This window comes from Heliconius melpomene, chromosome 16 (genome assembly GCF_056956725.1).
Source record: "Heliconius melpomene rosina isolate 202511_hmr_F chromosome 16, ASM5695672v1, whole genome shotgun sequence".
In the NCBI taxonomy this organism is placed as follows: Eukaryota; Metazoa; Arthropoda; class Insecta; order Lepidoptera; family Nymphalidae; genus Heliconius; species Heliconius melpomene.
The window spans coordinates 9,014,347-9,275,308 of record NC_140404.1 but is presented as its reverse complement, the minus strand read 5'-3'; the positions used below and the strand labels follow the sequence as shown (position 1 = coordinate 9,275,308).

Sequence of the window (260,962 nt, the reverse complement as noted above, 5' to 3'; positions counted from 1 at the left end):
AAACACCCTACACGTATATAGATTTTATATCGAAAATACAAACTCATATTCGCATTAACCATTTTATCTTGACCTCTCTATGACCGACGTTACTTTTTTTAAGAGGTCTTCGTTAATAGCTACCATTAATCTCGGACACAGGGAAAATGGACCCAAGGCTGTGCTGGAAATTTAACCCAATTATGTCGAGATTAATATCACAACAAGACCTCGTTCGGAGTTAACTTGGTCTACTTTGTGCTACAAGACGTTAATTATTATTGACTGATGCGTCGATAGATAAATAAGAATACCATAGACTATATATATATTTCTAATAAGTTTCTATTAAAAAAGGAAATGTTATTGCTAAATACTAGAAGAAAAATCTGTTGATTTAATTTCGTACACTCTCTGTTTTTTTTACATGTATCCCTCATAGCCCACGAGAGATAAGCAGATAAGCAGAGAGCCTAGTGTTAAGACTTTTCACTCCCCACTTCACTTTTAGCTGAATTCTGGAGGAATTGCGTGTTTAGTGGTGGAACTCAACGCCTTGCTTTGCATCGACACCAGAGCCAAGAAATGAAATTATTAAATATTTTATTTCCACGAGTGGGAACCGAACCACGACTGGCCTGGCCTGTGTTATTTAAATTAATCCTTTTAATAAAACGCTAAATTAAAAATGACGAGAGTGCGGTAAAAATAATCCATAGTATTACGAACAAATGACCCTTTCCTCAGTTACCTTTGAAGGACTGCTTTATATAAAAAAAAATCTTTTGACCAGAGTTTTTTCAATATATTTGTTGTCCGTTATGAAATGGCCAGACGCTATGGTGAGCTCGTGACAGCACCGATGTTTTATCATGAAAGTGGCTTTTGGGTTTTTGTTTGTATGCGATGCTATTTTTGAACAATTTCTGTTTCAATATGTTCTATAGGCTTTGAAGTATAGAATTATACTTAAATTAAAATTAAATCAGCTTCACGGCAAGTAGGCAGCTGGAAACTAGTGTTAAGACACTCCATTTCTCACTTTTCGCCAAATTTTTCGAGGCATTACGTATTGAATGGCGGAATTCAACGCCGGGCTTTTTAGTTGGTTCCAGAGCGAAGAAATAAAAATTATAATAAATAATAATTCTTTCGAGTGGGGATCGAACTCACAACCGTCACATTACAGTCGCACCCTTGTGCCCCTAAGTTCTCATAAATATGACTACCCCCTAAATTAAGTTAATGTAAAGAAATTAATTAATACTCAATAGAATTATTCACAGTATAATTTTTATAAGACATAAATTAAGTAAATCATATAACATAAACGCATAAACCATTCCACACATAATGAATGAATGTTGAACACAGTGATGAATTTATAAGAATAAAAGCAGAGACGTCCGTCGCTTGGCGCGTCATATCGGCGCCAATTTGTCCTTAGAAGTTTTCCATTTCTATCAAATGTTCATATGTGTTGAATGTATTTTTATACATTCAAGACATACGAATTAATAAATATCTGCACGCTGTATATATATAGGAATATATAGTAGGGTGAGACTAATGTCAAGACATTCTGTACGCCTTTCTGCTCCAATTTGAGACATTACGCTTTGATTGGTAGAATCACCTCAAACTTGCAGTTTACTAGAATTTTTGATTATTAAAAATTTTATTATTTCAAAATCCGATTTCAAATTCCAATTTACGACGTTATTTTGGGATTTGGGTTGAAATTCTTTTGAAGTAATTTAATATTTTTAATATGTTTTAGTTGGTGGTGTACTTTTATAAATTTCAAATGATAAAATAAAGATTAAATTGTTTATAGGTGTCCTCTAATTGTCTTACCTCAATCACCTCTATTATTAAAGTGTATTCATTTTCAATAGAAAATATTCCTTTTAAATCATTTATTATTATAATAATAGACATATTTTTTATTTACCTTAAATAATTATTGAATAAAGCCTAGTTCGAAGCGTTGCGATAGAATGGACATCAAAGCTTGGCACGGCTGGCTGCGTCGCGCCGCTCGACCCCAAACAATAAATTCCTCCTACACCTGTCGATCATTGTTTGTAAGACTCGTTAATAATGCGAATATATTTTAGAAAAATAAATATTATCATAAAATTACTTTATAATTCTTTTCTTTTTTTTATTTCTTTTCTTTTTATTATTATTGTTGTTATATAAACGTAGTCTAATATAACATACTACATCTATTAATACATATGTTTTCGTAAAAACCAGTTTACCTTGTCCAGTGTAAAAGGTTTCACCAGGAAACGAGCAAACCTGTCAATTCCACGTGTATATTACATTTATAAAATTCCTTTGGCCGAGTTTCTTGATTTCACCTTTTTCTTTTTATAGAATATACTAGCGGACGCGCGCAGCTTCGCTTGCTTATTTAAGGGTGAATTCTAATAAACTACGAAACACATGTTCAATTAAATATTTTTAAGAGTCTAAATTTCAAATTTTATAATAATCGGTGGCGTTTTAAAGATTCTTGCATACAAACTTTCAACCCCTTATTTGCACCCTTAAGGGAAGAATTCTAGAAAACCATGAAACATTCAATTAAATACTTTTAAGAGTCTAAATTTAAAATTTTATAAAAATTGGTGCCGATTTAAAAAAAAATGTATACAAACTTTCAACCCCTTATTTGCACCCTTAGGGGGAGAATTCTAGAAAACGCTGAAATACGTGTTCAATTAAATACTTTTAAGAGTCTGAATTTCAAATTTTATAAAAATCGGTACCGATTTAATTTTTTTTCCATACAAACTTTCAACCCCTATTTCACCCCTTTAGGGTTAAAATTTTTCAAAATCCCTTCTTAGTGGATGTCCAGATTACGAAAGTAAACATCTGTCCAAATTTTACGTTTCTACCATCAGCAGTTACAGCTGTGCGCGCGTCTTACCTCAGTCAGTGAGGACAAGTCCTTTTATATATATAGACTAGCGGAGGCGCGCAGCTTCGCTTGCGTATTTAGGGATGAATTCTAATAATCCATGAAACATGTGTTCCACGAAATATTTTTAGGAGTCTAAATTTCAATTTCTTTAAAAATCGGCGGCGATTTAAGAATTTTTCCATACAAACTTTCAACCCCTTATTCAGGGGGAGAATTCTAGAAAACGATGAAACACGTGTTCAATTAAATACTTTTAAAAATCTAAATTTAAAATTTTATAAAAATCGGTGCCGATTTAAATTTTTTTCCATACAAACTTTGAACCCCTATTTTACCCCTTTAGGGTTAAAATTTTTCAAAATCCCTTCTTAGTGGATGTCCAGATTACGAGAGTAAACATCTATCCAAATTTCACGTTTCTACGCACAGCGGTTACGGCTGTGCGCACGTCTTACCTCAGTCAGTGAGGACAAGTCCTTTTATATATATACACTAGTGGACCCGAACGCGGCTACGCCCGCTTGAACTATACGAATATTTATCAAATATATTTATGAAATTACTTTCAGTTTTCAATAGAGAGATGCGGTAAGCAAGCTCATTTTGGGTGACGTTTTCTAACAACAAACTTCGCAAATCGTTGCTTAGCAACGGTCACTTAGCGACGGTTGTTATTAACATGGCGGAATAAATTGTATGTCAAAGTAATAAGTATTTTAATATATTGGTATATATCGAAAATATTACAAATATGAGAAAAAAAATGTATCCTATGTTCATCCCGAGACACTCAAGTATCTCTATATGAGTATTTTATCACAATTAAATTAGCGGTTTGGCCCTGATTGCGTAAAAGACAGACAGACAGACAGACAGAGTTACTTTCGAATTTATAATATAGGTATATTTCATATCAGAAAAGGAAAGATTACTACTTTCTTCATTTTTTATATAACATCTACGAAGCGTGTTTTGATGAATACAAATGGGTAAGTATTTGATTACAGTAAAGTCTTCGTATATTTTTACTGTTAGGTATTTTATTGAATAACAATATAATTTTGTTATATTAGTGAAGCTAAGAGCTTTTTCTAGACGAACTGAGAAAGAAATGAGATTTATTGTATTTAGTCTTGCTATTATTGTTTGGTCTAACATTGTTATATGCTGAGCTTCTAACTTTAAATATATACCTTAGATCAATCCATATTTTTCGTTATAGTATCATTAATATTATACTAGTTCCAGGAAAATTAATAATATAGCATTTATATAGGTAACCCCCATAATTTGTTGCTACCTACCGTCTATCTACCCCGTCTAGTCGACTACTGAGAAATCGTTTTCTAAAATGGAATCACCACAAATTGATTTTGACATCAAACACGTCTCTCAGTGTTAATTATTTCAACAGCTATTCAAAGTATCTTTGTTGATTTTGATTGTAGTGGATAATTTGAATTTAAGCATTAATTACTTACCTTTGTAACGTGTTCAAATATTTGTACGTACATATGTATACCTTGCTGTTTCTAAGATAAACAGAGCAATATGTAACTACTAGCGGACGCACGCAGCTTCGCTTGCGTATTTAGGGGTGAATTCTAATAAACCACGAAACATGTGTTCAATTAATGTATTTTTAAGAGTCTAAAAGAGTCGGTTGGGATTTAAAGATTTTTCCATACAAACTTTCAACCCCTTATTTGCACCCTTAGGGGGTGAATTCTAGAAAACCATGAAACACATTTTCAATTAAATATTTTTATGAGTCTAACTTTCAAATTTTATAATAATCGCTGGCGTTTTAAAGATGTTTCCATATAAACTTTCAACCCCTTATATGCACCCTTAGAGGAGGAGTTCTAGAAAACGATGAAACACGTATTCAATTAAATACGTTTAAGAGTCTGAATTTCAATTTTTATAAAAATCGGTGCCGATTTAAATTTTTTTCCATACAAACTTTCAACCCCTATTTCTCCCCTTTACGGTTAAAATTTTTCAAAATCCCTTCTTAGTGGATGTCCAGATAACGAAAGTAAACATCTATCCAAATTTCACGTTTCTAACATTAACGGTTAGGGCTGTGCGTGCGTCTTACCTCAGTCAGTGAGGACAAGTCCTTTTATATATATAGATAATACTAAACTTAGATGCAATATTGAATTCTAACTATGGTATAAACAATATGAGTATTGTATAAATAGTATTCCTCTATTGTCATAAGGATTAGCACTTTTTTGTTTTATTCCCGTGATATAAAAATGGGGAATATTATATAGCGCTTTTATATTTTTTTATTATTTTAGCCTAGATTTAGTTAGATGTAAATATTAATTTATGTCTTAAATAATTATTTATTAATTGATCTACATAAAATTTTAGTTTTACTAAAAAAAGATTCACTACAGAAATTGGTAAAGTAATTGAATGTTCTTGAAATATGTTATACTAAATACAAAGTTAGGTGCTCGTCAGAGTGCTTCAAATAATTGAATTATGGACAACAAGCGACAAGGGTCCCCAAAGTTATCAATCCCTTGTACTGTATCTGAAAGGGGAAAACGCTACCAGAAATTTTCAGTTAAATTCATAGCAACTTTTTTCCTGTCCAAATAATATTTTTTTCTTCCTTTTGAAATTTATTACACTTTGAAAATAGTCAATTTATAGTTATTACAATATTTTTCATATTTTTTATATATTATATCACATACAGAGGAGAAAAACATTGTCGCTTCGTTCATTGTTTTTATAAAAAAGAAATGATAATTATTTAATATTCCTTAATTTTAAACATAAATTTACGAAACTCAAATAAGATTAGATCCTAAGATTACACCAATTATCCACTAACAATAAAAACGGCGTCAAGGTGGCACCATGGTGGTGTTTATGGTTATTACAGATATTTCAATTATATGAGACTAGCAGACTTGGGCGGCTCACTCGCTTGAACTATACAAATATTTATTAAATATATCTATGAAACTATTTTTACTTTTGGGGTTGAATTCTAATGAAATATATGTATAGGTACTTACTTAGGTTAACTTGAGAACAGATACTTGAAATCTAAGCCAATAATTTTAAGTAAATTTATCGCCATAATTTTCCCAAGTGGGTAACCATCTACCCAAAACTATAGATAGCGTTTGCAATAACAATCTATTCCACGATAACCCACACAGCCATTTTTTTATAATCTCAGCTTTCGTACCTTATTTACTGAATTTATCTATTTTAAAACAATTTACTAAGTCAGGGGTTCCCAACCTGTGCGCCGCGGCGCCCTAGTGCGCCATAGAAAGTAAAAAGGGGCGCCGTGAGTTGGTTCCTAAATCTAAAACCGGAAATCTCAAAATCTCTTGAGAAACTGTGCGGAGACCACCAAGCTCAACCGTCACATTGAATTGACTAAGAACTGTCGTATTTTATTATTCTTGTCTTAATTGTTATTTTCTCATTTAAATAAATAAAACTCAATTTCATATTACTATTTCTTTCGACTGTTTTTTTCTAATAGCGAACTAGCTTGGGTAGGGCGCCGTCAAAAAATACCAAACTTGTAACTGCGCCGCGAGCTGAAAAAGGTTGGGAACCCCTGTACTAAGTGCTTGAAAACCGCCACCGCTATAAGATACGGTCAAACGTTCCATTCACTTGCGTAAATGATAATGAAGCAATTGAAATGCAAGTGGAAGAGACTTGAAATGTATATATGATTGGGATTTGTGCTCCATAGTGTTGCTTGATGGCAACCTCTAAATACTCCTTTAGCAGGCATCCATCCATTTATCATATAAGATTAAATAGTAAAAGCTGGTTAAAGCTTTAAAATTTGAAAAAAACTTAATTTCTTGTGTTATTACTATGGTTATCAATTAATCTATTTTTTTTTTAGTCCCGTATATATAGCTGGGTAGACTTAGATCCTAGTGTTACGACACTACTCTCTTCACTTACTGCCCAATTTTCGAGACATTACATGTTGAGTGAGGAATCTCAAAGTCTCGTTTTATCATTTTAATATAATATAAAAGAGGAACTGAAAATATTAAATAACTAATTCCCTGTAGTGGAAATCGAATCTACAACCGTCACGTCTCGTCACCTTCCTCCAGTGTCTTTGATACTGTGTTTTCGAAAGTCAACCGGGGTCTGCCCCTTCCTCTCTTACCACTCACTTTTCTATACTTATAATAAATCTGTAGAAAAGTCGTTTCTGTACATTGAAAATATTTTAAAAAAATTAGCCAAGGTGTTAAAGGATAACTAACAAAATCCATTTCCAGCATTTTTGGAATTTTTGTCTGTTTGTCTGTTTGTCTGTTTATGTGAACACGTATCACGTAAAAATTACACAACAAATTTAAGCAACTTTTATACATAAAAATTATAAGTAACTCAGAGAAGGTTTTAGTTTTTATTTCATTGTAATCGCTTCACTCTAAAGATATAAGTATTTAAGTTTTTAAGAAGAATTTGAGATAGTAGAAATAGACACATGTAACGCGTAAACCTAACTGTTGAATTAAGCATTAATTTCGTCAGGAGGACTTTTAAACATTCTAATACTTTAGTACAACATAAATCCTCGGGCGAAGCCGCGGGCAGGCCGCTTGTCCATCATAAATCTTTTTTGCCATTCTTTCATCACTCATTCGTTCGACGTGCTCAAACCAGCTGAGCACGTTCTTCTTCATTCTCACCGTGACATCCTCGCTAGTACCTGCCATTCTATGTAACTCTTCATTTGCGGAATTCGATCAGCTAAGCTGACTCCGCATATCCTGTTTTCCTCACCTTCAATAGTATTTGTATATCATAATATATACATACTTTGGAATAATTCAACATTTCAATAACTTCAAACAAGACGATACCAGACGAATAAATTACAGGCATTTGCAAATCGATTTGATAATACAATAATTGCAAATTCATTCTAATGGAATCGAGCAGCTGCACTTACTGAAACAAAGAGATACGACGAGGTCGGTGACAATGAATACATTATTATATGAAAGAAAATATTTAGATTTAAAAATCTTTGTGTTTAAATTTTACTCTTTTATATTTTTCTTCTTTATGTATATTTTAGTTTAAATTGCCTGCGTGTTTACATTTTAAAATAAAAATTGATTTTAATGTTATTTGTAGAAATATGCATTGCACTGTAGCTTCGGTCCGTTATGTAGCAAGATAGGCAGAGGTAGCCTAATGTTAAGTCACTCCGTTCTCTACTTCCAGAGCAAAGAAATTAAAATCAGTTATCTCGAGTGGAAATCGAACCCACAACCGTCGCGTTTACAATCCCGCTTATGCTTCTGCGCCACGACTGGCCTATATTTTTTTTCTTATAATATTATTTATTTATATGCCAGTTAATAAATAATAAATAAAATACACAGTATTTTTAAGATACCAACCGTAAATTGATTGGATTGACGGTAATACAATTTTAAAGTATACGAGTACCCACCTACTCAATTGACGTCATTCAAACAACTCTAGTAGGTAGGAGAAGAAGCGATTTAACTTTTTATATATTACAAGTTATAAACTTGTCTACTTATATCATTTTTCAAAGACAAAACAGAGGAAATTTACTATAATATAAGTATAACATTTTCGAGGAACAAAAGGCTTTTGTGAACAACGAGAGAGCGTTATCTAATAGTGAAGCCGCTAAGACCTAATGGTTGGTCCTCCCAATCTTACTCTAGAGACTTCCGATATAGATGCTGAATATATTGGACGTTTTGCTAAATCATTTTGAGTAAGGTTTTTAGGGTACGTTAAGTTTATAATATTTAAATCCATAACACAAATTATAAATTCTTATGAATTTAAGTACTAGCTACTAATATTAAATAAATTGTAGCTCTCAAGAACACAACAGTTCTAAAGCATGTACTTATATACTCAATCATTTTGAACTCAATGAACAAATTCTATATTAAAAAAATTACATTGAAATTACATTTTTTATCATTTATACGAGCGTATATACGAGTATACACATACTACACATGTGCTGTTTTAAATATAAAAATATTATACAAAACTTTAAATAAAAATACAATTAAAAAACAAATTTATATTTTACATACAATATAAATTATTCCTCTGACATAATAGCATACAGTTCCAGAACATATCGACAATCAAAATAAATGTTCCCTACTAACACTCGTAACACTTGCAAAACTTTGATATATCGAGACATCATTATACTGACCCCCGTGGAGTGAACGTGAACCCCCAAATCATTATTTTACTCAATGAAAATAGCCTAGAAATATGATCAAACAGAATATATAGAGAAAGTTTTGTTGTATTGTTATAAGTTTATTAAAATACTAGCGGCCCGCCCGCGGCTACGCTCGCTTGGACTTCTTGATTATTCATGGATACCGCGTGGAGATACTCCTAGCGTATGTTATTTTAAATTATTAGGTCACAATAATAACCTCATTTCATTCAAGACTGCCCACGCAGAACAACTATTCCTAAGCCATTATTTTCATATGTCTTAAGGTTTAGCTGGGCTGGCGTATATTATATATGCTATTTTTACACGTAATATATTTATATTTTCTTTATTTTCAAACATGTATTTTTTCTCAGAAAGCAATGATAGTTTAGTTTAGTTTAACGTTTTACTCAATTCTCTTAGATTGTGCCCGCGATTGTTTGAAGGCCTTAAATTTAAAGTTATTTTTTTATAAAGACTTCCATACTATTTGATATATTTAAAAGGTTTTCTTCTAGAAACGTCCCTTATAATCCACTTAGTAGGAATAATATAAGCAGGAAGGTAGCGGTTATTGCTCTGACATTAACTAATTGCTTCCTGTGCTACCACCTCACATATTAGGAAAACATACCTATAGCATGTATAATGTTATAATAATATATAAATAATGTATGGCCCGTGGAGCTAATGGTTAATGAGTCTGACATTCTAAGCTGAAGGTTATACAGAAAGTAAAGTTGATGTTAGTAGAATTTGTATTGTTTTGATGTGCGATTTGCTGGGTGCCTTAAGCCTACGCCACTTAACAAGGTCTACCCCTTAGCAAGCATAGCTTTAATTTTAGAGCTCTATAGATTTTCATGTTAAAGTTCTGTAGATTTTTGTTAACCACAATCGTATATATAACAAAAAAATAATTACATTTCAATATTTTGAGGGGTCTCCTTTAAAGTGGCCGATTTTCATTTCCGACAATTTTAATGGGGACCGGCGAGAGGTTCTCTCTGCTTACCCTACTGTGTCCAGGATCCAGCGTAAAGCTGATTAAATTTAATTTAAATTTTAAATATATTTTTAATTTTTAATATGAGTTAATATTATAAGAATCTGTTTTTTGTGCGGTGCGATGCGTAGGTATATTAGTAGCTACTTGGTATATAATACAAATATTTTAATAAATAATAATTAAACAATAAAGCTGATTGAAATTTCTGTGCAACAAAATAATAGACTTTTATTATACTCTCGTATACCAGATTGCCTCTGTGAATGTGACTGTGAAAAATTCTGCAATTTAAACCTGAAAGGTACCCGTAACGAATGGCGACTTGTAACGATCCTACCATAGTGAACACTTTTCCTGTTTTATATGTTTACAATATATAACTGATAATGGATTCAAATATCTAAACATGTATAAATATGTAGAGCCTAAAGGAGTTGAAAACTTTAAAGTAAAAAGACTAGTCAAGTGCGATGTCGATTCATCCACCAAGGGTTCCGTACTTATTACATTATTTATTTAATTTTCTGCGATATCTTGTTTTCCCTAACATCTTGCCAATTCCATAGTTCTATGTCAACGGGAAGTATCGTATAAATCTTGATTACGCAGCGAATTTCAATCAACCAGCAATCGGGAAAAACTAGAAGTTTATTTTTTGCCCCAAGGGACTGTAGGCCAGAATATTTGATATATTTTTTTGATATTCCAAGCAACCCTAAGGAAAATGAACTTAATCGTTTTTTTTAAAAAAAAAAACAGTAATTTTCATTTAGTAATCAAATTACCTTTATAAAATTAAATCTAACTTTAAAGAAGCATAAAGCCTTCTGAAAATTAGAAGTAGCGTAATATATTCAAAGCTCGTTGGCGAAAATTTTCCTCCTGATCGATACTTGTGTAAACTTTCTTAAAACGAAATGAACCTATGAATATTTACAAGGTGGGGGTGTCGGAACTCTCTTATACAAGTAGCTTTATTTAAACATGTAAGGTTCGTGAACGTGGACGATGAAAATAAGTGCTGAAATGTTTCTATCTGTAAATATAATTAGTGTTTGATAATGCATACGATAAGTATACAGTATTATTATAAAGGGTAAGGGTTTTTTTCAATTGCATGCTAGATCCCACATATAGTACCCCACTATAATAGGCAAATATAAAGGCAAATAAATATAAAAGCAAATAGGCAGAGGGAACTTAGTGTTAAATCTCTCCGTCCCACACAGGATAATTCTATTTATTGATTAGAATTTGTTTACTCATTGCAATGTAGCCCATAATACTTTCAAGAGATTGATAAATAAGAGAGAAATAATCGCAGTTGTACTATATGCACAGTTATTGACATGTGAAATAAAATCTACGTTTTAATTATGTACTTATTACAATGTAGATGTCATTTAGTCGTTTCGTGGCCCATTTAATGACGCAATATGACTTTAGGATGTATCGTATGGTCCTATGGTAGTCATTAATTAACCATAATGACCCAAAAGGCATGTGGGTCCCAAAGTCCCCGATCCATGGAAGCTGGGTTGGGACCCAAACAGTCTTAGACTGGGACGTCCAATATAATATAAATTATAATATAAATAATAATATTAACTATTTCGAAAATAGCTCTATTTAAATAGAATTATTTAGCATCTAATTCTAAACACCTAAATTGTATACTTATAAATAGGTATTCACAATTTTCTTCAACGGTTTTATCTATAATATAAATAACCATAAAATGTAATTGATTCTAATATAATCACCAAAATTAATATAAATATTAAGTCCCAGGGCTATATTACCTTTTATTTAAATATCTGTTCTTATTACCTCCCCTTATTCGTGTGTGTTCATGCGGCTCATAAGTAACATACGAGCAACAACAAAAGGCTTAGCGCAACGACCCAGCACCTAAGCTGATGAAGTAGAACCCGTTTATACAATGACAAAAAGCCTTATATGATATTTTTTTTAGTGGTTATATTATAAATTACATGGGTAAATATTTTTATAAAATAATGTAGAATAAATAAAACGACTGACATTTTTATTTGAAGCTGTACTATTTTTTTTTATTTTCATTTATAATTCAACAATTGCTGAATTTTTTAAAATATTAAGAATTCAAATTCTTATCCTGTTATATATTTTTTCTTTTAATTTTATATGATCAGTTCTCCAGGGATTATAGTTGAATTTGTAAGAAAAAAATATGTCATCAATAGCAGTATATCTGGATATCTGGACAGTACAAAACAAAAATAAAATCTTATATTCATTTTCTCGAGTGGGAAAAGAACTCACAACCTGTCTTGTCTATAGTCACAGTTTGTGCTCTTGCTCCACGATTTTCCTATACATATTTTAAGCTATTTTAAAAATATAATATTAATTTAATAAACGGCCTTCATTTTCGTAAAGTTTTAACTAGATCTACGGGTCATTACATTTTGCAGCCTCAAAGGAAATTTGAACAAAGTTTACACGGTTTGTCCATGTACTAAAGTATAATTAACGTTAGGCTCGAAGGGTTACTAAATTTAAAGAGTTATTTTTTTTTAAAATTACATTGAATTTATAAAAATTGTCTTATTTATAAATGAAATATTTATATTTTCATTTCTTAGTTCTGGTGTCGAGGCAAAAGCGCGGCGTTGAGTTCCGAAACTAAAAAGCAATGCCTCCAGAATTCGGTGGAAAGTGGGGAACAGAGTGTTTTAACACTGACACTGTGCCTACCCTTATGTGTGGGCTATACAGCGTGAAGATGATTTTTTTTTATTTTTTTTCTCATTGATTATTTTCAGTACAACAATGGTTGATGATTAAATTGGACTATATATGTATTTAAATACCGCATCTTGGAAGTTATGTTAATTATCTACATATCGAGATACATACACTTGAGAATGCAATATGTGTCTAATTATATACACTGAGGTATTTGATTTCGACGCCCTATAAGCTCAAACAGAGTTGCATTTGACATACTCTATTTCATTCCATCCATCCATCCATCCATCCATCAGCCTTATAAAGTCCACTGCTGGACATAGGCCTCCGCCAATGCTCACCACTAGTCCTGCCACTGGTCCTGCCTATTTCATTACAACCTATAAATAAAGCTTTTATTTATTCTTTTCACAGAATTCATAAAAATCCACATCAAAATACGAAACCAAAAATTCTTACATATTATGAGGAAATAGAAAATGAAATATTTTCATTAAAGTACTAAATAAATATTTTATCGGACGGTCAACAAGGGGTCCAAATAACTTCAGAACTAAAGGTATATTTGAACTGTCCACGAAATATGTTGATGTAGGCCGCGGGGAACCAATTGTGTGGACCTGGCTTTATGTACACTCCCCTAATAACGTTTCGAGATCACAGGCGCCAAATATTTTTTAGTGAGTAATGGGCTTTGGAGATAGAAAACAATATGTTTTTATCTTAACAAATAGGTATATTATGAAATATACATATTAATATAATAGCAATCTTAAATATTTTTAATAATAAGCATTTTGGACTTCGTAGCACTCGTTTTATAACGTGAAATTATAGTCTTCGGCCATTTCACCAAAACAAGAAGTTTTGAAATTGCAATATTATATTCCTTTTATTCTTTATGCAACTCTTACATTTTTTACTATTTTACAGTCAACCATAAATCTCCGGCATTGTTTATCAAAATAGCTGGTTTAATTTTAAAGCTCAAATTAATTTCAAACAAAGAAACCCCATTGTTTATCCTTCAGGAATATACAAACTTCGACAGTTTTGGGTGATCCTCGAAAAGATTAATTTCTATTGTATTTATCATAATCTATTTCGTAAAACCTTTTCTATTGAATATTTTACCGTCAACCTATCCTGCTAAAAGCGAGATAGATTGACTGTAGAACAGATAAATTGAAAAAAATATATTAAAAACGAAATCCCTTTAGAAACGTAAATAATAACGTCACGTAATATACGAAATTAAGGATAGACAAAAGAAATATAAAACAAAGTAAACACAATTGTTTTCACAAACACACTCGTTTAACAATGTAATATTTTTTTTATTTCTATTGTCCATTACACATGAGCTTACAGAGATATATAACAGTTTAATATTGTTTTATATTATAAAAGCATTCGAATCCATGCGTGGCATAGGCGCACAAGTTCATAAGTGAATGTAAGCGGAAATGGTTATGGGTTCGATCCTCACTCGAGGGAATAAAATATTTAGTTTATACTTTAATTTCTTCGCTCTGGTGTGAAGGCAATGCGTGGCGTTGAGTTCTGCCACTTAACATGCAATGCTTCCAGAATATAATGGAAAGTGGAGAATGGAGTGCCGTAGCACTAAGTCCCCTCTGCCTACTGCTGTGTACGGGATATAGTGTAAAGCCGATTTAATTTGAAATTTATATCATGAAAACATCACGCAGGGCGTACACGTGGATGTTTGCTCGTCTTATATAAACGGCCTGTTTGGATTCACGCCATACAAAAGCTTGTCACGTAATCGCATTACATTATACACTTTCAGTTTATGTTTGTAAGGCTAATGTGGATGAATCACGATAGCACAGTTTTATTCATTATTTTTCAGCTTTATGTCGTATTCCACATGTAGTAGGGTAGACAGAAAGAGCCTGGTGTTATGACACTCCGTTCCCCATTTTCACCAAATTCTGGAAGCAAACACAATTGTTTGAGTAGATGAATTAACGTCGCTGTTTGCCTGAAAATATGAAATATTTAATTTTTTCTACTAGAAATCGAACCTACCATCGAACCTACATCGAATATAGTGTAATTGCGCCACGATTGGCCTCATATATTCATTATGTACATGAAAGTTGGCATTGTCTGTTTGTATTAATGAAATTTAAATGAGAATAAAATATTTAATTGAGTATACAAGGGTCATTAAAACTGATTAAAAATCTATTTCTAGAGTAATATATTCTTAGCTTTTACAGCTTTAATAAATTTCTCTGTTCCACTATATCACCTTTACATGTTTATTAACAAGCAACAATAGTACTTCTAGAACCGTCTCGCTAAATATATTTCGCAAGTTCCACTCAAGTCTGAGGTATTTTCTTTGCGACCTAGTAGTAGAGGCTTGGGCTTGACATTCATTAAACCAATTTGAGGGTTTTGTACTAAATTAAAGAGTTTTTTTCTTCAAATTTAAAGTTGCAAATATTTCTCTTATTATATTAGAGCCGACGCTTTAATTTTTTTTTGTTTACTTTATAATTATTTTATATTTAGTTAACATCTTCATCTCTATGATTGACTAACTAAAAATTATATATGGCCTAACAATAAAAACTAAGATAAGATAAGATAATTAAATAGGGTTGGTAAAATTATTTTTATACAAAACACCTATGTTAATTGAAATATAAACACTTAAACACATTTATCATTTTATTTCAATTTTGAAAGCTTTTTTTTTCACAAAAACAGGTTCTTTCATACGATAAAAACTTTAATATAATGCATATAGTGCCACAAAGGAAATTGTCAGACCCATTCTAATAGATACACATACATATGCTACATATTTTTTTATGACTCGAAAACTAATTAAATGCAAATGGAACAGGCTATTTCCGAGAGGGAAATTATTGGTCTCACAATGTTAAGGGAAACTGACAACGAAAAAACTGCCTTCAATTCAGGTAAAGCTTTTATATTTTTCAATCTTATACTGATATGACGAAACTGAAAAAATCTATAAAAGTTTTTCCTCCTATATAATCTTTTGGCTTAGATATATTTAATGTCTAGACATACTGTCTTTACATAAATAACTATAACTATAAAGTTAGTTATTTATGATAATATATAGATGTGTTCTCCATTCATCCAAGTCCAATTTTAAGTTCCAAAACATAAAATTCTCTCTTCTCTTTCTAAGTATATTCTATTCTGTAGTAAACATAAATTTGAATCACACTTTACAGTAAGCCTATATATCAGAATAATATAATTTATGCACATTTTTTTAGCACGCTGTATCTCGCAAATAAAATCAGGGCAGGCAGAGGGAACCTCCGAATTCTAGACGCATTGCGCATTGCCTGATGAAACTTAACGCCGACACCAGAGCGAAGAAAATGGAAATATTGAATTTTCTTGAGTGGAAATCGAACCCATAACTTTCACTTTCACACACACTACAATCTCTAATATAAATGCTCATACACTTAAAGCTGTACATTTATCTATATGTATAAAATAAGCAATGCTCGATTCTTTTAACATAAAAAGAAACTGACACGTGACAATGTCAACCTTACATATTCGGAGAATATTTCCTTCCAACAATTTACATACTCTATCATCTATCTAAGTTATTTCTTTCAGCTCAACTGAGGGTAAGCTGTCGATCAATATCGATTGAATGACTGACTGACGCTGCCCGTATTTCGTAAGGACAGTTTCCGGTTGTGTTTTATCATTGATTGAATCTTTTGCCCTTTTGGCGTCATCTTTGCGCAGTTGGGACGTGTTTGGAGATGGTTGTGAGTTTTGATCCCTTCTTTAAATATGATTTATGCTTAAAGTTTAATTGTTCTTCTTTATTTCTTTTGCTCAGCAGATGTTGCAAGAGATGCCCCAAATATTAAAAACTTTCAAATACCTATTGTAGAATATTTAAAAAGTATTTTTTTATGAAAACGGAAAAATGTTGTTAACCAAAATAGGAAAAACTATAAAAATTAACAAAATATCCACAGCAGTTGTAAAAAATCAAAAAATCTTTTTTGTCTCAATAATTATATTTGATGTTATTGTAAAATATTAGAAATCAGTAAATTATGTAGGTCAACTGTCATATTTTCCTGCTACTATTACTTTACTTTTAACTTCTCTGGATTTAAATCTCTGTAAGTAACAAAATGAAAATATATTAAACAGAGAAAATATTTTATTCTTTTATGACCACGTGTAAAGTTTTTACATCATTCACGTCACCTTTAGTAATTCCAATAATATTCGATATTATAAAGTTAAAATTATCCGAGGGTACTTTAAAAGTTCAGAAATAAATTTTAGGTAAAATTTATTTCTAGATACTATCTCTAAGTAATATTTATGTAATAAAATCCATTATACCTATTATAATTAACTATATATAGTTCACAGTATAGTTGCGTCAATATTCATCATTTTGTCGATATAAGCTACGTGATCCGTCGTATATGAGAAACACGCAAAAGAGGATTAATATTCGATCGACATGTGCAATTAACTCACCATACGTAGTAGCGGGTAATAGAGCAAGGGTTATGTAACATAACTTACATAAATACATATCCAATATGTAGGCAGATACTAATATGGAATATAATTCATTCCCTCCATTGGGAATAGAACCCACAACCACCACGTTTACACACAAGCAGTGCCACTGTACTACGACGGCCTTAAAAATAAAGCTTATAAATATATTTTTAGTATATTTAGATTTTTCATCATCTTAAAGGTATGAAATGGAAAAAGGTAGTAAGAAAACAGCTCTACTAAACATATTATAACGTTTATTGAAAATAATAAACATCCGTCGCCCATTGATACAATCGAAAATACTTTTTTACTCAAATATCCTAGTTCACTCCTTACTGAGTCCGTACATTTGCTCCGCACAATATAATCAAAAGCGTGTAATTCTAAATGACGTACAGATTTACTGTATTATTAATTTAAATATATATATATTATAAAACAAATAAAAGGATTTTAAAATCTGGACGTACCATTATACAATATATTCGCAACATTTTGCTTTTCAATAATAATTTACAATAAAAATTAAATAATAATAATAATTTTAAAGTAAAATTCACCGATTCCAAAGAAAATAAACGTATTTATAATGGCTTATGTTAAATCATATTTTAGTTTTACAAAATATGTTTGTAAAAGCTTCTCTATCTTCTAGCGTCTAGTAAAATATTATGCAATAAAATTTAATTCTTTATTTACACTCCTATCTAAGTTAAATTATGTTAATATTTGAATTTGGTCTCAAAATTAAGATCATCGTAGGCTATAATCGTATAATTGACATATAACCTATGTACATATTAATTACACTTTTTTAAATATTTTAATTAAATTACTATACTACCAAAAAAAAATAGAAAATAAGAAATATTTTTTCTTTTTTTAAAATTCTTAATGCGGAATAGATACACAGAACACTTCATAGATATTAAAAACACTAAACTACCAATTTATTGGCACTTTTAACCATTTTATTTACTATTCTATATACAAGCAATGTTAAAAAATATAATTAATAAAATATAACGATTTTAATGAATAATGTAATTGAATCTGAAATTTATCAGAACATTTAACATTAATATCACGTTTGGGCATTTACATATTAGTTATATTATTATAAATTATTTACAAATAAGTTACTTAAATACTACATATCTAATGAGAAATGTCTATGGCAAATAAAATAATTGAAACGTTATCGGTTTCGAACGATCGATCGATCCCCACTCGAGGGAACGAATTATTATTTCTTAATATTTTCATTTCTTCGTTTTGACACCAATGCAAAAAGAACACGCAATGCCTCGAAAAATTTGGTGGAAAGTGGAGAACGGAGTGTCGTTACACTATGCTCTCTCTGCCTGTCTTGCTGTGTGTGATACAGTGGGAAGCTAATTTATTAGATTTTTACCTTTTATACCAATTATATGAAAACCGACGTTAAATTTATTAAAGCATATGATAAAAAAAATACATTAGGCATATAATATTATGATTATAAACTATTTTATACTTAAGCTTCAGATAGGACAGTGATTTTATGTTATAAGGCACCGCCTTGCCGTACTTCTAGATTTCAGTTACTTAAGAAATCAAACGTTAAAGCTTGTAAAAAAAACATTGAAAATATAAATAGTTTGAATAAAGTAACTAAATTATTTATATTAATAATTACAATAAAAAAAAGGGAAAGAAGTGGAAAATTCATACTAAAAAATAAACATTCAATTGATATCGATGACATACATTTATATAAACAAGAAATAAAATTTTACATTAGGATTAAAATATATAAGTAAGAAATAAAATTTTACATTAAGATTAAAAATATATAAGCACACTTTTAAGGATTTTAATTACACAGTTAGTTATATTTCAGTCACAAACTATATTCAATTCCATTCGGCTTTGAAATCAGTTATTAAGTCAACAATTACAATTCGCAAACACTGTTAATCGTTTATTAGAGCTCGAACTATTAATATTGCAAAGTCAAAGTAATAAACATTGTACAAAATTCTTTATTATATACACGTATAATATTATTTATACATATTATTAATAACTGGGCAAGCTTAAAGCGTATAACAACTCTGAAGCGTATAAATTGTCTATTAAACCTATCTCACTTCATATATCTTTTAACAAGGTCCTTTATATGGAGTATATCTATATTAACATTTTATTGCACCATAAAAAATCCATAAATTCACTAATGTAGCATCGTTATAGGGGTGTTTCATCCCCAGATTCTGTATAGGGTAATCTTACAGTTTTAGTACCCGCTAGAACACCAACACCTTCCAAACATGACCTTCTATTTGACAAAACATCTTTCAAAAATGCTCTTCTTGGTCCTGCTAAGTCGGTGCCTGTAATTGATCTCGTTAATTTTTTTAGCGCTGGTAACCTTAATGCTTCTTCATATGTAGGCGGTTCATCAGTTGGCGTAGTAAGAGCTCGGCCACCAAATGGATCTCTTGAGCATGTGGGTGATAGTTCTCTTGAAAAGTATAATGTGTTTTCACGATTTCTTCTAATTTGTGATTCAGGTATAGGCTCATAATTAACACTATTACTAGTTAAATCTTCTAAAATTTGCCGAGCACTTCTAGCATTAGTTAATACACCAGCCCATGATCGTCTATTTTGTAGTTTGGCATCATTTAATCGTGCACTGGCTGCTATATTGTAACTTGAATGTGTCTCCGCAATTGTGACTCGTGGTCTTCTCGTCGGTTCATCAAATGATGCTGCTTTAACCGCAGACCGATTTGGCCTTTCTGTTTCAACATCAACTAAAACTGCATTAGAAGTGTTTTCTCCCGGGTCTTCTCTAAGAGCTGCGTCAATGCGCATAGCTTCCGAATATGAGGGTACTATTGCACAATTTCCTCGTATTGCTGCAAATAATTCTAAGCTATCCACTGTAGAAGCATGAGACAGTGGTAGAGTTCGAGGAGGTCTAGCTGCTGCACAAAGTACGGCACTTTGTTCATCAGCTAACGCCCATGCATAATTAGTAGCAGGAACTGGCGGTAAAGTATCTGATAAGTGCGTATCTAAGTCTAATTGTCTACTAGGATCTAATTCATAATTTGTACCGAATATTTTTGTTATCTGAAAAAGAGAATAATTAATAAGTTTCATATAAAGCATATATTATATAGATTATTATTCTATTAATGTATCTTACCGTATAATGAACATATGCTGTATTACATTCTATAATTATTCTAAGAGGCCAAGAGAGAAGAAAGCAGGACAATGCCCAAAAAAGAATTTGAGAAGAATACCAAGGGCAGCGATCTACGTCCCTAGAATAAAAATTACATTAGAATAGAAATTATTACATTCTTGATATTTAAGCATATATTTAGTTAATGGTTGTTACCTATAGGCTACCATGTATTCCTTAAACGAAGTAACCCCAATGAGATCTAATCCTTCACGCATTTCCATAAAATCATCAAATCTCTCGTGTTCTGCAAAAAATCTTGATCTTTGATCTTCAAATTCTAAAACAATAAATTAATTTAAAATACATTTCGTAGAGGCAGTGTCTTCAATATTTTACAACTTTTTTAGAAAGTTCTTAATCATTTAACTAATTTGAGAATTTTACGGATTGAAAATTTGAACAAAGCACTCTTTAAATTGAAAGCTTCAACAGAAAAGTTTACAGGAAGTTTTATTTACAATTTAAGTCCGCTTAGAGAAAAGTTTCTCAAAATAAAGTGCTGGTTAAATTTTAGAAGCGTTAGCCTTTGTAACATCTGTTCACGATGTTTTGGGGTTTCATTGAATCAACTTTAAACATTTTAAAGTGTTCTGAGGTCTCGAATAACAATTAAAAGCTGGGATATTTGAGAATCTTAATTAGAAGACAATACAGCAACAAAAGCATTTATATTTATACGTTTAACCATAAACTATATAAGATAATGAATTAATTTCAGCATATTTAAGAAAATGTGGTAAAAAATACTAAACGAATTTGTCCAAAGTAAAAATTAGAATAAAACACATAAACACTCTAAACGTGATTATATATGATATTTTAATCTATATATATAAAATCGAAAGGTCACTCACTCATCACGAAATCTCAGAAACTACATGTGCTAGGAATCTCAAATTTTGCATAGGAGTTACTTATAGGACGTAGGTGCTCGCTAAGACGGGAATTTGCAATATTCGATTTCTAAGGGTTGATTTTGGGGTCGAAAGTTTGTATGAAACTTCGTTACTACAAATGCTAGGAGTCTCAAATTTTGCATAGACGTCACTAGGACGTAGTCATGGAGACAGAAATTAATAATAACATAGTTCACGCGGGTGTAACCGCAAGCGGGCCGCTAGTTTTCTATATTTGTATGAAGTTCTAATATTTACCACTCGCCGCTTCAATATTGGCAAATGCAAAGCCTTTGCTGAAACGGACTTTTGTGATCGGAGTTTTGGAATCTAGGACGAGATTCCTGGACGCGTCTCTTTGCCCGCAACAGGCGTGTGCAAACGACGTACTGGCACTGTGCGTGTTGACTCGTTCATAATAAACCTGCAGATTTACAATTTGATACAATTACATTACATTACATTGATACAATTTACATTTATATTTTACTAATGAAACAGTGACTGTTCTTCAGTAAATAAGAATCTGTATCCCACACACAGCAGGGTAGACTGAGGGAACCTAGTGTTAGGACACTCCGTTCCCCACTTTCTGCTGATTTCTAGAGACATTGTGTGTTGAGTGGCAGAACTCAATCCCTAATTTAATGTAAGTCCAGCTTTACTAACATATGTCTTGGTCTCTTTTCTTTTATTTCCTCTTATCTCATAAGTATATAATGTGAAATATATAATATGAACGTACACATACATAATAATAGAAGATATATCTTTTGATATTACTAGGTATTTTAAAATATGTCATATATCAGAAAATAAAAAAAATGTTTAAAAACTCATTTTTCCATTGAAAACTATACCTGTGTAGTAGTATAGGAGTCGCCGTTGCGATATCGCGTGACTTGCCGCTTCCGACGCACGTAGTGGTAGCAAATGGCCTTCCACCTGGCAAAAAACTTTCCCATTATATTTTCCTGAACTAGTGTATGCTAGGTCTATATTTAAAATAAGTAATACTTCTTCTATATGAACGCTAAAATTTATTTTTATTTTGCTTAATTATAGTGTTTTAGTGTCGAAAGTAGATTAGGTATTCCTTTTTTTTTGTAAGTGTTAAATCACGTCTTTTCATTTTTTTATTAATCTAATAACATTTTCGCTGATTGGTTTAAAATGATTGACTATTTTGGCTCAGCAACCATTAAGTTGAATAATTTCATGATATGGACCATAAAATATGTGAATAAATGTCTAATAATCTTAATCTCCTCTAAGTACTTATATGGAATAAATTCATCCTTCTATATATCACAAAATTTCACAATATTTCAACGTATGAAGCGAAAAATATTTGCTCTAAAAAATGAGAAATTTTGGCGTGCAAACTGGACGGCGCATCATCAGTTTTATGCCCTATTTTCCCTTTTACGTGACATTTTGGTGGCCATCCTATTTTTTTAAATAAGCTACGATAGGCTAAATAGCTTCCACTGTTATTTCAAACATAAAAATTCAACATGTACAAATTTGGATGAAAAAGATATGATAATATTAAATTTTATCTCCAATGAAATATGGAATGAACCATTATATCAAAAGATATATTGGATTTTCTACGTACAAACATATTTCAGTGGACCTTGACATATAAAATAAAACATGCTGGTTTTATTTCTCGACAGCCATCATTAATAACTCTACACTTTTTGTCGATATTATACAATAAAAAATTTGCAATAAATAATCTTCGTTTCTTTGATATATCGAAGATATTATTTATTTAGGGTAGCAACCCTTTCTTTGAGAACAAATTTTTCACAATATACCTACTAGGGATCTATTTCTATTTGTTGAACCTGATTTTTAGTTCACGTCTATCCCATAAACTTGGAATTTTGGAATTACAATTTTTATTGTTATCACAACATTAATCGCGTTATTTATAGCTTTGGGGTGTAAAGGTAAATTATGGGGACGGCGATGGTTCAGAATAATGAATTTTAAAACGACCCTCACGGGGCGTGGGCGGAGGTGAAGTTCTGATACAATATTCATGTTCAAGTTAACCTGATTGAAACCATGTGGCAATACCAAACATCGTAAATGAGTTTGCAAATTGATTATAATATCAATCGTTAGTTACAGAAATTAGAGAGTAATAATATTTTAATTATTAATAAGAAAATGTATTTATTTTTGATCTCCATGCATCATGCTTAAAAATCTTAAAACACTATATTCTCCACTTCTAGGTCACCGTTTATAAAATAATGAGAGAATAATGATAATAAATAACGAATTATTCTAGATGATAATAATAGTTATAAATATCAATAAAATACTTACCACACTCGAGGCGTAGCTGTTCTCATGGCATGAACCCTGGCAGTCACAGCAGCTACATCAACTCTCCTCGCCAGTTGTATCCTAGCGGTACTATGGTAGCATTCCACCAGATATACTACGTATAGAAGTAACACGAAAGCGATGGGGATGTACGCGTAACCTACATCGCATGGCGACTCTCGGACTGTTCTCTTTATAGGGTACCTGAGGGAGACGAAACTGTTATTAGATTAGTTATGGGTTTTGTGGTAATAAGTTTGTAAATTATGTATAACTCAGTGGTTATTGTTGCTCACGGCTTCGCCCGTTTGAATTATATAATTATTAATTTATTAATCGGCAATACTTTCATTTTCTAATAAAAATATCATTTTAAACACATATTTGTCGACACTGGTCATTGGTGTTAATTAATGCACATTTGAAAATAGCTAATGCTGAAATAGACAGATATTCTCTAAATATAGTGACCGATAATACGCATGTTTAGTGTACAGAAATAATTTTTTGTATATTTATAGAGTTGCTTTACTTTATATTGATTTGAAAATTATGTTGTAGGGGCCAATCATAACGCAGTAGCAAGCGTGTGACTATAAACGCTACAGGCAATGGGTTCGATTCCTATTTGGAAAAACTAATATTTTTATTTCCCTCTATCTGGTGTCGAGGCCAGAGCTCGGTGTTGCGTTCCACCACTCCACAAGCAATCTCACCAAAATTTGACGAAAAGTGGAGAGTGGATTATCTTAACACTAGGCTCCCTCCGTTTACCCTGCTACATGCGGGATACAGCTTGAAGCTAAAACAGAAAATGTCATAGAATACTAAAACCTAATCTAGAATTCAATTATATAGGAAATTAACCTATTTACAAACTATAGAAACTAACGTCGAACGTTAGAATTTAATGAAATGAAAGAGCAATTTGAGTGCCTAAGTTCTACGGAGTTGCACCTCCTTAGTTAGTGTTCTGGCATTGCATAATGGCGTGCTTCCGGCAGCTTAGTTCGCTGTCCAAGAACGTTATTGTCAATTAATGGGAACTACTTGATTACACTTTGCTTGAACTGAGAACTATGAATTTATTGAAATTATAATTATAAATAATAATAAAGGTAATCGGCACAGTTGTGGCACAGTGTCACTAGCTAGTGATAGTTTGGGGGTTCGGTTCCCACTCGAAGAAATTGAAAAAATATAAATATTTAATATTTTCTACCTCACTTTGAGATAAATATAATTAATTAATTATATTGTCACAATAAATATTTCAAATATTTTATTGGGTAATTGAAACACTATTATTAACTCAGACTAAATTTCGAATTGAATTGCAATCGCATCATATACGAAACTTTTATTTTCACAATAATTTATTCTCCAGGCACGGGATGAGGCGATTTGAAATAAATATTTAGCATTCATAAATCTAAAGCTATTAAAATATTATCAAATTTAATAGTTTATAGTGTACTACCAGGCGCGGTCGCAGCCTAAAATTTTGGGGGATGGAGTCATTAATATAATGTGTCGAGTAAATTGCTAGTTAATAGTTAATTGGATTTTTTTTAATTAACATGGTCGATTTTGGGGGGGTCATGTCCCCTGTGACCCCCCCTCCTCCCTAGGACCGCGCCTGTATACTACCATAGAAAATGGTACATTTATCATATTTAAATACTATAATTTTAAATAAAATATTAAAGAAACTTACGTATTTAGATCAATGAGTTCTCTATCGATCTCCGCGGTGCTGCACCACGCGACCGATCCAAGACACCCGACGATCATAAGCGTCAGCAGGAAGCACTTCCAGTTCCCCTCTCGCCGGAGCACACCTCCAATGCTTTGTTGACGAGGGCGCTGTACAAAGTAAACATATTATGTTATTTTTGTATAAATAAATATAAGAATATTTTTTTATTTAATATAATTAAACGTTCATTAATTTGTGATATTTTTTAATTAACCCAAAAATGGCAACTGTATTGATATTAGAATCCTTTATTGGAATTATGTGTTTATTTTTTTCGAAAGATAACATGAATTTGTTTCTTTTGTTAATCATAATATTTTTTTTCAGATTCACGCTTTATTCTATGTATAGCAGAGGTAATCTAGTGTTAAGACACTCCGTTCCCCACTTTCCACCGAATTTTCAATTGCTCGAAAGATTATGCTATTATGCTTAGTGATTATTAATATTAACAAAGTATGAAATAAATACTGAAATCGATAATAAATTTGAACCCCCATGGTTCTTTTGGAAAGAGAGCTTAAATAAGAACCGAGTTTTTCATAATGCAATATAAATTATATATATCTTATAAGTATATAATAGTATAGTTAGGGTATTAGAACTTGTGTCTTTTGTCGATAACAACCGCAACTATTGAAGCTAACCATATAACGGAAATCTTTAAATCCAAAACATTATAAATTTACATTAATATTACAAAAAAATATAAAATGTATCTCGTTAAGAATTGAATTACATGAAAAAGTGAACAGTAATGAGCTTAGCAACCTTGATTTTTTATATATTTTAATAAAGTTACGATTACCATATTTTAAAAATACCATTCATAATAAATTTTAACACAAAAATATTTTTCCATATTGATGTATTATGATATAATCTGAAATTATATTTTAGCTTCACTTACCAGGGTAGGCATAGGGAACCTGGGAACCTAGAACGCTCTGTTCCCATTAACTTTCCCCATTTTCCGCAGAATTCTGGAAGCATTTCGTGTTGTTGTGTCGAGTGAAAATCGAACCCACAATCTGTCGCGTTTACTACTCAAATACTCAAAATTATATTATGTAAATATATTACAATTATATACAAGAATATATATAATTTTATTAAAAAAATTCCCCCATAAAGATAAACATTTCCATTAACCGACCTCAATTGGAACCTCGCACAGCTACGTTACAATTTCAGTATGTGAAAGGAGCTTAGCAATTCTAGTTAACCAAAATTCACCGAGGTCCAATTTAAATTCTCCCTTACTCCCGCTTCAGTACTAAAACAAAAGACACATTTCCAACCGTAGCCTCTGCGGTGAAATTTCGCTATTTGAAAGAATTATTCAAATGAACTCGAAATTATATTATAATATAATGGAAGGAGAGCAAAAATATATTTAGGATTTTATGAGATTACAAATCTTCTTTATTGTGTTTACAATTTCTGAACAATGTTTTGAATTAATGTATTAATGAATTAACAATTTAATGAAAACAGAGGGAACCTAGTGTTAAGACACTCCGTTTCCCACTTTCAAGAAAATAAATAAGTTTGGCCGTCATTTGATATTCTACATAACAAATGTGATTTAGATATATATTACAAAGATATTATTTTGATATAATATATGATACATATAATTGACTTTGAATATATATATATCTATATGTTGTTTATATAAAAAGTAAATATAAAATGTAAAATATTAATTTAATTAAAAAATGTACGAATTGTTTATTCTTTTACTCTCAGTGGTTCAAATTTAGTAGAAAGCGACCGTTTGTCACTCAGAGTTGTAGAAAGACACATATCCCGCATACCTACGTGGAACACTGAATAAACAATTCTTCATTTTGTACAGAACGACTTTAGCTTAAACATTGACAATTCTTTGTACAAAGGGTAGATTTACTTTATTGTTTAAATATAAATAAAGTTGAGGTCAGTTATACAAGCGTATTACTATAAATAAAATATTTATTAAGAGAAAATAAAATATTTATTATTTAAATTTCTTCTTTAAACATTAAAACATTCATTATCGCCATAATGACCACAGATATCAAAATTTTCAAAAGCTTTTATTGTACGTAGGTACTAATGACATTAGACATTAAAATAAAATGTTCTTTCAGAAATATAATTTTAAGTGTAAAAATCTAATTTAAATGTTGCTATAATTAAAAGAGGTTTTCATTTAACCAAGAGTTATTATGTTAGAGATGCTTGAATGTAGAAAAACGGTGTTATATCACATCTAACCGCATTCTATTAGGGGAGGTGGGAAAAAGAGAAGCTTGTTAAAATAATACTTGGTCAGCTGACGCCGTGAATAGCAATATATATAATATAGCAGTTTCACGCTGGGATACAGCACACAGCAAGGTAAGCAGGGAGAACCTAGTGTTAAAACACTCCGTACCCCACTTTCTACCGATTTCTGGAGGCGTGGTGTGCTGATATATATAGCGAAAACAAAAAAAATATAAATTATAATTATATTATAAATTTTTTTTACTGGACAATTTCCTGTCTATATTAGTTTTTTCTATTATTCTTCATAAACAATCAATAAAGACAAAAGATAACGACAAGAAAGCGATAAAGAAATTCAATTATCATCAATTCTACTAACCCCGAATAGCGATTTGGGCAAAAAGCACAAAAACATCCTTAGATCGAGGAAACCACTTCGAGTAATTAAATAAATGGCTTCCAGCGGTGGAAAACTCAATTCGTAAGTTGGCATTGTCTGTCTGTATTAATGTAATTTAAATTGGAATAAGATATTTTCATTTCTCAAATTAATTTAAATATGTTATTTTTAAATTTGGTTAAATTTAATAATCATATTTTGATGAAATTATGGTTGTAACTGCAACGATTATTGGGTGAAATATGGACCGATGGATGTAAATGTTATCTGCATACCTTATCCTATCTTATATCTAAAAAAAGTACGTGAAGATAAAAAAGCAACTATTTTTATTAGCTTTACGTATCCTACATATAGCAGGCTAGGCTGAGGGAACCAGGGAACCTGGGAACCTAGTGTTAAGACACTCCATTACCAATGTCTTATAATTCCATTCCCCACTTTTCAGGCCAGTTCTGGAAGCGAGTTGAATGGTAGTTCAACGCCGCTGTATACCATATTACCAGAGCAAAAAAATAAAAATAATCCTTATTATCTTTTCATTTGCTATATTTTATATTTTAGTGACATTAAATTTGCTATATTTTATATTTTAGTGACAAATAAAAGTTCCAATAGTTTAAAATTCTATTCACCAGAGTTCGTTGTTAGCATATCGGATAAAGCCAATCTACAAGTACAGCAAGATCACACGGACCAAAAGTTTAATTACATGTCCCTCACAGGCATCACTGTTTTCTTATTTGAAAGTGGGAATTATTCGTTTGCGCATTAGAATATTACGGTAAATAGCTTTTTTCATACTTGTCTTGTCTTTGTCTCTCTATACGTAGTTGAGAGAAGAAAAACTTACGCGGGAACTTATTATTATTTATTTAATTATTTCTTTTACAGCTTCACGCGCACACAGCATCTCACACGCCTCTTTGCCTGCTCACTAGTATGAAGAAACAAAAATATTAAATATTTAATTCCCTCGAGTGGAAATTATTAAGCATACCCACAGGTATTTAAAATTCTATACTCATTATAGAATACAAATATACATTAGACCTATCTTAAATATTTTCTGCTAGTAAACACCTACCTTCACTACTACACTACCTTCTTAATTTCATTCAGGTTTCTACAGTTTGTATATGAACAGCAGTACAAAAATATAAAACAGAATATATATATAGGTAGAAATTGACTTCGAATTCAAAATTTCAGTTTCGGCAAAAAACTAACTAAATCTTCGCTCGTGTCCAAACTTAGTAGGTTTGGGCAAATTTTTGTAGTCCACGAGTAAGAGAATCATTCGATCCCAATCTTTCGTAAATCTTTTTTTTTTTCAACTTCACGCTGTATCCCGCACACAGCAAGGTAGGGACACAGAGGGAACCTAGTGTTAACACACTCCGTCCCCACTTTCTCCCGAATTCTGGAGGCATTGTGTTTTGAGTTGCAGAACTCAATTCAATTCATTCAATTCTTAAGATTACTAAGTAAAAAAATATTTATTATTACTACATTATACTTTCATAATAAATGTTCTAATAAATACTATTTTTATGTATTGTAACAGTTACCTCTATACTATTTATATTGTCTCTTCAGTTGACCTTTGCATGTAGAATTTACTAACAAAATCGACCGATTCTATTTGTGTCAAGGACGATAATGAAGTGGTATATGAGGCCACGAGAAAAAATATTAAGGATGGAAGAGGTAGAACTGAGGTAATGTCGCAACTTTTCTCATTAAATAAAACTGGGCTTGAAAAATGCTTGGTTTTTCAAAACAATGATAACAAAAAAGAATATGTATTTAAATGAATAGATTATTTATTTTCTGATTACTTTGTATGGATATAAATATGGAAATGAACGTCAGTTGAGAAAAATGTTAATATAATGCATATTTATCCTACAAAGGAAATAGTGAGACCCGTTCTAACATTACATCGTTTTTTTATGTCTCAAAACCTAATTATATGCTAATGGAACATGCTATTTCAGTGAGAGGAAAATTTTAAAAAAGCTTTTATAATATTTTTCAAATTTATACTGATATGACGAAATAGAGAAAATGTATGAAAGTTTTTTTCACATAAAAAATATTTTAGCTTAGAGGTATATTTAGTATACAACAGATGAGTAATTAAAACTAATTTACAGATTTACATAAATAAGTAATTTTAATTTAAAGCCATTTTTATGTTCTAAAATATGAAATTTAATCTAATCTATTCTGTAATAAATATAAAATTTAACTGGCCTAGACTCCTCTGAGAATGGATGTTTGTTCCACTTTCACATAAAAACTACTAAATGGCTTACAGTAATATTGCTATACAGAATAACACTATAAATTAATATAGGTTACAAATTATATAATAATTTAATAATTTTAAAGTAGGCGAAGCCGTTTGTGTAAATACGCTTTACGGTTTTAGAATTTTTCATAAATAAAATAACGTTTACGATTATAACGAAATGGAAAACAGATATGTTTATCTGTATTTATATTCCAAAGGAAAGGAAAGGAAAATCGGTGAAATACAAACCTTACTTGCGAGAGGCAGGTAATAATTTCTCCCATCTCATTCTTTGTTATAACATTTCCGTTGGGTTCGAATAACATAGCTATGAGTATTTCGTGAGGCTTAGGTATAATCCAACGAAAAAGAGTGACATTTTTCTATTTTCATTTTTATATAATATTTATATATATTATTTTTATGACCTGTTTTCAAATTTGCGTTAGTTTTAGTGTATGTATAGATGTACTATGAAATGAAATGAAAACATGTACTATGAAAAGGTGTGACTATAAACGCGACAGGTTGTCGATTCGATTCCCACTCGAGAAGATAGAATATATAATTATTTTTATTTTCTGGCTCTCTTAACCGGTCAAAGCGTGGCGTTGAGTTCCGCGACCCATCACACAATGCCTCCAGAATTTTGCGGAAAGTGGAAAAAAGAAGTGTCTAAAAAGATGCCTGCCGTATGCTTATAACATTGTGAAGATAAAAAGGAAATACTAGAAAATAGATCTTTTATGTGGCTGGAATAAAGAGAAAGAAATCTTAAAAAAAATAAATAAAACACTTTCTTTACTGCTTGACATTTATGCGATATCAAACTGCAAACGTGTCGGCGTTCACCTTTAGAATCTAGAAACTCACGAATGACACTTTTCTACTGAAAATGAGTGTTTACTAAATATTGTTATGAATAATTTTGTAGTACTTAGTTTATTTTTACTCTAACTTCGTAATTAATAATTCGTAAGTAATTAATTTTCAATTTTAAAATTTCCCAGAGTGGAAATCGAACCCACAATCGTCAAATATTGTCTGCTATTTTCAAAGCTGAGCCACAAGCGTACAGCTAAGCAATATGAAGACGAAATATATTATTTTGCTTACGAATAAAGTAAGCAATCATCAGCTTATTTGTATTCTGGAAACAGGCGAGTAATATATAAGTTTTCTTTTCTTGAAGACAGAATGCGCGTATGGCATAGTTAATATCAATCCCTTGTCGGCATCCATTTTGTTTTGCGTAATAATAACAAATAATACAAGAGTACTTGAAACGTAAGAGATTTCAATTATTTTTATATTTTGGTATATTTTTCAACTATGTTCTAGAACAACAAACTACACAGTTCTACAACAACAAACAACAAATTTTTCAAAATTGTCAAATGCCATCTTTTGAAATCTGTTTAAAATGAAATTACTGATTTATGTATTGTATGTTTCTTCTCGATTTCTTATATTCGATTTGGACGCGGTAATATTAAAAGGTCTTTCGTAACAAGATTTTCTTTTTTTCGTGAATTTATTTGAGTGCCTCTAATAACATAACCTAACCTAACTTGTCAAACCATACTAAAATGGGTGATATCAGTGTAAATAAGTGAGATGTACTCACGTACATTTACCAATACCTACGAGAGAGAGAATCAAGCTCTTGCAATTCCATACACAGCTCGAACATGGAGCAATAAATTACTAAATAAGCAGAAACTAAAGACATACATTTACTTATGTGAATTCAAAGATTTTACGTTTTGTTGTTTAGTTATTTTTAAAAGATTTTTATTCAATATCCATTTTCTATGAAAAGTAATGTAATAGTATAAGGTTGACGTTCTTTAATGAATTATAGAATTAAATTTTATACAATTTTCCTCTCACTAAAAGCAAAAAATAACATTTTAGACTATTTCTTTTTTAAATACAAATCGAATATTAACAACATTATATTTTCTATATTTACATTTGCTCATTTAGGCCGGAATTGTTGCGGTTCGTATTAGTGGTTGCCTTATTGAACCTGCGTATTCGTGAGGTTGTGGAAAATTATCGTATAACATATGTACGTATATAATTTATAATATATATATAAAATTTAAATATCTGTCTGTGACCGTGGTTTTTCAAGAGCGTGTATACGAGTAGTTATTTACAAAAACCAACAATTTATTTTTTTATGTCTGTCTTTCTTTCTGTCTGGGCTAAACGCCGGAAAAGCTAAACCGATTATTAAAGGCCAACAAATAATGTTTCTTCTGTTGTTATTTGGGTGGAAATTGATAATTTGTCTTTACACTACATTTATTGCTGCCCTTATATATGCGAGATATAGTGCAAAGATGGAAATAATTAAATCATAGCTAAAGCTAATTTTTATCAACAGAACGATTGCATGGGTACTTTTGTATGTTTGTATGTGTATACAAATATGTGTTCAGGAGCTTTCCAAGTCTAATTAAATGAAATGAGCAGAGAGTGGAAAACACAGAGGGCTCCCAATTGCTTGCTTATTCCGCTGAGATTCCAAAAGATTTATAGAAATTACCTAATTTGTTATAGTTATTTTTAATTTAGCATAGTAGGTAGTAAAGTCAAATGCAAATATAACTTTAGCCCAAGACCCCAGGGGCCCAGACATACGTAATTTTAGCAAGCTTGAAATTTTGAAGATTGTTAGTCTAAAATGTTAAGACGGTATGCGTACTTATTAAAGTTAGCTGGCGTTTCTACTTTAACGTCGGTCAAGCTAAAACTAATAAAATTATAAAAAAAAACTATACATAAAACATAAGTTTAAAAGCTATATCTAAACAACTGAGACGAGAATCTAGAACCATAGACATATCCATATTAAGAAATTACAAACACCTACACTATATAAAAAAAATTAAAAGTAACTTAATTTACTTTCATGTCTTAAAATTTAGGTGAACGTTTTTTTAATTATTATTCATGTCACAAATGAAAATTTATTTTTTGTTCCATTTCCTTTACTTCTTAACACTTAAGTAATTTATTAAGGTGATTTTTCAGAGGAAAAAGGACAAATCATCATTATATTTATTATTCTGTTCTTATAACGTTGCTTTTAATTTTAATTTTTTTTATTTATGAGATAACACTTAAATAAATATTCGTATATTTAACACTTAAATAAACATTGGTATATTTCAAGTGGGCGTTGCCGTACGGGGACCGCTAGTTGTTCAAATAAATTTATAAGCTTATAATATAAACAATAATTTACATACTTACTAAAACTATAAAGATATAGCTAATTCAGCTTAGAATGAAAATATATTGCTTAAGTTTAATCATATAGCTTCAGTAGCGTCACTCAAGTGCATACACTTGCTTGCGATAGGATAGGTATTCCTTTTCAACAAAGTAAGTTCACAGCATCCCGTGGGACGCGTGAGTATTGAAGAAGACCTGATATATAGACATTACGTGCTAACATCTATTTACATTTTTAAATTTATATTTGAGGCCAGTCGTGGTGCAGGGCACAAGCGAGCGATCGTTAACGCGGCAGCTGTGTTGTGGATTCGATTCCCACTCGAGGAAATATTTAATATGTGCGTCGCTCTGGTAACAAGGTAAGGCGCGGCGTTGATTTACGTCGTTCAACACGCATGGGTTTTGGAGGCATTATAAATATATTAAATCACGAAATACTTTACCTACACCAAGTCACTTACGAGCGATGGACTTCTGTTATAAGAGAGATAATAAGCTTTTTATAACTCTCTCTCTCTCTCCTTTTATTAATTTTACGTACATATGTTAAGATTTCTGTATTTATGGTTACAATATAAGTCAAAAGGCTCGCCTTTAAATAAATGCAATATCATAGTACCTATAGCTTACCTATTATGACAACTTTAATATGCAAACTAAAGGAGACTGAAACGATTCCATACATATTATTTTAGGTTTCATTTTGGTTCCATACAAGTTCATCTATGTATTATGGCCACTGATTCTCCTCAAACGGACACAAAGCAACACTTCATTTAACTATATGAGAGTAAAGTACCAAGGAAATTGGTAACCGTTTTTATATATTTTCGTTTTATAATTTTCAATATTTTACTTAACACTAATTAAAATTCATAAAAATGAATTGAAAATTTGCACCTGCACCTTTGATAAATGAATTTTAACTCATTCATGAATTACCTTTGAAAACAACGGATTTCGTGCAAAAACTGCCCACCATGTAACATGATCGATCGCCCTCCCTTGTCTAACCACCATCGTTTATATTAAAACCTTTTGACGTGACTCGTTCACATGAATATAAACTTCTTTGCACTTATTATTAAAAATACCCAAATTAAAAAATATATTTACAAAATGTATAGTAATTTAAAATTTGCCGAATTTTTCGAGGCATTGCGAATGTCAACACTACGCTTTTTGTCATGGTACCAGAGAGAAATAAAAATATTAACAAAAAATAATCCATTCCCCCGAATGGAAATCGAATCTTATCTAAATATTAAATATGTATTGATGTATTGATATAAATTATGTTACATAAGCCTTGCCCTATTACCCACGCACAACCGCGAGTTAATTGCACATGTCGATCGAAAATTAATCCTCTTTTGCGTGTTTCTCATATACGACAGATAACGTGGCTTATATTGTCAAAACTACAAATATGCCTACATACGTAGATTGAGGCAACTATAATGAACTATACTTCTTTCTAGTAGATATTATGGACACGGGCGTAGGAAGGAGGAGGTGGGGTAGAGTGGTCTGGTGCCCATCCCAGAAAAAAGAAAGAAGAAAAAGTATTTACGCGAATATATCTGTTCAAAGCTTAAGTCTAAGCCCACCCCCCACTCCAATAAAATATCTCTAGATACGTCAATGATTATGGATTCTGTTATAAAAATATTATCTATTTGTTTAAACAACAAAGAATTCCTATACACTCTGTATACGAGTACTCCAAATACCAAATAATATTTTTATTTATTAGAATTGTTTAGTTTTGTATCATAAAGCTATTGCTTTTGATAACAATACGAGAACAGGAAGGAAGGAAGTGAAAACATGTACAATTTTTGTTTTTCTAATAAAACTAGTTTTATTTTTATTTATATTTAACCATGGTCGTGATGCAGCGCCAGTTATGGAGTAGTAGTACAATCCGGTTGTAGTAGTGGGTTAAATTATTGATAAAAATAATCAACCCGCATCCCGCACACGCACGCACGCTCGTATCCCGCACACAGTAGATTAGGCTGAGGGAACCTCGTGTTAAAACACTCCGTTCCTCTAAATCTATACAACAGAACACGACTACCTAATTCTATATATGAGCTAGTAGCAAAGGGTCGTTAATATGTTATGAACAAACCTCCTCGTGTCACGGTTCGTATTTGACCTCCCATTAAGAGCGCCGGGCCCCATTGACATTTCCTAAAATTTACTTCTAAACTTTCAAAGGACCCTTGGAAAATTTCAACCTAACAATATCGAATATTATTGGAATTATTAAGTGATGTGAATTATGTAAAAACTTCGTACATTTAGTTAAGTGGTAATAAAAGATTAAGAAATTTTGTTCATTTATTACTAAATCCCTGAGATTACATTAAAAATATTAAGTACATCAAAATAGGCAGAGGAAAACTACTAATTAATACACTCCGTGCCAATTCTGAAGGCATTGCATGTTGTAGTAATAATATGCAGTTTAATTTTACATGCTCCAATGAAATTTATTAAATTTCATTGAACACGTGTTTCATGATTTATTAGAATTCACCTCCTAAACTGAATATATTTTCATCAACATACTTAATAAATATTCATATAGTCCAAGCGGGCGAAGCCGCCCGAGTACCACAGCTACTTTTGAATAAAATTATTTGACTTTGACTTTATGCTTTTGTCATTCTAAAAACAATGTTCTTAATCTTTAATAACTTTGCTAACCAAAAGTATTTATAGTAAAATGACTCTTTTTGGGATCAATGTTAAACAGATTTAAAATATTTAACTGATAGATAATCTAAATTTTACTCCATTATACAAAGACTTCATTACTTTTCGCTCTACATCGTTAACATTTGGTCTTGATTGTCGGTCTCCTGTTAATGCCAATTACTACTTGGGAGATCAGATAGCAGCTTTTCTTGCTCGCTCGTAAATCGACTCACCAACCGCTTAACAAAGTAATGAATCGTATAAATCATAAATATACTTATTTAGTGTTTATTTTATTAATTAATATTAAGACATTATACAATGCGAATCGAAAGAGAAGAGAAAATATGCTCTAGAATGCAATTACTCTAGAAGACTTTAGTACTAAAAATATTATAAGCTAGTTAATACAAGCTTTTACAGCTAACGACGTAAGTAACTATAATATTTTAGACTTCGTTATAATATTAAAAATGGTTAAAGCCGCAATAAAAATTGCACCTTAACAGCATATTTAAGTTGGCCATAAAAAGTTTCAAGATCCTCACATCCACCCCGGCATGCTACGGCAGACCACGGAAGTTTTACCAACTCTGCAACTCTCGTAACTCCTAACTCGCTACAGTAGCGTAGTTACCCCGTTAATATTGCAAGCCTGAAGCTCGAGTAGATGGCACAAAAGTGATATCAAGTAAAATATATATTTTAATAACAATAAAAATATAGTTGTATTATTTATTTTATTTATTCTAACACTTTATTACACCATATTTGAAATTAATTAACTAAAACACAAAACGAAAAACAAACATAAATTAACTTAAACAAAAAAAAATGTATTATTAAGTGAAATACAAAAAATTAAATCAGCTTCACGCTATATTCCGCACAGAGCAGGAAAAGCAAAGGGAACCTAGTGTAAATACACTCCGTCCTCCATTTTCCGCTTAATTCTGGAGGCTATGCGTGTTGAGTGACGGAACTCAACCCCGCGACACCAGGGGGTAGAAATGGAAATATAAATAAATCAATTAATAATCTATTGTATTCATTTATAATAAAAGACAACAAGAAATTTTAAATTTGTTATATTATAATTTTAATTTTTTTGTTTCTGACTTTACGTCGCGTATAATATTTTCATAATAAAAATTATCTGTACACAGCCTGAAATTCACAGAGCAAGTGTGCTAGAGCCCTGCATATTCGTATTACTATACAAACTTTAGCCTCTATGATACTATTTATAAGAGCGAAATTAGCTTTTTAATCCATGATTGCTTCTATAAAGAGAACCTGGAGCTCTTAATGTTTTAATATTATTCGTATTTTTATATGTAGTACTTCAAATGCATGGTTAATGATTGAACTTTTTTCTGTATAAGAATTAAGCATTAAGTAAGCGTTATCATTAATTTGAAAATATAAAATTTTGTAGCATTGGTATTTATTACTCTGGCGTAACTAATCTGGAATTTGAAAATTATAATCAATCCTTATAATTTGTTCAAAATTTTAAACTCGTGGAAGATATGTTTAAAAATATGTCATTATTTAACAAAATAAACTACATTTTTGTATATTGTAGAAGAATAAATAAAAAGAAATCATCTTCACGCTGTATCCCGCACACAGCAGAGTAGGCAAAGGGAACCTAGTGTTAAGATACTCCGTTCTCCACTTTTTGCCGAATTCTGGAGGCATTGCTTTTTTGATTTTAAAAGAAACACTTTCATATAGTGAATTTACGTCTGTCTTATAACAGTCAGGTACCTACTGCGTCTACTACAATAGAATTTCATAAATAGAAAATACGTAAAGAAAAAGATTAGTAATTAAAACAGATCAATTGCAAATCGGAATAAGAAGGATTCCGTACCAGTTTCATGGTTTTTTATGTCAACGGACTACCCTTTTTTTTTTTTTTCTATAGAATAGCTATATTTTTTTACTTTTCAAATTTTATTAGTACTATAAGTTCTCACTTCGTGCTAAATTTCAAAAGTGACAGGATACCTTAATATTTGATATACATTTCAGCTTGATATCTCTACGTGATCTCAAGATCTTGAAAGACGGACAGATATTCAACTGAGTGATTCTATAAGTGTTCCATTTTTATTTTCATTTAGAGGTACAGAATCCTAAAAATAAAAAATTGTTAGAATTTACATAAATATAGCTTTTAAAATAGAAAAAAACCAAGAAAAAATACAAAACAGATCCCCAGATAGTTTTATAATCATACATTAAATTGCTTCATAAACTCATATTATATTTTTTTCTTTTTCATAAATATAATACAAAAAAACAAATAATAGATACATAGTAAAAGTGAACCATTCCACCATTCAAGCTGACGTATTAAATTATTAACCCAACGGAATACTGCAGATGTAGTTTATGTAACTCCTCTTGGACGTGGCCCAAAAGTTAGGATACCTGCTTACATAATCATAGCGCGAAACGGTCAGAGCTTACCAGATCCTCGTCATCATCAGAGAAAATGTTTGCCCGCTCGTTGGTCGTCATGTTTGCTGTTTGTATGGGACGCCTTCGATAATAACCCTCATGGTTCACTAGCACAACACTCGAACTGCATCCAAAGCCGTTTAAACGAATATAACTTATTTCCTAGCATAGTTTTATAATTAAATATCAATTAAAGATTTCAACAGAACACTTTATTATTTAAATTATTTATATATAATTAAAAACATGGTATTTAATTCAATAATTGTAAATAACATCGATGCATTTGAAGAACATAGCGAAATGCGTCTGTACTGAAAGACGTGCGGGAGCTTACTGCGGAGGGCGGGCAGAGAGTACTGCGGCGTCTCGTAACCATGGTAACACGTAGGTTTTCGGTAGCTAGAAGTGTTTCTTTACTATTTTTTTTATTATATTAAATTAAGAAAAAAAGAAATTATTTTTTTTTTAATTATGAAGCTGGCTTTCTAGACCTAGCTAAGCTTCTGTACAAAGCAAGTTAGACAAAGGGAACCTGGGAACCTAATGTTAAGACAGTTCTGTTCTTGTATGTATGTATGTTTGTATATACAAATTCCAACCGAATATTTTTATTGATTTTGCTTGGAGAAAATTTAGCATATTTACCTAATTAAAACAATACAATATTCCTATCGTTGTTTGCTCAATTCTCGTCGCTCACCATATGTGGGTATATAAATCATAGAAGTGTACAGTTTTGAAGACGAATGTATTTTTATTTTCTTTTTTACCTTAAATGTATTTATCTTATTTAATGATATTTATATAATACCAATAAAATATTATCTGACTTTAAAACTTATAATAATCTTTACTTTATTTGTTTTTTACTATTTTCGCACTTTTTTTACTATTTTCGTTAATTTCTTTAATTAACTATAATCAAGTTACCCTGGCCACTTCTGAATATTATGATATAAGTTCTCAACATGAATTATCCATTGAAATGTATTAGTGGAGATAAATTATCATTTTTTATTAAAATGGATATTGATATTCCTAACAAGTAAGATTAAGCTGTGAATAAATAATGTTTTAAATACATTAAAAATCTACTAATAACGAAAACTTGCTCAGCTTTTTAATAATTGAACTTAAAAGCTTTGTAAGTACATTTTATAATTATTTTCTAAGGTTTTTAATTTGTTTCTGATATTACTAAAGATAATTTTACAAATATTTCACGTTTAAATTTATTAATTAATTAGATATTTTTTCTTCTTTAACAAATATTACATAATCCATTGAAAGATAACTTTTATAAGATACACACGATATTTTATTTTCTATATTTTATATTTTTAAGGATATTACAAAGGAAGTGTTGCCACAAGCACAGCGAAATTCTGCTAAAAGATAAGAAAAAAGTATTCACATTTGTATGATAAAAAGTAGAAACATTGTTGAGCATCCTTTGTCCTCGAATAATTTAACCCTAGAAATACTCCATGTTTACGTAGCTGCAAACAGGTACAAAATAAAAGGTAGACGTTTCATGAGAACGTATGTTAACGTTAGATTATTTGTCAGTAATTTTTTTATCTTCACATCTCGAGAAATAAATAGTAGCAGGGTAGGCAGACGGAACCTGGGAACCTAGTGTTAAAATACTCTTCGTGAAACTTTCGTTTCTCACTTTCCGCCGAAAACTCGAGACATTGCTTTTGAGTAGCGGAAAATATTTCATTCCCCCGAGCTGGAATCGAACCCATAAGCATAACCGTCGCATTGATAATGGCACGATTGTGCCCTGATGGCATCAATTAGCCAAAGTAGAAAATCTATACTGTTTAGTATTTATTTTAATATTAATACAGTAAAAAAAGGTGTAAAATTGAATATATTTGCAAGAACAATATAAAAGGATGTGAAAACACTAATAGAAAATGAATATGTCTTTTTTTAAATTTGTTCATCTCTTCAACTATTGGATGCATTTTCAACTATTAGATGAGGTACGAGCCACCTGATGGTATCAGCGAGGACGACCCCATATAACACCAAAGGAGACTCATTAGTATAACGTTCAGTAAAGTTTGTTTTGACTGCTCCATAAAAAATTATGATTGTGAATACGAAAAAAAATAAGATTTCATTAGCTAAAGCAAAGTCGATTGATAAAATGTAATTTGTTTACTATTTATCCGATATAATAATGTTTACTTATAAGCTCTTATAGCTACTATCACCCTTTATTAGGATTCGAATAAATATATCTCGTCGTATAAGGTTTCATTAAATTATGTTTATTCAATTTGGATGGTTGTGGCCCCGAGTAAACGACATTTCTAAAAATTAAATATATAGAATATTTGTGTAATAGTCTTGTTTTTCGTCTTCGTATTATTCTGTCATCTCAATAATAATAGTTTTTTTATATTTTTAAATGTATCTTTTTTTATAATAATTTATATTTAAAAATGTAAAATTGATTCACTAATTTAATAAAAGTATATGCTGTATCGTTTAAATTACAACGATCGTTTAGTTACAAGATGGGGCGAAGTACCTAATAGCTTGAGAACTAAATAACTTATTGTTGCTTAATGATATAGATTTGGGCGATAAACCTTTTTGAATGGTTCTAGTTACAGTTCGAACAAAATTATATACGTGTGTTAATTTGTATTTTCAAAAGAAAACGACTTGTGGTTAGGCTCGTGTTTATAAATGGCTCTCACCTCTGAGATCGATCTTCAGTTGCCGATAATTTTGATAAATTATGAATGATAACGGCAACTCAAGATCGATCTCGGACTTGAGAGCGATTTATAAATACCTAGATAAAGACCTAGAATAAGGCCTTACACGCTTTCAAGCGAGCGGGGATTAAAATCCATTAGAAAGTTTACATTATTTTAGTATCTAATGGATAGAGGATATTTGTGATTAAATATCTAACAGCATACCAACCGAATTTATATAATTAGTTATTTGTTAAATATTCGAAGTAATAAAGACCATTACAACTTTCGAAGTTTATACAGTCAAAGCATCAAAGCTAGCTAATAAGAAGTTTAAATTGAAACTCTTTCAACTGGATAGCACTTAAAAGTATTTGAAAAGCAATATATAGTTATTCAGAGGCCAAAGAGGATTCTCTTTGGCCAGGACACTCAATGACATTCAGCTCTCCTCTATCAGTCATTGCGGGTTGAGCGGTTTAACTCTCCGTCTTGTTTTGCCTTTTCGGAGGAGAAAACTCCCCTAGTAGAGGGAGAGAGAGATCTATTCCAAAACTATCACAGTTATAATCTGACTCTGACCCACTGTACCATTTGCACCACATTGTTATTACAAACCAGCAAAACAAAGAATACAATGAAAATGTATATATTAAAAAAAAATGTTTAAAAAGAACAGAGATGAGCTTAAAATGAATCTCAACAGAATAACAAATTAGAGGTATTACAGTCGAGGTGGAATCCCATAACGTTAATGCTCAAATACTCGTGTCTAGTTGCACTAATCTTGCCTCTGGTAGGGTTGCTAATGTAAAAAAATATATTGTATAATTTTGTTTTATTTTTTTTATTAAGTACTTATACAAATATAATATCACTCAACGTTGCTAAGCTAAGTTGCTCATAAGAATCATTAATAATATTCATATAAAAATATATTTATAAGAAATATACCATTTTTTATTAATATAAATACGAAAAAGGAAAGAGAAGAAAAAAATGGAAAGTGAGGAACGGAGTGTCTTAACACTAGGTTCCCTCTACCTAGCCTGCTGTGTGCGGGATACAGCGTGAAGGCAGTATCAAAAAATTATAGAGTATAATAAGCAAACGTGTCAAAAAGCCTTTTTAATAACCCTAGCCAACGGCTTTCAGCTTGTTCAAATTAGCCTATTCTGTTTTTACTCCTGCTGTTTTTACTAAAAGTGAACCTATGAATACAGTATATTATAAATGTATATTTTTTTACCCGATTACGGCAAAGCAAAAAGGAGGGTTATGATTTTGACCGGTATTTTTGTATGTATGTCTGTATTCGTATGTAAGTATGTTCATCATATCAAAATTAGTTGAGGTATTGTTGGAATCGTGTTAATTGTCCGCTGTTTATGGGTTATATGATTAAATTGAATGTGGCGCTCTCTAGACTATAAAAATGAAAGATTAAAAAACAAATGAAACGTCTAAATTACAACATTTTTAATAAATATATATTTATCGCATGTACTCGATTATTGAAAATCATTTCTACAACTCACTCACTCGAATGAATAATTGAATTATTAATACACGCAACGCCTCCGGAATTCGGCGGAAAGGGGAGAATGGAGAGGTTCATCACTAGTTTCCCTTTGCCTACCATGCTGTATGAGGGATATGACGTGAAACTGATTAAAAAACATTTTATTAAATAAATGACATTGATTTATTTTTATTTAATGATATACACGTAATATTTTAAGGAATTGATTACATGTTCATTGTTATTTTTAGTAGACGACGGTGGTCAAGTACCACTTCCTCCTGTTAAATTAATGCAGGTTTCCGTTCCACTTTCATACTTTCAGGTATCTTGTTAATTTAAAATCTCTTCTGGTAAGTATATTTTTATTTTAGCGTTACTTAAAGGTCTCGTCTAATTTAGTTCTATGTGGACGTTTAACAAGGGTTGAGGGTCAAACCCACCCTCAGTAGTTACCTACTCGTTTGCGCTTAGTTTAGTTTAATTTGCGTAATGTGTTTTACTTTTTCTTCGTATTTAAAAAATATGTAGGTGAAAATAAATAATTTAATGAATCATAACAAAATCCTATAAATAACCTGGGGAACCTTTCGTTCCTCACTTTTTTTCGAATTCTGGCGGCATTCTGTGCGGCGGAACTCAGCACCGCCGTTTATATCTTATGAAAGCGAATAAATTATTCCTGCTAACTAAAATAATGACATTACAAAGTAAAATTTTATAAAGCGAATAAGACATTTTGTGTGGAAAATTGCAGTACTCTATCTTTGTATGAGAAAAGTCGTTTTACTTAAAGAAAAGCCAAATGGCTGTAAAATACTTGTACTTTGAAAAGACGATGAATTGCCCTCGAGAGTTTAATGTTAACTTTGATGTTGTTTGAACTGCTCGAGTGGATCGCCTTTTTGACCTTTACCTTAAAAGTAATTATCAGCTAGTTTTGCAATTTCAAGTAATAGGTTTACCCATTTACTTCCGTTCTAGTTTTATTGGTATGACCTTTACTTTTAATATTGCATAATATTTACACGAGAAGATCTTATAGGTATGGAAGATATAGACATATACAATTAATTATTTAAATATTACAGAAAATATTGAAAGATATATGTAAAGAATATTATTTTTTAATACAGTTATAGCTGTACTGGTTTTTCTACAATAAAAATAACATTAGTTTTATTTTCTATTTACCTACTACATATTTAATCTGTGGTGTAACGTATTATCTTAAAAGATTCTTTGATATGTAGCTTTTACAATATTATTCTTTTCATAAAGTTTGCAAGAATTCAAGAAATATTTTAATATCAGTACACTTTAAGAATCGTCAAAGTCAGCCGCAGGATATTTCGTATTAAAATTTCCTTTTACTTCAGAAACAATCTCGGTTAGTCTTGGTTCTTATTTGAGTTCCTTATTTGTTCTTTTTCGAGTGAAAAGTTTTCGAGCACTGAAAATAATGTTTCAGTTCATGACATTTGTTTTCAGTTGTTTTTATTTTTTAAATTGCAGAATAAAAAAAATATTAAATCAGTATCCCGCTCACAGCAGGTTAGGCAGAGGGAACCTAATGTTAAGACACTCCGTTCCCCACTTTCTGCCGAATTCTGAATATTGCAGAATAATAATGATAATAATCATAATTGTTTTCAACTTCAAATATTACTGTAGTTTAAGATATGTGTGTATGTATAACAAATTAGTTATGTTATTACGTATATAATTCAAAATCTATAAATCTTTATTTTTTTTTAATAATTTAATAACCAGATATTAATTAAATATCAGCAAATTAACTAAATTAAAAAAAAAATAAAGAAGCAAAGTTAAACATAAGTATAAAATAATTCATAGAGAGACCACAAAGACATAATCGTTATAATCTATCTAGTCCAAGACCGATAGTGTATGGGGGATGTTGTTTACGTAGGCAGCTCCTACCCCCTGGGCGGAATGAAGGCGCCTCGCTGCCGCGACTACATGGCGTCTTCGAAATATTGGCAGAAGAACTATCTGGCTAGCATTCAGAATTTTGTACTTGTACTACTTTTCAAGGACAACGTTGTTACTTTCTGTTATGCAATTATTTGTAATAGTTAAAGGTTATGGCGTAGTTAAATTGTGCAATCAGTATTATTTAATAATAGCGAAAATTATGATATTATTTTTTTGTGTTTTATTTTTACTTTGGTAGTTTTCATAAAATTATTTCATAAAATTATACATATTAAATAAAAATATTTTTTATATATCTATGAGACGACTGCACATTTATATAAAAATAATATCTTGTCCACCTATATTTATTTAAATATATGAACTCAATATGTATTTATATATTATTTAAATCACACTAAAACAAGTTTAACTGTATTAATTAAAATATTTTAAAAATTTCAATATTTATATAATATTCCAATTTGAAAGTAAATCACGAATTCAGGGTTGAAAACTTGAATGATTCAGCATTCGACTATGAAGCTTTGCCAAATATATCTCACAAGGCCACGGCAAAGTAGATACAGTACTGCATTCAGGCATCAGCTAAGTTACGTCCAAAATGCTTTGCCACTTTATATATAACTTTGTTTTTATAGATATCACTATTTTAACTAATTGTATGTAGAAAATTATAAAAAAAGCAGAAGTTAAAGATAATTAGCGCCTGATAAAATAATATAGCAAATAGGCACAAACGTACTGGCTCAGTAAACTTAATAAAAACTTATAAGTAAACTAAAAGTCAATTTAAATATTTTATCATTTTAACAATATTATTAAAATGGATTAAATAGCTCATAATTTTACTTATATTTTAATTTTTTTCGTTATTACGTTATCATGGTATATTATAAGGTTTATTATATTAAGCCGTCTTTTCGCAGCAATACAGAGTATGTCTAAGGGAATACATAATTTTAATTTCCTCGCTCTGATAATAAGACAAAGCGTGGCTGTGAGTTTTGCCACTTAACACGCTATGTCTCAAAAATTGGGTGGAAATTGGAGTACGTAATTTCTCAACACTAGGTTCCCTCTGCCTACGGAGCGATACAGCGTAAAGCTAGAGAATAGAACGTTAGGCCAAAAATCTCCATTTCCAGGCTATGAGTCACATAAAAATGAGCAGGTAAATATTGAGCTCTACTGGTGTAGTAAGTCAACTAGAAGTTAGGTTTTACGCAACACTGAAGTTTTACAGATAATGAAGAACGGAATGTGACAACGTTACGTTAACACTGCATAATACAGGAGATGCGGAAAACTAAAAAAGGGAGTGAAAAAGAGAGTGAAAGACCCTGTGTAAAGTAATATATAATTAAAAAAGTTTTATACCAAAAGAAAAATAAATAAAAAAATAGTGTTAATTAGCAGTGATAAGGAAATAAAAGATAAATAAAATTATTGACAAACAGCAATGGGCACAGTGATCTGAATTGAACGAGAACTAATGGACCGTAAAATGAAAACGTTCAAGTAAAAATATTCTGCCCACGGGATTCAATATCTTGTTGCGAGGTAAACATTCCATTTCCTCTAGAGGATGGTCCAAGCTTACTAATAATTATATAAGAATTTGGAATTTGTGTCAAAATTAACCAAATAACCTAAGAAATGTTTTAAAAGAACTAAAGAGTAAAGCTTTATGTTATGTATACTATAAGATGCTTAAAAAACATATGAAGGAATAAAAAAATATTATTGTGTACAATAATTGCATTTTAGGTTTAATCTATTATTTCTTTACTCTATGAAAACTTTTAGTACGGCTTTAAACATTTTATTAGCACCTTATAAATATTTTACTTAAGCGCCTATTACCTATTTTTTTTAATTTAACAAATTACTTAATTTTATTTAATAGCTATACACTGTATCGCGCACACAGCAGAGTAGACAGAGAGAGCCTAGTGTTAACACACTCTGTTCCCCACCCATAAGCGTTGAGTTACACCCTTTTGCTCCTGCCCCACGACGCGACGGCCTAATATCAAATGATCGCTATATATATTCTTTGACTTGCACCATACAAGTTATTCTTAAAAGGCAGAATCTCTCGATTTCCCGTCTGCAGAGCAATGCTTGTTTTATTTAATTTCTGATAGATACGAAAATGAATAACTTCATTATGGTCATTATTTAGTTATTTATTTTCTCTTCTTATATTAATATATTTTGGTTTTTTTTAACGTTTGCTGTTGCTGTTATATGATTTTTTTTAACTTTAACTTTAAAGAATCACAACAGTTATATTTTTTTGTGTTGATGATTATTTTAAACGATATTTAAAACGATATTACATAAGATACAGAAAAAAATAATATATAGCTTTTTCATTTGAAGTTTGAGTTTTTCGATATGAAAATTAAAAAATATAATAATGTTAGTTAAAAAATAATTATTTTTTTAACAATACAATTTTTTAATACACTGCTTGTAAACGCAACGGTTACGAGTTCGATTCCTCTCAAGGGAATAAATTATTTTCATTGCCTTGCTCTAGTAACGAGAGAATACACAGCGTTTAGATCCGCCATCCAGCACGCCATATCTCGAAAATTGAGCTCTTTCGGCTCAATTTTCAACGGTTTCATTTGCTCAACGGAATGTCTTAACAAAAAAAACAACTTTCTTTACAATAATTTCAATGTTTCCTTATAGTTCATATAAGGAGGAAACAAGTTTACCTCTTAGGAACCCTCAAGGGTCCTCTCTTAAAGAGCTCTTTGCTTTCTTAACCTTTCAATGTTGTCTATTACTTACTTTAAGTAAAGGAGGTATTGTCTTGTGGCTTAGGTATTACTTCCTAGTACAGATTTTTTTAAGGTATGAGGTATTTTAGTAAGTACCTAATAAAAGAATATTATTTCATTTTTCCACTTTGGCAGTTGGTATATTTTTTAAGCATTTTAATTTATAAATTGGAGGCCAATAATGGCGCACAGCAACAAACGTGAAACTGTAAACACAACAGGTTGTAGGTTCGATTCCCACTCCAGGTAAGTAATATTTAATATTTTTATTTCCCCGCTCCTGTAACGAGGCAAATCGCGGAGTTAAGATCCATCATTCATTACGCAATGCCTTCAGAATTCGGCACAAAGAGGAAAACGGAAATTTGTTGTCGGAAACGGAGTGTTTCATGTCTTAACACTAGGTGACCACCTCTCCCTACCCTGCTATGTGTGGGATACAGCTACGAAAAAATAAAAATTAAAACATTTTTAAAAGAACAAGTCAGTCAAACGATTTTTGTATATTCAAACAGGTTTTAAATAACTCGTAGCACGTTGTTACTTATTAGGGTTACTACTTTCTTTTTTTATTTCTACGGAACCATATAAAAGAAAGTTGAACTTGATCTTGACCGGTTTATATTTGAACTCGCTTAGTTAGCAGCTCGCGAGTTGAATGACCTAGGTTCCCACATTACCACACAATGTACAGAGGTTAGTGATTCCACCATCTAATTCTAATTAGCGAAAGTAAGACAAAAAATTTTCTTATATCAATCTTGAGAATAAAGCAATCTTTTTGTTAAAATATGTAGTTTAAAATGAAAATTTTATTTTTTATTAGTTTTTGTTCCATATAATAAATAATAGTAAATCTAAGATCAAGTTATTTTAAATATACTCGTAAGTACAAATTTAATAAATCGTCGTCTTTAGAGTGTAAACATACCTACTAAAAGCCTATTAAGCAAATTTTCAGGAGAGACAAAAATCGTTTTAAAAAAGCGATGAATTTATAATATAAAAAAGTTTCCACCAAATTGTATATACATAAGAAAAAAAAACATAAAATAGATTTAGCAGGCTTACACACACCAAATCTATAACAGTGACGCATCCACATCACTCAGCCTCCACATAAATATACATATTTGAATAATTAATTTACATATTGTTTATTACATTCTAACATTCGTCGTTAATTTCGTTCGTGCGGTTCCCTCCCATTCCCTCTGCCTACCCTGCTGTGTGCGGGATACAGCGTGATGCTGATTTTTTTTAGAAACATTCGTCGCTTTGATGCAATGCACCAAAATAACTTTTACGCAAGGTTTCTCGTTTTCACCCTATAATTTACTTTATGAGCTATCATCAACAGAATAGCGTTATGACGTCACTTAACGCTAGTATTTCGCTTATAAGGCTCCAAGGGCGCCGTAGATTATAGAGAAGGAACATTATCTCTAATGAAAATGAAGCTAGTAATTGATAGTAACGAGACTGTTACAATTTACTGTAATATTATATAGTAGATACAATAATATTAATGACATAATTTATATTATAATATTTTTAGGCCGTCGTGGCATAGTATGTGGAATGTAACGTGATGGTTGTGGGTTCGATCCCCACTCGAGGGAAATTTATTATTATTTTATTTTTTCACCAAATAGCGTGATAATTGGCAGACTACTTTTTTAGTTTCACCTGCAGCAGGATAAGTTGAATGAACTAACACTTAAAAATAAAATTATTCCGTTGTACTCTCCTCCTCAATTCGAGACACTGCATGTTAAGTAGCATAATTTAATGCCTAGTAAATCCTGGACAAATATTTAAATACAGTTTAAAAATTAAAATAGGATTCGAACTTAAACTATTAAGTTAGGTTTTTTTTTCCAAATATAGATATAATAATATCTATATTTGGAAAAAAAACTGCTAATTAAACATAAAATTTTATCTGTCGTAAAAACTTTGACAACAGATAAAATTTTATTTTTAAACATCACTTTTATATTTGAAAATATACCTATTGCAAATGTATGACTAATACAAAATAAATGTGCATATATTTATTATGTATTTAGCACCAACAAACCAAAAAGATGTCGCCTTCTCACGACCTTGACTGCTTTAATTCCTCGATCCAAGTCAAGTCAATGGGCTGGTGCCGGCGCTCCGTGACGTAACCCTCTGTATCGATCGCGCCGGCTGAGGAGGCAGACACTGACAGCGTCTTGCGCTTGCGCATCGTAAATAAACATTTGTAAAACAAAATATTAATAAAACTATTATTAAAGTTTATCTGTGAAAGTAAAAGTGGTTTTTCAAAGTGAATCTTGTGTATTCTATTTGTGATATGATAATAGTGTTTATTTTAAACGAAATGGATTTTGTGTTATAATCTTCATTTTTTACTTTAATACGTAAGTTTTCAAGGTTGTTCTTTTAATTCCTGTATTGTATATTATTATAGTCTTATCACGTAAGCCTTTAGCAAATATTATTTTAGTAATTATTTTAAAAAAATACATATTAAAATGACACCCCTAAATAATTTTATTGTATTCAAAATAATTTGCTTGGTATATAAATGAAATTTACATTTATAGTATAAAGTAGTCATTGACCTTTTAATAGAAGGGCCATACAACTCGCTTTACTGGTGACTATAAAATGTATTATACACCTGCTACTCGATCTCGTACGCTATATGTATATGACTTACCTTTTTAATTAAGATTAAATTAAATAAAATCATACAAGATAAGGCTTCCAATTAATATATTAATTAAGAAATTTATTCACAAAAAATTAATGAAGAAAAAATATCGTTTATGTCCCTTTTATTATATTTTACTAAATTATTAAGTTTTTGGTTGTAGATAGGTACATATTAGCAGACCGCAGCCGCGGGTGCTTTAATTTTTTTTTGATATGATAATTTGATAGGTCTCAGGTGCACGGAGATAATTTCATTAAATATTTTTGTTTAAATATAAATTATGGTTGAAGCTGTTTCAGGATATACCGTGAATCACAAGCGATTTAATGTTAGACTTCTTGATAAACCGTGTATAGAATCTAAGGACCGTATTTATAAATCGCTCTCAACTCTGAGATTGATCTTGAGATGCCGTTTTTATTCATATATTATATCTCTATGATATGGAAATACGGGCGTAAAGCATATAAATTCAATACAATAGAATATTTTGGTTGCAAATTTAATCCAGCTTGTTCGCATATTTCTATTCCTACCCTCAAAGTACTTGTATATTTTATTGATTTTAAATGTTTCGTTTATATTATAATAGTAAAATTTGTCCTTGTTAAATTGCTATTATTATTTCCAAAATATTATACTAATCAAAATTTTACACATTATTTTTCATGGGAGTTTATGTAGAAAAACGAAATAAATGCTAAATTTACATTAGATAGATATATATACGTGCACAAAATTATTTTCTTATACTGATTCAGAATGCAATGATGGTTGTATTTATAGAGATGCATCAGAGTTAACGACCGTCGTAGTACAGTGGTTCAGTGTCTCAATAACATTATAGGCAGCTGTAGTCCATAAATTCGATTTAGCTCGCCGTGATGGCACCTAGCTCGCTTTGTCCTGGACAAAGATATACGATCAAGATTTAGAGATTTAGTTTAGTATTTGTTTAAATATAAGCTAGAAAAGAAAAGACTGTTAAGTGTACTGAGGGAACTTGGGAACCTAGTGTTAAGTTACTTCCGTTACTCACTTTCTGTTGAATTTTAGAGGTATTGCGTTTACCTCATTACCTCTTGTAATTGCAAAAGAAAGGAAAATGTCAAATAGTTAACTTCTTCGAGTGGGAATCGAATCCACATCCTGTTGCGTTAACAGCCACTCTTGTGCTTTTGTGCCACGACTGGTCTCAACTATATAAGAACCGGATATACTGTTTGCATTTGATTTGAATCAAATAATCCCAAAACTATACTATATTTACAATATTTTATTTATCTTGCCTGGTTTATTAGTATAGTTATGTAGGCCAAATGCTATAGTTAAATTTTAAATCGGTTATCATTGTCAAATAATTAAGATAAAACTTAACAAGCAGGCTTAGTTTGGATTACAATACAACGCATGGTTAGCTCACTGACATAATTTTATACAAAAAAAACGGTCAAGTACGAGTCGCCTACCGATTCCTCACCAATTTTAGGATTGTAGGTCAGGATGGGTAACACGTACAAAAACACGGAAAGTGTATTTACAGTAGGTTCCCAAGTTCCCTCTGCCTACCCTGCTATGTGTGGGATACAGCGTGATGTGGTCAGTAAAGTTTTCAAATAATATTATTTTATAATGATATTAAATACTATATAACACTCTCAATTATTATAACTATTTGTTTATTAACAATCTTCAAAATAAAAAATAATAACACAGTTAAAACCTAAAATTATTAATTATTCTCAATACTATATAAAATTAAAATATTTTTCTTGCGTACATTAAGATAATTCTAGAACAATAGGTCATCTATATCATTTAAATAATAATTTATTCAAGACTATGTAACGTTTATTTGTTTTCTTGTCGTCGTACGTGCGTTGTAATCGTGCCAATGTACACATTCATATAAATATTTTGTTAATGCTTGGATTTCTTTAACATATTAATCTATAATTTTAATATTTTAAAAGTGTTATTTTGTACTTGAGAAAAGCTTATTTAGCGGGATTAGCGGGATTGAAGCCCTCCAAAAGGCGCGGGTTGAAATCCCGACGTTCAACTTTTAATACGTTTTCTAAATAAATATATATCAGTCTGTTAAGTATTAATTAACATTTGCTAATTTTCATAACTTCCTAAGATTCGGCGTACGATATTCGTGAACTGAACATTTAAATTTTTGAAATTAAATAGGTACCTCTCTTTAGAAATAGGTACCCCAAACTGCTATAGAGACAGAAAGGAGAGGATAACTGTTAGCTTCTAATCTATATCAAGCAGAATATCTTATTCCGTGTAGAGAGAAATTGAGAAGTGAATTTTTAAGATACTCCTTTTCTTACCCTCTCCCGAATTCGAGTTGCAACGCAGTAGTTTTGTTACCAGAGCAGGATAAAGAAAATTATTTATTACCCATCGCGTTTCCAACCTAACGCTCTCCCAATATGCCTCGATAAATATTAAACCTAAATTATAGTCATTTAACAACATACAATTACAATAGTCTCGAGTACTGTAAAACATTTAAGTTAAATAAATAAGTATATAATGTATTTTAGTATATCGACGGCGAATTTCCAATAACATCTAACTGACAAAGTCAAAATTTTACACAAACTAGAAAAAAACATTTTATTTCTTGACAAATTAAAAGTGTTATTATTTTTATTATTTCAAATAATAATAATAATAATGTATGGTTCATGAATTCTATTATATTCATATATATTTTAATAGTGGGCATTTAAAATGAAAAAAATACATAAAAAAAATTTTTTTTCAAATGTTAGGTCTTGGTACTTCATCGTCGTAGTCGGTTATAAAATGTGTTCGATGTTACGTACTCAACTAAAGAGTACCAGCAATTATACATGTATGAAATTATTAATTAATATGATAATGCTTATTCCTGGCTGATTGACTACTAGGTAGTATTACTATCCCGTCAAAAACATAAATGTAAAATGAAAGCCAAGTTCAGTAATAAAACATATGCTTTCAGCGAAAAAAGAAGTGAGATGTAAATGTATGCCAAGTTCAATGGTCAGTCCTGAAATTTATTTTTAACAATATAAAATATTTTATAACAACTGAAAATGTCCATTCTTCTTACAACTTGGAGACTTTATTTATGTGTAATATCTGACTTGGCCAGTTTTCATATAAATTTACAAAAGAATCTGAATAGAATATAATTTGAATACATTTATTTATATCGATGTAAATTAATTTGAAAACTGGCCAAGTCAGATATTACACATAAATAAAGTCTCCAAGTTGTAAGAAGAATGGACATTTTTAGTTGTTATAAAATATTTTATATTGTTAAAAATAAATTTCAGGACTGACCATTGAACTTGGCATACATTTACATCTCACTTCTTTTTTCGCTGAAAGCATATGTTTTATTACTGAACTTGGCTTTCATTTTACATTTATGTTTTTGACGGGATATCATTACTTTTTGTACAGAAATCATAAGTAGAAAGGTTTATAATGTAATCAAAATCAAAATATTCTTTATTCAATTTGGCCATTACAAGTACTTTTCCTATAGGAAGCTACTACGGCAAGAAACTCAAGAGTTGCTATTTTTAAAACATAGTTTAGAGGGAGCGCTTCATAGGACATTTCTGTTCGCCGAATAAACCAAGTAGGACACCATTGTGATAATACACTTCTATCTTAATCTATATATATAAAAGGACTTGTCCTCGCTGGCTGAGGTAAGACGCACGCACAGCCGTAACCGCTGTGCGTAGGAACGTGAAATTTGGACAGATATTTACTTTCGTAATCTGGACATCCACTAAGAAGGGATTTTGAAAAATTTTTACCCTAAAGGGGTGAAATAGGGATTCAAAGTTTGTATGGAAAAAAAATTAAATCGGCACCGATTTTTATGAAATTTGAAATTTAGATTTTTAAAAGTATTTAATTAAACACATGTTTCATCGTTTTCCAGAATTATCCCTCTAAGGGTGCAAATAAGGGGTTGAAAGTTTGTATAGATTTTTTTTTAAATCGGCACCAATTTTTATAAAATTTGAAATTCAGACTCTTAAAAGTATTTAATTGAACACATGTTTCAAGGTTTTCTAGAATTCTTCCCCTAAGGGTGCCAATAAGGGGTTGAAAGTTTGTATGGAAAAATCTTTTAAACGCCACCGATTATTATATTTTTTTTAATTTAGACTCTTAAAAATATTTGATTGAACATGTGTTTCATGGTTTTCTAGAATTCACCCCCTAAGGGTGCAAATAAGGGGTTGAAAGTTTGTATGGAAAAATCTTTAAATCGCCACCGATTTTTATAAAATTTGAAATTTAGACTCTTAAAAATATTTCTTTGAACATAAGTTTCGTGGTTTATTTTAATTCATCCCTAAGCAATAAGCAAGCGAAGCTGCGCGCGTCCGCTAGTACTGTACAAATCTACTGCAGCCTTTATTTCGGAAGTAGCTCCGTACGTAGTTAAGCAAAGCATGTCTTCTTTAGAAGAGTAAGGATTCCCGTTTCGAGCGCTAGTGTAGATACTTAAATCATTCCAGTTACGACATACGTACTCTACTAAAGACTCGCGCAATTTATTAGTTTGTTGTATATCAATACGCTCAAACGAAGAATATGCAAAAGCATGGAAGAGACAGCTCCCATCGGGAGGCATTGGAACAATTCGGTGTAAGTTCTTGTTTCAACCACAAGCAATTCTATTGAACGACTCATTGTTCAACATGTCTTGGAAAAAATATAAACAATAAGTTTATTAAGTGCTGACGGTACCAATCTGAAATGATATGATCCCAAGGTCGACTTCGTTCTCTGCCGTTTTCACAAGTGTTCCTAAAACCAGTAAAATCATGAAACCCTGGCCAAAAAAACCATTAAAATATGAGCGCCTTCGTACAATAAAATATATCTAATATAATTAGGTATTTACTTTTTTATATTATGTTTTATTACTCTTAAGATGATATTTAATTATATATGAAAATAGATTATATTTATCTATGAATCTCGACTATAGTTATTATTTTGTTGATTAAATGACAGTTGTCAGATTAGAAAGTAATTAATGTATGCTGCGTTTAGAAATCTGATATATTTATTATTAATTTTATTATTTTGTTGGAATAACTCAACACGCAATGCCTCCAGAGTTCGATGGAAAGAGGGGAACTGAGTGTCTTAACACTAGGTTCCCTCTCTCTACCCCGCTATGTGTGGGATACATCGTAAAGCGGATTTATTTATTTTCTATTATTTTGTTTAAGTAATTTTTAATTTTCTCTTTTTTTCTCTTATTTTTTTATTAACAATTACTTAAATTTTTACTGTTAATAATTACTTTACAATTAGTTCTGTTAAGATAGCTGGTAGGCTGACAATATATCAAATTAAAAATAAAATCAGCTTCACGCTGTATCCCGCACACAGCAGAGTAGACAGAGGGAACCTAGTGTTAATACACTCAGTAAGTGGGGTACTTTCCATCGAATTCTGGAGGCATTGCGTGTTGAGTCGCAGAACTCTCCGCCGCGCCTTGCCTCGACAACAGAGCGAAGAAATGGAAATATAAGTTTAAATAAATATTTAATTTCCTCGAGTGGGAATCGAACTCACTACCAGTCGGTTTAACAGTCACACTTTGTGCCCCTGTGCCACGACTGACCTTACAGATAGTATATTATTATTAAATTTTATATATATTTCTATCAATATAATTATTTTTTTTATATTTATTTTTTAGTGTATTTTTTTTCTGTTTTAGGGTTCTGTACCTCGAAAGCAATAAAACAGAACCCTTATAGGATCTGATATAGGACTTAGTACTTAAATATTGTAATAATAATTTAATATCAAATACGTTAATCGACTATGCAAATACTCTTAGTATAATAAGTACTAAAACATATGTTTAAATTATAATGAATAATAATGAAGGATGTTAATCCATTTATTATATTTTTATATTTTTACGTGAAGCCCTTGAAGTCCACATGATGGCAGGCTTTGTCAGGACATAAATTAGAGGTATTTTCAGCTACAAATGGAGACATATCTTATCTTAGAATATACTTGAAAGCATCGTGTTGTTTTAGATGGCTTACGTAAGTAATAGTGAAGTTAGTCTCCATAACAAATAAAGTATTTACTAACGCGTGACATAAATTAAAGCATAAGCAAGCAAGCAAGCATATATAAATAATGCATTGCTCTTATTTTGTTGGCAGGCGCTAAGCCTAAAAATCAATTATCATTAACTTTGATTGCTATGCTTTCATTACAGGTGCTATAAGTAAATGTTCCTAATTGAATCTATTTATTGAAAAATTATAAGAAAATATTTAAAAAAATACTAGTTTCGGATTTTTCCCTTGACATACACCCAATTACTTAACCGGATGCTAAATTTCACCATTCTAGGTCACTTGGAACTTGGTTAACATTAAGGTCTATAGGTCAGTCACCCCCCTAAAAATTTACGATTTTTGGACGTCATTATCTAAATAACTATTTGAGCTGTGTTTATGAAATTTAATGCACGTATACAGGTAGGGGGTCTAAATATTTGAGCCAAATATGACAGCTTTAGGTGGAATAGTTTTTGAGTTACGAATAGGTAAAAAGTGGCTTCAAATGGTTCGTGTAAAATAACACACGGTGCTGCTCGCCAGTTTTGTTTGTAAAAACACTTGGCTACGCGCTCCGCGCGTTTTAAATTCAATTCACGTAACGACTTTATTAGACGAATTGAAGCGTAGTAAATAACGGGTACGTTAGGTATAACTCTTGTAACTATAGACTTAACTATACGTATATATATTGATAAAATAATTCAGTAGAGTCTAGTGTTGAGACACTACTTTCTTTCGAACTCTGTAGGTATTGCGTGAGTGCCGGGCAATAGCTCCACGAAGAAATAAAAATATTAAATATTTGATTTTCTCGAGTGGTAATCGAATCCACAACCTGTCACGCCTATAGTAACACGCCTGTGACTCCCCCTGCGCCATGATTGGCCTCAAATTGATATTGTAGAAATAATTTAACATAAATGTAATAATATTCAAATATAAATAAAAATGAGAGTTGTTCGTACATACATATTATTTTATTATGCTGAGGAAATATATTCGTATATATGTGTACAGCTATGAAAATTAGGCAGTTTACTTTAATTAATGTTAATTATTAATATCCTATATTATATTTGGATTTAAATTTTCTTAAATGTATTCACACTAAATGTTTATTGAGACAAAAAAAAAATAGTTATTTAAAGCTATAAGGTAAACAAGACAATATCACGTTTTATAATTCCCTATGGCGTTACTAAGTACAAAGTAATTTTAAGAACATTCGTTCCCGCCTCTACGAACCTCTGAACCGTAACTTTGAACCATCATACAATGACCTCTGCTACTCCCACGGCATTAGTATAAGATACTTAAAAATCAAATCAGCTTCTCTCTGTAATTCACATACACAAGGGTAACAGAGGGAACCTAGTGTTAAGGCACTCCGATCTCCATTTTCCGCCCAATTCTGAAAGCAACGCGCATAGAGTGGCGGAACTCAACGTCGTCGTTTTGCCTCTAAACCAGAGCGAATGAAAATATAAATTTTAATAAATTTTCATTTTCTTGCGTGGGGATCGAACCCACAACCAGTTGCGTTTACAGTTGTGCCCCCACACTACGACTGGCGTCGTAAGATACTTAAATTATAGATTTTGTATATTTTAGCGTTTATAAGTTCGGTATTCAATAATATAGAGATATATGATATACAAATTAGATTTGGCGTGGGCTGACATTACTTACTTTTTGCTATTATTTGCGTGGGTTTTCCAAGTAAGCTAAATAGGATCACAGGTCGCTGATGTTATAGGACAGATTTACTATATTTATAAGATTTTCACCTTTACCCGACCCATTTTGCTGAAAAGAAAAGGTTTTTTCGCATCATTGGTTAGAATAACTAATATTCAGAATAATATATTCAATTTTTTTCTAAAATATACCACAATTTTTTTATTAAATAATGAAATTATATAAAACATCGCAAAATTTGTATTATATTAATATATATATATATATATATATATATATATATATATATATATATATATAGTAGTGTAAATGTGTAAACGAAACTCTGTACTAACAGACTTAGAATAGATCCCCCACTGAACGGTCACTGGTCATAAACATATCTAATTGACCCTAAATAACACATTCTGTAGAGATTTTATCGGCATAGGTTGTGTCCTTTGCTTATTAATATATAAGAAAAAAATCAATAAATCGTAAATAAGGAAATACGAGCTATATTACTAGCATAATTGTGTCGTTATTTCGCTATCACTTCATATTAATTAATTTAAAATGTTGCTTAACCTATTACAAACATTTAAAAAAATTATACAAAAATATCAGTATTTGTAAGTTTTATATTTTAATAGTACCATGAAAAGTTTGAAATAATATTTATTTATGAGTGTGCTAATTTTAAACTCAAAATAAACTACCTGTGATATTAAAATAATATAATTTATATAGAAAATAATTTTATTTTTCAGATATCAAAACAATTAAAAATGACGAGAAAATTTCTATTCTGTTTTCCGTTGAGGCTGGGAAATATTGTATTCGGTTACATAGTTATTGTAAGTAGAATTGTTGTCTTATAAATTGCAATTCATAGCATATTTGCTATAAGTTTTCATCAGGCGTTTCATAAACTATGTAAAAATTATTTTATTTTTCTTATTTTCAGATATGTAGCTTAACTGCTATGTTGTACCACTTAGTTAATATACTTTTAGTGATATTTACAATGACTGATTTGGAAGATAAATTAGCAGATTCCCCATTTTTGGGTTTAATATACTTGATTGTGTATACCGTCATCAGCTTCCTGCTGTTGCTTTTCTCATCTATATTTACAATTGGTGTTCATAAGGTAAGTTTTTTAATTTATTTTTCATATTATACTAATTATTAATATTTGTATGATAGATTTTTTTTCTATTTGTGTAGAAAAATGTAATTTTATCCAATATGAGAATTAACATTTCGAAATTGTTACAAATGAACTACTTTTTAACGAACGTATTTTTTTCGAGCATCGTAATAAATATTATATTTAAAAAATGCTCATTACGTAAAAATTTCGCGGTAAGGCCCTATAGATACAATTTTTCATATTAGATGTTCCTTAACCTTAATTTTTATAAGGCAAAAAAATGATCATCAGGGTGTATACAGTAATATGTTAATGATTCTGGGGAACTACCACCATATAGGAGACCAGATTAAGGTTTCAGTCGATGTCAATATTTAAGAAATCTCTATCTTCGGTGGCTTATTCGGGAACAGTATATTCAATATATCGAACTATTGGGGTCATAGAGCATAGACCATTAAAAAATTCTATAAGGATATCAGATTCATATTTAAGGTGTATTACTATATTCCATGTTAAAATACCACTAAAAAACAAGAAGTTTATATAATGAAAACATACCACTAAAAACCTATAAAAAACACCAATTGCAGGTGGAGAAACTACAAACGTGGCAACACAGAGTAGCCGTTCATTTTATATATCTATTTTATTTATATATAAATTATATCTTTTTGTTTTAGTTGAACGTGTGCGCAATTACAACTTTCTTCGTGTATACCTTTATACATATTTTCTTGACGATGGCGTTAATAGCATGGGCATCGATAATGACAGATTGGCCTCGACTTGCTGTTCTCGTGATATCTGACGGTAAAAAATTAGACATTATTTAACGTTTTTTTACTTTTTTCATCTTCTCCCTTAGATGTATAATGCAAAAATATATTTTTACTCCACATTTGGTACGCGTTGGTTGACGACTGACGAAACCCCATACTACCTTAAAAATCTGTTACTTAGATAGCAGTTTGAAATTTGAATTAGCTTTTAAAACTCTAATCTTCTCCTTTAGATCTAAAATGCAAAAATATATTTTTTTCTCGACATTAGATACGCGTTGGTTGACGACTGACGAAACCCCACACTACCTTAAAAGTCTGTTACTTAGATAGCAGTTTCAATTAGCTTTTTAAACTCTTTAACATTACGATAAATTTAAAAATATATTAAGTAAATTTATAAAGAATTCTCTTATTTATGCTTTTTTTTGTTAAGTTAGTTTTATCCTTTTTTTTTTGTTTTCAGTGCTCCTAATACTATGCGTATTTAGTGTAAAGTATCTGAAGGACGCCGTACAAACTGGTAAAATGTATCATCAACCAGACGAACCAATTCACCTGTACTGATATATATATAATATAATTATTCTAATATAAATAAAAATTAATAATTTTAACATTTTTTTTATTAATTATTCCATTTATGATGTTAACATGTGTTAATTTATTAATTGTACGAAGTTATCACAATATTTATTAACATTTGTGTTCATAATTTAAGAAAAAACCTGTGTTACTATTTTTGTTAAAGAATTAAAATTTATTTGCGTCTGTTTTTGAACCTACATATAAGTATGTATAAGGGAAGCAAAAAATAAAAAAAAAGAATTAAACATTTTTATTGTTTTATTTTTATTTATTGTAAATGAATTATTAATATGTTTACTTTGAAATAGAGAAAGAAAGCATGCACGAAATATAAAATACTATGTAAGGTAAATCTCATTTTTTTTTGTTTTAATTATACAGTTTAAAACTAAACTTTGTTTTATTTAGAAAATAACAAATAACAATAAATAAAATTGTTATACAATTAACGTTACTCGTGGGGATGTAATTTAATTCAATTATTATGCCTTATCTATTTAATAACTTAATTCATACTTAATACTTAAAAATAAATAAAACACGTTTAAGCTTTGCTTCATTCACACAAAAACAGAATTACATTAAATATCACAGACACACGTTTTCCAATTGTCAATTTAAGAGAATAAATAACTTATAAATAACATTATATTACTAAATTAGTTTATATTTAAAAGATCATCTAAATTATATGCTGGGGGGTCCACAGTAACATCTCGTCTTCGTCGTTTACCTAGCATCATGGGTACGACCATTGCCATCGCCGCTGGAACCATACCTGCACCGACCGCTGCTAGCACAGTGGAGCTGTCAGGAGTATTTTTAGTACTTAAAATTTTCCTTCTCGAAACTTTATGCTTAACAGGTCTTTGCTGACTTGCCGCAACTTCTAAATCATTTTTTAAATCCATATCACGTTTCGATTCCTCCACAGTTTGAAAACTTCTCTCAACTTCTAATAAACCGCCATGGGATGTAGTCATATTTGTGGGAGAGTTGTCGTCGGTGGGAAGTACCGTAAGCGAGACAGCTTGGTGCGAGGTAACGGATGGAACATCTACATTTTCATTGGAAATGTCAAGTGATCTTTGTCGTTTCTTATTTCTATATCCTTTGGCCGTTGAAAGTAAGACCCACTGTCCGTCACCATACGGTGGTCTGGAAGAACGATCACTATCGTATTCGTCACCTGCATACACTACTGGTGTTGGTTTCCGCAGTGGTCTCTTTTGCATCGGAGATTGGTGCAACGCTTCATACTCAAATGGAAAATTTGAAGGACGAGAATCAGTGACTAGATCATCGGACATTCCATAATATACAGAGTCGTCGCTAGCGTATCCTTCATCTTTATTACAATTATGTTTAGTTGGTCGACGGTTTTCATCTGTAGACCATGAAGAATGTTGATTGTACATAGGTTGCTGCGGCTTATTCTTTGTCCAAGATGGTTTCGATGGAAGCTCAGTGTCGTACTCTTGAGGAACATGTAATTTATTATTGATAAAACCAGGACGAGAAAGTGGTCTTTTATTGGGATAAATATAGCCATTGTCTTGTTCTTGAAAAGAAGGGTAACGGTCTTCATTATAATGTTTGTTATCTTCGTCGTCATTCCAATATGTAGGCTTTTGTTTTTTCACATTAGGTTTCCACTTTGATATTTTACTTGTAGACCAAGCGACGGGCTCTAAGGTTACCCAACCGTCCTTGTCATCGTAAGGATGTTTATGTTGCTTCACTTTAAGACGATTCCAAGACGTGAATACTTTATCATCATTTTCATCATCAGAGCTTGCAGTGGGGTATCTGTCTTTAATTTTATTTCTCTTTAACTTTGCAGCCAGTGCAGCTATAGCTTGTAGCCGTTCATTAGAAAGCTCACTAAAGTCCTTCAATTTATCAGAATTCTCAATAATAAAATCCTCAATATCTTGCTGTGGCCCTTCATCTTCGATGAATCCTTCTTGGCAGGATGGTCCGTAACAACGTGGCTTACTGTCCTTTGTATCGTAGATCATATGTGCCATTAAATTCTTAATATCAGCATCATTTTCCAAAGTTGTTTCAGTAGCATCCCATGTGTGCCTCAAATCTTTTGCAGAAGGCTCACTTTCAATTATAGTAATCGGCTCTTTCCCAGGCACCTCTAGTTGATATGTTTTAAATTTTTCATTTTTTTCATATTGCATATCATCATTTGGATTAACGAATGTTAAATGAAGTAAACAAATAGTCAAAAGCACTATCATTTCCATAGCGGGAATTTCACTTTTTTTCGTTCGCGTGTGAGCGCGCAGTCGTAGCGCGCGGAGACTGAGCGCCAGTAACGACCGAGCTGGCTGATATAGTTTTGATAGTAGATGCACAGCGGTCGCCCTCCCTGCTCTCTAATGCAGTGGCAATTTTAGTTTGGTCACGAGGAATAAGCGACATAATTGCACCGCGAATGCTGTCTCCTAGACGCTTATCTTAATTTAGAATCGCATTTCTCTCGAAACCCTGACCTGAGTGAGTCACGGTGAAAATGTTTTTCATTTTGTTAATGCTTATCTGCGTGAAAAGTTTCACAGGATTTAAATGGGGGGAAATCTTCATTGTTTCATTTTATGTGAACTTAAAATCTGATATGCATGTCTACTTGAAGTAACCGGTGTTAGTTATTTATGATAATTAATAATAATTGTTTTAATAACTAATTGTGTTTCTGTTATAATTTGTATTTTAAGTATTGATTAATACTAAAAATATTATTTTACTTAACTATATAATTATGTGTTTATATAAAAAAATGTTAATTAAAAAAAAATAATTAATAGTAATTTTGCTTCAGTATTATTAAAGAATTTTTAATTTTATTAAATTATATTATATTGGAGAATTAAAAACGACTTATTTATTATTAAGTATACATATGAATGTTCACAGCTCTCTCCGCGATACCACTCATTATCTCTATCATTCGATCAACTTTGCTCTAATTGTGTGCTTTTACCTGCCATTTTAAATTACGTCTTGGAAAATAAACAAGACTAAAATACAAAATGTTTATTTTGCAACTATGTAAAGTTTTTTAAAAAAATAATCACTTGTTATTTATAAAACATGCTTTAAAATTAAATACAATTATAAATAGTTACTTATAAGTTGGAAAATGAAGAAAAGACTGAATTATCGCTAGTTTCTTTAACTTTGCTCTAAAGACATAGGTTACGGATCTCAGCTTTGAAACACCACAATATAAATTCTGCTCCTTACATCTAGGCCAGTTGTGGTACACAAGCATTTGATTGTAAATGCATCAGGTTGTGGGTTCGATTCCAAATCATAAAATAATATAATATCTTAGTTTATAGTATATATCTTAGTTGTATAATATATAATATCTTAGTTTATAGTATCATCATCATCATCATCATCAGCCTGTCCTCGTCCACTGCTGGACATAGGCCTAGTATATATCTTAGTTATATAATATATAATATCTTAGTTGTACAAGCAGCATTTTTATTTAGGTACTCTATTAAACGCATACACATCTCAATCCACAAAAGATTAACAAAAATTGACAAATTGCTTAGAAGCCATGAAAATAATCAAAAATCTTGTCAAAACTGAGCTCGCGTGGTTACTTTCAATATTACGTGAACACATGCAAATGCTTTTTGTAGCAATTTAAACGCCCGATTTGAAAGGCATAAATTTTTACAATGGATTATATTTGCACTTTAGTTATATAAACTGTAATTCTCCGAATGATTTATTATAGCACTTTCTCGCTATTATGGAATACATTTTTTTTACTTTTTTTCATTGTTACGTAATAAGAAGTTATCTAAATAAACAAACAGAATTGTCCGGGGGATCTAACACTCAGATCTATGTCTCTGGGACCAAAGAAACGATGGCTGGATGTTGTAATGCAGAGCCCATTGGCTCTCTAACCACTGAGGATGCTGAAGACCATGCAAGAGTAGATAGAGTCGGAAGGCAGAGTCTGGCAATAAAAGTTGGGACTGATGCCATGTAGAAGAAAAAGAAGAACGTGTTCGATCTATATGATGTAATATTTTTTTTCATCTTCACGCTGTATCTCGCACACAGCAGGGTAGGCAGAGAGAACCTAGTGTTAAGTCACTCCGTTGCCCACTTTCTGCCGAATTCTGGAGGCATTTCGTATTGAGTGGCAGAACTGAACGCCGCGCTTTTCCTCGACACCAGAGCGAAGAAATAGAAATATGAACGTAAATAAATATTTCATTCAATTTATTTAATATTTTTCATTAACCCAGTACTTTTATCAATTCATAAACTATAATAAATTGAAATATTTTTAGAGAAATTATAGTAATAAAACATAATACATTCTTTATAAGATAGATGGGTAAGTTGCCTGCCATATAAGCATCGTAAAGTGTGTTAGTGAAACAATGATTGAAGTAAAAATTTAATCTTGAATAGCCATTTATTATACTATTCGCTACGATTTCTTATAATGTCACACTTGAGGAGGCATAACATTTTAAAAGTAGACTTTTTATCTGTTTCTCTAGGTTAATGTATGGTCTCTAATCTCTATTATATTTCATACCATAAATATATTTATTATAAGAAAATAGGTTTAAAAATTATTAAAAAGATAAGCTTTAAAATTTTAAATGATTCATACTACGATTTATAGTACCCTACTTGCGAATTAAATATTCAATGGTAACAAAAACTAAATGCGGCGTTGAATACCGCCACTCAACACGAAATGTCTCGAAAATTCGACAGGAAATCGGACACAGAATGTCTTAAAACTAGGGTCTCTTCTTCATACCTTGTCATATGCGGAATTATATATAATTAAAAAGAATAATTTCATTTAAAATATAGTGCAATTTATTTTATCACCAAAACTAAATCTTGAATGAATTTTAAGTGCATATTTTTAAAGTACAGAGCTATTTCAAACAAAATGAAAAGGCTGTTTTAACCCAGATTTTGTCTTTTGTTTTGAATCGCATGTCCACCACTTGACCCTCCCTTAATAATTTATAAACCAAGTACTTTAAGAATATTTCACGCTGTGGAAGATAAACAGGTTCATTTTTCGTAATGTTCTTCAAAATATATACACTTCCTCGTACTGTCCTTTATTGGTTCAAATTCTTGAAGCTTATTGCTTATGTTAAATTAAAACTTAACTTATCTATTATGTAGGTTTTTCATTGTATGACATGAAGCAGTGACATTTTTCTCAAATCGTACTTGTGGTTCAAATTACATGTTATATTAAGTATAAACTGCATCTATTAAGTTGGTACATATTTAATTAATATTGGATAGAACATTTAATTAACACTAAATAATTCTGAATAATCTTTGCAATTCTATAATAAATATTTAAATGTTCTCATTTTATTAAACTTATAGTTTTTAAGCATATCTTATTTTTTTAGCAGAACAGTGTATGTAAATGACTAACGAGAAATTACTTTCACATATAATAAAAATACACATTTAATAGAATAAAGATAACTTAAAATTAATGGAAAGAATATTTGATAAAATCTATGTAGAAATTATATTAAAATACTTAAAACTAAAATGCAGACTTTAAATTTTTTTGCTTTTCTTAATTAGTATTATAATAATTAATATCTATACATATATTAAGTACAGATATCACAGAAAATATAATAAGGAAGAGGTTCACGTTGTATTTGTTTAAATTTCAGATGGACTTAACAGGCCCTTTTAGTATATATAATACACTAGTGGACCCGAACGCGGCTACGCCCGCTTGAACTATACGAATATTTATTAAATACATTTATGAAATTATTTTCAGTTTTCAATAGAGAGATGCGTTAAGCAAGCTTATTTTGGGTGACGTTTTCTAACAACAAACTTGGCAAATCGTTGCTTAGCAACGGTCGCATAGCGACGGTTGTTATTAACAATAAATTGCATGTCAAATTAATAAGTATTTCAATATATTGGTATATATCGAAAATATTACAAATATGAGAAAAAAAAGTATCCTATGTTCATCCCGAGACCCTCAAGTATCTCTATATGAGTATTTTATCACAATTAAATTAGCGGTTTGGGCCTGATTGCGTAAAAGACAGACAAACAGACAGACAGAATTACTTTCGAATTTATAATATAGGTAAGTAGGTGGATGGTCCGATACAATTTTTAGTTTTTTTTTAACATAATAAGCTATCTAAGCTAAAAAATACAATAGGGAAGAGCTAACTGAAGAATACTTCCGCAACATTTACATAAGTGATATATTACATGGACCAATCATTTTATTACAATAACAATTGTATTACGAGATCGATGCGTGTATAGCTTAGGTTCAAACTTTCTTCGTACTTCCTTTAAAGAAAGGTAACAAAAGATATTGTTCTCGTTCAATAAAAAACCTGTAAAGATGAAAAAAGATACCATCTGAAAAATTTCACCAAGTTGCTTTTCAAAATATAGGAAGTTCTATTTTCGTTAATTATATTTTTTATAATATTATCCATTCTAAAATAATTATGTTATTTTCATAATTCAGCATATTTAGGTTAAATTAGGAAGCCCTAATGAGTACCTATTATAAGGGTAGGCTCAGAATTTCAGAAAGTATCGAGGCTTTCTTTAATTTTGTTGGATACCTCTAAACGACTGACAGCCAATTGACAAAAGCTAGAACTGCTATTCATCTCTATGATTCTTGATCTCTAAAGGAACTTTCCCAAAACTCCTCAAACTTTTAATTTGAACTCGTTACAATCCAATATTTAAATTTAAAATAACATTTGTACCACGTTATTTAAATATTCTCCATCAACCATTTTCTAGTTCACTACTGGAGTCCGTCACACTTACCGCGCATTGCATCACGGCGGTAAAGTTCGAAAGCGTAATTGCTCCGAGTTTTATAATAACAACAAAGCACTTACTTTCCTTTGATCCGCCTAAACACGTTGCTTAGAAGAAAACATGAACGACTGTAGAATAGTCATATTTAAATATGTTTTATTTTTAAATGTGAAATAAGAAAAATATTATGTGAAGAAAAGTGGAAGAACTACTTCATTATATCCTTTTTATTCTAATAGTCAATCATTGATTGATCATTGACGCGTGATGTTTTTTTATGTGTACAGACAAACGTAGGCCTAAATTAATTGCATTACACAAATTGTATTTTGTCATAGACACCCATTATATACAAGAAGAATAATTATTAACTTTACAATTTTAAACCTTGGCTCTTCAATTCCTGCAGAATTCGGCGGAAAGTCGGAAGCGGAGTGTCTTGACGCTGGGCTTCCTCTGCCTATCAGCGCCTGCAGCTATATGCGGAATAAATACTATTAAAACTTTATTTCACAATTTACAATTCTTTATACCTTTCAACATTATTTTTAAATGCACTATCTTCACTAATATTAAGTTACAGATAAATTAAATATTTTTACAACAACAATAATAATAAACGGCTCCACAGTTTCATAGTCGTGACGGTCAAGGCTTGGTTTCACTTTCTGCTACCAAAACATTTTCACCGCTCTCACGCCGTTCACGGCGCTCACGGCGGCGGAGGTGACTCAGAGAAAACACCGCATAATTACACTGATCTTGCCGATTTGAACTCTGACCAGTGGAGTGGAATGACCGATGAATAGATCGTGCTGGTGCTGAAAATTGATGGACGGTCGTTGAACTTTTAAGTTTTTTGTAAATAATAAAAAACCGCAACTTCTCCATTTTTCATGCTATCAGTAGATTCTTTTTAGGTTGCTTTGATTTCTTTTATCATTTGTTTTTATAGTAGCAAAATTGTGTACTTGTCTTTTTATTTTATTAAACATATTATTATTATTTCACGTAAGTTTAAGTTAGTATTATTTAACATAAGTTTTAGCTTTACAAATATTGTTTTATAAATACATATATAGTTTTTGAATACAAATTTATAATTTTGCGTAATGGGGGTAAAAATATAAATTTGAATAACCTAAAATACAATTCTTTCTAAAATAAATTACTAAATGTGCAATATAAAAATATTATTAGCGACATCTATCGTACCTTCCATACACTATTTAATGGAATAAAAGTGCTACTACTTTCTTGGAACTTAGAACATGTGAAAGCTATTTTTACTAAGAGATGTCGCTACTTTAAAGCGTGTAATGGCATCTAACGTTGTATAGCTTGCACTAAACAAAATCTACGCTGTCTCTACCATAGAAAGTATATACGATCATGACATCTGGTGGCAGTAAACTACTAACTTATTAATAAGATCTTTTTGTCTACTCTACATAGCGCTAATTTCTGAATAAAAAAGTAAATATATATCACACAGCAGAGTATCCGGAGGAAACGTAGTGTTAAGACACTCCATTCCCTACTTTCCGCCGAAGTTTTCGAAGCAGTGCGTGTTTAGTTGCGGAACTCAACGGCGGGCTTTTGCATTGATGTCAGAGTGAAGATTATTTTCTTTTTAATTTTCTGTATATTACATGAAAATGAAAATGCCTACGCGATCAAACACCGTAATACTTAAGAGACGTGCGTTTCTTCTAATTTTTAATTAATAAATAGCTTAACCTAACGCTAAATAAATATTATGTTTGTATCTCAAAAGATAAAAGTCGATGAAAGTAAATAATGTTCTGTCGATGAAAGTAAATAATCTATATTTAAAATTAGGAAAATTAAGTTGTACTTAATCAGAGACTGTAGTGGCGCAGAGCCACAGATGTGCAAATGTAAACCCAACAGAGTGTAGGTTCAATTCGCACTCGAGGAAATTAAATATTTAACTTTTGGAAAAAAAAAAACTTGTAGGGAATTAAAATTATAAGAATTTAAATTATGAAGTTCGTGCTACTTATTAACCATTTTTGTTTTGAATTTTCAATATTGGCTCATTCACTTGTTGCAGACTGTATGTAATATAAAATGATCTCAATGTTATTGTTATTATTTTTGATCTTCAAATGAGGAAACCTTTCCATTGTCGCTTTTCCTAATTTTTAAGAAAAGTAGAGCGAGCATTACAAAATAATGACATAAGATGAACTACATGACCAACAGAGCAAGCCTAAACGTTTATTGTCTTCATAACACATTGTAATAATTTCTTATGGCAAAGTAAATATCGTCCCAATACTTGCAGGCACTTACGTATTAAATATTTTTTATTAAGGAAGTAATAATTCAACAAATAACAAAATTATAAAATTCTTTTTAATTAGCAGTTTTTAAGTCGCCTAAATTTTCGTTAAAAAAATATTTTTAAATAAAAGATAGAAAAAAGAAAATTAAAGAAAAATATTTTTTGTAAAGTAAGCTGAATGTACTTAATAATTTAATAAACTTTTGGCAGTTTTACTAAACCTACTCGTATAACAACGCGAATGGTTCAAACTAAAGAATAACATTATAATTTGTACATATCAAAAGATAATAATAAAATTTAAATATTTATTTTAATTAAGTAAATATTGTTTTAAAAACTAAAAAAACACCAAATTTTTATAAATTTGAAACATCTATTTAACTCATAGTCAGCAGAGTTTAAAATTAATTTTATCTTAAGATAGACAGAATAACGTAAGCTAGTATAACTTAATATAACGTTTATTACTATGAAACAATGGTTACACGGATGAGATGTTAAGCAAACCATCCGTTGAGAACAACTTGGTAATAGACTAGGCACTTACATCAATTTATCATGACAATAATACTTTCTCTAAACGAAAGCGAATTTATAATATATTTTTTTAATAAAAAAGCTAAATAAATTTATATATTTTATGTTTGAAGTTTTAAATAAATAAAAATATACCTATATATAATCAGCTTCACGCTGTATACATCAGTATATACAGGGGTCCCACTTAAAATAAATATATTTAAATAAATAAATTTTATTGGAATTTTCTAGATTAATATTTTTTTAATATATATCAATAGTTGCTACCTCATACATTTATAGTAATGACATACACATATAAATATAATATATTACATAATACAGTAATTGTTACGGAACTAAGTCGACGTGTCAACAAAATGAAGATGTTTCACTATTTCCGTCATTGCCGCCTTCCTAGTATTGTCACCGTTGACATTATTTCTCGTATAATATTTTAATATTGCTTACTAGCGGCCCGCCCGCGGCTTCGCCTGCGTGAACTACGTTATTATTAATTTCTGTCTCCATGAGTACCTACGTCCTATAAATAACTCCTATGCAAAATTTGAGATTCCTAGCACTTGTAATTTCTGAGATTTCGTGATGAGTGAGTGACCTTTCGATTTTATATATATAGATAATTTTGTTCCTTATATACTAAGACTTTAATTTTTGTATAAACTATTAAAGAAAAAGTAGTCACTAGAATTTGCATTAAAATGCAGAATTTAAGTTAAGTTGTATAAGAGGTGGTCATGCTGGCGGTCGTGCGACTATAAACGATGAGTGTGGGTTCGATTTCCGAAATTAAATATTTAATATTTTAATGTCCTCGCTCTGGTAACCACCACTAAACACGGAATACCATGAGCATTTGACAGACAATGGGGAACGGTGTCTGTGTCTTAATGGGAACGGAGTGTATTAACACTAGGTTATACAACGGAAATACAAAGTAAAACTTAAAGTTGATAGTTTTTAAAGATTTTTTTATAGACATCTTAATCATCTAAAACATTTTCCATTGAGACTATGAAAATAATAACATAAGTAACGCTACAAATATATAAGTAGGCAATAACATACATATCAAATAACAAAGAAATATGTCAATATAGCAAAGAAAAATTTAAAATAAAAATATTTACCACTTAACTATAACAATAGCACCATTAGGGGATGTCATCGTGCGTGCAAAAAACAAAAGCGGGCAAGAAGAGATAAAACAGCGAAGTACAATTGTATCGCCGCAAACCCTACCGCGTGCTCTACCTGTTCCTTTGCAGTCGTGTTTTGACAGCGTCCCAAAATGGATGCTCTATACTTATTTCTAATTTTATTTACTCCACATTTGGTGTCTTCTCTAGACCATTCTGGTGCCTATTCATCACCCCAGTACGCTAAGAAGATTTACCCCAAGAACTACGATTCGAGCGCGTTTCTTCCAAAAGAAGAAGCCCCTGAAGTTTTCAATAATCAAGACATAGATAGATATGACGGTGATTTCAATGATACGTCTGGCTATGCAAGATCCTCGTTCCTGGAGATGGCTGGGAGCTTTCTGAGCGGGACTGGAGGTCAAGTGGTATCGAATCTGGCTAAAGACTTTATCGCCAGGTCCACAGGGAGTAGCCAGGTTGGTTTTGACTGCATGTCGCAGGTTCGTATCGCACTTACAAATTCAAATTCCGCACTTAAAGTCTTATCCCTTTTGAGATAAGTCTTGCCTTTTTTTTAAATGAGTCATGGTGTTTGTGTAATATATTCCAGGAAAAAATGTTTAAAGTGCTTCGTGATAGCGAAATATTTTAGTGGTAAACAAATGGAACGTAAAGTGTAATTTTAACTTAATTAGAATATACGTACAGTTATAATTAGATTTAGTTTCCAATATTAATTCCAACAAAATTGATATATAATATTTTTCACAGGTACTCAGTCTAAATTTGACTAATCTGGTAATATTAATCGTGCTTAAGGCCTTGATACTAGCAGCTGGGTTCTTCGGAGCTGGTGCCTGGAAAGGACATCACTATGGCAGAAGCTTGGATGGTAATGATTTGTATTTTTTAAATATCATAATAATATTCAGTGACTAATACACAAGCGTTCTGCTGCTATCTTATATTACGAATTGAAAGAACATTAATTATATATTTGGTTTTTCTATGCCACAATGTCATGAAAATATTTAAATATTTCTGATAAATTCGACAAATTAATAATATAATTTTCTCTCTCAGCTTCACGCTGCATTCCTCATGAAGCAGGGGAGACAGAGGGAGCTCAGAGTTAAGACACTCTGCTCCCTACTTTCTGTTGAGTTTCTTTTGCCTGCGTGTTGTCTTGACACCAGAACGGAGAAATAAAAAAATAATATTAAATATTTCATTACTTCGAATGGAAATTGAACTCACAACCTGTCGTTTACATTCACACTTGTGCCACCTCGCCACGACTGGCCTCATCATACGATAATCATTTAAATAGAAATATTTAGTAATTCTGAGGGTTTTTTAAATTATCTGTTACCAAATATTTATTAATAAATGTGTCTGCATGCATACCAAACGCATACTTCTGTAGATACCGACATTGTAAACCGCGCGTGCTTTTATATAGGATCTAAAGCGACAGTGCCTTTACAATCTTAATTAGCCACACACAATACAATAATGATGAGGAAATATACTGACAGAAACATTTTAAACATCTGCTTTTAGCACACCTTTGATTATATAAAGCTATTTCCAAATAAATATCTACTATAACAGTTGTAAGAACTATTTTCGTTTGCATTTATCCCGTAGTTTTTTCTACAGATGACCATTAGGGCTACTTCCACTAAATCCAATAGTCCAGTAATCCTATTGGCAAAGGATTATCTGTCCACTGTCCACGTCCAAATGATCAACGACATAAAGCTGTCGAGAATACTTTTAAAAATACATCCTAAATGCTATTTTAAACTCTGAATCAGTTTTGGTAGTGTTTGGTAGAGTATAAGTCTATTTGGTTATATATCTTAATATAGGAATATAGTATAAGTTTTTATGTTTTTCTGTTGATTTTATCCTGGTATTGTATAATCTATATATATAAAATCGAAAGGTCACTCACTCATCACGAAATCTCAGAAACTACATGTGCTAGGAATCTGAAATTTTGCATAGGAGTTACTTATAGGACGTAGGTGCTCGCTAAGACGGGACTTTGTAATATTCGACTTCTAAGGGGTTGTTTTTGGGGTTGAAAGTTTGTATGAAACTTCATTACTACAAATGCTAGGAGTCTCAAATTTTGCATAGACGTCACTAGGACGTAGTCGTGGAGACAGAAATTAATAATAACATAGTTCACGCGGGTGAAACCGCGAGCGGGCCGCTAGTCTATATATATAAAATCGAAAGGTCACTCACTCATCACGAAATCTCAGAAACTACAAGTGCTAGGAAACTCAAATTTTGCATAGGAGTTACTTATAGGACGTAGGTGCTCGCTAAGACGGGAATTTGCAAAATTCGACTTCTAAGGGGTTGTTTTTGGGGTCGAAAGTTTGTATGAAAGTTCGTTGCTACAAATGCTAGAAGTCTCAAATTTTGCATAACGTCACTAGGACGTAGCCATGGAGACAGAAATTAATAATAACATAGTTCACGCGGGTGAAACCGTGAGCGAGCCGCTAGTAATTTATAAATCAGCTTAATGCTATATCCTGCACATAACAGGGTAGACAAATAGAACCTATTATTAAGATACACCATTCCCCACTTTCCCCTGAATTTCTTTCAACGTCGGGCCTTGGTGCCGGAGCAAAGAAATGAAAATATTATTAAATAATATTTCATAAAATTAATTCATAATTAATATATATTCTAAAAATCTTATTTAGACAACAGGAACGCTACATACATAACGGAGGACGAGATCATGTTATATTTGAGCTACCTCGCCGGTCAGCAGAACCAGGATTACGGCTGTCTCTACAGGCTGTCGTGTCAAAAGCCACACCAAGCTTCACTCTACGCTTCCGGAGCTGAACTTTTGCTGCAAGGCACTAAATTATTCCAAGGGTAAGTTCAATAAGTTTATATAATTTAAAACTTTTAAAGAATTTTATATGTATTAACCTATTTGCAAATTTTCCATATATTAATTTTTTTAGCTTTATTTGTATCTTACCTGTATCCCCGAATAGGAATCGAACCTACAACATATAAAGAGTAAAAATTAAATATATATTTTTGTTGAGAATTAATATCCTTATATTTATTTAAAAGAAAATACAAAAAAAAAGATTTAAAGAAACGAAATAAACAAGCACAGAGTAAAAATGTATTTATTTTAATATCATTTAGGAACAGCATCGATTTGGAGCCATACGAGAACATATCGACTGGCATCAGAGAGGCCGCTACGTGGGGGGAGCGCGGCCTGCCCTGCCAGACACGGTTCCAATGCACTTAGCACTATTAGTTATAGCTGAAAATCGAAAAAAATATGGAATATAAAATATTTATTAAAACCAATTTGTGGGAGACGAAGTTAGTCATTATATAAATTTATGTAATATATTTTTTTATTCGATGTAAAGTTGTTCTTTTAAAATTTTCATAATTATAACAGTAAATGTAATAAATTCTCATGTTTAAGTCTTTATCATTATTTATGTTCATTAAAATTTATAAATAAGCTGCAAAACTAAATAAATATTTTTAATTAATTTGTTTTAATGGACTTCATCACATTTTTCCAATTTGCTTTAAGTTGTGAGAGCGACATTTGTGGTTTCAATTCTTACTCGAAGGAATGACATATTCAATATTTTCATTTCCCCGTTTGAGTAACAAGTCAAAAGGTGGTGTTGAGTTTCGCCGTATCCGCCGCATTTAAGACAGTTTCTCAAGAATTTTGTGGAAAATAGAAAAAAATCTATATATATAAAAGGACTTGTCCTCACTGACTGAGGTAAGACGCACGCACAGCCGTAACCGCTGTGCGTAGAAACGTGAAATTTGGACAGATGTTTACTTTTGTAATCTGGACATCCACTAAGAAGGGATTTTGAAAAATTTTAACCTTAGGGGTGAAATAGGGGTTGAAAGTTTGTATGGAAAAATCTTTAAATCGCCACCGATTTTTATAAAATTTTAAATTTAGACTCTTAAAAATATTTCATTGAACACATATTTCGTGGTTTATTAGAATTCACCCCTAAATAAGCAAGCGAAGCTGCGCGCGTCCGCTAGTATTAAAAAATGATACTAACACCAGCCGTTACGTAGTTAAGGAGCGTTCGCAGCAACGACTCTCGGTGTCCTGTCCGCTGAACTGTTGGCGCGTGCAGCACGATACTCCGTATATGATATGTATCCATCTCCATCCGTGTCGTCTGAATTTAACGTTCTGTCTACTAAAGCTGAAAGGAAAAGCTATATATATGTACGCTATGAATAAAATTGTAAAAAAAAACTAGTTTCTAGTTCTTTATTTTTTTGTATTTCCTCTTTTAGGGGCTTTCATAACAAGTATTTTTTTCATTTCAGAATGTTTCTGTATAAAGTTATAACAATACTACCTGAAAGGAAGTTAACTTACATATGTAGAGTTCCATACGGTCTGGTTCAGGTTCAATTGGATCATCAGCATCTGGATCCATCGGAGCATGTTCAATGGTGTGATACACTGCCTAAAAAAGATTTTGTTCAAATAAAGGCTATGTAAGAATGTTACTTATACAGATATATAGTTATATTATATATACAGATATATCATAAATTCGAAAGTAACTCTGTCTGTTTGTCTTTTACGCAATCAGGGCCAAACCGGTAATTTAATTGTGATAAAATACTCATATAGAGATATTTGAGGGTCTCGGGATGAACATAGGATAGTTTTTTTTTTATATTTGTAATATTTTCGATATATACCAGTATATTAAAATTCTTATTAATTTGAAATGCAATTTATTCCGCCATGTTAATAACAACCGACGCTATGCGACCGCTGCTAAGCGACGATTTGCAAAGTTTGTTGTTAGAAAACGTCACCCAAAATAAGCTTGCTTAACGCATCTCTCTTTTGAAAACTGAAAATAATTTCATTAATATATTTATATATAAATATTCGTATAGTTCAAGCCGGCGTAGCCGCGTTCGGGTCCACTAGTAGTTATATATCAGATTTATAGTCATTTCCGGTCACTTTCCGATTTCTATAATTTCTTAATACTAATTATTTATTTAACACAAAGGGTTTTATGCAGGAAATTTAAGCATAGACTATGATATTTTTTTTATTAATAACTTTATTAGTAAGGCCGTAAGGAGAGGTCGACTGTAACGCGACGGTTGTGAGTTCGATCCCCACTCGAGGAAGTGAAATATTTATTTACGTTTATATTTTTCATTCCTTCGCTGTGGTGCTGAGGCAAGCGCGGTGTTGAGTTCTGCTACTTAACAAGCAATGCCTCCAGAATTCGGCAGAAAGTAGGGAAACGACTGTCTTAACACTTCTTTCCCTCTGCCTACCCTGCTGTGAGCGGGATAAAACGTGAAGCTGATTTATTTACTTCATTAGTTACAAAAGGTAGGTAACAAAGGTATTTTAGCAATTTTAACCTTTAGCATTTCTAATCCATCCAATTTTGAATTCTTATCGTAATCGTGAGCGGAGAAATAGTGAAATTCCAACTCTTCCGGTGTCATTTTAGCTAATGCCTCCGGAGTTAGTTCTTTGGCATCTTCTTCTAAATGTCTAAAAAGAAAAAACAAATATAGTATGTAATATTTCTATGCAAAATTTGTATACATACTTATACCATTTTTTATGTTTTTGTAATATATTGTGTTTTGAATAGGATATGACGCCAACTAAACTTAACTCTAGTGCAAAACGGAGAATTGAGTGTCTTAACATTAGATTCTCTTTGCCCATGGTTATGCGGGAAAAACGTAAAGCTTTGTATTTACACTTTTCTTTTCTTTGTATATATCTCTATCTTTATTATTTTTATTTATCAATTAAAATTCGGAAGTTTAATTAGATAAAAAAATATTTTTTTTCTACAAATGCATGGTATTAAATTTAATATATCTCACTTGGTGTCATGTAATAACTCAGTGTCACTAGTGAGTGATTTGGCCGAACGAGGCTGGTAGTGATGGTGCTTCTGGTCCACGGGCACTTGTCCATGAGGATGATGTGGACCTCTTCGTAAGCACGACGCAATACACGGTAGCAAAAATACAATATATGCTGAAAAGAAACGATATTTATTTTATTACTTTGATGAAAGGTCAACTAATTTTTTTTTGAGAGAGTGAGACAGTCATGAAAGCAGTCTAATAATGTACAAAAAAATGTGCAAAACGTTCAATCAATAGTTATCGAAAATAATTTGAAATTATATTTTAATTTTATTTAATACATATGTATTTTTAATTGCCTCAAATTTAAAGTAAGTATACTTAGTCGTCGTCGTCGTAGTATTGAATTATTAGAAGAAAATTTTAGAAAAATTACGAAGGTTTATATTGCAAGCCAAGTAGGTATTGTTTTATATACTACCTATTAAAATCAAAATTTCCCAATTAATCCTTCAATCGACATAATAAACAGACAAGGCACTGAGTAACTACCTGTGTACCCTATAATTTGAGGGGCATTGTCGCAAAGGGTAGGGGCGATGGACAGATGGGACTTCCCCATGGGGCCGCAGTCCACAGGGTAGAGTACGTCCCGTGGAGACGCAATATTCACACCTCATTTCACAAGTACCATGTCTATTACGTTTGTCAGCGAATAGTTAAAGGTTGATCGGTCAAGTAATATGTCAAGATTTAGGGAAATGATTTATTAGTGTATTTTCGTATTTAAGGTTAGTTCTTTATATTTAAGAGAGTTCTGTTGATATAATTAATTGGAAAGCAAAATTTAAATAATAAGAAAAGGACGATAGCGGCCTACTACGGTCACAATCGTAGTTGGCACGTATCTGATATTTCACGATGGAGAAGACTGTGGTTTACATTCGAAAAAATATTTAAACAATTATCCCCAATCTCTTGTTAAATAAGAAGTGGCCGTGAAGTCCATAAAGCATTGTATGTAAATAGTTAAAAAAAATATTTTTTAAATTTTTAAAACGGAGTAACGGTTTAATAACAGACTGACTCTACCAATCTTGCAAAACTCATGAGATGTGTAATAATAAAAAAAAATACAAATAAATTCTTCTAATTTTAAAAAATAACATTAACATAAAAAAATAACATTGTAAAATCGAGACATCATCACAAATTCTAATCTAAAAACAAAACAGGTGCTTGAAAGAGTACCCTTTTAAAAAAAATCTATTACTGTGTAATTTCAATATATCGAATGAATAATTTATTTTTGTCCCCTCGACGTGAACAGTTGTTCTGCAGAAAGACGAGCCTGGTCTTTAATCGGACCCCACTTTATTATAGAGTGTATTATACATTGTATGGAACAGTGTATAAAATGAAGCCGTAATGGAGGACAAATTATGCGTTGGGTGACAAGTGCGCTCCGTATGTCACGGTGTCCGTCACAAGCGATGCTGCGTGACACACGGGTGTCACGCTAAGAAATATATAATTATTAAAAGAATATATTTTTATTTTATTAGTTAAAAACTGGTGATTTAATAATGTAAAATTTGAATTTGTTAATGGTATCATCGAAAATATATATTACTTGAATATTGTGTATTATTCTTTTCGAATTAAAATAAGTAGTAAGATACGAAAAATGACGAGTTCAAAAAATTATCTCAAAGAAATATATATTTTTTTTATTATATGGATTTGGCAGATATTTTGTTTATAAATTATTAAAATACATTAATTCAATGAAGTATTTAATTTTGTAAATCTAAATATGTTTCACAAATACATATTATTACTTCATCTTATTGTAGAGAAGCAATGTGTAGAACTCTTGTAAAAGTCGGCCACCAGCCCACCATATTATCACCGATAACACCCTAATCCTATACGATGACAATGCGCGTGAATTCCTTTATGCATTATAGAGCTTTGGTTACATTTTACATATTAGGCACGGCTTATAAGTTATTTCGATAAGAATATATTAATTCAGTACAAAATTCATATATTTTTTTTGTATAGAAAACAGAAAATAGTAAACAACGCCGCTCAGAGACGTCAATTAGCATTTAATTGATATTATGCATTTTATTTGTAAGACGTCCATTTGTAAGATTTATCAATAGAATAATTTAATTAGTATATTTATTTGTATCATTAATAGATAGGTATATTTATTTCTGTTGTTGAAAAATATTTTACAAATATATTAATAATTTATGAAATATAGGCTTCCATGCAGCGTCGAGGCTGTGCTATAAATTGTACAATTTTGCGCTTGTACCTTCTATAAATTAGTTTAAATACACTTACCTTCGATTTTCATGTCTTCACATCACTTAACCGCCTACGTATTTATTGTTTTTGTCTATAATATATTATTATCATAACATTACTTTCAGTTCGATAACAGAACGTCTGTCAAACACTCAAAAAATCAATGTTACAGCGCAAGCGCAAACCGGTCAACTTATAATGTACCTAATGCCAATGACAAAAGATTACAATTCCAATAGCATTGCTCAAGTCTTTTGCGCATGTCTTTGAGAAGTGTTATTTTAAGCTTTTTAAGTTGTTCTGGTAGCAATCTAGATGGCGTTACAAGTCTTAGCATATTAAAACGTATAAGATCTTTTGAAGAATCAACTTGGCGCGAACTTCGACTGTTAATACTTGAATTGTTACCCCTCTCTCGTTACCCGCAGCGAGCCAATTTTAAACCAATTTAAGAATAAATGGGTTGCCGTGCAGTATGAGAGGAAGAAGAGAGTGTAATATGAGAGGTGCTGGAGGAACCAAAAATACCACCAAAGCTAAACTCGCTCTGGCCCATCCCAACTTAACGCTTAGGTATCGAGGACTATTTATAGGCAAACTAGTCCTTATTAAGAATGAGGAACGCCCAGCAGGTTTGACGACCAAAGTCCTTATCGTGAGGCAGAAGATAAGTCCATATCTCTTTTAGACCGTCAGTATAGCCTCCGAAGTAGGCACTTTGGTTGACTCCAGATGAAGTTCCATGTGCAGACGCGGTGGACTTTTCCTTACAGCAGTCTGTCAATTAGTGATAACCGCATTTTATTCCGTAGCGTAGCCAAAAAGAACAAACTATATGTCGGTCGAAATGCAAAGCTGTGATATACTGTGTAAAGACATACAATACTTATTGTATAACCTAGAGTAGCATAGCAGGACAGAGAGAACCTATTACCAAGACAATCCGTTCTCCACTTTCCGCACTAATTCGACACAATTTAAGCTAAGTGCACAACTGCACACATTTATCTATTCCTGGGAACATAATTTATGTCCGTGTCAAATAATGTCAATGATTGTATGCATGTGTGTATGTATGTATGTGTGTATGTATGTATGTATGTATGTATGTTTGTTTGTATGTATGTATGTAGTTTGTGTGTATATGTTTTTATATTTGTATGTATGTGTATTAAATAAATATATATATATATATATTATTTATTTATTTTTTTTTCTTTTTTACTTTGTTAAGTAATACTTTTTGCGCCTTACTATAATTTCTTGCATAAGTCCTGCACTTTTAATGGTTGCCTGTAAGAGATCACTTGCAGTGATAAGGCCGCCATTGCACATGTTAATTTAAGTACCTATGTATCCTTCTTTTTCTGTTTCTTTTCTTTCTTTTTTTTCTGTGTAAATTTTATATATATATATATATATATATATTTTCTTTTCATGTGCAATAAAGTATTATTATTATTATTATTATTATAGATGCTTTAAAGTACAATTAAACTTTAAAGCATTCCGATGTTATAATATATTTTTTGTTTATTTATTTTTTACTTTTACGTTCTCTCCCGCATATAGCAGGCTAGGCAGTGGGAAACTATTGTTAAGACACTCCGTCTTCCACTTTTCGCTGAATTTTTGAAGCATTACGTGTTGAGTGGTGGAACTCAAATCTGCGCCTTGGCACCAGAGCAAAGAAATTAAAATATTCTTAAAAATAAATTCATTACCCCGAATGGGAATCGAACACGCGTCCGTCGTGTTACAGTCACATGCTTGTGCCCCTGAGTCTCAATATTGAACTGATATATACTTAACGTACGGTACTAATATATACGATAGTATAAAATTACGTAGAGCCGTATTTCTGAGAAATTGGTCCATAGGCAGAAATACAGACTGCTGAAACTGGTGTATATTATGTATGTATCCCTTTAGAAAAGATCTAAATTTTAAAAGAGACAATCTCTAAAGATGCAATTCACATTTCTTATCTGTTCTCGCTTTTACCGTCAATAATTATGCTACATACTGCTAGTAGGTATATTTTTGATATCTTTATCATATATTTAATTAATTATTAACAAAAATAACATGTTTTTTAAATTACATATTAATAGTAAAAACAAAAACACCAATTCTTACAGCGTATCTAAATCCTTAAGATTTTATGAAAATATTAATACATAATTTTAACATAATATCTACATAGAACCTACAGAACTAAACTTGTCAACAACTGAAAACAGCTCATTAAAATTTCCCATCGATAATAACCTCTGAAATTTTGATATACGATTCATTTTCTCTCAACTCGTCGCTGAAATAGATCTTTATTCCTTTAAAGATAGGAACAGAATTTACTGGCACAACAAGGGGTTGCCTATATCTAGAAACAAGACAACCACCACAAACAATTGCTACTGAAAAATAATCCTTAAATTTCAGTTTCAGAACAAAATTTTCTTTGTCAACATATATAAGTAAGGACGTTTTTGTATGAAAATATTTATGTTTATAGCGATCTGGTAGGGAAGTTAAAAAGAGACGGGCGTATGTAAGCGTGTGAGGGATCGCATGATCAATACATCGGGGGCTGCGTGGTCCGTAAGGCTCGCCTAATGGTCGTTTTCTTACATTTGCATCCTAATTGGCTATACTCTCCACATTCCTTTTGTCTTGTGTGTGACGTAATTGCAGCGAATTAGTACCGCCTCGGATTTTATAGAAGTTTAGCTGGGTAATTCACCGGTGGTTCTCGTTAGTGTAGTTTCACGTTCAGTATGCTTCTTAGTATGTGTGAGATAAATTTACAATTGAATTGTATTTTTCTTTATATATTTAAACGTTTATTTGAAAATTGAGAGGAATTTTGATGTCACTACTTCATCCATCTATGAAACTGTTTGGGAGTAATGTAACACTCTAGCAGAACTAAACCAGGACTGATTTTTGTAGTAGATATTACATAATTTGTATAATACAATTTACAATCTTTCATCAGATCTACATAGGCAGAGTACCTAGTGTTAAGACACTCTATTCCCCTTTTTCTGTCGATTTTTCGAAGCATTGCGTGGTGAGTGGCAGAACTCAACACTGCGCTCTTGTCTTGGTACCAAAGTGAAGAAAATGAAAATTTATAGATAATAACTCATTTCCCCCCAATAGAAACGGAAACCACAACCGTCAAACGCTTGGAAACAAAATTTGCAATTGCAATTTGTTAATCACAATTAATGTATTTAATTAAATGAATATAAGAATGATTACTTAAAAAAACACTGAATCTCGCACACAGCAGGGTAAGCAGAGAGAACCTAGTGCTAACACACTTCCGTTCCCCACTTTCTGCCGAATTCTGAAGGCATTGCGTATTGAATGGCAGAATTCAACGCCGCGGTTTACCTCGACACCAGAGCGAAGAAATGGAAATATAAACGTAAATAAATATTTCACTTCCTCGAGTGGGGATCGAACCCACAACCGTCGCGTTACAGTCATACCCTGCCGCTGCGCCACGACGGTCTCAATCCTTCGGTCTTCATCTATTTATATTTTATAATAAAAGCATTTCTCTTAAGAAATAAACATAATATAATCTTCTCTTATACAATATACGAGTATAATAAATGTAGATAAGAAACAAGAAACAATAAATATTCGTCTTTCTAGCTCCGAGATTTGTGGCGTGGCCGTGAGGTGGGCGGTTGCCAGGCAACCTTCCCCCTCGGATCACTTTTAAACTTTCATGTCGGAAGTTTTAAGGCTTGCTTGTGGCTCAGACTCTTTTTGTTTTCTCTCTTTATAATGGAAAACCTGATGTAATGTACAATCATCGGTTGAATTGTTTTTCTTTCGTACGATATAAATTTATACGATTGGAGTTCATTAAATTTGAACTTTTATATGGAAATACATACATATATAGAACCGTTTTACGAGAATCTTTTATTTGATTTGTTGAAAGGTGTGTCCTTAAATTGCAATATATAACTACGAAAAACTTATAAGTATGAAAGTTTTACAAAAAATACAATTTAAAATCTCAGTATATTCGTCACTTAAATTTGTTAGTGCCAGTAAATACGTTAAAAGCCCTAAGTTTCTCAGTAAAACATTTTTTTTAACGTTTAACAAATTTATTTTGTATTTTATCGTAAAAAAAAAAATAAAAGCCACGTCGCAACCATGCCCAAAATGCCTAAAGCATTATCATCAGTGTACGCAATATGTGAAAAAGGTGAAAAACATTTTTCCCGCTCATTTAATCTTGGAAAGTGTCAGATAATTCAGCCCGCCACTTACCTAGCCATGGAAAACGATAAAAAAACTCACGCCGCTTAACCGATTATGAAGTACGTCGAGCTAAATGACGTTTACTATATGTATGTATGTATGTATGTGTAGCCACCTATATCTCATATATATGTACTATAATAAGATTATTTAGACAGATTTTCTTAATATGTATATCTATAGCATACGTATATCTATAGGGTAGAATAGAGGGAGAAAAAATATTTGTTTTTAAGGAATTTGTCGTATTTATTTTAATGAATTTCGTACAAAACAAACGGCCATTGCTTCTACAATCTCTACAATATTTAGTTTGGCGGAATTATTCTGTGAACAAACACTACTATTAAGGTAATCTTGCCCAATTTTCCAAAGCTGACTGAAAGCTTGTATTATCTAAAAATCTTCAAAAAGGTTAATTTACATACGGTTTTTTTATTAATAAGAACTAGCATATATGTATAGAAATAACTATATAATAAGTATATTACAAATTAGTGCCCATATCATTTTAATTATTAAATCTGTAACTCAAAAGTAAATAGCGACCATCAGCGAGTTTTATTTTTCTACAGGAAAAGTTGCCTCGCTAAGAGAGTGTATCGTACAAAATTGATGAGGGAACGAAACCGCGTCGCGGCCCGAAGGTGCTTTTAGCCCCTAATTGGCCAGCTTTTAAGACTACCGAGTTCGTTTGACGTCGCAGTACTGGCAGATAGAGAGGTTTTACGAGAAAGTTATTATTTGCTATGGAGGAAAGATCAAAAGATTTATATTGTAGAAAATAAAAATATGTAAAAATGAGTGGTTGTGAGAAAAAAAAAATTGTAAATTTTTTACGATAACATGTGTGTTTAATATTATTTTTGATAATACCTGTCCTTGGGTCCTTTTAAGCGTAAGCTAATATTTATTTTTTTCTTTTATGTTGGATGGAAATGATGATGAAGATTGAAAATTTTGTAGAGTACCTAAATCATCATACAAAGTTAAAGGTTGCATTTAAATTAAAAAAAAAAACTTTTTTAATTTTAAACATTTAACGTATTGTAAGCCGAATTTATTTTTACATTCTGTATTTGTAAAAGATATTTGATTTTTACTTCAACGGTACTCACTCTAAATTTGATTTGAAAATCCGAGTCTAAACATTTGAATTGATATCATTTTTATTGAAAGGAGTTTTATTGCAACAATAATATTGATTATTAAATTCGAATCTTATGCCTTATCCTTAATTGTCTTCTCTGCAATATGTTTACAAAATTGATTAAAAACATAAAATTATATAATTAACAATAAGAAATACAATAACAGTTTTTTACTCTACGAATACATTACAAAATTTGTAACATTACAATTAATAAGGTTTTATATGTCTAACATCAAAAATAAAAAAAAAAATCTCACTTAATCTATCAACACGTGACAACAATAAAAAAGTTAACCGTACCAATTCAAACAGTGGGCGGAAATAAGCGCGTGCGCTAAATTAGGCGGCAAATTTGACAGCGGGGAACTATCAATTTTCTTGTCAAAATATTTTCGCAAACAATCGACTTTTACACTATACAAATAGCGAGGCCGCCCAGTTTTGAAATAACAAAACAAAACCACAATTAGCATAATAGTTACTTCTATTGTTAAATAACGTTTTTGTTCAAAGAATAAAGGAATAAAAAGTCTTTTATCCTTGGCGTTTACACAAAATTATAAGCGATTTTAGTCATCTTAATTAATTGAATGTCTCAATTGACCTGCCTAATAAATCATGGGCTTGCATAAATATTTGATGTTGGAAAATGGGTGCAAAAGGGAAGAATTATAAAATTATCTCTCAAATGTTTCGCGGCAGTTAGGAAGGGTTATGCTTTTAGATTTACACACGATTTTATCTTCTATCTTTTTCAGATCAAAAGCTATGATTTATTTTATATAATTCAATATACTTATATTTTTTATTTCTTTTTCCTTTTGCTTTAATTATTTTGTAAATACTAAAATTTTTACAAGAAACCAGCTTACGTAATATTTATCATAAATATAACAAGCGTATTATAAAGAAGCTGTTATATTCGGGTGAGGATAAGCGTTCCGCCCGTGGCAGCTATTAAAAACTTATTAAACATCATCTCTGCCAATTACCCCCACCACGCACCCCTTTCTAGTCAACTGGAGGAATATCATTGGATGAATATTTTAGAGGCGTTTTTATATTACTATATAAATATAAAGATCTGAAAAGTGAAAAATCTTATAGAAGTTACAAATACGTACTGTCTTATAAACATAATATATTAGAGGGTTCATTTTGATCTAGCCTATGAAGATACTTTTTTTTTACTGACCATACATTTGTTCATAAGCTACTGATCGCATAATAACATCTAATAAAAATATTTCTGTAATATTCCTTCTTTCCAACCTTCTATGCATATCTACATTCTTAAAATATTAAATATTACATCGTCACCAAATTATGAAACCAACACTAGAAACAAAAAAAAAAGAACAAAAAAAATATAATAACTGTAAAATAATTGCTGTTAGCAGAGAAGCTTGGGATCCGTTCTCCACTTTCCGTCTAAAATAAAGACATGACCAGGACAGGGCAATGAAAATCGAACCCAAGACCGCTAAAATATTACAATTCTAAATAAATTTCGTTTATCTAATATGTAATCTATACTAATATAATAAAGCGGAAGAGTTTGTTTGTTTGTTTGTTTGTTTGTTTGAACGCTAAGATCTCTGGATCTACTGGATCGATTTAATTTGTTTTTGTTTTGTATGAAAGCTGCATTCTTCAGAAGTGCTATAGGCTATATAATATTACATTACGCATATATACTAATATATTAAAATACTTTCTAATTTGACATGCAATTTATTCTGCCATGTTAATAACAACCGTCGTCGCTACGCTACCGCGTTCGTTGCCGCGTCATTTTGATATTCATCCTTATGAAAATAAATATAATAGTCACTTTTAGCATTTCATCTAGATTGAAATTATATTTCTATAGAAATTATATTCTTATATTTCAAGCAGGCGTAGCCGCGTCCGGGTCCGCTAGTATGTCATATAAGTAAGTTGTAGCAAAGACGAGCGTCGCTCGGACGCGGATGCGGACGCCCACAGGAAACACTCGACACTTCAGCGCAAATCTTCTTCAACGAATATTTTGGAACTTTAGTATGAATTTGTTTAAGATTTAAAATGGATATGTTTGTGTAATATAATATAGTGTAAATACAAATAAAAATTAATTTGAATTGCCATTTAAAAATATACTATGTCCCACCATAAACAGGTAAATTAATTAAAAATTAGATTCAATAAATGATATAGAATAAGATTATATAGGGAAAAAGTAATAATATTAATTAATTAAATAAGACGATAAATAATTATATAAATATTTTTTTTAGCAAATGAGGATTAAACATCCCATTCAAGCTATCTTTATATTTTGTTGACAAATAAGGTTATAAGAATACATACCAACTCTTCGCTTTGCTCTAGAAAGAAGAAATGAATCAATGTAAAATGAGCTTAATTTTGAACGTAACTAAAAAAGTAGGTCCACAGAAAAAATATTTAAAAAAAACATAGATTTATATTTTATAAGATATTAACTTTATTTTCTAAAATATTAACAACTAGCGACCCCCTTGCGGCTTCGCCCGCTTTTACTACTGGATTATTCATATAATGTATGTTTGCAAAGCACTTAAGATAATATGAAAATTAATTAAACCCTAATGCAACCCGCATTTTCGTAGTTTCAATAAGGATTTTCCAATTGTTTTACACTGCAAGGATTTTTAGTAGGTACCGAAATTTTAAATCTGTGCTACTAATCTTTTCAAGTACTTATTAAAATATATTTCAATGACCATTTTTAGATAGTTAAATGACTATTTTTAAACGGAAGAAATTATAAACAAAAGCCTACCTACTAATAACTACTACAAAAAATATGAAACCAAACATATCGCGCTGAAATAATACATTCAACTCCAATTATCCAATACGTGCAAACGCATCTAAATCTTCGTTGCTATGCCTCTATAGCGGGTGGGTTTTTTTTTCGAGCTTGTGGTTAATGCTGAAGAAGGTATTCTGTCCCTGATGAAAAGCAAGCACTATGTGGCTGCCTGTGAGGAAAATTAAATAGAATGCATTGGCCGGGAATCGAACCCGGGCCCGCGTGGCAGGTGAGCATTCTACCACTGAACCACCGATGACTGCTCATGACGCGCTTGTATAAGCAAAACGTCGCGGGGCGCGTTTCGCAGCAAGGATGTTTTGATATTGTAACAACTTCTAAAGTACTTATTAAAATGAAAAAACAGTAAAAGACAGTTTTGATCTACATTAAATGGCCAACGTAACTAATATACTTATTTATATGCTGAGAGTAAGGGATAAGTAAAACTTGAGTCGGCACAGCTGATGTGTCAACGGCGTGATGTGTCAACAATTAAATGCGTTTTTCTCTAATACTACTCGCAATTTCGAAATAGTGTAAAAAGCCAATTTTATCTTCGTTTAACGTAGAAAATTTATAAAGTATTTTAAAGGATAAGGATTAATACTATTATGGAAAAATATCCCTCACAATAAAAAATATATTGAAATTACTATTTTTAGACAGAAATATGATCACTACACGTTATTCTTAAAAGATAAAAATATGCTCTCGCGGACTTTTTTGTAGATCTTATTAAGAGGAACAATACTCCAGTACATTATTTTCATGTACGACTTACCATTAAAGCAGCGCATGCGCGAAAGTGTCTCAACGGGTAGGACTTTAGACACATTTATCGTATTTATGTTAATTTACATAAGAATGTACAAATAATAAACTACAGTGTAAACTCTATATAACGACACTGAAGGGACTGTGCATTTTATGGCGTTATAGAGAGTGGTCGTTAAATGGAGAGAAGAAAAATCAGAATTAGAAAAAGAAAAAGTTTATTTCAGTCTGGTGTTAGTAGTTATACCGTATAAAAGAATCTTATTTGAACGCTATTGCGTATATTCTGTTATTTTTCTCTGACGTCTTTTGCTGCACCAGTAATTTTGTTGTATGTTTTTAATTATTTTATCCATATCTTGTGATATTGAGGCATTTTGGTGATAAAGGAAGTAATTTTCCAATAATTTAGCTGCTTTCAGAGCTTCTTCAATGCTCGGTGGAGGCTCAAGCTCATCCGTCTCATCTTCTTCATCTCCTTGTTCTTGATCCTCAGTTTTTCTCACTGAATCTAAAATTTCTGTGTCTGTGAGTGAAGCCGTTGTAAGCAGGCAGTTGTCTACTTCGATGTAGGTTTGAAAATTTACCGTATTTCCTGCCATGTTGACCTGTTGAATCCACTCAGTTAATGGAAGGTCGTCGTCGCTATCAAACTCAGGTTCTGTTTCCACGTCATCAATTTGTAAACAAAAGAACGAATTTCTTAGAAAATTCCGTATGCATGATGCCGACAGTAAAGGTTTATTGCGGGCTAGGATAATAAAGCGACAAAAGAACGTACACAGATGCGCAGTTTTTACTAATTTTAGCAACTTAAAAGGTACTTTTTATTACTCAATTGTTGTCGTTATTGAGAGTGGGTGTGATGCTATGTAGAGTGTATCATTGTATGGAATACAAACTAAACCAATCAAAGCCAATTGATTTCGACGCTTTAGAGAGTTTGTCGTTAAATCGAGTGACGTTACATGGAGTTTACACTGTATATATAAACCTTACCTGCGAAATACTTGACCTAATGGTGAAAACCGCATAAAAATCCGTTGGGTGGTTTAGAAGAAGAAGAGTTAGAAAGTTCAGACAGACACGAAAAGCGACTTTGTTTTATAAGATATAGGATAGGATAGGATACTAAATTTGCAAGAAATAAAAGGTTTTTTGATATTTATTTTATTTATTAACATTATTATTATGCATAAAGATAGAGCTTTCAGCCACGTGGCACCAATAACAGATGAAAGACGTATAATTTGGCTTTGCGAGTATATATTACGCAGTATCGGGTGAGCAAGGGTGGAGGGGGGCGGAGTCGACACATGTCCAAACAAATGTCGCAAATTATTACTGATTCTACATCCTGTAGGTACAATGTTGAATTACTTTTCATGTCTTAAAAGCAAGCAATATATGAATTTTCTAATAATAATACTAATATTTGATATGAGGGTGTATTAAATATTTATTGGCAAAGCAATTTTAGTAGTGTGTGTAGATTAAAATAAACTATATAAAATGTGTATTTTTAAGTTTGTATAGCTTTGCATGTTTTTTTTTTCATATCTATAATATACTCGTAATCATACCAAAATAAAATGATTCAAAATATTACAATTTTGATACAACGTATTTTAGAAGTATAAATCACTATTTTAATTGTAAGTTTCACGGCCCTGTGGCGCAACGGATAACGCGTCTGACTACGGATCAGAAGATTCCAGGTTCGAATCCTGGCAGGGTCGATAGCTTTTTTTTGCTAAAAAAAATTTTTTTATGTTATTACGTACTTGACGTTTTTAAATATTTTTAGATTTTTTTTTTTTCAATTATTTTTACATTCATCTTACATTTACAACTCAAAATAGATAACTCTAATATACATACCAACGTAAAAAAAAATAGTTAAACATTTTGAAAATGGAATTTAAGATCTTTTACTCCATTTATGTTTCTTTTTTCCCATACACTATTTAGCATTAATAGGTCAATCCAATTCAATGGCATAGTTTACACCTTAGAATCTCATTTATATTAGGAAAAGATACATGTAAATACGCACATTACTATATATTTAATCATAATTTAAAGATTTACATTTATATTATAGAGATATATCTAACTCCTCGAAAGTACAGGTAATTCATTAAAACTACCTGTAACATAGACATTTCTCTTACAATATTTTATTCCTATAGAAGGTGAAATTAATCAATTTATGTAACAAATAGACATTATAAAATCTAAACAAAGCATATAACAAGCAAAATTGATATAATAAGGAGAGTACCTAAAAATAATAAAATTTTATCTTCCATAGTTAAAGCACAAATAATATGCATATCTTTGATCTACATTCAAATGACGACATTTGTGCATTGAAAATGATATTCTAAACAATCATCCGCTACTATTACCATAGTCGAAAATAAAAGGGTTGATAATAAAATAAAAATAATGCAAGGACGCAAATGTAATCTAAACCGCACACTGTGAAAAGAATTCTTATTGATTTACATTTTTTTATTTATGTCAATATTAATATTTGTAATAATCCACCAGATAATTGGTTAGATTAATATATTTTTTCTCATTACTTTTCCTTACTCGGCCCTAATTTCCCCAACTACCCGTAACACTGTTTTTGTATGGTATACCTAATGTAAATATTATGAAGGTGTAGAGCCAAATTAAAGCAATGTTCTGTTTTCAAGGATTTATTTATAAACAGAGATTTTGGTGAAATAAGAGGGATACTATGATATAAGGAGAAATAAGACAATGTAGAAAAGAATAATTATGAGGCAGTCGTGCGCAGCGGCACAGGGTGTAACGCGACGGTTGTGGGTTCGATCACCACTCGAGGAAGTGAAATATTTATTTACGTTTATATATCCATTTCGTCGCTCTGGTGTCGAGGCAAAGCGCGGCGTTGAGTCCTGCCGCTCAACACGCAATGCCTCCAGAATTCGGCAGAATATGGGGAACGGAGTGTCTTAACTCTAGGTTCCCTCTGCCTAACCCGCTGTGTGCGGGATACAGCGTGAAGCTGAATAATTATGAGCCAAATATCATTGAATGAATATTTTATTGAGCTTACGGTATTTTTATTAAATGTTCATATAGCTACCAGTCTACCAGATCTACAAGTAAGTAGGTATCTGAAGTGAAGTGTATAGAGGAAATCCTTGTTGCTTTCTAACACAATATGAATCTACGGCCTATTGGATGCTAGTGGTTGCATTTCAACTCAATAATTGCTTGAGAGCTAGACAGACAGACGACCTACCAATCTGCGTGAACTATTTCTTTAAAAGGCGTACCGTTGTTAGGTAAATTAAGCTTAATTTTATGTTAATATCATGTTACTTTTATTTCTGTACTGACATTTTTTTTTTGCTTCTCGCGTTATCCCGCAACACAAGATAGATGAGAACTTAATCCACTCTCGTCCACTCTCGTTCTCCATAATTCAAGGAAATGTAAATAATCGGTTGCCTATGTTGCCAGAGTAGTAATCGCCACAACCCGTTTACAGACAGACTCGCACGATTTGTGATTTAATACCAAATTTTATATTTATGGTCCAAAATCGTATACAAATACACAAAAGTTTAATAAATATTTACATTTTTAAAATTTTAAAAACAATATGTATATACGAGTATATAGATTAGACTTAAATTAGCTTTACGTTACGAATACTCTATGAAGTAAAGATTGCGGCTCTCAACGACATGCCTTGTTGATGAAATAAAATATATGCATATTGTATAATTCTTATTGAGTCATGCTTCCATCTCTATGGTGTTTTACCATAGGTAGATCTTCTCTTCCACAGAGCAGACATTTAGGCGAAGAGAATTCTTTTCTTTATTTTCTTTTTAGAGGCAGTACCTACACCAGTTTCTTGGTAATTTTTAACAAAATTTTAAAAAATATTTTTATATAGGTTACTAAAGGAAATAAAATGCTACAGTTGGTTAATAAGACCAAGTGGTATTAGAAAATTATTTTTATTTGAAAATTATAATTACTAGTTAAAATTTGATTATAAATTGCTGAACATGATTGTTTCTGTGTGGCCCGTAGAGTACTAATTTCATTAAAATTTAAAAGAAATGCCGTCGGCGGCGCACCGAAATTACTGCAGCTGAAAACAAACATATCTCAAATGGTCTAGTACATATTTATTTATTTTTCTATAACATATACTAATACAAAAAAATGATATAAACAAGCTATACTTATTAAAAGTGTAATTATAAATTTAATGTTTTCTTAATCTCCAACGCTAAGTAGATATCATAAATATCTAAAGGAGACATTGTAACTAAATCTATATTTAAAAAGCTCACAGCCACATAAGAGGAACGCGAAAAAACTTTGAAAGTCACATCTCTATTTCAGCACATTTTATCTCAAGAAGTTCATACGTGATTTTGTATTTTGTAGAACAAAACGTGGTACAATGTATAAACTTTCAACGCAAGATCGACGAGGAGCCATGGAGACAATAAAACAAAGAGGACCATATCTGGCCCGGAGCGGTGCGACGAACCCCGTGCGAGCGCGTCCACCAATAGCGAGGGCGCGCGGCGGCCCGGCCCCGCCCCCGGCCTGGGGGATGAATGAGACGCAGCATCCCTATAAAGATTTTACATCGATTACGGTAGGGAGCGAGCCGTTTCGCTCTCGCCCGAGGGCGGCGACGTGAGGTCCTCTCGCGCAGTCGCGAACAATTAACGCGCGGGGCGGCGTGTCGGCACACCACGTCACTATAATGTGGTTAGTCAGTGAGCGTCGGGGCCGAGCCGACGGCGACGGCACGGAACACGAGGTTCGAAGCGCGGGAGACCCGCGCTGCTCCATCAGCCAGCGCGCCGGCCACAGCACGGTGGAGTTCAAGAGCGCGGCGTGCGCGGGGGCCGTGGAGCCGCCCGCGCCGCCCTTGGCCACGCTGCCGGACCCCCAGCAGTTCAACATTTTCCCGGCCTTCTTCAGCCGCCAGCTGAACTTCAGCGCCAGCGCAGGCGGCGGCCAGGGCTCCAAGATCATGGAGGAGCTTCGACCCAACCTGGTGGGCGGGCTGCTCGGCGTGCCCGGCCTGCTGGACGAACACCAGGCAGATGCGAAGTTCCTACAATCAGGTGCGGAAAGCAAATACACACCGGACAAAGGTCGGAAGTGTAGCAACGCGTCGTCGTCGTCTGCAGAGGAGTTCGGAGGATTGTATGGTGGAGACCACGCGGCAACGCCACCTGCGCCACCTCTTAGTCGATCCTTGCAAGATCACTCAGGTATGCCTGGCACATTTTGTAGATATTTAAAAGCATGCAAATTAAAATCACATTTAAATTTTAGACACAAAAAGTTTGAGTTTCAAATAATATTTAGATGTTCTCAACTAAATTTTGCACATTTTACATATATTATATTTTCAAAAATTGCTTATAATACATACTGATGACATGATTAATACAATAATTCCAAAACTTGTAAAGAAATCATTTTGTTTTTCCGGTTAGCTGCGTGGATGACATGTGAGTCGAAATTAATAGTTAACACAATTAATATCTATATTTTAAGTAGCTTAATATTCGTGTTCGTCCAAAAATAAAAAGAATCACTGTATTTACGTATATGTTATTGAGAAATTATTTTTGTGATGAGTTAGCATATCTTGCTTATTTTTTAATAGAAGAATAATTGAAAAAATAACTGTTATTAATGATTGTTAAAACTGGCTTTGTTATATACAATTAAAATTAAATAGGTTGTTCATTTATGTACATTGTTGTTTATTTTTTTATTAAGCTCATGGTAATATCGTGGCCTACTCTTATTGGCCATTTTAGTTTTCACTTTATTGTAAGTATTCCTTTAACTAATATTGAAAACACCTTCTGCACCAACTTTAGTTTCCGGCCCCTTAAGCTAAATTTTATGGCTTGATGATGATTGAAGATATTTTTTTATTGTTGTTTGTTATTGAAAGAAACAAATAGTTATTTTAATCATTAATAAGTTTAAGTAGCAGAAGGAAAATAAACGATATTGCTAATAATCTAGAAAAAGATAAAAGGTACAGACGGTGATGAGATAAACCTAAATAAATGAAAGCAATACGTATGCATTGTGATGCAATTGAAAGTGAATTCTATTCACACTGGGGGAATCCATTATCAAAAGATAAATTGGATTGGTTGGATCCGTTGTCGTATGATTTTTACTTGACCACGGAACCGAGATATAGGCTGTACTTAGTTTTATAGGGGGGGGGGAGCTGTCATCTTTTGATGATGCACAGGCGAACTACGAGGCAAACTAAGAGTTATGTATGGCACATGACATATTCTAAGTACCTAGGGAAACTTCAAGCCGCACTGTACAGTGTAGTGTGTTTCACCGTAACGATTTTTTTTTCATTTCAAGTAGTTCCACCAAGGTTCCTCGATGAACATCTTCAACCAAACTAAATCAGATTTATGACGTTAAGGTGTGTCTTAACATTAGGTTCTCAAGTTCCTACTGCCTATCCTGGCTATGTGAAGGGCACAGCGTGAATGCGTGGTATTATAATTTAAAAAAAAGTCCCAATGTGGAGGTGGGAAGCACGATATCAACAATCCCTAGTTTAGCAATTCCTAATTTCTCTCTTGACTTCTGTCTTGTCAATTTGTATGTTTCTTCTTCAAAATATAGCTGTAATGGAGAGCGTTAACTTTAAACTAAATAATTATGTAAATCAATTAATTAACATAGTTTAAAACAGAGATATTAATAAGTAAATTAAAAAAAAACTTTATTCATATTATCTCGGTTTTTTAATTTATTTATCTAGAAAAAACCGAAGCGCGTCTGGCTGCCAACCGAGGATTCCGTACAAAAATTGGAGGTCTCGAGCTTTTATTAAATTAGAGCTAGCTTAGCTTAGCTAGAGCCCTTTCATTTGATACTTCACTTGAACTAGCGGCTTTAATACCAAAGTTTGGCTCCCTTTTAAATTGTTTATAATTTTTTTGGCTTTAACATCAAATGTTTTGTTTTCACATTTTTTCCTAAACTAGTACTACCTGTAGTGTAGATGATGCCAAATTTCATAATTCTAGGCCAACCGGCAGTACCCTGTTAATTATTATTCCCTTTATAGTGTCCACATACGCGTGTTTTGCCATATAAACGGACTTATCTTTTTTAAATAAGTATAGAAATACGATTTTTACAGAAAATCAAGGGACCGTACACTTTTGTACATTTGGTTTGAATTTCAACTCGATATCTCCAAACGTTCCTGAGATAAAGGCAAAGTGATTATATAAAGATTCCTTGTTTCCTTAAGAGGTACAGAACCCTAAAAAGAAAGTATATTGCAATGTCTCTGAAAATGGCTGGAATATACAGCTTCTCATGCTGGTATCGTCGTTATATTAAACGATAAATTACAAATATTTAGGCGTTTTTCCATAGGCGATAGTGCTAGAATATTACAAACAAATCCCATGGGAGTTATGGTAGGTATATTTTTTCTTCAGGATGCCAAGTAATGCGCTTCACATTGATTAATCTAATAATAAACGTCAAAAGTAATGAATATAACTCTTCCATTACTCTTCATTGCTCTTTCAATGAAAGAGTCATTCACTGGAATGATGTATATATAAATTAAATATTTTTTCATAAACATAACATTAACATTTTCTTTAGTATCTCTTTTAGAGCAAGTATGATGAAAATTACTAACCTGAAAATTATTGTTTTTTCATGCACAAAAGCATGTACACACAGGTTGCCTGCTGTCTCTTGCGCTGTTTCTTCTGTATATCAATGATATGCTAGAAGATTCTATGTATATCCCATTCATTATTATGTAGACGATAGTACAGTGGAGACCTTATACTCCATCTGAGCAGTTTTTTCGGCATAACTCCGACCAACTAAATAAACTTGTATCTTCTGTTCATTGAAATTCTTATATTTATAAATATAAATATAAATTGAACCATTTAAAATAAAACATAAAAATTAAAATTAAATTTAAATTACTATTAGTATTATAAAAATTATTTAATTAACTAAATATTTTAGTATTAAGTTAAATTAAAACTTTGAATATAATAATTTCAATGAGTTCTGATTATTGAAACTAAAATTGATAATATGTATCCTTCGGGATGTATCCTTATGGAAAGAAAGGGGCTTGGTTCAATTCAACCATTTTTGGTCTTAACTGTTAATGTTTCGAGTTCTGCCAGTATCGCAATCATTTGGAAACAAAGGCGTAATTGGTCGTTCTTGTATCATTCATAGGCAGAACGAGACAGTACTTGTACATCAAATTCAAAATATTCTTTATTCAAATAAACTTATAATAAGCACTTTTGAATCGTCGAATGAACATATGAACAAAAAGCTACCACCGGTTCGGAAGGCAGTTCTGCTGAGAAGAGCCGGCAAGAAACTCAACAGTTGCTCTTTTCAAAATCAATGGTACAATCTATTACATTAGCTGGCAGCTATCCTGCATTACATTCAATAGACATTAATTCCATACATGTTTGTCCTCTAAGTATTCTTGAACAGTGTAATAAGCTTTATTTGTTAGAATTTTTTTTACTGATATTTTAAATTTTGGAAGTGGCAAATCTAGAATACACTGTGGAATTTTATTATATACACGTATGCTCAGAGCCATAAAAGATTTATTAACTTTTTGGAGGCGAAAACTTGGAGTAACAATCTTATCTTTATTTCTCGTTTCTATCGTATGATTGTCACTATGTTTACTATGACAATGTATATTTTGTCGGACAAAGAGAATATTATAGTATATAAATTGGGAAGCAACTGTAAGAATACCTGCATCGTAAGCTTAAATATTATGCTCATCACCTGGATACGTGGTAGGAACTTCCTTCTAGTAGAATGACTGTGGCAGTGTTTGTGGAGAGATACGATAGGAGTACCTTCAATCATTTACAACGATCTTAAAGGCTGGCAACGTACTTGCAGCTCCTCTGGTGTTCGCCAGGAGACCTGTGCGCTTTGTCTTTTCCATAAAGAATTGCGCTACGATAGTTTCCACAGAAAACATAGTTCTATATTTTTAATCTTTATTCCCTCCCCTTAGAGGCGAAATTCCCAAATAGCAAAGCACCAAAAAGCCAGATTTTGAATTTTAAACTGGTAGTCCAAAATAAAAGTTGATATATATATTAGGTTCCAAATTTTCTTTGCAAACTGTTATCCTTATTGCACCCTCCTAAGTAAAATTTTCACATTTTCACAATCTGGTGATTACTATTGACTATTTTATTATCAGGAACAGACTTTCATAAAAAAAATTCCAAAAATCTATCTGAAGTCAATTTTTACTTAATGAAAATACCATACCGACCAATATTCTTGGAACTAACTTCGATAATTAAACCTCAGCGATGATGAATCAGACGGTGAATCAACACGTGGTGTTGGTTTTGCTTAAACTTTTCAACTGAATATTTTCAAAAAATAAACCAATATCTATTATTTGAATTCTAATATTTTAAATGAATTACATTTATTTCTACTTCCTATGTTATTAAAAATCGTTGAAGCTGGCTTTGTTATACAACTGTCTAACAAATAATTACTAAAGAAAATATCAACAGAATAAAATAATATTATCCCAATATATTCTTCTTCCTTCTGGCATTAATCCCGGCGTATTTTGCTAGGGTCTGCCTTCCTGCTTAACCTACTCCACTTTGCACGATATGTCCTACATCACGACATCCAACCAGCGCTTCCTTGGGCGTCCGGGAGGTTTAACTCCAGGAACAGACATAGCCAGACATGGCAATTATCCCAATATACTAACAAACCTATTTCTGACGCCATCTTAATTAAAACATAATCAACATTAGAGCACTATTAGCTGACAAAGCAAGACAAGCCAGTACGTGGGATTTCGGACACGTATTGCGACTCTATCCAGAATATGTACGTATTACAATTTCAATTAGAGTAATATTGCAAACAATCGGCCCGAGGCTGACGTCATGAATACAAAATGTCGCTAACGACCGCCCTCGCCTCGAAGCCTGAATTTTCAAGCGGGTATATATGTAGCAGGTTGGCTATACTCGTATGCGTATTCTACCCGCGTGTATAGCGTGGACAAAGTGATATTCGCTAAATACTGGAACCGCCTTTTTAATGGTTTTAGATCTTTTTTTTTATATATATACTTTTTTTATATATATTGGGGGTTTTTATATTGAAAAACTATTGGGTTTCAATTTCAAGCCAGGTATATCATAACGCTTAGGTATGTATATGTTAAAAGGAAATAATATGAGTTCAAAGATAATGAAATAATTATAACTAAAATAAAAAAAAAAATGTTTTATTTTTATTTCAAGATTAACTTTTTTTACTTATAACTATAGAAAAATATATAAATTTTTAAATCGGCCTCTTACACATGTCAAAATTTATTTTAAAACAGCACAATGGTATTATGCTATATTTCAAAATATTGCAGTCGTAGATGATTACGCCCAATTGAAGTTATATAGCATTTTGATGTTTAATTAACTTTATTAATTAAACATCAAAATGCTATATAACTTCTAATACAAAGCAAAAATAAAGAAATAGATATCATTTTTTTTAAACTATTATTATTCCAAAAAGTTTTGCAAAAATAATAAATAGTGTCGTAACACTGAAAGCAATTAATATATTTAGCACGTCCCCTACAATATATCCTCTATATATTGTAGTACATATAATAGGTAAACTCTTATATATCTCTACCGGCAGCGCGTCACGTACTGGAGCTAACAATGGCCGCGCGGGACGTGAACGCAATGTCTTACGATCCGCACAGGCTTTAACTATCATTTTAATATAATAAATACTGAAATATAGTTACGAAACGAGGTTTATTTAAAACTGATATTTTTATTTTATTTATATGTATGTATAGTTTAATCTTTTTAGTAATAACTCGATACGACGATTGTTTTCAATTTTAATTTCAACTATTTTTATATATTTTTTATTAAGTAGTTTCTTTTAGTATATCCATAATAATAATAAAAATTGTGTTCGATCTAGATAGATTTTTTCTGACCGACCAGTGAAGACCACTAGGTACCTATCTACCTATTATCAACATTTCAGTCTATGCATATGAGATAGATAGATATATAGAAAAACTAACAGTCACAGAGAAAATACAGAAAATGTTAAAATCAATACAGAGTGTGCAAATCCGGTCGCTTTGCCAATAGCAGTCTCTTACAGACAATCCTTATGGAGAGGAGTTTAATTTTAGGAGATACGGGTTAATACAAATTGAGGACATTTAAACAAATCAAAATTAAACTAAATCAGCTTCACGCTGTATCCCGCGCTCAGCAGGGTAGGCAGAGGGAACCTAGTGTTAAAACACTCTGTTCCCCACTTTCCGTTGAATTTTCGAGGCATTATACATAGAGCGGCGGTGCTCAACGCCACGCTTTTACCTTGGTACCATTTACATTTCCCGGAGTGTGAATCGAATCCACACTAGCTCGTGACCCCCCGACCACGGCTTCTCTTTATATAAGGAAGCTTTTAAAACAAAGTCACGTTTCGAGCTTTCTCAATGCTTAACAATAGCTCGCGACGTGAGGGTGGTCTTTATCTCTTATAAGTTCAACACAAGCAACGATACTTTATTATATCTATATATATAAAAGGACTTGTCCTCACTGACTGAGGTAAGACGCACGCACAGCCGTAACCGCTGTGCGTAGAAACGTGAAATTTGGACAAAAGTTTACTTTCGTAATCTGGACATCCACTAAGAAGGGATTTTGAAAAATTTTAACCCTAAAGGGGTGAAATAGGGGTTGATAGTTTGTACGGAAAACAAAATAAAATCTGCACCGATTTTTATAAAATTGTAAATTCAGACTCTTAAAAATATTTAATTGAATACGTGTTTCACGGTTTTTCAGAATTTACCCCCTAAGGGTGCCAATAAGGGGTTGAAAGTTTGTATGGAAAAATGTTTAAATCGCCACCGATTTTTATAAAATTTGAAATTTAGACTCTTAAAAATATTTCATTGAACACATGTTTCATGGGTTATTAGAATTCACCCTTAAATACGCATGCGAAGCTGCGCGCGTCCGCTAGTCTAAATATATACTTCCCGAGAATAGTTACTTTGATCTTATCAATTAATTATTATGGAAAAAATTATTTTATTTTACTGTATTTCTCAGCCTTGAGATTTATTTTTACACGTAATCTATATATATAAAATCGAAAGGTCACTCACTCATCACGAAATCTCAGAAACTACATGTGCTAGGAATCTGAAATTTTGCATAGGAGTTACTTATAGGACGTAAGTGCTCGCTAAGATGGGAATTTGCAATATTTGACTTCTAAAGGGTTGTTTTTGGGGTTGAAAGTTTGTATGAAACTTCGTTACTACAAATGCTAGGATTCTCAAATTTTGCATAGACGTCACTAGGACGTAGTCATGGAGACAGAAATTAATAATAACATAGTTCACGCGGGTGTAACCGCAAGCGGGCAGCTAGTTACATATATTTGTTTCAATATTAAACTTTTTTTTTAAAAAGTAATTTTTTGAAATTGATTTCATAACAGGTAAATGAAATATTTAATATTTTCATTTCTTCGTTCTGGTGTCGATGCAAAAAGTGGAACAATTCCACGGAAAATGGAGAACGGAGTGTCTTAACATTACGATACAAACTCTATGTAACTTGCTGTGTTCGTGATACAGCGTAACGCTAAAATTGAAATAAAATAATTTTAAATTTCTAACATTTTTTTTATAATTAATAGAAAAAATAAAATTTTTACATTTGAAAAATAAAAGAATATATAACGGTGGCACAATTATGTAGTATGAGTATATTCATATCTCATTCTCATTTGTATTATTAGATTCCTACATTACAATATAGGTTTCATATCCTCTCTCTGTAAAGACAAATGGTGATGTTCAGATGAGTTTTGTCAATTCGAGCTGAACACGCAGAACAGTCCTGACTGCGGGATAAAGCGTGAAACTAACAAAAAATTGATCACTCTACCACTTAAATATAAACCATTCATAAAAACATTCGACAGCTGTACTTAGCATTGACATTATGGGACATTTATATGAATAGCAAACGCATATTTTTTTCTATAAAGTTATATTCATTTAACCAACAAATACTAAATAGAGGTAAACGGGTAACCCGTCAATAGGGATGTCCACATGAGGTGACATCCGTAAATACAGTATTCACGCAGTACTTGTATAGTACATGTATAATCGGGGACGCGTGTCCGTCGCGTGCTATACTAAAAGACCACACCGGGATTTTTACCTGTACTTTTATAATGCTTAATAGACATAATATTTGAAATGTTTAAAGTCTTTACATATAAAGAAACTGTAATTCATCGACATCGTGGAGAATATCTGAGAAAATGTACTGTTTGAAGCATTTAACAATTTAATAGAACCCAAGGCAATGATTTTAATTTTTATGTATTTGTATTTATCATAGCCAGCTTATTAAAATATGCGGTGTATTGAATCTTGTCGTTGATCTTCTCTTATGTCAATAGGAAGTAAAATATTAGTTAATGGAGTTATACATGAAACTAGCATAATGAAAAGAAAGAATTCTTATATTAAATTTTAAATACAATCATTGCATTGGAATTTTAATAAACACAAAAAATCAGTAGGAAGGCACTTATAACAGAAGTAAATTCCAAGTGTTTTTCTATAAAATGTTACACATTAAATCCCTTTAATAACAAACCAATATGCGCATAACTCTTAAATTAAGAGGCTCTCGTGATAATAGAGTGCGCACGCGCCGTCACCCTAAATCCTATAAGCCCATTGTGACTGCCGTGACCCCAGCTGCCACTTGAAAAAAACTTACAAATGTCCAACGGGTTAAGGATAAAAACATTTGAAGATTTTTTTTTTAGTTTCACACTGTATTTCGCAAATAGCAAGGTAGGCAAAGGGAACCTAGTGTTAAGGCCCTCCGTTCACATTAAGATACTTTCGTTCCCCATTTTCCACTGAATTCTGGAGTCATTACATGTTGAGTGGCGGAATTCAAGGCTTTATCACGATACTAGAGCGTCCCCCACTCGTCGTCGCACATTTGGGCCCCTGCATTCTTTTGGTATTTTAAATAATACCAAAAGATTGCTAATTTAAAGCCAAAAGATTTATAAGGATCCTTTTAAAACTAAATAAATATTACAATCTAGGTAATTAATATAAACTAAAGCAATTTAACTAGAAAATAGATACATCTACAAAAGTAGCCCTACTGCAAGGACTCTAGTGATCAATCAAAGATCTCAATCAGAGGGATTTGCGGCATTTGCACCGATTATAAATCTATTAAGGGTTGCGACAACATATGTACGCTGCAGGGCAGAGCGCCCTGGAGTCCCGTGGCGCCTCATAGGGTGCCAAATATGTAATGATTTTTTTTTATATTTGAGATAAAATTACTATTTATTCGAAATCAAGATTCGAAAGGAGGGAAATACAAATAATTCAATATATTTTTTTATATTTTTAAAATGTTGCATAACTTAAAATGTATGAATATATATAGCTTTCATGATAGATGATTATCTATCTTATAGATATTTTATAAAAAATACAGTATTAATTTTGCTATGTAAACAAAATTCAAGTGAAAATTCAGTAGAACAGCATCTGATTGCAAAACATGTATCTTATTGTGGGTTAAATAGTTAATTCCATTTCCTCGCTCCGGTAATACTATGCACGGCGTTGAGTTTCGCTACTCAACACGCTAGGTCTCGATTTCGGGCGGAGAGTGGAAAACGAAGTTGAATAAAAATCTTTCATAACATACGATCTATCTTTATTATTTCAGACATAACATTTCTTTAAATTAATGAAAAATAGTGGCTATACTCTGGAGTAAGTTCTTAAAAGCTGAAATGATAGTAAGTTTAAATATATAATAATCTTACTGACAGTAACCAAAACTAATAGTTTTATGGGGCCCTCATTTCTCCAACATTACACCTCTCAGGCCCCGCATCCAGTGCAGTCATCCGACACCTTTCGGCCGCCACAGATGGCGCTTTTATGTCAATCGTCATAATTAGGGGATTAGGGCCCCCTAATGACATGTTACATTGAATCTCCGTTACGCCCCCGGACAAATGTCACACTTTGTACGACAAATAAATATTGTGCGTTGACTTGTCGCGAGTCACTACCGATTGTGTCAAAGTCTTTTGTACTACGAGAGGAATCGTTAAACCCGATACAATTTTTTTTATAATATAACTTAAAAAAATATATCACAATTATATCAGCCGTCGTAACGCAGCGGCACAAGAGTGTGACTATAACGTGATGTTTATGGGTTCGATCCTCACTCGAGGAAATGAAATAATTATTTACATTTCTTCATTTCTATTTATTTTCATTTCTTCATCTCTCCACTCAACACGCAAAGCCTCCAGAATTCAAGGGAAAGTGAGCAACGGAGATAGATCAGATACCCTGATGTGTGCGGGATACAGCGTGATGCTGTTTTTTTTATATATATATCAGTTATAAAATAATCACGTTATCTTAATAGCATTACGAAAAATGTCAACCAAACCGAAACCGATATATACGCCGTCAAAGCGTCTAAAACATAGAAACGAGCAAAAAAACAACCTTTTAAACGTTAAAAGGCTCCGTTTACCGCGGACGCAAACACTTAGCTCCATGTTAATTAATAAGTAGCTTGGACGCCGTCAAAGGGAATGCATGAATACTTGCCAAACCGACCTGCGACGGTGCTTTTAAAATGTCCCCCCCTTAATTCGAAAGCTCACGGAAACCAGAGGTAAACTGATTATGTCGCCAATATGAGACTTTTTTACAGAAACGAGCATAAAGACTTGAATACTCGTATGTGAAAATTTAGGTATAGTAAGTTAAAGTTAAAGTAGTAATAATAGAATTTCATAACGCTCAGATGATAAGAATAAATTTCAAAAGCTAGATTTTAAATATTTAACATAGTGAGTTAGTTGTCTTTCTAAAAGAGTTCGCATTTAAAAATTAATTTCATATGGTAGCTTCAAGTATAATGACTAATATACGGTTAATAAATACTCATGTATGTACTTATGTATGTTTGTCAGTTTATATTGACTTATTTGTTTCAATTATTATTTTATTATCAATGTCAATTTGCCAAGCCACGGATTGACATTAGTTTTCTTCTCATCATATTACATTTTTAAGAATGCGAAAAGGAAAATACATAAAGATTGTTAAAATTATACCCTATACTGATAAATTTTCTAATCTTTCCTAAAATTCAAAAAATGTATAAAGATATAAATAATGATAAATAATTGATTATATTATTTAAGATATATACATTTATTTTTATACGTTTCAAAATGTATTTTCAGCCAGTATTCAACCAATATTTGACCTGCAGAAGCGAGCTATTCGTGCAATCTATAATTTAGGCCCTAAAGACTCCTTAAGGCAACTTCACACTGTACTGCATTGTTTCCGTACCTGTCTCCAGGAACCGAGGCATTACGTGGTGAGCTTTAGTGGCTTATTGTCAGAGCGAAGAAATGAAAGTATTAATAAATAATATTTAATACCCGCGAGTGGGGATCGAACTCACAACCGTGTCGTGTTACAGTCATATCCTTGTGCTCCTGCACCACGAAGGCATCAATTACATATAAAGACATAAAACCACACTACGAAACACAAACGACGTTCTCAAGCGCCGTGTCTCTAGAAGGGCTATCACGAAACAATCTGTTCAATGGGACTGCACGGAGTCGGAATCATTAGCTTTAACAGTGTTAAAGCAACGCAATTACAATTACGGCGAGCTGAACTTGACCTACGACAAGGATCGATCCGGCCCGCTACCCGCTACCCGCTATGCAAATAAGAAGTCGCTTCTTTGGCCGGACCCGCGCTAAATGGGGTCGAATAAGATAGCCTTATGCAAAAATTTAACTTATACGTAGTTTTACTATGGTATTACTTCTTGATTTGATTTATACGTGTGTTAATAATATAATGTGAGGAACGGAGTGTCTTAACAGTAGGTTCCCTCTGCCTACCCTGCTGTGTGCGGGATACAGCGTGAAGCTGATAAATTTATGAAATTTTCTCTACTCTCTTACTCTATTTAGTAAATACAAAATAAATTGACCACAAGTGTTTATTGCATCTTATATTTATTATACTATTCTTAGAATTATTAAACTATCCACATAACATTTCATATATAAATATCATCATTCTTATATAAAATATACTTATTAAATATAAAATACAGTCTCCATGTCACTTACTCTTTTAGGTACCGGCATAACTGGTTTGACTTGAAAGAAAAATTTTCTTTTAGTTATAGGTTTCAGTAAATTTGATGTTTTTGTTTTAACCACATTTTTTATTTCACCTGTATTCTCTGCAATTGTACCATTTGTAGAAACTCCAGCTGGAATGTTGACTATTACGATTGTAGGATTTTTCGCTTCAATATTAGAACTGTTCATTGCTTTAGCAAGCGACGGCAAAAGATTAATAGAATTAGTGTTTGAATCATTCAAATGTAACTTCGACAGAACTTTATTATTATTCAATGCTATGTTTTGAGAAGCTGAGTTCTTAAATTCTATTTGTTTTTCAGTTGTTACAGCTATATTATTTTTAGATATGGCTTTTGAATTTAACATTTCACCATTATTCATTTTATTAACATTTTCACCATCACTGTATCCATTATTGTTTACTTGTCTTGCATTATTCTCCAAATTATTTGAAGATGGAACATCCGGACGGCCCATACGAAGCTCTTCGTCATTGAAATTAGAAGGGTTTCCGTTAGTATCACGCTCTTGCGAACCAGAGTAGTCGTTTTGATTAAAACTTTCAGGTTCCCGGTTGAAATCACCTCCAGGTTCATTAGTAGGGTAGTTTTGCTGCTGTGGTGCGTCGTAATCGTTATTTCTGTTATAATTCATGTCTCTGCTAGTACCTAGGTTGTAATCTGGATAGTCATTGGGAGCATTTTGATTAGTATTGAAATTTAAAAACGGTATATTTGGTCCTTGCTGAGGTACTCCATTATTACCACCGAGTAAGAGATTCAATAACAATCCAGCATTACTGTGTGAAAAGAATTCTGAAAACATTTTTGTTAGTTACTTATAGGTGCATATACACTTTCTTTCACTTTCATAAATTAATTTTAAAAAAATTGAAAAATAAGTCGAATCACTCACTCTCTCATAAAGTCTGTCAGATTACAATAAAAATTAATAAAAATATAAAAAAACGTACCAGTAATTAAACAAATAAATAATATACAAGTGGAAAAGTTCATTGTTAACACGACTGTTTTTTAAGCAAAATATTCGTTTACTAATAACAGTAATTGGTATAGTAATTAAGACATAACTGTTAATTTAACATCGCCAAATAGCTTAAGCCATTAAAAGTAACCAACCTACAATCGTGGTGGTTATACATTTTTTTGTATAAAATCTACTTTAATAAAAAAATATATATGGATATATTGGGTTTTTTAATGACAGTTCCTAGATGAAGTATCAAAAATGAAAAATTGAAGTTTTTGTTGTTTTTTTAATTGTCTTCTCCATTATATACACATTTAAAAAACGCATGACTATTTTTTTTATTATTTTGGAAAAAAAAAAACATTAAGACTACATTTCTCAGTAGTTTAAAAGAGCGATAAAAACAATGTAAGTTTTCGCTTACGATACCTTAACTAGGGTCCATTGACATATTGGTTTTATATTTTTAAAAACGTAATGTTTTCCTTAATAGCAGAGGGAGCCTTTAAAAAATTGAAGCCAGAACCGGGCGGGACCAGCACGTCGGGTGGCACATCAGCATTGTCCCCTTCACTAGGCCCTCAGCACGCCGGTCACACGCCGACTACAGCCTCCTGTCCGACGCCCGCGAGACGACGCCATAGAACTACATTTACACAGGTAAAAACTAAGAACAAAAAAATACTATTTGTGGGAGATCGTCATAGATTTGTTATATAATCGTCTTATTATATGTTTTTAACAAAATCAGGGATATCGAAGATTTCAAATTAGATTATTTTCATTTTGAGAACAAATAAAATGAAAATTATATAAATATTCGAAAAAAAAGTCTCATCCTCAAATGCAATGTAAACTTTCCTTCTGGAATGGAACTCTGGTGAATAACATTTAATAAACTTTTCACTATTAAAAATTAAGAATCAAAAATTTTCATCCCCTTAATAAGTATTTTTTACCTACTCACACTTATAATAACATAGATATGTTTTTTCCCTTTAACAGGAACAACTAGCAGAATTAGAGGCGGCGTTTGCAAAATCTCACTATCCAGATATCTATTGCCGGGAAGAGCTTGCAAGGACAACAAAACTAAATGAAGCTAGGATACAGGTAGTTGCTTTAATTTTACTAATATTACATTTATGTTAAAAGAAATAACGAAAAAACAAAAAAAATACTAAATTATGGCAACATTAGCTAAAACACTCAACCCATCGCTTTTTCCTTTTCTTGAGTAGAATTGTCGAAATATCAATGATGCGCGAATACTCGAATAATTTAATTTGGGGCGTAGGCCGGAGGCGGATTGGATTAAAGCGCCATCTGTCGTCCTCGGCCGTATGAATACGAAATGCTTACTTACTCGCGAATGATCCTTATCTCAGTTTTAAAATTGCTCAATCCCTCGAGACACTATTGATTTATCCCAAGAGCACCTAATTCGGAGTTTTACGTATTTTACCCCGAATACTTTTAAGTTTTACAACTTAAATCATTATGTATGTGTAAATAATAGAAAAGGGTGTTTTTGAATGGAAAACCTTCTCATATTAAATTTGACGATTTCATAATATGGTGAAATAGTTGCACGTCAATAGGCAACTGAGCATTTCATAAAAAGAAATTATTTTATTTCGATTATTTCATGAAATAGCCAACTCTACGATATGACTACGACATAGAGATCTTAAGGCGTAACATTAAATATTCATTTAAACATAGAACCTTGTTACATTATAATAACAAAATATATTTTTTTATAAATATGAAAATTACATTAAGAAATGACATAAGGTCGTAAAATGTACGCAAATAGCATATTCCAAAGTGCCAACACATATATCTAAATAGCATCGAAGCTTATAGTAGGGTACGTAGGTACCTACACTCGGGCACGCGCTTCGTGGGAGCCTATTAACGTTCAGGCGACGCTACATAAGAATGTAAACGTTAAAGACGACGGCGACGTCGGGTTCCCTTCCAGAGGAAATTTCGATATAAAAATACAACATCGTCGGGCGGCAAGGGAGGATGGGAGGACGGAGGGTGGCCCCTGAGGCATTGCAATCCCATCAAATGGATCCGTAACGAAGTTAGCCGCTCATCCTCCCCGCGCGCCTCTCGACATTGTCTCTGCCCTCAAATGAATTCTACAATTGGAAATAAGAAAATGTTTTGTTGGATCCGTGCTTTTTCAGACCATTTTGTTCGTATAACATGCCGCTCGGGTACATGGGTTTTTTTTTTTAAATGTCTTTAGGATATTTAATGAATTTGATCTCGATGTTAAAGCGTCCTTATAAATAATTTATAGAATCGTTAAAGTTTCACAAAATCATTTATATTCTTTGTACATTGGAAATCTTTATGTTTTATTTTTGTCGTTACATAAAGACGTAACGTAAACATAAAGACTTTAATTTTACAAAAAAAAATGTATAATTCCGAGTAATAAATAAAATATTATCTAAATTCAAATTCTAAATGATTAATTTATTATACAACTCAAATAAGCTTAGTTTTGGAGGATGAGTTTCATAAATTCTTGATATAAATATTTTCGATATCAGAAAAGTAAAATTTACATATTACTACTTTTAAATTAAGATATACCTATTAAATGTATATCTTAATAGATAATTTAAAATTTACTTATAATAAAAAGAATATTTATTTAAGAAACATATGCATATATGATTATATTTTCATATAAAGTAGTTTATTTATAGACATAGACATTAACAAATAATAAAGCCCAATTTATTTATTACGCTTCTATATGTGAAACAAGAAAAAAGTTTAACAATAATAAAATAAAAGCTCATTTCGAGTTGAAGATATCCAATAAGCGTTTGTAACAGATCTCTCTTAAAAAAAAACTTCGGGAAATTGCTTCGTTTTTCATCACAACGCGCGCGGCGAGGGACGGATGTCGAATTGCTTTGCGAAAAAACTAATATCCCCCATATTCCTTTACCCCTATCTATATACTATAATATATACTAGTTATTTATAATGTATAGCTCTTATTGCATTAGCTGTAGGGTCCAAATCACTAGTAGATAGTGAATTGTGGGATGTTATGTATCGGTTTATTTATATGAGGAGTGCGTCCGGAGGGCGTCTCCCTTGCCCTCTCCCTCGCTCTGTAATCAGTTGTAATCACCATATCAAAGTACGCACGCCTCATTCCCGTTGACAACACAGATTAGGGCCCAACACGACGTTTGTACTTTGTTTTAGAACATAACATGTTGGGGAATTAGACAGCTATTGTACCTATATATAATATATCTAAAGGATAAACTAAATACAATACTTAATTTATTTTTACTATGTAGGTATATTTGTACTATAATTGCAAGTAAAAGCTCATAGTTTAAAACTTATTATTTTATATAGTGAAGGAAATGTTAGTAAATGATGTTTTTTTTTTAATTATTATTTATATGGAATAATATAATAAGGAGCTAATGTAACAGATAATATAACACCTCGCATTATACCACCCGCTATATAATATATATTCAATTATATTCTGTCTTGTACTTCAATAATTAACAATAATAATTTATGATGATAATATACATAATGATTATTTAATAACATATAATTAATAACAAGTTTGTATTGACATATATAGTACAGTAAATACTTTATTATTTTTAAGTATAATTATTTGACATCGAGAAATGGAACGTGTTTAAAATATAAATTGTAAGTGAGTCATTGTATCTTAAAAATAATATAAAATAGCTGGTATGGATCGTACGATTTTGTAAACGCTTGGAATATAAACTTACTAACATTTACTTCCATCCCACTGAAGAACCCTCGCTATCCACTTCCGTCATACTATGCCTCCCTTTAAAAAGTCACGATAGTCTTTTCTATAAATAACGTTATAAAAATAACCAATTTCATCAAAACAGGTGTGGTTCCAAAACCGTCGGGCGAAATATCGTAAGCAAGAAAAGCAGCTACAGAAAGCACTAGCGCCCGCAGTGCTGCCTGGCTGCAATGGAATGATGCGGAACATCCAGGGCTATAGAGGTTACCAGCCTTATCCACATCCTAACACTATCAACAGATATCCACAGGTAAGGCAAGAAGCAATTTACTTATACTTATAAATTATGTTCTATTATATCACTCAACACGCAATGCCTCCAGAATTCGGGAAAAAGTGGGGAACGGAGTGTCTTAACACTAGGTTCCTTCTGCATACCCTGCTGGGTGCGGGATCCAGCGTGAATCTGATTTGATTTGTTTATATTATTAAAATATGAATTCTTTAAGACATACAAAGTTAAGAGTCGTTAAAAACACTAGTCCAAATCCAAAAGCTCTTTTAATAATTTAAAAATATAGTAAATGCCTGTATTACCAATAGATGTATTAATGAACTTGTTTATATTCTTTATGCAGATTTCAATGCAGTAAATGAATATCCGGGGTATACATAAATATTTATTTGTTATTTTCATTAATAGTCCCAAAATGCATATGCAACTAAAGTCCAATGTATTAACAACTTCAACCAAAGGATTAAGTTAACTTTTAAATGTTAAAATATAATATAATCAGGATTATTATTATTCTTTGACTTTGAAAAGAGCAACCGTTGAGATTCTTGCCGGCTCTTCTCAGCAGAACTGCCTTCTGAACCGGTGGTAGCTTTTTGCTTATATTCGACGCATTCGACGATTCAAAAGTATTGAAAAGAAGAAAAGAATTTTTTTTTTGTTCAGAATATAAATAGCACTAGTAGAGCGTATTTAAAAACAAATGTTTCAAAACTCGATACAGTAAGAAGTATAAGTATTTGGATATAACAATACTATTTGAAACATATTGATAATATTGAATATCACGAATTAATCTTACAATTTTTTTTAAAATAACGAATTAAGAATCGAATTGTCATGTCCAACACGAACAATAAGACGAAACAATTAAAATTTCATCATATAATTTGGAAGGCATCCTCCATAGTCCATATATCGGCGCAGTAACGAGTGCATTGTCCGCGAACTGCATTGGAACTGGTATTTGCATTATTTTCGGCGACCGCGCTCTCGTGCAATCTCATTATGGTGTAATCAGAGCGACTGATTAGCGCCGCACGCTAACGAGCGATCAACGTTTATGCTATAAATCTTCTTTGTACTATTGGAAATTGCTATTCGATAGTAAAGTTTCCTAATGCTAAATTTATGTTACACTAGTGGGCCCGTGCGAGGCTACGCCCGCTTGAAATAAAAATATTAATAAAGATTCAGTCAATTCAGTAAAACAGTTGTATAAAGTAACTGTTACGGCAATTAGCAAATTTGTCGAACTAAGTACTTTATATTGACATAACTTTTTTCATTTATGAACCGATTCTGAGATTAGCGATAACAAACGCACAGACAAACAGACAAAATTTTTAAAAATCATTGATTTGGGTTCTATTACGGAAATAAAGGTTCTCAATAACATTTTATTTAAATATCTTCCAAGTACAGACACCGACCCTCTTACGATTTTATTATAAGTACAGATTACACTAGGACATACCTACGCAGTTTTTCCAAAAGGGTTACGGAAAATGAAGTCTTAAAAGTTTTATCAAAATCCGATAATATTAGTAGGTTTTGAAATTCATGACAAAACTATTTATTTTCCATAACTGCATTCATTTAGTCTTTGAATTTAGTTTTTGATCATTTTTGCAAGATTTTATATGCACCTAAGTTATATTACATTACATCCGCTATTAACATCCGCTTTAACGGCTTGAGCAGAAAAAAAATGGGGATAAATCATTTTAAGTTTAGATACACATACACATATCCTATATCTTATAAAACAAAGTCGCTTTTCGTGTCTGTCTGAACTTTCTAACTCTTCTTCTTCTAAACCAACCAACGGATTTTTATGCGGTTTTCACCATTAGGTCGAGTATTTCTCAGGGAAGGTTTATATATAGTTTATTATTTGTACATTCTTATATAAATTAACATAAATACGATAAATGTGTCTAAAGTCCTACCCGTTGAGACACTTTCGCGCATGCGCTGCTTTAATGGTAAGTACTACATGAAAATGATGTACTGGAGTATTGTTCCTCTTAATAAGATCTACAAAAAAGTCCGCGACAGCATATTTTTATCTTTTAAGGATAACATGTAGTGATCATATTTCTGTCTAAAAATAGTAATTTCAATATATTTTTTATTGTGAGGGATATTTTTACATAATGGTATTAATCCTTATCCTTTAAAATACTTTATTAATTTTCTACGTTAAACGAAGATAAAATTTGCTTTTTACACTATTTCGAAATTGCGAATAGTTTTAGAGAAAAACGCATTTAATTGTTGACACATCACGCCGTTTACACATCAGCTGTATTACTTATCCCTTACTCTCAGCATATAAATAAGTATATTAGTTACGTTGGCCATTTAATGTAGATCAAAACTGTGTTTTACTGTTTTTTCATTTTAATAAGTACTTTAGAAGTTGTTACAATATCAAAACATCCTTGCTGCGAAACGCGCCCCGCGACGTTTTGCTTATACAAGCGCGTCATGAGCAGTCATCGGTGGTTCAGTGGTAGAATGCTCGCCTGCCACGCGGGCGGCCCGGGTTCGATTCCCGGCCGATACATTCTATTTAATTTTCCTCACAGGCAGCCACGTAGTGCTTGCTTTTCATCAGGGACAGAATACCCTCTTCAGCATTAACCACAAGCTCGAAAAAAAAACCCGCCTGCCTTTATAGCAACGAAGATTTAGATGCGTTTGCACGTATTGCATAATTGGAGTTGAATGTATTATTTCAGCGTGATATATTTGGTTTCATATTTTTTGTAGTAGTTATTAGTAGGTAAGTTTTTGTTTATAATTTCTTCCGTTTAAAAATAGTCATTTAACTATCTAAAAATAGTCATTTAAATATATTTTAATAAGTACTTAAAAAGATTAGTAGCACAGATTTAAAATTACGGTACCTACTAAAAAATCCTCGCCGAGTAAAACAATTGGAAAATACTTATTGAAACTATGAAAATGCGGGTTGCATTAGAGTTTAATTAATTTTCACATTATCTTAAGTGCTTTGCAAACATACATTATATGAATAATCCAGTACTAAAAGCGGGCGAAGCCGCAAGGGGGTCGCTAGTTAAGTAATAAATTAATAATTTAAGTGCTTAAAATATTTTCTATAAACTATCATTAATAGCATTTTGATGACTTACATAATGATAAACACCTGTAAATTTAAACTCTTAAAATATTTAAGGAAATTATGTCATAAGTATATATTAAATAATATTGAGACAATCGATAACTAATGAAATAATTGTGGGTTTTTCAAACTACTTTGACTATTTATTTTCTTTCACAAATTTCGTCATCAAGTTTTAGTGTTCTTCATCTTTGTAGTGATGTTAAAAATGATATAAGAATGCTTACAATGAATATTAATTAATGGATAATCTATTCTATTCTATTCACTACGAAAACTTTAAGTAACTGTAAAAACAACACTAATAGTCACCTTTCCCAAAAGATTTTACTTGTTAAAGTGGAGATTATTTAAAAGGTAATAATATTTGGAATTAATATCAATTGAATCTCACGCAGGATGTGCCAGTCCATGTATAAACATTGATGTAGATAATTGTTATTATTTAACTTCTTAAACTTCTCATTAGAATTACGTTTTGACCTTTTTGCCTAATGTAACTTCATCATTGATGCGACGATTCAAGAATACTTCCAAAAGTATATTTGAATAAATAACATTTTAAGAAAATGTTTGCCTAGGTAAAATATTTAATATTAAAATTTAATGTAATTTTGAAAATACATTATTAAGCCGTTAAATCTGGCTTACACAAGAAAAATGATTTATCAACGCGTCGCGTCGTGGCAATACCGCGGTATTAATATTTCCACCGGCCGTCGCATCACCCATTACCCATTAGTGGAGTGTTGACCGTGATAAATTACAACCGCGACACGTTCGCACATTTTACTATGCAATATATTCTATATATATGTATGGGTATATATAAACAATTTTTTTCTAAAGCATGGTAGGCAAAGGGAACCTAGTGCCAATACACTCCGTTTACCACTGTTGATTTCCTTGGCGGAACACTACGCCCCGCTTTGCCTTTACCAGAGCGAAGAAAGACAATAATAATATATTCTCGCGAGTGGGAGTCGAACTCACAACAGTCGCGCTTACAGTTGTGCTATAGCTAAAAATAATTTTGCTTATAAAAGTAAATGCCGTAAGGCTCCTTTCTTTAGAGCTCTAGCTACCGATGACCTGTTCCGCTGGCCTGCCATATAAAATTTTTAAGCTATAATATGATACTTATTCATTGATTTTATTATTAAAATGTAATTTTTTTATGGATTAAAATCACAGTACTATACATACTAATAATAAATTTATTTCCAGCATCACGGCAGCTACGAGGAGCTGCAAAAGGATATATTTTCTCTGTCGCAAATGGGCGGCGGCTCGTACCCAATGCCGCAAGGTTTCTCTATGGGCCACAGCGCCAACATGAGCGCCGTCGGCATGCGACAAGATACTATGGGTAAGTTATATATTTCTTTTATATATATATATTATTCAAAGCATTTTGTATATTATAATTAAATAAGATTGAACAAATGTCTTAACTAACTTACTTTTCTTATTTTCACTATATGAGATATGTACAATATTAAAATTATATTTGACGTTTAAAACCGACGACTTAACGTTTAAAATGAGTAATTGTTATAAAAATATTATTTTCTTATAGATTATAATTTTATTTTATAAATGTATATTGGTATAACTACGAAACTTTTACTATTCATAAGTTAAGTTAGGCAAAAGCTTTTACATTCGGCACAAAACATTATTATTTCACGATTTCTAGCAGCTAACATGATGAATAATACGAAATTAAATGGAAATGCAACTAAGATATAAGTTTGAAGTGTAAAACAAGAAGCGGTAGACGCGCGCGGCAGCTTTCATCAACTTTCTATTAGAACCGTCAAGGCAATTATAAAGTTGCGGGGTCCGGATGATCGCAGCCTCGTTTTTATACAAATATCCCTTATAATAATGAGAAAACTTGCTCTTTGCTGGCTACGGCTAAGTTGTTCCAGATGATCTCGAAAAAGAAGAAAAAAACTTAATTACAATTTATTAAAGTCGTGGGAATTCTTTCTTTTGGTCTTTGTTTAAAGTGTTATGTCATAGCTTCGTAAAAGCGTACTAACAGCTATTAAGCTCAGTTTAAAATATAAATTTTCACAATAAATTTTACTTAATAGTTATTTTTTTTATTATTAGTTTATTAATAGTTATTTTAAATTATTTTTAGGTAATGTTTATTATATAGGTTAGGTTCTTCCTAGTTAAAGTTAAAACGTTATCAAATAATTTATAACCTAATTAATACAATTAAGATATATCCGTGAGTAAATGATGTACTGGTATCAGTTATAGCTGATAGAGATGTACTCGTCACTAATTTAATGATCCACGAGTTTGCGGCCGGAGATTATAAATCTCAAGTCAACTGAAGATGCTGTAACTTGTACTGAATATATTTAAGATATGTTTCGTATGCACGAAGTTTTGATGGTGATCATGTTGGAAGTACTCCTTACTATATATCTATTTCAAGAATTAAATTAGAAAACTATAATATAATAAAGAATATTATTAATATAAGTAAAGTTAACAAATTGTATAATATGGGATTAATTTGAAATATTTTATTTATTTATTTATAATTATAAAGAAAAACATTTTTATAAAATATAACGCGACAAACCGTGAAAGTTAAAGTGCCGCGAGCCGGATTTCTGCGTAGGAAAAAAAACGCCCAAGTAATGGAAGCGAGGCATCGTACCGTAGATATTCTAATAAGAAAATTTCCACTACATTTACTTTGGCGGGCGTCCTCGCGGCGTCTTCGCAAATATCTTATTTCCTGCGGCGAGATTGCATCTTGAGAAAACGCGAGGGTCCCCTTGTACCCTCACGACCCTCCGGCCCCTCCGGCTCGACTACATTTATGTCTATCACTATGCGGTGAAGCTGGTAAGGGTAACTGCTACGAGCGACTCCATTTATCGTTGCTACGAGATTATAGCTTATAAATATTGAACATACAGTGTTATGTTGTAACACACTGACACTTGCTTATATATATAGAATGCAGTACAATAAAATATGTATCGTATTGACATCTATACTAATATAATAAAGCGGAAAAGTTTGTTTGTTTGTTTGAACGCTAAGATCTCTGGATCTACTGGATCGATTTACTTTGTTTTTGTTTTGTATGAAAGCTGCATTCTTCAGAAGTGCTATAGGCTATATAACATTACATTACAAATATGTACTAATAAATTAAAATACTTTCTAATTTGACATGCAATTTATTCTGCCATGTTAATAACAACCGTCGTCTCTACGCGACCGCGTTCGTTACCGCGTCATTTTGATATTCATCCTTATGAAAATAAATATAATAGTCACTTTTATCATTTCATCTAGATTGAAATTATATTTCTATAGAAATTATATTCTTATATTTGAAGCAGGCGTAGCCACGTCCGGGTCCGCTAGTTTGTATATAAATAGGTACTGAAATTTTAAAATTAATAGCGCTATATTGGTGTCGATTAGGATAAAGAACGAACTTACTTTTCATGTCATGTTTGACTAAGTTCCTATATTTGGTAAATTTTTGGTAATTTGGTTCATTTGGTAAACTATAAAAGTTATTTCTAAATAGAATTTACTTTTAAAATGCTCCGTATTATAAAAATACTAAAAGCAATGTAAATAATCAAATAATAACATCATTACTTCCACTAGGTATGAGCGCAGAAGACGAATGGTACAACAAATCACTCTCTGCTCTCCGAATGAACAGCGGTCACCACGCGAACCTGGCTGCGGCGCCCATGCTGCAGTACCAGACCTAATCGCTGCTACACGGCGCCGACTACTCGCCGGCGTCGCACGACTACCCTCCCCCGTAGTCGTTGTATGGGTGACCCTCATACGTGGCGGTTTTTAACCGCGCATATTAGCAGTTCTTCTGTTATATTGTATTGCGGAAACGGTATCGTTAAATGCTTGACACAGTTGTAGAACCTAACATGTGGTTGCAGGCTAATTACATTAATCATGGTAATGTAAGCATCATCTTGTCACACAAGATTGAGATTTTCAGCGGGCTCGCTAATGTGGAGAGTGATGTCAAAAATATATTTTTAAAAGATACGAAATTTACAAAAATATATTGTAAAACATATTATTTGTTGAACGATAATTTAAATTGTTGAGAATGGTATGCTATTTACTTATTTATGCATTGTTTGTATACTAACTCTACAACCACTTTTTTGTTTTAATTTAAAAAATGCTTAATGAATGTAAAATAAAATTCTAAATTAACATCCTAATAAATGTTCACCAATTGTAATTTTATTTGTCGTTTCAAATAATATTTTTAATTAAAACTATAAAAATATTAAATATAAAATCAAAGAATCCACATGTTTAATATTTATCGAATTGATTCGGTGCGTCGCAAATGTACTTAGAAACTATGTATAGGTACAAAATAGAATTTTTATTTATTAAGAAACAATTGTTTCCCTATAAACGTATATTGTGTATTCTAGTCATATTGTACAGCCATTTTGAATTGAATAAGTCTTAAGTGTAGGTGTAATATTTTCATGATTGTTGTATTGATTACGTGAGTTAATATTAAGATATTTTTGATAGCTCCAGTGTACGTATCGAAAAGCATAAAAAAATCTTTCATTCACTATTTTCCACATAATATAATAAAAATAACTTATAAATAAATAATTTAATTCATAAGTTATTTTTATTATTTTATGTTCACATATAAGAAATTTTAAAAATTTATTTGTCTCTCATTCATTTATTTCATTATTAGTATTTGAAAGGAGCTTTCAAAAATATATGAACTAAGTTTTTAATAATTGCAATACATCCCGTGTAAATATTAAGCCGTTTGTCTGATATTTTTAAGGTGTTAAGAGCTCAACGATATTATAATATTAAATTATTATTTAGTCGAATTGTATAATTAAGAGGCCAATTCTATTATATTCATAGTAAATCTTACCAACTGGTGATTTTAAAGGAATAAATTTTTACTTTTATTGTTTTAGTTATATAACATTTTAATTTACTCTTAAAACGTTTGTTTGGTTTTATATCAAATATTTCGTTTGAGACGATAATTTAAATCCTGAGATATTATTTTTCTTTTAATTATTTTTATTTCTTTATTATTTCAAGTTAATTTTATATCTGTCTATAAAAATATGTAATTACATATAAATTTTAAAGCGCTCAGTCGCCAGTTTGTAAGACGCCTTAACAAACCCGCGCCACTCGTCTCGATGCTAGTCATTTAACTGAAGTTGTAGTTTTATATATTAATAACATTGTACTTATCATTCCAATTTTGTACAGTATACGAAAGTCATAGTAAAATTCGTTGTCATTTGAAGGCCGTCTGTGCATTTCTATGTAAATATTATCTTTAAGGAACCTTGTCTTATAATAAAACATGTGTAAAATTAAATAAATTGTCTAAAACGTATACTTTGTATTATTTTATAATTAAATATTCATAATTACTTTTTTTTTTTAAATTAAATAAGTCATTTGACTTAAATTTAATAAACGTAAAATTATTTTAAAAAAATTGATGTTGCAACTTAACGAACGTCTGATACATAATAGAATAAATAAATTTATTTTAAATACTATGCTCCCTTGAAAATTAAAAATGAACAACTAATGCCTTCAGGATGACTTATTATAGAGATACTATAGTTTGTTTTTTGTAATGGTTACGTTATGATTAGTGGATTTTTTTTTATCATTTAAATTACCTTATTATTTTATTATATCAATTAGCTTAATTATATTTGCAAAGGCAATGAATAAAAGGCCATAAGTTTATTTAAAATTCTGGCTCTGGTATTGCATATTGCATGTTAGTGATAACATTTTTGATAAGGAACTTAGTTAATTTAGTGTACACTACTTTTTCTCCTCTAATAGCCTTCCAATATAAGGACGCATCGCGTCGCAGCTTTTCACTTTGGCCACATTCCTGAAACGATAAAAACATTATAATTCCTCACTAATAAAAACTCACATAAAAATATTGAAAACAAGATGATATATGAATATTGACAAAGAAAGATGCTCGTTTTCTCGGGGCATAGAGATTTTTTTCTAAAAATTTAACTGAAAATAAAAAAAATCAAACCACTATCAAAATCGCTGTATCCCGCACACAATAGGGTAGGCAGAGGGAGCCTAGTGCTAAGATACTCCGTTGCCCACTTTCTGCCGAATTCTGGAGGCATTGCGTGTTGAGTGGCAGAACCCAACGCCGCGCTTTGCCTCGACACCAGAGCCAGAGAAAAATTTAAAATATAAATTTTAAATAAATATTTCATCTCCTTGAGTGGGGATCGAACCCACAACCAGTTACACTCTGTGCCCCTGCGCCACGACTGCCTAAAACATATAATTAAATAAAACTAACTTTGCAACCGGATTCATATGTAATAAAACCTAAAGATGAAGACTCTGGGAAGAAATCGTCCGTTTTAGATCTACCAAATAGTTCATCATATTTCGTTTTAACTATCTCATACACCTGGAAGATAACGAACGAAAACTATAATTATTTTATAATCAACCTATTAATTTCACTATTCATTTGTAAAAAAACAATTAAAATATCTTCGGAGATTGCATGTTTTAACTAACTTAGCTGAAAGTTAGTTCAAATATTGAAACTTATTTAAGTGGAAATTGATAAAATGCCATTTAATTTTTTGTATTTTTATAGCTTTACGCTAAACGCCCCATATAGCAGGGTAGGGAAAGGAACCTAGCGTTAATATATTCCATTCCTCATTAAGACACTTCCGTTCACCACTTTCCGCTGAATTTTTGAGGAATTCTTACCAAAGCAAAAAAATGAAAATAATAAATATTTAATAGTCCCAAATAGAAATCTAACCAAAGTCCTCGCGTTTACAGGGCCAGGGCCAGGGCCTTAAATAAATATCTAATAATAAGAATCAAAATAATAATGATTAAGTAGGTCCTAAATAAAAAATAACATTTGAAATATTTGTGTACCATATTGCCTCCTCGCTCGTAAATATCGTACAATAATTCACTAAATTGTTCCTGGTACAGAGCAGCTATCCAGGGCTGCGTGAAATAACCAAACAAATCGCTAATGAGATTCATCTGAAATTACTAATTGAATTTAGCAAAATATTTATCAATTTATATTTTTTGATTGTTTAATGATTTTTTTGCTTGTTGAAAGATTTCTTAGCTTAAAGTGATGTTTTTTTTTTCACGCTGTGTTTCGCGCTGTATCCCACATTTAGCAGGATAGGTAAAATATTCCGCTTTTCCGCGAATTCCGCCACTTTCCGCAGAGTTCTGGAAGCGTAGCATATTCAGTGGCAGAACTTAACGCCGCGCCGTTGCCTTGCCACCAGACCGATAAAATGAAAATATAAAAAATATATTATCGCTCGCGATTTATGTAGAGGCATAATACATATTATATAACTAAAACGGAATCTTTAAAATTACAACTAAATCTTTAAAATACAATAAAATATTTTAACGCCATGTTTATTGGCTTTTATCATTTGATATTTACTACCGCCATTATCTACAACGTTTTTAAGATAAAGTAAAATTGAGAACAAAGTGGGATGGATTTTAATAACTACAATAACTTTTTTTACTAAATAAATTACTAAAATTTAGTCACTTGTAGAAGTAAAGGTATTACTAACATTAAACCTCTTAAGCAAATTATTAAAATATGCTTCATGTTTCCCATACAGTTGACTCAACGTATCACATGAGAAAGACTTCTTGGATAGACAATCTATAGACTCGACGCAATGTAAAGCATTTATTTGCAATCTAAAGTAATTTCGCATTTTGTCCGTTATCAATACATGGCCCTGGAAAAGAAAGTGAAAAATATAAAAAAACAGCTTCTCATAACAGTCGTTTTAAGACACTCCGTTTCTAACTTTCCGCCGAAGTTTTCGAGGCATTGTGTGTTAGTGGCGGAACTTAACGCCGAACTTTTGCCTTGGTGCCACAGCGAAGAAATAAAAACATGCAATGCCTCAAAAATTCGGCAGGATGTGGGGCACACAGTATCTTAGCACCAGGTTCCCCCTGCCTACCCAGCTATACGCGGAATACAGTGCGTAGCTGAAAACAAAAATGATTACATAAAAATCACTGTAGTACCAGTGTATATACATTTATTCATCGCTATTTTAGAATAAATTGCTTTGATATTTCTATTTTCCAGCGATGTCGATAATTGAGTTATTGGCGGCAGTTGGAAAAGTTAATTATAACCCTCTGCAAGATGCACAATATACGTAGAGATTTTTCCAGTAGGTACCATTAATGTAATTAACTGACATGCCATGAAGAGTATGTATCTAAACAACATCGTATGCTACAATCTGAAGGTAGCAGATATTTATGTATTTCGAATTATACGATACATATCATTTATATTTTTTTAAACTTCTCGTATCACCCGCCTTTAGCAACGTAGGTGGAGAGAACAGTGTAAAAACACTCCTATTTCCAACCTCTCACTTCTTTTTCCAAGTGTATAACTAAGCAAACTACTTATGGAAATCAAACCTACGTGATATACCGCTACGCTACGACGGTGCCTGTGGGTTCAATTCCCATTAATTTCATATGCGCGCTCTAGTAACAAAACAAAGTGTAGCTTTAAGTTACACCACTCAACACGCGACGTCTCAAAAATTGTGGAAGAGAGTTTTAACATTAGGTTCCCTCTACCGATGCTCCTATAGCTGGCTGGCCTTTTTATTTTTTCTTAGTGAGCATATATGCCTACAAAAAAAGACACATTTACATACAAACCTGATGAGGTAATACAAGTTGGACAGCCATGGGTATCTCTTTGCCGGGACGGCGCACTTGCATGTAGTGGAGCGGTCCCGGCAACGTGGCGGATTGTACTAGCGGCGAATTGAATTTCATGACTGGTTCCCATCGGCTATTATTATTAATATTATTATTAAATATATACAAAAAATATACTATTAATAACGTACGAGTACTTGAAGCCGTAGTGGCTCAATGGGACGTCTGACTGTAAACACGATGGTTGTAGATTCAATCCCTACTTAAAGGAATATAAGGTTTGCGACGAGTATACTCGTAGAACAGTGTTTTAAAACTATGTTGACTCTATGACATTGAAAAGAGCAACTGTTGAGTTTCTTGCCGGCTCTTCTCAGCAGAACTGCCTTCCGAACCGGTGGTAGCTTTTTGTTCATATGTTCATTCGACGATTCAAAAGTGCTTATTATAAGTTTATTTGAATAAAGAATATTTTGAATTTTGAATTTGAATCGCCTTAGTTATCTCATACGATACGAGAGGGGATGATAGTTAAAGATTTAAATCAACTTTGATTCCCCCAATAAAATATTTTTTAATCTATATAGATACTAATTACTAAATGAAAACTACTCTTCAGCTTAGTTATTATTCTACCAATTCAATGAATTAACTATATAAATGATTATACTTTCATATATTGCAGTTACTTATTTATTAATTACCCCTTGGTCATACTGAAAGAGTGACGTCCTGAACTTGAAACACTTGCTCGAGAACTTCTGTTTTTATTACATGTAAATAGAAAAGAAACATTATCATATATTTGAAGAATAAACTAAAATAAAAACTTCAAGCGAAAAGTAGAATACGGAGTGTGTTATCACTTCTTTATAAAAACTTTCACTTCTTTAAAAAATCTATTGAATTATATATTATACTTTATTCAATTCTTTATTATACTTTAAGAAAAAAAATGTATTTACGTAAGTAAACAAGAGCTGTATCGTTGCATAATCTCCGACGGAACAGTGCCAACGCCGGCTTCTTGCTTCACAAATGGATCTAGCTTTTGCAGTAAAAGCATGGCGAGCTGAAATGTATTACCATTTACTATTATTCGACTGCGTGAGTACTTCACAGGATGAAGAAACTTAAATTAATATCAATGGGTTTTTTTTGTTATAAAAGCTTGATATAATATTAAGTATATATTTTTAACAATGATTTTATATTAAAGTGTATTTTCGACTTAATATCGGCGTTTATGTTTATATTATATTAAAAACAGAGTCAAGTGCGAGTCGGACTCGCCCAGTAAGGGTTTCATACTAAATTAAGGATTGTATGCCAACGGAAACTATAACTTATAAACATTGACAAACTCAATTTTGATGACTGAAATGAACTATAGTTTAGTAAATTTTCACTTTTCGGATTTTTGTCTCTAATTGTATTGTAAGTTATTACTTCGTCACAAGCATCGTAACACAGGATCCCTATAGATTTTGATTAAGCGGCGAATTAGTACAAAATTCAGAAAAACGAGGCACAAATGCTGGTATGCTTTAGTAGACTTAGCAGCTTGATACTTTACAGTGTGCTACCTCCACATGATCACGAGATAAATGGTCCAGACAAACGGACCAATGGATAACAAAGTGGTCCTATAAGAACACCATCTTTTACTTTTGGAGAACGGAATCCTAAAAATATTTTAAAAATTCAGTACAATTTTTTTGGGCGTAGCAATGTACCAGGGCTTAAATTGATATTTTTTTTTACAACACTTTACACATCCAAGCGATCTAACTAACAAAGCTATTCTATTATTTCAGTGCGCTCTACATTTATGAACAAAATTTTAAATTTGTCGCATTGACTCTATTTAACATACAAAAATAAATATTAAATCCATCCACCTATAAATAAATTAATATTATTATTGTGGCATAATTGAACAGCGTGCGAATTTAAGAAAGGTTGTTGTAGGTTCTAATTCTACTCGACTTTGTTAGCGCTGACAAGCAATTGTGATTTAAATTTTAATATCATTTTAATTAAAAAAAAATCTACAAACCGCTTCTCCCACATCTTCTGAAGAATAATATTTATGAAGATATTGCTGTGCGTAGAGCCGTCGGGAGTACTTGGTGCTGGGACCAGCGCCAAAGATGTACGGATCATTGGTCTCGAATAAAGGACCCACTACTAAGCCACCGTCGTAGACCAAGCCGCATTCGTTTATTGCTGTTAAATACGGTAAATGGTTTGTTTGGGTGTAATTCTTGATCATTAGTATGCTATTTAAGCAAATATATTATCTATGTATATATAAAAAAAGTATTTATACATTTGCAGACATTTCTGTACAAAATTTGAAAGGTATCGCAGAAATCAGTATGAGACTATACATACTATTTTTTACTACTTTCCAAAAGAAAATGTTTAGATAATTTAGATATTTGTTAACCTGTCAATTAATTTGTTAATGTTAATTAACTAACCTTATCAAAAAATATAGTATTAGAAACCATTTAAAAAATATAGAATTTTTAACCTTTAAAAGCATTCAAATCAATAGCCTTAATTCCATAATAGAACAAGGCGAAGCACGGCAAGTGTATGGCGTGCAGCGGTGACATCAGCCGCAATACCTCCACTCGGGACTCCTTCAGAGACCAGCTGTGGAAGTAGCACCGTCTGTATGTGGTAATACCCAGCTTTTCTATACTCGCTTGAACTCTTTCATCAATCTAATGAATGATAGAAATAATATATAAGTTTGCTTTGTACAATAAAATATTTATCGATTTAGTCATTGATTAGTTCACATAAATGAAGCATATCATAATTATAAAAAAATATTTTTTTTTTATATACGTATTTAAAATTATGTTTGTAAGTCGAATTATTAGCCTATATATATAACTAACACGGTAGTGATATAACGATGTGTTTGTAATTATAATAACAAATATAAAAATAACAACATTTAACATACCATCCAAGCGTTTCAGTGAGGATAATTCATTTTAGTCTTAATTAAAAATAAAAAATAAATAAATTAGCTTCACGCTGTATCCCGCACACAGCAGGGTAGGCAGAGGGAACTTAGTGTAAAACTCCGTTCCCCACTTTAGAAATATAAATTTAAATACATATTTCATCTCCTCGAGTGGGGATCGAACCCACCACCAGTCGGTTTTATAGTCACACTTTGTGCCCTTGCGCCACTACTAGCCTCACTTAGTCTTACTTATTTTTAAAAAAGTAATGTTAAAATAATAGTTACGGTTTCGTTGTTAAAGCAATTAACCCTCATTTGAGTATTGTCCTCTGGCGGAAAGCACTCCACAAAGGCAATGTATTCTGATTTTACGCCAAGCTCCAATAGACCGGCTATACAACTGTACGCTTCGAGGCAAGCTCCGTATACGACTATTTTATTTTCCGAACATAGGTATCGGTTAGTATTTCCTAAAAAAAAAAAGATTTTTATGAATTTTACACAATACATTGAAAATATTTTTTACATAATATAGAAAATTGAACATCGTCGGCATAGAATGTAAACTTGCTAACAGTCTATTAAGCAACATATAAGGAGTCAAAAAAACTATGAGTATATATTATAAGGTTTTTCAATTTCGACAATTCATTTGGTTTCTCTACTATATGAAACAAAACAAACTTTGATTTTGTATTTTTTACACTCTAAGCAGACGATATATATTATTAAAAGGAAAAATATTATTAATCGTTGACCATTGTTTCATACATATATTTTTTTTATTTAATATAAAATTATGCACTAACTTGCATCCAATATCATTCGCCTAAGTTTCCGAAAACAAGTGTTAGCTTCGTGTAAGCTATTTATTAACATAACATTCTCTGGCAATCCTGATGGCGTTGGAACTCTGTCGGGATGATACTTAGGGTCTGACATTAAAACTCTGTCACACGGTTTCCCCTGTCTAAAATATAAGATGTCTAAATAAAGTCTAAAATAGAGTACCAGCTACAGAAACGAACATAAATATTTTTTGTCAGAAAAATACGAAATCTATATTGAATCAAGTTAATTCACGTTGCAATAGAGAATATTAATCAATATGTTAAATCCATTTAAATACATACAACGATACAGTGAATAATTTTATTCATTTATGATACCAAACAGTTCGTAAGGCTTAAGCTAAGCTTTGCATTTGTACGAGTGATTATAAAAGTAAAGCTAGAAAAAACTTTTAAAATAAAGTTAATAATTAGAAATGTATAAAAATTTAACAAAAAAAAAATATACAAATTCTTTTACGCCGTACATTCCATCATCATAATTTGTAGTCTGTTGTATCGTTAGTTATTAATTTTTTTTATATCCTAAAAAATATCGTCTAGAATAACGTTGTGCCCACACTTTTTTATCATATCATTTATTATCAATATTTTTTTTTGTAACAGATTTTATCTGACTCATTTAATAAATTGAACACAAAAATAAAATATTAAGAAAAAATATATTCAATGCGAAGGTATACCACCTACCTATAAGTAGCTACATCATTCACTCTATCACTTCTTAAAATTATATTAATAGAAAAAATAATAACAGTGAAATTTACTATAAGTATATGTTGCAACACATATATATACTCCGTACTCACTAAATATAAAAATCTTATTGATATAACAATATTTAAAAAAATCTTACTCTATTTCTTTAGCAATTTCAAATGCGTTCTTTAAATAATCAGGATGTTGGAATTGTTGTCCGCATGTTAATATCAACTCGTCATAAAATTTCACCCCACTACCTTTAAGATGTATACATTTTTTCTTCCTACAAAGTTAACTACTGTTATTATTTCTAATTATTATTTTTAATGATAACAGTTTAATGATTGATAATTATTTTTATTAAATTAATGATTACGATTTCGCATTATGTAACATCCATCTTAGTATCATATACATAATTATAACAGCGTTGAGAAGAACAAATGTTTTTTGTTAAAAATATATATTTTTTTATTTTATATATGTAACAGTACAAAATAAAATGTAGGTGGTCTATTCATATATGCATATGAATTTTATGTTTTATATTTTGTAGTTGCGGTACAGTTATCGTTGAAAGAATTCGATTTTATTTTCGTGCAACTGCGTAGGTATGTTACTCAGTAAAACTATTAAAAAGTATCATTTTATATTCAACTATTTTATTTTATTTCTATTATAAAATAAAAACAAAGTCTAATTTAATAAAAAAAAAACCCTAATTCATTACGATGCATTATTTAATTAAAATTTTCCAATTTAACAAAAACAAAGTTCATGATCGTGAAGGTCCTATAGAAAAATGTCAATGTGAAAGTACATATTATAAAATTTATAATATATCGAAATGCTTATAGTACCCACTACTACAAACATATTTTAAAATATATACTACTCAAAACAAAATAAGGGCCACTGCAATTTTCAAGTATATTTATGTTTTACTGGGACTTAGGTATTAGAAAATGATGAAGTTCATTAGCTTTACCATTTTCTAATATAATTAACTTAAAATTTAATTAAAATCGATCCAATAAAATTAACTTAGAATTTTTTCAATTAACTATGCAATTTTGACAAAAAATTCACTGCCGCTCATAAGGCTTTCAACAACTTTTAGCATTTCTAAAGCTTTTTTTTTTGTTGTCTTCAGTATGTGTGTGTCCTCCTCATTTTTGTACACAATCCTGAGGCCTGTAAGGAACACTTTCAATCAGGTTTCGTACAGTTGCTTGACGAATTTGCTCCCAGCTTGATTTCAGCACTTCAATAAGCTGTGGCTCGTTATGTACGGGCCGGTCAGTACTTCGATCGCTTCGTTTGAGTAGATCCCACATGTATTTTATCGGGTTGAGGTCTGGACTGTTGGCAGACCAAGGTAACACCTCAATATCAGCCTCCTCTAGAGCTGTTTTGGTGGCTCGAGCGGTGTGTGCGCGTGCATTGTCGTGCATCAGCTTGAATCTTGCACCAATTCTCTGAGCAAAAGGCACCACATGAGGTCTGATAACCTCTTCAATGTATCGCTGAGCTGTTACAGTGCCTCCGTTTAGGATTATTAGTTCAATTGTACCCGATAGACTGATGCCTCCCCACACCATCACATTGGGACCCCCAAATCTGTCACTTCCTAGGATGCAAGCATCTGAAAATCGCTCACCTTCATGTCTCCAAACACTAATGCGCCTATCATCATTAAAAAATATCACATTACTCTCATCAGTAAACAACACTGTGCTCCAGTCACTTATGTCCCAGGCAAGATATTGCCTTGCATACGCTAATCGGTTTGCACGATGAGCACTTGTTAGTGAAATTCGCAATATTCGTCATCTGGAGAACTGCTGGTCTTCGTGCAACCATTTCCTAATTGTTTAATTACTAACACGGGCACCTGTGACTTGTCGCAAGCGATTTTGTAAGCAGTGAGCGGTGATAAAACGCTCTCTTCGCGCAGTCAAGAGAACATAGCGGTCTTCTTGCGCGGTGGTGGATCTAATTCTGCCTGATACTCGTCTACTGGATGCCGTTCCCCTCTCTTGAAAACGATTCCAAACATTTTGGACCGCTCTTCGTGAATAGCCGAGCTGTAGAGCTACAGAACGCTGTGAATGTCCTTCTTGAATTAAAGTTACAGCTCTGATTATAGTTGGCAAGTCCAGATCTCGTCGAATACGTGGCATAGTATTCGCAAAAGATCAATTAACACGATAGTTAAACATTATTTGAACTGTACACGACTAGTTCCAAACTTTGACTGAATTTAACTATCAACTTAAATAAGGGTAAAATCAAGTGGTTTCAATAAATCTCTAAATCTACCTACTTTTTCAATTTTTTGCTGGCAGTGTACTCAAATAGAACTTGTTAACACTTAAGATGAACGTACCATAAGTATCAACCACTCAAGATTGCATTCATGTGAATAAATTAACCCAAAGTGCAAAAATACGTAGTGGCCCTTATTTTGTTTTGACTAGTATATATATATATATATATACTAGCGGCCCGCTCGCAGTTTCACCGGCGTGAACTATGTTACTATTAATTTCTGTCTCCATGACTACGTCGTAGTGACGTCTATGCAAAATTTGAGACTCCTAGCGTTTGTAGTAACGAAGTTTCATACAAACTTTCGACCCCAAAAACAACCCCTTAGAAGTCGAATATTGCAAATTCCCTTCTTAGCGAGCACCTACGTCTTATAAGTAACTCCTATGCAAAATTTGAGATTCCTAGCACATGTAGTTTCTGAGATTTCGTGATGAGTGAGTGACCTTTCGATTTTATATATATAGATATAAATCACTAAATTATATCAGTCTAAATAAAAATCCCATACAAACCTATCAATTTTAACCACGACAGCGGACATAACGTCGACGTAGTAGTAGAACGGTATACTCTTCAGGTACGCGTCGCTATAACGCCCGTCGCGCGGCGCGCACACTTCGGCCGCGTGCCCCGCGTCCGCGGTCGTGGGCAGCCCATGCTGCGACACCAGCGTTAGGTTCGTGAATGTGAGGTATTTTGATGAGGGACTGTTTGGAGATACACTTGAGTTACTTGTTTTATTGTGGACAGAGAAAACATTGTGTTAAGACACTCACAACGCAGAGTTGAAAAGCAAAATTCAACTCTGCGCTGTGACTACCAGAGCGAGATTGGAAATAAATAAATACAGTCACTCCCCCGAATGGGGATTGAACAGCTATCACGTTTATTATCATACGTTGTTTCACTGCGCCACAAAATCTTTTCAGTTTAGCCAATGTATTTATGTCACTGTTATAATTAGATAAACATTATAATCTAGTTTCATTTGTTAACAGAAAAAAAAATCCCACAAATCAACAACTGTCTCAAATCTAAATAAAAAAAATCATAATATTATTATTAAATAAATAAAATATATAATAACTTCTCACCCTAGAAGTAGAGCTTCTAAAAATGAGAGTCCAGTACGACTTGCACCTACCACGACAATACTGTTGTTCACGTGCACCTTCGGCAGGCTAGTTAATGGACGTTCAATAGACCACAAAGCGAAAGGTATAGCTCTACAATTATTATATATTAATAAAATGATATCGAAACAATTAATTATAATTGTAAATTTGAAATGGATCATGGAATTGGTCATTTAAATTATGTTGATTACTAAGTTCAATGAAGAGGCCATTTTAAAGTATAAATTATTAACAGTTTTTTTTTTTTTTGTATAAATTACTTACAAATTATATTATCTTGAAAAATAATGGTATACACATCGTATTTTAAAAGCACAACCAATTAAATTAATAATATTATATTGAATTCCTTTTAGCTTTTGCCTATCACTTCGCCCCTTTGATCAATTGGAAATAAATGAGGGTTGTGTATTATACAAGTACTCAAGGTAACTCTGCCATGTAGTATATCTAAATAATTAGCATGATGTTATATAGCCTTCTTGGACAAATGACTTATAGAATACAAAACGATTTTTTAATTTAAAACAGTAGTCGCTTTCAACCATCAAACTTTTCATATTTATAATATTAGTAAAAAATTTTATAATAATATTTTAAAAAACCTTACTCACGACTTACATATCTTTAACTATTTTATCTGCATTTTTATTTCCAATATAATTTGGTATAGAACGACGTCGACATACCGGCATCATATGACTCGCCAAAGACATGAGATTTCGGGCGGGACTCTACAAAAGATACAAAAGAGATAAAATTAAATAAAAAACTAAATATTATTTTTAATGTTATTTTCTATTTTATTTTAATTAAGAGAAATAATAAAAAATAACAGTGTTTTGTGTTTCACTCACTTATTTAGTTAGTATTAGTATATTTTCATATATGTTATATTGAAAATGACAAGACTCACTTTATATAAATAATTATATATAATTAGTTCCACTTTAATTTAAACAGTTATTTTGTAAATATAATATTTTATTCTATATATTCGATCTCTCTTGGACACACACTTTTTTAATTAAAATTTGTTTTCGCATAAAATATTACAGTCATTTACAAGAGCTAGTTTTACAACTCTGTTAAGATAAGTTATTAAGTTAATTATGAAAGGATACATTTAGAATATGCCTTTGTAGTGTACAGAAACCAATACCAATTAATATAATATATATAATAAGAAATATAAATTATAATTACCGCATCACCCTTCGCAAACAGTCGACAAACCCAAAACAAACTAGTGTATTTCGTTTGTCGTAATAAATCTCGCAAAAACCATCGTCCGTGAGGTTCCATAATCGGAGACATGACACACGCTAAAATCTGTTAATATTTAAAAAAAATAATAATCAGCTTCACGCTGTATCCTGCACATAGCAGAGCAGGCACAGGGAATCTCCCCTACTTTCTTACTTTCTGCCGAATTCTGGAGACGTGTTGACTGGCAGAACCGACGCCGCGATTAATATTTTAATTGTTCTTAAATATTCTATTGTATTTAATTTGTGTATAAGTTGACTGGTTTATTGGCTAGGTACTTGATTAGAAGATTTTTTTTCTTTTACGCTGAATCCTCCAAAGTAGGAGAGGCAGAGAGAATCTAGAATCAAAACACTCCGTGTTGCGTGTTGAGCGGCGGAACTTAACGCCGCACTTAGTCTTGTCAGATTCAAAAAATTAAGATTCCCCAGTAGGGATTGAAATGATAGCTATCGTGCTTATAGTCAGACACACCATTATACCACTTTAGTCTTATACATGAAATAACTTATAAATAAAATATTAAATATTTGCTAATTATTTCACTCTAAATAAAATTTCGTTATTTTGTAAGGAAATCTTACAGATGCATCCGTTCCAGCTCTTCTAGGTTCAATATCCAAATCATACTGAGTTCTTATTGACGTCGCGTCTTCTAAAGGGCTAAAATTATCCAAATATTATAAAAGCATAGCGTTGCTTATAACAATATATGGTGTATTAAAAGGTAAGTATACTTTTATAGTAATTGAATATTTATTTATTGTTTCAACTTTGGATTTTATTCCGCTTAGTAGAGCAGAGGGAACCTATTATCAAGACATTAGTTCTTCACTTTCCGCCAAACTTCGAGGTATTTAGTATCAAGTAGCGGAAAATGTAAAAAATCTTTCCCCTGAATGTAGATCGCACCTTTAAGAGTTAATTAGAAATATTTGCAATATGTTTTCAAGTAAATACGATATTGATTGTTGGTACCTATTTAAAGTATGTATTTTTCCAAATGGAAAAACCTACTTCAAAGACACTGAAGAAATTTCACGCTGTATCCCACATACAGTGGGGTCGGCAGAGGGAACCTAGTGTCAAGACACTCGATTCCCCACTTTCTGCCGAATTCTGGAGGCCTTGCATGTTGAGTGGTAGAACTGAATGACGCGCTTTGCCTCGATACCAGAGCGGAGAAATGGAAATATAAACGTTAATAAATATTTCAATTCCTCGAGTGGGGATCGAATCCACAACCGTCGCGGTACAGTCACACCCTTATGCCGCTGCGCCACGATGGCCTCAATATATTATTTAATATTGAAAATCATTTTTACCCAATAACAGCTACTCCAATAGGTAGATTCTGGCTAAGCAATACAAAGGGGATCAGCGACGCCGAATGAAAGCTATTCTCCACTAGATCCAGTAGATCGTTAATTCTGGGCGCGTGTTCTAATACCTTTTGTAAATGCGGTATATCGTAAACTTCCGCGTTTCGAACTCTGACGTCTCTAAAATTTTACGATCAACAAAAAAAATACACTTAATAGGTAATACAAATTAAAAGAACATGGCGTAGATACGTATAGATCAAAGTATTATGAAATTATTATCTATTAATATTGATATTTATATATTAAAAAAGTGAAGTAAATAACCAAATATTTTTAAGTTCTAATAAGACAAAAACTTTATCCTACATATGCGTGCACATGTTGGGTGCATGCAACCAAATCGATTAAATATATATAATAACTAGCAGCCCGCTCGCGGTTTCACCCGCGTGAACTATGTTATTATTAATTTCTGTCTCCATAACTACGTCCTAGTGACGTCTATGCAAAACTATGACTTCTAGCATTTGTAGTAACGAAATTTCATACAAACTTTCGACCCCAAAAACAACCTCTTAGAAGTCGAATATTGCAAATTCCCGTCTTAGTGAGCACCTACGTCCTATAAGTAACTCCTATGCAAAATTTGAAATTCCTAGCACATGTAGTTTCTGAGATTTCGTGATGAGTGAGTGACCTTTCGATTTTATATATATATGTCGGAGTTGGGTGGATCTCTCTCGCACATAGTTTTGAGTGCCCGGTCTACTGTGGGCTTCAGTGGATAATGTTGGCACGAATAAACATAATTTGTGATATTACGAATTAATTACAACACCGTAACCAATTCACAAGAAAGCAGCTATCGCTATCCCAGTAGGTAGATACACAGCACGGAACGCGGGACAGTTTCAGTGCCGTCTGCACCGGCCGACCGCCAAACACAAAGTGAGTCGATGTCCGTCGGCCACGCTTCGACTCGCCCCTTCCATACCAATGCATAACACTAACTCTGTCGAGCGCCAACAGATGGCGCTGGCGTTCCGGAACCACCTCAGTACTACAAATTCCGACACGGCCATCCTGCTAGCACACGTCCTCGTGTGTTGGTTAGCCTAGAAGAAAAAGCTACAACAGTACCTCGTACCGCTCGGCCAACCTACACCAGAACCTTACCAACCAACTTCCAGAACCGTACACCAGAACTGTACGCTAAGAATTGTACACTAGAACTGGATACTTAAACCGTACACTAGAATTGTACACTAGAATCGTACACTTAGAACTTTACACCAGACCTTTATATCAGAACCTCATACCCAGAACCTTATACCAGAACCTTATACCAGGACCGTACACCAGATCCTTACACCAGGACCTTACACCAGGACCTTACACCAGGACCTTACACCAGGACCTTACACCAGGACCTTACACCAGGACCTTACACCAGGACCTTACACCAGGACCTTACACCAGGACCTTACACCAGGACCTTACACCAGGACCTTACACCAGGACCATACACCAGGACCTTACACCAGGACCTTATACCACAACTTTAGACCACAAATTTATACCACAACTTTATACCAGAACAACTTGACACTAGAACAACTCGACACCAGAACAACTCGACACCAGATCAACTCGACACTAGATCAACTCGATACCAGATCAACTCGACACTACAACTTGACACTAATCTGGATCATAATTGTAACTAATCACTACACAAATACCACAGCCATGTACCATCGACATCATCATAACCAAAACTTCACTTTACTTTACTTCACTTTACTTCAGCAACAAGTTACAACCAAATTAACAGAAACCTCCGAGTATACACCTCTAACGCCACGGCTCTCCAGCCAAACAGCAATCACATTGCTCTCTCACATCTCAATACGCATATCCATCAAGTGGATCGCCCGTGTACGTCACCTCTGCGACAACACGCTACGGTCTCTACAGACCACGACCTCAGTACGGTCGAAAACCTCTCAATACGCATATCCACCGCGTGGATAGCCCGTGTATGTCACACCTGCGACAACACGCTACGGTCTCTACAGACCACGACCTCCGCCAGAGTTAAACGCACACCGCGCACCCACGGACTACTTGAGTTGCCCCAAGAGATACCGATTTCTACCGGGCTACGACTACGAAATAACTACTGGTACGGTCGAACACATTACGGCCGATAGAACCATTTACTCGAGTCTCTCCAACTACTTAAACTACAACGTCATTATCATCAACAACATCATAAATTACACATTGATTTCGTCGGGTACATGACTTGCTGGCATTTTCCTCAACCTATCGTGAGCAAACTTGTACGTTACAAGACGTTTACAATTTACAGAACCAAAACTTTGACAACCTTAAATGAACCTTTAAATTTTGAATCGAATTTTCACACTTATTAACTTTACAATATTAACAATACGCCAACAGAAAACTTCCTAACTTTCGTTTTTGTCATATCAAAACGGGACCTATCATATTCCGCACACTTCGTAATAATGTCTGATGCTACTTAACGAATTTCGTCAATGTCAACGTCAGTCTATACCGCACTACTACACATCAATGATACAAGTCAAAGACACACATCAATGATACCGGTATCAGACTTTACCTTTTAAAAGTTACCGGTTCATCGCACAATTTATCGCGAGTTGTACTCTCCTATACTCTTGTCACAACCTATTATGGCTAGTGTCAAACACCGTCAACATGGACTTTAACACACTCCTGACGCGCCTTACTTGCCCGTAAGCACATGGTAAACCCGCCGCCATGAGATACCAACCAATGTCTACTAGTGACACCACCACCAGTGAAACATATTCCCTGGTCAGCAATGATGCGGGTTGGAGCTCCAAACAAAGCCACAAGTCATCTCGTGAACACTCCAAGAGTCAATGCCTGCCGCATGAAACAAAAAAAACATACTTCGCGAACGCGCCTGTCAGAATGAAAATGTACTCTTTCTTATCGTTTCACTGCTGAGCCTACCCGCCACGTCTAAACGAACCGTATGGCACGGCATCATTACCTTAGGGATCAGATGCAGCCCAGCTTGAACCCTGCCCGAGTGAGATTTCGCGACCCTACAAGCAACGCAGTCATCCACAAATTTTCCAGCACACCATGACCGGAAACCAGCAAAAGTCAAAATGCTGTTCAATAGTCCCCTCAGCCTCGAGACGAACAACAGGTTCAAAACTGACGGAAATAGGAAGCTAATCCGACGAACTGCCACAACTTAATCACAGTCTCCGGAGGCGATAGAGACCTGACTAGCCTCCACTTCAAACCCCAAGTACACCACCCTCGTCCTAAAGAAGGAACACTTCACTAGGTTCAAAGAGAAACCAGCCCCTGTCACAGCTTCTAACACTGCATTAAGTCCTCCCATACTCGATCCCTAAATCGGGAGAGACAATCAAAATACACCACCACACAATCGCGAACCAAATCACCCAACGCGCTCATAATTGTCCTCTGAAAAACCAAAATTGAACTCTTCAGTCTAAGGCATAGTCAAGAATTCAAACTGCCCTTCAGCCGTTATGAAAGCAGTACTCTCTATAGAATTTTCGTTTACTGTGATCAAATGAAAACCACTTGCGCCATCGAGTTTCAAGAAATAATTAGCACCCTGAAAACGTAAAATTTGATCGGTAATCAATGGAAGCGGATAACTGTCCGGAATGGTATCATTGTTAAGCTCACTATAGTCAATACAGATACGATCTGAATCGTCATACTTCTTTACTAATAAAGCCGGACTTTCAAAAGGAGAACAGCTCGACCTAACGATGTTCACGTGTAACCGTTCCTTTACTCTGTTGCGTATAACGCTACGTTCATCCGCCGACATTCTATATGAACACCGCTGTACTGTGCGATTCGAACCAATTCGAACATTCGAACCAATACTAGAGTCGTTGGAAAACCAACTATGTAAAATTCTGAATATCGACCTAAGGATTCTAAAAGTTTCAGTATGTCACTACCAATAATATCAGCCGAGATGTCAGTCAAAGTCAACTCACTCACACTATCATTATTAACTGAATTTACATAGAGATTGCTGTCAAACTAAATGTCAGCCACAGTCATGTTTACAGGAAAACGCTGACTTAAAATCTCGCGACAACAATATCTCAACAAGGCAATCGTTAATACTACACAACACAGAATTTGTCCGGTACTGTATACTCGTGTTTGACCAATGCCGGTCATAGTAACAACATTACTAAACCATCGACCACTAAATTTAACAGAAAAACTTTCAACTAACGAGAATTCAGCACTAGAATCGTAAACAAAACAAATCAGTTCACCTTTGTCCTGTACCCTACCCTTTGGAGGTTGGACACTGCATATGTCTACACGCCGCTCCGTCCACACACTGCTCACCGCGCGCTGCGCCGTTCCCGCTGCCGTCGCTTGGCCCGCCGCCGCCTACGCTCGTACACCAGATGGCGATATGACCCAGTTTGCCACACTTGAAGCACACTAAAGGCCTCGCTGCCGGCTGCTGCACCGCTTGACTCGACGTTGAAGATACAGGTGTTCGTACCGTCGCATCGATAGGCTTGCTTCATTCCGCTCACTTATGGCCAGCCATTTTTCCGCAGCTCATACACTTCAGTGTCGTAAACGCTATACGTTAAAGCGGGTCAGACTGTGATATGTGAACGAGTACAATAGCCACAGCAACCTCTTCTTTGTCCACGTCCTTCTAGTGATTTGTGAGGGTGGTAGCCTGTCATACTCTCATATGCTATTTGAGACAGCCACGTAGATGCTTCACCTTCCTGTGCCTTACTTATAGCAAGCTCGAGTTGACCGCCACTCGAGGGTTTTGCGAAAAGCACAAGTCAGCCGTTGCGCACAACCATCTGCGTCCGTGTCTTCTTTGTCAGGATCATAAGTGGATAACCACATATACCTCCCTGAATTAACCTCGGTGTATACAGGGCTTCGAACATAGCACGCCAGTGGTTATCTCCATTGTTCTCTGTGCCGACACCGATCGCACTTCTGATGTCGGAGTTGGGTGGATCTCTCTCGCACATAGTTTTGAGTACCCGGTCTACTGTGGGCTTCAGTGGATAATGTTGGCACGAATAAACATAATTTGTGATATTACGAATTAATTACAACACCGTAACCAATTCACAAGAAAGCAGCTATCGCTATCCCAGTAGGTAGATACACAGCACGGAACGCGGGACAGTTTCAGTGCCGTCTGCACCGGCCGACCGCCAAACACAAAGTGAGTCGATGTCCGTCGGCCACGCTTCGACTCGCCCCTTCCATACCAATGCATAACACTAACTCTGTCGAGCGCCAACAGATGGCGCTGGCGTTCCGGAACCACCTCAGTACTACAAATTCCGACATATAGATATCGATTTAATTTTTTTATGTTTATTTAAATAACATATACCCCTCTAGGTCTAAACAACGCTTTGAAAATTGCTTTTGCTTTGCATTTAGACAAGAAATGGCGAAATTTTTATTAATTATCTTACTTTTGTTTACATTATACACAACTTACCCTCTGACAGAGTTGATATGTGCTACATATAAAGTTTCATTGATAAATCGCATGCGAAAACTAAAAGGGGTAACCAGCTGAAAGGAAATTTACGTTTCTCTATAAATATTTTACAATGTTTAGGTAAAAATGTAAAAAAAATAGTAAATATATACCGTAAAATGTTCTAAAAGTGGGAAGCACGTATGGCTGGAGGGAAGGCACATAACACAATAGTCTTTATCGGGGAACAGCTCATAAGCTGCTTCAAGCATGTCGAAACCATATCTAAATAAAATTGTAACGTTAATATAACTACGAGGCCAGTCGTGGAGCAAGGGCTCAAGTGTGTGACCCCAAGAAGTGGGTTCGATTTCCACTCGAGGTAAATAAATATTCTTCGCTCTGGTGTCGAGATATCTGGTGTCAAGCGTGGCATTGAGTTCCGTAGCTCAAAACCAATGCCTCCCGAGTTGTGAGGAATATGGGGAGCGGCTCTCTCTGCCTCCCCTGCTACTTGTAGGGTACAGAGTGAAACTTAAAAAACAACATAACTAATACAATATTATATTTATTTTTTTACAGCTTTTGCAGCATAAATATATTCACTCTGTGAATTAGAAAAGTAAATCGACGCTCTTCGTGCGACGATTTTTATGTCAATTTGAGACATAGCGTGTTGACTTGTAGGTCTTTATCCGAAGTATTACATAACAATTTTAAAGCTTAATAAAATAACGTCAACCTTTTTACCAAACTAGGAAAAGAGAAATATTGAGAAACGCTTAAAAATACTAACATAGCGGGACTCGAACTCGCGTGGGGGAATGGGGCCGTTTCTGTATATTTTGTATACACCTACATATAAACTTACCTTTCATCATAATCTGGATGCATAGCGAACATTTCAAGAAGGAAAGCATTCGGGCGCCCCGAGTAGCGAGTAGGCTCACGCGGCTTGCCTTGTGTACTTATAAACGTTCCACTTGCGTTAGCTATGACAGTTACGAAAGAAATAATTGCTTTTGAAGTACACCTTTACTTACTTTCTTTCTTTATTGTAATCATAAAATAAATAAAAGTAATATGTGGTGCCGATTGGAGGAACTCAACGCCGCGCTGTGCCAGTGTTGCCAGAGCGAGGAAATGAAAATATTGAATATTTCATTCACTCATTCCGTTGAATATTGATTCATTCATCCGAGTGGGAATTGAACACAAAACCGTCGCGGTTCCTGTGCCACCGGGCTTCAATTTAATATTATGCAAGGAGTTTGATTTCTTATACAAAGTTTGGTTATAGTAATACATCAATATAAATATTTGGAAAATTTCACTCACAAAGTTTCTTAGGAGTCCAATTGTCAATATACTTATTGTCATAAGCCGACTCTTTTTCATCTAGTCTAAAATCTTCAGGGTATCTAAAATAAGGCGTAAACACAGTGTAATGTACAACCGACTAATTATTGAAGTAGGTCTAACAGACCTACTCGTATCTTATTATTCGTACTCGTAAATATAAGATGTAATTTGGATTGTCAATGTAGAGGGAAGTAATTTTTGTATTATATCTTAACAATTTTAAAGTGTTATTTCACACTTAGTAAAGAAAAATAGTTGTTACGAAAACGTATAAAAATTTGTTGGGCTCGGTTCGGTTGGACGATTTCACACTACGTTGAAATGTTTATACTTTTTCTTAATAAGTATTAATCTATGATTTTTTTCAAACAGTGTAAATGTGGGAAAAGGGAAATATTTTATTTTGTTGAATAAGTTCCAAGCTAATTAAATAATCTAAAATTTCAAAAATCTGAGGTAAAAATAACATTGCTAACTTTTGTTTTTTCAATAGATCTTCACTAGTAAACAAGCGTGGCAACCTTAATAAATCTTTATCAATATTAACAATATCATATTCTAGTTCATCTTCATCTTCTTCTAACAGATTTAAAATATCTAACTGAGAAGAAGACCTGACCCTGTCTGGTTCTTTATGGACTTCTTTAAATTCATCTTCTTCGAAAACCCACGTAACCTGATTCATGAAATTTATAAGTTTTTCCCTTTTTTTGGCTTCGCGGTGTAGGTATCCCGCAGACAGCAGGATAGGCAGAGGGAACCTAGACTAAGACACTCTGTTCTCCATTTTCCACAAAATGAAAATAATTAATATATCAAAATCCTCGAGAAGGAATCGAACCCACAACCTGTGGCATTTACAATCACACTTTATGCCCCTACGTCACGCACGACACGAAGTTTTTTGTTCACGAAATCAAAATATTCTGGACACAGCAGGGTAGGCAGGCTAGTGTTAAGAAACTCCGTTCCCCAATTTTCCGCCGAATTCGGAAGTCTTTTTTTTTTCGTTAAAATTTATATAACTGACAGTAAAAGAAGAATGTTTGAAAATATAATAAATACTTACATAATATAGTCAAATACTTAATTATTTACGATAAACTTTGCTGAAAAATTATATAATTTACCCTTGATTTCATATCCTTTGGAATTAGCTCCTCTACATTCGTTTCAAGAAGTGATTCAAATTCACGATTAGTTGGAACCACACTGTTTATTTTAAAAATTAAAAATTATTTTAATATAAACATTTACTCTTTATAAAAAAAAGAACTTGCGTTTATTGAACGAACTTGACTTAACCTAAATAACTATTAAATCTTTTAAGTAAAATCCATTAAAAGAATCTTAACAATGACCTAAATAAAAATTATCTATATTATCTATTAAAATACCTTATCACAGAATCTCGATCTCTAGGCGTAGGCAGAATATCGATATGTCTCAAGCCGGCGAAAGGCGACAACTCATAGTTCTCCTCCAATGCCTCGTAATTTATTTGCGTATTAAGACACATGACACCAACCGCTAACTCCTTGTGCTACTTGTAAATAGTGTGAAAAATTATACATACAAGCCAATACTTAAGCATATTATCTATATATATAAAAGGACTTGTCCTCACTGACTGAGGTAAGACGCACGCACAGCCGTAACTGCTGTGCGTACAAACGTGGAATTTGGCCAGATGTTTACTTTTGTAATCTGGACATCCACTAAGGGATTTTGAAAAATTTCAACCCTAAAAGGGCGAAATAGGGGTATTTTTATAAAATTAGAAACTTAGACTCTTAAAAGTATTTAATTGAACACGTGTTTCATCGTTTTCTAGAATTCTCCCCCTAAGGGTGCAAATAAGGTGTTGAAAGTTTGTATGGAAAAATCTTTAAATGGCCACCGAATTTTATAAAATTTGAAACTTAGACTCTTAAAAGTATTTAATTGAACACATGTTTCATGTTTACTAGAATTCACCCCTAAGGGTCCAAATAAGCAGGCGAAGCCGCGCGCGCCCACTAGTATTATATATACATATTATATAACGCCATCGTAGTGCAGAAGCACATGCGTGCCTGTAACCGCGACAGGTGGTGGGTTCGAACTCCCCACGAGGAAATTAAATATTTAAAATTTTTACGTCTACGCTCTGGTGTAAAGGCGGAATTTCTGGTTTCGTATTCAGCGGAAATTGGGATCTGAACACTAAGCTTCCTCTGCTTACATTGTGTTGCCCATTTATACTACGCATTCATTACTCAACATGTCATTTATATTGGACGTGCTGCGAGCTACGTATCAACTTACGATAGCCAATGTACAAACCTAATCCACAATCTATAAAACCTCTACAAAATTTGAATCTACTACCTATATGACTAATATGCTATTAGGTATCGGATTTCCTTGTATTAATATCAAAAAATTCTAACGTGACAAAAGAAAAGCAAACCTCACACACAAGAAGAACACGCTCGGACTCCGGGTGACGCGATATTAATTCGCTGACGTAAAACTCGCCATAGAGCTCGCGAAGGCGGACCGAATGGCGCTCTATTATTGGCACTATATCATCGTTGTCTTCTTCGCTACAGTACAAATAATATCTATATACAAAAAGGCAATATTTTCTTTATATATAATTTAAGAAGTTTTCAGTACATATATTTTTTCTAAAGAGAGAGACAGACACTATTGAGACATCACATTAAACCCACTATTTCATTGACTGCATCCATATCTTATATTGTTATACAATTTAAAAGTTTTTAGGTAAATTTCGATTATTCTATTAATAAAAATGCTTACACAGCTCTCCGTATCCTTAGTCTTGGGCTAACATCTTTACGATCAGCTACCCACAAGCCAGGCAACTGGTCACCAGACATTCCTCGTTCTAATACTTGCATACGTTTAAAGGAGGTTTCTGCACGGGACTGACCTGGCACTAGAACTATTTTAAATATATGTGTTAAGACACTCCGTTCCCCGCTTTCCCACGATTTTTTTGCAGCCATTGAGTGTTGAGTGGCAGAACTCTACGCAGGGCTTTTGCTTTCAAAGCGAAGAAAATGAAGATATTAATAAATAATAATCCCATCGACCCCACATCCGTCCGTTACAGTCACACCCATGGGCTCCTATGCCACGACGCTAAAAATAGCTATGAAAAGGTTTATTTTCATTATAAACTTATTTTATTAAAACTAAGTAATACCTTGTCACTTGTTAGTAAGTAAGTAACAACTAACTAGAACTTACGTTGATGGTTAAGTAACATTTTCATCATTCCAATAAATTGTAAGTATGGATCATGCATGAAAACAGATTTCAACATGCTGTCGACGACGTCACGTCCGTAAATGACGTTCCAACACATCATATGTATAAAGATAGTGTTCCTTGCGTTCATTTCTATCGCCCTAAAATGATATAATTTACTTAAAATAAAAAATATATGCAATTTTATATTCAAAATTATATTAATATTTACTTTAGATATTTTTTGTAATGAATTTCTTTTTAAATTTGACATGAATGATTTTTTTTTAATTTGTAACATAAATTAACATACTTATACTTGCTCCAGACGAAATCTACCCACGCAGCTGGGTTAACGGAAGGTACTAGTGGAAAATCCTTCAAAGCTATAAAACCTACTATTGTTTCATTTACATCAAGTTGACATATAGAAAGTATACACGTTTCCCTGAAAAGAAAAAATACAAGAAATCTGAATAAGCTTTACATTTGTCCGTAATGTTTATATCCATCTTAGTCTTACTTTAAGATTGTGTAAACTTCTAAGAACTATTAAAAAAATATATCAGGGAATGCGCCATAAAGAGCGAAACAACAAAAAAACCAATAAAATTTTATGTGCAATATAAACAATTAAGATATCAATTCAAAATCGTATAAACCTTACAATAAATAAACGATATCATTTGGTACATCTATACGAAAGTTCAAGGCCATGGATTCCGTAATTAGATTAATTATAGCTGGCACATCATCTATCTCAGCGAGGCGTAGCCGCCCCAAAGGGACATTTCTCAAACTTCTTGATGCCATAAGTAATTATTGTTTTTACTGTTTTTCTTTAGAACGAAACACCAAACTATACCAACTAAGAAAGTCAAGCTGACATCTAGAATTTTAAAAGCAAAAACAATGTCTCGAATGAAGAAGATCTTATTAAAAATTTCACACTAAAATATAAAAAAATCAAAAACCAATCCGTACAGACTTACGTTTATTTAATATCCTTAACATTACGAATGTTAGAAATACATAAAACATAATGAATCGATAGAAGCATCCAGCTCGGAGCGTCTGAACTTTGAGCTTAATTATTAAAAAAAAAACTTAATAACTAAACAGACTGATACACTTAATATACAGAACACAATATACTAATAAAAAATAATTTATTTTGTAACAAATTGTATAGCATCAATAAATAAGATGACTTCATTGTAGTGGATTTCTTTGGAGTGCTTAGATTATGTGCTGTTGGAATAGAAAGGTATTAATAACTTAGTTTCTATGACAGGGTCAGATTGTGCTTGGAGGAGCACAACACAAGTCCATATTTACATTAAAAAGAAACCCATTACCCAAAACCAAAATTATACTAATATTAACTAAAATAAACGTTAGCCATTTAACTAACGCGAAAATATTGAGAAATAAAAAAAAAAATAGGACATACTACTAATTCAATAAATGTCCTTGCTGTCAATAATAAAATTTATTTTAAAACTTAAAATACAAACAACTATGCAGAGCAATTTAAAAGGTATGAGTTGAATATACATATGTCAGTAAATAGGACAACGAAACTTACGCGTAATATACAAATATGTTTTTAAAATGTCGCTTAACTCAACGTTAGGCGGAATATTCCCAATGTAAATAAATAATAATTTCGTTTTATAAAGTTTACCGAAATCATTTAATTTAGAGCATTGCTAACTTTAGAATTATAAACGAAAGTTATATACAAAAGTTTTACGAATTATTAACACACTATCGGTTAAGGTAACCACACATTCGGTTCAACTCGAACAAATCATCTTATCCGTGATGTACGCACATTAAAACTAATATAGATTACATATTTTATGGTTAATATGCATAGAGTAGCAACAAACATCTGAATTTACAACTTTAAATACTCTTTATATTGTTGAAATCGTTTAAAGTTGTAACTAAGACCCTTATTTATAAATCACTCTCAAATCTGAGATCGGTCTTGAGAGCGGTTTATGATTACGGACGTGGTACGGTATTCTATTGTCCACCAAATGCATATCATTCATATGCGACTAAGAATATACTTATACGAATTTGTAATTAAAATCAATAAGATACAATAAAATAAATGTAACTTAAGCTACAATAAATTTTAAATATTAATACTAGGAAACTGTAACTCCCTACGTCACTCATGTATCAAGATGTCTTTTAGGTGTACAAAAATATCATCAATATTTATTTATCTACATTATAAATCTGTATCTATGATATAATAAAGTATGACAAGAGAACATTATGCAAGTGTAAAATGTTTAAATGTATTCTTTGTAAATATCTAAAATACAAATGTTAATGTTTATTGTTGAAAATAAAAATAAATCACAATACTCCTTCGATTCGATTAATTAACATAGCCTTATTAAAAATATATATAATTTCAAAATAAAATATTTAACATGATCCGCAATGATTTTGAAATTGTTGTTTCATCCATTTAAAAGGAAAGTTATTTTTATTAAAAAAAAATTACATCTTATATTTTTATTCAAACATGTAATATATTTAATTACATAAAACATTATACATTACAAATACATTAAATTTATTGACATAATAATATGATTTGAAAGGCATGAACATTTAGTATTTTCAAAAAATAAATAAATCAGCTTCACGCTGTATCCCGCACACAGAAGTAGACAGAGGGAACCTAGTGTTAAGACACTCTCCGTTCCCCACTGTCTGCCAAATTCTGGAGGCAGAAAGTAGTATAGTATTAGTATTTTTAAATGTCAAAATTTTCTATTTAATTAAATATTATAATTTCATTAAAATGTTTCGGGCGCTTCCTCTACTTGAGTGTAGAATTAAATATGCTTAAATAAAACTCAACTACGAAAAATTACTTATTAATCGTATCATGAAAAAATAAGTTTCTAACTCCAAAGCATTTATTTTAAACAGAATTTTTTTAGAATAAACAAGAAGTATTACAATATTTTTAGAGTTAGTTACTTATCACATTTGCCTACACAAAAAGTTTACTTATATCCAAATTCTTTAGAATGTCACTATTATTACTTAACTATGAATATAATTATATTACTTTAAGCATGCGAGTATATAGTGATGTTTTTAAGGCAAGTGGACTGTGAACAGTGTTGCCAGATCGACATTTTTATAATATTCATTACAACAATTTGCTTATTTCAATATCCAACCTGACAACACTAGATCAAAATGAACTTTACTTAATCCGTTTACTGCTAATACTAGTGTATAAAAACTCACTAAAATATTTCGGTTCAATCTATATATGGACTACATTCAATCTTATACGAAACCTGTTTCACAATCGGAAACTAAACTTATAGTTAGAAAATCCTGTATATTATATATTTCACGAATTATGAAACTCAGCATTGTATTTATTATATGATAAAATTTTATTAAATTACTTAACTGATATATACAATGCCATAATTTTCTACTCTCTCTAACTCCATTCCGAGCCAGTGGTGGTGTTCTGTAGGACTGACACTCTTCAGTGAAGTATTATACCAAGAAAAGCTCGCATTATAATTATTTGTTAAGTAAATATACAAAATCTTATCACACAATGAAGAATAGTTTCTTCTAAAAGTTTATCTAATCTCAATAATTACAAGACCACAATACCTATGAGATAACCGTTTAAGAAAGCGATACTAAAAATTTTATACACTATGACGAAAATTTAAAGTTGCATTGTACATTGCAATACATATCCTAAACAATATTTACAATACAATAATACAATACAACCTTTTTCAATGATTATATTATTAGAATTTTTTGAGAAAAATATTTATTACTTAGCATTTTATAATAATATATATCATGATATAAAAGTAAAAAAAGTACACTTATGTATATAAAATAAAACATTAAGTTAAATAAAAATCAATGATATTATTGCAGGTCGCTAAAAACTAAGTTAATTTACTTACAGACAAATTGCTAATTTTCTATGTGATAAAAAGATTGAAAAAAAAGCAAAGAAACCAATGTGACCGTACATTAAAAACCTAATAATATTGTAAATGTTTCGAAGCTTACAATACAATATTTATTTATATCCTAATCTATATTTACAATTTATACATAGAGCGTATACCATATTACACTTATTCACGACTACCAAAACACAGGCATTTCACAATTCTTGATATATTAATAATGTTTTAATTGAGATTTTTAAATCTAATATAAATCAGGGGTGTCACATATCGAATTCAGTTATGGTGACGGATAGTTTTTTTTAATTAATATCCGATTTAACCGACGTCGTCGGTTACGTTTACGGAGCTCCATAGCAACCCAAATATAAAGATACCGTCCGAAAATTAATGTCATTGTTGATACTTATTTCCAAAACTATGTAAAAGATTATCTCATGAATAATAATTGAATGTTACCATTTAAATATGACACAGACCTATCAAGATAGATTTTATCGAAAGTAAATTCAAAATAATATTCTTCTTTATCAAGAAAAATACTATTCTGAATTTACTAGATTTTGGATTATAATTTGTATTCTTTTAATTTCATAGATATTATATTCCTAATTGAGATCATTTACAAATATTTAATTGTTTTAACATAAATTACTTGAATATCGTTTACGGATAAAAATCATTATTACTTAAATCATTTAAAAATATATTAAAAGCAAACTAAAATGCTCTGTATTATCCATTTTATATCTTATATTATCTAATGGACGAAATTCAAATGTATTGTAAATAAGAAATTGAACAATTTCTATATAGTTGTAATATTTAAAATAATTGCTATGATAAAATGTAAGAACAAACTCAATTTAAAACCATAAATTGTATATTCATGGTTTTAAATTGAGTGTGTTGTGAGTAAATGAAACGAAAGGAAAAGTATGAACCGCATGATTTAATTACACAATATTATGAAACAGTCATAATACGTTATTTTTATAACTTGAAAAAAAAAAAGTCCAATACTTGACCTGTTTGAACAACTTACGTTCACCAAACAAAAGTTTCACAGTTTTTTCCGTTCTCATTGCAATTATCAATTTGACTTTTAATAAACATTATATTAAACTATTGAAATCTTTTGAAAATGTGGAATATGTTATCATTGAATATTTATATTTTTTTTTTCCCAAAAATGATTGCTTTTTTTTCAAACAAAATAAAAAATAAAATTTACGTTCTAAAATAAAAGGCCATTTATTTACGCCAAAATATCAATAACTAAAGGACGACGCAAAGACACAGAAACCTATCAAGGGGCACACACGCCTCACGCCCCATTTCCGTCGTAGGTATTGGCGATAACGTTCAAAGTTGTTAAACTTTTAGTAGTATTTTTGTAGTAGTTTGTGTTTACGTTATTGGTATCTATGCGTAACTGCTTCACACGAAATACAGATATATCTTGATTAACTTCTTTAGATATAGATTTAAACTATTTTGCCTTATATGTTGTCCCCGTTAAGGGAGCGTTGACGTATAATTGTAAATTTAATATTCTTTTTGACAAAAATAACATGTTCATGCTTAAATACATTGTTTAACGAATATAAATAATATATATGATACAATTATCATGTAACTCTTCAATAACAATACTTTACAAAGCTGGTTTGATTTTAATTTGAATGTGACTCAGATGGAACAGTCAGCAATCGGTTATTTAGTTAATACTTTTATACAATGATCGTTAATCTTAGTTTACTTTACTTTATATTTGAAAAAAAACTGATAATTAGCAGTAAAATTAAACATTTTAATTATCTGCTTTATTGTTTTAACTCAAATCTTATTCTTAGTCATGGCTGTATATTTAATTTATGAATAAATACTTTTTATGTATGTATATTTTAGATGATCCTCTTTAAAAACTTTGTTTTATGTCAGTTTATGCGATCGACGCCATCGTTACAGCAGGTAGATTTAAAAATAAACTGTCAGTGCAAATATAAGCCAATTAAAAAAAATACACAATGTAAAACCATATGTATGATATAAAGGTAAAACTAAATCTGCGTATTAAACATAAATTCCATAATCAATTCATTTTTTTTTTGTACGTGAAAGCTACATCTGCACTAACAGTCATCACATCTATAACGCTCTTAGCATTACTATATCCATACCTGGCGTGAATAAGTCGACTTCAGTACATCATTTCCTTAGTCATAATTAGCTTAGGATGGCTTTATTTATAGAGTGGATTGAGGTTAGTTTTACGAAACAAAGTGAACTATCCAATAACTTTGCTACTAAAGTAAAAACAAAAATTTCATGGAATCCCGTATATAGTAGGGTAGGCAGAGGGAGACACTCTGTTCCCGACTTTCTATCGAATTTTAGAGGCAATGCGTGTTGCGTGGCAGAACTCAACGCCGCGCCGTGCGTCGACGCCAGAGTTCGCTCTGAATGAAAATATTTAATTTACTCGAGTGGGAATTGTACCCACAATCTGTCGCATCACACGAATGTGGCACCTATTAAAAAAAATTAAGACCAAGCAAATCGACTAATCTACCTATGCACGCCTGGTAACAATATAAAGCTGAAGTGCATTAATTCATGTGAACATAGCCTTATTCAACTCTATATAACATATACGTGTGTGTGGTAGCGTTAGTGTCGCTGCGGCGGCCGCGGCGGGCGATGCGGGCGGCATCACTTGCCCTTGTGCTTGGGCGGCGTGGTGGGTGGGCCGCCCTGCTCCGCGGACGCCCCTATTGCCACGCCCTCGCTATCTACTTCTGTCTGGATATGAGATATGTTTTTGAGTATATTGTTATAGATGAGTTAAATTAAAAGTATAAGAAATACATTAAAATCCAAATTCATCTAAACTAATGTTAGTTGGTTTAGCTTAACGCTATATGTGTCCCGAATATAGCGGAGTAGGCAAAACGAACCTCCTTCAATCCTCACATATCATACATATAAAAAAATCAAGTTGAAATAAAAGATTTGAATAACAATTATTTCACATCCTTAATCTTGCATACCAGAAATGATCGAACGAAACTAGTCTAGAACTTGGTTTGCCTGAATTGAAGACTGGCGTATTTAGAGGTAGAACGCAACGCATTTGTCTTACCAGAATAGGGAAACGAAAATAATTAATTCAATTGGAATTAATTCACAATCATTGCATATCACATCGTCGAACAGCGCTAATAAAATGGCCTAAATAATATAAGTTAATAAATGTATTTAATATTCGATGTTTTCCAATAATTTATATCTTTCCTAAATAAATTAATAAATAATTAAAAACAATAGATTTATTGTTTACTTACTTTTTCTTCTTTTGAGTTTGTCTGAGGGGTATTTGTCCCATTATTAGCATTACTGTTGTCCACATCATTTTCTGTAGTCTCAGTGCTTGTAGTGCCTTTAAATTGATTGAAAACATAAAATATTTTTTCTATATAACTAACAACCAAATACAGAGCAGTTTGTGAAAGATAACTACAATTATAATTCCCTAATCCGATATTCGATAGACAGAAATATCCGAATATATTCAGAGTATAATATATAGGTACCAGGAATAAATAGAAAAATGTAATATAATGTGAACAGCATCTACACTTAATTAAGGGTTATTTTAAAAAATATGTAAATAATTCATAAAAATATTACAGTTATAAAAAGACCTTATAGATCATTGACAAAAATCATCATTTGCTCTTTAAGAAATGCTTTATTGACTAAACATACCAATAATCAAGCCTCTGGTCTTTAATATTGCTACATTAGTAAGATTCTGTTGCATATAAAATTATTACATATGTATATTTAAGAACTTTTGTCTTTTTAACAATATGTTTACTTGATATTCATTGACATGAATATCTTATATATTGTTTGTGATAATTTATGTATGTAGGTTTAATAATTGTTATTTTAATCTAGTCGTTTTTTCTTGCTTCACAGTTTGCACTGCAGCTGTGCAAGTTACTTTCGCTATTCCCTTTCAGAGTTAGGAATAGTTGCCTGGAACAGGTCACTTTTGGTGAAGCTACATCGCTGCCTTTAATACTTTAAGTTTAAATTTGATTTTCTAGATTGCAATAAAGACTTTTTCTCTTATTTTATAATTATTTTATCCTCACCAGCTTGAATATGATTGGCGTTGCCACGATCCGCCTCGTGCTCCCGCAGTACTGCGTCCAAGTTGTAGCGGCGGCGGTACGATATGAAGAATGTACGAATGTGGGCTTCTGTCTTTGTTCCCAGCGTCTCGGCAATCGCTTGGAAGTCTTTACCTGGGTTTTTTAATATTATTAATAAAATATTTGTTTAGGAATTGACGGACAGTGGCGGTTACCAATTTTAGTCCGTGAAATGAGTTGTTTTCATTTCCTCGGAGTTGTTTTCAAGATTGACGTTGAGTTCCACCGCAAAATTGAACAGGGCGTAGGGAACGGAGTGTGTTAACATTAGGCTCAAGTACAATGCGTGCTAAGCTAACACAAGATACTAAAAAATCTTATATATAAAGCATTTGTATATAAATTCAAGTAACGTTACATATTAGTGTGTTTTTTTTATAAAAAGTTCTCACCATATTTCCTAACAGCAGTGACAGCCATTAGTAATTCATCGTTAGTCCACCGCGAGTTTATTTTTGCCGGTGGTTCGCCAGGTCTGAGTTCTTCCACTCCCGTGTCGCCGACTTTACGTTTCATCGCACTTAACTGTTGTTTGTTTTGTTGTACCTGAAGTATAAAATTTTGTAAGCCTATGCTCTTGACCGTCAAACGTCAGCAATTTCGACTAAAAATATAAATTAAAGGCCAGGCAGGATGGGGTGTGCGTATCTGGATCGTCCAAATTAACAAATACCAAGATTCGCAGGACTATCACTGCATTAGCGTAAAGTTATCACAAAAGCTAGTTAATAAAAATTAAAAAGAACCAAAGTATGGGGGCATGTGTGCAGAATATTTTTTTGTTGTTAAATCGCCTAATGCAATAATGTTCAACACTACAGCGCTTATGCGATCGGTTTTAATGTCACAATCTCCACATTACATCACACAAATTAGTATAATTTAGGTTAAACAAACATAATTCGTCATATTAAGCTACATTGTGATAGAACGCAGGCTTCAAATTTGCAGTGACTCCGTTACAAAACTGTTTGCCGACACAGTCGTCGCTACCATTAGCTTTCTGTATTAACACAGAAAGAATTCCAATATAAGATATATGTATATTTAGGTGACAGTATTGCAAGTAGCAGCAAGTGACTGCAAGTTTGTAATCCGCGACGAGCAAGTATGAGAATGTGAACTACATAGCGTCGGGTTGCCAGTCTTACTTGTCTCTTGAGCGAGATAACCTCCCGGTCCATGGCCTTGAGTAGGGCTTCGCCCTGATTGACGGAGCCGGGCTGGGCGGGCTCGCCGGGCTGCGGGCCGGTGGCCATTGCAACGAGATCGTCGTGATTGATGTATATGCCGCGCGGCAGCCGGTGCTTGTACCGCTGTTGCTTAGAGCCGGGCCCGCGCCGCCCCGACGGGCCGCACAGCGGTCGCATGGTGCCCGTGCGTCTGCCACATCAGCGGTTGTTTTTTTGTTTGTATTTTTTTGTTTTATATTAACATTTGGTGTATAACTAGATGTGTAACATGTAACAACCGAAATGGTTTGTGCCGATGTTACAATTGTGTTTACGTTATATTCGGTCATCAAATAAATTACATATCTACTATTATTAAAATATTGCAATTGTAAAAATATTTCCAATAGAGTTTCCATGTTTTCCCCTTACAACGGCAGTGCCGGCTTTAGCAATAATTTCTATCAAATCAATTTAAGTTTCCTCATCGACATTTGCACACATCAGAAGTCCTAAAGCCGATACTGAATAGCTCCTAATATTACATCACGATGCATGCGCTCAATACAACTAACATCCTAGTTAATTTTTAGTTTGGGATTTAACATTTAAATTGACAATGTTATGTCATTCAATTTACAATGCGAAACGTGTGGAACTATAAAAATGTATGGGGGAAAACCGGTCATCATTGCAATATGTATATTTAAGGAAAATAGTAACTTGATTCTAAATGAATTAGTATTATTTGAAAAATTCGATGTCTACTCGCATAAATTAAAAAGTTATTAAAAAGAAGTTAAAACTACAAAACAAAATAAAAAAAACAATAATATTATCCCGTACATAATCTGTATTGAATATTTACCGACCTGGCGTGCACGAGGCATGCCTGACACAATTTGTGCGAATTGTGCGCCGTGGTCTGCGTGCACAGAATGCCGCACACCGTACACCACTTGCCCGCCTCGCCTCCGTCTCCCTAAACCCCAACACACACTTTACTATCACGAAACCCAAACTCTGGACCAAATGACCTCACATACTTCATTTAAAAACCCGTAAGATTCATAATAAAACGATATTCTGCACACACTTGTTCACGACAATCCTGGGGGCTGTTAAAGGAAGCATGCGGGGACTGGTGGGTGATTGGGGAACAGGTAACGGTGCCACATTGATAGCTCTCACTAACAACATTGCACACATGATATAGTGCATATATAAATTTTAAAATATTATATTATCGTTTATCTCAATGAATTATTATTGTCATCCCATTTTGTAATAAACACTATAATAAATCTAAAGTCAGAAATAATAATTATTATATGAAATATGATGAAAACAAGAGATAACAGTTTGATATTTAAATTAAACTTTGATTGGTTATAATGAATATACATAATATGTTTGTGCATGGTAATAGTCAGTAGATAAAAATGCAGAGCAGTTAACTAAATTTAAGCGAAATTAAATAAGCAGGCAATATTTCATTATATAAATACAACATAGAAAAATTAAAATAATACATATTAAGCCTACTTTTGTAATGTTTGAAGTTAAATTGAATCTAATAGTAAATAAGTTGAATCCACTGAGTTTAGATATTAGAGGATATGCAAAAAACCTTTCGCAAATATGTTTTCTTACTTAGAAAATTTATAATTAACTTATTAATTTAATGATTACCCTTTTTGATATAAATATTTTTGAATAACTAATAATAACCATGAAGGATAAGAAGATAAAAGCAATGCTGCCACAATCCAAATGTCAATGATAATGAAATTTTATGAGTACGAGTAGTGTGAATATGAAAGTGTGGCTGTAGAGCCAGAATAAGAACACTGAATAATATCAAATGAATAATAACACACTGACATAAAAAAATCTGAAGACAGGAACATCCAGTAGGGTACATGACAAAAAAAAAATAAAAAATATTTTTATTTAAATTCTGAATTATTTTGTAGAAATATACCTTTTATCAATAACATATGAATAAATTTTATTGGCAATAAAAATGCTATTGGAATGAAGATAAGAAAGTGTTTGAATAAAGTTGTATAGTGTTAAAACAGATGATAGTTTTTTCAGAATGGTCATGTACCCTGAACAATAATGATTTTACAGCGGGAAGCGAACCCACCTCGCCATGATGGCCGCGAAGCGTAGGCCTGCCAGTCGGCAGGGGCTTGCCTCCTCGGACTATACCGCGGTGTAAAGTCCACTTCTGTTATTACCAACATAATAACTATCATATGTACTATAAATACTACACTATATCCATAAAAATTACTCCAGTACAGTTATTCTATTTAAATTTAGAAGTTTCTATTTGTGTGTGAAATGTTATGCAAAAAATAATGTTAATAAAAGTATTTTTAGGAAAGTTATAAAAATGTTAATATTGTGGAACTCAGATCTGCCTCTTTTGGAAACTGTTTATGTACTCTCCTTCTAACCATTTTCATAAGACAGATGATGACAGATGTTTGTAAGGCAACCATTCATATGGCTTAGGGGTTCCACAACATGCAAATTTTTATACATTATTATTAAATAATTTTAATATAATTTTAACTGTGGAATAACATTTTATAAATGTTAAAAATGAATGCTGTAATTTATAAAAAACGATCTACTCTGCATTTCTATTTACCAACACATCAGTGACTTTGTCTTAGGGCAATAATCATTGGACTATCCAGATACACTGTGTGAATCAACAAAGGATTATTAGCCTTTTATTTCTTTTTGTTTTAATGATAGAATGACTGCATACTTAATATTAAAGACAAGTTTAAACAAAAGCTACAAATATAAGTAAAATAACATACCTTTTCATCATTATCAGAATCTTTATCTGAACCACCAGGCTCTGAACCTGCTCCTGACTCCCTCTTTCCTGTCCCAGACCCAGCAGCATTACGACCTTCACTTACAACATCCATTAAGGATGTCCGTGATCTTGTCTTCTTCCATGAGTAATAATATTTGACAAGGGATGCTATAGATTTATCAGGTAGCTACAACAAAATATATATATTTGTTTTAATAGCTTCATACTTTATCCCAAATATAGCAGAGGAGGCATAGAGAGTAGTGTTAAAGGATTTTATTCTCCATGCCTTTTCCAATTTTTGAGACATTGGGTGTTGAACAGCAGAATTCAACAGGGAAAACAAAGCTTAAATAAATATAATCATTTAAATTGTCTAAATAGATACTATAAATAAATTAGCAACAGAAGACAAGTGTGGTGCAGTGTCTAAGTAAAAAAAAAGTTGTGGGTTTGATAGATGCAGGGAAATTAATTTATTTTATTTATGTCCCTGGTTAAGTATTAAAAACTTAAAAGATTATAAAATAATTAAGCCAAACAAACCATTTGTCGTATTCTGTGAAAACTTTTGCCATGGAACTGAAAAGCTTGTTCAAATAAGACTTTATCTTCCACTGTCCATTCGTCAGGAAATGGAGTAAAATTAGCAAGATCCATTGAAGCTCTGTTAAGGTCATGTTTGTGCCAGAATAACATCCCAAGTGCTTGTTCACCGTTGTAACCATATTTCTCTTTTGCAATAGTTATGTATTCATCCACTGAAAGAATTGTTGTTGAATTGTAAACCAAAAACCACAGCTGTATAAAATCAGACAATATATAATTACTTTACATTACTTACATTTAATATCAGATATATCGGAAGTTGGTGACCAGACAAGCAGGGCTCTGTCAGAAATTTGATCAGGTCTCCTTTGCTCCAAGGGTTCCAGTTCAGGGCATAAAGCCTGAAAATCTCGCCCCACTCTTATCTTTTCCGCTGCAAATGGCACTACTGCTTGGTTTTGTTGTTACAATTGTTGATGAGATGAGGGCAGCATGAAGGCAGATGAAGAGAAGCATAAAAACAAAGCATGATGTGAGATTGTTAGACAGTACCAGGGCGATTAATCAAATATAAGCTGGTTGTTTCTTTACATACCATTTGATGTTATAATTTTTTAGCGTATGTTTGCACAGCACATAATTTAAATACCAATATCATGCCTTAGGAAGCCCCATATTACACCATACTATAAAATACACCAGCTTAATTTAAATATAAGCCTTACCATTCTCGTCCTCTGAACTGGAATCAGGACTACCGTGACCATTTGGGCTCGGCCCTCGCGAACGCTTCCCGTTTCGAACATCAGTACTTCTTTCAGCCAAAACCATGATTACCACTTTAATACACAAGTACACTCAAATTCACTTACTAACTACAAATTTAAAAAGTTCATTGATAATTTATTTCTATCAATGTTAATATATCACCAATAAAACTATATGCGAAGCTTCGCACTTCAATTCAAACGTGATTCAAACCACCGCATCAATAATCTGACAAACCAGCCTTAGGTGGTAATGGCTCTTTTAGAAACGTCTGTACTTAAGCATTCACTTTTTAGTTATTCCCTATTTGATATCAAATAATAATTAAACAAGTATTCGTTAATATTTTGGCTTTAAGATATAATTATGAATAATTTTATATAGTTAAATACCATCTCCAGCTTTTAAAACATTTACAAAATGTAAAGTAAGATGAACTCAGAATTTTTGGTAATGGCAATTATTAAAGTACAGACTTTGCGAAATGAATCATAATACATTATAATCTTAAGTGTATAATAATACGCTATCTTCCTTAGAACAACAATATCTGCCTAAGTATTTTAACGATATAATATTAAAAAGAATTGTTTTAATTAAGCCTTGGCATGAAAGAAATCGTATTTTTTTAATTTGTTATATCCTATCATTTTATATTTGAAAAAGAGATGGCGCTTTAAAGATATATTAATATTAGCGACTTCAATACACTAGTAGATATTCAATACAGTCTTCATTTTTATGTTTACTACTCAGTACTCTATAAACTTTTATTATTTTTAGTAACTGCTAATTACCGAATACAAATATCAAAAGTATATATTATGTATTACTATTTTATTACTATAAAATATAAGTAACGACGGAAAATACAAAATGTCAACAATTAAAGAGGTTTTTAATGTTTTTTTATAAGACATGTGAGCTTTTGAAAGACAACTTCCGCTTACGGATTAAGATTATCGCTACAATTTATTTTTTAATATTTTCACAATAATAAACACAAAATATAAATAATAATATACAAAAAGTTTTGGCTTACTTAAATACTTAGTTTACTCTACTACAACTCTTCTAGTATTTATATAGCCAGTAAACCTACTTATACTAGGGGCGCGAAGCCGACTTCTTTGACTCGCTGGGCTCGCAAAATCTCGGTAATGTTCACATGTTGAGCGAAGCGAGAAATGACTTTTTATTTTTTTTTCTTTAAAATCATCTACCTGGTCATATCTATATGTTTGCAATTTTTCATCTCAATCGGTCAAACCGTTTGGGAGCGTATTGGTGACAAAGAGTGTAAAAAGTCTCCAGTAGAGCGTTCCACTCGCTTCGCTCAATAAATAAATATAAATGAAAGTGTGAGAGAACTTATTATAGACATAACTATGTTATAGCATAGTTGTTACTTAAACCGTATGTATCATAGCGTAGACGTATTCTCCTAAATTTATATAGGTAGTAGGTGCTGGGGCCCAAACGCGGCTTTAAAAAAGTGTTGACTAATGTATTATATATGTATATCACTGTAAAGTTTCATCTGAATCCCTTCAGTAGCTTTTGCGTGGAAGTGGTTCAGAAGTTTATCCTCACAAACTTTCACACTTATAATAACTAAAGTTTGAGAAGAATGAAGATGGACGTTTGTTACTTTCACGGAATAACTTCGGACTTCGATTAAATTTTACAATAATATAGCTTATACACCACAATAACACATAGCCTGCAAATGCTGTACATATTATATGTATTTTTATATACAAAGTATGCACAGAAATGTCGCAATTCGCAATATTAATTAATTCTCTTTTTCTTTCTACTTCTTTTATATCCTGCATATAGCAGAGTAGACAGAGGAAACCTAGTGTTAAGACATTCCTTTTCACCGAACTTTTCGAGACGTGGTGTGTGGCGGAATTCGACGCCGCACCTTTTGCCTTGGTGCCAGAGCGAAGAGATGAAAATATTAAGAAGTAATTAATTCCCTCGAGTGGGGATTGAACGCACAACCGTCGCGTTACAGTCATACCCTTGTGCCCTAAGCGTGTTAGTTACAATATTAAGTTGCGATATTAAGTTTGTTTTGTTTATATTGTTCGGCATTGCTTACGAGAGGTGCCCATTAGATACGTTTACAAAAAATATAAAAAAATGTTTTACCTGTGACTATTTATTTAGGCCGTCAGGTCGCAGCGGCACAAGGCGCAACGCGATGGTTGTGGGTTCGATCCCCACTCGAGGAAATGAAATATTTATTTAGATTTATGTTTTCATTTCTTCGCTCTGGTATCATAACGCCAGGTTGCCTCTGCCCATCCTGCTGTATTCCAGATGCAGTTTGAAACAGAAAAAAAATATATAATTTTATCTTTCTCTTTTATATTTACGTGACAAGACATCCGTCGCGAGTCACGGAAGATTATTTGTAATGATAGTGGTAAACTATTGATAGTGTGCTCGCTGCCAGGAATACACGCAAAAATTATATACTCGTAAGTATGTAAGTTTGCTTATAACGTACTTTAAATATTGAATAATATTAAATTAAGAATAGACATCACTTTATTTTTGAATTTTAAATTGTTATATTGCATACATGAAATTGCAACAAAAGAAATATATTAAGATAAGTTTAATTTTTTTTTATTAGAAAAAATAAATTCCACAGGCTCACAGGTGCCCGTGCCTAATTTTTACGTTTATTTTTTTTTATTGGCGTCTATAATATGTACAAGACTTTGTACAAGACTATGTACTTATTTATACATATTATTTACATAACATTTCTTATAAACTAAAGTGTGTCCTTCATAAAGTGTCAGTAGAGTCATATTTTTTTTAGTACTTAATAAAGGTAATACCTATATGCTTATACTGAGTGCGTAAGTGTAAGATGCAGATTTTTTTCTTAGCTTAAAAATGTATCCCACACCTAGCAGGGTAGGCAGAGAATCCTGGTAATCTAATGTTAAGACACTGCGTCCCCGTTAAGAAACTTGTGTTGTACCCATTTTCCGAGGAATTCCTGGGCTCAGCTTTGCCTCGTTCTAAATGATATAGGGAATACAAAATTTAATATTTTCTAATTAATATGAGTCAAAATATGACATGGTTTAAAATTAAACTAAATGGAGGTCAAGGTAAATATCTTAGCAAATAAATAATATTTTAATATTTGTAAAATGATTATGATAGAACATCAAACTCTAATGCAAAAGAAGAAAGAATAAAATTCTTTATAATATGTGCATATAGATACTCATATAAATAATTAATATAAATTACTTCCTTGAGAAATCTTAAGGTCACACAGCAAGAGCTAAATGATATATTTGACAAACAAAGAAAACTAGTTTCCACGTACGCTGGCAACACAATGAAGTTATTACTACGGTAATATTTTTGTAAATCTATTATAGTACATTGAATAATATGTTGTATATAAAATACAATTATTTATTATGAAACTTTGCTTTAAGTGGTTTCTCCCTTATTCCATTAGGAGATTAGCAAATTTTATATATATTTTTTTGATGTTAGCAATGAAAGGTTATACATTAAAATTATAAACCTATATCGTTAACAAATTCATTCCAGTCTAAAATCATCTTCAAATTCAAATTCAAAATATTCTTTATTCAAATAAACTTATAATAAGCACTTTTGAATCGTCGAATGAACATATGAACAAATATCTTAACATATTTTTCAAGTAAAAATTGAAATTAAAATTTCTTATGTTAAATTTATCAACAAAGTAAAGAATTTAGAGATAATAATTTTTACATGCTTATTTTGTATAGCAGCTTTCTGAACGTTTGAAATTGAAACACAGGTTTACAAGAACTGAAATACGATTCACGGGCACCGACATGAGTGACAGAAATGACATTTCGTTGCATTTGAGATTGTAAAATACTCTTATTTCCCTAATTAAATTATGTTATCTTAATTTAGATAACGACAATGCTACAAATCAGTAGTTTACTTATATGCTTGCTGTGAAGTAGGCTGGAGTAGTAAAAAACAAAATATATAAAGAATGGTGCTGTGAGGAATACCACATTGTGAAATAGTCGTATTGTTTTCGCACAAATAGTTATTATGGTTGTTATGTAATTAATATAAGTTTGTTAATCGTAATACTACACGTTAGCTAAGATGAGGGCGGTTGCGTTGATTAGTGGAGGAAAGGACAGCTGTTACAACATGATGCAGTGCGTCGGCGCCGGGCACACTATAGTAGCCCTGGCCAACCTCCAACCAGTACATAAAGGTTACTATTGTCATATACACCGATTTAGATACATATATATCAAATTTCATTAGAGCATAATATTTATACATGAGGTTGCAATAACCTGTTGAAATGAATTCAAATATTTTTTGTAGCACTTTAATTTTTAAATAATAAATATATATTTTTTATTAATACTTATTTCGGCCAACTACTATGAAAGTAGCATGCATTAATAAATAAAAATGAATTATTCTAGATGAATTGGACAGTTATATGTATCAAACAGTTGGTCATCAGGGAATAGATTTGTATGCGGAGGCAATGGGTTTGCCTTTATACAGGGAGATAATATCTGGTGTGGCTGTAGATCAAAGTCGAAATTATAAACCAACAGACAAAGATGAAGTGGAGGATTTGTATAGATTATTATCCAGAGTGAAGGTATAAAATATAAAGGAAATATATGTTACATATTTAGAAGCTTGTTTAATAAGAATTTATCATATGTGGAATATAGTACAGTACAGTACTTGCTGTATTCCACATATGAGGTAAACAAAAGATTATTCAAGATATGTTATGAGATTTTTAAATATTTTTAAAATTCTAATTTATTTACATTTATAAAATACTTTATATAGAAATCATTTATTTCAGAATGAATTAGACATAGAAGCTGTAGCTTGTGGGGCAATATTATCAGATTACCAAAGAATCAGAGTTGAAAATGTGTAAGTTTTTACTATATGTAATATGTATATATTATATACTATTTTTATTATTTTCAAAATGTTATTTGACATTTATGAAAGAAAAATACTTAAAAATTGTAGAAAAATACTTGAAAGCACATAAAATATAGATTTAGCATTTAACTTTCCAAGCACTCTGCCCACTAAGTTATATGTTCTTATTAAGTTACATGGAAATTCCTCTTATCACAACTTCCCAACAAGTGGAAACATTTACATTTAATGATTTTAAAAGTATAATGTACAATATTTTCCTTAGATGTCAACGACTTGGCTTAGTATCCCTTGCATATCTTTGGAGAAGAAATCAAAAGGAGCTCTTACAAGAAATGATAGTTAATGGTGTTGATGCCATTATTATAAAGGTAATTAATTTTAATGGTATATTTTTATTCCTTGCTTCTAATAAAAAATAAATTTAACATGTTAGATATATTTATAAACTTTCATAACAATTTTCAAAATGGATTTTGCTCATTATCATAGTAAACCACCCTTGTGGTGCAGTGAGAAAGTATGTGACTTTAAACCCCTTGGTTGTGGGTGTGATATTTATTGAGGGAAATATATATTTTTTAATTTCTCCACTTTGAATAGAAACGGAAGTGTTGAATGGCGGAACTCAACGCCGCAAATTTGAGTACTGTTTCGACACTGAATTATTAAAATTCCAATTGAAAGCAATAATGCCTGCCTATTATATCTAATATACAGCATGCAATTAATTTTTTTTTTATTTATCTGTCAGCTGATAGTCACATGGCGGCCAAGTGACCAAGATATTGATTCTATTCTATAATAATACTTTAAATATTTATTATTGTGATAAGCATTATTATGTGTAGCAGATATTGTAGAGAATGAGCATATGACTTCTAATATTGTTTAAATTATCTTTATATCATCTTATATGTTGTAGAATAGTTTTCAATATTTAAATGAAAAACCTGAATTTATATTTATTTCCATAATGCTCTGACTATAATATCAGCTTCACGCTGTATCCCGCATATAGCAAGGTATGCAGAGGGAACCTAGTGTTAAGATACTTTCCGCTGATATTTTCGAAGCGTTGCGTGTTGAATAGCGGGACTCAACGCCGGGCTTTGCCTTGATGCCAGAGTAAAGAAATAAAATTGTTAATAAATAATAATTCATTCCCCCAAATGGGAATCAACACTAGAGTTACTGTCACACCCTTGTGCCAAGACGGCCTAAATGATATTATGTAAAATATTAAATTTACATTTGCCTAACTCTGTTGCAAACAATCCATTAAATATGTCTCCCTCGCGTTGTAGTTACGAAACATTCAACTGTAACGCGATATTTGTAGATTCAATTTCCTCTCAAGGCGTTACTATTATCGAATTAAAAGAGTAGAGAGCAACAGATTTTGTCAAATACCGCATTTTTTTCTTAATTGGAAGAAAAACAGAGAATAGAGTAACATGCCACTAATAATTATTTTTGGACATGTTTGCTAAGATAACAAAACAATGCTAAAATGTAAATACCTACAAGAACGTCAATATGTCTCTTTGGACTAATAACACGAGGCCATTAAATTCTCAATTAACAGAAATGTGTTACAAAATAATTGAAAACACATATTACAAACAGATAAGGAAGTGATATTAACTCATTAGTCTAAATACTTAGTTGCCTACGAATAATATTTCCATTATATGTAGATACTTTGTTTCAAAGTTAAAGTTAAAACGTTGTCGTTCCTCTGGAATTGGTAACATTTTCTTCATTTAAAAAAGCAGCTTTACTTTTTTCCCGTCTATCCAGAAAAGACAGGAAATCTAGCGTAGATCACTTTGTGTTGAGTGTTGGAATTCAACGCTGCGCCTTGCGTATCAGAGAGGAGAAATGAGAATAATAGCAATAGAATTAGAGTCAAGTGCCTCTACTGCTACTTGCAAAGTCTTCTACGTAGTTTAACTTAAGCTTAAAGGTTTTAACAAAAAAAAATATCATCTGTCACTGTCATTTATAATTCTTTCATATTCTTCAAAGAGTACTTACAATATACAGCAGACCTTTAGCTATTTTCACCAATTATAATGTATGGAGACCTACGTTTTTAATTAAACCTTTTTTTTTTTTTCAATCAAAAAATATTATAACCGTATATTAAATTATTACTTGTACATGATCAGGTTGCAGCGCTCGGTCTGGACCCAAGGATACACCTAGGGATGACAATCAAAGACATCCAGCCTCACCTTCTAGTCATGCAAGAGAAGTACGGATTGAACGTGTGCGGTGAGGGCGGGGAATATGAAACTTTTACACTCGACTGTCCTTTGTTTAGGAAAAAATTAGTTATGTGAGTATTTTCTGAATTAGCAAAAGTTTGCAATATATTTAAGCAATATATTTTTTGTGCCTTAAATATCATTAAAGTTAGTATAGTCGTAAGTTTGTGACATTGTATATTTTTCTCTATTGCAAAAACAACTATTGGTAAACCGAATAAATAAATAAAAATGATTAAATTTAAATGGTTATGGATATTTGAAGTTGTGTTACTAATTTAAATTTAATAACATGTTAAAAAACAATTATAACCCAATGTATTTTTCTGATGCTAATAAAAGAGCGGGTAAACGCGACGGTTGTGGGTTCAAGTTAATCATGAGAATTTAGTTTAATATTTTTATTTCCCCGCTCTAGTAACGAGGCAAAGCGCGGCGTTAAATTCCGCCATTCAAGACTCAATGCTTTCAGAGGTCGGCGGAAAGTGAAAGTGAAGTATCTTAATGGAAATGAGTGTCTAACACTAGTTTCTCCCTGCCTACTCTGCTACGTGTGGGATATAGAGTGAAGCTAAAAAAATATTTTATATTATCGTCATTATGTAAAGGATAAAGAAAGGACATACATGTTTGACTTTAGTACGTCAGGTGTTCAATCAGTTTGTTGGTAAACTGGTAAACATAACAGTGATAAAATTGAACAAACAACTCAAATATGTGCATAAACGAATATTTAATCAATACAAGCCGTCATAGTGCAGTGCGACTATGGGTTTGATTCCCGCTAGTAAGAATGGAATGAGAATTATGATTGAATAATTTTTATTTCCCCGATTTGGTACCAAATATGGTCTTAAATTCCGCCACTCAACACGCAATGTTTAAAAAATACGGTGCTTAGGGAAAGAAGAAAACCCTAAAGTTTTCCTGGTATGCGGGAAACAGCGTGCATAAAATAATAAAGGAAATAATATTAAGATAGTATAAATAATTTATCAAATGAAATATCGGCAGATGAGACTTTATTAGCATGCCTCATTTTATCTTGAACCCAAACAGAAGATCGATGTCTATCGAGTAGTATATTGTAGGATTAGGAGATTATTTTTTTTAAGTCCACATTTAAAGCAATACAGGAGGTATTGCTTTAAATGTGTTAAATTATTGTGTGTAAAATTATCGTAACGTACTGTTGTAAAGTACATTCCATTCCAGCGATCATTTTAGCTATTTACTCATAAAATTCAGTATTATTAATATTTTAATTATTTATTACAAATATTGATATGTTTGGAAAAAATATATATATTATGGCTAAATATATTTCTCATATTTTCAACAGAGACGATAAAGAAATGGTGATACACTCTGACGACCCGGTGGCACCTGTCGGTTATTTAAACTTAAAATTGCATCTAGAACCTAAAGAAAACTACGACGAAACGAACAAACTACCTCTAACTGTGAAAAACTCATTAGATTTTGTAAAAGACTTGAACGATACGGTGTTTAGCGACTTAAGCGATATAGAACTGAGTGAAACGGAATTGGAGTCTATCGAGAAATTGGAAAAGGAGGAGATTATAAAACAAAATGAACTCAATCCGTTGCTCACTTATTCCGGCGACAATGCTAATATTGACGGCGATAGCAATGAATTAGAGGATTCAGAAGATGGCTATTATTACGATGAAATGAATGATCTTGATGATATACATCCCGTTTTAGATCACAGGTCCATATATGGGAACAAGCATGGCTGGTATTTCATCGGTGGAATCGTTGGTGAAGGTGTCGATACTAAACTGGCCACGGAGGATGCTATGAAGAAACTCATTAGTAGGTAAACTTGTTCAGGCTTTTTTGATAGTGAAACTTTTTGTTGATTAATAGAACAGACGTAACAGACGTTTTTTATATATTAATATTTAAAGATGTATTTGAATGAAGATTTTGATAAAGCAAAATAAAGTCAAGTGCAAATCAATAAAACACCTTTGCACATTTATAGTTGTCTCATATTTTTGGTGTAAATTATAAATTTCAGACTATCATTTTCCTTATTAATTTTTTTAATGACATGATTTAAATCAACTTTAAGTACAATAAACATAAAACCGTAAAGGAATTTTCATATTGCTTACAGAATGATTTTCAATTATCTTTTTATCTTGTATTTGTAAGCTTTCGGCTTTTTAGATTAAATTGTTGAAAGCTAATGTTTTTAATGCAATTTTTTAACATAGAAACAATTTGCTTACTTTGCTTTACTCTCTTCAATAATTAAATATTATTTATAACAAAATTAAATTAAAGTTAAAGTTACAAATTTTTAATTAACGTATTTGATGCTTATTATGCAAATAAAATATGTGCTAACAACTTGTCTAGATATATCTGGGGTGGGCACAAGACTATTCTAGGGTGGACACTGCCTACGCGGGCTCCTCTATTCTTACGCCTGTATTTACTTTGCATAATCATTCACGCATTTCTGTTGTTATTTATATCAAAGATAACAGATGTTTATATAATGACTTATTCAAATTTCTTATCTTTACCGCAATTTATTTAATGCCATCTGAATAAATAAACGTCTCGTGAATTGAATCAGAAACAATCATTATTAAATACTTGTTATATCCGTATGTATGTATGTATGTATACAAACAAACAAAGGTTGGTTTCCATGCATATTTAATTACAGATATTATTTACAACCACAATGTTGCAATGTAGGAAATACAAAAAACTATTAAGTCCATGTGTTTATTAAAGTTAATTAACTCATAGATATAATGAAAATGAAATTAGATTAAGACCATTTTCTTTAACTATTAAATGTTATTAAAAGTTTTAGTAAATCATATGATATAAGGATCTCAAAACAGAGTAACTTATTAATTAGAGTATATAGCTTCACTTACTATATTATAAGTGAAGCAATATACTCTAATTGTTATCGACTCAAAGGCCAGTCGTGACTCAGGCACATAAAGTGTGAGTGTAAACGTTACTGGTTGTGGGTTCGAACTCCACTCGAGGAAATAAAATAATTATTAAATTTTATATTTTCGCTCTGGTATCGAGTGTGGCATTGTTCTGGCACTCTAGAAAGTGAATAACAAGAGGAGTATCTTAATCCTAGGTTCCCTCTGCCTACCCTGCTAGTTTTTATCAATTTAATGCAGAATTTTATAAATTCCATAAAAAATCCAATGTCATTCCGTCTTTTGTGAAACATACTCTATTTATTCACAATTACCATTACAGGTCTACTGGACAGTGAAAATCTAGAACTTCCCGATGTGTGTTCTGTTAACATTTACATGCGGGACATGGAGGAATATGCGGCGCTTAACTCTGTGTACGTGGACACGTTTTCATTCCCCAACCCTCCTACGAGGGTTTGTGTGGAATGTCCTTTACCAAAGAACGTTGGACTTATCATGGATGCTGTAAGAGCTGTTTTTATTTGATTTATATTAAGAATATGAACCAGCCAGTCGGTTTGACAGTCACACTTTGTGCCCCTGTGCCACGACTGGCGCCTGGCCCCTATATGTATATTATTGTTATTAAAGGTGGCATACAAACAAAATAACATGAATCAAGAGGAGGGCGTTTGTAAAGAGCGTGTGACGATGCACGTGCAGGGTATATCGCACTGGGCGCCGGCCAACATTGGCCCTTATAGTCAGGCAGTTAAGGTTCGTTATTGTTTTATATTTTATTTTTAATATATAGTAAACTATATAGCTAATGCTCGTTTAAGGCTGTTAAAATGTTTTTACATACTAACAAATATTTCTATAAAACGTTGATATTTTTTTGTTGAAATAAATAATAATATACGAAAAATTTTAATCTTTAAAAAAGTACAATTTTTGTCCACAACTAGAATGACCTTAGAATTGGAAATCTAACATGGATTTCTTTAAAAATATAGGAAAAAATTAACAACTTATATTATAAAAATATTTAAAACAAAAATCCAAGAAAGTACGTGACTTGAATGAGAATTGCCTGCTGTACGTAGATGATGCAGTGCTCATTGCGTCATTAAAATGAGAGTTGCAGGCGTGGTGCCTGCAACTCTCATTCTCTGAAAGAAGGGTGTGAAAATAATGGTTTAAGCCTGAATGCTAATACAAATGAAGAAAGGACGGAATGCAAGATCAGTGTAAATGGTAAAATATTATAACAAGTGAATGAAGTGCTATATTTGGGGAATATGTTCAGTACACATGGAAGATACGAGATGTATGCGGAAAGGCGTATTGCTGCTGGTAACAGGGTTAATAGTCCCTTATATATATTATCCTTAAGAAAGCAAAAAAATATTTTTTCGTAATTTATTGTTCGCTCGGGAAGAAAATAATGATAAGTAAGAAAAAATCTAAAATAAAATTTGGGCAGTGGCCTGTAGCTAAGTGTATAGTGTGGCAGGTCGGGCCGGTGGTGGGCACGTGCGGCCAGATCGCGCTGGTGCCGGGCAGCATGAGCCTGGTGGGTGGGGGCGCGCGCGCGCAGGCCGGCCTCGCCCTGCGCCACCTCGCGCGCGTGCTTCGCGCCGCCGCGCCGCGCGCGCACATACGCAGCGTGGTGCAGGTGGGACTAACGTTTCATAATAAGTGTAGTGTAGAATATTTATTTGACGTTGCTGCTTGATAAAGACGTACATATATAGCTAACAGCGTAGTCAGAAACTTAAAACACTTGGACGGCTTCCAAGAGGTAGGAGGCGTATTCCGCTATTAACAAATGAATTTTTGTCGTTGTTTACACACAGAAATACCGCTAGCAGTCATTTACGAGTTAGAAGTTAATTTCTATACAATTATCAATAACGTTTGTATATGTAATATTTTATCATACAAATCAAAAATATTGTTCAAATTTTAGGTACAATTTTTTTAATCGTTTTCTATAATTTTTGTCTGTGTTGATGTACGTAGAGCGTGTGCTACGTGACGCGTCGCGGAGCGGCACGCGAGGCGCGGCGGCAGCTGGAGCGGCGTACGGCGGGCGCCATCGTACAGTGCGCCGTAGTGCGCGCGCTGCCCCGCGCCGCCGCTGTCGAATGGCACGCCTGGGCGCACACTGACAACAACCGCTTTGACTGTACGTTTATTTTCTCGGTATTTATTAAATATATCTTAATTGAATTAAAATTAACATAGCTGTCCTGTTCCTTTACCTAAACCTCTACTTACCCTGCTAAGTGCGTGAAGCTTGAAAAAATGAAATATTCTTATTTCGATAGATGAGGAGACCGGCTGTAATGTCGGTGACTACAAAGTAGCAATTACTAGGAGGTGGAATTATGAGAACACTGTTGCTGCCATTGTTTGCAATGTCGCCACAGGTATTCATTATAAATTATTAGATGCGTAATTTATGTACCTATATTATATAAATGTGGTTATTTCATGTGAATATGAAAACTAATATGTTTTAATCATTTTTGACTGAAATATAATAAAAAAGAAAACCATTTAAAGTAATACAATATCTTGACACTAGGTTCTCCCGCCACAATGAAAACATATTGGTACAAATAAACATACAAATGTTGAGAGTTTGATCACCATTCGATGAAAATTAATATTTATGTAAATATCTTCTTTAATCTTCGCTTTGGTGTCAGGGCAAAGGGCGGTGTTAAGTTCCTCCACTCAACGCGCAATTCTTTGAGATGTCGGTAGAAAGTGGGAACGGAGTGTCTTCCCTCTGTCTACCCCATTTTATGTGGAATACAGTATGAAACTTAAGTAAAACACCTCATAACCCTCTTATACGCTGTAGCCCACGTATAGGACAGTCACAACAAATGCGGGATAAAGCGTGAAGCGTGTAAAAAAAACATTTTCTACCAGGATCATCCCCCTCCACGTCGCAGGCGTCGTTCCCGGACGCAGCCGCGTGCTCGCTGCACCGCGCGCGCGCCTCGCACGCCCCCCAACACGAACTCGAACAAGTGCTCGAATACGCACTGCGCAAGCTGCTCAACGACTGTACTGATGATGACCAAGTGTTGTACGTGAGAGTGTTCTATCAGGTAATACATTTATGTTGTTACACAAAATATTTTTTAAATTACACACTTATTTAAACTTCGAAAAACTACTAAAAATCTTTAATTATCTTACTTAAATACCAAAAACCAAATGTTCACAGGTATGGGGTTCACCGCCACCCTCGCTCCTAGTATCTGCGGCGTTTATCGCAGCGCAGCGTTTAAATACGCGTGTAGCCTTATGCGTAGTTCCGGCTTTGGCGTTGCACAATGCGTTCACGTTCCTCTCCATCAGCGGCTTAAGGTTACAGGAGTGATTGTGTAAGTTTAATTATTTTATTTTTTTTGCTTCACGCTGTATCCCGCATATATCAGGGTATGCAAAGGGAGCCTACTGTTAAGACACTACATTCTATCTATCCGCCCAATTTTTGAGACATTAATGCTTGAGTTGTTACCATAGCGAGGGAATAAAAATAATTTATTCCTCTGACTAGAAATCAAACTCAAATCTCACAACCGTCGCGTTCATAGTCAGCACTGCGCCATGACGGCCGCGTTTAATTTTCAATAGTAAAAAATCTTTAAGCCACTTACTTCTACATGGAACTTACGCACTATTATGTTTTCGATTTCTTGTCCTTATACAACTTTTAAATATTTACAACCATTTAATAAGTTACGTTTCTATTTACAGATACCACCAAGAGGGCAGCCCAAGAAAAAAAGAATGCAGATGCTTTATTGCCGTTTTAAAAATATATTTGCTGAATATTTTTCAGTGTTTATAAAATTTTGTTAATTATGCTACCGAGTTTACCATATTATATTTTAAGTCAAACAATATAAATTATTTTTATTGCAAAAAAATTGAGTTTAATTTCGTAGCAGCGTAAGCAGACAATAAAAAACGTGGGCTCAAATTAGAATTTACTTTATTTTTTTTACAAAATTGACCGAACAGTGCGAGATTTCTAGAACGTTTACACTTGCATTAAGTAGACATAAAAGTTATAATTATTTCTCTTACAAGTAAGTCTTATTCACCTGTGTCGTAAGCGGCGCGAGTCGTCGCGCGAAACTTTACATGATTCTATCAAACGATCGGTTCACATAATTATACCTTAAAAGTCGTCACTAAGTAAATTATGATTAATAATGATAAAGAAAGCATAATTATAAACTAAACTCGATACAATTACACTTAACCAGTATTAGTCGATCGCCGATACATTTCTAATACAATATTTATAATACACAACGAATTTGGGACAGATCACGACCGGCGCTCCACACTTTACTATACACAATACGGCACTATTCGCTACGCAGTATAAAAATTTAGTTTTAAATATCATTTTAAAGGGGAAACATATTATGATACAATGCTAAATTCCATTTATAGATAAGCTAGGGGCGAGATTCACAGTAAAGTTGTGGTGTCGACGGTCGCCGCGCATAAGCGATGCGTTTAGAAACCCTTTACAGAACAATGCACTGTCTAACAGAACATTGCTTCAAATTACTGTTATCTTTTCTTTTCTTTTATCTTTTTCTTTATTGATACTGTCTCGAATATTGAGCGTCGCCCTGGAAATTATTGACGGCAGAAACCTATATATTTCATATGATATATATGGATTGAATAAATAATTTCTTCATAATAGTCAAACTAAATATAATATACTCTTATATAAATTTATGTTATAATATATTTAGCTGGTCATACAATTTCCAAGGCGAATGTCGTTGATAAATTAGAAGATAAAAGGTAGCCTATGTTTTGTACTTTATAATTAAATCAAAATGCTAGTTCGCAACTGCCACTCCAATGTATAAAACAATGTTTAGCGATTTAGTTATTAAAATAGGGTCTGTTAACTATTAAAATTTCAAAAATCAATAATAACAATCATAAAAGCATATTTATTTGGACAGTAACTAGCATTTTGTCTTAAGCGAGTTGAAAAATAATTGTAATTTGTCACTTGGAAGAGGAGCTGCTGATTTCACTCTTATAATTAAACTAAAGAAACCTAACAATCTAGTACCATAGTTATAATCAACAATGTTAAACAGTAAACTAATAATGTTTTTTGGGAATAGGATAGTTTGTATAATTTCTTCATAAGTAAATTCATTTCGGACATCACAGTCACCATCAACTGAAAAAATTCAATATATCCCCATCTCTCCTCGAATATAATATACAATAATACATATATATATGTGAATATAATGATAATAATCGGGTATAAGTTGTATACAGTTGTATCCATATAAAAGTATAACTAAAATAAATACCTTATTAAGCAAAAATTAACAATAATCTAAAAATAAATCTAAAATCGAAAAAGAAAATGCGCACCGTCTTCACGTCGAAGCATCTCCGAAGCGACGCGCCGACTCTTTCGATCTCTAACAGAATTTGCATTCCAAATGCATTGAAAGGCAGATTTTTGTAATATACAGTTTATTGTTGTTTCGAGAAATGATCAGTAAACATATTGATTAAGACACGACCCGCCACGGGGCGGACCAAAAAACGTTAATATTAAAATAGTACGATTGCCCAGCTACCCAGTGAAGTTAGTATCAGTTATGTACACTACCCCCGCTACTCCGCTATAGCTATACTTACATACGCTACGTTACGTTAATCAGATGTCGCGTCGCTACACACACATATATATATTACACACTAGAGCGAGAGTTCGTCAGTGTCGTCGGGCGCGTCGGCCGCGTCCGAGGCGTCCAGGTGGCGCTGGCGGCTCTGCAGGTACTGGCGGTGCGCGTACTTGTTGAAGCGGCGCTTGGCCATGAAGAGCGTGGCGATGGTGCGCGGCGCGAGGCGCACGGCGGCGGCGCGCGACGTGATGCCGCCGCGCCGGCACTCGCCGCACGTGTAGTCCAGCACGTTCAGCGTCGCCACCGTCGCCCTAACGCACTCTGCACACAACGCGCACGCACACGTCACCACACGTATACACAGACACGCACGCACACAGCCACACACACCGGACTTCCGAACGACTAACGTATCAGGCGTCGATAGGTCCATAAGTCGATATACACACGTAATTATTTAATCGCAATTACCAGTAGAATTACTTTATTTATAAAGTGAATAAATTATTTAATTGATAGATCTATTTTACTGCACAAATCAAACTCAGGAAATTTGAATAACTCCCATACTAAACAGCTAATTATGATTTAAAAATTAGATGTTCAAATCGACTTATCATCTTATTGACGCCTGTTACGGAATTATTTGATAAACAAATAAAAAAACAAAACAAAATCGTAAGTTTCGGCCGTCATATGTAGCTGTGAGTGTGTCGTGAATGTATGCCGTGTATTATATATAGCACACAAATAAATATGTATATATGCATTTCTATTAAAATACCGACTTCCTAGACAGGAGGTTCGAGCCCTGATTGTCTATAGCATTTCGAGTTGGCTCTAACGAGGCAGTTTATATATTTTGCTGGACACATCATGCGGTCACCTATACGTCCATTCTAAACACATCTAACACAAGACTTGAAGCTTCCTATTTCGGGTGACTGTGTATGACTTTACATAGCTCAAACTCGGTGGTTCACGATGGAATTAACATCGAGAGTTAAAAAGCGAATATATGGAACAAGCGTGTATATAGATACATACAACATGATAAAAAATTGTCGAAAATGAAATAATGTAAACCATGCATTTCAAGGCATTAATTAAAGCACAAAGCGGCAGACATAAAGAATATAATTTCCTATCGATCGGAACAAAAAATTATATTCTTATGTGATCAAAAGAAAACAAGCGTATAGAAAAATATAGAAAGCTGGATATAAGTTATATAACCAAGTATATCTAAGAAGCTTATCTCTTTAATCGATGAAAAACAAGGTCTCAAAACTGAACCTAGTCTCAATTATATCCAGCCCCATAAAGCATGACAACCTATGGACGCGTTAACAGTGAATAGTATAAACTGAGTATTCTTAGACATATATAATATATCATAAATATTCTGTTCAATAACCACTGCCGCTGTCACGTGCAGGGGGCAGGGGGGTGCGCTAACAATGGCTAATATAAACTGAATATTTCAAAAACCACAATATAACATCAATATTCTGTTCAACTATCACTGCCGCATTAACATGCAAGGGGGCGCAGGGGGGAGACGACCGGGGATGGAGGCGAGGGGGATTTGGGGGGGAAAGTTCCCGCTACAATGACGTACCTTGATGGTGTTGCCTATCGCACAGCTTACAAATGACGAGCTGCATTGTCCCCTTGGGCCCGATGAAGGAGCGATCGCACAGCGGGCAGTAGCGACCGATGCGATACGCCCTACGCACGCACGCACACACACATACGGACCGCACGCGCACAAGCACCGGAACACAGAAACACGCCATTAGTATCGGCCGAGTCGGGCCGAGCGGACTCGGATTACACTTTGTTACTTATCGTTGGCTCGATCGTGGTAATTAATAATTTCTTTATTTGTTTATATATACATGGCATAAAATAGATATATAAGAATTGAAAGTAAACATAAAACAAATGCGCTGAAATTTAAATGTAATATACATAGAAATTTAGATTAACTTAGCACAAAAGGAATATCGTAGAAATTGTTTACCAATCAAAAAGTTAACTGGAAACTTTAATAAGAACATAACAGATTAAATAAAAGTGTGAATAAAGAGAAAATAATTTTATAAAGAGCCAGAAAACAAGTAACAAAGTAAGTTAGTGAATGCTTAAACATGATAATTGAATTACGCCCGTGTTAGTTAAACGAAGTATGGAATGAAGTTAGTCTCTGTTACAACGGCTGATGATGTCGACATCCTTAGCCATGATGGGATATTAATTGAAGCAACACTTTATAACTAATATAGTAGAGGAAAATAAATTAAATAACAAAACTGCTTGTTGCGTCAATTACATAAAAAGAATCAATATCAAGTTACCAATAATTATTTAAAAAAAATGAAAATGGACAGTAAAGTAGGGTATACAAAAAAATGAGTGTTAATTCCTAAGGCCAATTTCACACATGATTATGATGATTCTCATAATTTTTAAAACAAATTTGGGGCTTAATTTGGAAAAGTATGACTTTGAAATTTGTATTCAAAACTTATCCAACATTTTACCCGCTTTACTGACCCACAAAGATTGTTTGCCTAAACATTACTCGTAACCGAAGCGTCCTCAAACAAAAATCTATATATAGTACAAAAATAGTATGTAGAAAAAAAAAACAAACAACCTCCGTTACTTAATCGAAATATCTTGTATGAAGAGATGTGGTGCATGCAACTTATAACTATTACCAAATTCTGCTAAATATTATCTTCAATACTTATGAATAAACTATATAAAAATTTAACTTGGTTTTAATAAGAAATATATTACTTAGAAGAATTCGGTAAGGAGTAAATGTGCTGATTAAACGCTTGGATCGTAAATAACATTATGCGGGGTCAAAAATGCTACAATCAATATACCAGAGAAAGCGGATTCCGATAGTGAAAGGGGGTGAGCTTGTGTTAGTCAACATTGAACACGCATGGAATGACGTGAGAACACAATGTCTACCAAGACCAGTTAACAAATTACGGACCTTAGGGCGGGGACCGCTCTCGCTACTCGCCAATTCTATTATTTACTCGATTATTTATTATTAATTAATCGAATATTAATACTTATTAATATGTATATATCATACTAAATTGTAAGCTATTATAAGTACATTTAAAATCGATTATGACTATGTTTATTATCGGTTAATCGAAGAGAGTTATCGATTATTTAAAACCCATTTTACTTTTTATATATAATTCTACATAGGCGTGACAATTTATAGTAGGAGAGCAGCCGCCCGCAAAGCGAGTCCATACACATAGAATCATCGAGAAACTTTGTAAAAAATCTTAGTACTTTTCGTCGGCATCTCCTTCGATGTAAACGCAACTATTGGTTCAGGTTTTGTTGTTGCCCCTCTTGCTTTTACTTGAAAAACAACCGTGTCACTTTGAGTACCATCATTCTCTTTAGTTTTAGTCGTTAAGAAATATTTACGTGCTTGTGTGATTATTATTACTTTTTTAAAAAAATATTAGTAGAACCAGAACCAAAGCAGTTTTTAGTTCATTATAAATTGTAATGTAATTTTAACAATATACAATTAATTATCTGTGGTCTTTGATTGTATGAATTCAGGTTCTACTATGCTATATACATTTTTGAAAAATTGGTTTGCAGATTAACCTGTTATTCGAAGTCAGTAATAAATTACAGATATAATAAATGTCTTATCTCTCTGGCCTTGTATTGTAAATATTTTGGATTTGAACAAAAAAATATACATACAAAAAGGTTAAAAAGGGAATATGTTCATTCTGATTTTAAGAGGCCATTTTATATTAGGACTCTTACTTAATATTCAATCAACTAAATAATTCATAAATTTGTTAAGCCATCATTAAGTGTTCTACTGTTAAAATTTAAAATTGTTTAGAATTTTTAAAATAAACTATTTGAAGTTTACATAACACTTGTGATAGTGTAAATACATTTTAATTCACTTAATATTATGACTAACAATAGAATATAAAGTTTTATGTCATTATGTTAAATATTGCACTTACTTTACTTATTATAAATATTGAATAATTGATATTTTCAATAATTACTACTATGAAAATTCGACAAAAAAACTTTATACTACAATAAATATAATTACTATCTTCTAATAATTACACGCGTCCACTTACAGCTCGATGTGACATATACCATATACAATAACGAAATTAACAAATTATTATTATCTTTATGAACTTTACTATTTTTATCTTCATTAAAGATAATAATATTAACTAGATTGCTTTATGTTAAACATAAAAACATGCACAATTATTTTTTTATATCAAATTCTAAACTTAAACTTAACCCTGTTTTGTCTAATGACAAGAACGAGGAAATGAAAGTAAATCATTCTCACGAGTGGGAATCGAATCCCACAAAGTTCACGTTCATTTCATGTGTCTATGGGCGTGTCAGTCACGTGGTGTGAGTGTAAGCGGACGCGTGCACACGTATACAGGTATAGATAGGGGTAGATGCCGACCTGGCGCATGGCGTGCACAGCGAGTGTGAGTAGAGCTTGTGCCCGCCGGGCCCCCGCCGCGTCTGGTGGTGCCACTCGGCGGGCCCCCCGCTCGCGCCTGTTCCTCCTGCCACGCCAGGGCCCCCCAGCCCGCTTGCCTCTCGCGCGCCGCACGACTTGCACACTGCACACTCCACGCAGTGCCACCGACCTGCAACGTGACGGGTCGAGGGTTAGTTACGTGGCGAGTGAAGGGTTAAGGGTTTCACCCACAGTTTTGGAAATACCTAAGTAGCTTTTTATTACAATTATTCTGGATGCCACTGCCTTGCGGTACGAGGGGTCCGTATCAATATACAGATTGGACGAGTTACAAACCAATATCCATGCGTTGTAAATCAATTAGCGCGCGGCGACGTAAGTGTGTAAGTGCGGCGACATAAGTGTGTAAGCGCGACGGTTGTGTTCGATTTTCACTCGGGGCAATAAATGCTTTAATATTTTCATTTTATTGCTCTGGTAACAAGGCAAAACGCGACGTTGAGTTTCCTCACTAAACACACTATGGCTTGAAAATGCGGTGAAAACCGGGGATCAACGTGTCTTAACACTCGGTTCCCTCTGCCTATCTAGCTATATGCGAGATATAGCGTGAAACTAAGAAAAAATATTTTTAATTGCATCACGTGTACCACCCAAGAATGGAAAGTACTGGGTACAATAGATTTTTTAACTATACATAATTTATGTACCAGATTCACTAGTGATTGTGTTGAATAGTGGAACTCACCAATGTGTTTTGTCTGTTAGTACAACTAATGTGACTGTAAACGTGAAGGTTGTGAGATCATTTTCCACTCAGGAGAACGTAATAATTTCATTGCCCTACTCTGGTAAGAAGACAAATGACGGCTTTGAGTTTCGCCACACAACACGCAACGTTCCAAAAATTGAGAAACAGTGCCACAACACCGTTTCCTCTACCAACTTATATGCGAAGAAAATCAAATGTAACATATATAACCCACCAGTGGGCACAGTTCTGAGGCCAACACAATAAATATGAAAGCCGCGATCGCACAGATCACAGAACAGCATCTTGTCGTCGTCGGCGGGGCGCGCACACGAGCAGCACGTCTTGCACTCGGCGCACTGCCACGCGTACTCGCGGCACTTGCGGATAGTGTCCGGCCCGAGCTCGATGCACGACGGGTGTACTGGCGACGAGGATTTTGTTTTTTTTTATTACTTTTGATAATAATTTATGTTTTACGAATTTTTATTTGTTACACTACGAATGTGTATTTTTGTTACAAAATTGAATATGGCCTCGTAACATCAAACTATACGATACCCACTCAGAATAATAATTATACTTACATTATTTTATTTATATAATTCCCACACAAGGGAATGAATTATTTTCATTATTTAACACCGACAAAAAATTAAATTGCGGTATTAAGGTCTATCACTAAGCACGAAACGCAACGAACGGATTATCACAACACTAGGTTCCCCTCTTAACCTAACAACATTACAAGTCTTATATAAAACCCCCATACTCACGCTTAGCGTTACAATTGGCGCAGACCAGGAACCGCTCGTGCGTGTACTTGCGATTGGCCTCCAGGCGGAGGCTGCACACGCGGCACGTGTCCACTTCCTCCTCCTTGATGGCCGGAGGCTCCGCTTGGCTGCTACTGCGCTTCGTTTTTGTAAGCTTTTTTCTCTGTTTATTAAAATATTTGTGGTTTATTAGAATTAAGTATTTGTTGTTAAGTGTAGATTAGGAGAATGTATTTTAACTGAGTCATCATTTAAAAAAAGATTATTTAATTTTATATTGTTGGTTGTTTTTATAAAAAATAGTCATTTATTAATTTATAGCATATTGAGGCTGTTGTAAGTGCAGTGAGACAGTGTCTAACTGTAAACGCGATGATAAAGCTAGAGATAACAGGGTGGGATTTTTTTTCCTAATTCTGGTATACAAAGCCCAGCGTTGATTTCCGCCAATCAAAGTACAATGAACGCCTTGAAAATTAGGCAGTGCGTAAGAAACAGAATTTCTAAATACTGTGTTCTCTCTGCATACAGCGCGAAACAAAAAAAAATCACCTTAGCATTTCTATGCGTGTCCCTCTCTGAGTCGGAGGAAGAGCACCGCGAGCCCCACTCGCCCTCCGACTCAGAGCTCGTGTCTGGCGGGGACGCGGGCGCGGGGGGCGCCGCCAGCGCCGTGTTTAAGGGAAAGTATCTGAAATTATATTATACGAATTCAATAAAAGTGTAAGCAAATGATATTTTACATTATATCTTAAAATATAAAGGATATTATAAGAGTGTTTTTGTTTCATTAGTGCTCTCTACACAATGCCATACCTGAGCTCGTCAGCCGCGTACGCCCGATAGGTGTGCTGGTACTGCCCGGGCAAAAGCGCGTGCGGGTAGAAGCCATGCGGGGGGCGCACGCGTGGAGGTGGCGCGGGCGCAGGGGGCGCGCGCCGACGCTGCACCGTCAGCGACTGCAGGTCGGCGCACGCTGGCCGCCGCAGGGCGTTGAGGCGCGCGTTGAACTCGCTGGCCGAAGCCACCGCCGCCGCCGCCATGTCCTGTTGTGGCAGAGTTGAACAATTGTTACTAATTATAATTCATAAATAATTGTAGACAATACACTAAATATTATTTTTAAGGTTTTTAAAGTGTTATTCCACACTATGGAAAGAAAAATATTTATTTAGAAAAATGTTTAATAAATAGCATTCTCTCTTGCCAGACGATAATTCTTAGCAATTATCTTTGGGAAGCGAAAATTTGTAAAAATCTTCCTACAGAGATGCTAACAATTCAACAAATTCGATTTCACTAAATATTGTCACGAAAAATCTAGATTGAAAATGTATAAGTTACCCAAACAGTAATAAGATTTTTTATAGTAATAAGACTCCATTTTATAAAGGCATTAGCGGGAGTGTTCATTATATATTTTGTTACAGGAGTACATTTATGTTTAATTCTGAATGCTGTTCGTATTATTACGGCGAAATGTTGCCAAAATATACTTAATTTGCGTAATCTCCCTTATCTACTTATCTATTAATTTTTATCATCAATCAACCTGACCTACCTCACTGTGAGATGTAGTCATCTAAATCAACAATATATTAAATTAAGTAAGCTAAGCTATGACACAATGAGATGACTGTGGATGGCCTACTCGGAGGAATACATTATTTGCATTTTTATATTTTTATTAGTTCAATTAGATCGGGAAAAGAGAACTATGTTCTAAATACTGTGTTCTCTGCTTTTAGCCTTAACTCAAGACATTGCATGTCGAGTTGCGACTTAATGCCAAGCTTTATTTTATCAGAGTTGAGAATGAGAGACGTCAATTAACGCTTAGTTAAAATCAAAATTTAAGATATAATTAACATTTCCGAGTGTAGTTTTACCACTAGTAATTTAAATAAAAACATACCTGTCTAGTCTTTTCTGGATCAACTTTAGGTGGTTCAGGTTTACTATCTATTGGTTTTTGATCTTTAAACTCAATTTTTTCCATTTTAACTACAATTTTCGTATCATCTGGAACATCGTCCTCGGGTTCCGCGAGCTGCCTTTCACGTTGATGACTCCGGAACTCTTCATATTTGTGAGGATAGTCTGATAGCATTATGTCCAAGACTTCACTCGCGTCTACTGCTGTTATACCTAGAAACATTTTTTTTTTTACTTCACACTGTATCCCAAATTATAATAAAATATATTATAATATTTAAATAATATATTATAATATTTATAGAAAATAATTATAAAAATTCTTCTCCTCAGTAAAAGTAGTATTAATTTTGTAAAAAAAATACTGTTTTTAAATCATACTCATGCATACTATAATATTTGAAAATAAATATAGATCTTCATTGATTTTTTCTATTAACTTTTTTCTTCAAGCTGTATCCCGCACATAGTAGTGTAGGCGGAGGACACCAGGGAACCTAGTGTAAAGACACTCTGTTCCTCACTTTTCGCCGAATTCATGAGGCATTGAATGTTGGGTGAGAAAATATGTTATAAATAATGGATTAAAAGATCTAAATAGCTCCGTTGAAGCTCATAATATGAGGAATATTATACCAAACAAATTCTTTAAGAAACTAATAGTTCTAATTGAAGAATTCTTTTAGTGTTAGATAGTCCATTTAATAAAGAGGCCATAGTCAGTTTTATCTTGGGCACTTGGCCCTGTGTAATGGCAAATAAAAAAATATATTTTCATAAGAAAATAAATCAGCTTCACGCTATATACCGCACACAGCAGGATAGACAGATGGAACCTAGTGTTAATACACTCAGCTTCTTAATTTCCGCCGAATTTTTCGAAACATTGTGTGTTATATGGCGAAACTCAATGTCGGGCTTTTTGCTTTGGTGCCAGAGTAAAGAAATGAAAATATTAATTCAGTCCCTCGAGTGGGAATCCAACCCACAACGGTCACATTACAGTCACACCCTTGTGCCCCTATGCCGGGCCTCTATTATTATATAAATCCATACCTATATTATAAATTCGAAAGTAACTCTGTCTGTCTGTCTGTCTGTCTTTTACGCAATCAGGGCCAAACCGCTAATTTCATAGTGATAAAATACTCATATAGAGATACTTGAGGGTCTCGGGATGAACATAGGATACTTTTTTTCTCATATTTGTAATATTTTCGATATATACCAATATATTAAAATACTTATTAATTTGACATGCAATTTATTCCGCCATGTTAATAACAACCGCCGTTGCTAGGTAACGGCTTACATAGTTTGTTGTTTTAAGAAAACGTCACCCAAAATGAGCTTGCTTAACGCATACATGGCGCGCGCCTATATAGATTTGTATACATTAACAAAAATTAGATGATTTCTATAATTTGATATTCATCCCTATGAAAATAAATATAAGAGTCACTTTTAGCATTTCATCTAGATTGAAATTATAGTTTACTGTATAACATTCTAATAAATAATAAAGAAGATGTCACTGATTCGAAATGACCTAGCCTACGAGTGGCATAGTATGACCGACGCGAACGGACAGGTGCCTTTGATGGTTTTGTAAATTTTCATACATTTTGAACTACTGTTAATTTTTATGTAATTATTTGCTGTTGACAATTAATTTATACTTTTCTTTGGTTCTATTATAATAGAAATCGAACTCTATTAGAAGAGAACCAAAGTGTAGTTTAAAAAGTAGTTTTATTTTGATTATTTAGGCTTATATTTTTGTACGAATTCTATTGAAAATTGTAAATAATTTCATAAATATTCTTATAGCTTAAGCAAGCGAAGCCGCGTCCGGGCCCACTAGTATAATATATAAAACATCTGTCGATACCTAAATCGCAAAGGGCTTCAGTAACCAGTCCTTTGCTTAAAACATAGTCTCTTTCCTCTCCAGTTATAGTCCGTCTCTTCAGTTCTGGATATCTCCGTTTAAAGCTTTTCACATTCAGGAACATTGCCACTTGCTCTTGAATCATCATGACCTGAAGAATTATATATATTTTTTTTAGATTCAGGTAACCCGCATATAGCAATATACAAAAAGTATAATCTAGTATTTACGCACTCCGTTTACACATATTACCGAATTTTTGACAAGATTATAGCACAATCCATTCCCAAACTAAAGAACGAAAACATCATTTCCCTAAGCAGGATCAAACCTGCAAATGCGCTCACAGTCCCGGCGCTTTGACACTATATTTTTTTATTTAAGTAAGAAAATACACAATTTTCTTTCAAAATAATACATCTATGTACATTTTTTTATTTGGATATAATAAGAGAATTACACAATACCTGCGGTTCTCCATCTGTTGTTTCAGGTGGCGACCACGTGTATTCTTTGACATCGGCAGCTGTCCATACTTTATTACTGAAAACATAAATATTTGTTAATTTTTTTTTGTATCCTGCATAGAATGGCAGAGTATTAAACGCTCGATAATCTATTTCAAGACTTTGTGTATTAAATGGCGGAACTTAACGCAGAGACTGCGGCTCAAATAATTCTACCAGAGTGGGAAACAATCCCAATATAAATAATAAAACAATTAAAATCTTTGTTTTCCATAACAATATTGTAATATTTTCTCACCTATCAAATAAGTCTGCAAATTTTGATTTTTTCATCTTATTACTGTCATTAGTTGAACTTTTGACAGAACTTTGTGAATCTTCATCAAGCAAATGTGATGGTCTGAAAGTAAAAAAAAAAAATTGTTATTTTCTTGCAATTTCTATATATATATTTAAAAATTCTAATAAACATACTTAGCAGGAGTAGCATTATCATCCATCATGCAAGTCTCCTCTTCGAAAAGTTGAACAGTTGTGGTTGCAGGACCACATACTCTGCCATATATTCCCATTGTTTCCTAACAAAATGATAAGTAAAGAGAATTAGATGAAGATTAATAAAAAATATAAATGATTAAGTAAATCAATATCTAAATCAAGTCTGAAATATGTACTGATATAAATTACCTTCATGTACATAGCGCCCCTGCCACCCCCCCGGCCCCTACCCCGCCTCGGACTCCTGGCGGGGCGACCTCTTCCACCGCGACTACCTCTGCCTCGACTTCCACGTCCTCTGTTCTCGCTTATCATCTCTGGCGATTTTAAAAACGGATCTTCCATTTTAGGCAGAGTAGACTCCAAAACCACTTTTAAGTCCGGAGTACTCCCAAAAAACGGCATATCCGTTGAAGATGTACGTCGTCTACTCGTAAGAGGCGTCGAACAAACAGAAGGCATTTTATCGAGAGCTTCCGTCATGCGAGGCAATTTAATGCGGGAGCTGGTAGGATCTATTTCCTCCTCAGGTTTCTGTTCTGCAAAAAAATTATTAGCAGTCTCGACTGTTTCGGCCGGCGTCGGGTTTGGTTCTGTGTCGAGCCTTCGACCTCGCCCGCGCCCTCTTCCTCTAGGCTTCACTAATATAACTGGACGATCTCTGGAAAATATATTACTTATTAAATAAAATCAAATATCAATATAAAAATAAATTGAAATTATATCTAAATCATGGGAAAATAAATGTGATTTTTTTTGCGTCACGCTGTACGTTGCGCACTCAGCAAGGTAGGCAGAAAGATAAGTTAACACCATTTTCCGCCAAATTTTGGAGATATGATATGCGTGGAGAACGGAACTCAATGACGCGCCTTGCCTCGACGCCAGTGCGAAGAAATGAAAATATTTAATTTTTTCGCGTGAGAATCGAACCCACAATCTGTCTCGTTTACTTTGTGCCCTACAACTGACCTCAATGTAAAAAGTTATGCATAAATTACCTCGAAAGTCGTAATGACCGCTGCGGACGTTCCTCTAGTGCCGAGATAGGTAAAGTAATTGGTTTCGCTCCTTCAGAGACCGGCAATTTTCGTGGACGGCCGCGTTTTCTAGGTTGGGGTGTCATTTCTACAGATTTTGGAATATCTTGCATAAAATCATTACTTCTTAAACTATCAACTTCAAGAGGATCTCTGGCCATTTCCTCAGGTGCGCTAAAATCACGAGATTCGGAATTATCGTGAAATACTATTTGGACTTCTGGTCTACTTTTATCCATGGAGGCGTTGTCGGAAACAAGTTCGGGGCTTTCAACTGAAGTACTCGATTTCAAATCCGGGCTGGAACTTTGACTGTTTTCAGGGTGTATAAGATCAAGGGCGTGCAACTGTTTGGCTTGTAAATTTGATAAAATATTATGTAGCTTAGAGCTACCATTCTTGGCACAGTTTTCATTATTTAAAATTGAATGATTCCTAGTATTCTTCATGTCTAAAGATCTTATCGGAGGTGATATCGACGCTTTTGAAACAATAGGGGTAATTGTGAGTGATTTGTTAGACAGAAGTTGCCCTAGTTTTAATCTCTTAGTTTCTAATACAGAAAGTTCTGGTTCCTTATTTTGAGGAGGACTCTCTGATTCACTCGTCGAAGTTCTTTTTCCCATATTACGCCTTACATTTGGAGGGTTATCAGATGTTTGCAAGACTCTCGAGCTTCTTAATCTTTTGCCCATGGGCATAGGTGTATCTACATGAGGTTTTCTCCTACTATTTATGAGGTTCTTCTTTTGATGTGTATCATTTAAATCATTACTACTTTTGGGTGAATATAACTGTAGATCAGATTTTTTAGTTTCTTCCGTTATTATTTTTGCTGATGCTCCTTGGTCCGTTTTATTAATTTTAATGATAATTCTAGGAGAATCTTGATCAGAACTATGATGTGAAAATTTTTCAGAAATATTTATTTCAAGAGGTTTTGTTAAATTCTCATTTGCTTCCTTACATAATTCTTGAATTGAACAAGATTTTAGTGGTACATTGCATGCAAGAATATTTTTATTTTCTTTTACCTGGCTTTTGTTTATAGATTGTAAATCAATATTTGTTTCTGAATGCAACCTTTCTACGCGTAAATCACTTCCAATACTTGCATTTTGCGGAGACTTAGATGGATCATTGATTACTGACGCAAATATACCTGTATTGATTTTGTGATCCGAATCTTCTTCTGGAACTTTATCCTTTTTATTTTCTAGTAACTTCTTTAATAAAGTACAATTTTGCCTTATAGGCGTGCTTTTGGCTTTTAGCCTTTCATTAGATAATTTTAAAGAAATATTTATCTCTGAATCAAGATTAGTGGTATTGTCATGATGAACAATGTCTGGTGTAGCTTGGTTCTCTAAAATACCTTTTGAAGTTTTATGCTGTGGACTGCCACTTAGTACTTTAAGTAATTTATTGACATCTTCCTGTGATCTTTCTCCTACTTCATTTATATTTTCTTTTGCTGACGGTATTACCTCTCCTTTTGTGTAAGTAATTTCTTCGGAAGCATTAACACAATTTTGATTTGTCTCTAAATTATTTGTGCTATTATCATTTAGTTCAACATGGCTATGTGTTATTGACTTGCCTTTCAAATTATCATTGGTATGCATCTCTCCTGATAAATTGGCATCTGGTGTTATTTTCAACTTGGAAACCACTGATACAGCAGGATCACTAACATTATTACAATGTTCATGTTCATTTTTATTTATTGAATACTGATCTTCAGCAGTTTTTCTATTAATTTTCATTACCAATGGGGGATTCTTCACAGTAATATCATCATTTTGATCAGGTATTTCCTTCAATCTTTCATTTTCAGGTTTTACTATAGGCTTTATGTTTAATTTTGTTACAGTAGGCATGGTAGTAGTGGTAAATTTTGAGATTTCCTTTTTTGGTGATTGTGGTGATACGGTATTGTCAGGCTTGATTAATGGTTTAATATTTAATTTTGTGACAACTGGTATTGTATCTTCCTTTTTACTGCTTGGTCCTGAGTCTTCCTCATAGGTTTGTTTACAAATAGGTTTAATATTAAGTTTTGTAACAACAGGTATTTGATCAGCATTATCATCACTTGAATTTCCAGTTTCAGATGATTGATTTTCATGATCTCTTAAAGAATCTTCATCTAATGGCTTAACAATAGGCTTAATATTAAGTTTAGTAACAACAGGTATACTATTTTCATCTACATCAGCTTTTAAAACATCACAGTCTTTTTCTTCAGAAGAATTTGTCTCCGGGCTTTTTAAAGGTTTTATATTCAATTTTGTAATCTTAGGTACTTCATCTCTACTATTATCTATTTCACTATCCTTAGGCTTTACTATAGGTTTAATAATTAATTTTGAAACTACAGGAACTTTTTCATCCAAACCCTCAGATAAGTCTATATTGTCAGGTTTTATTAAAGGCTTTATATTTAATTTTGTTACTACAGGTATATTATCAGTGCTATCATAAGATTTAGTCACTGGTTTTATAGTGATTTTAGGAATATGTGTTGTATCTATATTAAGGCCGGACTCTGATATTTTAAATTTTTGTATATCTGTAGATGTACAAAAATTGTGATTTTGTTGATGTTGTGAATGTTCACTATCTTTGTTTATATCATCTGGTGGCTTTATTGGTTTAATAATCAATTTTGGACTAAGTGGCTGATTTTCACATTTTGCTACTGTCTTAATAGTTAATTTAGGTACTTTATCAACCTGTGTATCCTCAGATTGACTCAAAACAACTTTTAATTTTGTAGGAGAATGTTGTTCTAAACTATCACTATTTTGCATAATCTTCTTTGTAGATTTTGTAACATTTTTTTCAGTATAAAACTGTCCTTCTGATTCAGTGCCTGGTTTCCCAAGTTTTATTGTTACTTTGGGAATCGTATCAGAAGGACCTTGGTCGGATGCTGAAGCTTGATCTGATGTACTTGTACTCTCATCATTTTCAGAATATTCAGATTCAGATATTTCACTGCTACTTGACTTTCGATGAATTTCGTTTATTCTCTCTGGTTGTTGACTAATGAGTTTAATATTTAGTTTCTTTATAAGAGGTACTCGTTCTTTACTATGTGTATCAACCTGAGATGCAGGCTCAGAGGTAGGCCAAACAGGTTTTATGGTCAATTTTGGTAAAGGTGGTTTAATCTCATCAATAGTTTTGTTACTTAATTTAATGGTTAATTTGGGAACCTGTTTTACTACTTGAGATTCCTCAGAACAAATTTTTTCTTTAGATATATTACTATTGTCATTCTCTTTACATTGACTGCTTGTTTCTGTTGTTTCAGATATGTTGAGAGAAGTTTTTTTTGTTGTAGTGTCCTCTATAATTTTTTCAGCATTACTTTCCACTGTTTCACTTAAAACAGGACTTGTACACGCAACAGATACTTCTTTTTTATTACAAATCTGATTTGTGCTCTCTAATACAATTTCCTTAGTTTGGTCAGGAGACTTACTAGGTACAATTGCAGGATGTGTGTTGCATTCATTATCAATTGGCTTATTTTCAGCTACAGTTTCCATATAAGCATTCTGAGCAGGTTTAGTAGGCTCAGATGTTGACTGACACTGTTCAATTTGCGCTGTTAGAGGTTTTATGTCAGAATGACATTCTATTTGTATAGGGGTAGCTTGAGTTACTATTTTTTGTCTAATAAGTTTAATTTTTTTTGAAGGACTGCTTGTTTCCGCTTTGCAGATACTAACTTCACTAATATTTGTAATCTCTTCAGGTTTTTCACTACCATGCATGGCAGGCACAGCATCAGAAGAGCTAGATACATCTTTAACAATATTTTCACTTGCCTGCTCAGAAGTGTGGATATTAACACTGGAGTCAACTGTAGAAGAAACAGTTGAATCTGGTCTATTAGGTAAAGGCCGTACTAATCTCCTTCTCAGAGGAGATTTAGTTGCTGAATCCACTGCAGGGATCCTTATATCACTAATACTATTGTCACTTGAAGTTGATTCAGCACTTTCTACAATAACATTGTCTCTACTGTCACTAGACGTAACACATTTCACTGTCCTTTCGCAAGGTGCACTTTCTGTTTTAATAGTCTGTGAAACACTACTAGAAGGAATAACTGGAGCTATTATTGAGTCTATAGGCTCCACAGAACACGACACAGTCTCTTTTTGAGTATCCACCACTGATATCACTATATTGTCACTATTAGATGCAAATGAACTAGTCTGTGGCAATTCTATTCTTAAATATTCCTCTTTTTTATTTGTCAAAATTTCATTTTCAATATTGAGTATATTCGTTGAACTTTTTTGTAAACTTTGTTCTTCATTAATTTTGGCACTTGTGGTAGGGTCTGTATGGGAAATATTTAACGAATCATCTTTATCTTCATTTTTAGTATCTAAAATTTTATTGGAATCTCCCCCACCAGCAAATCTACTATCGGTGTCATTTTCTAAAGCAAAAGGTAAACGCTTCGGTGCTCCAGGCCCGTCGACGATCTCATCTATCATATCCAAAATCGCTTCCGTGCTTGTGTTGACATCTTGCGTTGACGGCGACGGAACACTATCCCCGTCGAAGTTATCTTCCGACATGGCAGGGGTTTCACAAGATGTTCTCTGTTCAGATGAATCCTCATGAAAACTACTAGTTGCATTGACGTCCTCAATTTGTCCAACGTCCTTTTCCCGCGCCGATACGCGGCGGGAAGCGTTCGTCGCGGCGCCCGCATCGTCTTCTGAGCTCTCCATTATCTACTGTTTTGCGATGCTGTCATATCTGAAATATAAAACGCCCGCTAGATGATATTTACGTTTCAAACGGGTAACCTGTCGACGTGCGAGCTTGACAAACCACAGGCACCATTCTAATTCACCATAACGCTAAAAAAATATGTTCACGGATCCATGGTACAGATTATTGTACCTACACATGTACTTTATTTTCATATTCACGACGTTTACGTGTCGTCTAAAAACGCACAGGTTCTTGAAAACTATTCATTCAACAGCGTAAACCGGCAAACAAAAAGCTTGTATACGCCATTTTTAAAACCAAAGACATGGCAGGTTTAGATGTATGAGCCAATAAAAAATATCTTATATGGACAATTCGGCCATTGTCGTGTTGGTAAACTGCAAGAAGCCCATAGATCGCTCCACTTGAGCTTTTAGCTTGTAAAAGAGTAATAAATATGCCTTTCGACATGTGGTAAAACGAGTAGGATAATAGTTAGTTCAATGTAGACAAAAATATTTTGTATGGCAACAAATGATTTTAATCGCCATAACAATCTATTATTATAAGATATTTATTTTAATAAATTAGCTTAGAAAATTTTCGCATATTTACAAATTAATTTAATATAAAAATGGTGAATATCTGCATAAAACCAAAAAAATATGAAACCATGAAAAAAAAACATTTTGTCTATGGTAATAGGTGTACGGTGTACCATTGCCAAAGTTATTTTCAAATGTTAAAAATAGATCTGCAATTTGCAGGCTACATTTTAATTATAATATAAAGGGTTTTTTTTTAATTATTATTATAATCTCGTCGAATTTTAATAACTTATTCTTGCTATATATTATGTACAATTGATATGTTTAAAAAGGTTAACTGCAAAGCAAATGCGAGAATTTTTAAAAACTTTGACTAAATTCAAGATTCAAAATAAAGTAAAAAATATTCTATATATATTTATATATATATATCAAAACATGTGCAATTGTCTTTATTTTTTAATTATAATATTCTATTTACTTTTTTTGATTATTTTTTGGCATTTGATTTACCCGTTGACATTTCACTTGACAGTCTTGAGCAAATGTGTTCTGTAGCCTTGACTTGAGCTTAAGCATTCTATGGCATTTTGGGTATATGTGTTCTGTGTCTGTGATTACTGATTGTGTTATGCAAAAATAATCAAATTGTAGATTCTTTAGACTTCTTTTTGAAATACTTTTTATTGACAATTAAATAATTAGCAAAATAACCATTCTTTCGAAAATTTACCATTTATATTTAGTACAAATAATTACAATGACAACAATTCGACCATTTACGTGCGAAGACATGTTATATTTTAATAATGTGTTAGTAATGCTCTCTTGAAATTGTTATTACTTTAAAATTTAAATCCTTATTATCATTATTTTATTATTGTTTTAGAAACCTCGATCCTTTGACTGAAACATATGGATTATCCTTTTATACACAATACTTAGCACATTGGCCTGAATTCTTTCAAGTGGCAGAGTCACCAAGTGGAGAAATAATGGGATATAGTAAGCGAGATATGAATTTTACAATAAAAAATGTAGATAAATGCAAAACTTAAGAAAAAAAAATAGTTTCCCATATGTTTTCTGGAATTCAATATATTTTAATTCTCAGTAATTATAAAAATACAATGTTTTTGCTTTAGTTTCGGCTTCATTTTTATTTACAGTAATGGGAAAAGCAGAAGGTCATGGTGATAATTGGCATGGCCATGTGACTGCTTTGACAGTAAGTCCGGATTATAGAAGACTAGGAATAGCAGCAACTTTGATGAATATATTAGAAGAAGTTTCTGAAAAGTATATACTTTTTTAATTAATTTGCTGTGCCATAGGAGGTTCTCTAGTTAATATACTATGTTCCTCTAATGCTTATCCATGACTTTTCCTGAATTGTACTACTCAAGTTCAATTTCTTTTTTATTAGAGTAGAGTATGTAGTATACTCAAAGGTGGTCCCATATAACTTTTTAAAAAGATACTGAAAAGTGCTGTCAGCTTGATTTTTTATCACCGTTACTGTCAGTTTTTTTTTAATTATTATTTTTTATTAAATAAAATAAAATATTATCTTTATTATTTTTTCAGAAAGAAGGCATATTTTGTAGATTTGTTTGTAAGAGTAAGCAATAAGGTGGCAATAAATATGTACAAAAATCTGGGATATATTGTTTATAGGACTGTTCTTGAATATTATTCAGGAGATCCAGATGAGGATGCTTATGGTATTAGTTATAGTTACAAAAAAATCTGCTTCACGCTGTATCCTGCATATAGCAGAGTAGACAGCAGGAACCTGGTGTTATGACACTTCCTCACTTTCTGTCAACATTGCAAGTAGAAGAACTCAACACCGGGCTTTTGTCTTGTTGCCAGAGCAAAGAAATGAAAATATTAATAAATAATGATTCAGTTCTTGTAAACATGACCATTGTAGGTTTGATTCCAATTGAAGTAAATTAATTATTAACTTCTCTTTTTAATTAATTAATTATTTTACAAGTGTCTTAAATATTAGACATTACTTTTTCAAGTGTCTTAAGACTAGGTTTCCTCTGCTTACCTTTTGTATGTAAAACACAGTATAGCTAAAAATATAATTGCTTTTATATGTTAATTTTAATTTCATTTATATGTCATATATTGTATAATTTTATCTTTTACAGATATGAGAAAAGCATGTTCAAGAGATATAAATAAAAAGTCAGTTATACCATTAGCACATCCAGTTCGACCAGAAGATGTTGATTGACATGCAATATAATATATTAATATTTATTGAACTTTTGTTTAATTCTATTTAATCTAGCTTATTCAAAACAAGTAGAATAGTCTAATATAATGCATGAAAACCACCTTTTAAATTTTTTTTTTTAAATTGTTATTCTACACTAAGGATATCGAAATATTTTAGGAAATGTCTTTGGCATAGTTTAAGTCAAACCTGTGCCTCTTGGTACTCATTTAATCTAAATGAAAAAAGTAAGTATTCAAGCAATTATTCACTTCCAATGGTTATATTTCGTACAATACAAACAAAACATATATCCCACTCAAATTTTAAGTTATGTGTGTCATTCTTTTTTATTAATGCATAAAAAATTGTATAGAATATTAATTAATGTACATCATACTTAGTTAAATATTTTTTATTACGTAAGTACTTATATACTTGGACAGCAAATGAAAATATAATATATTAAGTGATCTCCTTTACATTAACTATTAAAGGAAAAATCAAACACATAATGATGGTCAATGTTATTTAATAAAATCATATGTAACTATGATTCATTCTCATTGTTATTGTCACTGTTTTCTTCTGGTGTATTTGAATCATTATCATTAGCATCAGTATTCTCTGGAACAGCTTGCTGTTTGCGCCATTGTTTAGCAGCTGCAAGAAGTTTAAGATTGGGTCTAACCATTTCATCTTCTGGGAATATGTAATCAAACACTTCTTCCCATCCTTCTTCAATACCTCCCTCACTGACCACCTTTTGCCTCTTCTTGACCCTACGAGGCATCTTTGACATAACTTTTTCAAGCTTCTCCTGGTCACCTATTTCAGTTTCAAATTCTTTCCATGCTTCCAAAAGAAGAACTCTTGACTCTTTTTCACCAGCACTTCTAAGACTGTCATTTGCACGTTCATATACACGACGAGCCAATTCAATATTGATATTATCAGGATTTTCTGCATTAAGCTCAAATTTAGCATATGATAACCACACTTTTACATGAACAGTTCTTTCTAACAACCTTTCATACAATTGTCTGGCTTTATCTGTTTCACCTTGTGATACTTCAAAGTCTATATAACTTTTCCATAATAGCTCAGGCATATCCAGTCTGGGCTGATTTACTGCTATTTCATATATTGCTCTAGCTCTATCAATATCACCCAATAAAGTTTCTAGTTCTGCAAACTTAATCCATGTCACACAATTCTCTGGTCCATATTCAAGGAATTTTTGATACAATATTCGGCATCTGTCAAATTCTCGAAGTTGAATCTCTAAATCAATATACCCTCTATAAAGTTTATCTTTTGGACATATACCAAGAGCCATGCCTAATGTTTTTCTTGCTTGTTTTAAATTCTTGCATCGAACTTCTAACTGTGCATACATCAACCAAATTTTTGAAAATGTAAATATTTTATGTGGAATCAATTCTAAACATGTTTTGTATACTTGTCGAGCTCTATCCACATCTTCTGCTTCCAATTCCTCATATAAAGCATAATTAATCCATAAATAAATATATCTTCTCCAGAACTGTTTGTCCTTAGATGGTGGTACATTAGCTATGGCCCTTTCGTAAGTATCTCTTACGTCATCTACATTACTTTCATTTTCGACAAGCCTTATGTAATCAAACCATGCATCATAATTTGTAGGGTTCTCTATAACCTCCTGCTCATACATGTATTTCCTTTTGTTAACAATAACATCTTCAATGCCAGATCGGTCTCCGTATTTCTTTTCATGAATAGTATATGCCTTATACAGTTCTTTGTTCCTGTCTTTGGATATATGATCAAGAGCATATTTGTAAATGACTCTAGCTCTATCATGTTCTTTTTGATTTTCTTCAAATTTTGCAAAAGCAATAAACAGTCTTTCATCTAATTCTTCATCACCAAAGAATTCAACGGCTCTTTCATACACTTTTCTAGCACTGTTTATAAAACCATGATTCTCTTCAAATTTTGCATATTTAATCCAATGTTTAACATCAGGATGGACCATTACAAATCTTTCATAAATTTGCCTTGCTCTATCAAGCTCTTTATAACGTAACTCAAAGTTAATGTAAGTCTGCCAGGCTTGTTCATCAGGTTGCCACTCCATCCATCTTTCAAAGACCTAAAAAAAGGGTAGATTGAATATAAATTTAATACTTTTGTATCCTAGAAAAGCTTATTATACTGTACTGTAAGTGATAATCAAAGAAATACAAACTCACTTGTCTTGTCCCTGCTATATTTTCCAACATTTCCTCCATATATGTATATTTGTACCAGAATTGGGATACTCTAGGCAAAATTGTAACTGCTCTGTCCCATAAATTACGAGCATGATTTACTTGCCGGTTACGCATTTCCATTTCAGTGTATTTCAGCCTAAGAACAAAAAACTTGTACTTATTAAAAAAACATATAAAAAATTTAATCTGTTCAAATCCTGCTATGTTAAAATTTTTATGTTTTATTAATAATTATTTTTCTTACCTAATTGTGCAATAACACTTTAAAAATGTTTTGATGGGGCAGTCAAGAATAAGTTGCAACTTGAGGCTTGGTGTTTATTGTGTCAACACTACACACTGTTTTGCCAGAGTGGAAAAATGAACATAATTCATGCCCCTGAGGTGGCATATCCTTCAAAAAAGGTTAGTTACCTTACTGGAGTATTACAACATGCACTTTTAACAAATTTTAATTAATATGCTAGATGTAGTGCACTACTACAGTGGCACAGTGTCTGACTATTAACACCATGGTTTTGGGCTCAATTGCCACTCAGGGGAACAAATTATTATCATTTCCTGTGGTAACAAGCTTTAGGTCAGGATTATGTTGCACCACTCCACATGTGATGTAAAATTAGGCAGCAAATGAAGTAATCTTATAAACTCAAAAACTAGCATACAATGAAGTTAAATTACCAAAGGGTAACATTTCTGTGGTCCACATCCAAAGCCCTCTCATAAATGGAGCGAGCTCTTTGGACTTGCTTCTGTGATTCTTCCCATTGGGCATATTTAAGCCAGTTACCGACAACCTGAAATATATTAAAGTTTACATCAGTATGTTTTTTTGAATATTTTATGACTAAATAATACCTAGTATGAATATATTTTTTACTTACGAGTCTGTTTTTACGAATATTGTCTTCGAAAGCTTTCCTTTTACGATGTTGATAGTCTCTAAGTTCCTCTGGATCTGAGATTTTTTGTTTTGGTGGTGGTGGTTGTATTTCCAAGTCTCTTTCCTTAGCTTCACGTAGCAATTGTTCAGCAGTAATTTGAATTTCGGCTGGTGCTTTGTTTTTGACCTAAATTGTAAAGTTAATTTAATTGTTACACATTTTTCATTTAACTATATAACAAAAAGAACAACCATCAGAACCATCGCTATAACAACTTACTTTTGCCACCTTAGGCATTTTTGTAGATTTTGTATCCATGTTTACCAAAATGTTTGTACTCTATTACAGATATTGAAAAAAGTATATGATTTTAACAGGTTTATGGCATAATCTTCATTGCATTTATAAAATATAAATTAGTAAATACTGTAATGTCGCGTGTCCGTATAATACAAACTACAAATATAACAAGGAAAGGAACATAGACATGGGCGTTACGTAGCGTCACTAGTTTCAGAAACTGCTTACAAGCCAAATCACGGCATAACTAGTTTCGGGCTGTCGTCGAAACTAGTTATGCCGTGATTCGGAGCTACGCGGTTATTCGAAACTACACACATGTTACGTTGTGGTTATGTGTCTGTACACATAGCCATTATTTGACATACGTAGTTTCATTAGAGTAAGCAGTAAGCACTAATCTGTTGTATCTCGCTCTATTATAGTACGTACCGCAAGAAAAAAAGAGACGAGAATAGGCGAATTTGACTGAAAAGCTACAAACATCGTATTTTTTTGTATTAAACACCCAATGAAACGAAAAAGCGATTCTAAACTGTAAATGCAGAAGTTAAACTATATTATTTACATATAGTTTTATGAAAATTCCAAGAAAAATATATATATATATATATATATATACTGAATATACTTTTATTAAATATGTGAATAAATTTTACATTTTTAAATATAAATTATTATAAAAAAGATACATTTAAAAATATAAAAAACCACTCTTCCGAGGGCGGGACAAGGGTCCAAGCCATCGGTGGCTAGGGCTCCAGAGAGAGGAACCGCCGCAAAATACGTGCCGTCTCAAGTAACACTGCCTTCTGTATCCGGTTCTTGATCCAACAGCTAAGCGATAGCCTCTTAAGGTGTTGGTCGAGGCTTTTCGCTATTAGACCGTTAACCGAAACCACTATCGGCACAATGATAGTCGCATTGACATCCTACATGGCGGTAATCTCATGGGCTAGGTCCAAATATTTAGATTGTTTTTCTTTTTCGGCCTTCACGAGATTGTCATCATGTGGGATAGTAATGTCAACAATCACTGCGCGGCGCGCCACTCGGTCTACTAATACTATATCAGGTCTATTGGCAACAATATACCTGTCAGTAATAATAGACCGATCCCAGTAGAGCAAAGCACAGCTATTTTCAAGAACAGACATGGGATTGTACCTGTAGTAAGGCACCTCCAATTCTACAAGGCCATATTGAAGAGCAAGTTGCTGGTGTATTATCTTGGCTACTTGATTGATATATTATTGTTAATAGCTACATTGACACTTATATAGTTGTGTAGGGAACATTACTTATTCTAAATTAATATTATTACATTTACTAAAATCATCCGCACGCAGCGCATTGGAACAATTCAAACCTGTTCCGAGTTTTTTTGCTATGCGTGTCGTAGGCTGCTAGCTAGCATCGCCACGTTTAAAGAGTCGGCTAGAATCGCTTGCGACAATCACTTGTGTATCCATTGCTCTCTTAGCTTGCATTCAATTCTCAACCTTAACTTCTTGCTATTACGTGCTAGTTTAGCTTGTATTTTCTATTGGTATTTATTTAAATTTCTTTATTTCCTTCTGTGATCATTTTCTCTTCACGTATCTGTGAGTTAAATAAATTTGGACAATTTCTCCACAAAATTTGGATTTTTAATTTTACTCATTTAGTGTAAAATAAATAAGATCATATTAAATAGTGGTATCACATCTCAACCGCTATATTGGTGACCCCTAAATTGGTGAGCACTACAATAAATACCTGCGTTTACTGCTGGCAAGAAGATTTAAAACGGCAGGAGGCCATTTTGACGACCTTGGCAAGTGACCTCTGATACAAGATGGAGGACGCGACTACATCCAACGTGTGCAGAATTGGCGTGCGTATTCCACCATTCTGGCCGGAAGAACCAGCCCTTTGGTTTTCACAAATTGAAGGTCAGTTTGCTTTATCTAATATAACAAGTGATACTACAAAATTTTATTACGTTGCCGCTCAGTTAGATAATCAATTTGCTGTCGAGGTGAAGGATATTATCATTTCTCCTCCCGAGACGGATAAATACATCACTCTTAAAACGCAACTGATTAAAAGATTGTCTGCGTCTCAAGAAAAGAAAGTGATGCAGTTGCTGAGGCACGAGCAGCTAGGTGATCGCAAGCCATCACAGTTTCTGCGATACATGCAAGAGCTTGCGGGTTCATCTGTCCCCAAGGATTTTTTAAAAACATTATGGTCGAGTAGGTTACCACAAAACATTCAAACGGTTATAGCTTCACAGCCTGATCTGCCTATCGAAAAATTAGCTGACCTGGCAGACAAGGTGCATGAGATAGCACCCTCATCACCACAGGTCGCAAGCACATCTGCGATGGCCACACCCCCACACAGGTACGTCACAACTCGGTCTCATCAAAATTTAAAGAGCGTTCCCGGAGCCATTCCAGACATCGCAGGAAGTCAACTACCCAGCAAAAGTGTTGGTACCATTTTAAATTTGGTTCAAATGCTAAAAAATGTGTGCAGCCATGTAATTACGGAGAGTCGGAAAACTCTCTGGGCAGCCGGAAGTAGCGGCCAACGTCTGCCCTTTACCTACAGGCCGTCTTTTCATTACCGACCGTATTTCAAAAATGCTTTTCCTCATTGATACTGGCTCGGATCTCTGCGTTTTTCCACGGTTGACTACCAAGGCGCCCTGTACCAAGACAAAGTATGAACTCATGGCGGCGAACGGTACAGTCATTCATACTTACGGTCCTACATTGTTACACTTAGACCTAGGACTAAAGCGTACTTTCACCTGGAAATTTACCATCGCTGATGTTTCAAAGCCCATTATCGGCGTAGATTTTTTGATATTTTACAATCTTCTTGTAGATTGCAGATGTCAGCGACTCGTCGATGGAAATACTACTCTGTCAGTACAAGCAATAAAAGAAAATATCTCCGATGACCTTGCGTCAGTCAAAGCCATTTCGGGAGAATCAAAATACCATCAGCTGCTTCATGAGTTTCCAGAGGTAACGAGACCATCAGGTACGTCTTCCTTACCTAAGCATAATACCGTGCATTACATCAAAACCATTCCCGGACCACCGGTTACCAGTAGACCTCGTCGTTTAGACCCAGTTAGACTGAAAGCAGCCAAAAAAGAATTAGACGATATGCTGTCACAGGGAACTGCCCGCTCCTCTAACAGTTCGTGGTCGTCCGCTCTGCACTTAGTTAAGAAGAAGGACGACGGATGGAGACCATGTGGTGATTACAGAGCACTCAATGCTCGCACAGTACCTGACAGGTATCCGATACGCCATATCCAAGATTTTTCCTACCAACTCTCTGGTTGTACAGTATTTTCAACTATCGATCTAGTCAAGGCGTACAATCAAATACCAGTACACGTCAATGATATCCACAAAACAGCCATTACAACTCCTTTTGGACTTTTCGAGTTCCCGTACATGACCTTCGGACTGCGCAATGCAGCACAAACCTTTCAGAGGTTCATGGACGAAGTGCTACGTGATTTTGATGACTTTTGTTTTGGTTACTTAGACGACATTTTGGTATTTTCCAGTTCTGAAGAACAACATCAGCGCCACATCAGACTACTCTTCACCAGGCTCAAAGAGTATGGTGTTTTGATAAACACATCCAAGTGTGTCTTCGGGCAGCGACAGGTAAAATTTCTTGGTTACCTAGTGTCAGATTCTGGGACTCAACCTTTAGAGACGAACGTAAAGAGCATAGAGGAGTGCAATGTGCCGAAAACTGCTAAGGAATTACGACGTTTCCTCGGTATGTTCAATTTTTATCGGCGTTTTATTCCCGATGCCGCAAATATCCAAGCACCATTAGATGCTGCGCTTCTAGGACCTAAGATGAAAGGAGCTAAGCCGATCACTATGACGCCGGAGATGATGGAAGCCTTTCAAAAATGTAAGACTTGTTTATCTTAAGCCACGTTACTGGCTCACCCAGATCCTTCTGCAGAGCTAGCTATTGCCACTGATGCTTCTGATGTCGGAATTGGAGCAGTTCTTCAACAACGTGTTAATAACGTATGGCAACCTCTTGGTTTCTTTTCTAAAAAATTAACATCTGCGCAGAAGAAGTATAGTCCTTACGACAGAGAACTGTTAGCCATTTATGAAGCCATTAAATATTTTCGACACATGGTTGAGGCTCGAAACTTCGTGATTCATACGTATCATAAACCTCTCACATATGCATTCAACATTAACAGGGAGAAATGCTCACCGCGCCAATATCGGTACTTTGATTATATTTCTCAGTTCACAACTATTATTCAATACTTACCAGGACGTTTGAACGTAGTGGCTGATACTCTGTCACGACTGGAAGAGGTGAGTCGATCTATTGATTACCAGGCTCTAGCACTTGCTCAAGATACTGATCCTGAACTGCTAGGTCTGCTTCAAAAAGGCTCATCGTTAAAACTGGCTAAAGTAGATTTGCCAGACTGTAACCAGAAGTTATACTGTGACGTATCAATGTCTTCTCCGCGCCCGTTCATTACTGAGAAGTTTCGCCGACAAGTTTTTGAAACTTTACACAGCTTGAGCCATCCTGGTAGGACAGCTACAGTGCGGCTGGTTACACAGAGATTTGTATGGCCAGGGATTCGCAAGGACTGTAGAGAGTGGACACGAGAGTGTATACTTTGTCGAAAGAGCAAAGTTCACCGTCATACCCTTGCTCCCTTATCCTCAATTCCAACTCCAACATCGAGGTTTGAACACATCCACCTCGACATCGTCGGACCTTTAACTATTTCGTCTGATTTCAGATATTGTCTTACTGTCATCGACCGTTTCACACGATGGCCTGAGGCATTCCCACTTAAGGACATCACAGCTGATTCCTGTGCTGCCGCTCTTCTCTCTGGTTGGATAGCAAGATTTGGTTGCCCTCTTCGAATTACAACCGATAGGGGTCGGCAATTCGAGTCGCATCTCTTCAAGGCACTATCAGCCATGGTTGGTGCACATCACTTTACGACTACTTCGTATCATCCAGCTTCCAACGGCTTGATCGAGAGACTCCATCGGCAGCTGAAGGCAGCTATCATGTGCCATCCCTCTTCGACCTGGACGGAAGCACTTCCCTTAGTGCTGCTGGGCATCCGTAGCGCTTGGAAGGATGACATTCAGGCTTCAGCGGCTGAGCTGGTCTACGGGGAGCCCCTTCGACTTCCAGGGCAATTTCTGGCACCCTCAGAAGACTACAGGACTGCAGATATCACAAATCTGGTCACTCGTCTTCGTGCTGGTATGGCACGACTCTCACCGAAGCCCACGTCATGGCATAGGACAGGTCCTTTTTATATGCCAGCTGACCTTGCAGAGACAACACATGTTTTTTTACGGCAGGACCACGTCCGCAAACCACTGGAACCACCTTATGCAGGCCCATACAAGGTTCTCAAGAGGACTCCTAAGTATTTCAAAATAGATATATGTGGTAAGCCTAATAACGTTAGTGTGGACAGGATCAAGCCCGCATATGTTACACGAGAGGCCGTTCCTGTATTAAAGAGGATAACAACAGCACCAAGGGCTGTCTCTCAATCCAACGTGGAGCAGACAATTCAGAAGCGGACAAGAAGCGGCAGAAGAATTAGGTTTCCAGACTACTATCGCCCTTAACCAGGTCTCTGGGGGGGAGTACTGTAGGGAACATTACTTATTCTAAATTAATATTATTACATTTACTAAAATCATCCGCACGCAGCGCATTGGAACAATTCAAACCTGTTCCGAGTTTTTTTGCTATGCGTGTCGTAGGCTGCTAGCTAGCATCGCCACGTTTAAAGAGTCGGCTAGAATCGCTTGCGACAATCACTTGTGTATCCATTGCTCTCTTAGCTTGCATTCAATTCTCAACCTTAACTTCTTGCTATTACGTGCTAGTTTAGCTTGTATTTTCTATTGGTATTTATTTAAATTTCTTTATTTCCTTCTGTGATCATTTTCTCTTCACGTATCTGTGAGTTAAATAAATTTGGACAATTTCTCCACAAAATTTGGATTTTTAATTTTACTCATTTAGTGTAAAATAAATAAGATCATATTAAATAGTGGTATCACATCTCAACCGCTATAGTTGCATCTTGCTCTATTTTAGTATGTTCCGCAAGAAAAAAAGAGACGACAGTAGTTTTATATGTATGCATTAATGCAATTTGATCGGTTATTATTTTATATCGATAATTAAAACAAAACTCTGCCTCGACACCAGAGCAAAGAAATGAAAATATAAAATGTAAATAAATATTTAATTTCCTCGATTGGGGATCGAACCCGCAACCGTCGCGTTACAGCCACGCCCTTGTGCCGCCACGACGGTGGATTTTAACCAATTCCGAGTTTTTTTTTGTTTAGCAAGACGTAGCTTTCTTAATGTTTATTATTTATTAAAAGAGGTTCGGTTACAATGGCTTGCGACGTTCACTTCACACTTGTATATCTTAAGCGCATTGGGATTTTTTATTCGATCTACTAGACTTTTAAGAATTCCAGTTTAGTTATTATTTTATTTAATTCATTAATTAAGAGTCAATTAGAATATTGTTGAACTGTCTGGAATCCATATTATGAAACACATAAAAACTGATTAGAACGAATTCAAAAAAGTTTTTACAAATGTTATCTTCCAGAGATCATGAAGTACGATGACTTATTAAAATATTATAATATGTTAAAATATCCCATCGCAGAAATATTGCCGATCTTTGCTTTTTACAATAATTAGTGTCTTGATTGTTCAAAGATTTTAGGTGAACTTAATATTATTACCCTTAGATTGAATGCAAGATTATGTACCCAAAATTTCAAAACGAGGTTCGCTACAAAAAATTGAGGCCTAAATCCACTACTTAGCTCTATGCTTTGAGTGTTGATAATAAATTAGCGCAAAAATCTGAATTTGATGTTTTTAATGATTCCTTACGTTTGTATAAAGCTCAACAGAAAAAATATTTATTTATTTATTTTATTTTATTTATTTATTTTTTTATATACTTAGTACTATTCACACCGTACTCACTATTTGTTTGTTTTTTGCGATTTCCAATGCCTCAAGGTTGCCTGGAAGAAATCGCTATTTCAGCGATAAGGTCGCCTATTGTACCATTTTGTTTTATTTGTATTTTTCTATTTCTTTTTTGGGTGTACAATAAAGAGTTTACTAAAGAATCCATAACTGAGCTTACAATTTATTTATTTTTTAAGATTTTAATTTTGGTTTTGTATTTTGTAATTTTTTTTTGTTTTATGTTTAGCTATATAGCAGTAGTGCAGGCTGCTAAAATTAATTACTTTTTAAATGTTTTTAATTTTAAGTCTTTTAAATTTTTATTGTATACTTTATTTTAATTATGCAAACAAAAATTCTGAAATGGTCAGCGAATAAAGGCTTTATTTATTTATTTATTCTTTATTTATATTCAGTAGGAAAATTTTAACATTTAATTTTAATTTAAGTACTAGTTATACATTTATAACTGTGTTTATGTTACAAGTTTAAAAGCCTGTTTTTGTAGTATGTAACGTTGGCTTCCTAATAAATAAACAAATTAATCTATTGTGCTCTGTGCTTACTTTCAATTTTAAAAAATAAAATAAATAAATCAGCTTCACGCTGTTTCCCACACACAGAGTGTTACACTACAGAGTTACTAGACTAGAGAGAGACTAGGTTCCCTCTGCCTACGCAAAGGGAACCTAGTGTAACACTCTGTTACACTAGGTTCCCCACTTTCTGCCGAATTCTGGAGGCATTGCGTGTTCAGTGGCAGAACTCAACTCCGCGCTTTACCTCGACACCAGAGCGAAGAAATGAAAATATTAATTTAAATAAATATTTCATCTCCTCGAGTGGGGATCGAACCCATAACCAGCTGGTTTTTACCTCAAGTTTGGTCTCAAGTTTCATTCAATTTTAAACCTTATTATTTTGCTTTTACGTGTCAGTTTCGCGTTTATGTTTTTTTTTGTATTTTTAAATTTCTTTTTCCATTCTGTAAGTGTAAAATTATTCCCTCTTTTTGAATATATTTTTACTTAATTTGGAATTTTAATTTCACTCCGTAATTAAATATATCAAATATTATTAAAAAGCGATCAGCGAAAAAACTATATAAAATTCTGTATATTAAAAATATATAATATAATAAAGTGTATATAAAAAAAAATATAAAAATAATTGTATATAAAAGAAATTAATAAATAATTACATTTTAGTAGCAAAATATTGTAATTTAACCTAAAACGTTTTCGTAATCATAACTATAAAAGTAATCGTATTAAACTTACAACTGCTTATGAAGCATTTGTAACTAGTTACAGAAATAACTAGTTTCTGAAACTAGCTACGCTTGTACCCGAAACTAGTGACAACTGGTTATGCTTAAAAGACGTTACGGCCCATGTCTAAAGGAACATATACTAATATAGCATGTATAAGTCCATTTGACAGATCTTATAAACGTCAATTGATGTCAGCATTGCCAGATTTTGTCTTGGTAAAAAGAGTGATTTTTATGTCTGGTAAATGTTAATAAAAAAATCAGCTTCACGCTGTATATCGCACTCAGCGGGATAGACAGAGGGAACATAATATTAAAATACTCCGTTCCTTTCTTTCCGCCGAATTCTGGAGGCATTGTGTGTTGAATGGCGGAACTCAACTTTGCCTTTTGCCTCGACACCAGAGCGAAGAAATGGAAATATAAATTTTAAGTAAATATTTCATTTCCTCAAGTGGAGATCGTGGAGAGACTCACAGCCAGTCAGTTAACAGTCACATTTTGTGCCCCTAGGGCACAACTGGCAGTATTTTTTACTTATATTATAAAATATCAAAATATACATTTTTCTGTTTATACGGGACTGGTCAATAGATTCGTTATATGGAATAAATAGAAAAAATGGTTATTACATAAAAATAAGCAGCTGCAGCGTTTTATGAACATTATTGTAAAACAAATGCATTCGTCTATAAACTTAAATAGAAATATGGAATGAATATGCAGGCGTTGCATGGGTTAATAGAAACGAGAATGTTTGTATAGAAATGAGGAAGGGGGTTGTTAAAATTGTTGTTGGGTAAACACTGGGGGTGTGTTACATGTGTACATCCCTTGTTATAACATTTTTACTACTTTTAACAAATATTTCATAATATATTACATTTTCAACTTATACATTTTTGAATATATTTTAAAGACATCATTTTCAAAATATAGGTTATATTTTAGTGATTTATTTTCAATTTTATATTTTTATTGCACATAGATAGACGTCGGTCTTGTAGTTTATTCCTCACTCTTCTCACCAGCACTGTTCATTCAGTGATTCAAAATTGCTTGTTATAGTCTATTTACATAAAAATATTTTAAATTTGAAATATTTAAATAAATATGAAAACTTGACGAACATTGAAAACTATGTTAATAATATAAAAAATAAATAACTTCTCCGAGGCACAAATTAAAGCAGTTCAACAAACGAAATACAGTCTTGCAGTATCTAACAATTTTGTTCTTTAAGAACGAACTAATGAAAATCATGTGATATTATGATACAAAAAACATTACTGGGTTTGTGTCTATTCACACATGTATGTGATAATGGTTTTAAAACTGGGAATTTGACTTTGACTGATCTGATTCTGTATTAAGTAATAATATAATCTGTGTTAAATGCTAATAATAACCTCAAAATTATACTTCTCTATATATTAAGAAGTGATATAAAATTATAAACATTTTATATTTTACATTATAAGATGCTATAATAATCTATAATTCAGAAATTTATCTACTTAAAATATATTTTAGAGTAACCAAAAAAAAATTGAACTTAGTAACATACTTAAAATTCCATTTTCGGTATAGTAATTTAAGGCATACAAAGTAATAATTGTTTGTAACAATATAAAATATGAGGATTACACAAAAGCATTGCATCTTATTTTACAGAAGCTTTATATCAAAAAATATTTGTAAGTTTATCTATTTACGTATTTTGTTTGTAAACTTAAACGTAGTATTTATTTATTAAAAGTAATTTTCAATTTTTAGGTTTATTGCCGACTAAAAGATGCCTAAATGAAGCTACCTTGAAAAAGTCTGTTTTTAACAAGACTGAACAAATGGATTTTTTGAAAGAGCAGGTTGAAAATCCAGAAATTATGTGGAATGATTTTAAAAATAATATTTTGCATATACCGGGTACATTAAACGAAAAAAACATTGATGCTGTTATATTAAGAATTTTAGTAGCCACCAAAAAATTTGATAGTGCTTTATCATTTACAACATATTTGAAATCTTGTAATCGAGAATTGTCATTGGGCGTCGTAAATGGTTTGCTAAACTTTTATTATGAATATGCCAAAGAAAATAGTTTGTCAGACGATCAAAGGGATTTTATATTAACATCATATAAAAACTTGTATGATAGATATAAAATATTAGATTTTTCTACTAATGAAAAACTGCTTCATGCTCTATGCTCTATAAATGAATGGAAAAAATGTATAAAATTAATAGATGATATCTATTTAAGCGGAGTTCCTAGTCATTCAACATTTAGTACATTAATTGCTACATTATTCCGCAATAATAGGAAATCAGAAGCAATGAAAATGATAGACAAAAGTATAAAAAGCATACGACCTCTTCAAGACTATGCATATGAGGAATGGATTAAATATATTTTTAGGAAATATAAAGATAAGAAAACACAATATAAATATTTAAATGAAATTTGTTGTCACATATCAGATAATTGTGCTGTTGTATCTGCTGTGACAGCACAAATACTAAAAGAATCGTTTGAAAAATTAGACTGGACTACAAATTTTACAGAAATTAATAGAAATGTGTAAGGGAACTGTTTTCATTCATATATTTTTGTATGTTTTTGCAAATAACAGAGGATATCATGATGCATCTGGCTGTAGATAACAATTGTTTTTATTTTCCTGCTTGGGTGAAGACAAACTGCAGTATTGAATTATACCACAATATATTCCAAAGTTGGGAAAAGAACAAAATATCTTACCATTGGGTCTCACTGCCTACTCTACTATATTATCAAGCTTAGAGTGTAAATCTGCATCAGCCTATTAAGATTGTAAGAATTTATCTTACGAGAGACAAATAATATTTTAAAAAACTATAAATATATTATAAACTATGAGTATATATTATCAGGAGAATTATACAATTTCAAAGTTGTCTTGTATCCTCTTTCATATGAAATGAAAATATTTAAAGCCAGCCTTGGTGCAGGAGCACCAGCATGCAATTGTAAATGTGACAGGTTCTGGGTTTGATTCCCACTTGAGCAAATTAAATATTCAATATTTAAATTTCCATGCTCTAGAAACAAGGCAAGTGTAGTCTTGAGTTCTGCCACTCAACATGCATTGCCTCCAGAATTTTGATTGAAATCTATGAACTATTAATGGGAACAGAGTATCTTAATATTAGGTTTTAAGTTCTCTCTCCTTACAGTACCTTACAGTATCAAACTTAACTAGCTATTTACTTTCAGTGGACTTTGTGCAAAATGTAACCAAACATTAGATTGCTTAAAATTATCAGAAGAAGAATTTAATATCCTACAAAATGTGGTCAAAGAAAAACTTATCATTGGCTCTGATCTGTTCTTAAAAAGCTCTCCAGAGGAACTGAAAAGATTTTTAGAATTTATAGAAAAAACTGCCCCATATGATATTGTGTTAGATGGATTAAACATAGCTTTCACAGTTCGTGACTCCTACAATAGAATTAGAGTATTAAAAAATGTTATAGATTATTTTTATTTAAAAAAAAAGAGAATACTGCTACTAGGAAGGAAGCACATGCTAAACTGGCAAAGAGGTGCATTGTCGAATATCATGAAAAAAACAGAAAACTTTTTCATTGAGGATATGTATGTTATTTATTTCATATCAATCAAAATATATTGTACTTGAAGTAAAAATTGTTAATGTCACAACTGTAAATGCAACCATTGTGGGATCGGTTCCCATTTGGAAGAATTAATTATTTTCATTTCCTCACTTTATCTTTTGAGAAAAACTAAGCTAACAAGTAATTCTTAACTTTATCATATCTTTATATGAGAATTAAAAAAAATGTGGTTTCATTTTATTATTTGTCAATTGTGTTATTTTATTTTGTGTATGTATATAATATTTATTTTGATTTTATTTTATGTTATTACAGCTCCCAAGATGATCCATACTTTATAACAGCAGCAATATTGAGCGGGTCCCACACAGACATAGTATCAAGAGATTTACTTAGGGGCCATAGGTTTTTATTACAACAAGATAAATTGCAAAGAATATTTCAAAGGTGGCAGTGGCAACACCAGTGGATGGTTTTTGTTCCTAAATATAAACCTGTTATTCAGGTAATAGAAAAGTCCTATTTTTTTGTCCTATTATTTTTTTTAATATTGCTTAATATAGTCGGGTTAACCATTTCTTTGTATTTCATATGTACTATTACTAATGTAATGAAAATTTATTACTTTATTCAAAATATTGATATTGTAGTAAATTTTTTTCGTCTTCTTTTTTCTACTTTATATTGTAATTCATCAATGAAAAATCAGATTTAAGACGATATTGTTTTGGTTTACCGTATGTGGTATAAGTCTTCACAATAGTTACACATAACTTGAGAATATATTTTTTTCTATGAAGTTGGTAGTACATAACTAATTAAAAACATATAGGTAGTAATAAACAAGATTTCTCTCAGTATGTGGAATACTCCATTAAAAGCGGGATATATCTGTCTTAATCGGTGCTATAAATTTTGGGCTAAAAATCGGGATGTCTGGCAACACTGATGTTAAGATAGTCTGCTTCTAGTAAGATAAATAGGAAATATGACTAACTGTCAATAAATCTTTCTTGATTATGTTGAATATAAATCTTTCTTGATTAGGTATGTGAACAGGTCACGCTTTAGCAATCACTGTATAATATGTCGACTATTAATTTTTAACTGTGTTAAATTCAGATTTTAATTAATTTTCATATTTAAATTTTTGTAGTATCAAAATTTAAATATGCATTCTTACTTTTAACGCGGTAGATAGAACGGTGTTAAGGCACTCGGTTCTTTACATTTAAAAAAATTCTGAGAGACTAAATCCAATGATGCGTCTTCCGCTATTCTGACCAAATATGACATTCGTAGACTATTGTGCCCCCACTCGAGGAAATGAAATATTTAAATTAAATTTATATTTCCATTTTCGTCGCTCTGGTGTCAAGGCAAAGCGCGGAAGACGCTTTTTTTTTTTAATATTTGTATAGATATAGAAGTATAGATCGTTGGGAAGCGTCTTCGTTTTAAAAGTTTTTAAACATTAATTGAATTTGATTTAATGCGCGGAATAAAATTTTGATTTAAGGCGGTTAACAATTCTTATTTTTATATTTTATTAAGTTTTATTTTTTATTTTTAGGCTCCTTTAAAATATACCCCGTTAGCTCAGCAAGGCGCAAATGGCTGGCATTTGCCATATTCAAACGAAAATGCGTCAAATCCAGGACAGGTCGGCGATGGAATTCCAGATTGTTCCAGTTGGCTTTGCTTGAAATCAAAATAGTTTAAATTTTATTATATGTACCAATTTTTAATAAATTGTTAGTATGTATATTATTGTTATGATAAATTGTGTAAATGAATAAATAATGTTTTGTTAAGATGTTGAAAATATTATTTAAGCCTTATTTTTAAAGTTAATAAAAAATGACTTCAATATTTGTATGCATAATTGCAGTTTCACACGTTACATTAGATTATATTACGTATGTTTTAAATGGAAACAAATCTAGAAAAGGTCTAAGTTATTAAATTAAAATAGAGTGAGATGGAAGGGTTTACATTGCACCTCCTCCCAATTGCTGTTTGATTTGATATTTGCAAATTACAATTATAAAAAAGGTGTTATATTTTTTTATTACAGTAATAATAACAATATATATTTTTAATTATATGTAATTGCGCCTAATTTTCAACGCCTTCTAAAATGTTTTAAAAATAGAATGTCAATTTGTTTACGTGGTAATAAATAGCAATTATAAAGACTTATTATGTATAAAATAATAAATATGTAACTCCTCGACAATGAAAATAAAATGATTATTGCATCAGCTAATCTTTATTCCATGTTGGCGATTATATAATATTTTTTATAATGGAAACTTCATTTAAATAAAGAGACTAAAAAGGCTTGAAAAGCTGAGAAATAGTTTGCTAATGACGTTTAATAAGCAGCATAGTTTATTAAAAAAAAAACAAAATTAACGTCAACAAAACTTTTTCCCGAACAGATTTTTTGTTTTCAAAAATTGTTATCAGTGTAATGCAAATAAATTAAACAATGCCGAAGAATAAGAAACGGAGTAAGTTGCAAGATTCGGATTCACTTTCGAAATTAAACACCCAGTCAAAGTCAAGCCTTGCTTCGAAATCGGAGCAAAATGTTAAAGTTTTAAAAGATGTAAATCCTGGTAAAATTACATTTTGATATTTAGTAATTAATATAAAGTAAGAATATTGTGTAGATATATGTATAGCAATAGTAGAATGATTTTCGATTTGGTTTGGTAAATGTATAGACAGATATTGCCAAATGTTCAATGCCTTTTTTCGGCGGAAAGTGGGAAGCGGAGTGTCTTGACACTAGGTTTAACGTTCCTTCTGCCTGATCATTAGGTAACTGGTCCATAGAGGTAAATGTTAACACTTATTATAAAAGGGTCAAGCACTTCTCCGAGCGTCTCCCTGCATTTTTGTGTACTTTGAGCTTTTATAAATGTGGTGTATTTCATGTGAATTTTTTATATTAGTCTGATCTTCCATAAATTGCTTTAGAATTTTAACAATAAATATTGTATTAATATAGAACCAGCAAAAAAGCTACGTTCACGAAATGCACGCAATATGGAAAGGATGGAAATGCTAGCGCGACCTACAGCTAGACGCTTGCGTTCGCTTTGGGATGAGAAATGTGCTATATTGCCTCTTGAACGAAGGGATAAAATTAAAAGTGCTTTAGAAGAAGATTATTTCCTTAGTCCAGAGTAAGTTATATATGTTTTTATGAGGAATATTCAAATGCTTGCTGAAATAATTATTTTTAATTATTAACTAGAATATTTTACTAGAGGCCCGCCGCGTTCGCAGAATCGCCTGTTTAAAGTACACGATTTTATTTAATATTTGGGGGAGAAATATTAGTATATATACATTTTAAACAGGCAAACTGAGCAATACTTCCAAGCGTTGAGCGAATCGTCGAAGCGTTGGTCCGGTCCTGGCGGGATGGTCAGTCGCAGAGAACACGTGGACAAAGCTAGGGAACTGCGGCAGAGGCAAAAATGGCTCATTAATTTTAGTGCTCAGGTCAGGTGACATTATATAATACATAAATTGTACAAAAAATATATATATTTTTTTCAGCTTCAAGCTATGTGCCACATGTAACAGGGAAACTAGTGTTAAGACACTCTACTTCGCTCTATGCCGAATTTTGGAGGCAATGCGTTTTGGATGGCGGAAGCCAACACCGTATTTTGTCTCGATATCAGAGTGATGAAATGAAAATATTAATTTAAATGAATATTTCATTTCCTCGAGTGGAAATCGAATCCACAACTGCGCAAATAAGTGTAAAATCAGCGATAGCCTTGTTTGTTTACATTGTTGCAAGAAAAGTTACAGATACATAAACAGCTGTCATTGAAAGGCTGTCCAAGATTGTCTTGTTGTATAATATGTACATATTTAATGACAATAAATTATGTATGAACTAAATATAAACTAAGTGGAATAATACCGCGCTCGTATATTCTTGAAATATTTATTTATTCATTAAAACATAATAAAAGAGGGAAATATAATAACAATTACACTTGGACTCTAGGGTTTGTTAGATAATTATAGACACCGTCCTATAATATTATTTACAGTGATATCAGCGTATTACTTCTACAAATCCAAAATATATATATTTTTTTATTAACTTTTAGAAGGTACTATACCTTCTAAATTTGTGTACAAGATACAAAATAAGTCGCTTTTAAAATAAGAATAAGTTTAAACAGTCTAAAACTAAATATCTCAATAAAATAAGAGACAGAATTCAACTCTGGTCTTTGTCTTGTAATCAAAGCGAGAAATTGAAAATAATTCGTTCCCCCGAGTGAGTCATATTCGTAGTTTGTGCGTTTAGCACGCACAAACTACTAATATAAGCGAAAAATTATCTATTGTCTTTATAAGAAAATAAATTGCCAAATATTATCCGTACTCTATTTTAAAATGTGGTTTTAACACTATGAATTATATTTCCTATAGTTACAAAGCGTCATTAAGTGTCTACTAGGTATATATTATTTTAATAGTAATATTTTTATACTTATATATATTTGAAGGTGGCCTACCGTCTGTGCGATTACATTGCGAAGGGACAAAAGGAGATGTTGGTTTCGAATAGACTGAGAAGTATCGCGGATGTGGTTTTGGAGAGAGTTGCGGAAATATTGGGTGTGTTTTAATGTGGATTAATAAATAATTAATATTTAAATTTCTTTACAAACAAGTTGAATGTTTTCTATAACGTAAGTTTCGTTAAGCTCGGTGGTTTTTGGTTCGATTCTCACCCGGTAACCCAATGAACTATTTTTATTTCCCCTCTCTGACAAGATAAAACGCGATAAGTTCCGCCAACGATTTTCTCAATATGCAATATCTCAAACATGGGGACTGCCCAATGTTTGAGACACGAACTGGCGTTTGAAACGGAGTGACTTAAGTAAGACAGTCCTCTATTTATAAACCGCTCTCAACTCTGAGATCGATCTAGAGATGCAGTTTTTATAATCTATGAATGAAGACAGCATCTCAAGATTGCTATGTTTCCTTTGCCTATGCCTATAAAGGTATGCGGGATAGAGCGTGAACCTAAAAAGATTATAGTAGTAGGTCAACAGTTTTAATGTACGTAATATTAGATTGTATACATTTATTGAGGCCGTCGTAGCGCAGGGTGTGATTGTTGTAGGTTCGATTCTTACTCGAGGGAATGAATTATTATTACTTTATATTTTCCTTTCTTCACTCTGTCACCATGCAAAAGCCTAACGTTGAGTTCAGCCACTCAACACGTAGTTCCTCGAAAAATTCGGCGCTGAATTATTTTATTATGAAAGCTTAAAGCTTTTTTATTTGTTACACTTAGGTGAACCGAAACCATCCCGCACCCACCCCGGCCGCCTCGCCCGCTTCATGGTGGCCATATCCGATCGCATAGCGGTGTGGATCGAGAATGCTGTCTACCGCGCAGACGCCTTAGTTCCGGAGGAATCTGACGTGGACGAACATATGAGGCTTGATACTGAAAAACCACTGATTATTTAATTGTATATATTTTAAGTAGGTAAAAAATAAGTAAATTCAGTTTCATTTCACATCAAAATGAAATATAGCCTAGATCCTGTCCAGATCTGACAGCGTCACAAATCGGTCCAGTAGTTCAGTAGATGTGCTTGCACAAACAGACTGACAAAAAATCATAAATTCTATTTCTATTAATTATTTTAAAGCTTCTTATAGTTTAGCGAGACTGTTATGGTATTAATGTGACAGTGGTTCTAGGTTGTAATTTCACTTTACAACTTTTTAAAACTTTTTCAAGCATTTGTATGATGCATCTTATAGCAATTATAAAAATTTATGGATCTTGTCTAATTAATACATTAATATGTAAATTTATGTAACTATTTAGTAAAAAAATATTAACATTCCAGTTTTGGTGTAAAGAATCAAATAAATCAGCTTAACGCCGTATCCCGCAAACAGCAGGGTAGCAGAGGGAACCTAGTGTTAAGGCCTCTAATTAATAATTAATAGTAATTTGAGGGCTTACTATTTTAGTGGGTACATGAAAACGAGTGTTCTATGTTTTTCTTAAATGCTAGAGTGAGTCGGTTGTTAAATATGTATAATACAGAATTCCATACCCACACCTATATTATAAATTCGAAAGTAACTCTGTCTGTCTGTCTGTCTTTTACGCAATCAGGGCCAAACCGCTAATTTGATTGTGTTAAAATACTCATATAGAGATACTTGAGGGTCTCGGGATGAACATAGGATACTTTTTTTTCTCATATTTGTAATATTATCGATATATACCAATATATTAAAATACTTATTAATTTAATTCGTTATTTAGTTAGTAGTTTAGTTCCGTATTAATGAGCACCGTCGCTAGGCGACCTTTGCTAAGCAACGATTTGCAAAGTTTGTTGTTAGAAAACGTCACCCAAAATGGGCTTGCTTAATGCATCTCTCTTTTGAAAAATGTAAATAATTTCATAAATATATTTAATAAATATTCGTATTGTTCAAGCGGGCGTAGCCGCGTTCGGGTCCACTAGTATATATATAAAAGGAAGAGATCTGATACCTCGCTTGATGACAGACAGTATAGATAATATTAATAAGGGCAGGTTACATATGTTAATAACTTAGAACGCCTACATTTTGATCAGGTTTCAAATGAGTGATATAAACAAAGAAAATTATGTCAATGTGAACATACAGTTATAACGACAGTTTTAATAGTTATTGGAAATATATGTATGTATATTAGATGCATTTATTTCCAATAGGTATGTGGCTAGTTGTGCTCGTGACACATGGGCGCAAGTGGTTGACTGTAAACCCGTCAGGTTATGAGTTCGATTCTCACCCTGGGAAATGAAATATTAGAGTTGAGTTTCCCCAATCAACATGCAACCCCTCCAGAATTCGTTGGAAATCAATGAAACGAAATAGAATGCCATCAAGGTTTACCCATAAATATGGATGGGGAGAAGGCCTTGAGATTTAAAATTTTACTTTTGTAGTGCGAAATAATATGTGAAACTTTTTATAACGTAAAAATAATTGTTATAACGTAAAATTTAAACTATCCACAAATATTTTGATTCTTGTCTAATTAATGTATAGTAGTAGGTGAAATCTTTGCTGTGCGTTTAAATACTTAGTCTTCATTTTAAACTGATAAATTGAATAATTTTATATGTACTTTTGTTTTCATTTGACTGTGTTGATGTTATCGTCGGCTTAGAGTACCTACTAACAGTCAATTAAGAAAATCGTCAGGAAAGACCCAAAAAACCTAATTAAAAACTCTCAAGTAGATATTATATATTATTAGAAGGTTTATATAATTTCGAAAATTGTTATGTATTCTCTACTATATAAAACAATGTATAATATTTTATTTTTTTACATTTTTAGACTTTATAAAAATGTATATGACGAAATAACTAAAAATGGATTTAGCACATTTACACTCGTTACAAGCCAACGTTATGTTTTTACTACTGCTTAAATAATTTGCTTGTAATTATTCGGTAATATTAAAATATTTACCTATACTTATATCTACGCTTTTTTATATAAATAAAATATTTTTAAGACTGTCCATGAATGTAGAAAACAGGCTGGTCTTTGATAATGACTATTACTTAATATCATTTTCACACAAATATTCATACTTGTATGGTAGCTTCTGAGTCATATTGAAAGAAAGTCCAAGATATTTACATAATATGGTCGAAATTCCATGAATCTCGCCAGATGCTTGGCCCGACATAGATGACTATCACAGTTGATCTAATAAATTATTAATGATACCATATCTGTATCGGATAGAGCGATAGGAATATTTTTTTCTTGAAGACAGGTATTTAGCCATTCAGATCAGTTATGACCTTAGGAGGTGCTAAGCTTAGGATACCTAGGACTTGTTGGCGACCTTCTAAAGCCCTATATAACGAGCCTGTCTTCCGTAGATCAGCATAGTTTGCACTCAGAAGGCTCTTGAGCAGTTCTAGTGAGATACCACCCAACATCTTTAACGCCATCAATATGAAATTCTTCGTACGTATTTTTTTATGTTATCATTCTTTCTTTTTTTAATATTTAATTTTTTTCAAACAATTTATAATTATAATTAAATATAAACATATAATATTAATATTTTATCGTAACAAGTAGATTATAGCGAATACATTCCCATAGATTAGTACAATGAATGAATTAATTGTTAAAAGCTATTTCTGAACACTTGGAAATAATTAAATTGTAATATATAAAAATTAATTTAAAAATAATAATTATTATTTGTATAAATAATATGGATAGGTGTTTACATATATGCTTACATAATTATTATTAACATAGCACAATACAGTCTTTGCATTTTGGAAAGTCCTGTTATATCATTAATTTTGAAAATATTTATATATTTAGTTTTGCACACATGCCGTGGTATTTTACATTACTAAACTGATATCAACAAACTCAAATATATAAATGACGATAGGTTGTGGGTTCGATTCCCACTCGAGGATATGAAATATTTAATATTTTCATTTCCTCGCTCTGGTATTGAGGTAAAGCGCGGCGTTGAGTTCTGCCGCTCAACACGCAATGTCTCCAGAATTTTGCGGAGACTGGGGAACGGAAGTGTCTTAATAGGAACGGAGGGTTTTAAAAATTAGAAACAGCAAATGTAAATAAATATTTAATCTTATTTTCAGACATAACCCGACATAATTTTTTTAAATATAGCATCAATTATTTATTACTTAACATTCAACCCATTTATCCTAATAAGGGAGAACTTACCTAACGTGTTTTTATTGACGACATTTAGATATGTTTCTATTTTTGATGTCAGTGCAAGTATTTGCAAGCTAAAACGAACATGTCATACAATAAAGAAAAAAAACTATTGATTATGTATTATTTAAACTATTATTGAAACTTTTAGCTTTAATTCATAAAATAATTAGTATTTTACAAATATTTTCTTGACTTTTAGTACTTACTTATATGTTCAAATGTGTAGGTGTTCTTCTTCTTGTGCTGTGTCGCTCTGGCGTCTGCTGCTCCCCAGTTGCTCACCTGGCCTGGTCTCGTCGCTCCTGTTGTGGGATCTCGGGTATGATAAAATATTTTTTTCTAAAATTTTTATAATAACATAATGATTTTCTTATTGACTTGTTCTTTTAGGGTTCCATACAAAAAGCGTAAATCGAGACCCTATTACTAAGACTCCGTCTGTCTGTCACCAGGCTGTATTCTCATGCCCCATGATAGTTAGACAGTTGATTTTTTTCAAGTGATGCATTTCTAGTGTTGCTATAATAAGTACTAAAAAATAGAATAAACCAAATATTTATGAAGCTCTCATACATGAAATTATCATCATCATAATCACATTTTTATTTATCTTCAGGCTGTATTCTGCACATAGCAGGGTAGGCGGAGGGAACCTGGAAATCTAGTATTAGTGCACTCCGTTCCCCCTTTTCCGCCGAATTGTTGATGCATTACGTGTCGAGTGGTGGAACTCAATGGAGTTTGCTTCGTTACCAGAACGAGGAGATTAAAATATTAAATATTTCATTCCACCGAGTAGGCATCGAACCCACCAACGTCCATATCCACGACGGCCATAATCATAATATTATTTAATTAAAATTAAAATTGCATATATATTATATAAAATGAATTTGTTTATCCAGACCATCGTAGCCGGGCCCACAGTAGTGAATAATGGAGTGGACCCCGTCGGCCGCATCATTGTTCCCGGGTACGTCGGGGTCTACTAGACACCAGGCGGTAACAGCTAGGCTTAAAGTTAATACGACGACACAGCTTTACACCTGTCCGGACATCACCGAAGTTATTGGCACCCAAATTATTATGTATACATACGAATAAAAGCATGCTCAATTTATTTTTTTGTGGTTTTTAATTTTATTTTGAGATTTCATAGTACTTCATTTTTTTTTTATATAATTTTTATGAAGTCATTTACAAAAACAAACCTACTCGTAACTCTCGAACTTATAAAATTATATTTTTTAATGCTGTACATAAGAGAATAAAATCTACTATCTATAACATTTTCTCCAAAAATTACCTTATTAGCAGTTAAAACAATTAAGCACGCTACTTCTTCATAATTACACTTTTTTCTAAAACTGAAATATAATTAGATTTGTCATGCATAATATAAATTACATAGCTGTAACGTTCCAACGTAATATATATAAAAATGTTTTATATTAATGTTGTGTTAAGTTTACAATGGAGAATAGCACCGCAATAATCTATAATGTCCATCATTAAGTACTTATATACGACGACGTCCGAGAAAGTGTTTTACAGAAGTCATCAGTGTTGTTCACTCTAAATGGAGATAAAATTTACATAAAAAATTTAAATTATGTAATGTTTTATGTTTATTACAACGATTTTATCTAGTTTCGTAATGTTTGTTTCAAAAGAAAAACGTTTTAAGTGAAGTAAGGCGATGATGATTTTAAGTATTTTATGTTTTAAGTGATTGATGTTTGTGAACTAGATAAGACCTCTGTTAGCTGTTCAATTGAAAGGCAATAATGGTTGAAAATTGTTTTTTCTAGGCTGACTATTTGGGGTTTTTACATTTTGTTATCCATGAATAATATAAATATACAAAAGCAGTCAAATGTGACTAGGATTCCCTCACCTAGGGTTTTGTATCAATTTTAGATTTACAACTTATGGTCAGATCAATGGGGTAATAGAATTTATAAAAGTTGATATTTTGGAGGCCTTTCTTCTTTCTAAAGTTTCATTTTCGTAGGTAAACGGAAAATAATCCTATAAGTTTTGCGATCGTAGAACAGGATATTTGTTGTTAATTTCAGCTTGATAACTTCACGCGATCTTGAGATAAATAGTCTTGAGATGCAGATAAACTGCCAAAAAGTGATTCTATAATGGTTCCGTTATTTTCATTTGAGATACGTAACCCTAAAAATAGATAGGAATTGCTTTTAACGTATTTCGTCATTATGCTACCTAAATGAACAGACAATGTCTTGAATCCGATATCAGAGTAAAATTAAAAAGGTCGGAAAGAAAAAAAAAAAAAATAACCCAGCAATTATAGTCTGGGTACTAGGTAGGGCAACTTTCTCATGGGAAAATTATGTATAAGGCGCTCGTTGTAAATTTAGTTTGTTAATTTTCACGCCGTAAAATAACCAGTAGTTCGCATAAAAGCAGCGTGGTGACGTACCACTTATAACAACAGTCTGTTAATATGTGAGTTGGGAGTATTTATTTTGCAAGTACATGAATGAATATTACTAGAACGTCTTTTTTGTAGTTAAGATTTTAAAACTCTATTTGTGTGTTAATATTCATCTAACCAGAGGAATATATAGCCTAAAGCCCCAGGGCTCCCGACCGATTAAACTAGCAATTTGTAATAGGTAAAAAGTCTAATATGTTGATGCTGAATACATAGGAACTCCCTTGGTTCTTCAAGATTCGTGGCATTACTTAACTTCGTTTTATCTCCACCCCATATTCTTAAAATGAAAATATCTTTCACTAGTGAATTTGAAGTTTAATTAATTTTAAAATTTGTAAGTAAGTCCGGATTAAAAACTAGTATAACAATAAAGCTAAGAAGAACATCTAACTAGTTTATTACGTGAGCGAGAAACCTGGTGCGGCATTCGTATTTATTTAGTAGAATGTGATTCAGATTCCGAGTGATAGTAAAAGTGGTCAGCCTCGTGTAATACGAGTAAAACAAACGCATCTTTGTCGTATTTTTTCTGTTTTAATGATTCCGTAATAAAAATTGTGAGTTATGCAGTTATAACGTAATTTTATTATTAAATCCCAATCTTGTAAAAACTTTTGGTTAATATATATTACAGCAGGGTAGGCAGAGGGAACCTAGTGTTAAGACACTCCATTCCCCACGTTCCCCATTTCTGCTGAATTCTGGAAGCATTGTGTGTTGAGTGACATGATGAGAACTCAGAGAGGCAGAAGATATGGAAATATAAAGTAGTTGGTTGATATAATTAATTAAACACATTCTTCTCAATGACATAGTTAATGAATTATGAACGTAGAAGCTTCAAATACGCAAGCTTGAAGTCATTTTGTATATAAAATTAGTCTAGTTTATATAAAAATAGCTACATCTTTTAACATTTTAAGAATTGATCGTAAATCATTTTAGCGTTTTGAAATCATATGAGGTTATCGGCATAAAAAATAAATCAAGGAGAGTGTGATAGCTATTATGAATTTCATATTTAATTTTAATAGTTGCTCTACAACTAAGGCTAAATGATGATGTCTTAACTATTGTTTCCAAATTTTACATTAACATTAATTAAGTTTATTATTCTTATTGAATTATTATATATACGTTTGTGTTTATTAACAAGCGTTTTTTGACAAAATACGGCGTTTAGTTTCGATATTGAACCCGTAATGTCTCGAAACTTCGGTAGAAAGTGGGGAAGTATAATATTTTTAGAGGTTGTGACTAGCTAAAATATTATATGCTCATATTTTACATGACCAATCAAAGTTTCTTTATATTTTTTAATATAAGCTATTATTATTGTAGATTATAGAAATTTATTGCTAAACAAAAAGAGAAGAAGCAGCAAAAGCATGTCACTATTGTAAAGAAATAAAAAATAAAATAAGTTACATCAAACCGACCGCAATGGAAAGTCGGTCAAAGATTTTTTTTTAATACCCACTACAAAAATTAGCTGTATTCGACTATTTAAGTTAAACGTCTGTACACTCATTTTATTATGTCACAAGTTTGTTGATGACTAAATTGCTCGTAATAAGTAAGCGCCTTACATAAACTTTGCAAATATGAAAATAAAAGAAAATCTGATTAAATTTTACCATTTCCATAGATAATTAAAAATCAATATTATTTAAAATATTAAATTTAATTATTTAATATTTTAAATAATATTGATTTACACAACAGTTTAATTATTTCATTAAGTATTATAATATAATATTGTTTTCCAATATTACAAAATCACTATAGAAAGTAGATTTGATATGTGATAGGTCTTCCTATTTCCGGAACACTATCACATAGTCTCTATGACTCATCTTATTATATGGTTTGTTCATTACATTTTATATATGCATAATAATATTATTATTTATGTCTGGAAGTATAAGTATGTATTTTTAAATACAGCCAGCGTAAATCACCTTCCCGCTGTGTCCCGCACACAGCAGGGTAGGCAGAGAGAACCTAGTGTTAAGAGACTCTGTTCCCTTTCTGCCGAATTCTAGAGGCATTGCTTGATGAGTGACAGAATTCAACGCCGCGCTTTACCCCGACAGCAGAGCGAAGAAATGGAAATATAAATTTAAATAAATATTACATCCCCTCGAGTGGGATCGAACCCACAACCAGTCGGTTTTACTGTCACATTTTGTGCTCCTGCGCCACGTCTGGTCTAAATATATTAAGTTCTCGTTATAATTAATAGTTTAGATAATAAAGTTGTATTTTCATTAATCTTACTTGGTAATTATGTCTATATAATATGCATAAACTCATACATTAGTACGTTTTTTAAGATGTCAATTTTCATAGAAACCGGATTTCCTTGGAAAGTGGTATGTCACCGCTTTCCTAATAATATTTAAATTATGATTATGTCACAAATTATAAGCAATTGGTGAAACAATGTAAATCAACATAATTATGTTTGATAACTTAATATAAGCTTATTTATAGAAATATATTTATATATTCATTTATAAGTTTGTACGTTGTACTAATACTACGTAACTGTATTAGTATTAATTCGCGTAAACTTTCTTATCCTACGTGCTTATCAAATGTTATTTCAGTTTTATATATGGGCTTATGAGTTAACTTGACCAAAATATATATATCTAAAGTGATTAATTATTTTAATATTCTACAGAAAAGTCAGCAAATTTAGTAGAAGCTCTTCCTACGTTAATAACATGAGAAAATCTTAACATTTAATTATATGTTTAGTTATACTCTACTAACTGTTGTATTACATATGCAAATTAATAAGAAATACATAAGACTTTTCATTGTTCACTTTCTTCCTTATGGCCCAACTTCCTGGCGCCGAGTCAAGATGAATCATGCTTTAGTTTCTTTTATAAGTTCTCTAATAAAAACAAACCTAAATTCACTCTGGTTTACGTGATTCAGTTATAAAAGTAAGTCATCTTTTTTGTGGTATTTTTTCAATACCACTTACTTACTTAATTTTATTGAGTACTCGAATATTTTTATCTGAAAATATTATTATTTCAATACTAATATCAAAAGCTTTTATTGCATCAGATGCCATTAATAGTATAAAAAAATCTGCTTCACTCTGTATCCAGCACACAGCACAGCAGAGACAGAGGGAACTTAGTGTTCAGACATTCAGTACACACAGACAGTTTGCCTCAACACCAGAGCGAAGAAATTAAAATATAAGCTTAAATAAATATTTCATTTCCTCGAGTGGGCATCGAACCCAGAACACGAGTTGCGCTACTTTATATGAGAAAAACTGTTTTCTAAAATACGCCTAATTTTCCAAATCGTTGACTGTGCCATCAAAACCAATTTACAAGCCTTTAGTTACCTTGACAATGAAAAGACCATACAGTTACTTGAGATTAAAACTCGTATACGTGATACAATACAACATTCCAGAAGTAAATAGCACATATGTGATTGAGTATTTGAATTATAAAAAGTTATACTATTACATTTTGAGACCAGTCGTGACGCAGCGTGACTACAAACGTGACTGGTTGCAGGTTCGATCTCCACTCGGAGAAATAAAATATTTATTTAAATTTATATTTCTGTTTCTTCCTTCAGGTGTCGAGCCTCCAGAATTCGGCAGAAAGTGGGGAACGGAGTGTTACACTAGGTTTCCTCTGTCTACCCTGCTGTGTGCGGGATACATCGTGAAGCTGATATAATAAGATTTAATTTTAGTATATTTTATCTGGTTCGCCAAAATGATCGACAAAAGTAATAGGTTTTGACAATCAGCATGCAATACCATTAAACGGGTTACGAACATCGAAATCTTGTTAATATTTGGACGATCTTTGATTCCATTATCAACTTGAAATGGGAGAAAGTAATAAGAGAAGATAAAAAAAGCTAATCGCTGTATTGTTATGATTATTTTATACTTGTAATTTTGAGTCCAGTTGTATCGATAAGTAGGCTCGTTATATAAGTAACTAGCGGCCCGCTCACGGTTACACCCGCGTGAACTATGTTATTATTAATTTCTGTCTCCATGACTACGTCCTAGTGACGTCTATGCAAAATTTGACACTCCTAGCATTTGTAGTAACGAAGTTTCATACAAACTTTCGACCCCAAAAACAACCCCTTAGAACTCGAATATTGCAAATTCCCGTCTTAGCGAGCACCTACGTCCTATAAGTAACTCCTATGCAAAATTTGAGATTCCTAGCACTTATAGTTTCTGAGATTTCGTGATGAGTGAGTGACCTTTCGATTTTATATATATAGATAACTTACATTTTTTATATTCCTTTTTTTTGTAGGCCGTCGTGGTGCAGGGGCACCAGGGTGTGACTTTAACGCGACGGTTGTGTAGTCCCCACTCGGGAGTATGAATTATTATTTATTAATATTTTCACCAATGTTTCGAAAAATTCGAAGGAAAATGGGGAACGGAGTGTCTTAACACTAGGTTCCCTTTGGCTACACTGCTAAGTGTGGGATACTGATTTTACTCTTTTTATAATGTGGCTATATTTTGTAGCTCATTTATAAGAAGGTGTGATAAAAATGTTTTAAAATCTAGGACAGGTCAGGTTTTTTAAGAAATGGGAGAATCTTTTGTTTCGATTAAATAACGGTGTACGTTACAATAAAATACGTTGTTGGAATTTGATTAATGGATAACAATAGACTTATGTAATAAACCCATTGTTTGTATAAATTTAGGTTATTTAATGGACAATGACTGAGGTAAATGGGCACAAAGTGTGACTGTAAACACGACAGGTTGTGAGTTCGATTCCCATTCGAGGAAATGGAATATTTAATACTATTGCATTTATTCGCTCTGGTGTCGAGGCAAACCGTGGCGTAGAGATTCGCCACTCAATACGCAATACCTCCAGAAGCACAAAATGGAAAACGGAGTGTCTTTACACTACTATATTAGTACTGTGTGCGGGATACAACGTGACACTAAAAAGAACGAATGGAATGTTTTGCTATGAATTGCATGTAAGAAATAACAAGTCAGTGAGGTGTAAATATATTTTGATTTAAAATTGTTCCTACGTAATTAACATATAATTTATATTTTTTTAGTAAATATATTGTATATTTTTTTAGTAAGTAATTATATTTTTTTATCCTGAAAAAAGATTTCTAGTATTTTACTAAAGATATCTTGTATCTCCTAAAATATATTCTTGTACTCTACACATAATATCTCTTAGTTTTACCAAATATCTCGGTAGCAAATGATGAAGTAACGTTATTTCTCGTTTCTTCTTTTTTTACTTCCTTCTATTTAAAATTCGATAATGTTATATCTAGTAAATAAGAACCAAAAGAATCGTGCCTTAGAATATAATATTTATTTTTATTGTTATTGAAATGGCTATTGGGCTATTGAAACGTTTTATTGTATAATATTATACCGGCTATTATATTAAACTTTACTTTTTTATTTATTCTATTACATTATTACTCGTAATCATTATTAATATTATAACTTCCTAAATGTATTTTTTTATAATTGTAACCTACTAACGCCTTATAAAGCTTTAATTGAAAAAAATACCATATTATTCTATATGTCAAGTAAAAATATTTTATAGATATTTTTGATTTACGAATTTGTCTCTCCGCATTTCTTATATAGTTAGAGAAAATTAGTTTTTTATAATAGCTTAGTATAAATATTTAAAACATTAATATAAAATAATAAAAATATGTTATATAAGTTTAGTATATAAGCTTCAAAATAGCGATTACTTTGCAACCCACGCTGTGTGATGTCAGCATTCACGAGAATGAAAGTGCATGCGCATCTTAAGAATTCTGGGCACATCCTCCGCGTATCTGAAGATCTACTTAAGTGTTTATCGAGCTGATTTTAAATTTTAATACGACAGAAGAGAGAGAGCCAATGAACTTTAAATAAGATTAGGAAAATTGATTACGCTATGTAAAGTACCTATGCGGCCAGTCGTGACGCAGGAGACAAACATGTGACTGTAACGGGACGATTGTGGGTTCGGGCTCAGAGGATTTAATAAATATTTTCATTTCTTCGCTCTGGCACCAAGGCAAAATACCTCAATAAATTGGCAGAAAGTAGGGAACGGAGTGTTTTACCATTAGGTTCCCTCTGCCTACTCAGCAATAAGCGGGATACAGCGTGAAGCAAAAAAAAGACATTTAAATTACCTATATATAAACACGTGAAAAATGTTAAAATCGATTATATTGCCAAGTTTCAGGCCTAACCTTAGATCTCCAGCAACACTCCAGTCACGACGCGCACAACACCATCAATAAGTGCATCTAACCGTGATCAAATGACGTAATACTTCCGCCCGGTATTACCTCACGTCTGGGCTCGGAAGCCCGATGGCTCGCTCCCATTCTTTCAGTTGATTCAGTGAAAGGGTCCTCCGATACACTTTTACCCTTCCGAAGCGCCGGGTGCTTGCGTCTGGTCGCTCTCTTATAAATTCGGTGAAAATACAGAGACAACACATTACAAATTCGGCGGCTGTAGCAGTCGGCCGTCAGTGTTGTTAACGGCTTTGTGTTTCTCTTGTATATAGTGGTTTAGTTTCTACAATACATCGAAGTTTCTATAAGCATACAAAATGAAATTTACGGTGAGTGCGGGTTCAGTGCGAATATATATAATTGGAAATGTGTGCCAACAAAGGATTATATCTTCGAAATTAATGTTTTAATGACATACAAAAATAGTACAAATTTATACTTTATTTCAAATAATTTTGTAAATACTTGAACATTTTAAATTAAAGCTAAAAGCTAAAATTATTGTGGAAAATTTGAACAAATAATTTTATAAGTAGCCTATTTATTAAAAGAATTATTGGAAAATAATCGAATTCCTAAATACTTTCATATATTTAAAATTTATGTACAAAATTAATCATACATAAATAAATATATGTAGTTTTTTTTGTTTAAGTAAAAGCGGTAAAAGTGAAATTAAATTTATAATGGCTGGTATAATCTTAAACATTGCCATGCGGGTCGCCGTTTATACGTGTAGAAAACAAGTTTTTCGATTCCCAGAGTAATTTGCATTAACGAAAGTAAAATTGGATTTGAATAAAATTTCTAAATTTTATAAATAAAAAATATATAATTATTATATACAACTTATATATTCTATTTCTATCCACAGGTTATATTCGTAACTCTATTGAGTCTATCTACATCATGGGCTATAAAGGCAAAAAAAGAAGAGCTAAAAGATAAAAGGGAAGCTGCTTCTGGAAGTTATTTACCCCCACATGGCTCACCTAGTCATAGTTATCAAGGACCTGCCTTAAGTCAAGAAGATGCTAACGCTATAAGTATTGGTGCCGGATACAGTATTGGAGGCGCTAAACCTAGTTACAACTTCCAAGCTCAAGGTTCAGGTCAACCATCGTACCAAGTTCAATCAGAGGGTCTTCCAGCCAGTGGTCACGGTACCATTCAACTTGCACCTATCACTCTCCAACCGAGCCAAGGAGGTCTTATTTCTAATGACCTCTCTCAACTCATGAGTCAATTATCCCAAGGAATTAATTCTGGAGCTATTGCCATACCTTCATCTGGTCAAGGTGCCATTTATCAATTCGCTGGACAAAGCGGACACGGTGGCCAAGACTTGAGTGCACCTCAGTTTAGTTACGGAAGTCCTAAATTACAACAATATAGCTTAGGTGAACAGTCAAGTCAAGCCGGTCAAATAGTCCCCGCTTATGCGTTTGGAGCTAAAGGCCTCAGTAGCTACGGATCTACTGGACCTGTCCTATTTTCACCAGAATCTACCGCTAGCCAGCCTGCTTTGAACTATGCGGTCCCTGCTTCTGGTCATTCTTACGAAGGAGCTGCTCTTCCTCTAGGAGACTCAGGTCATTCTTATGCTGGACTTTCTTTGGGAGGTTCAGGTCATTCTTCTCTCAGTGGGTCATTAAAGTCTTTAGGTGGCTATGTTGCACCAGGTAAGTCTAGTTTCAAGCCTTCAACTTTCTTAGGTGCTTCTGCACAGAGCGAGGCAAGTCATAATTTATTAGGTCATTCTAATTCTTATGGAAGTCCATCTTTTGCTGCCTACCAGCCAGCTGGAGGTCATGGCGGAGTATCGCTGGGATCTTCTGGACATGCTTACAGTTTCCCTTCTTTGTCAGGTCTAAGTGCTGCTGGTAGTCCATCCAAACAGGTAGCATCTGCTTATTTACCATCTAAGGAAGGATATGGTTCTTTTGAATCTATTGCATCAGCTTTCTCTGCGAGTGGTCAAATGGGTCCACCTGGAACTACATACGGATCACCCTCAGCTTCTTACTCCGCAAGTAACATTCATGCAGCTTCAGCTCCCAGTCCTGCATATTATATATCATCAAACAAACATTCAGCACCTAGTTTTGGATCAGGAAGTTCATCCTACAGAGGTCCTTTATCTAGCCACAGTTCTTTTTCCTCAGGCCATAGTGCCATACCATCTGGTCCAAAATACAGTTTCGGTGGACACAGCAGCTCTCGCTTCGGGCCTCCTAAAGATGCACAGGGTTCATACAGTGAATCATCCTATAACACCATAAAATATAGCGAAGAGCTTAAGCCTAGATTTAATTAATCATAGAGTTTCATTCCTATTAAAAAAAACCTTAATGCGTACGTAACAAAAGAGGCTTAAAATACACTCTCAGTTGTGGTATTAACTATATGGACCAATTTCTAACTTTCCTTGAGTTCCATGTGTTAGATATGTGAAAGAGAGCTTTCTTTTTCACAGACGCACCGTAATTGTGACAGCGTGCTCATATAATGTAAGCATTTATAAAACAAGTTTAATGTAGATCGTAAATTACTGAGAGTAGTTGATGATTATTTGTTATGATATTACTGTGAATACGAAGTGAATTTGTGTAAATAATTTTTAGATATAAGATTGTTTATTTATTGTCTATAAATAGATTTACTGTTGTTGTTATTTTTTTTAAATAAAATGTTTGTAAAAAGTGTATAGTTTTTTTCTTTCCAAAGTATTTTTTATATATTAAACATTTAATTATTTGTCTTTATTACAATTACCTTTTTTTACTCAACTTGTAATGCCAATTATTTTAAATTCATCTACGTTGGATTTATTGTAACAACTATATACCAAGCTATAAATATTATCAAATATTTAAATTTTAATAACGAATGCTAATATTAAACCCATAATGCCAGTAATTTAAATAAAAACACTTAGTAAATTATACTTATCTACAATAAAAAGTGTATTTAAATTGAGTAAACAATCAAAGTGTTACGATTTATTCATGTCGTCCACGGTCGACGGCACATGTATCTCAGTGAATGCGCCCACTTCCGAACGCCGCCTTACATAATGAGCTTTTTTTTGGTGCTAGATAGTCTTTTTTATTTTCTTTAATGATTGAAATTAAATTTAAATAAGAAACAGCAACCGGAACTGCAATATAGAGCTGTTACAGCAAGATTAATGATTATACTTCTTATGTAATGTTTTAAGCGATTCTAGGATGTGAGTGGCTATTTAGAAGTCGTTGTTAAAGAAATGTTTAAATGCTGTAAAATTAAAATGCTTTTAGGAACTTGAATGTCTTTTCTGAAAAAACAACTTATTTATAATTAATTTAAAATTTGTTTTTGATTTGCATAGTTAGGTGGACTCTACACGCATTGATCTTTACAGACCCGCCGTCTTCGCTTCTCGTAGGTCAGAGCACAGAGTACATTCTAATATAAGATGCGTCAGATGATCAAAGGTTGACCACCTGCTAAATTCATAATTTTAACCACTGGCCGGGATCCGTCATCAGTCATTAAATTAATTATGACTAAATATTAGGTTTTGCAGCTAAAAATGTCTAATGATATGTTACAATTATTAAATACTACAAGAAATTGTGTATATTTTTATTTTATTCATGGATAGCTTATTTGGTTGAACGCTCCGATCTTGGAAACTACTTTTTTCAATTGAGAAAATATTTATGTATTATATAGTTCTTTTATCGAATGTATGATGTGCCAATTTCTGATTATTTCCAATGGACCACCGGAGTGAAACCTAATGTTAAAATAATTCTATAATCGTCATTATCAACAACATTAATACATCAACAGAGTAGTTTTTACATAAATATTTATATAGTAGTACCTACTTAAAAGCATTCTATACTTATAATATATGTAACTCGGTTAAAAAAATGTCTTACCATAAGGTAAGTATGTGTGTTGTCTGTGTAAGTAATATGAAATAATTATAGTACTAGTTTACATTTTTATATTAGAAGTCACTAATTATTCATAATATTTTAATTTCATACGAAAATAGCCTAATGTTTAATATTAATTATAAAATTTAATATGAATTATTACCTTTATAATCCCTTTTCGTTAGCCTATTTACATGCCATAAATAACACATTAATTTAGTATTTCTAATTTAAAAATAATTAATGATATTTTGAAAAATTTTACTTACTTTTATCGGACTTTGATAGCTCCATCTATACAGTGAACTGTAAACTACACGCTCAACAGTAGTCAATTGGAACTTACGTAATAATATAGTTTCAAAATCATAGATGACGTTTGTTATAAATATTTTAAGTAAATGCGAAAAGTGAAATAAAATGAATGTTATATTTACTTTCAATTTCCAACATATAATAACGAAAATAAAAATAGTTTCGTCAGAAGTGTGAGTTTGTTAGGAAAGTTATTTACTACCATTTATTGTATGCTTTGTGATCGTTGATGTCTTTTGTTCAAATATTGTTTTATTTAGCTTCTATGTCATTTTATATCCCTTTATATATTTTTCCATTTTGTCAAGAGATAATGTGCGCTTAGTTTATGAAATGTCTTTTAATATATACAGGTATTTTTGTAATTTAAGAATAATACTTAAAAATTCCAGGCAATATATTGGGCATTCAAAATCAAATAAAAAGAAAAATCTAGTTTACAGAAAAGTTTAAAAAGATAGAACAAAATGTGGCTGTAAATCCGACTGGTTGTAAATTTATGTTTCCATTTCTTTTTTTTGGTGTCGTGGCAAAGCGCGGCGTTATGCCACTCAACGCAATGCCCCCAGAATTCGTCTGAAAGTGGGGAACGGAGTGTCTTAACACTAGTTTCTCTCTGCCTGCCCTGCTGTGTGCGGAATACAGCGTAAAGCTGGAAAAAAAACTATTAACCTAAGTGATCAACCAATTATAAAAATAGTATAATATACTTGGAAATATAATGTTATCTGTTATCTGTGTGTGGCTTTGTAAATATAAGGTTCTTGCTATTAAAATGTTTTCCTTGCTATTTAAATTCTTATATAATGGCTTTACGTTATCATTAAAATGATTTGCCTATGTAACTTTACTACCTACTACTATTCTAGATATAATTGTTCAGATTAAGTTACGTGTTGAGGCCTCCTTGGCGCAGAACGCAAGGACTGTAACGCGACGGTTGTACGTTCGTTCCCCATTTTATGGAATGAATTATTATTTCTTATTATTTTCATTTCTTCACTCTGGCACCAGGGTAAAAAGCTCGGCTTTGAATTCCACCACTCAATACGCATTGCTTCGAAAAATTCGACGGAGAGTGGGGAATTGACTGTCTTAACATTAGGTTCCCTCTACCTGTATGCGAGATGCAGCGTGAAGCTGATTTTGATTTTGTCGTAATAAAAATAGTAATGCAATTTAATTAATTGTAACTTTTCTGTATCCATTTTTGTTAGGGCCGAATAATAATTTATTTTACCCTTTACTCATGAACCATAATTAGGAAACAATAAAATTATTATCATTAGACATGTCATTTTCAATAAGGTAAATATATAATGTTTAAACTGAAATCTTAAAAGAAAACGAAAGTGATAAAATGAGAAAGACGCTAAAATTTAATTGAGACACTTGTATTGTATATATAGTAGTTATAAATTACGTGTAAAGTAATTTAAGCTCATTGATGGCTAATGGAAGGTGTAGCTAATACGATCAGCGCGTTTCCGCAATAATGCAGGAAACTAACGCTCTCACAGAAACTGGATCTGTTACGATACAGGACAAAGACCTGACGATCACTTCCCTGTGTACTTCCATCTGGACCTAGAGGAAAGTTGCCTTTGCCGTTCATATAAATACTTGAACTTGATATTCAGAAACACTTTTCCAAGCACCTTGGTGAATAGAACACTTTTCCTTTCATCGAGAAATGTAATTAGACGCTATGGTGCATAAAGGACTTTTTGTGAGTATACAAAGAAACTGCTCTATTAGCATTACGTTACCTTTCATAATAATTGTTTGACTTCGCAATACATTAACGTATGGTCGAGTAACAAGGAGCTGATTGATGGTTTCGTACGCCCTTTCTGATATTGCTGTGATGGATTGTTGAACTCGTTATTCATTTCAGATGTTCGTAGCTTTCGCCGCGATCGTTATTGCCAGTGAAATTGAAGATGCTGAACAGAAGAAGAGGGGCGCGGGGAAAGCAAATGCTTTAAACGCAATACCGTCAGGAGCACAAAAGCCAGATTATAGCTATAATATTTACCCGCAAAACTCTAGCCCACAGAGTGGCCCCAGTCAACATTATCAGAATTCCGTATCAAACTTTTATCCTCTTCAATCTTCGAGTCAATATTATACATCTAGCAACACTGCTGATGCTTCAACTTCTCACTCTCCACAGCCATCCCATGGTGGTCAGTCACATTTTGTACCTATTAATTTCGTACCCAATCCTGGTTATCAAACAAAATATCAAATCGTGTCTCCGAAAGCTGGAAGCAACGTATTGACAGTCATACCATCTCCTGCAATCCAACCAGCACATATGTTACAATACACCAATCCATTTTATGCATCTAATTCAAATAATCACGTTGCTTCAGGTTCTTTGCTAGGACCTCTAGGTCACGGTCCTTTTAGTTTTGGTCCAAGCTTTCATCCTTTATCCCTGAGCGGTTCTTTTATAGGTCAACCATCGGCTATGGTAATGCTGTCTCAGCCTCACAGTCCAATATATAATAATTTGATATATCCGAGCACAGCTTCCAATTTATATAACTACTACCCTTCGAATTCTCAAGGACAAGCTAAATATGCTTATTCTCCTGGACCAGTACAGTCAATACCAGCACAAGCAAATGAATATGAAAAGGTACAAACATCTCAAAGTATATCTAAAGATGAAAATGGAGCTCTACAAAATGCTGATTATATATCCCCGTCAAACATTAATTCTGGATATAACGGACACAATTCTTATTCTAAAATTTAGTATTTAATATTGTTATGCTAACTTTTGCTGTAATTTTATAGTAGTTGAATTTGTTGTTGTGTTATTTAATGAATTTTGTTGTTGAATTATGTAATATTGTGTAAATAAATCATTGTTAATTTGACTGTATTGTTTCTTATGTGCCTATTTACTTTCTTTCTATATAAATTATATATTATTTTTTAATTTTATTAAAAAATATCTTGGCTATAACTATAGTAATAATATTAAATGATGATCTGCTTTTGCTTATAGAAAATATTATTGGGACAACAAACTTTAAGATGTTATGCATGTGTAATTTCGATAAAAATAAGAATCAAAATTTACGATGTTTATGATTATAGATAATAAATTAAAAATATGTTGCGTTTTAAGACATATTTTTTTTGTGGTAATTAATAGGTACATAACATGGGTTTTTCTCACAGCCTAAGTTATTACTTTATATGGTTTTCAAATGTGAACCACATTCCGAGTTAGTAGTTATCATGATTAGGCTTCTAAAATGTTAAGTTTTTTCTTAGTTTTCCGCTGTATCCCGCATATGAGAGCGGAGCGTTAAGATATTCCCGCTTTCTGCCCAATTTTCGAGACATTGATAATTGATTAAAAAAAAGATATTTTAATATTCAGAAAATATCTACGTCGTATATGTAGTATATCATTAAGTTAAAATATAAAGTAATACATGTTTTACTGATTATTTTGTCTTTGCCTAATTGAGCTCCATTTCATATCTTTCAAAAGTGGTAGTATAGTAGTCTCACTTTAGTAAAAACCAGTTGAAAGAAATACTAATTGACCTACTCATGTAAGTAAATATTAACTTTATTTTTAACACACTAATCTTTAAAGGTCAAACTTAATGGGCAATTTGTTAAATTAAGTTTGTAAAATAATTATATTTTATTTTTAACGGCAATGTTATGTAATGATATTTTAGATCTTAAGATTTTCATGCTGTATATAGCAGGATAGACAGAGGGACTCTAGTGTTAAGACATTCCAATCCCTAATTTCCGCCGCATTCTGGAGGCATTGCCCGCACAATGCGAGGCGGGCAGAGAGAAGTGTTAAGACATACCGTTCGCCCACTTTCTGCTAACTTTTTCCAGGAAAACGAAAGAAAGAAAAAGAAAGAAGAAAGAATGAAAATATAAAATAAATAATAATTCATTTCCCCGAGTGGGGATGGCACCTACAACCGTCGCGTTTGGCGTTACACCTTTGACCACCTGCGCCGTGACAGCCTTCGATTACATAAATACTTGCAATTATACAGTTATAAATAAAATAAAAATTTGGACATGACGTTAATATGCATTCCTATGAGTCAATAGAGGTTTATCAAAACAAGATGTAAGATGTAAGAACATCTTCTGGGCGTGATCAGTGAAAGGAGTACGCATTTGTTAATTGATCTCGTAATATTTGTATCATTTTTCTATTTCATAATCTTCGATTTTATTATTCGAATATAGGATGAGTTTAGTACTGCGTAATTTTTTTATTGAGCCTGAGCCTAAACTTTACCTTTAAACAAATATGCTCTTGTAAGTGTTGTATTTTTTTATTTTTGAAGCAATTTTTTTTTTTATCAAATATTTGGGATGGGCATCAGACTATTTTGGAGTGGACACGGAGCACCTGTCCCTCCCGTTATACATACAATAGATTGAATGTAGTCCTGAAGTGTTTGAGTGTATGTAGTTTGAAATATTTGTTATACTTTAAATATCCGATTTCTGTGATCTTTGAAATTTTCATGTAATATAATATTTTTCATTTTCAAGTAAGGAGACAAGGAGTCAAGTAATATCATTGTGAGACAAGATGACTTAGATTTCGTTTATTGTTTTAAAAAAATATATATATCACGCAAAAGAATATAATAAAGTATTATAATATACTAATGTTTGAATGTTTTTTTACTATATACTCATTTAACATTATATTCTATTAAAATCTTTAACATAGCCCTTTAAGGCAAGTCGTAGTAGTTAAATTAATCATGATTAACTCCGAGATATCTTTTATAACTGCTCTGGAATCTACAAATGACTTGTGAATTGAGAAAATTAAGTTCTTTTCTTTTACGTAACTATGTTTATAAAGAAAGGTACCAAAGTTGTTTCAATAATTCTAATGAGGTAAACACGAGTGTCAAGTCACTCTGTTCGCTACTTATTGTTTATAAAGCTTCTATGAGTTTGATAGTGATTATTGATAACGTCACACTGCATTCTGATGGTGTTGTGAAAATAACTATTATTATTATATTATTTTTATATCATACTTTTTCTATTTACATTCCTTTACAATCCTTCGCTTTGGCATCAAGGCAAAAGTCCGGCGTTGAGTTACACCACTCAACAGGTATATTGATTTTTTTAAAATTACCTTAAAGATGTAGCTGAGGAATAATTATTTGATTTAAGATAATGGCCGTTTAGTTTAGTTTATGTGCAATTTTCTTAACTGCTAAGTGAATGATCTATTAGAAACGTATTTCGCTTAAGTATCGCTTAAAATGTCGAGATTTCAATTTATTTTCATTTAATTTTACTGTTTTTAAACTAATTAGACATAACAAATGATATATCTGTATTTTTTATATACAAATCGCTAAGTAGTGCGGTGTTTAGTTGAACTACTCAAAACGCACTGCCTGGCCTTGAGAATTCGGCGAAAACTGGAAAACGAAAGTATCTTAGTTAGGACGGAGTGTCATAACTCTAACTTCCTAAGGCTCCATCTCCCTACTATGTGCAGAATCCTGCATAAAGCTAAAAAAATATTTATAAATAAATAATGTACGATACATGGAAGAACGGAAAATCATCTTGCCAAACGGAAACACGCGGTAGGTAGAAGTATTACCGGAGAGCTAGCTACTATAAAAACAAATTACTTTCATACATATGTATTTCCGTCCTTACGTCATTATCTGGCCTAAGTGAGCTTTGTAATATCTATTATTTAAAAGGGATTAACACGTAAGCTCTTTTTATGTCATTATGTTTAGGTATGAGGCCTGGCGACTGGTTGTAGGTTCGATTCCCACTCGAGGAAATTAAATATTTATTTAAATTTATAAATGGGAAACTGAGTGTCATAACACTAGGTTCCGTTGTAGACAAAAACAAGATTTAAATTAAGATTAACTTTACATTATGTATTCATTTAGATCATATAAACTTTTAGCTCTCGTAGGTATTCACTTAGAGCAGATAAACTTTTAGCTTTTTTTTCTCTTCCGTTCCCCACTTTCCTCCGAATTCTTAAGGTATTGTTGAGTGGCGGAATTCAACGCCGCATTAAGTTACGTTACCAAAGTTAAATGAAAATATTAAATATTTTATTTCCACAAGTGGGCATCGACCATACGACCTATCGCGTTTAGAGTCACACCACGACCGGCCTCTACACCCAGCTAACCCTTTAGTACAACTTAAAATGAAAGTAAAATATATGTCACATATTTACCTTTATATACTTTACCCTTAAAAAACGAAACGAGTATTATATTTAGTTTAAGCTACCAATATCGAAATGTTTTTTCTCACAATATATATCTAGGTATAGAAATTATATAACGCCATACATACTAAATCGTTCAATGGAACATCTTGAGCAAGCCAACATGAAATACCTATTGACGCCACTCTCGCTACTTTATAATTATTTTGATTGATAGAAGTCGAGATATCCACTTACCGCGTACATATATTTAATACAAATAAATATAGAAACTTATATGAACAGCGTGAATGATAAAGAAAACATATCAGGGTAGGCAAAGGGAACCTAGTTAAAGTACCCCGATTAGAATTCGGCGGAGGGAAAGAACTCTCCGCCGCGCTTCGCCTCGTTATCAGAGAGAGCGAAGAAATGTACGAGTAAATATTGAATATTTCATTCCCTCGAGTGAGTGAGAATGAGTTAGACTAATGTAATGTACATTTTATTATTATTATTATAAATGTGAAAGTTTCTTTGTTTGGGAGTTTGTGATTCAATAGCTCTTGTTTTTACGATTAGATGCAAAACAGTTGTCGTTATATATGTAAAATGTTGGCACTACTGCTAACGACTGTTTCTAATTAAAATCTGCTTCATGCTCTCTTCATCTCACACACAGCATGGAAAACCTAGTGTTAAGACACTCCGTTCCTAGTACCTTTCTTTCTGGACCCACAAATCGATCGATCGATCCTCGATGCACAAAATACATATTGTAAAGATGCCACTTATTTGATTTATGCATACATTATGCAATAGAAAGTAATGAAGCAAAGACAGGAAGAGCAAAATTAATCTTTTTGTGTAGATAGGAGAAATTAAGGCTAATACGTAACATCGTAATATATGAGTGCTTATACTTTATATTTATAAATATACTCGGGCTATATAAAATTTCTAATTATATAGAAAACGCATTTAGACCAGAGTGGAAGAAGTGGAGGGAGGCCTTTGTCCAACAATGGGACAGTACAGGCTAGGGAAAAAAAATAGAAATGCATACCTACACATGTATGTATGTCTCTATTTTTAAACGGTTTTATTTAGCTCACCCCGTTTGTTTGTTTGGGTCAAATTTAGTAATTGAAATTTAACCCTCTTCCCGTTAACCGATTGATCTGAAATTTGGTATACGCCTTTGATTCTGGTGACAATACAATTATCCATATTCAATATTATTGTGAATCCAAGATGGCCGCCGCTACAAGATGGCGGACAACTTAGTTTTTTTCAATCCCATCAATATGGATATCAAATGAAAGGGCTTGTCAAGTAGAATTCAGTGGACTATACAAAATCAAAATCCAAGATGGCCGCCACTATAAGATGGCGGACAAGTTAGTTTTTTTCAATCCTATCAATACGGGTATCAAATGAAAGGGCTTGTCAAGCAGAATTCAGTGGACTATACAAAATCAAAATCCAAGATGGCCGCCGCTACAAGATGGCGTACAAGTTAGTTTTTTCGATCCCATCAATATGGGTATCAAATGAAAGGGCTTGGTAAGTATAATACAGTATACTATACACAATTACAATATGAATCTCCCACCTAAGTCAAAATCTGGTATCCTGTCGAGGACTGTGTGGCTATAGGGTGCCTAAAAATGATACGTCGCTAGGGGTACCACCCAAGGTAAAAGGTAAAAGCGCGCCGAGAACTGTATGGCACTAGGTGGATAAAAATGATATGTCGTTAGCGTTTTCCCCTCAAGATTCAGGCACATCTTGTTGTACATAGCCTTGTCCCTCTATTGGACCTCTGGGGGGGTCGTTCGTAACATTCTCCATTAACCTTGCAATAATGAGACATCGAGCCTCATTTCAACGAATTGAATAGCATGAGAAATAAAAACTAAAAACTTAAAAATAAAAAAGTAAAAAAAAATTTTTAAGTTAAACGGTTTTATATTGCAGATAAAATCGTGGGGACACTTGCTACTTACCACTAGGTGGGTGAAGTCTCACGCTATGTCTTTCAATTGTAGATATTGGACGTGCCCCACGATTAAATTTTAGTAATCATAATTTCTATGAAATTATTTTTTAGCTTTTAGTACATTTATCTGCAATATAAAACCGTTTAACTTAAATTTTTTTTTTTACTTTTTTATATCTCGATGATGATTGAGATGCAGGTTTATATTTGGCAAATTGAATAGTGTTTTGGTAAATATAAAGAAATATATTTGGTTTTCATATAAGTCTAGCGTAGCGTCTGATTATAGACGCAATGGTTATAGGTTCGAACCCCCGACGCGGAGGAATTAACTATTATCATTTCTCCATTTTAAACCGGCCTTTTCTCAGCCTATTCTATTATATGCGAAATAAGGTTAAAAAACAATATTTTTTTAGGACTATACAATTGACAAATCTATCCAGCCGTATATTATAAGGAGAAATTAGTGACAATATTTTCATTTTTATATTCTCCACTTGTGGAAACCTAACCTAAAGAAACTTAAGGTATATGTTTACCTTTTGCTTGTGCTGTATTTAAATAAATTATGGAAGATGATTAATTATAATCAGGAATAATTGCGCTGTCGAGTTAATATTAAGGCCGTTGTAGCGCATTGGCACAAGCATGTAATTGTAAGCGTGATGGTTGTCAGTTCAATTCCCACTCGGGGGGAATGTATTTTTATGAATATTTTCCATTTTCTTCACCCTGGCAATAAGACAAGGCGAGGCATTCAATTCTGTATCTCAGCGTGCATTTAGTCGGAGTGTCTTAACACTAAGGTCCACCTTGCTAAATGCGGGATACAGCATGAAATTGAAAAAAAAAACCATTTTAGTAAATAGAGCTAAAAAAAATTATAAGATAAGAAATTTAAGTAATTATTAAGTCGATATCCTTAATCAGTTATAGCCTAATATATAATAGCTTTTGCTCTAGAAAAAACGTAACTTTATACTAGTACACAACATATTAACACTTCCACATACAAACATTATACAATTTCCGTGCAAATTGTCATTTTCCGTTCCGTTAAAGACCGACATCGTTGCAACACAAATCACACTTTAGTTCCGAACTTAAATCTGATACGAATACCGCAACCTTACTATTTCTAGAATTCAGACATTTAATAGGGCCATATCAGAAAATTCGAAGGGTTTACAATGAAAGTGCTATATAGGATATCGGCTTCGCTTAGCTGGCTTAGAAAGCGAGTGAAAACGATACGGGGCAACGTCTTTATCCGGTTAATAGGTTTTTCATTTATCGTACTTATATGCGATTTTATTGCTTACGTTAAATCTCAAGGACATAATATCATAGTATTTAATATTTATTTACATTTCTTCGCTTTAGTTCTGTCACTGATCACGCATTGCCTCTAAAATTCGATGGAAACAAAAAATAGAGAACGGAGTATCTTAATATTAGGTTCTCTCTGCTTACCTTCCTGTATGCGGGAAGCATGAAGCTGATTTTTTTTTAATTTATTTTAGATGTTAAAAATATATGTAATTTACTTCTTTTACATTAATAATTTAAGTAATTTTAAAAGTTCTTTATAGTTCTATTATGATAGTAAATCATGTAAACTATAAATCAGTTATACATCTTGTTAACACTTAAGTGTTAATAGCAACAATTTTAACACGCTTTAGATTAAACTAATACACTATCGAGATAAGTATCAACTTATCACTAATTAATGGCAAATTTATTTAATTTATTCGTACCGCGTATGTAAATGATTTAACGATATAATGTATATATTCATGTCTATTTAAGGTAAACATTACAAATATGAACGAAATTTTACGAGGCATTGTGTGTTGAGTGGCGGAACTTAACGCCGGGCTTTTTCCTTGGTGCTAAAATGAAGAAATCAAAATATTAATACATAATAATTAATTCCCCCGGGAATCGAACCCACAACCGTCGCGTTACAGTCACACCCTTGTGCCCCTATGCCACCACAGTCTATTCGGTACTTATATATTTACTATTTTAAGTCCTATTCACCGTTTTATTTTAAATTACATATAAATTATATTGTAAAAGAGTTATGCAAGCTCATGCCTTAGCTCGTATTTGAAATAAAAGACTATCCCATACTGAAGAATATTCGCTAGATTACCTAAGATAACATAAATATCTCAGTTATGTTAGCAAATGATCGCAAAATATACCTTAATTGCAATACTTTTCCATTCTAATAGAATTTCAAAATATATACATCCAGTTTTTACGGCTCATAATAATTCTTTTCTTTAAAATACAAAACTAGTTTTAGGTAATTTGCGTGGTATTGTATATAGATTATAATGACTTGTAGAGAGATTATTGTCCAAAGGTCATTTATAATGGTATACCATTTGAATAAATAAGCAGTTCAGTTTATATATAAATAATAAAAAAAAATCTTTCACAATATTTTCTTTATAAAATAATATGTTATAATATCGTCAAGGCAAAGTGCGGTGTTGAGTTCCGCCTTATAACGCAATACCTTCAGAAATAGATGGAAGATGGGGGAACCTGTTATTTTAAGCACTGACTGACTTTTAAATCAACAAATATTTTCTATTGTTCCGCAGTAGAAGTCATTAAAATTTTGTCGTCAATATTATAGAACAATTTGAGATCACCGCCAGGTAATTATAGATATCTGTGATGATAGCTTTTAGAGGAGTACCACTCTCCATGACGTGATGGTTTTTGACAATATATCAATATATTTTTATTGCTGTAGTTTTATTATATTTGTTTATTTAGAATATTATTTTTTATTTTTTTCAATTTTACTAAGTTGTAATATTGACACAAAATTAATGCATATGATGATGCACATGCTAATGCATTTGACGCGATTTTTTTATTATTTTAATATTGTTTATATTTAATTATGTGAAGGCAAAAGTGGCAGAGAGAGAGAGAGAGAGAGATGAAAACATGGCCGCACTCATTTTAATGTATTTATATTGTTTAATTTATCTTCATTTCTGATAGGATAGAGCACCGTTAACCCGTAATTATGAACAGATACTTTTGAAAGAAAGCAAAAAAAGGGGGATTAAGTTCTTTTTATGGAACCAAATATTTATAATGACATCATATGTACGCGAAACTTTGTTAGTAGGTAAAAATAAATAAACAGCTAATAAAATGAAATTATATATAAAATTTTTGATTTTATTTAATTTTATTATATCTAAATTTACATCCACAGCCTTGAAAAGCTCTAATTTTCGCTTTCATCAAGAATGTGGTATGAGGCATCTATCTATACCTTCGCACCTTTCTTACGCTGATATGTAGAGCGTATTTAACATCGTTACAAATAATACGCGCGTCCAGTCAGGTACCAAACGGGAAGCCGGCTGAACGCCATAGCTGCTCCAGTTGCAAGTAAATAGTCAATTATTATTTATTATTAGAATAATATATAAATAAATAATTATTCAATATATATTGACGAAGAAGAACTGTTGAGTTTCTTGCCGGCTCTTCTCAGCAGAACTGCCTTCCGAAACGGTGGTAGCTTTTCGTTCATATGTTCATTCGACGATTCAAAAGTGCTTATAATAAGTTTATTTGAATAGCGAATATTTTGAATTTGAATAAATGAAATAAATGAATTTGAATAAATGAAAGTTTTTTAACTTTATTTTTGTTTAATTATAGGATTTCCTTCGCTTCGCTTCGCTTGGATAAGAAAGAAAGAGTGCAGCGAGTTACAATGCGGTGATCGATGACATTTGTACTGTGTTTGTGTCAATATCAAGTGCATAACAAAGGTGTCCAACATGTTTATTTTAAAGGTGAGACTTTTATAATTTAAGTTATAAGATTAATATTTAATTTCAATATTATCAAATATTTTATAATATTTGCGCAATATAACGTAAATATGCAAATTCTGAAATTAATTATTATAAGAATTTATTCTGTTTTTTTTTAATATTTGTGTATTTAGGTTGCGCGGTCTGCATCGGTGCTTTTTGTAAGTGAAAAATATGTCCAATATAAATATATCCAAGTACTGAGACTAAGAATAGAACCCATAACCATACATATTAATAAAAAAAAATCAATCATTTTTTTTATCACGGATCTCTAGTAGTTATACATACCTACATATAAATAAAATTAAATTGTCTGTCTGTGCTTTCAGAATGTGTTGAAATACAAATACTTATTTAGATGATAGTAAACCACAAACAAATATCTAAAAAAAATGTTGTCTGTGTTGAATTTTGTTAAATTTGAATCAGGAACAAAATGAGTAGAGCACTGTCAGTTATGTTTGTCAGTCATTTAAAAAAAATTACACCGATAGAATAAGCAGTAAAAATAAAAAAATATATAATCAAATTAATAATTTCGATAGGGCAGAAATAATAAGGGACGAACAAAAACTTTTCTTCATTTACAAGCTATTTGACAAAAAAAGCTTTTAAAATGTACACAAAGTTTTACCTTCATTTTAAATGTTAATATTATGAATGGTTTCGTAATATATTTATGTACGAGTATATAAGGCTAGACCGCAAATGTTGCTCACATTTAAACGTAAATATCGAAAATATAGGCATAAGATTAAAAAAGAAATAGTTGTACGAAGCAAATGGTAACTTATTACCAATATTAATCCATAAAAATAGGCTTCTAAAAAAAATTATTTAGCTATTTTTTATGTTTATTTTTAGGAATTAAATATTTAGATAATTATCTCTAGTAGTAGATAAATATAAAACTGCTGTTTAGCTGATAACTATGAAGAAGTTAAGAAAAAATACGATGCACATGCCTGTAGTGTTTAGTTAAAATATAGAATATAATAAAAAAACTATTTTTAGTTAAGATAGACATGATAAAATTCTTAATATTGACTTTACTTCGAAAAGGTAGAGCGTCTCTAATTAATTTAATTTGTTTATATCAAAATAATAAACTTAATTTTGTACCAAAATTTAGATTTTAACTTAACAAAACTTAAATCTTTTCACGATTATATGTTGTAGCGGATTAAGTACAACTAGGTTATAATTTCTTTATAGTTAGTTGATGACTATAATATTTTATGGTTAGCATCTCTATAACAGCGAGCTTAGATGAGTGATTTAAGAAAGTGGATTTCACGTAACCTTAAATTCTTTAAAAAAAAATAAACGCGAGAGAACCTTTTAAAATGCAATGCTGTAGTATATAAAAAAGAATTGCAAAATACTTATGTATGTAATAATTTTCTTAACACCGCGACGGCATTTACGCATATAATACAGACCAATTTGAGGCTATAGTGGAGCAGTGGCACGAGTGTGTGATTGTAAACACGACGGTTAGTGGTTCGATACCCAGTCGGGGGGAAATTAATTATTATTTATTAATATTTTAATTTCTTTGCTCTAGTAATAAGGCAAAACGCGACGTTGTCACCTAATACGTAATGCCTTGAAAATTCGGAAAATGGCGAACGGAATGTCCTAACACCAGGTTCCCTCTGCTTACTCTTCGAGACAGTCTAAATGTACACAACGTAAAGCTAAAACTAACATTTTACAGATCATTTTTATTTTTAAAATTATGTCAATATAAAACATGCTTGAAATGTAAAATAACACCCATTAATTTTGCAATATGATGCAAAAACTGGCTTACATTTTAAGCGCGGTTACTTTGAGATCATACGGCTATTAAGTTTTTAAGCAATTATCTGTCATCAATTCGTTGTACTTTTTCCACAAATAGTATGGAAAATTAAATCTTTCGTAATATTATAAACTGTCTGATATTGTATTGTTTATTAACTTAGGTAACGAATTTGGAAGCGTTGCGTGTGGAGTGGAGGAACTCAACGCCGCTCGATATCAGAGCGAAGAAATTAAATATTTCATTTTCTCGAGAGGGCATCGAACCCGCAACCGTCGCTTTGCAGTTAAATCCCTGTGCCTCTGTGCCACGAAGGCCTCTATTACTTTTAAATTTCTACTGCTCTTTGAGACTATTTCAATACCCATAATAGATTACTATAACGTCTTTCATGACTTGCTATGCTATTTTATTTCATGGAACTTGACCACCAGTACAGAGACCGGTCAAGATGACAATATTGGCTTAGAAACCACTTTAAGTGAAAGCTGGTAAAATACAATTGCATCTATTGGAATGAGCTTTTAAGTTTATCTGAATAAGCTTCACAGAGGATCTTTCAGCATGAAGTTTGTTCCGTGCATGTATATTCTCAGCTAGAGAATAAGCTTTAATCGATGAATTATATATAAACTTAGTGTTGAAATAAAACGATATTTATGTAAATTGTTATAAAATGTTCCTCAAAAAACTTTTCCTAATTACATAAATAGGCATTATTCAAATTTCCATTATTATAAAATAAATAGCAAAGGTCAAGTCTTAGTAAACCAAACATTTTCTTTAAGTTTTTTAAAATTAAAGCCAGAAAAAGATTTTTTACTTTAATTGAGCATAGAAATTGCAGATTGCTATAGTTTCTTGGCATTAAAAGATGACATAAAAGTCAAAAGCATTTTATTTTGTTCGTCCTGAAAAGTCCTTATTTTATTATCTCACGTATGCAAATTTTCAGGCAAGTGTGACAGTAGGATGCGAATAAATTAATGTTGCGAGATTTCCCTAAATACAAAGATATTAAAAAAGTGTTTTTATTACTTACATTTAGCGAATATTAGTTATTAATATACAAGAAATGTATTGAAATATGAAATACTTATATTTTTAGTATTACATTTTTACTTTTACTTTTATATAAGATAAAATTTACGTGTTTATTCGATAATCGATTATTAATTATGATAACGAATTGCCTTCTCTTGACCCTGCTTAATTTTGATGGATGTTAGTAGGCAGGTTAAAGGTAAAAGTCGTTACTTTGAATACTGACATAATGCTCACATATCTTATACCGCAAATACATACAAATATAATATGATGTTAAAAAAAAAATAATATATAATAATAAATAATAATTAAATATATTATGTGAATTATTTATTTTGTTGATAAAGATTAGAACTGCCTTGCTTTATTGATTGTCTCTAATGAATTCAAATTCCATGTGGAAGAGCGTTGTTATATATATTAAATATATTTATATTATTTTTATGTTATGAAATGAACGGAGAATGAAGTGGCTTCTTCCCCTTTTCTATAAGGAACCTCCAGCTGTAAATTTTTTTTTTAGCTTCAAGCTGTACCCAGCACACAGCACAACTAAGAGGGACCTGTAGTGTTAAAACATCCCGTTCACTATTTTACGCCAAATTCAGGAGGCATAGCATGTTGAGTGGAACGGAACTCAACGCCGCGCTTCGCCGTGACACCGGAGCGCAAAAAATTAAAATATTTAATATTTTATTTTCTCGAGTGGGTATCGAACTCACAACCTATCGCGTTTATAGTCACATACTTGCATCCGCCACATCTGGCTTCAACACTGGGAAATTAGATATAAAAAAATATCAATTTCAATGAGTTAATATGCAAATTGTCAGGATTATGATTTTATATAAATTCGCGAATCTTGAATGACTTTCATGTTATTGTGTCTACCTTCAAAATGCATTGTATGAGATGTGAAATTTAAAAACAAAAGGCAATTTCGTAACACAAGAGAATCCGGACTATTATTTATAATTTCACATATCAATTTTGTTTATTATGTTACGTGAGTAAATACAACACTTGCATGGCTTAGATACATGTAATTAAATTGAATAAAAAAAATATTTTCTTGAGATATCTTAAAATTATTATTCTCAAAATAAAAAACGTTCTCTGAAATGTTTTCTATTTACTTTTTTATTGTATTTCTTATTTGTGTAATTGTTTTATCAAATATTTGATGTAAGGCTGTTACATTCAGCTGTTCTTCAATACTAATATACAAAGTATCTACATTCTACTGCAATATCCACCAGAAAGCGGTATGCAATTAGATAACCACACAAATTGAGAGTAAAAGCTGGCGCGCTCCCTTTTAGAAGTGCCTAGTGCGTTGCTATAGTAACCGGTTTCGTAATAGGCACTAGTATATTTTTTACCATTCACCCGTTCTTTGCCATAATGATAGAAACTTGTCGTCTACATGTATGTATACGAGTATCTGCCTTATAGAAATACAAAGTGCACTGACCATCAGCGGAAGTGTATTTACCCTGAAAATTAGTTGAAATAATTAATACTAACATTATATATGGTATAAATTTCAGGTTGCACTTTTGTTTTTCATGGTCATCCTCGTGGTGGCTGAGAAAAAAATTGAGTTGCAAGATATTGAAGAAGACAATTTAAGAAGTGAAAAGGAAAAACAATTAGAAAAATCAGAGGCTCGGTCACAAGAACCAAATTCAGTTAGTGCTCCTGATTTACCACTGGATTTATTAAAAAATGGATTTTTCCAATATTTTAAGGAACCGGTCCAGACACCTCAACAACAACGCTTTGTGCATCAATATGCTGTCACGGAACAGCCAGAGAGACCACCACCACTGCCGACGCCTCAATATGGACCACCAGCTCCACAGCAAGCAATGGTTGGATATTTATCAAACGTGCCAATGCAAATATATTTAGTGCCACAATATTATAATGAACCTTCTGAGCAAGGGGTCCACCACCAATCACAAACTGGTGTGCAACAACAGACTTTGGCTCAAGTATCAGGCTATGAAAATAGACCGCATATTCAACAGCAACCCGCATACTTCGAAGTGCCGACTTACGTTACACCAACAGGAAAGACACTCATTCAACAGTATACTCCTCCAGTATCTTATGTAACTTACGCTCATCCGACCATGTCACCAATTCAATCCACAATTACACCAGTTTTAGCATATCAAATGCCCGTCGTTCGTTATCCTACAGCTATTTCTGCTCCTCCGCTCAAAGGCTATTACCAAAGTACACATTACCCAGAAACCAATGTTGTCGATGAAGATCAAGAAACTGAAGTGAATATACCTAAGCCTTATCCTAGTCATAACGATATACATTCTTCAAAGCCCTCAGGCTTGGGTTATCCGAGATATTATAATTCCCGAGCTCCCGTAACGGAAGGATATAGAACTGCACCTATTGAGCTTCCTCATCCCAACCCTCTTCTGTTAAAAGCACCCCCATCTCACCTGGCACACATTCCAAAAGTTTTACCGATGTATCGACCTATTACTAAGTCAGTTTACGCGACTGGAGGAGGATTCTCCTCAAGTGCCTTGACACCAAGACCAAACGAATCACTAGGACCATTTAAAAGACGACCAGCGTCTTTATTAGATTCTTATATCCCATCTAGTGTTCAGATAGAATATATGAAAAGAGGATACACGAAAGATGCACTATCTGCCTACGAAGCTCTATCGAGTGGTAGACACTTGTCGCAATCATCGCAACTCATTCCTAGACACTATGAACGTGGATTTTTGCCAAATCAGATATACCACACGGCCGGGGGTGGCATCACATATGGACACCATAAAAGAGCTCCGAAATTAGATAAGATTACGAAATAACCCCATCAATTGTTGATTGTTGATATTGTAATGATAAGGAATAAGTTAATTAAAAGAAATAAGTGTTAATTAATTGTAAATATTCTATATTATTAATTATTTAATTTTAAATTATAATCTTTAATTATTATATTTTAATAATAAGTTTTATATGGCTATGCTTAGTTGAGCTAAGGCGTACGCTTGTTATAATGTTAGTTCAATATTTAGTCGGGAGGTCAGTATTTATTTTGTATAGTGTTATTCTTAATAAAGAAATTGTTACTAAGACATAGTTTTATTGTAAAAACATGAACAGAAGTAAGAATGGTTTCCAGAGGTCTCTTTCTCTACCATTAATGACTGCTGCGTGGAATCTGAAGACAAACATCTAAATATAATGTTGCCTTAGGATATAAACCCACGTCTTAGCCAGAATGTGAAAAATATTGAATTCTCTTTCATGCTGAAGATATTCATTCAAGATTTCGTTCTCGTTAATAATTTTAGCTTAGCCTATATATTGTTAGTTTAGATTTATACTTTAGTAATGGAAAACCTAGAATTGAGCAAAATTTATTAAACAACGTTCATATATTAAATAACAAAATCATATTTTCATATAAGTTTTTCTTTCATTAAAATGCAATAAACAAATAATAAAAATGCTAAGTATTTTTCTCATAACGTAATCTGTGCTTAGACTACAATATAAATGTCTAACTCTATTATTATAGTGTTTTGTTTTAATGTCTGTTTGAGATAATTTTGTTCCGGCGTCTGGAAACAAGGGTCACGAATGTAAGTCGATTACCTACTTTCTATATTTTAATAATAATGCTTTGAAATGTTGTAAATTTTATTTTATTTTAATAATTAGAGGTTCGTTCGAAAGTAGGGAACGGAGTGTGTTAACACTAGGTTCCCTTTGCATATACATTATATAACATATTTATGTGCTATGTTTATTATGTTTCTCTTTAAGCATTCACCTAACCACAGGTAATTGCCTAGAGATGGTCACTAAATAATGCGTAAGAGCTATGGAAGATATGGAAAACTTAATAAATTTGGACTATGGAATGGAGTCATGTTTTAATATTGTATATATTATAATATTCTCGATGGATCCGAAGAAGTGACTTTAAATGTACAAGAATGGTGTAGAGAATAAAATATCTAAAATCAGTTTCTCTCTTTTTTTCTCTATTATCTTTGTTCACAGTACAAAAAAATACAGATTTGTATTTCTCTTAAATATGATTTATCGTATATAATAATTAAAACAATATTTAAAAACGTTTTAAGGCTATGGTCTTTCTACAGATATGTACAAGAAATTATACTTTTCTTATAAGCAAATACGTAATGTAATAATATTGCTTCATGTTTTTATTTAGGTACTGAGAAAATAACCATCTATATGAAAGTGTTTAAAGTTCTAGAAATGCTAAAATTATTTTTTCCTTTGGAACATTAACATTTTTTAAAAGTAAGCTAAAAGACTTAAACTAAAGACTAAAAATCTATGAAGCATAATTAAATATTTGAAAATAATCATCAACAAAATTTATAATGACCTTATAGCAGTAATAAAAAAGCAGATAACATTTTAATAAAAGGAAAAATAAAAATATATTAGAAATATTCAGTGGTCAGAAAAGTAGAGCCAGAGAAAAACTTTTAAAGATCAATAAATAAATACAATATATAATACTATACCGGTTAGAGCATCCTCAAAATTTTGACTCTCGTTTGATATTTGAGTTAATAATTATTATTAATCGGTCCCTGTCACTATATCATCAAGAATAGCCTTGTCTTGCACGTTTGTTTTATTTTTCATTACTTACAAGAGGTGTAGGATGGTTGCCAGAAAGCGATATAAACCAGTTTAGACCAAGCCTCCTTGACAGCCGATGTCACATGTACACTATATATTGAATATGAACACTTACACAAATACAATGCTCAGCTTAGACATCGAGGACTATACGTTTTGTACAATATATTATAATTAAAAAAATTTAACAAAATATATTTATAAATATATTTAAAATTTTATAACATAAATAATTGATTAACGCCATCTGTAGATGATATATGGAATTAATTCAACATATAAGATCATAGATTTAAAACGCGCGGAGCGCGTGCCAAGTTCCTGGGTTTCAGAACTGGCGAGCAGCACCGTGTGTTATTTTACACGAACCATTTGAAGCCACTTTTTACCTATTCGTTACTCAAAAACTATTCCACCTAAAGCTGTCATATTTGGCTCAAATATTTAGACCCCCTACCTGTATACGTGCATAAAATTTCATAAACACAGCTCAAACAGTTATTTAGATAATGACGTCCAAAAATCGTAAATTTTTAGGGGGGTGACTGACCTATAGACCTTAATGTTAACCAAGTTCCAGATGATCTAGAATGGTGAAATTTAGCATCCGGTTAAGTAATTGGGTGTATGTCAAGGGAAAAATCCGAAACTAGTATTTTTTTAAATATTTTCTTTTAATTTTTCAATAAATAGATTCAATTAGGAACATTTACTTATAGCACCTGTAATGAAAGCATAGCAATCAAAGTTAATGATAACTGATTTTTAGGCATAGCGCCTGCCAACAAAATAAGAGCAATGCATTATTTATATATATTTGCTTTTATTTATGTCACACGTTAGTAAATATTTTATTTGTTTTGTAGACTAACTTCACTATTACTTACGTAAGCCATCTCAAACAACACGATGCTTTCAAGTATATTTTAAGATAAGATAAGTCTCCATTTGTAGCTGAAAATGACTCTAATTTATGTCCTGAGAAAGCCTGTCATCATGTGGACTTCAAGGGCTTCACGTAAAAATATAAAAATATAATAAATGGATTAACATCCTTCATTATTATTTATTACTAGTGGACGCGCGCAGCTTCGCTTGCCTATTTAAGGGTGAATTCTAATAACCCATAAAATATGTGTTCAATGAAATATTTTTAAGTCTAAATTTCAAATTTTATAATAATCGGTGGCGTTTTAAAAATTTTTCTATATAAACTTTCAACCCCTTATTTGCACCCTTAGGGGGTGAATTCTAGAAAACCATACAACATATGTTTAATTATATACGTTTAAGAGTCTGAATTTCAAATTTTATGAATATTTATGAATATTTGCACTCCTAAAGGTTCTCTCTAGGGGGGGAATAATAAGAGGGGAGAATTCTAGAAAACGATGAAACACGTGTTCAATTAAATACCTTTAAAAATCTAAATTTCAAATTTTATAAAAATCGGTGCCGATTTAATTTTTTTTCCATACAAATTTTCAACCCCTGTTTCACTCCTTTAGGGTTAAAATTTTTTAAAATCCCTTCTTAGTGGATGTCCAGATTACGAAAGTAAACATTTGTCCAAATTTAACGTTTCTACCATCACCGGTTACGGCTGTGCGTGCGTCTTACCTCAGTCAGTGAGGACAAGCCCTTTTATATATATATATATATAATTTAAACATTTTAGTACTTATTATACTAAGAGTATTTGCATAGTCGATTAACGTATTTGATATTAAATTATTATTACAATATTTAAGTACTAAGTCCTATATAAGATCCTATAAGGGTTCTGTTTTATTGCTTTCAAGGTACAGAATCCTAAAACAGAAAAAAAAATACACTAAAAAAATTATATAAATAAAAGCTTATAAAAAATAATTATATTGATAAAAATATATATAAAATTTAATAATAATATACTATCTGTAAGGTCAGTTGTGGCACAGGGGCATAAAGTGTGACTGTAAAACCTGACTAGTTGTGAGTTCGATTCCCACTCGAGGAAATGAAATATTTATTTAAACTTATATTTCCATTTCTTCGTTCTGGTGTCGAGGCAAGGCGCGGTGTAGACTTCCGCCACTTAACACGCAATGCCAACAGAATCCGATGGAAAGTGGAGTTACTGAGTGTTTTAACACTAGGTTCTCTCTGTCTACTCTTCTTAGTGCGGAATACAGCGTGAAGCTGATTTGATTTTTATTTTGATATCTTGTCAGCCTACCAGCTATCTTAACAGAAGTAATTATAAAGTAATTATTAACAGTAAAAATTTAAGTAATTGTTAATAAAAAAAATAAGAAAAAAAAGAGAAAATTAAACATTATTTAAATAAAATAATAAAAAATAAATAAATCCGCTTTACGGTGTATCCCACACATAGCGGGGTAGACAGAGGGAACTTAGTGTTAAGACACTCAGCAACTCCACTTTCCATTGAATTCTGGAGGCATTGCGTATTGAGTTATTCCAATCTATACTAATATAATAAAGCGGAAGAGTTTGTTTGTTTGTTTGTTTGAACGCTAAGATCTCCGGATCTACTGGTCCGATTTACTATGTTTTTGTTTTGTATGAAAGCTGCATTCTTCAGAAGTGATATAGGCTATATAATATTACATTACACATATATACTAATAAATTAAAATACTTTCTAATTTGACATGCAATTTATTCTGCCCTGTTAATAACAACCGTCGTCGCTACGCGGCCGCGTTCGTTACCGCGTCATTTTGATATCCATCCTTATGAAAATAAATATAATAGTCACTTTTAGCATTTCATCTAAATTGAAATTATATTTCTATACAAATTATATTCTTATATTTCAAGCAGGCGTAGCCGCGTCCGGGTCCGCTAGTAAAATTATAAAATTAGAAAATAATAATAATAAATATATCAGATTTCTAAACGCAGCATACATTAATTACTTTCAAATCTGACAACCGTCATTTAATCAACAAAATAAAAACTATAGTCGAGATTCATAGATAAATATAATCTATTTTCATATATAATTAAATATCGTCTTAAGAGTAATAAAACATAATATTATTGACCATAATAAAAAAGTAAATACCTAATTATATTAGATATATTTTATTGTACGAAGGCGCTCATATTTTAATGGTTTTTTTGGACTGGGTTTCATGATTTTACTGGTTTTAGGAACACTTGTGAAAACTGCACAGAACGAAGTCGACCTTGGGATCGTATCAATTCAGATTGGTACCGTCAGCACTTAATAAACTTATTGTTTATATTTTTTCCAAGACATATTGAACAATGAGTCGCTCAATAGAATTGCTTGTGGTTGAAACAAGAACTTACACCGAATTGTTCCAATGCCTCCCGATGGGAGCAGTCTCTTCCATGCTATTGCATATTCTTTGTTTGAGCGTATTGATATACAACAAACTAATAAATTGCGATATAGTAGAGTACGTATGTCGTAACTGGAATGATTTAAGTATCTACACTAGCGCTCGAAACGGGAATCCTTACTCTTCTAAAGAAGACATGCTTTGCTTAACTACGTACGGAGCTACTTACGAAATAAAGGCTGCAGTAGATTTGTACAATATTAAGATAGAAGTGTATTATCACAATGGTGTCCTACTTGGTTTATTCGGCGAAGAGAAATGTCCTATGAAGCGCTTACTCTAAACTATGTTTTAAAAAGAGCAACTCTTGAGTTTCTTGCTATAGTAGCTTCCTATAGGAAAAGTACTTGTAATGGCCAAATTGAATAAAGAATATTTTGATTTTGATAACATTATGAACCTTCCTACTTATAATTTCTGTACAAAAAGTAATGATATCCCATCAAAAACATAAATGTAAAAAGAAAGCCAAGTTCTGTAATAAAACGTATGCTTTCAGCGATAAAAGAAGTGAGATGTAAATGTATGCCAAGTTCAATGGTCAGTCCTGAAATTTATTTTTAACAATATAAAATATTTTATAACAACTGAAAATGCCCATTCTTCTTACAACTTGGAGACTTTATTTATGTGTAATATCTGACTTGGCTAGTTTTCAAATTAATTTACATCGATATAAATGAATGTATTCAAATTCTATTCTACTCAGATTCTACTGTAAATTCTTATGAAACTAGCCAAGTCAGATATTACACATAAATAAAGTCTCCAAGTTGTAAGAAGAATGGGCATTTTCAGTTGTTATAAAATATTTTATATTGTTAAAAATAAATTTCAGGACTGACCATTGAACTTGGCATACATTTACATCTCACTTCTTTTATCGCTGAAAGCATACGTTTTATTACAGAACTTGGCTTTCTTTTTACATTTATGTTTTTGATGGGATTACACTTACGTATATATGTGAAAATAATAGCATTATTTGTTATAATTAACTTCATTATGTTACATACGTGTAAATATTACATACAAATAATGTCAGATACAGTAGTAGTATTAAATAATAGCAATTTCTTGAGATGTCTTCAAACTCGCAGTCGTGTTACATAACTTCATCTACGCATAGGTAATTGAAAAGTTGTGTGCTTATACACTAAAGACAAGTTCTTATTTAAAATATATATTATTATTTATTACTTAAATAAATATTTCGAATGTTAAATAATAGTTATATTCATATATGTAAATCAAACAATAGCTAAACATTAGTTAAGTCTATTTTCATTTAATATGTTTTAAAATGAATAATAATTGTGTAAGTATTTATATTTTGCTAGTAATTATAAAAAAATACATTGACATGAAGTGTATATCCCATTTTAAACACAAATGGTATATGGGCGCCAAGTTTAATATTAATATAAACAAATTCTTTTTGAGTATACCGACAAAAGAATTGAAATCTCTACCCGAATAAATTATCTCTAAGTAATAATTATGAAAACTGAAAATATCTTTATTTGTTCTTCACATCTTTCTTATATTTGACTAATTAGGTCATCTTTTCGTTATAGGCAAATTTCAAGTTTTATATTGTAAGGTCGTATCTTACTCTTGATTATATTTTTAATCTGTCGGTCAGTTGTACAGTTCGATATTCGAATTTAAAATTTCGTTAATGTATTTATAAATTAAATATTTTTAGAAATTAGCGATTTTTTTTGTGTTAAATTGTAAAAAATTAAAAATTTGAGTCAAGAAGGATTCAAAAATGGTTTGCGATATTACATATTACTACTATGTTTTTCTTATTTGAACTTGTCTTGTTTCGATGCCATTTGTTTAAGTAGAGTAGGTATAGTTATTTTTTTTTAAAGGAATGGATTGTTCTCTTTTTTAACCGACTTCAAAAAGAAGGAGGTTATCAATTCGACTGTATATTTTTCACTATACTCATATCGTATAACTTTTAAATGTTATCAATTAAAAACAACATGCCAAAATAATTCTTAATACAAATAAAAATTTTAAACAATTAAAAAAAAATACTATAAATTAAAAAAAAAATAGTGTACAACCGTTCTTAGTGAGTTTCGAACTCATAAATAATTCAATGATATACGTCTTCGGTTATTACACCTGAATTCATGCATTATAACTAGAGATGCCTCATCTTCGATAAAAAGTGAAAATATATGGAGTAGCGTGCCACACTTGCGTTTGGTGCCACTAATTAAAATATTTATATTCGTATACAAACCATTATGTATGTACATCGTCGTATCTGGCAGTTTTAATTCGTTTCTTTCAATACGTAGCAATGATCTGTATAAGTAACTATGAAATTATTATTTTTTACAGCTTCACGCTCTATCCCGCGTACACAGGGAACCTAGAGTTAGACTCCGTTCCCCACTTTCTGACGAATTCTGTAGGCATTACGTGTTGAGTGGCAGAACTCAACGCCGCGCTTTGCTTCGACACCAGAACGAAGAAATGAAATTATAAATGTAAATAAATATTTCGTTTCCTCGAGTGGGGATCGAACCCACAACCGTCGCGTTACAGTCACACGCTTTGTGCCGCTGCGCTACGACGGCCTCAAATTGACAGCAATATGAAATTAATTAATCTTTACATTCGGTCATTAGGGGTGTTTTCCTGATAATGACATTTTTAATTATAATTATGACTTATTCAGGTGACGAGGTGTGAAATTGAACCTATAACCACCGCGAGATTGAACCTAACATTGTCATTAAAAATAAAATTTATTTGTAAATTTTAATGCAATATGGAATAAATATACGTTAATTGAAAAGATAAGAGCTTGTAGCATTCAATTAAAAAATAATACATAGTAGGTATGACTTAAAGTAAATAGTTTTTTTACATAACTTTTTCGTCTGCACCACCGTTTCGTGGATGTTGAAGATGTTTTATGACATAGTAATAAAATTTTGATGTAACGCAGCATTTAATTACGTATGTTATTAAAATTGTATAGTTAAACATATAATTATTTAAATATAATTTTTAAATTTACGAAAATTTAAAGATGGTATACGCTGGATTGGTTTTGCAATAAAGAATCTCATTATGATTACTTATTTCAGACCATTATGGCTCAAATAAACAACTAAAGTATGTGGATTTGACAGTGATTGTGGGTTCGATTCTCACTCGAGTCGAGGGTGATATTTCCCCGTTCTAGTAAGTAAGTAGTACATAAGTAATTAGTAGTCAGAGTGTTGAGGTCCGTCATTCAACACATAACGAAGAATGTTTATGTTGTATGACAGAAGCAGACTGGACTTCTTTTGTTTGCTTAAACATAAGTTATCTCTGCTCTCTACTTATAAAGGCAACACAAATAAATTATGAAGCTAAAAAAAATATTAATCATATTGTGAATATTTTGTTTAAAATAGTAAAAAAGTAAAATTACAATTAAATAAAAAATTACAAATTAAAATTTTTATTCGTAATAATAATGGTTCTACTTGCAATAAATAAGAATTATTTCATAAAGTCAGAACGATTATAAAGAGACAAGGTAGTTGTATAAAATATTAAGTAAATTATAAGATTTTCAGTTTAATGCACATACAATATTATAAGCGAAATATTAAATTTCAGAATACATATTTACTTCATTGATTTTGATATTGCGTTAATACAAATTTATTTGCTTTTTCAATACATAAATAATGTTATTACGAACGCGTATACGCACACTAACCGTAAATTACACTCATTACCGTGGGTCATGACTTCTTTGATGTAATTTAATCTCATGTTATGTTATATGTTACCAACTTTTCCTACTGTCAGCCGGTGAATTTTTTACTTGGCTTACATTGTGGGCTCAGCAACTTGCCCTTTTGTTTTAATTGTTCCGATAATTATGAATTTTCATTTTTTCGGAGTGTCTTAACACTAGGTTCTCTCTGCCTACCCACCTGTGTGCGGGATACAGCGTGAAGCTGATTCGTTTATTTTTATAATTATGATTTTTCGAATACAAAATATCACTTTTAGTTTAGTTTTTTGGTAATGCCGTTTCGAGCGTAAAACACAGATATTTAGAAATACAGAACACAATTTGACCCTTTGTGTAGGTACCTGAACTTGAACTTTTGTGTACCTACTAACTAAACAGACAAAACCAAATGACATACATGTTCTTCACGTATCATATTTGTATCGTTTTTGCATACGAGATGATTATCTTAATTAAATCTGGATGAGAGATTAAAATAAAAAAAAAACACTTAATGTAAACCTTAACATCATTTAATGTTAAGGATAACATTAAATAATGTTAACCTTAACAATTTTTAGAAACAAAAGTGAAAATTATTCATGTATAAGCTATAAAAGGAATGGCAATTTCATTTAATATAACATTTTCTTGTCGTCTAATTCTATTATATAACACTGTTTGAATATTCTACATCCGCAAAGAAAATAATGATAGCACAATTTTGATTGCATTCTATGAATCATCCAAGTGAGGTGAGTGTTTTGGCACATCCATCACTGTTGCCAGTTGTGCATTGTACTAATATCCCTTCTGTGAAGTCGGTTACCCAATCAAAATTAATGGCCGCCTTCAGTAGTACTCACAAGGTTGTTAGATGGTCGTTTGTAGTTTGTTAATCTATTATAATGGATTAATAAAGGAGGTTTATTATTTTCTTTTACTTTGATGTGTCTCTCACATTTTTTAGGAAGTGAAGGGAACCTAAAAATAATTCAGTTCTTTATCTATTGTCTGTCAATCTTTTGGTTTTAAAATACCATTCTATTTCTGCGACTTCGTCCGAGAAAGTAAACTTTAAGAATTGGTTACATTTTTATTATAAGTATAGATATAGATATAAGATACACGTATGCTAAGCAAACTTATGTAACTTTCGTACATAAAATTTACAGAAAATAAAAATAAGTGCATTTTTGCAATCATTAAAATTCATTTTTTGATTTTAAAAAGCGAGATATGCAACGATTACAGCTATTTAACATCTAAATGACGAAAATTTCTTACGAAACTATGAATGTAGTGCAAATTATTAGGTTCATTTTAGTATTCCTTTCACATCTCGTCACGATTTACATTTAAACGTAAAATAATAAATAATTAGTACTTTACATATAAAGCTATTTCAATAGCGTGACGCAGTGGGAGAGTTTGAATGTCAACGCTATTTATGGGTTTGATCCCCACTCAGAGGATTAATTATATTTATTTTTATTTCTGGTAGCCGCAGCGACGGCGTTAAGTTCCGTAATTCAAAAGTTGGGTATTGCGTGGAAAACAAAGTGTTTTAGAACGAGGTCCCCTCTACCTACCGTACTATGCAAGAAATGCTTTTTTAATTTTAGGAAATGGGTGGAATAATTATAATACATTGATTATTACTTACTATGTAATTGTAGAGTAATATATATAGGTAAACTTATTATTTTTATCCATCTTAGGGCGTAGGTAAAAGGTAGCAGAGGATAGAGACGGGGTAGAATTGTTAGTCTGACATGGTTTTTTTATGACCTTATTTCTTTTTTTTTTTACATTTTTAATTTACTCGTATTATTATTTCACACTCAGGAAAGAAAAATATTTTTTAGCAAACAAATATAAATTTGAGTTTATTTCTTTTTAATGGAAATCAACTTTTGGAAATTTGAGTGCTAGTTGTAGAATTTAAATACATATGTATATTCATCCATGCCTATATTATAAATTCGAAAGTAACTCTGTCTGTCTGTCTGTCTGTCTGTCTTTTACGCAATCAGGGCCAAACTGCTAATTGAATTGTGATAAAATACTCATACAGAGATACTTGAGGGTCTCGGGATGAACATAGGATACCTTTTTTTCTCAAATTTGTGATATTATCGATATGTATCAATATATTAAAATACTTATAAATTAGACATGCAATTTATTCCGCCATGTTAATAACAACCGTCGCTATGCGACCGTTGCTAAGCAACGATTTGCAAAGTTTGTTGTTAGAAAACGTCACCCAAAATGAGCTTGCTTAGCGCATCTGTGTATTGAAAATGGAAAATAATGTGATAAATATATTTAATAAATATTCGTATAGTTCAAGCGGGCGTAGCCGCGTTCGGGTCCACTAGTAGTCTATATTTAAAACGATTGCTGTCTCTTTAATTCTTATGTTGCCAAATAATCAATTTGTTCTCACACCATATACGTAATAGGAAGACTTAAATGTCATACAGAGGCTACATTTCCTCGGTATGGCAACAATTTATCGCCTTTACACTTGTTTAACCGGCAATTATATTAATGAGGTAGTCTTCGATTGCACAACTTTGCAAAATAAAATTATTTATATATTATTTTCTACCGGATATTTGAAACGGAAACTAATGTAGGAATGTTAATGCGGAGAACAAAAAAATGAAAGCATTTTGTACGTTTTAAAAATACTCGTATAATTAATTCAATTAAGAAAATGATAGTTCTCACATATTGTTGCGAGGTTCAACGGTATGAAATGAAAATTCCATATAATATGTATGTTGTAAAATATGCAACATACATATGTTTGAAAATATGTTAATATATGTATATTTTGCTATGTATGCGTAAATTAAATATTTGTAGGATTTTTTTCAACCTCACGCTTTATTACCCATATGTCGAGGCAGCAGGTCTAGTCTTAAGAAATTTCATTTTCAATTCGTGTGTGCGTGTCGAGTGCCTTAAAACCAGATCAAAGAAAGGAAAATATTATTATTTCTTCGTGAGGGAATCGAACCCATAACCTGTTGCGTTTACACAGACGCACTTGAGCCCTTGCGCCCCGATAAATTGTACTTCCCGTTGACATACAATTCTGATTCTCGAATCCGACTCGCATTTGACTTTGAATTTTATTTTTTATATATATATTTAATATCTATAAATACTACTCACCTACTGAACGAGTTGCGCAATTTTACATACGAGTAAATACATACATACATATAACTTTGTGAACTTACTAAATAAAAGATGGCTCAATCGCGTTCGAGATATTGCAATTGATGATGTTACATATCACAATTGCCTAATTTGGATTTATTAATGACTTAGACTTAGACTATGATTTATTAACAGATTGCCCTTATTTAAGTATTCATTAATAATAGATGATAATAAATTATAAATTA

At 32.4% G+C, this 260,962-nt stretch overlaps 18 protein-coding genes and 1 non-coding gene across 25 annotated transcripts; 12 read left to right on the top strand and 7 right to left on the bottom strand.

Moving 5' to 3' along the window:
• Window positions 1-18,442: 18,442 nt before the first annotated feature.
• Window positions 18,443-39,464, bottom strand: LOC146530984 (transmembrane protein 151B-like). The gene is made up of 8 exons (XM_085199434.1): window positions 39,136-39,464; window positions 25,697-25,845; window positions 23,980-24,183; window positions 22,494-22,578; window positions 21,892-22,057; window positions 20,891-21,014; window positions 20,693-20,813; window positions 18,443-20,616 (listed from the first exon to the last, which is right to left on the bottom strand). Exons 1-8 carry the CDS (start codon window positions 39,184-39,186, stop codon window positions 19,723-19,725), a joined length of 1,794 nt encoding a protein of 597 aa, XP_085055560.1. The 5' UTR covers window positions 39,187-39,464; the 3' UTR covers window positions 18,443-19,722.
• A 10,847-nt stretch (window positions 39,465-50,311) lies between these two features.
• On the top strand, window positions 50,312-61,213 carry LOC146530983 (uncharacterized). The gene is made up of 5 exons (XM_085199432.1): window positions 50,312-50,542; window positions 59,429-59,515; window positions 59,626-59,811; window positions 60,498-60,627; window positions 61,063-61,213. The coding sequence occupies exons 2-5, from the start codon at window positions 59,447-59,449 to the stop codon at window positions 61,161-61,163; spliced, it is 486 nt and encodes a 161-aa protein (XP_085055558.1). The 5' UTR covers window positions 50,312-50,542; window positions 59,429-59,446; the 3' UTR covers window positions 61,164-61,213.
• A 502-nt stretch (window positions 61,214-61,715) lies between these two features.
• LOC146530982 (uncharacterized) lies at window positions 61,716-63,543 on the bottom strand. Its single transcript, XM_085199431.1, has one exon. The coding sequence runs from the start codon at window positions 63,440-63,442 to the stop codon at window positions 61,844-61,846; it is 1,599 nt and encodes a 532-aa protein (XP_085055557.1). The 5' UTR covers window positions 63,443-63,543; the 3' UTR covers window positions 61,716-61,843.
• Window positions 63,544-71,040: 7,497 nt separating this feature from the next.
• Window positions 71,041-75,534, top strand: LOC146530981 (uncharacterized). 2 transcript variants are annotated; one of them, XM_085199428.1, is made up of 4 exons: window positions 71,041-72,547; window positions 72,819-72,939; window positions 74,780-74,960; window positions 75,246-75,534. In XM_085199428.1, the coding sequence occupies exons 1-4, from the start codon at window positions 72,197-72,199 to the stop codon at window positions 75,352-75,354; spliced, it is 762 nt and encodes a 253-aa protein (XP_085055554.1). In that variant the 5' UTR covers window positions 71,041-72,196; the 3' UTR covers window positions 75,355-75,534. The 2 variants fall into 2 exon arrangements, with proteins under 2 accessions (XP_085055554.1, XP_085055555.1); XM_085199429.1 differs by having other exon boundaries at window positions 71,050-72,523.
• On the bottom strand, window positions 75,201-80,494 carry LOC146530980 (multiple coagulation factor deficiency protein 2 homolog). Its single transcript, XM_085199430.1, has 6 exons — window positions 80,334-80,494; window positions 77,988-78,144; window positions 77,508-77,643; window positions 76,486-76,576; window positions 76,157-76,306; window positions 75,201-75,369 (listed from the first exon to the last, which is right to left on the bottom strand). The coding sequence occupies exons 1-5, from the start codon at window positions 80,344-80,346 to the stop codon at window positions 76,173-76,175; spliced, it is 531 nt and encodes a 176-aa protein (XP_085055556.1). The 5' UTR covers window positions 80,347-80,494; the 3' UTR covers window positions 75,201-75,369; window positions 76,157-76,172.
• A 10,531-nt stretch (window positions 80,495-91,025) lies between these two features.
• TRNAR-ACG (transfer RNA arginine (anticodon ACG)) lies at window positions 91,026-91,098 on the top strand. Its single transcript has one exon. It is a non-coding gene; the product is annotated as a tRNA-Arg (tRNA).
• Window positions 91,099-93,817: 2,719 nt separating this feature from the next.
• Window positions 93,818-119,682, top strand: LOC146530978 (homeobox protein unc-42). Its single transcript, XM_085199427.1, has 6 exons — window positions 93,818-94,653; window positions 108,264-108,430; window positions 108,776-108,883; window positions 111,706-111,873; window positions 116,240-116,381; window positions 118,673-119,682. The coding sequence occupies exons 1-6, from the start codon at window positions 94,137-94,139 to the stop codon at window positions 118,780-118,782; spliced, it is 1,212 nt and encodes a 403-aa protein (XP_085055553.1). The 5' UTR covers window positions 93,818-94,136; the 3' UTR covers window positions 118,783-119,682.
• A 1,113-nt stretch (window positions 119,683-120,795) lies between these two features.
• Window positions 120,796-145,552, bottom strand: LOC146530977 (cilia- and flagella-associated protein 61-like). Its single transcript, XM_085199536.1, has 30 exons — window positions 145,292-145,552; window positions 144,938-145,072; window positions 144,625-144,785; window positions 144,172-144,316; window positions 143,816-143,951; window positions 142,761-142,906; window positions 142,462-142,575; window positions 141,734-142,124; window positions 141,340-141,460; window positions 140,873-140,993; window positions 140,175-140,286; window positions 140,020-140,096; window positions 134,433-134,609; window positions 133,692-133,770; window positions 133,045-133,170; window positions 132,460-132,572; window positions 131,797-131,928; window positions 131,215-131,409; window positions 128,523-128,651; window positions 127,625-127,785; window positions 127,101-127,285; window positions 126,366-126,561; window positions 125,886-126,055; window positions 124,792-124,898; window positions 124,531-124,587; window positions 123,824-123,959; window positions 122,692-122,865; window positions 122,012-122,125; window positions 121,407-121,520; window positions 120,796-120,965 (listed from the first exon to the last, which is right to left on the bottom strand). Exons 1-30 carry the CDS (start codon window positions 145,435-145,437, stop codon window positions 120,813-120,815), a joined length of 4,323 nt encoding a protein of 1,440 aa, XP_085055662.1. The 5' UTR covers window positions 145,438-145,552; the 3' UTR covers window positions 120,796-120,812.
• Window positions 145,553-145,601: 49 nt separating this feature from the next.
• On the bottom strand, window positions 145,602-158,515 carry CoRest (REST corepressor). 3 transcript variants are annotated; one of them, XM_085199424.1, is made up of 10 exons: window positions 158,140-158,515; window positions 157,710-157,847; window positions 157,412-157,626; window positions 156,864-157,052; window positions 154,893-155,002; window positions 154,000-154,231; window positions 153,241-153,394; window positions 152,789-152,941; window positions 151,970-152,064; window positions 145,602-151,427 (listed from the first exon to the last, which is right to left on the bottom strand). In XM_085199424.1, the coding sequence occupies exons 1-10, from the start codon at window positions 158,243-158,245 to the stop codon at window positions 151,338-151,340; spliced, it is 1,482 nt and encodes a 493-aa protein (XP_085055550.1). In that variant the 5' UTR covers window positions 158,246-158,515; the 3' UTR covers window positions 145,602-151,337. The 3 variants fall into 3 exon arrangements, with proteins under 3 accessions (XP_085055550.1, XP_085055549.1, XP_085055552.1); XM_085199423.1 differs by having other exon boundaries at window positions 157,710-157,862; window positions 158,140-158,511; XM_085199426.1 differs by lacking the exons at window positions 154,000-154,231; window positions 154,893-155,002 and adding an exon at window positions 156,173-156,256 and having other exon boundaries at window positions 157,710-157,862; window positions 158,140-158,505.
• Window positions 158,516-162,028: 3,513 nt separating this feature from the next.
• On the top strand, window positions 162,029-172,331 carry LOC146530975 (uncharacterized). Of its 2 annotated transcripts, XM_085199421.1 has the most exons (14): window positions 162,029-162,458; window positions 162,679-162,863; window positions 163,080-163,153; window positions 163,434-163,539; window positions 165,343-165,512; window positions 166,784-167,280; window positions 168,715-168,899; window positions 169,026-169,151; window positions 169,891-170,052; window positions 170,400-170,565; window positions 170,708-170,809; window positions 171,321-171,502; window positions 171,622-171,781; window positions 172,158-172,330. In XM_085199421.1, the coding sequence occupies exons 1-13, from the start codon at window positions 162,344-162,346 to the stop codon at window positions 171,775-171,777; spliced, it is 2,226 nt and encodes a 741-aa protein (XP_085055547.1). In that variant the 5' UTR covers window positions 162,029-162,343; the 3' UTR covers window positions 171,778-171,781; window positions 172,158-172,330. The 2 variants fall into 2 exon arrangements, with proteins under 2 accessions (XP_085055547.1, XP_085055548.1); XM_085199422.1 differs by lacking the exon at window positions 169,026-169,151 and having other exon boundaries at window positions 172,158-172,331.
• Window positions 172,332-172,378: 47 nt separating this feature from the next.
• Window positions 172,379-191,219, bottom strand: e(y)3 (PHD finger protein enhancer of yellow 3). Of its 3 annotated transcripts, none has more exons than XM_085199418.1 (14): window positions 185,951-191,218; window positions 185,139-185,610; window positions 184,926-185,029; window positions 184,750-184,851; window positions 184,452-184,527; window positions 183,985-184,135; window positions 182,074-182,306; window positions 180,975-181,204; window positions 180,711-180,849; window positions 180,159-180,321; window positions 179,618-179,806; window positions 178,611-178,800; window positions 175,710-175,819; window positions 172,379-174,409 (listed from the first exon to the last, which is right to left on the bottom strand). In XM_085199418.1, exons 1-14 carry the CDS (start codon window positions 190,747-190,749, stop codon window positions 174,162-174,164), a joined length of 7,206 nt encoding a protein of 2,401 aa, XP_085055544.1. In that variant the 5' UTR covers window positions 190,750-191,218; the 3' UTR covers window positions 172,379-174,161. The 3 variants fall into 3 exon arrangements, with proteins under 3 accessions (XP_085055544.1, XP_085055546.1, XP_085055545.1); XM_085199419.1 differs by lacking the exon at window positions 172,379-174,409 and adding an exon at window positions 177,422-177,493 and having other exon boundaries at window positions 185,951-191,219; XM_085199420.1 differs by lacking the exon at window positions 175,710-175,819 and having other exon boundaries at window positions 174,267-174,409.
• Window positions 191,220-191,874: 655 nt separating this feature from the next.
• On the top strand, window positions 191,875-193,565 carry Naa20A (N-alpha-acetyltransferase 20 A). Its single transcript, XM_085198911.1, has 5 exons — window positions 191,875-192,096; window positions 192,173-192,288; window positions 192,453-192,582; window positions 192,871-193,007; window positions 193,449-193,565. The coding sequence occupies exons 1-5, from the start codon at window positions 192,044-192,046 to the stop codon at window positions 193,532-193,534; spliced, it is 522 nt and encodes a 173-aa protein (XP_085055037.1). The 5' UTR covers window positions 191,875-192,043; the 3' UTR covers window positions 193,535-193,565.
• Window positions 193,566-194,031: 466 nt separating this feature from the next.
• Window positions 194,032-197,117, bottom strand: crn (pre-mRNA splicing factor crn). The gene is made up of 5 exons (XM_085198910.1): window positions 196,938-197,117; window positions 196,659-196,844; window positions 196,456-196,571; window positions 195,754-195,910; window positions 194,032-195,653 (listed from the first exon to the last, which is right to left on the bottom strand). The coding sequence occupies exons 1-5, from the start codon at window positions 196,974-196,976 to the stop codon at window positions 194,067-194,069; spliced, it is 2,085 nt and encodes a 694-aa protein (XP_085055036.1). The 5' UTR covers window positions 196,977-197,117; the 3' UTR covers window positions 194,032-194,066.
• Window positions 197,118-206,790: 9,673 nt separating this feature from the next.
• On the top strand, window positions 206,791-210,716 carry mldr (mitochondrial ribonuclease P catalytic subunit). Its single transcript, XM_085199299.1, has 5 exons — window positions 206,791-206,984; window positions 207,064-207,868; window positions 208,544-208,924; window positions 209,221-209,410; window positions 210,479-210,716. The coding sequence occupies exons 1-5, from the start codon at window positions 206,924-206,926 to the stop codon at window positions 210,620-210,622; spliced, it is 1,581 nt and encodes a 526-aa protein (XP_085055425.1). The 5' UTR covers window positions 206,791-206,923; the 3' UTR covers window positions 210,623-210,716.
• Window positions 210,717-211,399: 683 nt separating this feature from the next.
• LOC146530970 (uncharacterized) lies at window positions 211,400-214,447 on the top strand. Its single transcript, XM_085199602.1, has 5 exons — window positions 211,400-211,529; window positions 211,925-212,102; window positions 212,280-212,424; window positions 213,456-213,567; window positions 214,262-214,447. Exons 1-5 carry the CDS (start codon window positions 211,400-211,402, stop codon window positions 214,438-214,440), a joined length of 744 nt encoding a protein of 247 aa, XP_085055728.1. The 3' UTR covers window positions 214,441-214,447.
• Window positions 214,448-216,843: 2,396 nt separating this feature from the next.
• LOC146530969 (uncharacterized) lies at window positions 216,844-218,842 on the top strand. The gene is made up of 3 exons (XM_085199405.1): window positions 216,844-216,975; window positions 217,949-218,041; window positions 218,628-218,842. The coding sequence occupies exons 1-3, from the start codon at window positions 216,964-216,966 to the stop codon at window positions 218,712-218,714; spliced, it is 192 nt and encodes a 63-aa protein (XP_085055531.1). The 5' UTR covers window positions 216,844-216,963; the 3' UTR covers window positions 218,715-218,842.
• A 7,710-nt stretch (window positions 218,843-226,552) lies between these two features.
• LOC146530968 (uncharacterized) lies at window positions 226,553-229,223 on the top strand. Its single transcript, XM_085199551.1, has 2 exons — window positions 226,553-226,848; window positions 227,394-229,223. The coding sequence occupies exons 1-2, from the start codon at window positions 226,837-226,839 to the stop codon at window positions 228,834-228,836; spliced, it is 1,455 nt and encodes a 484-aa protein (XP_085055677.1). The 5' UTR covers window positions 226,553-226,836; the 3' UTR covers window positions 228,837-229,223.
• A 3,437-nt stretch (window positions 229,224-232,660) lies between these two features.
• LOC146530967 (uncharacterized) lies at window positions 232,661-233,654 on the top strand. The gene has a single exon (XM_085199532.1). The coding sequence runs from the start codon at window positions 232,661-232,663 to the stop codon at window positions 233,528-233,530; it is 870 nt and encodes a 289-aa protein (XP_085055658.1). The 3' UTR covers window positions 233,531-233,654.
• An 8,643-nt stretch (window positions 233,655-242,297) lies between these two features.
• LOC146530966 (uncharacterized) lies at window positions 242,298-248,838 on the top strand. Its single transcript, XM_085199355.1, has 3 exons — window positions 242,298-242,429; window positions 242,706-242,842; window positions 247,271-248,838. Exons 2-3 carry the CDS (start codon window positions 242,828-242,830, stop codon window positions 248,570-248,572), a joined length of 1,317 nt encoding a protein of 438 aa, XP_085055481.1. The 5' UTR covers window positions 242,298-242,429; window positions 242,706-242,827; the 3' UTR covers window positions 248,573-248,838.
• The last annotated feature ends 12,124 nt before the right edge of the window (window positions 248,839-260,962 follow it).

What these genes read in the sequence shown, in the direction of transcription:
- LOC146530984 (XM_085199434.1), bottom strand. Translation starts at nt 39,186, where the DNA reads ATGACGACCAACGAGCGGGCAAACATTTTCTCTGATGATGACGAGGAT. An exon ending in CTGATGATGACGAGGATCTG is followed by an intron (nt 25,846 to 39,135) that starts GTAAGCTCTGAC and finishes TACTTTGTACAG; the next exon opens with CGCCCTCGTCAACAAAGCAT. An exon ending in ACAGCTACGCCTCGAGTGTG is followed by an intron (nt 22,579 to 23,979) that starts GTAAGTATTTTA and finishes GTTTTTTGCCAG; the next exon opens with GTGGAAGGCCATTTGCTACC.
- LOC146530983 (XM_085199432.1), top strand. Translation starts at nt 59,447, where the DNA reads ATGACGAGAAAATTTCTATTCTGTTTTCCGTTGAGGCTGGGAAATATT. An exon ending in TTACAATTGGTGTTCATAAG is followed by an intron (nt 59,812 to 60,497) that starts GTAAGTTTTTTA and finishes TTTTTGTTTTAG; the next exon opens with TTGAACGTGTGCGCAATTAC. An exon ending in TGTTCTCGTGATATCTGACG is followed by an intron (nt 60,628 to 61,062) that starts GTAAAAAATTAG and finishes TTTTGTTTTCAG; the next exon opens with TGCTCCTAATACTATGCGTA.
- LOC146530982 (XM_085199431.1), bottom strand. Translation starts at nt 63,442, where the DNA reads ATGGAAATGATAGTGCTTTTGACTATTTGTTTACTTCATTTAACATTC.
- LOC146530981 (XM_085199428.1), top strand. Translation starts at nt 72,197, where the DNA reads ATGGATGCTCTATACTTATTTCTAATTTTATTTACTCCACATTTGGTG. An exon ending in GTTTTGACTGCATGTCGCAG is followed by an intron (nt 72,548 to 72,818) that starts GTTCGTATCGCA and finishes TATTTTTCACAG; the next exon opens with GTACTCAGTCTAAATTTGAC. An exon ending in GGCACTAAATTATTCCAAGG is followed by an intron (nt 74,961 to 75,245) that starts GTAAGTTCAATA and finishes AATATCATTTAG; the next exon opens with GAACAGCATCGATTTGGAGC.
- LOC146530980 (XM_085199430.1), bottom strand. An exon ending in ATGGATTAGAAATGCTAAAG is followed by an intron (nt 76,577 to 77,507) that starts GTTAAAATTGCT and finishes AATCTTTTTTAG; the next exon opens with GCAGTGTATCACACCATTGA. An exon ending in CCGTATGGAACTCTACATAT is followed by an intron (nt 76,307 to 76,485) that starts GTAAGTTAACTT and finishes TTTTCCTTTCAG; the next exon opens with CTTTAGTAGACAGAACGTTA.
- LOC146530978 (XM_085199427.1), top strand. Translation starts at nt 94,137, where the DNA reads ATGTGGTTAGTCAGTGAGCGTCGGGGCCGAGCCGACGGCGACGGCACG. An exon ending in ATCCTTGCAAGATCACTCAG is followed by an intron (nt 94,654 to 108,263) that starts GTATGCCTGGCA and finishes TTTCCTTAATAG; the next exon opens with CAGAGGGAGCCTTTAAAAAA. An exon ending in CATGCGACAAGATACTATGG is followed by an intron (nt 116,382 to 118,672) that starts GTAAGTTATATA and finishes TACTTCCACTAG; the next exon opens with GTATGAGCGCAGAAGACGAA.
- LOC146530977 (XM_085199536.1), bottom strand. Translation starts at nt 145,437, where the DNA reads ATGGCATCAAGAAGTTTGAGAAATGTCCCTTTGGGGCGGCTACGCCTC. An exon ending in CACTTTTAGAACATTTTACG is followed by an intron (nt 140,097 to 140,174) that starts GTATATATTTAC and finishes ATTTCCTTTCAG; the next exon opens with CTGGTTACCCCTTTTAGTTT. An exon ending in GAAATTGCTAAAGAAATAGA is followed by an intron (nt 127,786 to 128,522) that starts GTAAGATTTTTT and finishes CTTATATTTTAG; the next exon opens with ACAGGGGAAACCGTGTGACA.
- CoRest (XM_085199423.1), bottom strand. Translation starts at nt 158,245, where the DNA reads ATGGTTTTGGCTGAAAGAAGTACTGATGTTCGAAACGGGAAGCGTTCG. An exon ending in CGATATATCTGATATTAAAT is followed by an intron (nt 157,627 to 157,709) that starts GTAAGTAATGTA and finishes CAATTCTTTCAG; the next exon opens with TGGATGAATACATAACTATT. An exon ending in CACTGCTGTTAGGAAATATG is followed by an intron (nt 152,942 to 153,240) that starts GTGAGAACTTTT and finishes TAAAAAACCCAG; the next exon opens with GTAAAGACTTCCAAGCGATT.
- LOC146530975 (XM_085199421.1), top strand. Translation starts at nt 162,344, where the DNA reads ATGAGGGCGGTTGCGTTGATTAGTGGAGGAAAGGACAGCTGTTACAAC. An exon ending in GATTATTATCCAGAGTGAAG is followed by an intron (nt 162,864 to 163,079) that starts GTATAAAATATA and finishes CATTTATTTCAG; the next exon opens with AATGAATTAGACATAGAAGC. An exon ending in TGCTATGAAGAAACTCATTA is followed by an intron (nt 167,281 to 168,714) that starts GTAGGTAAACTT and finishes TTACCATTACAG; the next exon opens with GTCTACTGGACAGTGAAAAT.
- Naa20A (XM_085198911.1), top strand. Translation starts at nt 192,044, where the DNA reads ATGACAACAATTCGACCATTTACGTGCGAAGACATGTTATATTTTAAT. An exon ending in TTAGAAGAAGTTTCTGAAAA is followed by an intron (nt 192,583 to 192,870) that starts GTATATACTTTT and finishes TTATTTTTTCAG; the next exon opens with AAAGAAGGCATATTTTGTAG. An exon ending in TCCAGATGAGGATGCTTATG is followed by an intron (nt 193,008 to 193,448) that starts GTATTAGTTATA and finishes TATCTTTTACAG; the next exon opens with ATATGAGAAAAGCATGTTCA.
- crn (XM_085198910.1), bottom strand. Translation starts at nt 196,976, where the DNA reads ATGGATACAAAATCTACAAAAATGCCTAAGGTGGCAAAA. An exon ending in CACAGAAATGTTACCCTTTG is followed by an intron (nt 195,911 to 196,455) that starts GTAATTTAACTT and finishes TTTTGTTCTTAG; the next exon opens with GCTGAAATACACTGAAATGG. An exon ending in ATATAGCAGGGACAAGACAA is followed by an intron (nt 195,654 to 195,753) that starts GTGAGTTTGTAT and finishes CCCTTTTTTTAG; the next exon opens with GTCTTTGAAAGATGGATGGA.
- mldr (XM_085199299.1), top strand. Translation starts at nt 206,924, where the DNA reads ATGAGGATTACACAAAAGCATTGCATCTTATTTTACAGAAGCTTTATA. An exon ending in CTTTATATCAAAAAATATTT is followed by an intron (nt 206,985 to 207,063) that starts GTAAGTTTATCT and finishes TTCAATTTTTAG; the next exon opens with GTTTATTGCCGACTAAAAGA. An exon ending in AATATAAACCTGTTATTCAG is followed by an intron (nt 209,411 to 210,478) that starts GTAATAGAAAAG and finishes TTTTATTTTTAG; the next exon opens with GCTCCTTTAAAATATACCCC.
- LOC146530970 (XM_085199602.1), top strand. Translation starts at nt 211,400, where the DNA reads ATGCCGAAGAATAAGAAACGGAGTAAGTTGCAAGATTCGGATTCACTT. An exon ending in GATTATTTCCTTAGTCCAGA is followed by an intron (nt 212,103 to 212,279) that starts GTAAGTTATATA and finishes CATTTTAAACAG; the next exon opens with GCAAACTGAGCAATACTTCC. An exon ending in TCATTAATTTTAGTGCTCAG is followed by an intron (nt 212,425 to 213,455) that starts GTCAGGTGACAT and finishes ATATATTTGAAG; the next exon opens with GTGGCCTACCGTCTGTGCGA.
- LOC146530969 (XM_085199405.1), top strand. An exon ending in CTCCTGTTGTGGGATCTCGG is followed by an intron (nt 218,042 to 218,627) that starts GTATGATAAAAT and finishes TTGTTTATCCAG; the next exon opens with ACCATCGTAGCCGGGCCCAC.
- LOC146530967 (XM_085199532.1), top strand. Translation starts at nt 232,661, where the DNA reads ATGTTCGTAGCTTTCGCCGCGATCGTTATTGCCAGTGAAATTGAAGAT.